The following is a 288,358-nucleotide window of genomic DNA, read 5'->3' as shown; positions in this document are numbered from 1 at the left end:
TAACCTTGGAGTGAATAGGGCTGAGCAGGATCAGGAAACAACACAGAAGCCAGGGAGCCGGGAAATCTTTAAGATTTGATTTGATTCCAGAACTGAATTCAGATGTAGAAATCCCAGCTACCCCTCCAGAACTAGCCTGGGGGTGCAGGTGTGCTGTGAGCATCATCTGGGGTTAGGGGTGCAGCTTTGGATGCAGGCTGCATCTCTAGTGGGGGCTTGAGCTGCAGCTGGGGCTACGGAGGGGGAGGGGGACCTGAATCTGTTGTGTCGTCTTCAAAAGCTACAAATTGAATTGGGTCTGTGGCTTTTTTTGATGGAAATGGGCTACTGGTCCCTGCAGCCCTGGCTTGGCCAGCCAGCCTTATACCCAGTTCTTCCCTAGGCCTGATCAAGACTGGGAAGATACTAGAGGAGCTGGTTTGAGGAAGGGAGCCAATATCTGATAGGTCTGAGCACACAGGATCACCAGTGGCGGGAACATTAACAGGGACATGATCACTTATGGTTGTTTGAATTAAGATGTGTCCCTGTAAGCTTGGGGACTGGCACTATTGAGAGGTGTGCTCATGTTGGAGGAGGTGTGTCTCAGAGCCTGGCTAGTGTGACAGTCTCTTCCTGCTGCCTGTGGATCCAGATGTAGAACTCTCAGCTCCTCTCCAGCACCATGACCGTCTGCGTGCCACCATGATCCCCTTCATGATGATAGTGGACTCAACCTCTGAACTGTAAGCCAGCCCCAAATAAATGTGTTTGTTTGTTTGTTTGTTTGTTTGTTTGTTTTTATAGGAGTTGTCACGGATGCTGGATGGTGACGGCACATCCTTTCAATCCCGGGATGAACTAGGCAGAGGCAGGCAGATCTCTGAGTTCAAGGCTAGCCTGGTGTACAAGTGAATTCTAGGACAGCCAGGACTACACGGAGAAAGCCTGCCTTGGAAAAAAACAAAAACAAAACAAAGAGTTGCTGTGGTCATGATGTTTCTTCACATCACTAAAACCCTAATAACGACACTTGTGCCGGTCTAAGGAGTGTGGGTGGGCTCGTCCACTCACTTCGCAGGAGTTTCTGGATGTTCTTTGGGATCGATGCCTCTGAGAGTAGCCAGCCCACTTGTTCTTAAACCACACCGGGGTCCTCCTTCTAGCGCACCCTTTGTGTCAGCTCCACAAATTGCTCGAAAGTCAGACGCTTGCAAACTCTGAAAACGTGATTCCAGCTCACACCTTGCTCCTTGGTGTACTTGGTTAGCTCCTTCCTTGGAGTCTTGGGGGGAATTTGTGGCCCTGGAAGGACTGGAAGACCCAGAACTGGGAGATATGATGCATTTGAGGGACATGAGTAAAACTCGAAACCTGGGTTCATTGGGGGGCCTGGAGGCATCTGTAGACCGGCAGGTATTGGGGTACCTGGAGGCATTTGGAGATTTGGGGGCAGTGGAGGTCCAGAGAGCAAATGTATATTTGGAAACATTGGGGGAGCTTCCTGCATTGGATACTCTGGGAACCAGTAGGCTCCTGCATCTTGACGCTCTTTCTTTGGGGGTCTGAGGATTCTGTCACCGGAACTGGGCTTTAACCACCTCTGATTGTTAGAGCCCCTCCTTACCATCCCCTCTGCTCCTCCCCCACCCTGCAGTCCTTGCTACCCGCTCTTGCTTTCTGACTGCAAATACAACGTGCCCAGCCATCCTGTGCTTCTGCATTCTCCATAGTGACCCTAAACTGCAGTGAGTCTGTCCTTCCTTAAACTGCCTCCTGTCTGGTATTGGGTCACAGTCAGTAATTAGTGCATAGTCCTGTCCAATCCCCAATGGGTGCTCTCCAGCCACACTCCCTGTAGTTCCATTTGCAAGGCTTGCCACAGTCTTTGGTTGGCCACACTGCTGATGCAGCTCCCCAGATAGAATGTAAGCACCTTCCAGCAAGAACTCAAACTGGCTCACTGACAGCTAGATCCCAGAGCCTCAGGCAGTCCTCCCTGCCTCCCTGTTGAATAGATAAATTAGCCCCATAGAGGCACAAAGGCCAACTAATGGGAATTAGTTCTCTCCTTCCAACTCAGGGCATCAGTCTTGGCAGCAAGCCCCTTTACACACTGCGCCATCTTGCTGGCCCTCTTTCTTTCTTTTCACTTAAAATGATTTTTGTTGGTAAACTAAAATAATGTGTTTTACCATGACATTTCCCGACATAGACATTATCCTACCTCTCTGGTGTTCCCCAGTCTCCCAATCCCCTCCCCCACTCACTGGGTCTCTTCTCTCCAGATAAGCTACCTCTTACTCTCATGTCACATACAGTCATGTTGCACACATGTGTACACGTACACACACACACACACACACACACACACACAACTCTAGATTATGCGTATGAGAGAGAACATGATATTTGTCTTTTGGGGTCTGGCTTCTTTTACCAAACATGGTAAGCTCCAGTCCCATTCATTTTTATGCAAATTTCATTCCTTATGGATGAATGAAACTCAAAGGATTAACTAAATAAACAAATGCCCAGCAAGGAGGCTCAGTACAGAAAAGTGCTCCCCACACAAGCTTGATGACCTGAGTAGGATCCCAGGAAGCCATGATGGAGAGAGAGGACTGACTCCTCAGAGCTGTCCTCTGACCTCCACATACACAATGGCACAACTGTGCGTGTATGTACACACACACACACACACACACACACACACACACACAAATAAATACATCAATTAACTAGGTTTACAAAAAAGCGTTTCACTGCCCATTTTAGCCCCTTGTTTATTTTTAAAGGTACAGGTTACCGTGGTTACCACACATGCTCTCTGTTGGTCACACAACTACACACCTGTGTGTTTAAGAAGAAACAGAATAAACAAAAGAGCAGTGCCCACCTGTCTATACTTCTGTTTCCCTTTTTGTCTTACAGTCACAATGAAGAAAGAGCATAGGAGCCTTTGCCTCCCGTCCCACCTCAGGGCCCTGAACATGGATGCATCGTGGGGAGGAGTCTCTGGGTGCTCTGCTATGTCCTGCTTGTCACGGAAGCTTATGGGTGTCACTCTCTAGCCCAAGAGGGGAGTCACCTTGGGCTCTGGGAGGGTGAAAGTTATACCAGGAGCCCATCTTTAGAGTCAGATGCGTCCAAGGTAGCCTGTGAGGGAGGCCCCAGAGCTGGGGTGATGCTGAGCCCTGCTTGTCCCCCAACCCCCATACTGTACATACATATCCACCAGAAAAATAACATTACACTAGGCATGTGAACAGTAACTAATAAAAACAATAATAATTATTACAATATGCTGTCACACAAATTTCTGAAATGAGCCAGGCATGATGGCACAAGTCTTTAATCCCAGCACTGTGGAGGCAGAGGCAGTCGGAGCCTGTGGGTTGGAGGCTAGCCTGGTCTACGAAATAAGTTTTAGGACAGCCAGGACTACACAGAGAAACTGTCTCAAAAAAAAAAAAAAAAAAACCCAAATCGAAACAAAACAAACCAACAAACCCCAGCTTAGGAAGTGTTTGTTTCTGGAATTTTCCATTCAGCCTTTTCAGACAGAGCTGGAGCCTAGAGAAGTGAAACTATAGGAAGAGGAAACTGGATAAAAGGAAGCCCCTGTGAGCGCACAGGGTTATCCTGGGAGCTGCTGTGAACAAATTCAGAGCTGTTCATACCGAGGTGTGAAAGCCCTCAGCACACTTGGTGTCTCCCAGTGCATGACTTCTCTGCATTCATGCTGTTCTGCTAACTTTTTCTGCCTCCGTCTGCTGGGGACGGGGATGGTGCGATTGCTGTGTGTGTGAACAGGAAGTGTGGTGTGCTGTCTGAACAGCTCGGTGAGCATGAGCAAATGCTGCTTAGGGAAGGGGGGAGGGAAGGAAGTTAGAAACTAACACGTACCTATACATATGCATAAACAGATAAATAACTAGATAGATAGGTGATACAGATAATAGGCAATGAATAGTAGCTGATAGATAGACAGATAGATAGATAGACAGACAGACAGACAGACAGATAGATAGGGGAGGGGGGCTTTCACTCTGTAGCCTTTAGCCGGCCTAGTATTTGCTATGCTGCCCAGGCTGGCTTCAAACTCACAGAGCTCCACCTGTCTTTGTCTCCCAGTACTGGAATGGAGGCACATAGCATGTGTTTAGCTTTTTATTTTAAACTGAAAGACACTGATGTGGTCTTTGCGATTCAAGTTTAAGAGCATCCCGTCACATCATGCCTCACATTTATATAATTATGTGACAAAACTTTTGAAATAGAAGAAACAAACTAAGGGGCTATCGACTCGACTCAGAGACAACAGATTCCACGGTGTTCCTTATGGCCCCCTCCATCCAACAGACAGATCATTGTAGTCCAGCACTAAAGACCAAAGTACACGGGCATAGTTGTGGTGCTCAGGAAGCAGAGGCAGGAAGAGCAGTTCGAAACCAGCCTGATGAGACCTCAATCCTGACTCAAAATTTAAACAGAAAGGGAGGGGGAAGGAGGGGAGAGAATTGCAACTTTAATCTGAAGATCATAACTGAGGAGGCTGGAGAGATGGCTCAGCAGCTAGGACTGGGCACTGCTCCTGCAAAGGATCCTAGTTCAGTTCCCAGCACACATGCTAAAAGGCTCATTAAAGACCTGTAACTGTACCTCCAAGAGACACCTTCCTCTGACCTTGCAAGGTACCTGCACTCACACACACAAACACATGTGCACATGCGCGCGCGCGCACACACACACACACACACACACACACACACACACACACTCATACATATAATTTTAAAATAAAGATGAAATATTTTTAAAAAGACCTTAATTGATTGTATTTGTGATTCTGTGTTCAGGCAACACCGCACCCCATAATGTAGAATTTGCTCCATTAAGCCAAACAGAGGAGGCTGGATTTGCAGACGTTAAGGGTAGAAAAGAGAGGAAGAGACACAGAGCAGCTGGACATTTGAACGCTCTTTTCCTGAAAACGGCAAAGCAGTCTCGTCTTCCTGCTGACACATCTCAGGAGGACAAATAAACACCCTAGCTAAGACTTGCAAGGCGCTAGCTTCAAGGTGTTGAGTTGCTGTGTTGAGCACAGGCCAAACCAATCTCTCCTGTCAGTTTGCTGTGAGGAGAGTGTGTGAGTCACACCGACTGAAGGAAGCTACTTCTCTAGGTGCCTGTCTCTTCATTTCATAGCTTTAGATGTCCCTCACCCAGGCGGAAAGTCCGTGTCCCCTGGACTAGTCCTCTAGGCTGTCCAGACAGATTATCTCCAGGGGCTATTGCTACAGCGCTCTTCTCTCTCTCTCTCTCTCTCTCTCTCTCTCTCTCTCTCTCTCTCTCTCCCTCTTCTGATAAAGCCACACTCTTGTCCTTTCTCTTTTACCAAACAACAACACTGTTTATTACAAAACCATGGGTTTTAGAAAGGATATTCCCAAAGCAAATAAGCAAAAAGGTACCTTTGGGGACTAGGAGTTAGATTCCCTGGCAAGCAGGCAGATAGGGAGAGAGGCCAACTTCCAAAATGGTTGGCTTCTTCCTCCCCTCTGAGACAAAAGCAGGTGGCTTAAAACAAAGGCTTGAAGGCTCTTTCTCTTGTCCGCAGGGCCCCTGCTGAAGCCTCAACAAGCCCAAGGCCAGATCAAGAATTATTACACAACTTTGGGGCCTATCAGCCACCCTGTCTTTCTTCAAAGTGATCAACTCTAAATTAGGACAGGAAAACTTCAGAGACTTTAAAAACCCTGGAACTTAAGCGGGGACCGGATTTTCAGCTTCCCAAGTCCCTGCTCTGCTTTGCAGAGGGTCTTAATCTCTGTGTATCTGGGTCTCTATCTCTGTGTATTAAGCATTTATGCGTGCGCATGCCCGTGCGCATGCGCATTTGCGTGTTCTGAATCCCCCAATTGCTGACTCTGTCTGCTTCTGTCTGCTGAGTTTAAGGTTTAAACTGTCTGCTACTACCTATCCAGCTCAAGATTTTTCCACCTTTTGTTTATTTTATTTTATTTATTTCATTTTTTTTTAACTGGCAGAGAAAATGAACATGAGCAAGCCCCCTGGGCACTTCTAAGTGCTTGCTGGCCACTGAACCCAGGGCTTTGCACCTGCTCAGCATGCGCTTAACCATGAACTACAATGCCAGCTTGGAGAATACCCAACCCAGAACATTCATACACCCCGTCATTTATCGGACCACGAAGGAAATCACAAGACATTCCAAAGGAATGATGTCATTGATTCGTGTTCTTTTACCACAATGTACTGGAAATAGAAACCAGAAATAGAAAGGCATTCTTCTATCCCATAACCCTGACAACTAAAAATACCCCCTAAATAGTCTCTATACTAAAAGGAAAACTATGATGAAAAAGAATATTCAGAATGGAATGCAATGAAATCATGCATTACAAAAATATACATGGGTCAGCTAAAAACTGTACCCAATGAGAAATGTAGATCTCAAATATATTCTGTAGATACAAAATACTTTTTAAATTTAATGAGTTAGACATTCATATAACTCAGGAGAAAATGACACCCCCTCCCCAAATGTAGGAGAATAGAGAAATAAATATAAACACAAAATAATAGAATAAAAACCAAGAATATAAAAGAATTATCAATAATGGTAAAATATTACTATCAATTAAAGGTCTAGTGAGGTGTCTCAGTGAGTAGAAGTGATCGATGGTTAATCTGGGCTACCTGAATTGATCCTCGGAATTTAAATAAATGCAGGAGAGAATGGACCCCTAAAAGTTGTCCTCTGACTCCCTCTCTCTGATATTCACCCCCTAACACACACACACACACACACACACACACACACACACACGTGATAATAATACACAAAAGTAAATTTAAAAAAATAAATTGCTATTAGGTAAAATAGAGAAATCTCTAGGGAAGAGCAAACTAAAAAAATCAGGATTGAAATATGGTAAAGCCTATCCTATAGTTTTGAAACTTTAATTAAATGGACTTTATAGAGCTATATAAATTATATTGACCACAAGAAGAAGCAAAAAGTCTGTATGTGACAGTGATTATTAAAACAATCAGATGGCCAGTCAAATGTCTTCAAGAAAGAAAAACAAGTTATATTATATATATATATATATGTATATATATGTGTATATATATATATATATATATATATTTTCCCCCCCAAACACAGGGTTTCTCTCTGTAGTCCTGGCTATCTCAGAACTTTCTCTGTAGACCAGGCTAGCTCTGAACTCAGAGATTTGCCGCATGGGGCTCACAGCTATCTGTGTCTCCAAGGGCTATAATCACTTCTTCTGGCCTCCGTAGGCACCAGGCATGGATATCGCATTTAAAAAAATTAGGAAAAAAAAAAAAACAACATATGGGGCTAGAGAGATGGCTCAGTAGTTAGGAGTACTGACTGCTCTTCCAGAGGTCCTGAGTTCAATTCCCAACAACTCCATGGTGGCTCACAACCATCTGTAATGGGATCTGATGCCCTCTGAAGATAGCTACAGTGTACTCATATGCATAAAATAGACTAAATAAAATTTTAAAAATGAAACAAAAACACATACAACAAGTCTAAACTAGAAAGCTTAACTTGATATTTGAAACTAACCAAAATAACTCCATAGCTCCTGGTGAGAGTGAAAACACATTTGATTAAAATCAGGATACAAACACTCCCTCCTGCCACCTGTTAGCTCCTGGGTCCCACCGTCTCACAGTCAGGCCACGCATCCCTGCCCCTGGGGAATCAGAGGTAAGGTGACTGCAAGTACATCTAGTAGGCCACTAATCAACTAAGCCTTAGACCCACTTTACCCCTAGAAGCCTTTAAGAATGGACATCTTGCTTTGTTTGGTGGGAAAGAAGTCTCTCTTCAGTGCCTCACAGTGTCTGTAGCATTAAGGGTCTCTTACTAAAGCTCTCACCTGGAGGATCTCCACGGATCTATCTCCCTTCCTCTTCATCCCCAGAAGCTAACAGTACTCAACATCATCCTGTAATTTGAGCTCAGCATGGTCTACATAGTATTTCCAGGCTAGGCAGGGTGAAATAGTAATACCTTGTTTGGAGGGGGAGAAGGGGGAGAAGGAGGAAGCAGTGGTGTTGGTGATGAGATTTCTCAGTAGTTAAAAACACTGGTTTCTCTTCTAGAAGACTGGGTTTGATTCCTAGCAATCACGTGGCAGCTCACGACCACTCATAACTGTATTCCCACGGGGTCTGCCACACTTTTCTGGCTCCTTGGGTACTGTCCTCATATTGGGCATAGACATATATGCAGGCAAAGCACCCCTATGTGTAAAATAAATTAAATGTTTTTAAAAAGGAAATGTCAGCTGTGTTGGTGAGGAAAGGGTGGTGGATGTGGAAAGCAACTTGAGTGTTGGCAGCCTGAGTCGGGGTGGAGGCCACCACTTTCTACCAGGGTGTATTGTAAGTGTCACAGGTCTTTGGTAATCATCCTTCCCTTTAAGATGTGGGATGGGTTTCTCTGCCCACTGAGTGTGGCTAGACTTTGTGACTCACTACAGGAGTAGAAGTGTGTGACTTTGGAAGCTATGTCATAAAAGGAACTGCAGCTTCCTGTTTGCTCACCCTTACACTCATCTTGAATCAGAGACTTCAGCTACCAAGTTGTGAGGACCCCAGACAGTCTGGTGGAGGGTGGCCCTGAGCAAGAGAAGAGCTTCTAGCCAACTGTCTTGTGTGTACCTTCTTTGAAACATACCTCCTGTAGACCTCAGATGTGTCTCGGTCTTCTTGATCTGCTGAATAAAATGCCACAGCGTGAACACCACGCGCTTCTCAGGGCTCTGGAGGTGGAAGGTCTGGGATTGAGGTGCTGCTGGAACCAGTGTCTCATGAGGACCTGTTTTCAGACGTGGCCTTTGGGAAAGTGATCTCTTCCTGCCCTTCTGAGGGTGTTAAACCCAGAACGGGTCCAGTGGAGAAAAGCCCGGAACATTCATCAGGACAAGGCAAGCAAGGGATGTGTCTCTAGCCTGGCAAGCATCTAATTGGGGGGCGGGGATACTATGGCCTTTAGCATAATTGGCTGGTGCTGGGAGCCAAACCATAAACTTAACTTCTGTTTTCCTTCTGATTGACTGTTATTAGGCGGGGGCGGGCTTGTAAACCTGAGGGTGAAGATTTGTTGAAGGAATAATCTAGAGACAGGTGCTAGACATAGGTCTTGTGGGGTAAACTGGAAACTGGCATTAGATGCTGGATTTGGGACGGAAGTAACCTGGAAACTGGTGCTAGGTACCGGCTTGTTAGTTTACTTGAGTCCAGACTTAGGTCAGGTTCTCTAAGATGGCGTCTGAACCCAAAAATTTTGGTCTTCCAAAAATGACCTCATAACGCAATAAAGAACTTTGTACTATTTTAAAACATAAAACGAGCAAACATAAGAAATGCTTTAAATCGGGGTTGGGGATTTAGCTCAGTGGTAGAGCGCTTGCCTAGGAAGCGCAAGGCCCTGGGTTCGGTCCCCAGCTCTGAAAAAAAGAACCAAAAAAAAAAAAAAAAAAAGAAATGCTTTAAATCTGAGACATGCATATTTTTTGTAGAGGAATTTTAATCCAGCAACATGGCTGCTGGAATACAGACATGCCCTTAGCGCACCCCTTTAATCCCTAACAATGTAGGTGAAGTTAGTTTGTAGAAGGAAGCAGCCATGTTGAATAGTGACGTCTAATTGAGGAGCAGACAAAGTGACGAATCAGAGAAAGATCTGACAGAATGAGTCAGATACAGGATATGCTCAACTCTCTCAAGTACAGGATAGGAAAGAGAAGCTATTTAAGAGCAGCACAGGGAGAGAGAGAGAGTGGGGGCAGATCCTGTCCTCTAAGATGCTCCACCCAACAACCAATGGAAAAAGATGCAGAGACTCACACCCAAACAGTAGATGGAGCTTGGGGAGTCGTTCAGAAGAGATAGGAGAAAGAATGAGGGACCTGAAGAAGACAGGGACGCCACAGAAGACCAACAGTGTCAACTAACCTGGACCCTTCAGGACTCCCAGAGACTGAGTCACTATCCAAAGATCAAGCACAGGCTGGAGCAGATGAGCAGCTTGGTCTTCACGTGGGTCCCCCCAACAACTGGAGAAGGGGCTGTCCCTGATCCTACTGCCTATCTGCCTTCCTGTGGATCCCACACCCCTAAATAGACAGCCTTGTCTGGCCTCAGTGGGAGAGGACACGGAGGAGCTAGGGGGATGGGATGGGGAGGTTGACACCCAGATGGGGATTTTCCCTTCTATGGGGAAGGGGGGAGGAAGAGGGGAGAAAAGGAAGGGCTGATATTGGGTTGTAAAGTGAATAAATAAATAAATTTGATGATGATAATAAAAGAAACTGATATTGCTCCCCGGCAAAGGAAAATGGACCTCTGTGTGTTCAATGCAAGCAATCAACGAACCCTGTCTGAAATATTAAGGAAAAAACCCACAAATAGTCATAAGGAAAAGCTTACACACACATATTTATCTTTGTATTGATTTCTGAAGAAAAATTGCTTGCTGCAGGGGTGGCTCCATTTTAATAACTTTTGAAACATACTGCCAGCCCCCTCCCCTCTGGAATGTGTACTGGTTTACACTTCCATTCCCTTCGGTAACTCAGACAACAAGACCCTTCAAACCCCTTGACCAACATCTTCTCTGTGGCTTACTGTCTCCAGGAAGGGCCCTGCTTCCTGGAGACTAATAAAACCCCACGTCTTCAACCACAAACAGACTTTTACTTACTTAACTTATTCATTTAATTTCTATGTGCAGAACTGGGGAGGGTGACCGGCAAGCATTCTACGGTTGTGCTCTGTTCCCAGACTAGCATTCTTTTTATTTATACCAACACCAAATTTAAAAAAAAAAAGTCTCACGAATGGAAGGTGTTGCACCATGTTTCAATGTCGGATGGATGTGTATTGACTTAATGTCATGTTTACTTATAGGCGTTCTAAGTCCTATAAGTCTGTTTCCCTTCGATGAGTGGACTGTTCTCTGGTTCAGAAGCTGTTGTGTTTTCATTCAATATCTCCTCTGAAGGTACTCAGCATTGCTCGCACATTCAGGCTCCTTTCTGAAACAAGACTGGCATTATGGAAGATACCACATACCCACGGTGTTCTGTGCTTACCTGGGCGCCCCTGCCAGGGCCAGTGATCTCTCAGCACTTATAACAAAAGCAAGCAAGGGTTACCCAGGATACCATTGCAGCACCATAGAAATAGGAGTAGCTGTCTCACCATTAGTTAATTGGTCCTTATGTGGCCCAGGATTCCTACCTTACACACATACACACACACTCATACACAAACACGCATACATGCACACACGCACCCACATACACACAAGGAAGCTGGCTCTTAAGGAATGTCACCCAAGATTGTCTTTCAGCTTTTGTCATTTTCAACCTCTGAAGTCTAGCTCTCGCCCAGCTCTCAGAAATACAGAGCTGTATTTTTTTTTTGCATGGGGCAAGAAGAATCAGTAGAACATGTGTTATTCCCAGCACCAGGGAGAAGACAGGAAGACTCCTGGGTTTACTGACCACACAGCCTAGATGTTGTTTCAAACTGAGGTGGAAGGCTGGGGAGATGACTCAGTCAGTAATGGCATCCCAGGCACGAGGACCTGAGATTAGATCTATAGGGTCCATGATAGGCATGGTAGGGCATACGTGTAATCCCAGGGGGACAAAGACAGGAAGATCCATGGCACTCACTGTTTACCGAGTCTGCATTTAGTGAGGTCCAAGATCAGTGAGAAACCCTATCTCTGAAAAACAAGGTATACAGCATTCAAGGACAACACCAATGTCAACTTCTAGTCTCCACGGGCACATCCAAACACATACACACGCTGGCTCTCGCATGGTTCACGCTGGTGAACACATATGTACACACGTGTACATATACACGTGTATACACACATGGACACACACAAGCTGGCTCTTGAGGAATATCACCCAAGATTGTCCCCCAGCTTCCACATGCATGGGCACCCGTTGACACAGGTACACCACAGACACTTAGTACAACATTGTAAATTGTGGGTTTCTGAGGCAAGCTTTGAGAATGGAGGAGTGAGAAGCTTCTAGAGGCATTTTCTTTCTTTCCACACATCTGGGCAGTGGTGACTGAGGAGGCCTGGGCTGTGACCTCATCGAGTTAGCACTCATTTTCTAAACCCACACAAGCTCTGCTAAAGTGGGTGCTTTTCCTTCAGGCCCCAAGCTCCTGGAATAACAACTCAGGCTCGAAATATATTTACAAATACCTAGGCCATATAGCTAGGCCTACTCCCTGACTAGCTAATAACTTAAACATTTATACTCAGCTGCATTCTGCCTTCGCTCTGCTTAGGTGCCAAACGTCTGTCTTCCTCACGTCTTCCCTGGTGACTCTCCCATACCTGGCTCTATCCCAGAATCCTTCCTGCCTTCCGGATATCCCACCTTCTATTTCCTGCCTCAGCTATAGGCCAATCGGCTTTGATTGGCAGGTGTTACGTCCATACAGTACAGTAGATGTTCTTTACAGTACTTATTACTCAAATGTCCACTGAGAACTGCACTAGACACTGTACTCAATGCCTGAACCAGCTTTCCTATCAGTGCATCAGCCCTCAGCCCTACTCTGCCATCAAGAAGATGGATGCCGATCAGGCATAGAAGGGCACAGCATGCTCTCTCCACCTCTGTGGCCAGTGACTGTTGAGTGCCACGGCCTGCAGAGCCCTTAGCTGAGAGAGGAGGGGCTGGTGCTCATGGGCGTCCACTCAGAGAGCTTTCATGAACTGGTAGCTATTAGGCTACAACAGCAAACAGTTTCCTGACGCGGCACTAGACCGTTCTGCAATTTCAAGTGTCTCGGAAGAAGACAGTGAAAGTCACTGAATCAATGAATTTTTCAAAAATTATTTATGTATTTGGTGTGTGGTGGGGGGGGGGGAGTGTGTTTATGGGGGTGTGATACGGGGGCGTTGTGGGTGATTATGCATGTGAGGACGTGTCCAGAGGTTAGCAAACAACTCATGGGTGTTGGTTCTTTCCCTCTACCAGGTGGGTTCTGAGGGTGAAACAGGTCGTTCAGCTGGGTGGAAAGTACCCTTACATGCTGAGTCATGTAGTCCAGCCCTGGAGTAAAACAACAATACCCATAAAAATATAGTCCGTGGCAGATGTCCAGATGGGTCTAGACCCCAGTGGAGGTGACACGGGTCTGCCATTTTGTTTGTTCCTTGTGGTTCCATCTGGGCATCAGCACCTTTATAGCACCTGTGTGTACACGGATTTGTGGCTCAGTGAAAAAGGCCTTGAAAGCTGGCTCCCAAGCACTGCAACCACAACCTTCCCCCTCTCCCCAGAACAATGGAAGTGCTTATTACCATATCGACCACATAGAGACCTAAACGCACAAATATACTGGACACAGTGCCAGCATCATTAACATACGCTCTCAAAAGATTCTGAAACTGTGAAGGGAGGCTCAATACACACTTGCTCTTAACAGGAATGCAGCTCATCAGTAAACAACTCAAAAGCAATCCTCCATATCCTCAGAGACTGGTTCCACCTCTGCCCTGCCCCTCCCCGTCAACACAGATATCAAAACCTGTGGATGCTCAGGTCCTTTACATGAGGTTTATTGTTTAATTATGTGTCTGTGGTGGGATACTAGGGGGTCAGATCCTCTGAAGCTGGAGTTACAAGGAATTGAAGACTGTGCCACATGGATGCTTGGAACTGAGCTCAGGTCCTCTGCAAGAGCAGTACATGTTCTTCATCACTGAGCCATCTCTCCAGCCCCTCAAGTCCTTTACATAAAATGCCATGGTGTGGAACTAGAGGGATGGCTCGGGGCTTAAGAGCACTTGACGCTCTTGCAGAGGACCTGAGTTCAGTTCTCCACAGGGTAGTTCACAACTCTCTACTGTCTGTAATTCCAGTTCTTCAGGATTTGTTCTTGTTGGTCATTAGTCATACATGCAGCACACATGCATGCATGCATGCATACATACATACATACATTCATACATACATGCAGAAGACACTCATATAGACAGAATAAAAACAAATCTTGTTTAAAGTGCCATGGTGTTTGCACTAAGCCCCCATCTCTTCCCATACACTCGAGTCGTCTCTAGATTATTTATGATACGTCAGACAATGGCAATACTACGCAGATCGATATTGTACCACACTGCTTAGGAAACAATGACAAGGAAAAGACTTGGTAATAAAAATACACCAACTTCTGTAGGTTTAGCCACACCTACAAGGTGTAGGGTAGGGTTGATAGTTGGGAAAATATTCAAAACACATGCAGAAGGGGGTGTGCGCTTGGGAAATGTGTGGGGGATGACCTCCAGGTGTTCCTGCTCCTCTTCCCATGTTTGTGGATCCAGAGCTACACTCAAGGAGCAGCAAGGCCAAGCCTAATGTTCTGGGATTCTCTAGAATTCTTTCAACCACTTTTGGTCCGAGGTTCATTGGATTTGTGGATGTGAAGACTGAGGGTTGAAGGGATGATGGTATCTATATCGTCGTGTAAAGATGTAGATCTTTCCGTACATTTAATTTTATGTCAAGATTATGCCAAGATTCAGAAAACTGTATCGCCTGGAATGAGAAATGAGCTCTCAAGGATGAGTTCCTTTTAATAACAGAGAAAGGAACATTTTAATGAGTTATAAGGAGACCATTATTGGGGCTTGAGAGGTGGCTCAATGGATAAGAACACTGGCCACTCCTCCAGAGGAACCAGGTTCAATTCCCAGCATCTGCATGGTGGCTTCCTGTAGCGATATGGCAGATCATTGTCCCCTGTAATTCCGGTTTCAGGGGACCTGATGCTCTTCTTTAGTTTCTGCAGATACCAGACATGCCCATGGTGCACGGACATACATGCATGCAACACACACACACACACACACACACACACACACACGGAACAAAGGACACACTGAAAAGTAAAATCTGACTAATCTATGACAAGAGCTACAATGGTCCCTAGCTATAACAGTGATAACCAGTCGAACTATTTTGTTCTAACCAAAATTGAGCACGCTAAATCATTAATGTTTGAACCTAAAGGACATACTAAATATACCTGTGTTCACTTCTGAGTGTTCAATATGCTTACAGCACACAGTTATGCATTTTATAGTGAGGAGGCTAGACTGACTCTATGAGAGGCTACAAAGTGGCAGTTCAGGAGACAAGGCCTAAATCTCTGTTTCCAAGAACTGGGTAAGTCCAGGCAAGTTCAGGCCTCAGAAGGTGCCCTGCCACCTTGCCTGAGGCAAGGACAATGGGTAAGCAGCAGTTTCTAGACTTCCTTAGCAACAGTTTCCAGACTTCCTCAGCAACAGTTTCCAGCACCCTCAGGCCCCAGCAATGGTTCTGGAATGCCCTTAGAGATTGAGCTAAGATTAAGATAGAAGTCGCCTATTCCTCCCTGGAATTCCCCAAATGTTTCTCACTTTGGAGTTTCTCCACCTTTGTAGATCATCGACCCCAGCACACTGAACTTCTGCAGAATAAAACATTCTTTGTGTTTACATACTATTTGAGCTCAGGGTATCATTCTTCAGAGAATCATGGACCCTTATAACAGTAAAGGCTGTTATCTATTAGATGAAGGGCATGGGATGTGAAGAAAGAAATATATTTTCTCAAACTTCAGTTTATCTCAAAAATATTAATGATGCACCTGCTTTTGTTTTGTCTTGCTATTTTTTTTTTTACTATCAAAAATGCTTTTAAAAATACACTAAGTATCCTGGAGATAAAACTGTTGGTAGAATGTCCACGTGCATCAAACCACCTGAGGGTCTAGTCCCAGCGCCTCCTAAAACCAAGTGTGGTAGCCTAAGATCCCAGTTCCCAAGAGGTGGAGACAGAAAGGTCAGGTTCATCCGTTGGCTTGCTGTATAATAGTCCAGCCTAGGTTCATTCATCCCTCCACCATTCATGGAGATCTGGCTTGTTTGCAATTTGAGATTGCTATAGTTCATCCTCGTAGGAAGATTCTAGCAGTGCAGTCTGTTATCCAGCTCTGTACCTACTTCTGCAGAGGGTGTGTACACTGTCAGATGCAATGGCCGGGCCATGGGCTACACAAATGTTTGATTTTGAGTGGTACGGGGTTTTACAAAGTGATTGTAAAGCTTCGTTCATTCTTGGCAGCCACTGCCTCAGTTTCTGGTAAAGGTAAGCGGAGTGATTTTTAATGTCTTCCAGGTTTCTCGCAAGTTTCTTTTCCACAAACACCACTTGAATGATTGAAGATTAGAGTTAACCAAAGGCCAGGACAGAATTTCTTTCCAAACTACAGACTTGAATAAAAAAAAAAAAAAAAAAAAAACAACAAATCAACCCCAGAAGTATAAACGTGTTCCGATTGTAATAAGCTGGGGATTGCCTTGTTGCCAAAACATCTGAGAAGTAATCCGAGATGATCAGTTCAGAACATGGAAGGCCTGGATCTAATCTCCTCCCTCGGTTTTCAATAGAACAAACGAAATACACAGAGAGACGTCAATCACCAATATTAAAGCAAGGCCACTCACAGACACCTAAGCAAATAAGCAACTCTCCAATATAACCACAGTTGCACCAAGGAGGGGAACAGGTTTGAGAGAGAGGAAGAAAGTTGGGCTGCAGACAAAGCTCGGGATAGAGCATTCATTTACCCAGCACCCATCTTCCATCCCCACCCCTAAAACTAAGACAGATACCAGACCGGAAGCCTCAGTGTCTCTGTTCTCAAATAAGTGTTGGAAGTAGAAAGTGGAGAAGTTTTCCAGAGAACACTAACACATCCATTACAGTGAGCCAGGAAGAACTTGGCATCTGCCTCACTCCAAAGAAACTTTGAAAGCAGTCCTTTGCAGGACCAGCAAGAACAAGCTCTCCAGTACTCCCTAAGCTCTTCAACAGATTTCCCGCCAAGATGAGTAAGGTTTCCATACAACCAATTAATTTTTTATGTCAGATAGTGTGAAGGCTAATGGTGAGCTGAGAAAATTGTCAAGACACCCCAGTTTAAAAGGTAAATAACTACTAGGCCTGGTGGCACAAGCCTTTAACCCTAGCACTCTGGAGACAGAGACAGACAGATCTCTGTGAGTTTGAGGCTAACCTGGTATATATAATGAGTTCAGGAAATCCAGGGCTACATAGTGAGACTCGGTTTCTCTCTCTCACTCGTGCACACACATGTAAATAACTTTTGGGAGTTTGCAATGAAAAAAAAACCATTTCTTTCTAAATGTAAATATTTGCAAATAAATCAGTATATTTACACAATAGAACACTAAGTAGCCATAAGAATAAATGAATTACTACTATAGAAGATGATATGGAGACTCTCAAACACAATGAATGAAAAAAGTGAGACATCTTGCCAGCCTTTTTTTTTTTTAATTTAATTGGGGGATACTAGAGTGGAACCCAGGACCTTGCACAGACTTGGCATTAAGCTACATCCTGGGCATAGGCTGCCTTTAATTGTAGATTTTTTAGTTTTGCTTTGGACTCAGGGTTGTGTGATGTATCCAATGCTCACTCTGGAGCCCAAAGCTGCCCTTGATTTCTGGTGGTAATAATGACTACTTTACGGAATTGGAGAGTTAAGAACCAGTTGTAGGAATGCCAGGCTGTAATACCAGCGTCTAGGAGGCAGAAACATGAAGGGTTCCAAAGTTGGGGACTAGCCTGTGATAAATAACAGGTTCCAGGCCAGTTTGAGATATACAGTGAGGGGGTTGGGGATTTAGCTCAGTGGTAGAGTGCTTGCCTAGCAAGCACAAGGCCCTGGGTTCGGTCCCCAGCTCCAAAAAAAAAAAGAAAAAAAGAAAAAAAGATATACAGTGAGACCCCATTTAGAAAAAAATAAGTTAGGTATTTGGCTTTATGTTAGATCTTAGAACCTATCTGTCTAGTCTATGCCATCTTTAGATTTATGAATGTATACCGCATTAGTGTTTGAGAGTTATTGATAATTGGGAGCCATCATGTAGGTGCTGGGAATCAACCTCAGGTCCTCTGCGAGAGCAATAAGTTCTCTTATCTGCAAACCTTAGATCCAGTCTTAAAGCAGACATTCAAAAGAGGCAACACTGTCCTCAGTTTGGACAGCACAATAGAGTTCTAAGATATCTAGACATTTGTCCTGAGTTCTGCATCTGGTAAGTGTCTGCACTTAAGCTGAGGCCCTTCTTAAAGCATGTGCCTGTGAAACTCCCCTGTGGGCAGCTGTCCCATATGCCTGCCACTATGGGGAACTCATATTCCATAGGCCACACAGAGGAAGACACTACAGTCTGACACACAGGGGCTCCATGTGTGTCCCACAGAGCTGCAGGTGACCAACCCCTTTAGTGCTTACTAAATGCATGAAATTAGATTCTGTGTTTTCCCTACCTTAGAATGTGTTTCTTTGTTCTCTATTGCCCTCCAGCCATTTAAGATGGGTCAGGAGTCATTTAGGAAAGACAAATGCTAACAAGTGACTTTCCTGGAGATGACACATCATATTGCATGGCTGCAATGGATAATTCTGAATTCCAAGGCTTTCAGAAATCTTAATCTCAAGATTGATTCTTATTGCTGACATGCATTTCCTATCATCATTAAATTAATATAACAATCCCTGGCCATTGGCCCACCCTATTGGTCAGATTTTCTGTATTCCCTTGTAGCAATGCTATGTAGACAAATAGATGATTTCTTAATTCCTAACAATGATTCTATAGAACTCCTAAAGTTATACAGGTAATTTCCAGTATGAAGTCTGCAGTTAGGGCTCTGTAAACCTTCATGTGTCGTGAATTAATTGCCCTAGGATAGAAAGGAGGCTTGAAGCAGATTTACAATTAGGAGAACAATTCCTTTTAGGCAGAATGTGAAACTATTATCTGATAACTAAAAGTCATAAACTGAGAATGAATAATTTACTGTAGGTGTAAGGACAGAAAATAAAATATTGACTGGATTTAGCTATACAAAACTTTGATACTAATGAGACACTGTACAGATGATTTGCCTCTTGACAAAACCGTGCTAATTTAGACATAAGAATTATTGTTTTAAACTCTTAATGAACCTGCAAAGCTAGTGCCAGAGAATAAATGTCTAGTTAGATAACTAGTTTTAAAGGAAACACATGTAAACATTTCTCTTACTTATTGGATTAATGATTTTACAACCTCTTAGGGTATTCTCTAAGTTGTAGATGTCTTCTTGCTATCTCAGAAGCAATTAACTCAGGACACTTGAAGACTGTCAGAATTCTCTTTGAAGTTTTGACATCAGAAAGAACTTAATAGCAGTTCTATTATAAAAGATCTTAATAACTACTAATATAATTTTAGGAATTCTTATAGGATCATCATTAAGAATTAAGAAATTGGGGGCTGGAGACATGGCTCAGAGGTTAAGAGCACTGACTGCTCTTCCAGAGGACCTGAGTTCAATTCCCAGCAACCACACGGTGGCTCACAACCATCTGTAATGGGATCTGACGCCCTATAGCTGGTGCATCTAAAGACAACTACAGTGTGCTTATATATAATAAATAAATAAATCATTAAAAAAAATAGCAGGAATCTTTCCTAAAATATAATCTCCTTGGCCTTTCCTAGAGAAGCGAATCCATCCTTAACTTTACAGTCCTCGGCAGCACCGTCTCAGGAAGAGCACCTGCCAGTTTATAGCTTCTCCTTGGTGGCTCCTAGCAAATTATAAAGCAAGTTTGCCAGTGCTTATTCAAGCACAGAGAAATATAAAGTAAATAAAAAAAGAGATAAAAAGTCAAGTTTCCTCAGCACTCAATGAAGCACAGAACTGTAAGAAAGAGTTAAGTTTCCTACAAGGCCAGAGGGCATCAGTATTTAGTCTATGTTAGATGCTGTGTCCATTCCCACTGGGGCAGGCCCCCAGCAAAGAAGTTCTTGGCAGGGGCTGGGGAGATGAATCAGTTGTTAAGGATACTGACTGCTCTTTCAGAGGACCTGGGTTCAAATCCCAGAACCCACATAGCAGCTCACAACTGTCTGCAACTACAAGATTTGACACTCTCACATAGACATAGATGCAGTCAAAGCACAAACACACATAAGAGTAAAAAATTAATTAATTAATTGTGGTCCATAAGTGGGCTTTAAAGATGAGATGGGAGATATGATTTAGAAACATAGAAGTGAAAGGAGAAATCTGTGGGCAGTTTGGAGGATACTCTCCCGGTGCCTAGTTTTAATATTTCAGTCTTTTCATCCACACCTGACCATCTCTGTCCTGGAATATGTGCCAGGGGCCAGCCAAGATCTATGATCCACCAAACCATGGTCGGGCTCCCTGACAACAACACTATCCCATGGTGTTTTACTAACTAGGGCAGCATGAGAAGCCGAGTTACAGATACCCAGCACCCAGCAAATGTCTTTAATAAATGAAAAATGAAAGAGCTGTGACTATACCCTCAGCCTCTGGGGACTGAAGCAGGAAGACTGTTTTGAGTTACATCAGCCTGGGCTACAAAGTAAGATAGATAGATAGATAGATAGATAGATAGATAGATAGATAGATAGATAAGATAGATAGATAGATAGATAGATAGATAGATAGATAGGATAGATAGATAGATAGATAGATAGATAGATAGACAGACAGACAGACAGACAGACAGACAGACAGGACAGACAGGACAGACAGGACAGACAGACTGACAGAGACACACACAGAGAGAATACATCTAGAAGGGTTGAGTCAGTCAATGGCTACATAGTAAGATCCTGTCTCAAAAGAAATGAAAGGAAGGAGGGTGCAGGGCAAGGGAGACCGTGCTACCAGACAGGCATAAGAACTGTTGAAGTGGGGTATGTTCAAGCCCCAGGAATCTTGGAGCTCTGAGATGGTGGGAGTGGAACTGCCCTCTCCCAGCCTCCAATACCAGCTCTGAGACCAGCAACCAAGAGGACCATGGGCACTCGGTCACATAGCACAGCATCCAGAGTTCTCCATGTGAATAGGTACCCTTGAGCCTTTAGCAGACCTTTCCTTCCTGGGTATTCTCATGCCCTTCCCCTGAGAGGTATATAATCGCTGGTTCACCCTAAAGAAAGTACATGAGTCCACATCCACCCCCAATAAAGCATAGAAACAAGCAAGGATCCTCTCAGAGAGCTGCTTCATTAAAAAACCTCCACAGGAAACGCCTTTGCCTAAACAAGCCTAAGACTCTAGAAGAAGGCACTTTATCTCCCCCCCCCCCCCCCCCCGGTACTCAGCACTCACTCCTGATCAGACTGGATCCCGCTTGTCCCGAATCTGCTTTCCTCCTGCCTGGTGTGCAGATGCCCTGCGGGGAAACATGGACCTCAGACCCCTGTTCCTGACTTCCTTTCTAGTTGGTGTACTGTGGTGTCTGGGTACCTGCGAGGAGACTTAAAATCACAGCATTCATCCCAGACCCCGCTTAACCTTCAGGTCCAGCGTCTGACTCCCTGAAACTGGACACTCAGTTCAGTCCTTTGCTCTACCTTGTCTGGACAGGCATTCCACTGAGGAGCGAGGGAGGGAGGCAGGGAGGGAGGGAGGGAGAGAGGGAGGGAGGGAGGGAGAGAGGGAGGGAGGGAGGGAGGGAGGGAGGGAGGGGGTCTGGAAAGTTGGCTCAGTGGTTAAGAACATGAAGATACTGTCTTTGTAGAGGATTCAGGTTTGGTTCCCAGCACCCATGTCAGCAGCTCACGACCCTCTATAATTCATCTTTATAAGATCCCATGTTCTCTTCAGGCTCCCAAGAACACTGCACTCATATACAACAAATCTACGCACAGGCACATACATATACACACAATTAAAAATAAAAATAAGCCAGGTGTAGCCGAGTGCACCTTTAATCCCAACACTCAGGAGACAGAGGCAAGTAGGTCTCCTAGTCTAAGGTCAAAGCAAGTTCTGGGACAGCCAGAGCTACACAAAGAAATTCTGTCTTGAAAGAAAAAAAAACCCAAACAACAAACATATATAAAATCTTAAAAAGAAAGAAATAAATATCTTAAATAAAGAAAAAAATTTCTTATTTTTCTTATTTCTTATATTTTCTTAAATAAAGAAAAAATATCTGAATAACTGGGAAGGAAGAATGAATCGTACACGTACAACGGGCCACAGAGAGTGACCATGTCTAAAAAAAAGAAATTGAAATAGAGATAGAAAAAGAACAGAAAAGGAGAAGGATTCTGAAAAAGGGAGAATGCATCAGTCCCAAACCTTCTAAAAATTCCTAAGCAGGGTCAGAGAATTCTGCTGCCACCATGGCAAGAAGAGACGCACACACACAGGAGAATACACTGTGGGAGGAAGGACCAAAGAGGAAGCAAATATGTATTTGGGTCAGCCAAATGCTGGCATAATAGCCCTGAGAAGACAGAGCAAGGAGAGCCTCATAAGTGCCTTTGGTCCCTTGCCACTGGGACCCCAGGAGGGCTGACAGGAGTCCCATGGTCTCAGGCCACACGCTAGGAAGTCAGCAAAATCACAGAGGAGCTGAGGTAGCAGAATCTTCCAGAAATCTTCCTGAGAGGATGACCCAGTCACTCGGTCCCAGCAAAGCCTGTGGGTAAAGGGTCACCTGGGGACATGGAACCCGTGCTCCCCAGTCAGCACTTTATAGAGAGAGCCCCACTAAGGAGGAACCACAAACACCAGTCACATGGGGCAGAACCTTAGATTCTTATATGGTCCCAGGTGCCACATAAGCCACCCGTGGCTGCTGGTCTGTGACTTTCGGTTAACCAAAAAGACTTCTGCAGCCCCTCTAATTCCCTATCCAACCCCGCTGGGCTGTGCTGTCTGCCTTCTTACTACCAAACATTCAAGATCTACCCCAGGTCCGCTGTTGCAGACAAAGCCAGCCAGTGCTAGCTTCAGGCTTCTCGGGAACGATGAACCTTGAGAAAGCTGCCAGAGCAATAGCACTTTACTATTCCCTCCATCCCCATCACGAACTCCCTCAGAAAACCCAGAACCACCACCCTGTTTTCTCCTTCTCTTCTTTGGGATGGCCAAGGAGGAACCTGAGTAAACAGCCACCTCGGGCAAGAAGGAATGGCGGCCATGTGTGAGCAGGCCCCCATGTTTGTACAGCACTTTAAAGTCTCCATGCATCTCACACACGATCACATTTTTGTCTGACGACTGATAAGCGAGCCAAGTAGTGTTAACCCCACCCTAAGAATGCAGAAACTTAAACTCCAAAGAGCTTATGCCATAGCCCTAAAGTCAAAAAACTGGGTGCCAAGGCTGGAATGCCAACCCTGTCACTTAATCCCAAGTCAAGTCCTGTCTGATAACATAATGACTGCCACAAAGTGAACGCTCACGCTCGGGACCACGCTCCTGCCTCGCACGCCGGATTTAGTTAGCCTTCATGTAAACCCTATTGCTTAAAGTAGCTCAATTATGCCACTTGTAGGGATGAGGAAAACTGAGGCTCGAAGAGATTAAGCCATTGCCGAGGTCATATCAATATGTAAAATTTCCCTCGTCATGTATCACAAGAAATCATGACCTCAGCCAGGAAACAAATAAACAGAGGAGAATCCCAAAAGAACGTTTGGAAAGTACACGATCGGCAGTTAGCAATGGCGTCTGGGAACACAGGCCTGTAGGTCAAGGGCCACCTGTCTATAGCGTGAGTTAGAAAGTGGTTCTTCATAAACACACAAAAGGAACAAAGGAGAGGGCTGGGGGGATGGCTCAGTTAGCAAGAAGATACCAGCTGAACAAGCTTAGGGTCTGAGCTCACGCCCCCTGAACCCATATAAAAAAGCTAGATATGGAGTCGCCCCTTGTAATCCCAGGCATGGGGAGCAGAGGTAGAAGGTTATCTGGGGCTTGCTCACCAGGCAGCCCGATAGAATTAGAGAGTTCCCAGCTGGTGAGAGATCTCACTTGAAACAAAGCTGATGGCTTCTGAAGAATCCTCAGAAGGTTAACCTCTGGCTTATGCACACGCACACACATAACGTTATTAGGACCTTGTCCTAGGGTATCTGTTAAAAGCGCAGACTGAAGCCTGGAAACTGCAGGCTTCAGCAATTAAACCTGTAGACAGACATCCCCAGGTTACCGTAAAGTCAAAATGAAAAGAAGGTTCGTGACAAACAATAGCGGCCTGACAGGAAACCGAGGGAATATTTCAAAGTATTTAACTGCAAAACCAGATAATGAAACAAACAGTCGCATACAGAAGGGTGGGCAGGACGGGAGGAGGCTAGAAGGGAGGGGGTGAATCCCGAGGCTGCGGATGCTGGGAAGAGCTGCCACCTCGAGGGCTGAGAGGATGTGGGAGCCGGTTCTTCAGCACGGTGACAAAGTAACCGATGCCTTAACTTTATAAGACGGAAAGGTTGTTGAGCCCGCGGTTCCAGAGGTCCCTGGCTGTGGTTGGTATGCTTATGCTTCTGGGCTTGTGGTGAACCAGGATGCTGCACCAGAAAGCAAGTGGTGGCACCTAGCTGCTCACCACATGTTCGGCTAGGAAGTGCTACGCCCACAATAAACTAAAACCTCCCACTGGGTCCCACCTTCTAGAAGCTCCACTGCCTTCCAGTCCCACAAAGCCGAAGACCAACTCTTCCTCTCATGGACCTCTGGAGGACATTCCAGAACAGTCTGCAGCAGGACAAAGTACAGTGTGTTACTGGGGATGAGTGACGGAGGGAGTGGGAGTAGGACAGCTTCCTAGGATGGGCTACAACCATTTCTGGTGCTGCTCTTTGACCCTTTGGTTCCCTCTACAGAAGTCCCCGTTTAGCCGGGAGCTCCAGGAAGCCGGTGGGCAGTGAGTAAGCCAGGAAAACTGCCCCAGAGATCTTTGGGACCGCCATCATTGCAGAGAAAGGCAAAATGAACAGGAAGCCAGAAACACGCAGAAATAATCAGAAGGGTTCTGGGCCCGACCCTTCCCAGGCAGTGGTTCAGCTAAAGCCACCATTGAACACTGACTGCTTCTTCAGTAGAGCTTCTGTGCCTCAGCTCCCTGCTTTAAATGTGGCTGATTTGCATAAACTGCACACTAAAGAGAGTGTCAATATTTCCTGCATTTCTTTGCCCTTTCACAGTGTTCCTCTTCTTGGGGCAAATGTCTTCAGGGCTCCCAGCCAAGCCTCAAAAGACAAAGGAGGGTTCATTCGCTGCCTCTCCCACCAGACCACTCAGCAATGCTACTTTGGGGTCTATAGCTGCACTCGGATTTACCAATTATGAATATAAACATAAATGCATGGCCAGTCCTGGGTCGAAATGTGCTCAATCCATCAAACCTTCCAGAAACCCTCACTTAGCAGCAAGGCACAATACAATGGCAGGTAGCTATGGGGCTATGGGACACAGAGGCAGCTGGGGTCTGAATTGCCTATATGATCAGCCTAGGACAAGAGACAAACCCCAAACTAAATGTTCAATTCCTATTGAATGCTATCTTTGCATAGTTATGAAGTAAAACAAGTAAGTAAATAAGCCATCGTAAATCATAAGAATCTAAATCCAAAGGGATGAAGTCAGTCTGCACTAGAAAACACGTCTGCACTCCCAAATTCACTGAAATGTTAAGACGATAGCCAAGATGGAGAGACATCGTAAATGTCTGTAAACAGATGAATAAATAAAAACAATGGTGTGTGTGTGTGTGTGTGTGTGTGTGTGTGCGCGCGTGCGCGCGCATGGCTAGTGTAATGTTATTCAGCCACAGAAAGGCTGGAGATTTGGCTCAGCGGTTAATAGCTCTGACTGCTCTTCCAGAGGTCCTGAGTTCAATTCCCAGCAACCACATGGTGGCTCACAACCATCTGTAATGGGGTCTGATGCCCTCTTCTGGTGTGTCTGAAGACAACTTCAGCGGACTCCTATACATGAATAAATAATTCTTTTTAAAAACAAAAAGGAGAGCTTGCTGAGTATAACAATGTGAATGAGCCTGGTAGACATCACGTTAGTGAAATAAGCCAGACACAGGACACATGGTCTCATTTAGAGACTGAACTGGAAATAAATGGACAGAAACAGACAATAAAATGAAGTTTCCAGGGGCAGGAAAGAGATTGGGGAGATGTTGATCCCACTGTCTAAGTTTCAATGATAAGAATAGTAAGGACTTGGGATATAGCTCACTGAGAAGGTTGCTTGCTTAGATGTATGAAGTCTTGACTTCGATACTCAGTACAGCATGAATTGGGAGGCAGAGGACCAGAAATTCAACCATCTTTGGCTACATAGTGAGGTCCAGGCAAGCATCACACACATAGGACCCTGTCCTTAAAAAAAAAAGGAAAGGAATAAACTCAGGTCTTCTAGATCACAGTCTGGAAACTATGATTAACAGCTCTGAACTGTGCCAGGCATAGTGGGGCACACTTCAATCCTAACACTCAGGAGGCAGGGGCAGGGGCCTCTCTCTGAGTTCCAGGCCAGCCTGGGCTACACAGAGAGACCCTGTTTAAAAAAAGCAAAAATAAAACAAACATCAAAAGTGTTGTAAACTTGAAATTTACAGAGAGTTCATCTTAAACTCTCTTGTCAGCTCACACACACACACAAACACACACATACACACACACAATCACAACCTTCGCACTATGGTAGCCACGTCCGTTAGTCACTTTGATCATGGGTTAGTCATTTCACAATGTATAATGTATATATGCATCAAATTATCGCCTTGTATACTGTATGCCTTGAATACATAATTTTTGTCAGTGGTATATGGATAAAGTAAAAAGATAAAGATCTCCATTAGAACAATGAGACGAAGCAACAACCAAACACTATTCTCCTCTTCATGTGTGTTTTACCCTCAGTGTCCCTGGTTTTCTTTCCTTAAAGGATTCATTGCAAGAACTCAGCAATGGAGAACCTCCAGACTGGCTGTGTGTCAAGCTTTCTGGGTCCTACAGCATTCTGTTGACATGCAGTCAGAGGTGACAACATCTGTACCAACACCTCTGGTGGGGTGACCTGGCAGGTGATGCTGCCAGGCCTTTATGCTATAGAAGGAGGCAAGAGGGTGGGGCGGCTCTCACAGCAGCTGTTACTGACGGAAGGGGCTGAGGGAAGGGGCAGGGGCTTTTTGTTGATAAACAGGAAAACACTAGGAGAAGGAGACATATAAATTATAGCCTAGGTCTGAAGATGGCACAACCTGGTAAAGGGGTTAAAAGTGCTTTGTCGGGGTTGGGGATTTAGCTCAGTGGTAGAGCGCTTGCCTAGGAAGCGCAAGGCCCTGGGTTCGGTCCCCAGCTCCGAAAAAAAGAACCAAAAAAAAAAAAAAGTGCTTTGTCAATAGCTTGGTGGCCTGGTTTCTCTCTCTCCAATGGGGATAGTAAGAGAGAAGTGGCTTTCATGGGTTGTCCTGAGTTGCACATGTATGTCATGACACATGCATGTACACTCATGCACAAAATTAAAAACAAGGAAATGTAAAACAAAACAAAAAGGCACCTCTAGTTTTTTAAAATAAAAAGCCCTCACAACAGAAGGAATGAATGCTTGGGGCCAAGCTAAAGGGCCTCAAAAAGCGTTAGTGTCCTTCCCAGGACGTGCCAGAAGCTGTAAGAGACCCGGCATCTCAGACCTTCAATGACAAGCCATTTTGCAATGACACCTGGGTAGACTGGGTAAGGGGCAGAATAAAAGAAGAGTGTCTGTGTGCATCTATGTGTGTTTGTCTGCAAGCTTCTATGTGTGTCTGTGTGAAGGAAATGGTTGTCTTATATAGCATGTAGTTTATAAAAACAATCCATGCTTTGGCTGGATAAGCACTGCAATGGCTGTCTCCCCATCCCCATGGGGAGTCACAAGCAGAGGTTTGCCCTGGTTCCCACGGTGAGTTCTTGCCAATCCGCACTCCACTATGGCTACCTCTCCCCTGGAGCTGGGTCCTTTGACCACTCTTCTTATTCAAAGCCTGGCTGAATTCCACCCCAGCTAAGTTCTTTCCCAGTCCACCTGAGTTGCTGTGAATAGACAACACCAGACAATCTTAGTTTAAAATCAACAGATGACACAACTGCTGGGAATCTATCCTCCTAAACTCATCAACTATTCTATGTTGGAAATCTTCCAATGGCAGAATCCACCACCAGATCTAACAGTTCCTGGTCTACAGATTGCTTCCTCTTGCTCCCCACCTGGGGCTGTCCCTTCCTCCCCTGTCCCCTCTTCCTCCCTCAGACCCAGAAGGCCCACCTCCTCCTTTTCGCCCAGCGATTGGTTTCTTGTCTTTATTATCCAATCAATTAACTAGGGGAATTCCACTATGGTCTTAGGGTTTTATTGCTGTGAGCAGACACCATGACCATGGAAACTCTTATAAAGGTTTAGTCCATTATTTTCATGGCAGGAAGTATGGTGACATGTAGGCAGACATGATACTGAAGCAGCTGAGAGTACTACATCTGAATCTGCAGGCTGCAGGAAGAGTGAGAGCGCGGCTAGACCCGTGGCTTGAACTTCAGAGACCTCAAGCCCTAGTGACGCACTTCCTCCAACAAGACGGCTCCTACTCCAAGGCCACACCTCCAATATGTCACTTCCTATGAGTCTATGGGAGCAATTCAGACTGCTGCAGTGATTTTCAACTGTAGAGAGGGGCTTCATCTCTGAGTTACTTTACCCTTCACATCAGAGCCTTCTCACTGCCAAGAAACAGCTCTCAAACAGACAGTAGTTTTATATAATGCTAAAACAGAATGTAGCCCACATTTAAGGACCACAGAGTCTTAGATACATTGGCCTGTGGGACGAGGTGGGGTGAAGGATTGCAAATGGTCAATCTCCGATTCCTAGCACTAGTTTTGTGAGTTCAACAATTTTCCTTTATGGCTTTTATAAAGAATAACAAAAACTGGGGCCCCAGTGAACAGAGAAATGAAATGCACCACTGTCAGAACGTCCACTAGGGGCTTGCTGGACAAGATGGCTCATCAGTTAAAGAGTGCTTGCTGCTTTCCCAGAAGAGCCAAGTTCGGTACCTGGCATCCACAAGAGGTGGCTCACGATTGCCCATTACTCTGCTTTAAGGGATCAGATCCCTCTTCTGAACTCCATGGGCGTGCGCCCCCCCCGCCCCACACACACTTACTTTTTAAAAAAGGAAGAAAAGCCTGTTAGTGTATAAATCTGGAATGTTCTAGCCTCCAGTTTTGCTCTATTAATGACACTTTGCTCTCCTCCCTCTACTATTTCATGACTGTAAAATGAGTTTTTGTAAGTGGAGATAATAAATGAATCTGGCAGCTGTAGGCATTTCCCATTAACCATACAGAGAAACCAAAATTTATTTCAAGCTGCATCTCAATAGCTGGGCAGCTAAATGATCTACCTTAACCCTCTATGCTAACGTGGCTACCTCCCAGCCCCAGCCATGATACTTACAGTTTAATATTGTTCTAGCTCTTTCCACTTCAGATGTTGCTTCCCATGGTGTCTTCTTAGACCCACTCCTCATCATGGTTCATTTGAATCTCTCACTCCTTCTCCCTCTTCCTCTCCCTCTCCCTACACCCTCTCCCCTCTCCTTCTGTTGGCTGGCAGAAGTCCCGCCCTATTCTCTCTTCTGCCCAGCCATTGGGTGATCTGCATTTATTGACAAGGCAAAAGAATACAAGGTATGAATAGTTTACACAAAGCTGAGACAGGAGATCCTAGACACAAGCATTACAATGCAGTGTCCAGATTGAAACAAGATACGAAGGCAGAGAAATCTGCATTTGAACAACACAAGGATAACCTTTACACAGTGCACAAAAGTATTATGTCTACACTCATCTAAATGGTAGCCAGACCCAGGAGCCTGCAGGCTTATCAGAAGAGGCAATAATAAACACGTAAGTATGTTTATCTCAGGTCGAGTGGCTGGTAACAGAAATCACGTTCATTCTTCTCACAGAAAAGATTAGAGGGGTTTACGGGTGATGCTTCAAAAATGGCAAGGGCAGGGGACCTTTGTTGGTTACTAGTTGTGTGGTCAGTGTGCATGGGAAGGTTTGAGCGTAGAGGAAATACTTCGTTGGTTCTCTTGGCTATCACAAACTCACTTCCTCATCTCATCTAGGCTTCAGAAACTGTGGGCAGCCAGGCAGCTGGTCCTCTGGGGTCCTGATCAGGCAATAGAATGTATGTGATGACTGCCCCCTTCCAGTTGGTGCTTAGTTGAAAAGGGAAGGCACCTGTAGACATTTCAATGCAGCCCTTTACAACTGGTGGTATCAAGCTTGGAACTGGTTTTAGTCTTAATCTTTAGATGTCAGACAACCCCTCAAACATCCCCTATTCAGAGCTGTTGTAAACCACTCCACACAAAGCAGCTTCCTCCTCTTGCTCTGCCTAATCTTCTTCATCCCAATTATTAAGAATTATTTATTTGTTTAATTTTAGTATTCTTTTCCCATAGTCACTCCTCCGAATCTCAAAATGAGACTTTGTCCCAGCTCCCATACCAGGTTAACTGGCTAGGGTTCTCTGGGTTTTGGGACCTGGGCCTCACTATTGTTTAAAGTTCCCAAGGAGCTGGCAGCAGCTTGCTGACCTAGGGCAGAGCTGAATACAGAATTACCTCAAGGGAGTTTTGAAACACTGATACCTGGGAGCCCTCTCCTGGGACTCAGGGTCACCTGCTCTCCTGAGGACCTTCTTGTTTCTAAGGTGCTTGGGTGAGCCTGCTGTACTGTCAGGGCTGAGACCTCAGGCCTACAACTACCTCTTTAATTAAGTTAGCGCAAGCCAGCGAACTTGCCTCTCCCACATCCTCTGGGCTTCTGAAATCTTTGCAGTCAGCAGTGCTAGGGTGAAACAGGGTGAGGAGAACCTGCGCTTCTTTTTCTATTGTGATTTGCATGTTAATTAAGTCTGGCACCACCTTAGAGCCATTTTGTGCAAACTCCCTCCTGGGTTCTTCTCCTCTGGGAAGTTACCTCAGAGGGGTGGTACTGCTAGTGGGTGTCAGAAAGTGCAGAGACAGGCAAAGTAAGAAACCAGCAGCAGAGCAACCACATTCCATGATCTGAACCATTGTCTTCGTTTCCAGAATTCCATAGAACTTTCCCGCCTGGCTCTTCCAAGCATCCACCCGTGTGGTTATTATCAACTGTGCAGGAGGAGGGTGGCCTCGCACAAGCCCAGCTCTCCCAAAGCAGTTATCCATGCTGTCAAAAGGGAAGATTCCTTAGGCCAAGTCAATCCAGTAGAGGTCATCTGAGTACCAGAAAGCAATTCGTGAAAGTGGGCAGTTCCCCAAACCAAGCCCGAACAAGGCTCTGAAACCTCCTGCCCATGATGCGTTGGACAGCATTTCTAGAGAAACAGAACACAGAAAATGACTGCAGCCGCTACAGTGGGGTCACCCAGTAATCCATAGCTTAGCTAGTTGTCTACAGCTTAATCAGACTACAGAGCACCTTGTTAATCGGCTATGGAGCACCTTGCAGCCAGCCAATGCACGTTTACTAAACTTTACCGTCTTGTTCTGTTGGGCTGAACACAAGTGCTCAGTCCAGGATCCATGTCGTCTATAAAGAGTGTTCAAGAGTGAGGCCCAAGGGACCTAGTGGAGTGGGGTTGGCGATGGGAATGGAGGTGAGGATGGGGTTGGGGATGGGGATGGGGATGGGGATGGGGATATAGGTGGGATGGATCTTAGATGGGATGGGATGGGATGGGATGGGATGGGAATAGGGGTGGAAGTTGCTACAATAAGACTCTATGGATTCCTCCCCAGGCTGCTGTTTTGAGTTCTTAGGTTTCAGTCTGGTGAAGCTGTTTGGCAAGCCAGTGGGGCATAAGTAATGGAAGGAGATAATAGGAGGAGACATTTGGGTTATAGGCTGACCCCTAGTCCTGGATGCTCTCTGCTTTCTGTTCTGCTTCGAGGGGGACATCCTGCAACATGCTATAACGAATGGAGTCGCTCCACCACGTCTGCTCTATGATGGGCCAAAGAGCCAAGAGAAATCTATCTCTACCTTAAGTTTCCTTAAACGTTCTGTCTTTTAGGAGGAATGTTGGTCCCAATGACGCCAAAACTACTACAGATCCAGGGTAGAGTTCATATGCGCCAGCCACCTGAACTACCACAAAGTAGGCTAGGTTCGACACCAGGAGTCTGGAACCAAAGTTGTCTGTTATTCCCCCAAATTGACCTGACATCTTATTGCCACAGGCCCGTGATCACCAATGCTTTAGAGCTAGAAGGTTGTGGATGTTGGGATAATAAATTCATTAATATTCCTGTGGCGGCACATAAATATTTACACAAAAGGGGACAGAGCCACACATCGGCCTTTCGTCAGTTCACTTCGAGATATACGGCCAGATTTAAGGATTTGGAATTTGACAATTGCAGGCAATTGCAGACGGTAGGCATGAGCATCAAAGAAAGGATCCTATATAATAGAAAAAAACTGTAATAGAGAGGTGTGCTGGGCAGTTTGTGTCAATTTGACACAGGTTAAAGTCTTCTGAAAAGAGGGAGCCTCAATTAAGAAAATGTTTTCATAAGCCTGGACTGTAAGCAAGCCTGTAAGGCATTTTCTGAATTAGAGATTGATGGGAGAGGGCCCAGCCCATTGTGGGTAGTCGCATCCTGGGCTGGTGGTCCTGGGTTCTATAAGAAAACAGGCGGGGGCTGGGGATTTAGCACAGTGGTAGAGCGCTTACCTAGGAAGCGCAAGGCCCTGGGTTCGGTCCCCAGCTCCGAAAAAAAGAACCAAAAAAAAAAAAAAAAAAAAAGAAAACAGGCGGAGCAAGCCATGAGGAACAAGTCAATAAGCAGCACCCCTCCATGACCTCTGCATCAACTCCTGTCTCCAAGGTCCTGCCCTGTTTGTGTTACTGTCCCAGCTTCCTCCTGTGATGGACTATGATGTGAGCTTAAACCCTTTCCTCCCCAATTTGCTTTTGGTTGTGGTGTTTCACTATAGCAATAGTAACCCTAACTAAGACAGGGAACACCTTCCTGACATTCTGCGAAGCCCTGTGTGCAAGTGGCCTCACAAGAGGCTTTCAGGACAATAGACTTTCATGATGAGGACTGCCATTGCCCTTGATCTAAGAATGAATGGGTTAAATAATTTGCACAAAGTCCCATGACCAATCCATTTATTTGCTTAGTCTTAGTTTCCACCAAAAAGCATACAGATGGTCTTAGTGGTGGAAGCCTGTCAGCTCAGATACTGGGGAAGCAGAAGTTGAGGCAGGAGGATCGAAAATTCGACGTTAGCCTTGATCACAGAGCAAGATCTTGTGGCAAAATAAAATTGTTTTAAAGGACTGGAGATGTAACTCAGTGTAGAGCCCTTGCTTACCTGGGTAAAGCTCTGGGTTTGTTACCTAGCATAGAAGGAAGGTTGAGGGCATACAGTTATATACACAACTGAAGTTGTGTGTGTGTGTGTGTGTGTGTGTTACTGGATGGTGACTATTTCTAGAATGACTGTTGAACATTGGACTTTGGTCCTTAAGTCTTAGCTATATAACTTTAAATCTTCCCTGTGTTTGATCCCAAAATATGAAAGTAAAGTGTGCCTTTCCTTTTCTTTATTTGTCTTAGTTCAGCAGCAGCCAAACCACACAAACAATTGTAGGCTCACCCTGTGACCCACTGTGTGACATCTGTGGAGGGTGACAGGGAGCATTTATGGTCCAGTCATATATTTACTGTTTTCTGAACACTCACAAAACACTGTCACTTAACCAGAGTTAGACACACTCCTAACAAAGCAAAACACAATGTGTGAAGTAGGGACTGGAGACATGGCTTGGAGGTCAAGAGCCCTTGCTGCTCTTGCAGAGGATTTACAATTGGTTCCAGCACCCACATGGCTACTCACAACCCTCTGTAACTCCAGTCCCAGGAGATCTGATGACACTTCTGACCTCCTCAGACAGAAGGCCTGCACACGATGCACAGACATCCATGCAGGCAAAACACCCACACACAAAAATAAAATGATAAAGTAAAATAAAAACAGTACTGCAGAAGTGAAGTTGGGCTGCGGGGGTGGGGGGAGCTTTTCCTTAGCCATGAGACTATGTAGAGAACTTGGCATGAGCGGCGGGCTTTGCCTTCAGCATAACGAACTCCGCTTCCTCCCGACCAAATAACCTTATCACTCCCAGAGTGATCTGATAACATTCCCAGAAGCAATTTCCTACCATTGTGCCTGATGTTTTCAGAATGCGTGTAGACTCTCTCACACGTGTTATCAACAAAACCTCTCAATGCGAAGCAGAAAAGTGTGGAAATCACATCCGGTCAGAATTCTAGAACTGCGAGCTTTGCTCAGTGTTTCATTTTGCTCCTCATTTGAACTTAAAACGATTATGCAAAACATGAAGAAAAATCAGCTACTGTGCTGATTTTCTTCCTCTCCTTTTCTGAATTTTATTCAGAAAATTAGAAAAAAATATCATTAATTTCCATAAGTGTGTTCTTTAAAGATTTGCTGTAGTTCGAAAAGTGATTTATTCTGCTTAGGTACAGGTAGTGTCCAGAGAATAAAACCCAATGAGACAAACAGTTTCTCTACAAATATGTCATCTTTTGTGTAGAGAGAGATTGAGATAGGGTTTCTCTGTGTGGCTCTGGCTGTTCTGAACCCTCTCTATAGACCAGACTGACCTCAAACTGGCTCTCTTTGCCTCCCCCCAGTGCTGGGGCTAAAGGCATGTGCCACCATGCCCAGCTCAGAAATGTAGTCTTAATGTCAACTTGGAACAAATATATTCTTTTGAAGATACTGGCAGTCAATCCCTGGGCCTTGCACACCAAGGCAAATGGTCTACCACTGGAGTATGCTCTCTCAGCCCTTAAATTAATTCTCATACAAGAATGATAATGCCCTTCTGCTGGGTTGGCTTGCCCTAAAATAGGATGTTTTCTTCTTCACAAAGCTTCCTCTGGTATTTAATAGGATCCAACTTTCCCTGACTTTGGAAACTATAGCCTCACACTGTAAACCAAGCAATCCTGAAGGAAAAATAACCATTGAAGAAAAGCGACTTGGGAAGAAACGGGTGATCCAGTGCTCACGCTTAAGTCTGAAAGTTTCCTCACCTCATTCATTCTCCACCCCTTTGACTCATGACAGATGTCATGCCTGATGCTACGAACACATTGGTGGACAGACAGATGTGGTCTGTGGGTGAGAGACTCTCAGATGTCTCTGTGTCCCCGTATCACTCAGAGGATTCGAGGAAACTTAGGTGTCTCTGCCCACCTCCAGAATGCACCGGTCTGTGAATCTCTGTGGACTGTTTCCAGGCGAAGCTGCTGGTCTGAGAATTCTGTCTTGAGAGCCAGCTGCCTAAGGAGACTTCCTACAGCAGCAGATGGTGTTTTGACTTACCCTGCATGCTTACTACCCTCAGCTGTGTGGGCAGAGAACGTGTGCCTAGCCAGTGTCCCAAGACACTTTGGAACTGAACTACAGGAAGTCCAATCATTGTTTTTTGCATTATCAGAATTAAGTCTACATCCTGGCTCGTGTGTGTGTGTGTGTGTGTGTGTGTGTGTGTGTGTGTGTGTGTATTTTGAGCCTGCATATATGCATACATCCTCTTATGGGCAAGTATAGGTATGTGCACATGTGTGTGCCTATGTGTTTGGAGACCAGAGGTCAACATTCTTTTTTTTTTTTTTTTTTTTTGGTTCTTTTTTTCGGAGCTGGGGACCGAACCCAGGGCCTTGTGCTTCCTAGGCAAGCGCTCTACCACTGAGCTAAATCCCCAGCCCCCAACTCATTCTTCATCCCTGTGTTTTTTGAGATAAGATCTCTAACTGGCTTGGAGTTTCCCATATAAACTTGGCTGATCTGCCTGTCTCTGTCTCCCCAGTGCTGGGATTATATATGACAGGCTTTTTACATGAGTTCTCAGGTCCTCATGTTTGGAAGCACGCTGGGAAGGTCCACACCGTAGAGGAGAGAGCCAGTCCTGTGGGTTGTCCTCTGACCTCCATCACGATACACATGCATCCTCCCAGATACAAGTAAATCCACAAATGTAAAGTTTTTTGGTTTTAAAGATTCTATCCCCTATTTTACATTTTACCTACCAGCTTTTTAACAGCGTTCGCTCTTTCCGTTGTGGTTGGGAATTTTGAGTGAGTTTTATTCTGTGTGTTGTGAGACATCTGATCTCACTTTGTCTAGTTATCATATCTGGAAACCCTGTGCTGAGCTGTCTACTGAAGTGGAAACTTCTGGATTCTTTGGGATATCAGCTGTGCCAGATGGTGTTTTGCTGGGGCAGACACAGGTGAAAAGATGTTTTTGTTAAAGCAAGCATGTGAGAGGATTCGTGGTAAAGGAGTCCTCGCTAATGGCCACACGTATTGGTTTACTTTACATGAGTTTTTGAGCTCCATTTGTCATGACTCCAGAGAGAGAAATGCACCGAACAACTTTTCGTGAGGTTCCTGCAACTTATTGCCGCTTCCTCGGACTCAGGCCAACTGGCAGAGTGACGTCAGCTGATACAGACTCACCCGGAGTTTTACTAAGACAGACTCACATGCTGAGGCAACGCCCATGGAGGACACGTGACGCTTAGAGGCTGGGCTTGGCTTGCTGGTAGAGCTGGCTGGGCGACACTTGTGGGTCTCGATTCCCTGTTGACCTTCACTTCGTCAAGAGAGGCACAGCTGAGAACTTTCCTGGCATTCCTGGTGATCCAAACCCCTCCTGCTGACTCGTGCCAAGTCAGCTGAGGCCTGGCTGTCTTTGTTAGGTCTTGCCACCACAGCTGATTCACGTTTGCTATCCAATGCTACCAAACGAGACTGCTGGTATATTTGTTTTTTTTTTTTTAAAATTTAGAGAATACTTTATTAGTTTTTGTAATCAAACCCACGTATATAAGACCTTACATATTTAATACAGTGTGTTACCCCTGTACAAATGGAAAAAACTTAAGTTCAACATTTCTAGACCAATATGGCTGTTAATTTCTGTACAGTGCCAACTCAACACAGTAAACGTGGATACTTTTTTCGAAAGTTGACAGCACAGGTAAAGTTTCAAAAAATTCAAATTATATATCTGTATATATATATTTATATTTATATAAAAAGACCAATAATAGCAGTGTGTTATGCATCAACAGCAGCAACAGCTTTTCCAGGTTCTGCAGTCATCTGAACAAAACTGTAGAGACATCCAGCACACTCCATTAAAAAAAAAAAGTAAAAAAACAAAACCCGAGAAAACAGCACAGTTCTGTTACTCTTGTGGTACCTGGCACCATTTTTTTTTACATTAGCTTCTCAATCATCATCTGGAAAGAAAACATTCTGAGCAACATCATTAAAAACAGCTCTGATAAAGCACGGTCACTACTACGTATCATAAAGCAGGTACAAGCTATTTTACATCCACAGAGGTATGATACAGTACTGTCCTACGTCTATAATACTAGAGGATACATTTAAAAGGCATTATTTGAGACTTGATTCTACTTTTCCAGCAGAGGGCCCAAAGGATGGTGTGACACAGCTTTGTAAAGAAACATACTCTAGACAGGATTTCCTTTCACTAGTGGCACACTTCTAAGGATTCATTCTCTCCATGAATGTCAGCTAAAACCGTTATTAAAAAAATGAAATATCCCTAGAATAAAACCGTATAACCACCGGATTCACATGAAGATGACCTAGTGGAGACAAGCTGGACCTCACCTTACCAACAAGCTATCAAATCTGTTATGTTAAAACAGTGAGACCTCCAAGGAAGGAGATGCCAAGTAGTGCTTCAAAGCTTCGGACCACAATCAAACACAGCATCCTTTTCAACAGAAGCAGAAGCTCATCTGAATATGCTCATGGATGCTGACATCAACATTTAATCGTCTCCTCACTCATCCAGGAAGAGGGGGAGATCAGTTACTACTGTACTTTATTGTGTTCAACCAAATCACCATGTTACAAAAATAGCAAGCTGCCATAATAAAAAATAAGGCTCCTCTATCCAGCACCAGATAGCATCATTTTACTTTCAAGCCTAGAAATTGCACACTTGTATATAAACCAATCGAAGATGAGGATTGAGAGTTCATCTTGGTGGATTTTTCCTTTGATGAATATGAAGTGTCCTTCCTTATCTTTTTTGATGACTTTTAATTGAAAATTGATTTTATTTGATATTAGAATGGCTACTCCAGCTTGCTTCTTCTGACCATTTGCTTGGAAAGTTGTTTTCCAGCCTTTCACTCTGAGGTAGTGTCTGTCTTTGTCTCTGAGGTGTGTTTCCTGTAGGCAGCAGAATGCAGGGTCCTCATTGCGTATCCAGTTTGTTAATCTATGTCTTTTTATTGGGGAGTTGAGGCCATTGATGTTGAGAGATATTAAGGAATAGTGATTATTGCTTCCTGTTATATTCATATTTGGATATGAGGTTATGTTTGTGTGCTTTCATTCTCTTTGTTTTGTTGCCAAGACGATTAGTTTCTTGCTTCTTCTAGGGTATAGCTTGCCTCCTTATGTTGGGCTTTACCCTTTATTATCCTTTGTAGTGCTGGATTTGTAGAAAGATATTGTGTAAATTTGGTTTTGTCATGGAATATCTTGGTTTCTCCATCTATGTTAATTGAGAGTTTTGCAGGATACAGTAACCTGGGCTGGCATTTGTGTTCTCTTAGGGTCTGTATGACCTCTGTCCAGGATCTTCTGGCCTTCATAGTTTCTGGCGAAAAGTCTGGTGTGATTCTGATAGGTCTGCCTTTATATGTTACTTGACCTTTTTCCCTTACTGCTTTTAATATTCTTTCTCTATTTTGTGCGTTTGGTGTTTTGACAATTATGTGACGGGAGGTGTTTCTTTTCTGGTCCAATCTATTTGGAGTTCTGTAGGCTTCTTGTATGCCTATGGGTATCTCTTTTTTTAGGTTAGGGAAGTTTTCTTCTATGATTTTGTTGAAGATATTTACTGGTCCTTTGAGCTGGGAGTCTTCACTCTCATCTATACCTATTATCCTTAGGTTTGATCTTCTCATTGAGTCCTGGATTTCCTGTATGTTTTGGACCAGTAGCTTTTTCCGCTTTACATTATCTTTGACAGTTGAGTCAATGATTTCTATGGAATCTTCTGCTCCCGAGATTCTCTCTTCCATCTCTTGTATTCTGTTGGTGAAGCTTGTATCTACAGCTCCTTGTCTTTTCTTTTGATTTTCTATGTCCAGGGTTGTTTCCATGTGTTCTTTCTTGATTGCTTCTATTTCCATTTTTATTTCCTTCAACTGTTTGATTGTGTTTTCCTGGAATTCTTTCAGGGATTTTTGCGATTCCTCTCTGTAGGCTTCTACTTGTTCTCTAAGGGAGTTCTTTATGTCTTTCTTGAAGTCCTCCAGCATCATGATCAAATATGATTTTGAAACTAGATCTTGCTTTTCTGGTGTGTTTGGATATTCCGTGTTTGCTTTGGTGGGAGAATTGGGCTCCGATGATGACATGTAGTCTTGGTTTCTGTTGCTTGGGTTCCTGCGCTTGCCTCTCGCCATCAGATTATCTCTAGTGTTACTTTGTTCTGCTATTTCTGACCGTGGCTAGACTGTCCTATAAGCCTGTGTGTCAGGAGTGCTGTAGACCTGTTTTCCTGTTTTCTTTCAGCCAGTTATGGGGACAGAGTGTTCTGCTTTCGGGCGTGTAGTTTTTCCTCTACAGGTCTTCAGCTGTTCCTGTGGGCCTGTGTCTTGAGTTCACCAGGCAGGTTTCTTGCAGGGGAAAAGTTGGTCCTACCTGTGGTTCCAAGGCTCAAGTTTGCTCGTGGGGTACTGCCTAAGTCCTCTCCGTGGCGGCAGCAACTGGGAAGATCTGCGCCGCTCTTTCCGGGAGCCTCCGTGCACCAGGGTTCCAGATGACGTTTGGTGTTTTCCTCTGGCGTCTGGATGTGCACAGAGTGCAGTCTCTTCTGGTTTCCCAGGCGTGTCTGCCTCTCTGAAGGTTTAGCTCTCCCTCCCACGGGATTTGGGTGCAGAGAACTGTTTATCCGGTCTGTTTCCTTCAGGTTCCGGCGGTGTCTCAGGCGCAGGGATCCTGCCGCTCCTGGGTCCTCCCCTACGGGAACCCAGAGGCCTTATACAGTTGCCTCTTGGGCCAGGGATGTGGGCAGGGGTGGGCAGTGTTGGTGGTCTCCTCTGCTCTGCAGCCTCAGGAGTGCCCACCTGATCAGGCGGTGAGGTCTCTCTCCCACGGGGTTTGGGAGCAGAGAGCTGCTCAGGTATATTTGTAAAGCGTTTGTGAGTGGATCAAGCTGCCACTGCTGAACTGCTGATTTCCTGAAAATGCAGATGGGATTTGTTCGAAAGAACCATTTCTAAGCAGGTCCACTTCCCCCATATTCTAATAACCTTTGTTTTCTTCTACCACTGGTGGGGTGGTGGGCTAGAAGGGAGGTTAGAGTGTTTAAGAGCCAGTATTTAAAGTAGGTTGAGGGACTGGAGAGATGGCTCAATGGTTAAAAGCACTGCTCTTCCAGAGGTCCTGAGTTCAAATCCCAACAACCACAAGTAGCCCACAACCATCTGTAATGATATCTGATGCCCTCTTCTGGTGTGCCTGAAGACAGCTACAGTGTAAAAGAAAGGAAGGAAGGAAGGAAGGAAGGAAGGAAGGAAGAAAGGAAGAAAGGAAGAAAGAAAGTCTTTCAAAAAAAAAGTAAGTTGAGAAAAATCTAAAGTTACAATCTACTCTTCCCACCTGTGCACAATCATTTGAATGATTGCGACATTTTCATTAAATGTGACCATTTGACCCTCAGTCCTACTCTACGACTCTGTCTGTCCTCGAGTCGGATCCACATGTCTGACTCCACTTGTGCTTGCACGTGATTAGCACAGCCTTTCACTAACCAGATTTTGATCTGGTGTTAAAATGGGAAAGGTTTACAGACTGAACCACCCCCAACCCCCGATAGCAACAAGGGACCAAGGTTCCTACTCAAGTCTGAGCGCCAGCTAAACCAAAGATAATAATATCCCTAACATTGCTTTGCAGAATCTTTCTGAAACCCAGGCTTAGCTGGGGCATTCCGTCCTTCTCTATCCCCAGGAGACCTTTGGCAATGTCTGGAGACTTTTGTGGTTGTCACAACTTGGATATGCTGCTGGGCTCTGGTGGGGACAAGCCAGGGATCTGCTGAGCACAGACAGACCCTTGCAACAAGGAGGCCCCCAGGTCTTGCCTTTCAGCTTCTCTAAAGAATAAATCTCTGGTCTCCCACCTGACACTTGGGGGCCAGGGTGGGGCACTGGCACCTACATTTTAAAGCTCATCGTGATTTAATTTTCCATGGCCACAGCAAAGACTGCAATATTTTTTTCCAATGTGGTTTTCTTCGATACCAAATAAGCATTCTAAGGAAATGCTGACCAAGATAAGACAGCATTTACGTGAAGCTGAAGGACTAAAGGCCAGCCTGCCCATGGCCCTGGAGCCTTCTTTTCCTGGTATATCCCATAGTCAGAACCAGCCTCACAAAGAAGTGCTGGAAAGACGGGGTGGGGCCTGAGGTTGGTTTGCCTGTGTCCTGGTGACCAGGAGGGCCACCCTTCCTGAGGGAGCCCCACACAGCTACCTTCTCATGAACGGAGCCTTTCTCTTCTCTGCAGGGACATAAGCAAATAGCCTGAGGTGGGGACGGTATGGCACCGCTCTTAATCAAACAACTTCGAAATGAACGGGAGAGGAAGGAAGCACAGGGACGGGGAAGGGCCTGAGTGCTTTCTGCTCAGGAGATGGGGATGAATTCATGGGAGGTTATTTGAGGATATTCATCCCAAGTCCCATCCACAGTTGTCCTTAAGTGAATACCAGAACGTCAGAAGTCAGGGATAATAATGGCTTCTTTTGTGCAATGACTGGTCCCTGTTTCCATCCTGTGTAGATCTCTGTGCCACACAAGTGCTTAGGGGGAGACGGAATGAACACATACTGTGATCCACCCAGTCTGGAGACCTTGATATTTCCCAGGGAAAAAATTACTAGTAGAGTCCATCCCCCCACCCCCAAGTTTATATATTTTTAATAAGACATATTTTTTTAAAAAGGAACCAAATGTCTGTGGACTGAAAAATAGACACTGTTCTGGGGTGGAAGTGGTAAGAATCAAAATCTACTTGGACATTCATTAAGAAAGCAAAACAACTCGGCCGTTGGCTATATGAAAGCTTTGCTTTTTTTTTTTTTTTTTTTTTTTTTTGGTTCTTTTTTTCGGAGCTGGGGACTGAACCCAGGGCCTTGCGCTTCCTAGGTAAGCGCTCTACCACTGAGCTAAATCCCCAGCCCTGAAAGCTTTGCTTTTATGGAAAGAAATTTGTCTGTCTGACTTGCTGCAGGAAAGAACACAAGGCAGGCAAGCTGCACAGAAGGGTAAACACTGGGAAAGGCTGCTTGGGGCTCCTGTGGTCCAGCATGATCTAGGGGAGGATATGAAGGGGGGCGTGGTTTCTTCTCTATAACCAGTAACCACCAGATTTATTGTCAAATAACTTCTGTAATTTCTGTACAAATGTCAATGGGCATCTGGGTCCGTCTTTTATCTTTGGAGAGTGTTGTAATTAAGATGATACCATTGAAACCAGTATGTCTCGTGAGCTACCATGAAGCAGTGTGTGTGTTCACCACATCTGTTCCCGGGAACCCAGTTCTGCCCCAGCCTTGTTTCTTTCCAGCCCGCTGTCTTCGTTTCAGTCTGTACTACGGTCGGGAGCTGTTACGCACTTTTCTTATTGCTGTGACCAGATATCTGCCAAGAACAACAGTCTTAAGAGAAGACTTTAGCTTGTGGTTAAGGGCACTGTTCACCTTGGCAGAGAGGGCAAAGAAAGCTGCAGGAGACTACACACAAGGCTTGCTCACATCTCCACAGACCAGGCATTAGAGAGAGGACAGGAAGTAGTGTTGGGCAACAAAGTTCTAAGACCTATACTCCCCAGTGACCCATTGAATCCAGTGAGGTCCAAAGATTCCTCAATCTCCCCAAAACAGCGCTACCAACTGGGAAATCAAATGTTCAAGCACATGAAGCCCGTGAGAGATAGTTCATATTCAAACTTTATGTGTGGTGGTGGGGTGTTGTGATACAATAGAAAGGGGTCACGTCTTGGTTCCCCCGAGTCACTCCACTTGGATCCGTGCACATTCTAGCTGTTTCTCTGTCAGCCACTTTCACACACTGTCCCCTTGGTGGGTTGTTACCATGCCTGTTACCATCCCGTTCCATGGCCCCACGCCACACTAGCCCCAAGCATTCTGTAGCCTAGCACAGTTTCCTGTCACGGACTCTGCTCACACTCCCAACAACCCAGTGAAGTCATGACTCAGCAAACTGTAACCCAACAATCAGATTTACATGTTGTATGCTCAATGTACAATGCATCCACACAATTAACTTACAACCAATTGATAAGGATACAAACCGCCCATCTAGATAAGATATATTTGCTCATCTAGACATACAAAATCCTGTATGCACCCATCCCTTAAGAATAGTCATAACATGAACAACAATGCCAACCAACCAGAGCTTCCAGGGACTAAGCCACTACCCAAAGACTATACATGGACTGACCCTGGACTCTGACCTCATAGGTAGCAATGAATATCCTAGTAAGAGCACCAGTGGAAGGGGAAGCCCTGGGTCCTGCCAAGACTGAACCCCCAGTGAACGTGATTGTTGGGGGGAGGGCGGTAATGGGGGGAGGATGGGGAGGGGAACACCCATAGAGAAGGGAAGGGGGAGGGGTTAGGGGGATGTTGGCCCTGAAACTGGGAAAGGGAATAACAATCGAAATGTAAATAAGAAATACCCAAGTTAATAAAGATGAAAAAATAGTCATAACAAACTCTAAATGTGCAGAGAGAAATTTTAACATCTGCCTCCATGTTCTCTCGGCTGCTCCTTCTCCTCTCCCTCTGGTCTCCTCTGCCTCTCTAAAACTTTTCTCCCACCCATCCTTCCTTCTCATCCAATGACAGGCCTCGTTCTATCCTGTACCTGCCTTCACCTGCATAATGACATCATCCTACAGGAGTGGGCAGGGGTGGGAGAGGGGCAGGGGAGGAAATGCTAAACAATCATGGTCATAACTTCCTCTACTTCCTGTGGACAGGCCAAACCACAGGCCAGGGTGCTAGGGACACTCTGCTCTGGCCGGAGACTTGGGTCTTTTCTGTCCCAGCTTAGAGACTACACTACAAGGGGACCAGGATCCCTTGGAAGCAAAATCGTTTAAAGGGAAAAAAAAGCCAGAGAAGGTTGACAGCCTATTTCAGTTGGAGTAAGGAAGCCTAAGCAGTTCTAGTCAAAGATTTCGAATATCCACATTAATCAGGAATTATTTGTTGAGAGTCCACCGTGTGGGCAAATGTTAAACAAAGAAAAAGATCATCTCCTGGGGATAAGGCCTTGCTGTTCTGTCTCCACTGAGCAGGATACAAAAGAAAATGAATTTTCATGGCAAGCTAAGAGCTTCAAATGAGCCGCATCAAAGGATTTTTTATTTATTTTTTACCTTCTATGATAAGAGCTGTTAGATGCTAGGCAGGCTTGCCAAAAGATCAGGGAGCCAGGAACATGCAGAGGCTGGCTTACACCCACTAGTTCTGCGTGCGTATAGACCTGTGGCTCACAGCAACCAGTTGTTTAAATTAATCTGGGGTCGAGACAGCCATATGTCGTTCCTCTCTGCATGTATTACTTTAAACCTTGAATTGCACCTCTTGGAAATGTCAAAAACAGTTCACCCTGAGAAAAGAAAATGAATGTTTGACCCTCAGATGAAAGACATCACAAGACATGTTGAGTTTCAGCAAACACTTTCAGACGAATGAAATAGTCTGCTGAATACCTACATACAAAGGAAAACCAAGTTCAAACCAATCTATCAGTTGTTGACCTTTTTTAAAAATCAACTAAATATTCTAAGACAATCAGGTTTTTCCTTTTTCTTTCTTTCTTTTTTTTCTCTCTTTTTCTGAGACTAGATCTTTCTGTGCTGAACTCACTCTCAGACCAGGCTGGCCATGAACTCAGAGGTCTACCTGCCCCAGCCTCCCAAGTGCTGGGTTAAAGGTGTGAGCCACCACTGTATGGCAGTAATCAGGTTATTAATGTGACTCTAACTGCATGCAGTGGGTTTATTCCACATGTTCATTATCATCACCGTTGCCATCGGCATCAGCATCGTCATCATCTTACACACACACACACACACACTTAAAATGAAATAAAAATACACCTTGAAAGATCAGCAATATGGCACAGTGTGTAAACGAGCTTACTACAAGCCTGGTGCCCTGAAATCAATCATGTGGAGAAAAACAACTTCCATGGGTTATCCTCTGACACCCACACACACACACACACAAAGAAATAAATGTAAAACCAGTTAATAAGAAAGAATGCATTGGTGGAAATGTTGGTGGAAGGGTAACAGAAAGCGGGGTGGGGTGGGAAGATCTCTGTTATAGGCTTCAGGTGCTAACTGATGACATTCTTAACCTTTAAGCTGGCAAAAGCTGGAGTCTGTTCATAAATCATGAGATTATTTACCAAATAGTCACAGGGATGTTAGGTTACACCCAGACATGTGCAATAAGGGACTAGCCAAAGGGTGGAGAGATAGCCAGGGAGATTTGGCTCTGGACCTGCAACGTTCCAGCCCTCCAAAGTCACAGAAGTTGTAATGAGCCTTGTGGAATCTTTAATATAGATGTGCCCCCACCCCCAACCTCAGTCTGCAAATGTAATAATTTAAGGAAAGAGAACAGACATACTTATAAGCACACTTCACTCAAGATCCTGGGGCACATGTCTAAGGTGAAAATGGCGGACAGGAATGTCTTTGTACATGCTCAGCTTCCATCATGAAGCCTAGCTGAAGATATAATAGGGCATGCTGTGAAGAGATATCAGTTGACACATTTGCCCCAATGGTGCCTGCCTCACTTAGTGGTCAACAGCTCTATACGGAAAACCTCCTGAACACAATTGTAGCAATTCCAATTTCCTGTTAAAGAAAACTCTAAATCCCCAAATAGTTTCTCTTAAAGATGTTCATTGTATGATCAACAGTCATAGACCATGAACATAAGGCATTAAACAAGAACCCAGAAGTTGCACAAATCTCCATGTAGGCAAATGAGTTTACAACGTGTGATATGGTGCCTCAGACAGCAGTTAAATCCTGTTTCTGTAGAGCTATGACCCAGAAAAGGCCACATGCAGTAGTGTCTTAGTTACTACCCCATTGCTGTGAAGAAACACCATGACCAAGGGAACTCTTATAAAAGGAAGCATTTGTTGGGGCCTTGCTTAGAGTTTTAGAGGGTTCATCTGTGATTGTCATGGCAGGAAGCAGACAAGCATGGTGCTGAGGGAGTAGCTGACAGCTTTACATACTAATCCACAGCAATGAGCAGAGAGAGAGACAGGGGAGGGGGGCGGCAGAGAGACTTTAAAGCCTGCCCTCACTAATACACCCCCTCCAACAAAGCCACTCCACCTCCAATAAAGCCACGCCTCCTGATCCTTCCCAAACAGTTCCACTAACTGGGGACTAAGCAGTCAATCATAGGAGCAGCAGCCTCTCTACTGCTGCCGCTTAGTCATGGTGTCTCTGCACAGCAAGAGAATAGTAACTAAAACATAGGGCTTCTCTATAAAGTTCTGATTGACCTGGAATTCCATATGTAGACAAGGTTGATTATAATCTCATACAGATCCACCAGCTTCTGCCTCTGGAGTACTGGGATTAAAGGTATATTGTAGGGCCAGAAAGCTGTGTGACTCTGGGAGCCAATCTGGAGCAAGAGTGAGATCAAGACTTATCCAAACCCTGAAAATCTTGTTCTGAGACCAACAGGAGTAGGGCTGTTTTCCTCCTTGCTCTGGTCTGCATGTCTCAGGGTACATAGAACATATGACCCTCCATCTCTGTCACCCTTGAGGTAGTTATGTAGCTCGGTGGCCAAATTACAGGTTTAAACTCCTCTCTCCATATAAGGACATATCCAGCAAACACCTGGAATTCCTCTTCATGCAAATGAAGCATTCTCAGCACCTTGGTACCAGCCAATAGTGCACATTCAACCCGGAAACCCCTACCCGTTCCTCATTAAAAGAGAGCCGTTCCACTGAAAACCATCCCTGAGAAGGCTATTTCTCCTGACACTCATGCTGCCCCAGATCCTGGAACCCACCAGCCCTGATACACTTCATTCCTTCAAGTCCAGCCGAGACACCCTAAGGGTAAAAGCAGAACCAGACTGGCAATGTATGCCACCATTCCTGACAGGACTTATTTTTATTTTTCTGTACAGGGTCTTATGTAGGCCAACTGGCTTGGGGAACACAGCTCACAGCGTGGCAGAAACAAGAGAGACACAGCCTCAAGAAGGTGGCAGGTGAAAAACAACTCTGAAAAGCACTCTCTGACCTCCATATTTGAGTGTACACACACACACACACACACGCACACGCACACACGCATGCACACACACGCACACACACATGCACACACGCACACACATGCATGCACACATGCACACACACGCACACACACATGCACACACGCACACACATGCATGCACACATGCACACACACATGCATGCACACACGTGCACACACATGCATGCACACACATGCACACACACACACGCACACACACGCACACACATGCACACACGCACACATGCACACATGCACACACATGCATGCACACACACACGCATGCACACACGCACTCCCCTACAGATACACTAATAATTACTAAAACGTAATTTAAAAATCAAATGTTCAGTGCAGGCACAGTTGTTTTCTCCTGGATATCTGTGTGTGTTTGACGCGCAGTTGCTGGACTTATCCGTGTGGCACAGTGGGTTACCCCTGCCTGTCCTACACTTTTGTGCTCTCTGGGAAATAAACAGAGACAGAAAAGAGCTAGCAGTATTGGTCGGTGCAGAAAGGCTAGAACGCAGTTAAGACGAGCAATTCTCATTGAATCTGGAGCAAACGGAAGTTGAACTGAAATGCCTTTTAGAGCTTCCTTCATAATCTCCGGGGTCTTAAGGAGAATAACTGAACACCATCTCCATCTATACATTGAAGGACAGTTGAACGCCACCATCCCCACACTGTATGCCTGAGTAGCTGCTGCCCATTGGTTCAGGAACTGGCTGTTCCTAGCAGTAAGGGCAAGCCCAAGCTCTAGTCATGTAGCCCAGCTAAGTGGGCTCCTGAAGGAAGGAGAAGTTTTCTGGCTGGGCTGAGGACATGCATAATGTGTAGACTCCTTACTGCCTCATCCCATGATGCGCTAAAAATGACACTCGAGGATTTCCTCGGTCTCCATCCAATGTCCACTTTAAGATCCATAAAAGCCCTCCAAGCTTAGGGAACAGGGTGACATTCCTGCAAGAATTCTCTCTCTTTTTTCAGGTTTTATTTTCTTCTATTTTTGTTTTTGTTGTTGTGTTTGTTTGTTTGTTGTTTTTCTGTGTAGCAGTGTTGGCTGTTCTGGAACTCGATCTGTAGACCAGGCTTTCCTGGAACCACCGCCCAGCAATATTTCATTATTATTATTATTATTATTATTATTATTATTATTATTATTATTTAGAGTCAGAGTCTCACTAGACAGCCCTGGCTGGCCTCACACTTACTCTGTAGTTCAGACTGCCTTCAAAATCACTATCATCACTCTGCCTTAGAATTCAAAGAGCTGAGATTACAGCCATGAGCCTCCATGCCTGGCATCTCTCCTCATTTTGAGAATTCTACACGAAGGTATAACTTGTAGCTAAATATATTTTAAACTGTCTGTACTAACTAGAATATGGACTATCTAATGCCTTGACAAATGATAAGTAGAATATTTGGCTATTCGATTCATTTAAAACATGATTTAGACTAGGGAGACGGCTCAGAGGTTTAAAACACACATTGCTCTTGCAGAAGTCCCAAGTTCAGCTCTCAGCATCCTTGTCTGGCACTGCTCAAAGGCCAGTAACTCCAGCTCCAGGGCATCTGGCCCTGCTGGCCTCCTTGACACCTACATTCATATGAACATATCCACACACAATGATAGAGACAGAAAAATAAGAAAAATCAAATATCTAATATCATATCTCTCTATATATAACATATATAATATGCATATTATATATATATGTATATATATATTAGCTTTTCTGGGCCTAGATGACCTTTTCCATTAATCCCTAGGATGACTTTGAATAGCCAAGAATGGTGGGAGATGAGTCTGGAGTGGGGAGGGCGTTTCAAAGCCAGCCTTGGCTACATAGTGAGTTTGGGACCAGCCTGGGCCACGTGAGACCCTGCCTCAAACAGCCACAGCAAGAACAAACTATTGTTAGAATGTAGAGGTGACTACTATATAAACACCCAGAGCAAGGTGTCCAGGGACTGTGCTGTCTGGGACTGAGGTACCCTGCTGGATTGATGTAGAAGTCTTGGGACAGGCAGGTAATCAACATTGGCCAGCAGGACCCTAGGCCAAGTCTTAAAAGGGATCAAATCAGCCTGCAATTAATCCTCCCCTTGCCTTTGACTTTTAAAGTGGCCTGACTGAATCCAGCCTTTTCCCAATGAATAATGCAGTGTTGGGTTTTCGTCTTTTGGTTGAATCCTGCACTCCCAGGTTCACTCTCTAACCTTGGGCCAGCCACTTAACCCTGAGTCTAGATAGCTGCCCTCGAAGTGGATGAAGTCAATACTGACCTGGAGATTCACGGAGAGATAGCTTATTAATGACTTGAAAGCACTTAGGATGTATCAAGTGTTATATTTAAAAAAAAAAAAAGTCTTCCTACGATAGTGTACGGATAGCTAAGTGAATCGTGACGGCCCATTGCCCTCACGGAAATAAAGCACTTAGGTTCTGATTTGATGTTCTGTGTAATTTAGAGCGTTGAGGAAAACCTTCTTTTGAGGCAAGGTTTTTGCCAAAAGACAAATACATCTAAGTGGGTAAGTGGATATTTCTGAGCTTGCCTTCTGCTCAATTCCCTCTGAGGGTATCAAAGCAATTTGCAATTCGACATGGCTGATTTTATATATATCAGCCGTGTGTGTGTGTGTGTGTGTGTGTGTGTGTGTGTGTGTGTGTGTGAGAGAGAGAGAGAGAGAGAGAGAGAAAGAGAGAGAGAGAGAGAGAGAGAAAGAGAGAGAGAGAGAGAATACAAATGGCATGGCATATGTAATGTGGAGGTCAGAGGACAATTTGTAGAAGATGGTTCTATGGTTTCTCTCCTACCATGTGAGTCCCAGGGACAGAACTCAGGTCACCAGCTTGTTGTTAATGAGAGCACCGAGCCGAGTTTGAGTTCTGATACATGCATGCATTTGTTAACCTTTGCACTACCTTACAGAACACATTTCAGCATCCCAAAGGACTTCTTTCTGCTATGGTCACTATACCCTCTCCGACTCCTAACCTCTGGAAACTGCTGATATGTAATCTGTCTCCAAAGTTCTCCTTTCACGGTGTCTCAGAAGGAGGACGACACAACTGTTAGGTAGCCTTTTGTGACTGGTGTGCTAAGACTCATCCAAGTCGTCCATTTTCTCTTGTGGCAGAGTTGATCTGTGATACACCCCTCACCCACTGGAGACATTTGAGTTGTGAAATAGTTAATCTGGGTTGTCAACTTGACTGGAACCAAGACGGAAGCTGCTGGGTGCACCTGTAAGGGATTTTCTTAGTCGGGTATTTGAAGTGAGAAGGCCCACCCAAAGTGTGAATGGCACCTTCTGGTGGCAGCTTGGGAGGGGGGGGAGGTCAGAGAAGTTTCTGCTGACTGTCGCCATTGGAGAGTTCATCTATCCTGCTTGCAAGTTTGTCTACTCTGTTTGCAAATTCTCCTGTCTTGGTGCTGGCTTCGCTGATACCAGAATCTGCCTTCTTCAACCTCTCGTAGACAAACTGAAGACGATTGGCTGTCCAGGAGTCCTCAAGGCCTTTAGCCCCAGCACTGTTGAAGCATCCAGCCTCACCAGTGGGCGGAGCAACTGCTGGATTATCCGACTCTCCAATCCGAAGACAGCCATTGTTGGACCGTCCTGGCTCTACCGTCCTATCAGTTTGCTTTCTACTGCTGTGTGAGAATACTCAGATCAAAAGCGGCTTGAAAGGAAAGGGGGTGGGGTGGCTTTTACACTTGCACATCACGGTCCGTCCCTTAGGGACACAGAGTAGAAACTGAAGCAGAGACCCTGGAGGAATGCTTCTCACTGGCTTGCTCTTTAAGACTCACTCAGCTAGGTTGGGGATTTAGCTCAGTGGTAGAGCGCTTGCCTAGGTAAACGCAAGGCCCTGGGTTCGGTCCCCAGCTCCGAAAAAAAGAACCAAGAAAAAAAAAAAATTGGGACAAGACTCACTCAGCTAGTTTCTCATATATGCCTGTGAATGATTCCTCCCACAGTGGGTTGGGCCCTTTCCACATCAATCCTTAGGCAGACTTGTCTACAAGCCAATCCGATAGAGACATTTTCTTAATTTAGATTCCGTCTTCCCAGGTGACCCTAACTCGTGATGAGGTGACATTCTAATAAGTCCCACTTTAATATATATTCAGTCTCTCGGTTCCTCTAGGGAACCCTGACTGAGAGAAGTTGTTTCCGCTAGGGAGGGTAGGAACAGCTGTTATCTTGCATCAATAAAGCCTTTTTCTAATTAAACCACCCCTTCAGTAGTGGCTTCTGTAGTTTGCCATGGTCAGATTGCTTTTCCTCTAGAGCCAGCCTGCCCCCAAATATCATCTGAGGGGAACAAACAAGGTCACTTTATCACTTAAATGGTTTTGTTTCTGTCAGCCAAACATCCACACTGCATTAGTACGGCATCCTAGGGCTTCTTTTCCATTGCGTTTTTCCAAGGGAGAGGGCAAGGAGCATGCTCAAGCCCTGAGCCACTCCTCTGTCAGCAGTTGACTTGGCAGTGTCTCCCGAGGGCTTCTGAATAATGAGTTACAAATCCAGCTTTTTTTCTTTTCCCATTTTTTTTCCAAGGCAGGGTTTCTCTGTGGAGTGTGCAGCCCCAGCTATCCTGGAACTCACTCTATAGACCAGGCTGGCTTCAAACTCAGAGATCTGCCTGCTTCTGCCTCTCTGCCTCTGCCTTTGCTGGGATTAAAGGTGTCCATCACCACTGCCTGGCTATGAATCCAGCTTCCTTAAAGTTTCTAGAGGCCCTGGAATAGTTCCTCAGAATCTAAGCACTGCAGAGTTCAGTGAACCAGTGAGCTTTAGTTTTATATCAGCCATTTCCACTTTCAAGCACCTGTATGGTCAAAAACCATAACCATACAGTGCATGGAACTACTGCTCGCCGAAACCTCAGAAGCACCGTTGATTCTCACTCAGCGGTTCAACATGCCTTTGTCTCTCCTTAGAGGAGATTGCTTTTCAAAGGTCTGTAATCCTTCCTGCTTGTGAGACTCTTCTCTATTACCCTCCCAGCTCCCCAGATGCCTTTCTGGTGGCATCTTTTACCATGTGCACCTACCGTGGTATGGATCACCAAGTTTCAAGTCTGACCTGAGTAAAGCCTGAGCCTGGGAAGTCTCATCACAGACATTACATTTTCCTGCCCTCTGGCACTCCCTTGGCCACTGATTCCAAAATATTGAGGAAACATTATAGGCTGAGAGCTTTCAAAACCTACTTTTAGTAAGGGTTCTCAAATGCTTTGACCCTCCTTCTAGCCCACTGTCCAAAGGTTGGGGAGAAATAAAAAATGGTAAAAAGGACAAGGAGATGTGGACTCGTTTAGAAATAGTTGTTTGCAGTGATTCTCATCTCCACTGTCAGGATACCAGCAGTCCAGTTCACTAGTTTTAGGATACCAAACACGAGTCAGCAGTGGCAGCACGATCCAGCAGAAACTGCCAGGCCTCCGCCCAATTGGACCCGCTGGGACACCAGGAAGAGTTCTTTGCTGCGCCTCCCTCAGCAAAGCAAAAATCAGCAAAGACTTGAGACCAACCAAGCGTTGCAAAGCTAGTTAGGCAAGCACCTCATCACTGTCCATTGGGTCCTTGTGCTCTCCAAACATCACGGTGACCTCCCATGGGTCTTGCCTCAGCATCACAGGTCACAAACAGGAACTTCCACTACAGACCATATCTTGAGTGCGGAGGTTGGGGAAAGGTGGCCTTTCCAAGCCTAGAAAAAAGGTTGGAGTGGATGGTGCATCAGGGCTGGGATATGGGGGGAAGTCCCTAGGACTTTGATGAAATACAATACCACGAATGCTAGAACCCGTGGGTGATGGAGGGCTACTCGCCAGGGTTTGCCGCAGAATTTCAGGGGAAACGACTCTGATTTTGCTAAGCTCGGTACTGAAACTGCCATCCTCCAGCGTGCTCAAGGAGGCAACAGAGTAGGCGTTAGTTCGTGACCTATTTGGACAGAGGAATGGATCTTGGAAGGTCACAAAGACACATCCAAGTCGCCTCACCCTCCACTGCCTCGCAGTCCCACCAATATTTTGCCGCGCTCCCGGTCTCCGGCAGGGGCCGCTGCAGCCGGGGTGCGACACCAGGAGTCGGTGCGCTCCTCCCCAGACCTCTCGTGCCTGCACCGTCCCCACCGCCTTTTGCAGGTTCGTCTCGGGCCCTGTTCGGGCTCCCAGCTTTGTCAAGGCTCCGCGCGCCGCATCCCGCGCATGCGCGCCTGGGTGCGGGTGGGTACCGCAGCGACCTTGTGGGCGGCTGGATGGGCTACGCGTAGGAGAGAAACCCAAGAGAGCAGCTGGGCCCGGGAAGGCAGTGACCGGAAGGAAGGGCACTTTGGCTAAGGTGACAAGGGCCGGTTGTAGTAGTGGGTGTGGGAGTGCAGAAAGGGTAGGATCGCGACACAGCCTGAAGGTAGAGCGGGCAGGATTTGATGATCTTGGCACCAGAGGGAGGGGGAAAGGTCAAAATCAAGCCACGAGCCGGGAGGATGGCGCCGCAAAGTTCTGCGTGGGGGGTGGGGTGGGAGTGGCGCAGTTTTCCAGATGGGAGATAGGAGCGAGGTAGGCCGAAAACCCTCATAGGGTGGGGGCTGGAGGCTGGGCACACACGTGTGATCAGCTGGGTCCTGGGCTGTACCCTTCTTTAGGGTTAGATGGCAGGGTTAGATACCCCTGACTGGAGCAGATGTGAGTTGAGCGGGTCGGCGTCAGGGCCTGGGGCTGCTGGGGTACTGATCTCATTTGTGGTGTCCTAAAAGCCTTTACGGAAGGCCTGTGAGCTTTCCTGCAGTCCAGTTGCCTTGTCTTCTGTCCCATGACTCCTCCTGCGTTTCAGTTGATTGTGTATATTTCTGGGCCGCAATGGGGGTGTTTTAATATATGCATATATTGTATATATGAAGAGAGAGCCAAGCTAACTAATATGTCTGTCATCTCGCAATGTTTTAGCAAGAACCTTTCTAGTCCACTCGTTTTTAAGTTTTGAAATGTACACATATCGCTTCATTATCAACTATGGTTGCTGTGCCCTGCAAAACCTCAGTCAGTCTTATTCTCTCTCCAGCCTAGGGTCCGTGCCCTTTGACAGTCATCCCCATGACCCCATCTTGTTCCCCACACCCAGCCTCTGTTGACCATCATTGCTCTTTGCTTCGGTGTGTTTGACCTTTATCTGCCCCTCCTGTGAAATCGGTACCGCTGCCCTGCTGTGCTTAGCTTAGCTTAGTTCACTTATGCTAGCAGGGTCATCCAAATGATAGAACCCGTTCTTCTGATACTGCATTGCTACCCTTGCCTCTTCTTCTGTTGGTTAACACCTAGATTGCTTCCGTGTGGGTGACGCCACAATTAACATCGGAGCGCAGATGCCTCCTGCCCACACGATCTTCAATCCCTTCAGAACAAGCCAGGAGGGAGGGGGCTTGCTAGAGCACATGCTAATTCTGGTTTGAGGTTTTTGAGAGATCTCCATATTGTTTATCAAAATGGCTATGCTAACTGACACAGTTATGCTAACTGACGCAGTTCCTTTTCTTGGACTTTAAAAAAAAAAGATTTATTTATTTATATATGTGGATACACTGTCAACATCTTCAGACACACCAGAAGAGGGCATCGGATCCCATTATAGTTGGTTGTGAGCCACCCTGTGGTTGCTGGGACTTGAACTCAGGTTCTCTAGAAGAGCAGGCTTAACCGCTGAGCCATCTCTCCAGCCCGTCACAGTTCCTTTTCATCCACACCCTTTGTTAACGTTAGCTTTTGTCTTTTTCATAACAGCCACTTCCAGTAGATTTGTGGCGATAGTTCATTGTGGCTTAATTCCATTGTCCCGATGTCTTCCTTTGAGAAATACCCATTCAGGTGCCCTGCTGCTTAATTTAGGGTTCTAAAATTAAGTGGCTTTCTTGCACCGTGTGTGTATGTGTGTGTGTGTGTGTTTGTGTGTGTGCATGTGTATACTGTGTGTATGTATTCTGTGTGGGTATACTGTGTGCGTAAACTGTGTATACTGTGTGTGTGTGTGTGTGTGTGTGTGTGTGTGTATACATACAGGATCATGGCATGGGACACGTGTGGAGGTCAGAGGACATCTTGCAGGAGTTGGTTCTCTCCTAACATTTGACTCTTGGGATTGAACTCAGGTCTTCAGGCTGTGGTAAATGCCTTTATCCTTGGAGTCATCTCATATATATATTATATACATATAAATATATTATAAATATTTATATATATTATAAAAATTATATATAATATATTAATTTATATAATATACTATATAATATATTATAATTTATATAATATATATTATATCTCCATATATTTTATTTTATTTAAGTTATTTAACATTTTCTGAGATTAAAAGAATATGTGTATGGGTGTTTTGCTAACATATATTTCTACAAACTATGTATGTCCAATGTCTCAGGAGGCTAGAACAGGGTGTTGGGTTCCCTAGAATTACAGTTACAGATGGTTATGAACCACCAAACAAATGCTAGGAATCAAACTCTGATCCCTGGAAGAGCAGCCTGTGCTCTTAACTGCTGAGCCATCTCTCTAACCCCCTCCATATATTTTAGACATTAGCATTTATCAGATGTATAATCTGAAATATTTTCCCACTGTGTAAATGACTGATTCCTTTACCACCCTGCTTGTTTCTGCTTTGATTCCCTGTGTTTGGGGTCCTAGCTAAGAAACCATAGTCCAAGCAATGTCCTAGAGCTTCCATCTTCTCCTTTTCCACACAGCGCCACCTACAGGTGGTATCCTCTGGTCTTTATCCTCTTGTCACTGATGTTCATGTTGTGCGAGGCAAACAACAGTGGAGCCTGGGCTTGGTGGCTCACATCTGTTATCCCAGCAATCGGGAAGTTTAGACAGGAGAACTGCCGTGAGTTCCAGGCCAGCCTGGATTGCTGCTGAGTCCTAAGCCAGTTTGAGGTACAGAGTGAGCACCTGTGTCAATCTCCTTCTGCATTCCCCAACTCAGGATCCTTGTCAAGAATATCATATGCCGAGCCATCTCCCCTTAGCATTATGTTTTTATTTGCTTATTTTTTTGCAAAGCAACTCTAATTTTGAAGGAGTTTAAGGCTTCCAGAAATAATGTGAACATAGTAGGACCTCCTAAGTATTTTTTTTTTTTTTTGGTTCTTTTTTTCGGAGCTGGGGACCGAACCCAGGGCCTTGCGCTTCTTCCTAGGTAAGCGCTCTACCACTGAGCTAAATCCCCAGCCCCGGACCTCCTAAGTATTATTCACTCACTCCTCACTAACGTTACTTCTTACCTAACTGAAGTACAGTGATCTAAATTAGGACATTTACAGGTGCCTTACCAACTAGTGTAACTACACGTCTAACTAACAGATGTTCACATTTTACTAGACGTCTCAGGCAGGGTCCATTTTCAGGTGTGTGACCCACTGGAGGCAGCTTCCAAGTTTCACCCTTCATAACCTTGCTAACTGTGTAATGAGTTTTGTTGGTTATTCCGTACAGTCCCCTTCAACTGGGTTTGGGTGCTATTTCTAGTAATTACCTAGTTTTAAAAAATATTTATTATGTATGCAGTGTTCAGCCTGCATATAGGCCTGCCTGCCAGAAGAGGGCACCAGGTCCCATTACAGATGGTTGTGAGCCACCAAGCGGTTGCTGGGAATTGAACTCAGGACCTTTGGAAGAACAGTCAGTGCTCTCAACCTCTGAGCTGTCTCTCCAGCCCTAATTACATGTTTTGTTTTGTTTTTTTAAACAAAACCTCAATCATTCTATTTTACCAATGAAGATGTGGGAACCAGAGGCTGGGGTGAAACCCTGCTAGCCCAGCAAGACAGAGAAGGGCTTCTCAGCTGAAGTTCCTTCAGGAATGCCCCTTTCTCATGATGACTCAAACTCTCTCCTTCAAACTCAATGTCCCTCCCTTCCTGTGTGCATCTCTCTATCCTCTTGACTCAGCCTTACTCTGTTTTTTTTTCCTTAAATAATATTATATTCACTTCCTGTCAACAGGTTGCTTGTTCCGCCTCTTGATCTTCGGTTGACTTTATTTAATCCTGTTTACAATGATCAAGCAGAAAATGCTTGGATTAAAGGTGTGTGCTAAGGCTGAGCCGTATCGCAAGTAAAAACCGGGTTTTCCAGCAAATAACACAATCTCGGGGGTTCGCGGTGTGATCAAGCACCCTGCGACAATTACATAATGTTTCGTGGGAGAAAAACCAAACAGAAACAAAACTTTACCCTTCCTGTTGAGTCATCCGTGGGAGGCAGATGAAGTTGCCACGTCTCGTGATCACAGAGATAGGCTTTATCTATTCTGGAATGGCATGGAAATACAACCACGAATTCTTTACAAAAATTGTCATGTATGTGAACGAATGTATGTATATATACATAGTCGTGCGTGTATAAGTGTGCACGCACAAATGTACCTGGGCATGCGGAGGCCAGGGGCCATTTTTGGTTATCCTTCTCTATTGCTAACTTATTTAAATTTTCTAAAGAACAGTTCTGTGTATGGGGGTGAGTGTTCAGACCACAGCACACTGTGAAGGTCAGGGGACAGCTAAAGGAGGAGTCAGTTCCCTTGCTCTACCATGGAGATCAAACTCAGGTGACCAGAGTTTGGCGAGGCTGCCTGGCGGGCCATTTCTAACCCCCCTCTCCTCAGTGATGATGATGTGTGGAAGCACAAACCTTTAACCCCCAGCGTTTGGGAGGCAGAGGAAGGCAGACGGCTAAGAGTCAGAGATCGAGGCCAACCTGGTCTACAGAGCGAGTTCCAGGACAGCCAGGGCTACACAGAGAAAAACCCTGTCTTGAAAAACCAACAAAACAGATAACCCAGTGCCTCTGGGCTTGGCCTTGTGTCTGACTCTGGTCTGGGGTGGGGGTGGAGGTTTCACATCCCTCAGGCTCTCAGAGGCTACTGCAGGTGGGCAGTCCAGCTGAGGAGAGCTGCAAGTCTCAGTCCAGAGGATAGACGAAAACATGCAGGCTAAATGTCTATCAGAATTCTGCTGCCAACCACGTCAGTGAAAGGAATCCTTTTATTTTCTCTTTCTTCATTTTGTCTCATTTTTGTTGTGGTGGCTTTTTGTTTGTTTGTTTGGTTTGTTGAGACTGGCTCTTTCTGACCTCCCTGAGGATGACCTTGAACTCCCTCTCTTCTAGAGTCCCCCATGTTTAGGGTATTAGCCATACAGTCAGTCCCTTGGTTACCTTGACCTATGACCTCACTCAGGGGTTTTTAGCTCCGTTGGTGCAAGGTTCCGTGTTCAATAAATCACAAGATAAGGGTCTGGAGTGTAGTAGGTCCTGGTGCCCGGGACAATCAAAGCCCTGGGTTTCACCCATCCCCAAATCTTAAAAAAAAATATTTCTCCCAGCAGGGCGGCATACAGGTTGTCATCTCCAGCTTTGGGAGTCTGCAGCGGGAGGAACATTATTCGACGCTTCCCTGAAATATATAACCAGACTCTCAAAACACAGAATAAAATTAGAAATTGTGAGATGTTTGATACTTCACTCTAACATAGATCTCACATTACACGGTGTGTTTGAAGTGGGCTGGACTAACAGCGTTCTGCTGGTGGCGAGTATACGTAGGAGATTTTCCACATACGACCAGTCACCTTGAGTCGACTAGCACGTGTTTGTACATATGTACATGTACAACACCTGAAGGGAGACTAAGGCACGCCGTATGCGAATGTTTTGTGATTGTTTCTATGCGCTTTTTAACTTTTCAACAGCCTGCCCAGGGAAGTAATCCTTCAACAAAAACCTATGCGACCGCTCCCGGTCGCTCCCGGACGTCTCTTCTCCCAGCTGTGTTGTGGACCGAAGCCTTCAGCCTCCCCACAGAGCAAGATCTGCCTCACCATGGCTCGTCCAAGTTCCAGTAAGTCATCCTTATCCATGTCTACGCCGGCCACGGTGCCGAGGAAACTTTGGCATGATTTTCACGGGGGCATGTGAATAGGAGGGGAATTTAGATATTTGGTACCTAGTGGGCCTCCGTTCAGCTTGGTCACAAACACAAAGGCTTTGTCTTGACTTTCCACAAGAAGTTTGGACCCTTGAACCCTTTTAAGTTTAAGAATGGGCCGTGCACACCATGCAGCCCAGGGAACTTCTATAGAATGTGTATAGAGAGACTAAGTATATTAGGCCACAAAGAGGTATCTGAGGTGTAGCTGAGATGCTGTGCCCATGTGTGCCCAAAGCTCTCGTTTCCTTGAGAGGCTGCCATGCACTCACCCATCAAGTGTGCAAGCCTGTATTTATTTATTTATTTATTTATTTATTTATTTATTTATTTATTTATTTAAGGGACAGGGACATGTGTGTGTCATAGTGTGTGTAGAGGTCAGAAGGAGGCAACTTGTAGAAATCCGGTCTCCTACCACCACGTGGCTCCAGAGATTGAACTCAGGTCATGGCGTGGTGGCAAGTGCCCTTCCTCTGAGTCATCCCAGCAGCCCTGAGGAATGCTTTTCATTGGGATAGCCAAAATCTTTTTTTTTTAAGATTTATTTATTTAATGGGTGTGAGTGTTTGCCTGCATGTTTGCATGCGTGTGCCTGGTGGCCACGGAGATCAGAAGAAGGCACCAGATCTCCCGGGTCTGGAGTTACAGATGCTGGGAACTGAACCCCTGTCCTCTGCAAAAGCAACAAGTGCTCTCATTAGCTGAACCGTCTTTCGGCCCCTACTGGAGTAGGGTATAGTATACTATTTTTCAGTGTCAAGGTTCATACACCGGTGATGTGGAATATAAATGCCCAGTTGGTACCCTGGATTGACACGGGTTTTATTTTCTGTTTAGATATGGCAGATTTTCGGAAGTGTTTTGCGAACGCAAAGCACATAGTCATCATCTCGGGGGCTGGTGTTAGTGCGGAGAGTGGGGTTCCAACATTCAGAGGAACCGGAGGCTATTGGAGAAAATGGCAAGCTCAGGTTGGTAATGCTTCCAGAATACCACAGGCTTTTCTGAATGACACCCTTATGGAGTTTGATCGAGCGTCCATATAGAAGCACAGGGACAGTGTTTGAGATGGGCAGTGACCACTCTGTCCCCTTGGTTTTGCTCTCAACACACTATCTACGATGAACGACTATAGTAGCAAATCTGGGGCCAGGGAGATGGGTGCAGTACAGGAGAGCATCTGCTGTGCGAGCATCGAGCCTGAGGACCTCGGTCTGAATCCCAGCATCCATAGAAAGAGCTGGGCATAGCTCCGTATGCTTCCCAGCACTACAAAGGGGACACAAGCTCCTGAAAGCTTGCCTGAACTAAACAGGAAGCTTCTAGTTCACTGAGAGACTGTCTCAAGTGTCCTCCTCTGGCTTCTGAATACTTCTACTGCATGAGTGTATAAAATCACATACTTATGCGTATGAAACACACACACACACACACACACACACACACCCCAGAAAGGGAACCCCTGACAGACCATATAGTAATGATTGCACCCCACCGTCCAATTTGGTGATGTAGTGTATCTTTTATTGTAGTCGCTAACGGGACTATGGATGAGGGGTTACTTACAAGGAACAGGCTAACTCAAAATCGGCTGCATCTCTAGAAAATGTACCTCAACCCATGTGACCCCATGGTGCATAGGACCCCAGAGCTTCTCTACACGGCTTGCAGGCAGCTCCAGAGGGAGCACCTTTCTAGCTAGGTGGTCAGTCTCCCCTCACAGCAATTGTTCTCTCCCTTTATACTCTGAGGTTGGGTCTTTAAGGTCTTTCAAGTTTTTTGTCTAGGACATGTGACCTTTGGTTTGCCTCCCATTCACCACCTAAGGCTTTGGGGTCCCTCCTTCCCTCCTGGGGAAGGGTGCATCTGCAGGATCTTACAGCTGAGCAAGAAACGTTCTTTACCTTCTAGATGTGAAAAGATTGTATCTTTTCTTCTTCTCTTTCTTTCTTTTCTTTTTCTTTCTTCCTTTCTTTTTTTTACAATTCAGTTCTTTAGGAATGGCCTTAAGGTACAATCATAAAACCTTGGTTACCACAGTTCAAAATGTAGATATAAATATCTAAAGATAATTGGAATTAAGTATTAAACATCATAAAACTTCTGTGAATCTTATTGAATGCTTAGAGCTTAGTGTTAAACAATTACACGAAGAAAATGACAACATAAATTCCATGGGGTTGAATGGACTTATTACTATAAAGCTTTATTTTTATTTTATTTTCTTTATGTGTATGTGTGTGTATCTGTGTGTGGGTATATGCACATTATGTGTGGGTTCCCAAGGAAGCCAGAAGAGGGCGCTGGATGCCCTGAAGCTAGAGGTAAAGGCAGTTGTGAGCCATCCAGTGTGGATGCTGAGAACGGAACTTGGGTTCTCCGCTACAGAAGCAAATGTTCTTAACCACTGGGTTGTCTCTGCAGCCCTGCTTGGTTAGTTTGCTGTTTTATTACTCATCTTTTGTTAAAATAGACACAGACAAATGTGCCCATTTTTAGTGTACAGTTCAGTGAGTTTCAGCAGATGGATAAAGTTGTGTCATCAACACCATGGTTATAAGTTAGGACACTTCTGTGTTATATATTATCCTGGTTAGGTTTCTATTGCAGTGATAAAGACGATGGTGCAACTCGAGGAAGGAAAGGGTTCATTTCCTCTCATAACTCTCAGGTCACAGTTCATCACTGAGGTAAGGCAAAACTGGAGCCTAAGGCAGGAACCTGGAGACAGGAAGTGATACAGAGGCCATGGGGGGATGCTGCTTCTTATGTCACCCAGTACCAACGGCCCAGGGCCGCCACTACCCCAAGTGGGCTGGACTCTTCCATATCAATTATTAATCAGGAAAATGTCCTACAGACTAGCCTATAGGCCAATCTGATGGAGGCCTTTGCTCAATTGATCTTTCTTCTCAGATGACTCTAGCTGTGGCAGGTCAATAAATAACTAGCCACTACACACATATATACAGCTACACACACACACACACACACACACACACACACACACACACACACGGAGCTATAGGTACTTATAAACTATAAACATACATACATACATACATACATACATACATACATACACATACCCACACAGAGCTATAGGTACTTATAAACTATAAACATACATACATACATACATACATACACACACAGAGCTATAGGTACTTATAAACTACATACATACATACATATACACACAGAGCTATAGGTACTTATAAACTATAAACATACATACATACATACATACATACATACATACACATACCCACACAGAGCTATAGGTACTTATAAACTATATACATACATACATACATACATACATACACACACAGAGCTATAGGTACTTATAAACTACATACATACATACATACATATACACACAGAGCTATAGGTACTTATAAACTATATACATACATACATACATACACACACAGAGCTATAGGTACTTATAAACTATATACATACATACATACACAGACACACAGAGCTATAGGTACTTATAAACTACATACATATATATACACACACACACAGAGCTATAGGTACTTATAAACTATATACATACATACATACATATATACACACACACATATATATGCACATGTATACATCTATACACACTATATGCACATATCCACCAACTACACATCTATGAGCCCTCTCTGTTGCTTTAACAGATATCTGAGTGGTTCCACTTGTAAAGAGAAAAGGTTGATTTTAACTCGGAGTTTTGGGAGTTTTCCTCCATGCTCCATTGGCCCTGTGGCTTTGGGACCCCATGATGAGAAAACACATCATGGCTGGGAGCATGGGAAAACACAGAGCAGATAAGGCTAGTCCCCTCACGGCTTCGAACCAAAGAAAATGGATGAAGCGGCAAGAGCCTCTCGCAGTGCTCGCATTATCCCCAGTGATCTGAGCTCTCCCATTAGACCCCACTTCTCAAGGCTCACAGCTTTTCACTTGTGCCAACTGGGCAGCCATACCCCTAACAACCGGGCCTTTAGAAGACACTGCAGATCCAAACGATAGCACCGTTTCCTCAGTTAAGCGAAAATCCTCAGTTTTAAATGTTTATTTCGTTTCTATTTTTAGTTGTGTGCGTGTGGGCGGGAGCGGTACATACACTCGTGGTGCCCTCTGAGGATAGAGTAAGACGTTATGTCTATTGCAGCTGGAGTTACAGCTTGGGAGCAGCCAAATGTGGGGTTTGGGTCCTGGGCTTGAACCCAAACTGCCTAGACCTCTTTCTCATCCTGGAAATCTCTAGTTTTAGAGAGCAGCGAACTTTGTGTGTTGTGTCCATTGTGAAGCTTCCAGCCCCAGCAGGCTGGCACAGGATGTGGACCTCATATGTTTTGGTTGGTTAGATGAAGCCTGCAGAACTCACTCGCAGAGCGCACGCACTGACCTTTCCTTCTCCCAAAGGTTGAAGCGGGTGAAATTGTGAGAAGCTCTGGCCTTCCTCAGGCCTAGGAGGGGAGAAGGGAGTAGGCAGCCCCTAGAGTCCAGGAAGAAAGAAGGTCCCCAGAGGCATCCCTGGGGAACAGCAGCTAGGGGCAGGAAGTGCTGGGGGCTGGGGTGGAGGTGGCTGCTCCAGTGTCAGAGGAAGCTCAAGAGTTTGCCTATAAGGTGAGAGGTCAGAGGGCATATCTGATTCCAAGTCTGCCCCGAGGGCCCTTTTAGGTGCTTACAGTTCCCAGGTTACTGCACAGGTTGGGGGTGCTTGTGTGCGGGGGGGGGGGGGGGGGGGGCATCTTTGATGTGTTTGTTTTCAACATTAACATAGACTGGAATGAACCCAGTCTAAGTTGGTTGTCTGTTCAGTTCAATAAGGACCTGAGGTGACACAGGCAGGATATGGGACATTTCCGTGACTGTTAACAGTTTCCTTGTGCACTTTCTGTCAGCTTCCAACCGGGACAGCTGTGCTATGTGCCTCTGCCACAGGGACGAACTGTCTGTCTCAGAAGAGGGAGAGTGTCTTAAGTCCAGATATTTTTTGCATTCTGTTAATACATATTGTTCTTATGCGCATGTGTGCGTGTGTGTACAGTATGGTTCATATATGTGTATGGCTCTGTGTGTATGCATTTATATATGTAGTTTGTAAGTACATATAGCTCTTTGTAAGCATGAGTATGTGTTATGGGTGTCTTGGGTGAGGGATGATCATCCAGGGGTACCGCCGAGTTCATTTCATGGGACAGACAAAGAATTGTATGTCCTGGAGGGACAGGAAAGTGAAGTAACACACACACACACACACAAGCATACACGGGGGGGGGGGGGGAGCGCTGACAGAGTGTGTGACAGCCAGAGATCTAAAGCAGGGACATGCCTTGCCCTGCCCCAAAGTGAAAGCAGAGACCCCTGAGGTTCCAGAGGGGAAGGAGTTATCTTCCTGGGAGGGGCCCTGGGGGGCGGGAATCTGCCTAATTTGTAGTCTCTAATTGGATTTTCTACGGGCTCCTGGGAGCTCTCCCTTGCTGGCCATGTTGTAGCAATGCAGTCGTGTGTCATGTGTGTGTGTGTGTGTGTGTGTGTGTGTGTGTATGTATGTATGTAGCTTTTATATTACATACATGCATGTGATTTGTGTGTAGATTGAACATATATCCATGTAGTTGCATGCATGTGTGTATATATTTGTTCATATATAAATACATGTAACATAAATTCATGTTTATGTTTAGTTGTATGCATGTATACATGTGTACCTCTAAGTATATGTAGCCATATGTATATAGCTGAATATATTGTATAATTGTGTCTAAGTGTGTATACATATGTAGTTTGTATGTGGCTACATGCATATAATTGTATATGTGTGTATGTGTCTGATTTACATGTAAATATGCACAACTGTATGTTTATGTGTACTTATGACTATGCATGCATATGTATGTAGCTTATGTATACTTATATACATGTAGCTATATATATGCATGCAGTTGTGTGTATATAAATACTACATGTAGTTTTAGCATAAATACATGTAACTATGTGTATGCGTATAATTGTGTATATATAAATATGAATACCCATACGGTTGTAGCTCTGTATATATGCATGCACATGTGTGTAGTTGTATACATGTATATAGTTGTGTGCTGTGTGCTTATATGTGCTGTGTTTTTAGTTGTGTGTGCAAGTATGTGTGTCTGTGCATGTATCTGTGTAGTTGTATGTCTGAGCTCCTTCCTGTACCCAACGTATTTTACTGCGGCATTTTTCATTTCATGATTTTCTTGGAGATCCCACACAATGAAATAGATTTCCTATTTCTCAGAGCTCCATGGGAGTAAATTCCAACCCCAGATCCTTCCCTACCATGTCACTTGACCTGCTGTTCATAATTTGTGAGCTCAGCGAGGGGGTCGTGTTGCTTCTGTCTCATCAGTAGGAAAGTTAAGAGTGACCTGTTGGTCCCAGGGCTGGGATCTAAGCCGGTGCTATGCAGTCTAGCCTGGCTTACTGCTGCTCATTTCCACCCCCACAGGTCCCTCACTGACCTCTGCCTCTCTCCCCTCAGCACCTGGCGACTCCTCTGGCCTTTGCTCACAACCCCTCACAGGTGTGGGAGTTTTACCACTACCGGAGGGAGGTCATGCGGAACAAGGAACCCAACCCTGGGCACCTGGCCATTGCCCAATGTGAAGCCCGGCTGCGTGACCAGGGCAGACGGGTTGTGGTCATCACCCAGAACATTGATGAGTTACATCGAAAGGCTGGCACCAAGAACCTGCTGGAAATCCACGGTGAGGAAACTAAGACTTTAAGACACAGCTTGTCCACCCTACTCTGCTAGACACCTGTCCTTCCCCCAAATGCTGTGACACTTCCCTCGGCGACACAGCGTTGCCCAAGAGCACCCAAACAGTTGGTAACAAGGGACACTTTGCCCATCGGCACAGCTCATTTGTCTCCTGCAACTTGGTAGTTGGAGAATGGACTCAGACCAATAGTGTCAACACCCCTGGGTTCAGTTAGATAGGCCTTACCTGGACATACCAAAACAAACCCACATTTCTCCCACGGCCCCCGCCGCAGATGGGGTAGGATTGGTGTCCCACCATCCAATGGAGATGTGCTGCCTACACAACCACAAGCCCCTATTCCTGGGGTGTCTATGGGAGGAGGCTGTGCTTGACACAGATGTCCATGGAGGGAAGCAGACTGGCATGGGTGCTAGCATCACTGTGGTTTCAGCAGGGCCGGACATGGCCAGAGGTGACTTCAGCATCCTGGGGCATTTACTTATCCCTTGTCCTCAGTAGGGAATTTGCCAATGAAGTCATCCTGTTCTGCAACAAGCCCATCATGTTGTTATAGCATCCATGAAGCCCACCATGTTGTTATAGCATCCATGAAGCCCACCATGTTGTTATAGCATCCATGAAGCCCACCATGTTGTTATAGCATCCATGAAGCCCACCATGTTGTTATAGCATCCATGAAGCCCACCATGTTGTTATAGCATCCATGAAGCCCACCATGTTGTTATAGCATCCATGAAGCCCACCATGTTGTTATAGTGTCCATGAAGCCCACCATGTTGTTATAGCGTCCATGAAGCCCACCATGTTGTTATAGCGTCCATGAAGCCCACTATGTTGTTATAGTGTCCATGAAGTTTGTCTTGCATCCCTCTGGCTTCTTTACTCTGTGGATTTCCATTCAAGACCATTAGCTTCAATGTCTACAAACCCAGGGAATGGTTCCTCGTGTACAGGCGGAGAAACAGTCCTCTCATGTTGTCTATTCTGTACATGTACAATGGAGTGCTACGCTCAGCCAGCTTACGGTCATCTGACACAGAAATCTCTTCTCTGGTTGTCTTAGTTAGGGTTTCATTGCAATTCTTATAAAGGAAAACATTTCATTGGGACTGGCTTACAGTTTCAGAGGTTCAGTCATTATCATCATGGCGGGAAACACGCAGGCAGACATGGCGCTGGAGGAGCCGAGAGTTCTACATCTTGATCAGCAGGGAGAAGAAGCAACTGTGAACCACCCTAGGTATAACTTGAGCACAGGAAACCTCAAAGCCCACCCTCACAGTGACGCACTTCCTCCAACAAGGCCACACCTACTCCAACAAGGCCACACCTAATAGCGCCACTCCCCTTAGGCCGAGCTTTCAAACATCTGAGTCTATGGGGGCCATACCTATTCAAGCCACCACACCGGTCAACACTTAACTCTGCTGGCTGGCTGTCATTTGTCACATGTCTCTGCTTATTTCCCTGCAACGTCAACAACACATGAGCCATTTTCCTAGCCATGCGTCTGCCTTACAGGGTTCTTTGAAAAGTTACAAAAGGTCACATTGGTGGTGGTGGGGGAGGTTCTATTACAAATGATGAGAAGAACTTTTTCCTGAGGTAAAAATAAAGGAAGCACCCTCATTTCATTAAATTCAATTATGATTTTAACATGCATAAGCTACAGTCTCAGAGAAGTGGGATACTGAGGCAGGGGAATGGTGAGAGTCTAGAGTTGGAACCAAACTGAGCAACATAGCAATGCCTGTCTTTAAAAAAAAAATAATAATCCCTGAAATAGTTCATTTTTTGTCACTGTGGCCAATTGCCTTCATAGAAAGATGGGTTATGTGAGCCCACGGTTTAGGGTGACACAGTAAGTGTGGGTTTATTTTTGCTCACAGTGTGGACGTCTGGTTATATCACTTCCGTGCCCGAGAGGCAGAGAGGGTTGAACCTCAGAGCTTCTCTTGTGCTACCCTCTGCGTCCCTGGATCTCACTCTGTAGACCAGGCTAGCCTCGAACTCGGAGAAGCACCTGCCTCTGCCTCTTGAGTGCTAGATGAAAGGGATTTGCCACCATCCCTGAGCTGTCCTTTTATTCTGTCCATAACCCCATCTCTAGGATGCTGCCCCTTGTATTTAAAGTACGTCTTCCTCCCTCTTTTTAATTTAAAAAGTTTTATTTTTATTTTGTTTTATTTTTTCCTCCCCGATTGTTTTCCTTCTGTCTTTCTAAAGCCAACTCTTCTCATGGGCTTTCGGTGGAGTTTGTGGGTCAGTACCAACAGATCTAAGTTGTGTGAAAGTGTTTGGTCCTTCTAGGGTTCATGAGATTAACTCCTAGCCACTTGGATGTGAATGGCTCAGCTCACACAGCACGCAGGTCTTGAGGACACTCGCTTCTGAAAGCCCCTGACGTTTGTGCCTTCTTGGGCACAGAAGTGATATGACCAGACCTTCACACTGTCAGCCAAACTAAACCCACGCTAACTGTGCCATCCTAAACCGTGAGCTCAAATAAACCACGTCTGCTTTGTCTGAGTGACAACTGCCTTGTCCTTGAGCACGCACTGGCCTATGTATGTGCAGTGCATTGGCTGCACACACCTGTGGCCCCTTTTTGTCCCCACTGCTGTTTCTTCTTATTTTGGTCATATTGTGGCCAAGATCTGAAGGAGCTGTTTATTTGATGTGTATGGGTATTTTGCTTGCATGCATGCCACACCCCCTGTGTGTGTGTGGTGCTTCTGGAATCCAGAAGAGGGTGTTGGGATCCTGTGGAGCATTAGTTATAGAAACGTATGCACCACCATGTGGGTTCCGAGAATCGAGCTTACATCCTCTGCAAGAACACCAAGTGCTCCTAACCACTGAGCCATCTCCCCAGCCTGGACTTCCCTCAGCTAAACTTCTTTGGAAACATCTTCACAGACATGCCCAGAGGTGTACGTGCTAGGCGACTATAAAGTGTATCGAGGTGACAGTCAAGATAAACCGCCCCAGCCAGCCCCTCAGAAAATTATACCGCTGGGGTGCTCCACTGGGGTCGCACGTACTGCCAGAGAGACATACCCTGAACGTGCTAGTTGGGAGCCTGAAGACAAGCTTATGTTTGTCATGCGATGGTTAGCGCCATCTGCTCAGCCTGGGGTAGAGGGGAGATGGTCCCTAAAGAAGGCCGAGTAGGCACACTGCAACTGTTGTGTACTGTGGTGAGTGTGTACCTCAGCACCCTGTGCAGGCAGCAACCGAACTGTGGCCACCACAGTGCAGTGCAAATGGTGGCCCTTACTGGCAGTTCTTACTTGTTAATTGCTCACTTACTGAGTTTCTTTGCCAGAAAAGATTCGAGTTCTATTAAATCAAAGGTAAGATTTTGGGACGCTCAGAACAAACGATTGACCTTTTAGGTGTGAGCCTAAACCCTGGACAGCTGCACTGTCTCCCAGACCACTGGCCTTTTGTAATTAAGCGCTTAGTAACCCAGACCCTTAGCTTCAGGTCGAGCAGTTGCTTCCCTCTGGAACACTCCAGTTGCATCCGGGCATCACTCCGGGTCAGCTGCATGGTGTTTAGCCACATGGTTATTTCCCCTCTAGGTCATGATGTCCTTCCTTGAAGGCATCTGTTTTTTGGTTGGTTAAATAGCAGTACATATGTGGTGGTTTGAATAAAAATGGCACCCAGAGGCCCATATATTTGAACTCTTAGTCATCAAGGATTGGCACTATTTGAGGAGAATTGGGAGGTGTGTCCTTGTTGGAGGAAATGTATTACTAGGGCTGGGTTTTAAGGTCTTAAAAGCCTGTATTAGGCCAGTGTGGATCTCGGCCTGTGGATCCACTCTAATGCCATGAGTGCTGCCATGCCCCCACCGTGCTCCCACCATGACAATAATAGAATAGCCCTCTGAAACTGTAAGCAAGCCCACAAGTAAATTCTTTCTGTTCTAGGAGTTGCTTGATCTCGTCACAGCCATAGAACAGTGACTAAGACAGCACGTTTTTATATTCCCCATGATTCCCAGGGTGGACCTAACCATAAAAATGAACATTGGATGACATTTATTGTCTGGCCTCTCAGACATGGAGGCTTTGCTCCGACGATACTAAGCTCTGAACTTGCTTGACACGTGTCCTTTCTTTCAGGAACCTTATTTAAAACTCGGTGTACCTCGTGTGGCAATGTTGCTGAGAACTACAAGAGTCCGATTTGTCCAGCCTTATTGGGAAAAGGGTAATTATATCAGAATAAATGTCCTTTCTCCTAGAATCAAACATGACCATGAGGATATTGGATGCTCACTGAAGGTTCCAGTGGATATTTTTCTTTCTTTTTTGTTTTTCCAGTGGCTATTTCTGAAGTGTAAGACCAGGCATGGTACAGATATTTGATGAAAGAAATACTTGACTCATTTGCTGTGCTAAGTAAAAAACTGTAGGGTGTCAGAGATGTTTGCTGAGCTGTGATTCCAAAGTCTTATTCACACAAGTTAACACTGTCTCCACATATCTGGATGTTAGTGCAAAGACCACAAGAAACACAGGAAAAGATTAACTGTGACTGTGAGGAACGGGAGACTGTGGGGAATTTTTATTTCTCCTTCATATCATAGGGAGTTTCCTAACATTATTATGATGGATGTGTATTATTGATTATAATTTGGAAAATTTAGGAGTCAACTTAAAGTACTGGAAACAAAATATCTTCTGGACCATCTCAGAGCAATCCACAAGCAAAATCTTAGCATGATGTCATTGGAGAAGCATCAAATTTTCCCACTCAGACTCCCCTACACAAATTCCCTATGAAGCAAAGCCAATAGTCAGTATTGCGGACTAATCCTAATAAGTCAGCACACATGAGCAAGCTTCGTACCTCGTGCTGCCAGGCAAATGCACAAAGGACCATGTTGTGTTCTCCCTCTGTGCCTTGATCTTACCATTAGCATTCATTCTCTTTAATTCTATTTACCCCAGGGCCCCAGAACCAGATACTCAAGAGTCCAGAATCCCAGTCCACAAACTTCCCCGGTAGGTAAAAAACTGTTGTCTATCTGGTGTTCAGGATTGGAGGAAAGAAGGGCAGGAGAGATGGCTCAGTGGCTAGGAACACTGGCTGTTCTTCCAAGTGTTTGAGTCCCAGACCACACATGGCAGCTTGCAACTATCCTAATTCCAGTTCCAGGGGATCTGACACCCTCATACAGACGTACATGCAGGCAGAGCACCAATGTCCATAAAGTTTAAAAAATGTAAAAATCAAAATATTAACTTTCTTTTGGTTTAGGGAAATGCCTTTTAAGTGTAGCAATGACCCCTGACCTCTTAGTGCATGGTCGAAAGGACAAAAGATGAAACATCTTCCAGGTCCTTTTTAGAGAGTCAGTTTTGCTATGTTACCCAAGCTCGTCTCAAGCTCCCAGGCTCAAGTGATCTTTGTGCCTCAGGTGCCCAAGCAGCTACAAATGTCCTGTCTGACTTTGATCTCTGAGTCCTGACAGATCCCTGCGGGGTCTGGGAAGTTTCTGAAGCAGTTACGTGACAGAAGGTGATCTGTGCACTGGACTCACCCTATAATTACCATTATAGACCATTTATAGTAGAATTAGTAAGTAGCCCTCTTCTTCTTCCTCAGCATGTCTCCCAGGCCAAGACTAAGGAGGTGACAGAGGTCTTGCAAAGGTGAAATTACAGAACTAAAAATAAATAGATAAATGGGGCTGGAGAGATGGCTCAGTGGTTAAGAGCACTGGCTGCCGATCGAGAGGACCTGGGTTCAATTCCTAGCACCCTCATGATAGCTCACAACTGCCTGTAACCCCATTTCCGAGGGATCTGATGCTCTCTTCTGGCCTTGAGGGCACTGCGTGCTCCTGGTGCACATAGATAAAGGCAGTCAGAACACTCATACACATAGAATAAATACATCTAAAATAATTAAGATATAGTTTTTGTATGTTATAAAGTACATTAGATTTTTAAATTGTGGGTTTTTCAAAACCAGACAGTGGAGCAGTGCTTCCAAAGGGAGTTCCTCAGGGCCTGGAAGATGATGGGTGCTACAGTGCTTGCTAGGTAAGCAAGAGAACCTCAGTGTGGATTCTCAAGACTCCCAGAAGCGCTTGGCATTGCCATGGTACCTAAAACCCAATGCCAACACACATCCTTGGGGCTTGCTGGGCAGCTGGTCTAGCCATACCAGCAACTTCCAGGTTCAATGAGAGACCTGATCTCAACAGATCATATGGAAGGCAATAGGGGCAGATGGCCTAGCTGACCTCTGAGCTCCACATACACACATGCGCAGGCCAGAGCCTCAGCACATGTGTGCACATGCACAAAACAAGGCAAGCAGACCTCTGTGAGTTCCAGGACAGCCGGAGCTATTTATCTAAAAACCAGCGTCCTCCACACCCCTGCCAAAACAAAACAACAACAACAACAACAACAAAAAATAAATAAATAAATAAATAAATAAATAAATAAATAAATAAAACAAGGTTTTGATTTTAAAACTATGTCTATGCACATGTGCCAGTATGTGGGTCTGTATACCTGAGACACAGTGCCCTTGTAGGTCAGAGGCATTTGATCTTAAGCTTGAGTCACAGATGGTTGTGAGCCACTAGGCTGGCTGGGGTGTGGGCTCTTCTTCACTCAGAGATCACTCCAACCCTGCATCGCTGCTCTCTACAGCGTACATACACTCCACTGATACTTCTTTGGTTTATTTTAACCACAGACCCTTTTCTTTTTTCTTTTTTAGGGGAGTGAGTTCCAGGCAGGGCTTCTCTTTGTAACCCTGGCTGTCCTAGAACTCACTCTGTAGGCCAGGCTGGCCTCCAACTCACAGAGATCTGCCAGCCTCTGCCTCCGGAGTGCTGGGACTAAAGACATGCGCCACTACCGCCTGGCCAAGAAGTGAGATTTTCAAAGCTATCCCGATGGCCCAGGCTTGTAATCCCTGCTGTTTCAAAGGTAGAGGCAGGAGGATCACAAGTTCATGGCTGGCCTGCCCCACGAGTGTATTCAAAGTCAGCCGGGGCAATTTAGCCAGCCTAGGAGCAAAAAGTCAAAAAGAATTTGGGGAGTCAGCCTGTTGGTAAACTCCTGCTTTACCACCTGTTTACCGCCTGCAGAGCCCAGGTTTAAGGGAGAGGTAGAACAAGGTAGAGGAGAGAGAGGATCTAGGCACAGAGCACATGGCTGTAGACCAGGCTCAAAAAACAAGAGAGCTGAGAAAGCAAATGGAGGTCATTGGTGGAAAGAGGTGGTTCTCGTGTTAAGGCAGCCCTGTGCTCTGTCTGGCCAATGGGAATGCGTCTGCAGCAGCGAGTGCGGTAACCAGGGGGAGAAACAAGCTTTTAGCAAGGTCAAGCTTAGTTGAAACAGTGTCTACACAGCTCAGGGAATGAAGACAAGGTAAGAGCTCTAGAGAAGAGTCACCTCAGTGCCCACATCCCCGGCAAGTTCCCATTCACTGGCCTGCGTGGCAGCCTAGTTTTCCCGGGATCCTGGATAGTCCAGACCCCAGTGACAATCTAAGGAGGACCCTCTTCCAGGTGCGAGGAGGCAGGATGTGGAGGCTTGCTGCGACCTCACGTGGTGTGGTTTGGAGAAAACCTGGATCCTGCCATTCTGAAAGAGGTGGACAGAGAGCTCGCCCGCTGTGACCTGTGTCTAGTGGTAGGTCACGGGTGCCCCTAGCCTTCAGGCCCTGGGAAGACTCGGGTGGAGTGTCTGGTTTCCATCTTCCTCCCTTCTTTCTTGTCCTTCCACCCCCTCTTCCTCCATTTCTTTACTCCCTCCCTCCCTCCCTCTCTGAAAGGCATGTGTGGGAGTCTATAGTGTCCTGGAGAAAAACCAAGAAGCAATAAGAGCTCATCTTTTAAAAAGACTTGTTTTATTATGTTTAATTACGTTTAGGTGTGGGTATCTGCTTGTGGGTATGTGCACATAAGTTCAGCGTCCTCGGAGGCCTGGGCTTTGGGACACGGGAGTCACAAATAATTGTGAGCCACCTGGCACGGGTGTTGGGAACTAAACCTGGGTCGCCTGGAAGAGCAGCAACTATAACCACTGAGCCTTCTCTCCAGCCCCGAGAACTGATCTTAAAATATGAAACTATGTACGACCATCCTCTGAGCATCCCCCACAAAAACAAAACAAAAGGAACATGCTTTTCTTTAGAGCAGTATACATTTATTGATGTAATATTCTAACATACGTGTCTTCTGGGGAGCATCAGATGTTCTTTATTAATCTATCATACGTGTACGCATGATGATTGCGTGTTAATGTGCCACACGCAGTTGTGGAGGTCAGAGGACAGACTCGTAGAGTCAGTTCTCTCCTTCCACCTTTACATGGTTTCTAAGGACAGAACCGAGGCTGCCAGACTTTGACAGCAAACTCCTCCACCTGCCAAGCCGTCTCGCTGGCCCTGGCCTAGATTTTTAACTATGATGCACACTTATTATTAAACATCACTGATAAAATATGAAAGGATCAAAGCATAAGAAGGAAATAGCAATCACCACGTTATACCATCCGGAAATAATCACCAGCAGCCGTTCGATCTTCCAGAGCGGCGGTGAGTGAACTGCATCCTCCGGATTAGCGCGATTTGTAGCATTGTGTGAATAGTTGTGTTAGAATAGTTGTGCCTTTCCACACATTGATGGTGGCTACTCTTGTCCCACAGTATGAGAGTTGAGTCCTGGAGGCAGAGTCTAGAAGGCTTAAAGAGCCTAACATTTACAACTTAACTGTCTGGCTCTTTTTGTAAAAAAAAAAAAAAAGTTGGCAACATCTGATCTAAACCCCACTGTGTGTGTGTGTGTGTGTGTGTGTGTGTGTGTGTGTGTATGTGTGTGTGTGTATGTGTGTGTGTGTGTGTTTGTGTATGTGTGTGTGTATGTGTGTGTGTGTGTTTGTGTATGTGTGTGTGTGTGTAAAATACATAACACACTCTGTCTTGTGACTGCTTTATTTATATAATTAACATATTCCACTATTCCATGTCAACATATCCAAAGCTGCCACATCTTTTAGTTTACTGCATGATTTTTCTGGTACACAGATCATATCATGAGAAAATTCTATTGGAGGTTATTTGGGTTATTTCAAGCTGTTTTTATGAATAGCAGCAAATGTAGCCCAGTAGGGTATTACATCACTATATAACTAAAACCCAGATTTGAATTCTTCATCCTCCTGCCTCTACCTCCCACATGCTAGGATTACAGGCATGTACCCTGTACCCACCTGTTTCACATTTTGGCATTTGATGAAGATGGGGCTCCTAGCATGTCCCTCAAGCAGTTTCCTTAGGACACATTCCCTGAATGGGAAATCACCTGGAAAATGCACACAGACGTCACAGTTTCTTTAGTGTGTCTTTAAGAGCAGAGAACCTTTGTGGTGGGTCTGTTTCCATCCTGCATTTACTGCACATATCCCATGTTGCACACATCCTCTGTGGCCAGATCGGTCATTAGTGAGGAAACCCACTTTTCAAAATGTGTTCTGGCCTTTGCATTCCTAGGGAGGGTGTGTGCATGTCAAAGGTTAAAGGTGACTGCATGTCAAAGGTTAAAGGTGACTATTTCCCACCTTTGAAAAAGAACATGGATCATTCACACAACTTCAAAGGCCAGAAGAAAAGTGACTCTTGAGTCATCATGTCCCTTGGGCCATTTCTTTGATCTCTGTCCATTTGTGTAACTGTCCTTCTGTGCACTTGTTCTTGCCCACTCCCAGTGACAGGTAACACTTGTCTCCACACTGCACCTCCTGTCATCTAGTGCACCTTTCATCACACCTCCATTCCCGGGCCTGCCTGAGCAAGTTTCCCTGGTGTTTCCGTTCCTCCCAGCACGGTCACTGTCCCCTTGTTTTGTAGGTGGGAACGTCCTCTGTGGTCTACCCAGCTGCCATGTTTGCCCCTCAGGTGGCTTCCAGGGGGGTCCCGGTGGCCGAGTTTAACATGGAAACCACCCCAGCCACCAACAGATTCAGGTACGGGAACAACCAAGCTGGGTGATGGGAAGTGGAGGGTGGGCTTGGGGGGACGCCATCCCAATACACTGTGCAGCTCTAATTTCCATGGAAGCCAGAGAGGAGAATGCAGGCAAAAAAGAGAGTTGTGTCTTTGTACTTGAATTTTATAAAAGAACAAAATGCCATTAACTGCAGACCGGGGTGGCTGTATTTCACTACCCGGGAGTTTCCCATAGAGCGTTCCTTTATCCCATTGGCAGTCTCAGTTTTTTTCTCTAGACTTTATACTTGCCTTTGTGGTTTTCAACTAGATGCAGTAACAGCCTTTACATGTAGGTGACAGGCGCCACTTCCCCATCAGAATGGCTTTCTTGGGTGAGTGCTGTTACAGTAAATGCGGGGCATTTCCTGATTTCTTCATTGTTTTGTCTGACTGAACCCCGGGGGTCTGGCAACATCAGATTTGCATATGGCTGACATGGATAGAGATGGTGTACACGTGCTCACCACAGCTCTGCTTGGGGCCTTTTAGCACTTGGACCCTCAGTGCCCTCAGCCACCAGGTTGCCTCATCTTTAGACCTTAACTGAGGTACGCTGCGGTGTACCAGACACTGCTTTAGTCCCAAGGATAGGCTAGATCAGTACCCCAAATCCAAAGCTATCCTGTGAAGACTAGATGCTGGCGGTCCAGGCGTGCAGTAAGCGGTATGTGTGTGAGTACGTTATCCAGCTTCTGGGGTGCGGAGGCAGCAAGGAGAGCCTCGGCATGGCTGGGTGTAGGGGACAGACAGGCATTAGGATTTGGGGTCCTCTGGGTAAACCCGAAGAGATTAATACACACACACACACACACACACACACACACACACACACACACACACTGAAAGAACTTTCCAGATTCTGGGACTACCTGATAGAAAGGCCCAAGATAGTTGCACACTAGGTCATGTGGGGACCGCCAGGGTGTCCACATGGCTGCAGGGATGGTCAGAGGGGAGAGTCCAGGAGAGGTGATTAGGGCTAACAAAGTCAGTCATTGGCACATGGTGAGGAAATGTACTCGCTGCTGAATACTAATTGCTGGTGGAGGCTAGACATCTGAGCAATTCGCCTGAAAACCAATGAGTAAGCGGTTGCTCATCAAGGGGTTGAAGAGCCCTTGCTTTAAGTCCCATAGCCACATTTGACGAGATAGTCAGTCGAATGTGCCCCTGGCAGTGCCATCGCGAGTAGGCAACTAGGCCTTCTTTGCCTGTGTAGCTGGGTACCTATTGGTCTCTTAATCTGAAAGTTTACTTAAGAGAAGTGTAAAGAAAAAGGACAAATGTATGCCTTGAATTTTACATATGTATATATTATATATGATATGTATATATATGTATATATATAATATATATATTTCATTATCTATGTCCTTATGAAGCGCAAATGAATGCCCATTAGCTTTACCTTCGCTGTTTTTGGTTAGCACGCAGGCCTTCCATTAGATGGAATTGGCCAATAGGAGCCCACCTTTCCTCATTCCCATAACTCTCCTGGGGTCCCCTTAATCTTCCCGAAGATCCAGATCACCCCAACCCTTAGGAATAAAACGGGGCAGACACCCAGACTCCTGAACCAGCACTGATAGCTGGAGGTGGCTGTTTTTGCTTTAACAAGTGGCCCGTGGGTTCTTGACTGGAACTCCTGTGTGTGTGTGTGTGTGTGTGTGTGTGTGTGTGTGTGTGTGTGTGTGTGTGTATTACGTACACACATGCAGATAGATGCCCGTGGAAGCCAGAGGTTTTGGATCTCTCGGAGCTGGCATGACAGGAGGTTGTGAGCTGCAAAGTGTGGGTGCTGGGAGATGAGTCCTAGTCTTCGGCAAGAGCAGCTCGTGCTCTCAGCTGTGGGGCCATCTCTCTAGACCCCTGGTTTATTTCCTATTTTACTTTATGGTGCTGGTGATTGAACTCAGAACCCGTGCATGCTAGACAAGCTGTCTAACGGTGAGCTAACTCTTTGGCTCAAAATATGTATCTTATTTTAGTTTCCTGTGTAGCCCAGGCTGGCCTCAAACTCATGATTCTCTTGCCTTAGCTTCCTAAGTACCAGGGTTATAGGCAATGCTCACCAAGTCTATCTAAAATACAGCCCATCTCATGTGCTAGTGGTGGCTTATTCTCCATCCAGCGACAGAGATGTAGCCCAGGATAGCACAGCAGAGTTCAACCACTGGGTTACTCTCCAGGCTGATGTTAACTTTATACAATCACATCTGTATACTTTTGCTTTTGTGGCCCGTGTTTTGAGACTCAAATCTAGAAGTCCATTGCCTTGAAGAGTTGTCTTAGTTTATTGTGAAGAGACACCATGACCAAGGCAACTCTTATAATGGACAACACTTAATTGGGCTGGCTTACAGGTTCAGAGGTTCAGTCCATTACGTCATGGCAGGAAGCCTGACAGCCTGCAGGCAGACATGGTGCAGGGGGGAAAGGAGCTGAGAGTTCTACAGCTTCATTTGCAAGCAGCAGAAGGGGATTGTCTTCCGCAGGCGCCCAGGAGGAAGCTCTGGAATTCCATACTGGGCACAGCTTGAGCATTGAGACACCAAAGCCCACATCCACAGTGACACACTTCCTCCAACAAGGCAACACTGACTCCAATGAGGCCACATCTCCTAAGAGAGCCACACCCCACTGGCCAAGCTTTCAAACACAGGAGTCTGTGTAGGCCAAACCTTTTCAAATCACCACCAGTGTTGTGGAGTTTTCCTTCCTCCATTTTCTTCTAGTAGTTTTGAATTGCATTTTGTATATTGAGTGAGACGAGGGTCCAGTGTCACTTTTCAGCATATGGATGTCCGATTTCCCTATACCATTTATTGGAAAGACCTCCCTTTTCCCTTCGTATCACTGGTGGATTTGTGAAGTCACTCGACCATGGACTTACAGATTTATTTCTGGACTATATTCGGTAGTGCTGGTTGATGTGTCTGTCTTTATGCTGTTTTAATTTCTATCACTTTATACCTGTTGCAAGGAGCTCGTCCCCTGCAAAGACTCTACTGTCATTCTTTATGCTCGAGAGCTTATCAGTTATTGGGGTTTGTGAGGGTATCTGTGAGTTTTGGGGTTGTTTTATCTATATGAAAAACGACATTGGAATTGGAATAAGAATTGTAGTATGGATATTTTAACAGCATTAATTCTTCCAATCCATGTACATGGGATATCTTTCTATCCATCTATGTCTTCGTATATAAATATGGACACATATTATTTCAATTATGAATTTGGCATTACAGTGACAAAATGCACTGCAATCATGCCTCCTTCATCTGTCAGAATCAAGATCTCACAACATACAGACTTCAGATGGTTGTCTGTGATGTGTTACATTTTGTACTGTCAGAATTTGACTTAAAGAAGTCCAAGAAAGACAGGTTTAGTGGAGCACACTGTCTTAGTTAGGGTTCTTCTGCTGTGAAGAGACATCATGACAACAGCAACTCTTATAAAGGACAGCATTTATTTGGGGCTGGCTTACAGGTTCAGAGGTTATCAGTATGGTGGGAAGCCCGGCAGTGTCCAGGCAGGAATTGCGCTGGAAGAGCTGAGAGTTCTACCTCTTGTTCCAAAGGCAGCTAGAAGATTGGCTCTCATGCGGTTGGGAGGAAGGTCTCAAAGCCCACCCCTACAGTGACACACTTCCTCCAACAAGGCCACACCTCCTAATAGTGCCACTCCCTGGGCCAAGAGTATTCAAACCACCACACCCATTTTTAATCCTGGCATTTGCAAGGCAGAGACTGGCTGATCTCTGTGAGTTCAACGCTAGCCTGGTCTACACAAGTTCCAGGCTAGCCAAGGTTACATAGTGAGATCCTATCAAAAGAAAAAGGTCTACTAAAAACTTTAAACACCATTAGTTGTATGCTATTGGCTGTAGTTGTTGCTTGTTTTGCTAACTTGCACCTCCTAATTCTGCTGTATGGCTTCTTACGTTCAGGTTTCATTTTCCCGGACCCTGTGGAGTAACTCTTCCTGAAGCCCTTGCTCCCCATGAAACTGAAAGGATTTCTTAATTGCCCCATGGAAAGAGGAGAAGATCCTGGAGCACAGATGCAGGGCACTGACAGGAGAAGTGGTTTTGTGGATGGTGAGCTGAACTTCGGAAAAAATCTAAAGATACCCTCCGAGCCTCTAGCAGACAGTCGGCTAAGTGACGGTTTCAGGATCACAACAGCAAATGTGTTTTATCTGGAAGAAGCTGTCAAGGTCTTCCATGTTATTTGATTTGACCTGAAATATGAGTATTTTGGATCTGATATTTTGGTTAGTTACTGGAAAGGAAAAAACTGTAATCAAATTGTTTGAAAAGATGGGAATTATCCCGATCGTACCTTTGCATCTTGGGAAAGACGGAAATAGAGAATTTAAATCCCAAACCCTCTTACTTCTTTTTTGTCCGCATTTTTTACAGAAGTGAAACTACCCTCTATAGTTGGTGACTACTGCATAAGGATGTTCCTCCCAGAGATGCCCTGGCTCGGGGCTTCTTTCCCTTCTCTTTGCCGTATTTACCTCTCTTGGATGTCTTATCTTAAAGAATATGGAATAACTTACGGCAAAGACTCAGGAAGGCGAGAGGTTGAGGACAGGAAATCTGCAAACCGAGGATGAAGCAGCTATGATGTCTCTGAGGGAGGAAGTGATGGGTGGCCATTGCTGAAGGCCGTAAATGAAGGAAGGAGTGTGCAGTCTCGCGGCAGCTATGGGTCTCTGAAAGGATGACCTTTCACCTTGCAATAAAGTAGCAAGTAGCTGTAAGGTCTTTGAGCTCCAGCCGCTGACACAGCAGGGTCCTGAATGACAGGGATGAGAGGCCTAGAGGGATGCTGTGGCCACTAACAAAGAGGATTAAGGGCGTAGGAATTGCTGTCCTTTGGATCCAGTCAGTTCTCCAGGCGACTGCACACCTGCTCTGCCTCACCTCAGCCCCTCTCAGAATTCCGTTTGTTTTAATACCCTGGGTTTCTGTCAGTAGTCACATGGCTAAAACCCAAGTACCCGAGAAAACCTAACGAATGGAAGGGAATGAAAGGTCCATCTCGGCTCACAGTTTAGAGGAATGCATCACAGCAAGGCATGGAGGAGGGAATGACTTGCTCTGTGGCTGCCCAGACAGCAGTGACAGGCACTCCCAGTACTCTGTTTGCTTTCCCTTTTCCCTAAGAATGCAGTCCGCTCTTCACATTCAAGGTATTTCTGCCTCAGGTAATCCTCTCTGGGAACTCACTATTGGCACATCGAAAGGTGTGCCTCACTGATGCGTTAGGTGTTTGCCGAATCCTGCACGGCTGGGTGCCAGGAAGCTGAAGGGAGCAACTTGGAAATGAAGGAATGACAATGAACAAATGTCAGAAAGACGTGCATTCAAGCTGGGGTCAGGTGGGCTGTGTCACTGTGACAGAGGGCACCTTGACTGCAACTCTGGAGTCCAGTAAGTTTACTATGTGTGGTGCAAGGAGTAGGGGTTCAACCGTCTCCGTGGGAAGACCGAGGGGGCCAGTCTCAGGTTGCAGTCACACTCTGTGAACATTGACACAGGAAGCCTTTGCCATTGGCATTAGGGTCCCTGACACTGACGCTGCTGGGTCCATGTCAACAATACTCATTCCCTCAGGACTTCGTGACTCCCCACAGGTGTTGGCTAGTCCAATCAAGTTGACACTTGAAATGGCCTATCACAGGCAACAGGGGATAGTTGCGGGTATCATGGGTGGCAGTCATCTGTAACAGATCCTAAAAGTCCTTTGTGTGAAGAAGATAGATTGTCCAACCTATTGGGAGTCTGGAGAACTAGCTGGGCACCCTGAAAGTCACGCTGTAGGTGGCGAGCCAAAGCCTGGGAGCTGGTTCTAATTTTAGTGGTACGTTTTGAAAAAGGTGTGTGTGTGTGTGTGTGTGTGTGTGTGTGTGTGTGTGTGTGTACATGTGTGCCCGTGTACACGTGTGTGTGTGTGTGTGTGTGTGTGTGTGTGTGTGTGTGTGTGTGTGTTGGAGCTCTGGAATTAGTTATAAGTGGTTATAAGCCACCTGACATGGGTGCTAGGAACCGAACTCCGGTCTCTGGAAGGGCAGTAAGTTCAGGCTCTCTTAAGTGTTGAGCCAGCTCTCCTGCCCTCTGTGACCTTTTTAATGTGGGTTTTATACGCATGGACCATCGTGTGCTTAGTAGGTTGTCACCAGGCTCCAGCTTAACCCTTCTGTTTTCTTAGTGCTAGTTACTGTAGGGATCAGCACGCCGATGCAAACTTGAGATAGGCTTTGTCTTCTTGAGGTAGGCTTCACTTTAGCTCAGGCTGGCCTGGAATTTAACATTTTCTTGCCTCAGCTTCCTGAGTGCTGGAATTTCCGACGTGTGTTACTCTGCCTGACTCCAAGAATGTTTTCCATTTGTTATTTTCTATCAGAAGTTTCAGAGCCTCCCTCCCCATCCGGCTCACAGTTTCCCCTTCCATCTCAGCCTACCCTGTCTCTAGCCGCTCTTCTTTTGTTTTGTTTCCAAGACAGGGTTTCTCTTTTTTTTTTTTTTTTTTTTTTTTCGGAGCTGGGGACTGAACCCAGGACCTTGCGCTTCCTAGGTAAGCGCTCTACCACTGAGCTAAATCCCCAGCCAAGACAGGGTTTCTCTATGTAGTCCTGGCTGTCCTGGAACTCACTCTGTAGACCAGGCTGGCCTAAACTCAAAGGGATCTTCCTGCCTCTGCCTCTGAGCACTGGGATTTAAGGCCTGCACTGCCACCTACAGGCCGTGTTTTAATCCTTTTGTCCACACACTGTTCCTTTTAAATTGGAAATTGCTTCTAAAGAAGAGGAGAGAGGGGAAAAAAAAAAAAAAAAAACAACAAACAAACAAACAAACAAAAAGGCTTAGAAGTATGAAGTATATATGGCGTTAACTAACCATTTGTTCAACATATACTGTGTGACATTAGACATCAATGACTTCATCAGAGTGGTTGAAGCAACGGCCAGGTGAACTGTTTAGAGAATAGTGTAACGTGCCAGGGAGGCTATGGTCTCTGGGTGGGACTTGGAAAGTGTCCATAGTTCTGCATAGGGGAACACGTATCAAAGAGGTTAGTTCATCTAAATGCACGGATAGATTAGGGAATGAAGAATCATTTCCTATTGTATAACGTGTAAAAGACATAACACGGGCCACGTATTCCCAGAAAATATATATGGCAGGGGGGTGTCACATAAGCAATGATGTTCATTCATTCCATATTTATTATACCCTTGCCGGTGTTCCATAGATAAAGCAACCTGGGAGCCCAAAAAAAGGGGGGCAGGGGGAGGGAAGGCAGCGACACTAAGCAGCACGAAACCACGCCCCCTCTTCCCCAGTCTCTGGGTCACAGAAATGAAAAGCACCTCCTTCCCACGCATGCGCCTCGACATGTTTCGCGGCCTCCGCACCAGCAGGGGGAGTGGAGAGTGCGCACCGCGCACTGAGGGCGTCTGCTTCCGGGTCACGGGTCAGATAGCCTTCTTTCCGTTGGCCATGGTGCAGCTCAGACCGCGCTCGTCGCGTATTCCCGCGCCGGCGGAGGCGATGGTGGACGAGGACCAGGCGGCCTCGGAGGAGGAGGAGGAGGCCGAGCACGGCTTGCTGCTCGCGCAACCCAGCAGCGGCGCGGCGGCCGAGCCACTAGACGAAGAGGAGGACGGAGACGACGAGGCCCCGGAGGAACTCACTTTCGCTAGCGCCCAGGCGGAAGCCAGGGAGGAGGAGCTGCGCGTGCGCGAGAGTGCTCGCAGGTCCGGCGCCCGGGAAAAGGGGCGCCTAGCGACTCCCTGGGCTCAGCCCGCGCTTACCTGACTCCTTTTCTTCCAGGGATAAAACGCTGCTAAAGGAGAAGAGGAAGCGGCGTGAGGAGCTGTTCATCGAACAGAAGGTTGGAGGCGGGACGTGTCGCTTTGTAAACACGGCGGGGGCTAGCGTTCCCATGCTAAAGGCTCCTTTTAGGATAGGGTGTTGGAGCGGGACAAGAGCCACCGACAATTCTTGGAGTCTGCCCTAATTCAAAGTGGGCACGGAAGCGCTGACACTCAGCTGGCCCTGATATATGCTTGCCGCGGTAGTGAGGTTTTCTTGAGTTTCTAAAATTCTAAACTGGAGCTAATGATTACTTACTTCGCACCCCAGAGATCTGATTTCAAATAGCCATGCCTTCTATTCATACATAACAGGGGTTATGAACGTTGTGCTACTTGGGGTAAAATTTCAGAGAATGTGCTGGGCTTCCTAAGCTCAGTCTTTCTGTTGTTGTCTTAGAGGTAGCAGGACAGTGTCTTTAACTTGTCTTCAAATGTCTTTATCCCCAAAGAAAAGAAAGCTGCTTCCAGATGCTGTTTTAGAGCAGCTAACCACAGCTTCAGAGGCAGAGTAAGTAACGGGGTTTCTGCGTGCACAAAGCCTTCTTACGTAGTCTGTATACCTGAAAAAATTAAAACTTAATTTAAAAGCTACAAAGTAACCAGCCCTGCTGAATTTACTCCTCTCCCACTCTTTGGTGCATTCTCTTTGTTTTTCTAGTCAGGGTCCCTGTGTAGCCCTGGCTGTCCTCAAACAGATTTGCCTGCCTCTGCCTCCTGGTGTTGGGATTAAAGGTATGCACCACCACACCTGACCTCAGAACATTCTAAATTCTGGTCTTTTTTTTTTTTTTTAATCAGAATAATAATTCCAAATTGTTGGTTATTTTCCCATAATTATGCAGAGCTTTAATCCACGAGGCATAGAAGCAGATGATTGTGCTGTTTGGTGAAGTCCAAGTGTCATCCCTTCACACACACACCCACACACACCCACACACCATCACTTTCCATCTGTACGGTTGCTTCTCTGCTTTCTTTTTCAGGCAGTTTAGCAGTCCGTAATCTGGAACTCGCTCGCCCTGTCTCCAGGGTTCATACTGTTGACCAAATGCGGTTTCTCATTATTGAGACTAGCACCACCCTTTACTTGGTATTTGGAATGCTAAGTTATACAAACAGTTCTGAGCTTCCCATTATTAAGCATATTCTCTGGATGCCTACTACTAACCGCACTGAGATTTAAGTTCTGAGGAGATACTCCATGCTAGTGCAGTGATTGGGGGATGGTGGCAGTGCCCTGTGGCTCGATGAGTAAAGATTAGTTAGGGGAGGAGGTCATGAAAGCCAGAGGGGATCTTAGGGTACTTGTTTTGAGTACTCTTTACTGCCTGCCATCCCCATCCCATCTTTCTTTCCCCCCCTTCCACAGCATAAAGAAGTCACCAGGAAACGTAAAAGGTATGAATTGTCCTAGTTAAGTAACTTCATGTAAGGGTTAAAGTGCATTTGCAGATATTTTTGGCTATTTGTGGCCCTTAGGCCTGGCCAAAGTTGGTTTAAGCCTGTTCTCCACTATTTCTTCAAAATCAAACCCGCACTCACGTAATACTTAGTCACTGAAGTGACATCCATTAAGTGTTCATTTATATAAATACTATTCACAAAGTAGATCTTACTCTTTTCAGTTAATTTGAAAAAGGAACATGAACAACCTGCTGCAAAAGGAAGAAACTCCAAGAAAGTTAAAATCCAGAAAGTGCAGTCTGTCGGGTAAAGAGTTTTGTTCTGTTTTTCCCAGTGGGATACAGTTTCAGTATTAGTTTTGGCTTATGAGGAGAAGGTAGTGTATCCGATTGGGTTACTTGTAGAAAGGTATCCGTTTTGATAGTAACATTTACTTGCTGTGTCTTTAAATGCGTTGATAGAAAAGCATGTGGCTTTACTGTGCTGTTGCTATGGACACCTTAGAAGATGAGCAAGAACAAAGTGATTTCAAAGTGAAGTAGGGTGGGCTTAGGAGTCGTAGAGTCCCTCCCTGCCTAGCATTTTTGAGGCCCTGGGTTTGACACCACCCTAACCCCATCTACCATAAGGGAGGAAAAGGTTGGGTTAAGGATGTGAGAGTGGTACACTGCTGGGGTTGACTCTCCCCAGCATCACACACAGAGTTATGTAGAGCAAGCATGTGCCCGCTAATTGATTTTGACCTTCTTGTATTGATCACCAGTCAGACTAAAAGCTACTTGGCTGTGAGGCTTAAAGATGAAGACCTCAGAGACTCAAGGCAAGAAGCAGCCAAGCACTTCATCCACAGTTGTTTGTACGGTTCAGGATCCAGGAGGACAACTGGTAATCCTCTTGTGCACTATGTCTGTCTTTCCTGTAGTTTCTCACAATGACAAAGCAATGGTGTGTGATTCTTTCCTTTAGTGAACAAGTTCCTGTCTCTGAACAATAAGAGGTTACCAGTGAAAAAGGCTGCAGCCCAGTTTCTGAATAGCACCTGGGGTAAGAGGGAGCTTTCGTCTGTTGGCTTTAGTAGTTTTTACAAAGGAAGTGGTTTTTGAAGGAGGTGGGTCATGATTGTAAGTTGAAAGATCTACTTTAATAGCATCCATTTATGTAAACTAGATGCTCAAATTTTGTTTCTTGGGTTTTGAATACCTATTGAATGTTTTTACATCGGAGCCTTTTGTTCTATTGTAGGTACTCAAAAACAACAAAATGCCAAGAGGTTTAAAAAACGGTGGATGGCCAAAAAGATGAAAAAGAAAACTTCTAAGTGAATCAAAGTAAAGATAATGAAGAACCTGTATTTGTATGTATAGATTTTAAGGTTACTAGGTGTGGAGAGGATTCATTTCTCAAAATCTAGTCATGGATAAATCATTGTAAAGGACTATAAAAATCATAAACGTTTTTGTTTGGTAAAACAGCTGGCTACATTTCTTGGAGTGTCCTGGAGGGAAAAGCGGTTAAAGAGGAATTTTCATCTTTGTGTGGCTACAGGAAGGGAGAGATAAAGAGAAACCGTTTGTGAAGTCTTTTTAGTTCAGCTGAGAAGCTATTCTGGTGTTATTGATGTGATTCTTGTCATCAAGGAATAAGTCATTGTTAAAAGAGGACAGGGTTTTAAAAAAACAAAATCCCAAGAGCAGGTAAATACCTGTTGGAGAAGACTTAAACCTCAGCTAGCACCTTTGCCCAGCCGTGGACTAAATTCATCTGACATATGTGTTTTTTTGTTCTTTAACAAGAAAGGTAGGAGTGTACATGTTGCACACATACATCAGGAGACAATTTATATTGGTTCTCCCCTACCATGTGTGTTCCAACGCCATTTCCTGCTGAGCAATCTTGCTCTAGAACAGCTTTACAAACTTTATTTTTAACTAGTTTGCGGGTTTTGCTTGGTTGACGGTTACTGGTTAAATTCCTATTTTTCTATTTCCACAGTGTTAGGTTTTAACTAATGCAGTTAGACTGTAGAACTAGGACTGACAGTAAGAACCAATAATATTAATCGCTGTAGAAGTATATGAGAACCTAATATATAAATTCAACTGACACTAATATCTGTAGAAGTAAATTTTTAATGGCTGGTTAATTATATCACTACATTTTTATTGCAATATAGTACTCATTTAAGCACTTAAAAATGGAAGGTGTACAAAGATTAAATTAAGACACGGTAAATTTGACTAAATATTTGGTTTTTATATAAATAAAGGTCATAACCACACTGTTGACATGTAATACTGTTATAGTACAACAGTTAAACTTGTGAGTCTACAACAGAAGTCATCTGTAGTTAAACAGGAAACAAAGTTGAGAAAGACCATGTTAAAACAGAACTACTGGGACTAACAGGTTGGGATTGTAAGTAGCAACAAACATACTCACTCAGCTCCTGAGTATTTCAAGTTTTACAGTACACATTAAAAATGATTTCTTCCATCAACACTATTAAATTCAAACTGTCGGATGTTTATGCATTTTGCAAGTTACACTGATTGAATGCTTACACAGGAGCGGGGGTCGGAACAGCTCCCAATTTGTAGTTTACATCACCCACATGCTAACACAAACACAACTTGTTCCATTTCCTTCCCCCTTCTCCCCCCAACAAAGAAGGCAGGATTTTTGGTTTCTTTTAGGTAATTGTTTTAAAGGATTTCTGATGATCAATTTGAACGTCTGAAATTCAGTAATATTTAACTCTTAGACAACTAAGAGGTTAAAAGATGGAAAATATTTTCTCCTAACACTAAGTTAGAAAATCATCTGCATCATGCTGTAAACTAGGAAGCAATGTAAAGCGACAAAAACCTGTCCCCAGTACATAATTAAAAATGTAAATTTCAGATCAGCAGAGCCCGTCTACTTCCATGTTGGCTGTTTGCCACGATGCAAGCGTGAGCTCCTGACGTGCACAGCTAATGTAGGTAGTCCTCCACTGTGGCGAACGCACAGGATCCAACTCCTGCTCGAGCCATCAGTCCCAGACACTGTGTGGCCTGTCCCATTGCTAGGGCCAGTGGAGGTTGCTTTGGCAGATTGTGGGTTTCTAAGGAAAAAGGATTAGAGAATGAAAACAGCAATTAACAACCATCTTAAAAATAATCTTTCAATCAGGGCAATAAACATTTGCTCTATCCGTGTCTGAGGTGCTGAACCATCTGACTAGCAAAGCAGACATATTTCTAAGAAATGTTCTTGGAGAATGAAGATATTTTTACATTTTTATTTTTTGACACATGGTCTCACTTTGTTTTCCTGTCTGTCTTGGAATTCAGAGATCCTTGTTGAAGTACATACTTAACCTTTTACTTCTCTGATAGACAAGGTCAGCTGACAGTGACAAGAAAAGGTTTTCCATTCAAGGTTTCCAGTGATCATACCCCACCCCTGGAGGTGCCTCTAAGGTGTGCTCATAAATGTTTTTCAGAAGCAAGTGAAGGCCTGTCAGAGCACAGAGCAAAACCACCCTAGAACCAAAGAGGTTAACCTCTAGTTAGTTCAGATATTTTAATAAATAGAATGTTTTTGTGTGTTACACATCACTACCTTCAGACAGGACACACTCTAGACCAGACTGGCCTCTGCCTCCCGTGTGCTGGAGTTAATGTGCAGTCATTACAAAAGATGGCATGAACTAAGGGTGACAGGACCCAACTCAGATGCTAGAAGTTTCTCTGGAGATGGGGTCCAAACTTTAGTGAAACTAATCAGTCCTCTGCTGGCAAAATCCACAGGGGCAGAACCAGTGACAGTGGCTGCCAAGCTCTCTATTCTCCTGTTACCTACAGTCTCAGCTCAGAGTTTACAAAATTCTGAAGGAATGAAGCACATAGAAAATAAAAGCAGGGAGCAGACTGGTCAGAAAATACAGTCTTAATTAATCTTAGCCCTCTACTCTGAGGGCTAAGATTATTGAAGTGTACTCATTTATTGATAAGTACAAAGGGAAAATAAGTACTTTTGTTCATTCAACTGAGTACCACGGGTTCATTATTCTATTCTTTGACCACAGGAGGCCTCTGGTTTAATCATCTTTAAGCTTTCAGGATATATACAATACACAGTACATTATGCATTACATATGGGTCTGCTCACGAGTAGCAAAAAAATGCAGTCATCCACAGAATTGTTTAAATTTATCATTTTTAATACAAATATAAGCATTCTTCATAGATTCCTCCCACCTCCACCACACCCCAGGTGTAACTCTGTAGTCCTGACTGGCCAGAAAGTCTCTTATGTAAAACATGCTGGCTTCAAACTCAGCCTGCTTGCCTCAGCAATTAAGCATTTGATTTTAAGAACTCCAGAAATTAAAAACTGCCACAAGAAAGTTAGCCACTTCAGAAACTCTTTAAGTTCACTGTGTAAAACAGCAATCAGATGTTTGTGACTCCCTGCAATGCAGTAGTTTCAAAAAAAAAAAAAAGTTTACAGTAACTAATTCCCCCATGTCAGCAGTGTTACTACATTTTCTTATTTTTACTGACATAGCTGATCTTATTTAGCCATGAAAACAACACACAAACCAGATTTGTATACTCTACACACAAACCTTAAGAAACAGCAACACAGAAGCCACTCTTCCTCCTCTCAAATGGCAGTACTGATCCTCGTCAGATTACGGATAAACTCAGGCTTGCTTTACATTTCTGTAATGAATCTAAGTACCTTCAATCAAGTACCAATGTCTTAATTTACTATTTACTCCTGAAACAGTTTGAAGTCTAAACCTCACCAGGCCAAAATTCAGCGCAAACTTCCAAACTGGATTGGAGTCACTGGAGTTTTATTTTATTAGGTAAGTTAAGACTCTAAAAGTCAGATGTAAAGTAACCCTTGATCTAACTTACCTTTGAAGAAAACAGCTTAGAAATTAAACTTTATGTGCAGGATAAACCCTGTAGCACTTTATATAAGTGTAACTAGGGAATTTGCATAAAAGTTTTCAGTATATAATTACTATTAACATCACTGCAGTGACAGAGAAACTGACTGACCAGCATCCCACTTCCCATGTACACCGACAAAAAAGCCTCACCACTTCCATGATCTGCCTAACTTCAAAGCAAATTTCTGAGTCGAGGGCTTGCTGGTACTGCTTACGTCTTAAGCACAGAAGCTATGGTAAGGGAAGCTCAGGTACCTGTGCTCCTTCAAACACCTTAGAGTCAAAAGGTGCACAAGGGACCAGGGTGGCTTGAGCTGTGTGTGAGTCCTGAGTAATCTGCTTACTCCCTTCTAGCCTCGCTTCCCTGTGGAACGACTATCAGATCTCACTGGAAACATGCCCACATTTCTTTCACAGCAGCCAAACCAAGTTTTGCTCGTCTATTAAACATAACTACTGACAAAGTAATGTTCTGTGCCTCTTCTCACCTGAACTAGTCAAGGTCATGGGTTAACCAGGTATTTTCATACTTCTTCCTAACGGCATACACTTGGAAAAACAAAAGAGGCTATTCCCAGCCATGTCCACATCCTCTTCCACACAGGAGAGCAGCAGTTTAGGCCAAGTGGATGAGAGAATTTAAAAGAACAATGTCTGTGACTCCCAGTCCCAAAATGGCTACAGAGTGCCTCTATAGTGTGGTTTTTCATTTAGACACAAAGACTGCCTAAACACCTCGTTCTAAATGGGAAGATTCGTTAAGTATATACATGCGAGCAAAAACTTTTCTAAGTTGCATTCCAGAATCTACTACTTTTATTCTATCAGAATCCATGTAATCTGTCCAGTATGGAGGAAATTTTCTGCATTTTAAAAAGAATGACAAGTCCCTATGATAATGAAACAAATGTTAGGATAATATCCTCTCAACTCTTGAGAGAATGTAGCTGAAGTCTAGCTGACTTGCTTTAATTACTTACCTAATATTGCACTGTTAAGAGCTGAGCACACAGGTTCTCTCTGAATTGGGTCAAGTTGATTTCCAACTGGACTATTCCAAGGATCCGAATATGCTAGTAAGCTGAATGCGTCCTGTTGAAAACAATGTCAGTGTGTTCACAGCGGCTCCATGTTGAAAAGTTAAGATACATTTTTAAAACAAAACAATAGGTGACTAAATCCTTTAAACACATGTTTTAATGTTTCAGAACACAGCAAAGTTTAACTGGCTTTGAGTTTTCTTGTTCATTTCTGCCATTCCTCCACCACTTCTATAACACAAGCAAAATGGGGAAAATTAAACCAATTCTGAAGGAATGGGCTAATACTAATGAAGAAGGAACAGAGACAAAACATTCAGGTGCTTGATCGCATGTGATCACTGATGTAAACTTGACACTAATGAATAAGGCCTGCCTTATTTTTACACAGATGTGGGAACTGGAGAGATCTCGTTGAATACCATCTCAAGTTTAGTAGTAGAAAAATAAAGCCAAGATGGATCTTGTAGACTCCAGACTATTATTGCCAAGTGTCCTGAAGCAACTTGTCTTAAACTTTGAAACAACTGGCACACAGCTTCCTTTTACTCTCCTGCCTTACCATGGAAGGTACATGATAGTTTCAGACATGGCTTCAAGTCCAAGCTGTACTACTTGCTAGCTTTGTGGCCCTTGACTAAAAAAGCCAGTCTGCCTTAAATGCCAGTTTCATGATTTGACTGTGATTTTAGGTTATTACAAAGAGAAGTTATTGCACAGAATTGTGTGAGAACCAATGAAATTAGCAATGTTCTGTGGTGGTTAGAATGAGAATGGTCATCAAAAAATGACCTATGTTTGAAAGCTTGGTACCCAGTTATGGAACTGTTTAGAGAGAATTAGGGGCACTTGTTGGAAGAGGTAGTTACTGGGATTGGACCTTGAGATTTCAAGCCTACACCAAGGCCCAGTATCCCTGCTGCTGCCTATGGATCAAGATGTAAAGCTCTCAGCTACTGCTCTAGCACCACGCCTGCCTGCTGCTTACATGACGATCATGGACTATATATAACCTAAAACTGTGAGCCAGCACCCAGTATAACTGTAAGAATTGCCTTGATCATGATGTCTCTTCATAGCAACAATACAGTAACTAAGATAACTAAGAAAGTTCCAGTGTTTTTGTATTTGCCAAGCCAATAGCCTGCCCCCAGAGTAATGTTCCACACACATATATACAAAGAAATAAATATGAACCAGACAAGAGACTCCAGTGCAGACACAGACAAATGAAGGCGGCACAGAGGTTGTAAACTTATTAACTGTGAACCACAGCACCCTGAAAATGGTGAGTGCTACAATTTCTGAAGAACATCTAGACTTAGCTGCTCAAGCATATTTCCCCCATCCAACATTACTGCGTGTCTTTGTTAAAGCAGCTTTGGGGCAGGGATATGCTTCTTGCTCGGTTGTATTCAGGCTTAAGTCTTCCACACAGCCCATGATAGGATCTGAAGTTAGTCTGAGGCTACAAAAATGGAACACACATGCCTCTAAATACACACCTGACTCATCCATTGGCCTATATTACTGAATATTTCATTCAGGTTAGACTGCCCAATCAAAATGAAAGTTAAAGAAACACAGAAGTTTCTTAATTTAGAGTTACCAGAAACTACTCATCGGTCTTGGGTATAAGAAAGCCTCTATGTACCTGTGTGGTAACGGTGACTGCTCTTAATGACACTGACCAAGCTTTTGTGTCCAACAGACCAACACTCAACTTCTAGCCTACTGTTCAAGAAACAGTTCATTATCTCACAGAGCTAACTTATTAGTCATATTATCTCCAAGACTTTTATCAATACTATGTTACCCTGCAAACCACAGCCATCAGATGAGATGTGGCACCCCCACTGTGCAGCTACATTTTAAAAGTTGCCAAGAGCTCTCTCCTCCAGCCGAGCAAGATGCCCAACGGAAAGGCCAAGGGGAAGACGGTAGCCCCAGCCCCCACCGTCATCAAGAAACAAGAGGCCAAAAAGGTGGTCAGTCCTTTGTTTGAGAAAAGACCCAAGAACTTCAGCATTGAGCAGGACATCCAGCCCAAAAGAGATCTCACAATTTCGTGAAATGGTCCTACTACATCAGGCTGCAGCGGCAAAGAGCCATCCTCTATAAGCGGCTCACAGTACCTCCTGCCATTAACCAGTTCACCCAGGCCCTGGACAGGCAAACAGCAACTCAGCTGCTTAAGCTCGCCCACAAGTACAGACCAGAGACAAAGCAAGAGAAGAAGAAAAGGCTGCTGGCCAGTGCTGAGAAGAAAGCTGCAGGCAAAGGGGACGTCCCAACTGACGAGCAGGAGTCAATACAGTCACCACCTTAGTGGAGAACAAGAAGGCTCAGCTGGTGGTGATTGCCCATGATGTAGACCCCATTGAGCTGGTGGTTTTCCTGCCTGCCCTTTGTTGAAAGATGGGGGTGCATCATCAAGGGAAAGATCGGGTTGGGGCACCTGGTCCACAGGAAGACGTGCACCACTGTTGCCTTCACACATGTCAACTAGGAAGACAAGGGTGCTCTGGCTAAGCTGGTGGAAGCTATTAGGACCAATTATGATGACAGATATGATGAGATCCGCTGCCACTGGGGAGGCAACATTCTGGGTCCTAAGTCTGTAGCTGGCATTGCGAAGCTGGAAAAGGCAAAGGCTAAAGAACTCGCCACTAAACTGGGTTAAATGTACACTAAGTTTTCTGTACATAAATATAATTACAAAACTTTAAAAAAAGTTGCCAGGGTTGGGGATTTAGCTCAGTGGTAGAGCGCTTGCCTAGCATGCGCAAGGCCCTGAGTTCGGTCCCCAGCTCCGAAAAAAAAAAAAAAAAAAAGAAAAAAAAACAAACAAACAAATAAAAAAAGTTGCCAATAATATGTCCAATGAGCAACTGGTACATAGACTCATTTAAACTGCATGGCTCTACACACTGACACTACCAAAAAGGGCAGGAATCTCAACCCCCTTTAGTATTTAAAAATAAAAACTCACAGAAATGATAACTGTAAGAAATTATTGTTGGCCAATATTCTACATTTCAGGCACTCAAAGATCACCCCAACTGCTTTCACTTGAGGTTGGTATACCCATCCTACAGATTTGAACTGAGGCGTCTTAATTTGAGATGAGAGGTGAAGATCACACAGTGCCATAAGATAGAGGTTCCCTGTGAATTACCAGTCTACACATTAATAAGAGCTAAAAGTTTACTCATATTTTGGTGAGCATAGCTGCTAGACAGGGCACAAACAGCAATGACCAGAACCTAATCAGTTCTTTTAGCATATTTCTACTGACCTAATGGAAACATGCAAACTGAGGGTAGGAGAAAGGGGGGGAAAAAGCATGGCTAGGGAGGAGCTAGGTCCTAAAATCCTCCAAAAGCACATGATGAAAACATGTTTTCCATAGAGAGGCAATGGGACTTTAGAAAAAGAAGCCTGACAGGTATTAGACTTGACTTGAGAAGATCCACAGAGCAACACCACAAAATATGGCTCAGTGGATCTCAACCTAGCTCATGTTGTGACACTTAAATACAGTTCCTCTTGTTGTGATAACATTACTTCATTGCTACTTTGTAACTGTAATTTTGCTACTGTTAGGAATTGTTAATATAAATATTTGATATGCAGGATATCTGACAGGTACGCCCCACAAAGGGGTTGTGACCCACAGATTGAGAACTGTTGGCTTAGAAGCAGAGAAAAGTTCTAAGCAAGAAAACCAGCATCAAACTCCCAAGCATAAACACCTAGGAGTTCAAGGACGAGGAAGACAAATGAAATGAGGAGAGCAGAGTGGGTGTCCTTACCCTGCTGAGAATGCTGTATTAGGTAACTACTTACAGGGCTGGAGCAAGTGCTGCCCACTAGGACAGGACTAAGGCCCTGGTGCTACTCCTATAATCCACTTCCACTGCTGGTTCCCTAGTACAAAGGTTCCAGATGCAGCCTAGCAACGTACAGCATGAGCCAGAGTAGAGCCACCCAGAGCCTTCTTCAGTAATGTCTAACATTTACCTCAATGGAAAATCTTCAAAGAAACCAAGATGCATGTACATAGTTATCACAGAAACACAACAGCAATGCATAGAAAACTGCAAGTCACACACATACAGTCACTTCAAAACTGTATGTCGATTAATGGGAGAAATACTAGTGAGACGCTGTTTTAAAAGGTGCCACTGTAATTGTCAACGCTTTGGGGGCCTAAGACACACACCTGAAGGAAATACAGTGCCACTACAGGTTATGCGTCATTAAGAAAAAAAAGATTGTCTCAGTGGATGTAACGTCTGAGGGAAGCGTAGACTCGCTCAATTTTGAGAGCCAGAGCAGTTTCCAGACAGTGTCAATCGTGGCTGGCTCTCTCTCTGTCAGTTGCTGCACTGAAAGCTTCTTGAGACCATGACTGATTCACACTGCTAACATTCAAGGAATGGTTGGCAAACCAACCAATCCAGGCGGTTTCCCTGGGAGATATAGGAAGGAATAGGCTCTTAGGAACAAAAAATAAAGATGACAAGAAAAGAGGAAAGAAAGACTAAAATAAATAAAGATGACAAGACTAGAGACCTGTAAGGACAAAGGCTCAGAAGACACTTTGGGCCAACCACAGATATAGGAACTCCCTAGCCATTTACTTCAGGGTGGTGCATATAAAGGGAAACAGAACACTGCTCCATACAATCAAAAAAGTATTAGCAAAGTTTTACCTTTAACTTCACACCATTCTCTTTGTGTGTGCTGTTTTGCATAAGCATGCCTAGGCCACTGACAGCCTGCACATACAAAGTGACCTCAGACTATAATGGGAATCTATTACATACTGACATCACTCCTGTCATGTCAGTACTACTCAGTGTCTGTGGTGAGGAAATATACAGTGTGTGCCACAGTGCACACACACTGGAAAATGGCAAGCTGTGCAGTAGCTAGACCATCTAGGTCTGTGTTATGTATACAATGTTTGCACAAGGACAAAACTATCTAGTGTATTTCTTAAAACATATCCTCTTCATCAAATGACACACAATTACATGTGTGATCTAGAAGGTTTTCAAAATCTCCAAACACTAAAGAAAAACAACCCATAATCAAATATGGCCCCAAATAAAGAGTGACAGGTGATAATTTCAGAGCCTCATCTACATTTCTGTTTTCCCCATATCCTCTTGACTTCTTATAAATTAGTTGCGTCACTCATCCCTAGCCAAAGCAAGGTAAATTTGGGAAAACAAAGAGGAAAGAAGTCAGAAGTGTAATCCTCTTTAGCAAAGATGAACTTTTCACATAATTCAGTGTAATCAAGAAATACTTCTAAAGTATGGTCACATAAGGATGTTTTCTGAGTGTCATGTTAAACCAAAGACACAGTGAGATTATGGGAGTATAATCCTAAATATTCAAAGGCAGTAGACTACCGCACATTCCTTCATCCAGGTCAATTAGCACAAAGTTTTGAGAATCTACACAGTCAGATGACTTGAATATAAATAAGGAGGCCTAAGAATTCTTGAGCACATTTCATATTCTCAAGTATCACTTACACGAGACATTTCCATCAATGTAGTCCAGGGACAGTGTTTGGGCTCCTTTCAAGGAGGTGTCAAACTTAAAACTGTTCATTGTATCACTAACGTTTCCTTGCCCTTTTCACTTTCGTAGCCCAAATGTCTGATTTATGGACTCGATGTAGAAGGAGGTATGAGAATATAGCTCATCTATTATTACATTAGAGACCCCATTTAAGTGGGAGTACATTTTTCATAAAGATTTTAAATTGAGAATTTCTAGTTTTTAAAAATTTAGTTTTAACTTCTACCATATATACCAGTATATGTAACACATTTAAACAAAAACTGTTAGAAATCTGTTTCTGTCCCCCGTGTGTGTGTGTGTGTGTGTGTGTGTGTGTGTGTGTGTGTGTGTGTGTGTGTGTGTGTGTCAGTGCTTATGTAAAATCAAGAGCCTCCTCTAGCACACGTAAGCACTAGACCACTGAGCTGAACTGTTGGCCCCCATCAACAATTTTAAATATCAGAAATATTAGGAACTAAAGCCCTAAAACAGCCCTTAGCATCTTGCAAAGTACTGTTCAGATGCCTAGAAATTAACCAAAGGCCCACCATGTTAACTTTCACAACACTCTTCAACGGGTACTTCTCAAGAGCTGCACAGGGATAGGTAGTGATGCTATAGACTAGCATGTACTCAAGAGAGAGATACTTACCACTGGAGAGTTATAAAGACATAATCTGACCATGAGAAAATCCTCTAAGGCAAACGTGGACAGCCACTTTCCTGACACATGACATTTGTTTCTACGGACTCTTTCATATCTAGTAATTTAACTCTCTTCATTGCTGAGGATTACGGCTAGAAACTCAAGTGTCATGTGACCCAGCAGATGGTGGGTAATGACACTGCTCTTCCAACCTCAGCTACTGTAATGTAAAACAATGCCTTTAATTGAGACTACTGTGCAAATAAATACTTACTAGTGCTGGCTTTCTGCTAAGGATAAGGTATTGGATACGGTGGGTACTATTACAAGTTACCAATCACTACATTCTCAGTTCAGGTTCAGAACAAATATAAGCAGTCATCTGCCCTTTCATGTAATCTCTAATCACTGGTCACAAGGCCCATTAAGTGTGTTTCCCTTTGCCTTCTGGGAGGTGCTGTGTTGGGATGTGAAATGTTTGTCACAGGCTATCTCAGCAGGCAGTGCTATTTTTGGAAGTCCTGGAAACTTAGGGAGACAGGAGCTAGTTACAGGAAGTAGGTCCCTGGGACTGTGTCTTTCAAGGATATAGATGATCCCAGTTTCTTCCTTTCTCTCTGCTTTCCTTTGCCATGGGATGAAGGCCTCTTCCTCCATGTGCTTCCTACTTACGGTATTCTGTCCTATCCAGGGCCAGAATCAATAGGATTTGGAGGTAAATGCAGGTAACAGGAGTTATGAAAGAGAACAGAAAGCTATTTTTCTAGTTCTACTTCTTTCATAGATTTGTTTTTTATGGTGGTGCATGAATACATAAAAATATATTTGACGGTGAAAATGTAAGAATCCAATGTGAAGCCCCAGAGCATCAGAACAGGTGCTATACCAATGGTTACTGAGATTTACCACAGTCTATGAGTCTGCGTAGTTTTGGTGTGTGGTGTTTTATCTGTAACAATTTAACTTTTAAAAACTCAAACTGTGGTTAACTTTTTATTGAAATTTTATCCTTTTCACCCACCATGGACTTGTCCAGAAGAGACTTCAAAATGTATTTTAACCATTCTAGACATAAAAAAATGGATCTAATCCTTCACTGATTCCCATAAAACCAATTTAACTTGTTGCAACCCTAAAACAGTGTTTACCAAAATATGCACGTCAAGTTCATGGTTTCAGCAGGCACGGCAATTGCACAGGGAGTCCCAGGGGACACGGTATCTCGGTGCAGCAGAGCTGGCACTTAAGACTGCGTGTGTGAAACCCAATGTTCCAGATCAGAACTGCCTATGCCACCAAGAGTTCTGACTCACAAATGGGCACCGACTGAGGGACCCCAAGTGCAAATTCCCCAGAATTTCTACCACTTTGCTTAATGTTTAATAAAACTACATCTGGTACCTCTGACACATTTATGTCTCAAGGGAAAACATATGATATGGTTTGACTATGAAATATTCTCTCAAAAGCTCATGGGTGTAAGACTAGGTCCCCATGTAGAACCTAAGTCAGTGAAGGTCACTGGATGCTTGCCTACAAAGGGCCCTGTCCTCTCTCTCCCAGTCAGCCCTACTCTACTGAGTTCCCTGCACTGAGGTTCTCTCTTACCACAGACCCAGGAACGACAGTGGCAAGTGGGAACGGACTGAAACCTCTCCAGTAAGCCTCCCAGAAAGCAAGCGACATTCTTACCTTCAGCATTTTCTTATTTGCTGTGTTCTTGCCGCATTCCCTCCTCAGCTGCTCACTCATGGCTTGTAGCTCTCGGCCAAAGTGAATCATTCTCTCTATGGCAGCTTGACTTCCTCCACACAGCTGGCGTCTTAACTGACTGCAGTCAACTTCTGTAGGCAAAACAACAGCTAGTTCACTACTTACTGAACAGAAAACAAAAAACCAGTGAGCATACAAGTTTTCTTTTTAACATATCATATGTTCTTCAGTAACTACTTTTTAGTTCATCTAAATACAGATAGCTATGAATATTCTCGAGACAAGGTCTTGTTAGGCTGGCAATGACCTCCCAAGGGCTGGAGTTACAGGCTGCTACTACCATGACTGGCTGCTGAACACAAAAAGTCAAAAATTTCCATGTAGCTCAAAGCTATATTTTATGTGTCTCAAGAGTTTGGAATCCGACATTCAATGTGCAGCCGTGGTACAAGAACTGTCCAGTGTTTGCATGGAAAGTTAAGTGTAACTCCTACACTCCATGAAACATGATGGGGGTGGGTGGGTATATGGAACAGTAACTCCCCTCTCGGGCTTTAACAGACAGCAAACAGAAATAGATTAAAATGTTCTTAGAAGTTAAGACCCCAGTAGAAGCACAGATGATATTTTATCTTACTAATGAAAAAGACCAATTACACTACTAAGGAAAATGTTACCCTTAAAAGTATTTTATATTATATATGTTGACTAACACTTGGTACTGAAACACTGTACTCATAAAAATCACTATTGGTAGCAGCATCCATATGATGATGAAGAAAACGCTAACGTTAACGAGTACTTGATATAATTAGCTTTTTAGAGATGAATTCATCTGCTCTTCACAGTGACTGAGATTTATTTTACCCATTTTACAGATGAAAAAACTGAGGCACAGAGCAGCTACACATTCTGTCCAAGGTCAAGCAGCTAGTAAGTGGCAGTTGCAGCTTTCAAATCCAGGAAAATCTGACTCTAGAACTCTTGCCCCTGCCCAGTGTGTATAAGTGTGTCTAGATACACAGGGTCTTCCCAGCAGGAAAGATCAGATTGTCCCTTAAACAATGCAGTGACTACCTTTCAGTCTCAAAATACAAAGAAATGAATACCGCAGCCAATTCTAACAATTTATAGGACTCAATCATTTTCACCATTTGATAAAAAAGTGAGGCAATCAGGTGTTGTTTTAAAGAAGTCACACCTATGGATAGCACTAGACATTTCACATGTTTGCATTTACTGACTTTAAGAGATTAGTTTACAACATAGTTTCTACCCACTTGGACTCACTGACTACACTGATATCGGTGTAAAAATGTTTCCTGTCTCCAGCCTTCATCCCCAGGGCAGTGAAGTACAAAGGATAGCTGAGCCAGGAAGACCGGCACCTCCATCAGGAGCCAAAGGGCCCGCTAGCTCCAGCAACCCATGCTCACAAGTGTATGTGAGATATTGCATCCTGAAATCTGGCTTATGCTTAGCTGTGAATCAGTCCAAGTAAAAACATAACCTTGTAGCCACCATTTTTTATTTAAAATGTAAGAAATATCACTGCAGACCCATTTCGGTGTCACAATCTTCCATTTCGTGGTCATGTTTAGAGCTACCATTTAGGAAACCATTGGATGAAGTTTCTCCAACTCCATTGGAGTAGTGATCTGTTTCCATGTCTACATCATTACTGAAAATGAAGAAAACAAACCTCATTTTAGAAATTAGTTTAAGGTACGTTATTACTACACAACTTCTTAGCCTGTAAGAGGGTAATTTTCATAAGGCAATCGCAATCTGCAAATGAGGGAAATGAGGTTAAATTTCACACATATCAAACTACACCCACGATGACTGACCTTTAACAAATCTGCGCTCCTGGAGGTAACGGGGCAGAGGCACATGCACAAGTGCAGTGGCTCCTGTGCTTAGCATTGGTATGAGAAAGCCATGCTTTGGCATAATACGTAGTTTTCAAACGTTCAATCTATACTGCACTATACAAATCTATACTTTTATCGTTGTGCTTGAATCTTTCTGAGACAACCCTCTCCACTGCCTGCAAGAATCATTTCCAGCATTTAATGGAGAAACTTTGCCCTCCAAACTGATAAATCTGACTCAAAGAGCCCAGTGTTCTTCCTTGTCCTCAATATTCGGTATGTTTCTAGACTTTTTACAAGCTTCTGGACTTTTCTATATCCACATTACTAAAACTTTCCTTTTGTTACCCTTCCATGCTATTTAAGACTATGCTGTTTCAAAAGTAACTAATAGGAAAACAAACCAAACAAAATCTCCAGCTTCGTAGGGTCGAGGCAGCACAGCTACTGTGCTGTACTGTCTTGTTGGCTAGTTGCCCAGGCCTTGACCTTACCATGCCCCTGGCCCCACCTCCTAAATACGAGAGATCACAGGTGTGCGCCACCACTTACCCACTCAACACTTTTAAACAGCACCCAAATGTGTTCTGAACAGGCCCCATCCTTGCTCACCCTGCACTGTATCAAAACAAAAGCCAAACCCTAGTACAGATCACCCACTCCTCACAGCTGAATAGGGCTGCACATGTGCACATCACACCAACACCTCTCCCACCCCGCCCCCTGTACAACAAATCTATAAGGTAAAGAAAGACCAGTCAGAGTGAGGCAAAGGACTCAGAACTACACAACAGACTGATTCAATAAGAAAAAGTCTGTTTATTAGAAAAATCTCATAAGTAGGAAAACATTTTAAACTTTAAAATCCTTACTGTCATGGTTTTTGAACAACCCGACTTGGTATTTGAGGGGCATGTTTATCTACTCATCCACTCACACGCATTTGAGAGAGCCTTGTTGAACACTAAGGACACACAGCTCTCCAAGACTAAACAGCCTGTACTTAGCTAGTCTGTGTATCCCGTGGTGTCCATCAGTGTTGTGGAAAAGGTCAATCAAAAGGAGTAGTACAACATGCGGTGGGAAGGCACATGGCCAGGAAAATGAGGGAACAACCAGGTAACTGACACCTACAAGAGGTGACACCTGGACCTGGGTCTTAAGGGCAGAACAGGAGTGAATAGAGTGCTTCAGACAATGGGAGAGAAGCACAAGTTCCTAAGTCAGAAATCCTGGTAAGAACTTCAGCTCCGCAACTTACTGCCCAATTAGTGACCTTCAGAAACAGCATTTACTTTCTGATAGTCAGGTAGACATCTGTAAAATGGTTTAAAGCATTCACGCCATCTTTATCAACTTCACAATATTAGTGCAAAAAGACATTACCCAAGTACAAATGCTTCTTACTAACTAGCAGTTTTAGGAGTAGCTGCTAAGTTTACTGCCTTTCCTTCTTTACTGCACCGGAGGACAGGACATTTTATCACAACTCTGTGGCTAAGCAAGGACGCAGGTAATAACTGGTCTGCTGAGCAACCTCCTGTCAAAGGACAGCATCGAAGAGAAAATGTCACAGACTAACAGAAAGCTACCACGGAACAAAGGCAGGCAGAACCGTCAACAATCAAAATGCCAACTCTGAAGTCCTAATTACCATTTGGGTTTTGCATCCAGAATTTGTCTATTTTCATTCTAAGAGGTCACTGACTGCCAAAGAGTGCCCACCCTTTACAGCAGTTCTCTCCTACGCTCTCAGGGTTTTGTGCCCTGCCCCAGGATCCTGTACCTTTTACCCTTACAATTTTTGTCTCATGTAATAGATAACCCTAGAAACTTCAGTCTCTTTCCAAAATTTCAAATATAAATTTAAAAATTATATTTGTATTTAAAATATTATTTGCTATGAGATTCCATGCTACCAGTTGGTTCTCTTTCAATAAGAAACTCAGAACACTGCTTGAAAATGCAGTGTTTCTGGCTCTAGTTACAGGAAAGGCTACATCACTGGGCAGGCTGAATGCTTATAAATTTGCTCTTTAATGCTTGTATTCAAGTGATTACACTGCATGGTTTTTAAGAACCCATTAATGTTAAATCTGAGTGTGTAGAGGCACATAGTATGTTCATTAAGATATATCTTCTTTTTGTTTGTTTTTCGAGACAGAGTCTCTGTACTTAGCCTTGGCTCTCCTGGAACTTACTCTGTAGAACAGAGCTCTACCCGCAAGGACGTTAAAAGCCTGTAGGAAACAGAGTCCCTACCCTTTTACTTTCTGGGAGCAGAGCTGCAGACCTTAGTATGGACTACAGACTATCAGTAAAGATGCCATCAATGCCATGGCCATTCCTAGTAACACAGAAGTTAGGGAAGTCACTTATTACCTGGTGAAGTTATTAACTTGCTGTGATCTTGACACATTGATACTGTTTAGTTCCGGTACATTCAAACTGGATAACTGATGTTTACTATGGCAATATGATTGATGTGCTTTATTTGATATTACACCATTGCTACAACTTTCAAAACCTGAGAAGAAAGCAGAAGAAAAGGTACAACATAGAAACAAACAACAAATCGATTAGGTTGCAAAAAATACTTTTATATTTTGATTTTATATTTAACAATCTTAGAATATAGGAAAGCCAATGGGGTATTTAAATAGAGATTATTTTTAAAGCTTGATAATATCATTATAAAATAGTATTTCCTCTGAATTTAATTACAGATCTAGCTTAATCCACACAATCACTAGTGTTTATAATAAGGACAGATTGTAAGAACTGGGTTAGTGATTTCACGGCAGTGCTAACATCATCGAACACTCTTACAAATGCCTAGATGGTCCAGCTTATCTAGGCACTGTGGGATAGCCTAAGCCTCCTGGGCTATAAACCTGGCCAGCATGTTACTATATCATATATATGCTATAAGAAATCATAATATGGGGCTGGAGAGATGGCTCAGCAGTCTAGTGCTCTAGCTGCTCTTGCAGAAGGCCTGGGCTCAATTTCCACTACCCACATGGTGCCATACGATCATCTGATAACTTCAATTCCAGGGGATCCAACACCTTCTCTGGCCTCTCCTGGCAATGTACACATATGGTACAACAACCATACATATATGCAGGCAAAATATCCACACATTAAAATGAAAATATTTTTCTCTAAAGAAAGAATTCTGCATGCAATGGTACATATTTATATACTTTAATATAAAAAAGATTACAATAAAAAATACCATGTGATTTTGTGTTTTTCTGCTCCATCAAGATGCATGAGGCCACTCTGTATAGTTTGTCACTGACAGCAATGTCATTATGTGGCATGTTATAATCATCACCTTTTATCAATGAATATACCAACTGTATGATATTCAAGAGTGGTGTCATCCCGAGGATACTATCATGCAAGCCTTGTCCTCATCATACGGGACAGTGACTCAATAAGCCTGGGAAAGCAGTGCAGCCTAACTGTAGGGAAGAAGACGGCACTGATGGGAAGAAGGGAGTACCTGCTCTGCTCCACAGACTAAATACAGACTTGGCAGGCTCCTGAGCTGGGAGGATGGCAGATGAACAGGAAAGAAACTGGAGAAGCAGAAAGTAGACAAACAAAAGAAAGAGTTCTTTTTCTAAACAATTATGTATGTGTATGGCTTTGGGGATGAGCAGGGTCCTTACATGGAATCAGTGGATGTTACTGACAAGCTTGTTGGGAGTTCATCACTGAGAATCACCCACAAGACAATGCCAACTGGAGGACAAATCCAAGTCCAAATTGTCTTAAAAGGACCCAAGGAAGCTTACTAGAGCTGCAGACTTAAATGGATAAAGAATTCAAAAGGGCTGGAAACGCTTTAAGGTCAAGATCTTGACACCATTAATAGTTTCCAAAATTATGATATTTTCTGTGGAAGCTGTAAATTATAACTGTTTTCTACAGTAGTCCTGGTAGGCATGCAATGAAAGAGGTCTTCAGTGTTAGATTCCTAATCCAAGCTTTTAACACCCTGCCTTATCTGGCCATATTTGAATTGCTTTCTGGAGTTGAATGACCAAACCCAGGAAGTACGGCAGAGCATGCGGTCCCACATGTAGAAGGAAGCAGGACTTATGCTTTAGGCAGATCTGTGCATTGCAAGTTATGTCCTATAGGTGCTTACTTGTGAACTCTAAGTGTCTTTTTTGACTATCAAAGTTGAGACTTGTACTCTATGTAGTTGAAGGTTTTAGACAACAGCGGCTTGAGAGGTTATTAAATAGAGTGACTAATTCCTTTCTTAAGGAACCAAATTTTGGTAAGAGTGTTTATCTGTACTAATAGATCCTTCGCTTTAATATTCTTTTCAGGAGAGCAGTGTTCTATCTTTGTAAAGAACTAAAAGTTTTATGCTAAGACTTCTGTGTTGAGGAGCCTTTTGATTTAAAATCTTCTTGTGCTTACAACATATTTGTTAAGCTTTAATGAAATTAAATTAAAATTTCCTTCATGAAATTAAAGCTTTTGAAAGAAAATGCTTCCAGTAGCAAGAATAACAGCACCAATATTTGGGGTAGTGTTTTACTGACATAACTGTAAGTACTTTTGTTGTGGAAATGTATACCTAAATAAAACTGTATGTGGCTATTCACAGCACTCTTGTAGTTCAAGATATGCAGACTGTGTGTGTGTTTACTTTCTACACTAAACGATATTACACATAGCTCATAAGTAAGGGTTAAAATGCATTTAAACAGGTCAAACTTTGTAAAACTTAGTGGTACTTCTTAACATCTCTGAATCAGTACCTGGGTAATACTACTTGTTTAATCCACTGACTCAAGAATAAAGAATGAAAAATCAAACAACAAAAATAAAGTTAAATACATAGAGCTAAGAGTTCATGTTGGGGTTGGGGATTTAGCTCAGTGGTAGAGTGCTTGCCTAGCAAACGCAAGGCCCTGGGTTCGGTCCCCAGCTCCGAAAAAAAGAAAAAAGAAAAAAGAAAAAAGAAAAAAGAAAAAAAAAAAAGAGTTCATGTTGGGAAAGAATTAAAGATATTCAAAAAGCAAAAAGCCAACAAAGGAAATTTTAATTACGAGAACACCAAGGGCCAAAGTGAGTATTAAGCAGGCTGAAAAGGAGACAGAAAAGGAAATGAACTTGTAAAAAACAGGTTAGGAATGAGTCAAGAGAGACAGGAAGCCCAACTAGGCTTGGTAATAGGTGGGACAGCATAGCCAGATCACATTTAAATCCACATTTTTTAAAATCCATAATTACTTTCTCACTATTGTCAATGGTTTTAGTGACAACTTATTTTGAATGATGACATGTATTTGTGGAGATCTATTAACAGTCTCAATTTTCCATGACACTTCTTGGTGTTAGTGTCCTGTCCACGTTCTCTCATGTAAAACATGACATTGTACACACACTGGAAAAACGTACCAAAATGTTTAGATTAAAAAGTTTTTAACTCAAAATTACATAAACAATAAAAAAACTGAAAAGTTGTCATCTCACCAGGAAAATGAGCAGTACTGCCTTTGCCTGGTGCTAGGCTGTGGATACTCATTCCGTGACTGGGACTCATGCTTGGACTACTAAAGGGCCGAGGACTGACGGGATAACTATCTTGAGATTTTGGACTTCGGCCTCCCAAACACCGCACTTCACTATCTGTACCATTCACCATTTCTATAAATTGACGTACTCTGAAAGAAAAAAAGAAAGTTTACTTAGGGATAAACATTACATCTGTATGTAGCTACATTAAACTAGGCCGAATTTTAAAACTTAAAATCAGTATTTTACTTGGTATCATATCAAGTGAGTAGGTAAGCAAGGTTTGGCACACATGGACCTGCATAGCCTTCTCCTGGCCCTTCCTTACCCAGCCTAGGCTGCATTCCAAACTCCCAGCCAAAATGGACCTCAGTTGACTTTGTACTGCTTAGAGGATTGAAATCCTCAGCTCAGTAGCATCCCAACTTCCTTTTTGTTTTCTGATACTGGGTCTCACTTTGCAGCCCTGGCTGGCTCTGAAATCTCAGGGATCTACCTGCCTCTGTCTTATGAATGGTGGATTGATTAAAGGCATTCTTTTTAAACAATGAAGATTTGGTTTTTTAATGTCAAATTAGGATGTCTAGAAACCTAAAATGCAGAAAATAAGTGTCAATGGTGAATGTGGAAAGACTGGAAACCTTCTACTATTCAGGAAGTAAATCAGAGGACACAGTACACAGGAGAACAGTACACAGGGTCCTCAAATGAGCCAGCAATTCTACTTCTAGGTAAATAATCAGAGAATTGAAAGCTATGACTTAAGCAGATGCTTGTACAAAGCAGAATTATTCACAGTAGAAGAGACAGACAGAAGCAACGCCATCAACAGACAGAAGGACAGAAGACTAGAAACACACACTACTTACACAGGATGGGATGATCTTCAGTCTTCAAAATTAAGGAAAATTCTGACAGGTGCTACAGTACAGATGAAACTTAAGGGCAGTTTGCTAAATGACTAAGTCAGTCACTGAGGGCTCTGGGCAAGTGAACAAGGGAGAAGCTAGTGTGTAATGGGCAGTCTAAGACAGACAAGCCCCACTGATGCACAAACACGCAAGTGTACCTGAACGTCTGAGAATGGGTAGACTGTATTTAGTTTACCATGACTTTCAATATATCCAGGAGAGTTAATTTTAGGCGTCTCTTTCAAGAGGAAATTGAGATTACTGCTTTCTTTTTTTTTTTTTTTTTTTGGTTCTTTTTTTCGGAGCTGGGGACCGAACCCAGGGCCTTGCGCTTCCTAGGTAAGCGCTCTACCACTAGAGATTACTGCTTTCTAAAAAAGACATTCGCACTAAGTAAGACATTCACGTTTTAAGAAAGATGGAATGATAAAATCACACACAGGCATCCTGTGCAGAGGCCCTGACACACAGCACCTTCTGTTTGTTCACACACGCTAGCATCTGCTCTGCTACGGTGGCACACATCCTTGCTCCACATGTTCCTAAACATCATTTACATGTGCTGTGTTATCTTACATGTAAATACCTGAAGCAAGGCAGAGCAAAATCAGAACTACCGACTTTGAAGATAATTTTAATTAAGATGTATAACACAAGGGGATGGGAGGAAGGGATGTATAACACATAAAACGACATTTATAAAACTTACTTTAATGTGAAAAGGAGATTGGGATTTCTTTCAAGTAAACTTGGGTATAACTGTTGTGTTGTTTCAATGGCTTCTCCCATTCGTCCTGCTAACACCAACTTCTGAATTCCTATTCAGAAAAAAAAAGCAAAAATGTTTAACCTCTAAAAAGCAGAGACATCCTTAAACCTCTCCAGAAAACAAGCGACAGAGAAAACCTCTAAATAATTATTGTTAAACTCTTTTTCTAAAATTTTTAAGTTTAGATTAGGAAATTCAAGAAAAAAAATAGAAAGCACAAGTTATTTCAGAGATTACTTTGAAATATCATTAATAAATATGTAAATATTATAGGGAAAACATCCATTGACCAGAATTATCTTTTTGAACAGTAAGATTTGGAAGACTATACTTCTAAGAAACAGCACTTCGATGTCTTATTGGACCTTCTGACCCAGGACTAGAGCAGCAGCCTCTGAAAGGGTTGGAGCTTTGTCAGACCAACTCTGAGTAAGTGACCTGCTCTGCTAAGGGACAGCCTGCTGTGTGTGCTACAGCAGGCTGGCCTTCTCACCTAGGAGAAGATTCGCTCACCCAGCATACTGTTGCCAGTTTGCTGTTCTATCATTCCACCCTGCCCAGCAGGTGGGATCTACCATGTCTAACTTACGTCGGTTGTCAGGCTGCCGTGCGCTGATGAAAACAGCACCAGCCACGTGGCCCTATGCAGTAGTGTACTTCATGACCAACAACACCTTACATTTAGGTAGCAAATTAGAAGATATTTAAATTTCTCTCAAAGAAAATACTTATTTCATATACTATCTCCACTACCTCATCAAGACCAGTACCAAAATAACAAAAGGAACCTTTCTTTGTACCAAGGGCTTCTTATCTCGTACACCTTCCTGCCCTACCAGGTGCTGACACCAAACCCAGAGCCTGAGGCTCATTAAACAACCTCAATCCCAATCCACAGGAGAGCAGGTCTTTTGTGTGTGTGTGTGTGTGTGTGTGTGTGTGTGTGTGTGTGTGTGTGTGTGTGTGTGTGTGTGTGTGTGTGTGTGTGTGTGTGTGTGTTTAAATGGAGACAAAATAAAAGCATTTCTTTTTAATGTTCTCAGATGTATTTCTACATTTAGAACTCCAGTGTGAATCTTTTAAACAAATTTTCCAAATGGCCATGAGTGTGACAAGAGGATGAGGAGCTCAAGGTCAAGCCTGGGCTACATGAGACCTGCTTCAAACAGAAGAGCTTCCTCCCTGCCACAAACAAAGACACACACAAAAACAAACAACTCAAAAAGTCAATGCAAATAAATTTGGAGGCATCCACTTTAAAATGATACATTGGGGAAATGTTTAATAAAAAATAGTTTTCTAAAAGTTAAAGCAACCAAACTTATTATTTAAAAACAAGTATTTGCTGTGTACCACAGTATTCTTACTTTGTCTATTCTTAATGGAAGCTAATTCTTCTAGAACAGTCTGGTCTGTAGATCTGGCAAAGGCCTCTGCTGTGGCACAGTACCCATGGTGGACTAAGTAAGATGAAACCATTCTTAAAACAAAAAGAAGAAACATGTCTTTTAGTCAGGAGAACACGCTTCAGATACAGTTTTTGTTAACAGAGTACGACGCGGTGCTACAGAATCAATCCATCTCCCTGAAGCCAGGCTCTTCCGTCTTCAATTTTAAAATAAGTTCAAAGTACATTTTGCTCTAGTTATGAATAGTCCAAAAGATAATTTAAAATGAGACGAAAGGCATTAAAATCATCTTTTTAAATGTAACTCTGGGATCCCTAGTACCCAAGTTCTTTAGCCATGTTCCCATTATTCAATCCTGCTAACCAAAAATTCTATCTCACCTTTGTAATAGACATCCAATAACACAGTAGTTTGGTGTAAAATACCCGACTGTGAGAGAACTGATTAATATTTGGTGTTCTGCAGTTCCAATTATTTCTGTGCTCATCTGTCAAATAAGATGAGATCTCACAATGTGAGGAGAGACACTGATGTTAGCCCAGAACAGAATCCACAAGGGAACAGTTAAACAATGTAGAACCAGTCTTGCACCAATTTGATGCTTTGGACAGAAAATTAATTGTGCAAGACTTAAAGACAGTGATACATTTCTAAGACATTCAACTCTGTCAGACTATACATCTGTCAAAAGTCTAGACTGCTTAGATCCCGCTAGTACTAAGTGACATTGTTAAAGACGGATGTAGATTGCATATATACAAAAATTTAGTACCATTAAACTACTCTGATTGTATTTTAAAAGCCACTAACTTTAAAATATAGTTAGCAAAACTGGTAATCCAACATTAATAAAAAAACCTGTTACCTTCAACCACTATCTTCCCTAAACAATACACAGAAAGGTTTTCGTAAAATTTTAAATTGAAGAACCTTTAAAGCAATTATAAAGATACTTTCACAACCATGGCAGCACACTGATGATATATTTGAAGATGTTGGCTATTTTACTGGCCTAGATTGTATAATCAGAATGTTTAATTTAATGTTATTTAATTTTTGTATATATGCAATCTACATCATCCGCCTTAACAACTGTCACTTAGTACCAGTGGGATCTAGGCAGTCTCTAGACTTTTGACAGATGTACAGTCTGACAGAGTTGAATGTCAAAGGAATTCAGTTTTCCTGCTGCTCCTTATGAGTCTATGAAATAAAACAAACAAAGCCACTGCAAAGCTCTGCCTCAGACGGAACACTTACTTACTTTCTTCTCTGCTGCTGGCCATCATCCATTACTACTAATGAATTCAAAGTATTTACGCTGCACTTGGGCTAACTCCACAGCCACTGCTCCTTGGTCTTCATTCCCTTTATCTTATCCTAACTGTCTAATGGTAACTTATATAAGAAATAGCATTAAAAATAGTTACTAAGGCTTTTTTATTTCTAAAATTAATTTACTTATTTGCTTACTGTGAGTATGCATACACACACAATGGCACACACATGGAGGTCAGAGGACAACTTTGTAGGGGCTTTTTCTCTCCTTCCAGTATGTGGGTCCCAGGAATAGAAAAAACTTGGCAGCAAGCCATCTTTCTGCCATCTTAGTGGTGCTATCTTTCCTGCCCAAGTGTTTAAATTTTAATTTCTGAAGTTTTTTGGGTAGAGGCGTATGGGTAGATTCCTGAATAGGAAGTTTCCCTGAATTGAAATGCTAAATACAAAGTAAAGAAGGGGTTCATTCCAATCATTAGAGTCACCCTGCTAATACCCTGCTAAGCGAGAGAGCACCCCACACCCTCAGCCCTGGAACACGCTGTGTGCCCATTCTGGCTGTACTCATACTCCTCCACATTGAGAGTAAGCATTGGACCACCATCCTTTCCCTCCATGTGGATCAGAACTACAGCTGATGAAGACGCACTAGGTCATGCTCCTAAATCACAGAACCCAACAGACGGTCTAGGTCACCCTCTAAACTCATCTCTCTTCTGTCAACATTTTTAGAAGTTTGACTGCACAACAGGCAGACTTCACTGAGTCATGTTACTACTGGTAAAAGTGAATTAGGCTACTTTATGTTCGAGTTAACTTTACTACCTCCATCGAGTTAGGTCACACAAACGCAATTCTGAGTGTGCTTAAATCAACGCTACTTTACTCCAACTGGTGAATTACTTTTTGAGATTAAAATATAATCACTAGTGCATACAAATGATCAGGGTTTAAACTAGACTTCTGCATATACATTTGAATACAAAGCTAATAGTTTGCCTATAAACATTCAGTGTTTGAATCTGTACACTCAAACATTCCTTGCTCTTACTTTTGGATCATGGTCTGCCATTCTCCTTCTCGATCCCCGATAGGAAAGCGGTCTATCTGGGCCTGTATTTTGGTTCTCCATTCTCGCATGTAGTCTTCTATATCAAACACAAAAGGATGTTGCCCAAAGTTGGCATCAACCACTTCTCCAGGCGTCTGAAGCCCCACAGTAGGATACAAATTTGGCTGTAAGACAACATATTTCTTTAAATATCTACTGATGGTACACTAAAGACTTCATTACCTTCCAGTGCAAGAATAGAAGCATAAATTTATATGAGTATATTAAAATCTCAATCTAAATATGAGTGGAGGACAACTAAAACAAAACACGTTACATGTTGGATGAAAAAAAATGTTATTTTCTTCTAACCATCAAGAAAATGTAAACAACTAAGATTTTTCACCCACGTGGATAATTCTGGACCCTGCTGCATAATCTATGTGGCACCGTATTTCTTTTCTTTTTCTTTTCTTTTTTTTTTCGGAGCTGGGGACCGAACCCAGGGCCTTGCGCCTAGCAAGCGCTCTACCACTGAGCTAAATCCCCGTGGCACCATATTTCTAACGCATGGAAATCTAACCCATGCTCTTCAGATTATCAGAACACTTATAAAGCTTTATAAGTAATTATCAGCCTCTATATACGCTATAGATCTAAAAATTGTCCATTATACTAGTTCACAGAAAGTACCAGTTAAAATTTACTACAATCACTACCAGAGCACTTATAGGGCCTGCCTTTACAAAGACAGTGACAAAACTTGCTTTAAGCAAGACAGCGTTGCCATAAAGTCAGTCCCCCCCCCCCCACGTCTCTCTCTCTCTCCCTCCCTCCCTCCCTCCCTCCCCCCTCTCCCAAAATACGGACTAGTTCACGAATTTGCACATCATCTTTGCCCAGGAGCCATGCTAATCTTCTCTGTATCATTCCAATTTTGGTGCATGTGCAGCCGAGTGAGCACACTTTAGGGCTTTTTAATGCAAAACTAAAACCTCAAATGTATAATTTCAAAGAAAGACACAAGTCTGAATATTCAAACTGAAATGCATTCAAATATACTCTAAGATACTATAGTGAAAAAAAAAACCATCAAATGTAAAAAGAAGTTATCTTCAAATACACACAGCCAAAATGCCAGATTCCTTCTTTTGCTGTTACTGACTATTGCAACTAAAGAGATCATGTACTGCGTGTTCACTAAATGCCAGTTTCACTCCTTAAAGTCACCTGTGAGGTGTTTGCTGCCATTACACAGATGCACAAACTGAGAACCAGAGGTTAAATAACTTGTGCAGAGTTGTTCCACTACAAACAAGCAAACATAGAAAACAGGCTACCAAGACTAGAACACGTTTCATCTTTATTCCCAGGACGCCAAACCATCCCACACTTTACTGTTTGGACTTGTGTCTTGTTTCTTTGTTTTTATTTGTAGCTATTACAAGTATCTTCACTACAAAACAAGGTAAAGATAGATATTTTGTAAGCAGACTGAGGGTGTATTTAAAAATAACTTCAATAAGCAACACGAATCAGAAACAAATATGCCAAAAATAAGTACAAAGTTTTATTAGATTATAGATATCTGTTAAGATAAGACAAAGTATTGATTCTTTGTGGTGGGGAGACTATGGTTATATACTTTATACTTTACTACGACAAGTCTTAGGGTGGCCCTGAACTCAGCCTCCCAAGTGGGATACAGGTGGGATTCATCGTGCCCAGCTTTAACTCTTCATAATCAGCAGAACTAACACACTGAAAAACTTAAGCCCAAAGCAGGTCAGACACTTAATACAGTCTTCTCATTTCAACAGTTAGAAAACTTGAGACGAGACCCAACCCAAAAGCACACAACTTGTTAATGGCATCGTGTAAAAAAAAAGAAAAGAAAAAAGAAATTTCTTCTAGCATGACAAACTTTTCATCGAAATCCATCACAGAATTATTAGATATTTTTAAAGCAAAAATACAAGGAACCAAAGATATCAACAAAGGGGCAAGACAATTCTGTAATTTTAGGACCAAACCCATAAACTTAAGGAGGCATGGTTTGCCATGCACTTATATACATTTAGAATATAGATAGGAAATTTCTTTTTTAAAAAGTTACTACTATCCCAGCAGGCAGCTCCCAGCAGGCAGCTCTCTGTGAATTCTAGGTCAGCATGCTCTACAGAAAGAGTTCTAGGACAGCCAGGGCAACACAAAGAGAAACCCTGTCTTAAACATCTTATTCCTACTAATGTACACATTCAAATGAATATTTAACAATTTAAGTTTAAGTCTATTATAAATATTTCTTCTACACAGCAACAGCAAGACAACAGCAATAACAAAAAGCAAGAGCAAATGACCTATCTGTGGCAACCAGATTTCCAGTCAGCACTGGAAAGTAGCATTGTTTTAAATGGACGGGGGCTATAGAGATGGCTGTGCAGTTAAAGCACTTGTTGCTTATACAGAAGACCCAGGTTTAGTTCCCAGCACCCACATGGCAGTTCACAACTGTCTATAACTCCAGTTCCAGGGGATCCTATGCCCTTGCAAGCCACTGCTGGCCCCAAACACGCATGTGGTTTGCAGATACGCATGCAAGCAGAACACGACTATACATAAAATTAAAAACAAATCTTAAAGGAGAATAGCTAATGACAACAAAAGCAATGTGTACCCAACTTCAAACTGAATTGGTTTTTTAAAAGATATTTCTCAAACAAGAAAAAAAGTTTTTTAAAAATGTAAGCTCTAGTAGGAACCTATATAAAGTCCCAGGAGGCTGGAAAAGGATCATCATGGGTTCCAGCTGAGCTGGGTCTCAAACAAACAGCAAAGGGACGCAAGGTTGTCAGTACTGTGCGAAGATGCTACGACCAATGTTACAATACAGTCAAGGACAATTAAGATTTTCACAAATATACTCCCCCAGGGCTCAAAGCTCCAAATAACTCAAAAGAAGCCATAGACATATAAATATAAATATTTTTTAAGCAATCCCTTTACAGGAAAGACTAGTGTTTCCTTTTTTATTGCAGTAGAAAAGTGAAGTGCAGCGTTTAGAGCCCTAGAGACGCAGGCCATCAAAGGAAACCTGTAAGAGCTCCCACCATATTTATCTTGCTCAGTAATAACAAAGTTGCCATTGTTTCACCTTACATAGGGGTGGGGGAGGCTACCACACATCACCAAAGTGGGTCAGAAAACCACTACAAGCAGACAGAAACCAGATATGCCTTTGCTGATTGATCAATACTGCACTGCCAACCAATAGGCAAAGAGAACTACTAGAGCACAGCCCACCCAGTGATGCAGTTTAACAGCCTCAGAGCATCAACAAGCAAAATGCCCAGCAACAAAAGCCTGTAAGAGCTACACGTGTTTCTATGAACGATCCCCCAACAGGTAAGGATGCCATCATCTTTCCTGCAGGATTCACCTGCTGGGTAAGCTCAGTAGGTAAGACAGTTTCCTGAGAAAGCAGGAGAAACTGAGTTCAAGTCCCCAGAATCCGTGTGAAAGCTGGGCATGGATATGTGTGTATGTAATCTCTGTGAGGGGGCAGAGATGGAGGATTTGTAGAAGTTCACTGGAAAAAAGCAAGCTTCAGGCTCAGTGAGAGCAACAGAGGAAGGTTCTTAACGTTTGCTTACTGTGGTGTGCGTGCGTGCGTGCGTGCGTGTTGGTACATGCATGCATACTCTCCCACACAAAATAACTTACATGTGCATACTTTGCTATCCTGCCTGTCACCACCACAAAGCTCTAATCAAAAGCTAATTCCCTTCACTTACACACTTGTTTATTGAAGAATATGGTCACTACAGTAGTTACAGTATATATCAACCCCTTTTTCTAGAAATCATTTAATAGCATAACAATTTTTTTTTCTTTTCTTTTTTTCGGAGCTGGGGACCGAACCCAGGGCCTTGAGCTTGCTAGGCAAACGCTCTACCGCTGAGCTAAATCCCCAACCCCTAGCATAACAATATTGTGCTAAATATAACTGAATTTTAAATCTAAATGATTGTTTTCTATTCACCCCCTTTTCATCACCAGTTATTTCCCTATGTCTCTACCTCCCATTTTAACCAAGGCTCTCTCTCTCCAAAGTCATTAATAGTCTTCTTCCTGTCTCTACTGGGTTCACTCCTATCAGACTCTCTCCACCCTGCTAAACCTTCCTGTCAGTGTTACAGGGACCTCTACTCTACCTAGTGCACGGTCAGTTTTGGGTTAGGACATGACAAGACTCATCACAGCACGGATGCAGTTGATGTTTCTGTGGTGGCTGGAGTGAGCAATGTTCCCCATGGGCTTAGACATCTCAGCACTCGGTCCCCAGCTGGTGATATTGTTTGGAGAAGTTCAGGAAGAAGTATGTCACTGGGGAGAAGCTTTGAGAGTTTGCAATCCCCATCCCTTTCAAGTTCTCTCTGCTTCATGCTTGTGGTTGAAGACGTGATCTCTCAGCCTGTTCCTGTTGTCTGCCTGCTGCCCAACTTCCCTGCCATGACTAAGACTCTCATCCCTTGGAACCAGAAGCCAAAACAAGAGCTTCCATATGATATCCTTGATGGCGATCTTTTATCACTTATCTTTATCTTAGCAGCTGGATTTGTATCTTCAGCTGGCCTTCAGTGAGAAGGTATTAAATTGTCTTTCTAACCCACTAACTACTTTTCAATTTCTTTTTGATAGTTCCTTATTTTCTCCTAAACTTACCATGTCCTAGAAAGCTGTCTACTTCTCTTCTGTGTCAACACACTTCTGCAGTTGTCCACATGCAGTTAAAACTTGAACACCTTAACTGTCAATGGCCCCAACTTTACTGCAGATAATTCTCTTTAATTCCTCCAGTTTGCAAATCCAACTGTGTATGTGACCATACTTAACTCCTATCCTCAACTAAATTGCTTACCTTACCCCATAAAATGTTCCACCCAATCCTGTTGTGGTGTCTACCAGGAAGGTTATGGCAGAAGAATGCCCAAGCAAGAGTTTAGGGGCAGATAGATGGAGCAGCATGGAGAGCTACCATCTTAAGATTTAAAAAGAAAAGTGTTGAGGTGTAGCTTGGTGATGCGCCTTTACCAACCATGCACACGAGTCTGGGGTTTGATTCTCAGATACAAAGCAATAAGCAAAGAAGACTGCTCTGCTTGTCACCAAGCACTCCCATCTCCACCATCAACTCTGTCAAAGGTTCCTCAGCCTACCATCTTAAAGTAAGTCCTCTTTCTAAAAAAAAAAAAAAAAAAAAAAAAAAAGATTATTTATGTTTGTGTATATGAATACAAGATTACAGAGGCCAGAAAATGGTGTCAGATCCCCTGGAGTTAAAGTTACAAGGAGTTATGAGCTGCCTAACATGGGCTCTGGAAACTAAACTCTGGTTCTCTGGAAGAACAGTGTGTATTCTTAATTGATAAGCCATCTCTTTAGCCCCCAAATTCTGTCTTGGACTCTGCCTGACCACTTGTCTTCCCCTTAAATACTCCTGTCCTACATATCCACTGACCTACTTTGTCAAGTCCCACTTTGAGCAAAGCAGACAACTTCTACAACTCTTTCTCTCCAAAGTACATAAACTTCAAAGATCATACAATGCAATGTTTTTCGTGTGTTTACTCTGTAAATTTCCTTACCTTAAACACTAATCTCAAAACCCAAGTCCTGAAATCTTTACTGGCTGCTAACTGGCCCAGAAGCACAGGAGCTGACAATGGCAGGTCGCCAATACCCCTTAGGTGAATGCACAGTTACAAGTGTGCACCCCTAGCTGAAAAGCTCCAACATATCCAGGAACCACATTTTAGAAGAACACATAGTAACAAAAGAGTGTTTGGGGCTGGGGGCATAGCTCAGTGTAAAGGAATGCCCATTGCATGGGAAGCCACAGGTCCAATCCCCAAGCAAAGCTGTGATGGTTTGCATATGCTTGGCCCAGGGAGTGGCACATTAGAAGGTGTGGCCTTGTTAGAGCAAGTGTGTCACTGTGGGGGTGGGCTTGGAGACCCTCCTCCTCGCTGCCTGGGGATGTTCAGTCTGTTCCTGGCTTCCTTCAGGTGAAGACGTAGAACGTTCAGCTCCTCCTGCACTATGCCTGCCTGGATGCTGCCATGTTACCACCTTGATAATGGACTGAACCTCTGAACCTATAAGCCAGCCCCAATTAAATGTTGTCCTTTATAAAACTTACATTGATCATGGTGTCTGTTCACAGCAATAAGACCCTAACTAAGACAGAAGCTTTCTGGGTATGGCTTAGGGTCATCTCACTTATGCTGCGCAGCAGGATGCAGTGCATTTTGGAGCCTTATTTCTGAAGCCCCACAGGACTCGAGAAGGGGCTTCTGTTTGATGCCCAGCACACGCACTTAGAACGAGTGACGCTGCTCCACATGTCTAGTTCTGGTTTCTTGAGCTTCTTTTAGTTAAAAATAAAAATAAATAAGATCTTTCAAAAAAAATCGTGTCTTACCGGTAAGTCGGTGAAAGCAATACCTACAAGACAAAAAGAAAGGCATTAGTGGCTTTCGTCAGAGGCGGTAATAACAAAAGCTGAGTATCTAACTAAAGCAATGGGCGAGAACAGGAAAGGAAGAAAAGGAGAAAGAAAAGCCTAATGTTGTGTGACTGCTGTCCTATAGAAGTCATCGTCCTATTGGTCATGCACACGATTTCTGAGACACAGGCACTAACTCCTGAGTTTTAAAGCAATTAGAAAACCTTCAGAGCTCTATGATAACACTGACTGCAACAGTGTCGGATTCCATAGCTTCACCCAAAAGCTGTATTATCCACCTCAGCACTAAATGCTGGTCTAGGTTTAGCCTTTATAAAGTTTTAGGTGTGAACCAAGCACTGTAGTGCATGACTGTAATCCCTCAGAAGACAGAGGCAAGATGATCAGTTTAAAGTCATCAGTGGCAACACTGCTTGTGATATAAGAGACTCTGTCTCCAAAAATCAAAAATAAAAACGATTTTAGGTAAAAGAATAGACATTTTCTATTAAAAAGAAAAGCAGAACACAAGAAAGCATTCTACTTATTTCTAAAACAACAAAACAAAACAGTTTCTTGACAGGACATAGAAATACATGCCTGTTATGCTAGCACTCAGGAAACTGAGTTACAAGGAGCTCTGTATGTGGCCAGTCTAGGCTACATGCTGAGACCTTGTCTCAAAACACAACAAATCTATTCTTTCTTGAAGAATGGAGAGTGCTCCTGAATATCCCAACAAGAATTCAACACAGCCATGTGCCAGGCATACCTGGAACATCAGTAATGGCATAAGTATACAGGCATTCTTAACTAAAAAGACTACAACGATATACATGGATCATCAGTAAGGGCATAAGTGTACAGGCATTCTTAACTAAAAAGACTACAGGCAAGGGTTTCTATAGCATCTCACTGTACTGTTTTAAAAAGCAGCATCTCAAGGCCGATGAAACTGCCCGTATACACGGCAGGAGGCATACAAACACCAGCACCTCTCTTGTTCTACAAGCATCAAGTACTACATTGTGCCACAAGAAAACTAATCTCACCTTAAGCTATCTGCCTCTTATTATAAAAATAAAGTTAAAAGACACGGTGGATATAAATATCAGGCTGAACAATTCAACTCTAAGCTGAATATTCAAATTCTAAAACTAATGGTACCGTTAGGGTCAAGGTCTATTACAACACATGTAATAGGCCATGTTCAAGATGCAGGCATACTAACAACAGGGCAAAATTACTTTGAGGTTGTGTGTGTCAGGCACATATGAAACTTGAGTAATTTTTTTCTGTTTACACTTGGGTTCCATCCCAAGGTATCTCCCTACAGATACATACACACAAATATCCTGCAACCCCAAACCTTCCATGTTTCTGGTCCTAAACATTTCAGATAAGAGATATTTAACTTGTGATTTATTTTTTAATATAAAAACAATGCTTTGTGGTTGGTAAAGCTCTGTTTTTATGACTTTTACCAATCAGTAAGCTGTGTGCATCTGTCAAAAGGAAGGCTAAGCTGGGTCCTTTGTTTTTTCTTTCCATACAAAATATCCTCACTATAGTTAGTTTCATTCACTATAGTTAGTGGATGGGAGCCAAATATAAAAACTTATTCCAAAAATCTTAATACAAAAAATAAGAGGACATCTTAACATAACTGTATCATTTTAAAAACATTTTTTAATGTAGCCTAATTATTTTTCTCAAAGATATGTGCTTATAAGTCTCTAAACTTACATTGTTTTACTAAAACTTTGTCAGTAGTTACTAAAGGTTTTGCTCTTTATCAAGAATGGTAATAAAAATTCCAGAGTAGCTCCAGAGATTAGCACTTTTGGCCGTGTGCAAATAAGCATGCAGACCTTCGCAGTTCAGGGCCATACTCAGGGCCATAAACAGATGCCTAGAAAGGAAGCTGGTAGAGTAAATTTCACTTTTCAAGTTCCTGACTTGCCAAGAAGTTTCTGACATGCTATCTTCAAGTAACAAATGATGTCTGATTTAAAAAAAAAAAAAAGTTAAAAACCCCTCGTTACTTAAGTTCCATACTTCAATGCCTCTTTTATTTTTCCAAATAAAAACTTCTCCGTTTTTCTTTATATAGTAAGTACATGTAAATATCCCTCCACAGATGCCCTTGGGAAGAGGAAGGGATAGGAGCCAAGTAACATTTTATCTTCTAGATTTCTAGAGTCCAGACCAAAAGCATGAAGACCTTTCCTGTAAGGGATCAGCTAGGTAATACTTTCTGCTTTTCCGATAAGTGTCTCTGTCACCAGTAGTCAACTCGGCCACTGCCCCAGGAAAACAGTCACAGAAAACCTGTAACTGATGTAAATAAATGGGTAGGGCTGTGTTCAGCGGCCACTCTTAGGGATGCTTGGTTCACAGGGATAACCTCTGTTAACCAGGCCACCTCTGCAGCCCTGGCCCCAGCCTGAAGCGCAGACAGAGGCGCCTGTGTCTGTGACCGCTCAGGCACCTCTCTCACTTCCTCTGAGGAGCCTGTGCGGCAGCTTTACAAACACTGTTCATAAACCTGTAAGTGGTCAGTAAGCTGCCTAAGGTCACATGGCAAAGAAGCCTTGAGTCAAACCCACTCAAGACTGACTGGAGGGCTCTGACTAACCAGTATTATATTACCTATATGCTCAGTATTTATGAATTTATGAATACCATCAAACATTTCAAATTTACAAAAAATTAGAATGTAATTCCATCATTAGGTACCCTTTTCTTAAGCATCTTACCTTTTAAAATGGCTTTCTTATTCAATGAAAGGGTTTGATTTAAATGTTTGTGAAAATCTAATAGGAAAAAAATCACATCACCTGTGATCTTCCCATCTCCCAAAATAAAATTTCTTCTCTGAAAAGTTTAAAAAATTAGTGTTAAAAAGGCTAATCGTGGTTTTCTAAAAATGTCTTGTTTTGCATGTTTGAGCTGTCAAACCCAAAAGCAGACTTCCTTAAGTTTAAGATCTTAACATTTTAAGCAGTCAGTACAAGACTAGTATCAGTTAACTACTTTGCATATAATCTGCCTGGGGTCATTAACATGATACTTGGATGAGAATAATTTTCTTTTTGCAGACCTGTAACAACTTTTAAGTCACATTAAAAGAGAAGAGTTTCAGAATTTAAAAGGGGGGGGGGGGAGAGGAAGAGGAAGAGGAAGAGGAAGAGGAGGAGGAAGAGGAGAGAGAGAGAGAGAGAGAGAGAGAGAGAGAGAGAGAAAGAAAGACAGACCAATCGATCGATCTAAGCAAAACTTTTAAACCGGACAGGAATGCAAAGACTTTACACGTGGGATGTGCTGCGGCACCGCAGGAACTGGCTGCACAATGTAAAGTAAACCTTTAGAGTTGTCTTCTGTGTAATGGAGCACAAATGCTTGCCATTATTACATTGCACAAATAAGCAGACTGTTTGCAGTCTAACTTTTAAAATGCTGTTCAAAAGTAAAGAAGTTTTGCTTCTATCCACTTGAGCCCATTAGAAATAATCTGCTATGAGCATATGATTTTTCCAATAGTAAAAACATGAGGTTTTAAAAAGCAGTAGTTTTACCATCTTCTATATTTCTTGCAATTTGAAAAGAAGAGTGGGCTAGCGAGATGGCTCAGCATTTAGGAACTCGTCCTGCTCTTCCTGAAGACCCAAGTTCAGTTCTCAGCACCCACGCTCATCAACTCGCACCACAGTAACTTCAGCAAACTCCACACCTTCTGGCCTCCTCCAGCACCCAACACGCATGGCAAACATCCTCACAAACATGCCCGTGTGCGCATATAAATACAGTAAAACACACTTTAAAAAGGGAAAACTACAGTAACTACTTATATGCTAACTGAGGAGCAAATGCACATTCAGCTGGAGCCTTTTATTGTTCTGACAGGAGTCTTTGTTTCATTACCATCCTTAGCCCATGTGTCTTTTTATTTCTGTTATTTACTTAACTCTGTCCTGTGCCACCAATCTGTCTCGGACACCATCCTTCAGCAACACCATCAGCAAGCAGGTCTAAGCGTTAAGTATGCCCATTCTCTTCTTTTTACTGAGCTGTCCACTTCTTTTAACTGCTCCCCCAACTATTCTTAGAACTGGGTTTTTTTTAATTGTACTAGAGAATTGAATAACTAATAAAGTTTTTTCCAAGCCAAGTTTAGCATTCCTAGCAGTAGAACGAATGGCTCTGTACTAGGTAGTACTTCTAGCACTGCTTCAGTACATCATAAGTTAGCCTTCCCTGGATACAAGTCTTTATCACTTCCTTAATGTGGACATAGAATAAAAAAGGTGTCTACCCATTAAACAGAACCACATGACAAACCCATCGTGCTTAGTAAAACAGTCACAGTATCTAGCTGTTTTGTATTCAAAACAACATCTCAGTACCTAAACTATGTCCATTCTTCGTGTAAAAGCAGGTATTGTTGATAAGATTAACACAACAGCCAATGACATCACCAGTTGTAAAAGTTGGTCCATACGGTTGTCCAGTTCCAGAAGAACAAAATGAATGTCCATCATCCCCATGGTAACCATATGAATGTTTATCCCAACCTGGAGAGACAGGTTCAGTATATTTACAATGATGAACAAGGGTCCTCAGCAGTAGGTTATTACTAACATTGTAGGATAATCCAGACAGCACAACAGAAATTATAGATAAAATCTCCAAATGTCCACTCTCAACAACTAAACTATACAGTGATCTCGGCATTAAAATGCTGTCTACAATGTTAAGGAAAAGAAACTCACCATCCAGAACAGTAAAAACAAGTGCTGAAGAGAAGGGATTTCTACCAGGAACGTGAACATAAACACAGCAGTAATGACAGGGCATGTTTTTGCATGCCTTACTGCTTTAGTTAATGTAGCACAGGAAATTTGCTTTAATTTGAATAACACACACATGCTTATGTAAAATATAACTTTCAGTCACCACAAATTTCTCAGGGTGATCCATAGGAAAAAAATCATGTAATCTGTAATTGTTTTATACACTCAACTACACACATTCTTATTTATAATTAAGACCTCACTTAAACTTTTCTAACTTTTATCAAAAGCGCAATGAAATCATCGAGTTACACAGGATACAATTAGACGGCAGCAGTACTGGCCTGCAGTGCTCCCATCTCAATGCATTTACTGTAGAGTTCTGCAGAGGTCAGTTAGCTTTTACATAAAACCTTTCTGCTACTATTGATTTTTAACATCAAGAAACAGACGCAATTCCTTCTTCTAAATGGTTCTCACACAGTGTTCCACATCACCCACACACTCCTGAGCTCATGTCTGCTATTTGTTCCTACTCTCACAAGGGCACACAATTCACATAGGTTAAAGGTCGAGATATGACTGGTGGCAACAGAGCCAGAGACATTAAAAGTATATAGTTAGAAAGGATGAAACATTAACAGAAAAAACAAAGCATAGGTATTATGTGATGTAAATTCTACAGAGGAACATGAAATTTAATTTACTTCCACTCAGAATTCATAATAAGCAATCAAAATTTAAAAAGCTTTTACCTTTCAACTATTTCAATTACTTAAAATTTTAAGCAGTCGTTAAGTGTCAGGCTCTAACCATACTATAATTCACTTGCAAGTGTACCTGGTAGTCTATTCATGTTCACACCTTGAGCAGAAAGACCAATTCCCATGTAGCTGTTGGAGAACAAAGGAGAGGAAATGCAGGTTATTATAGTCAGATATGGACATATCACTAACACTCTAAAACATAACTAGAACCAAGCCCAAACTGAGGCTCCTACAGTAGCCACAGAAATATTATTACAATGTATTCCATAGCAACAAAGAGCACTATAAAACAGCAGTAAGACTAGATTCATAAACAATAGTAACCAATCATAAACACATTAAAAACATTAGTGATGCCTGGAGAGCTGGCTCAGCCAAGCCTGATAACTGAGTTCAATCCTTGGCATCCACATGGTGGAAGGAGAGAATTGCCTTTCACAAGCTTTCCTCTGACTCCAAACACACAGAATGCCAATACCACATTCTACATGCCAAGAAGAAATCTGAGAGATCTCAAATTATCTCACAATATACCTTAGGGCTTTGGAAAACAGGAACAAAAAAAAATTATAATCAGTCAGTATAAAGAAACAAGATCAGGCAGTAATTAATGAAATAGAAACAAATAATAATACACATTATTAATGACAACCAGTTAGTTCTTTGAAAAGATTAAGAACAAACCCTTGATCAAACTAATCAAAAGAAAAAAAAAGACTCAATTTTTAAAAATTAGAGATGAAAAGGAAGCCTTCACAACATAAATCATCATAGTTCAAAAAATTGCAAAGATATACCTTAAAAACACCATACACTCCACCAAATTGGAAAATCTAAGAGGAATAATGTCTACATATGTATGACCTACCAAAATTAAACTGAAAGGAGATAAATACTTCAAACAGATCTATAACAAATGGTGAGACAAAAACAACCGAGGTGAAAAAAACCTTCCATGGGCAATGAGATGGCTCAGTGGGCGAAGGCTCCACGACCCACATAAGAGAACAAAGAGAACTCCCAAAATCCAAGTCCAAACAGATTAACTGCTGAGTACTACAAGAATTTCAAAAGCAAACACCAAAGTTCCCCAAACTAAGGGACAGAAAAATAGCAAATTACTTTTATAAAGCTAGTACCAGAAAAAAAAACATTTAAAAACAATCTTTCTGATGGACATATGTGGTGATTTCAGTCTTCCCCACCATTGTAATGTTGGCTCTAGGTTTATCATACAGTGTTTATTATGTTGTTATATTCTCAGTGTCTTAAAAGAATGGCCTTCAAGGTGTATACATTTGAATACTTAGTTACTAGGGAGTGGAACTCTTTGAAAGAATTAGAAAGATTTAGAAGTAAGGCCTTGTTGGAGGAAGTGTCACTGGGGGAGGGTATTAGACATTCTGAAATGTCAAAAGCCTATGCTAGGCCCAGTCTCCCTAGGCCTGCTGCTTGCAGATCAGGATTAAAGTTCTCAGCTACTTCTCCAGCCCTATGTGTGCCACCAAACTCCTTGCCAATTGACCAAGCTCTGAAACTATCAACAAATGCTTTCTTTTCTAAGAGCTGCCTTGGTCTCGGTATCTCTTCACAATAAGAACAGTAACTAAGACAACAAAGATACAAAGGGGGTGGAGGTCACCAAAATATTTGCCAACTAAGTTTTTTAAAACACCAAGGAGATTACTGACCATGATCAAGTTGGCTTAATTCCAGAGATATAGGGATAGTTGGTTATAATAAACACTACAACAGGCAAATACAGAAATCACACGGTCATGCCCCCAAAATGCAGAAAAAGCCTTTGAAAATATTTCATGATAAAAGTCTTGAACATAACAGGAATATAACTCAACATAATAAATACTATGTATGATAAACTTACAGTCAACATTACACTAAATAAGAAAGACTCAAAAGCATTTCCACTAAAACCAGGAACAAAACAAGGCTCTCCTCTATTGAACTCACTCTGATTCAATACGGTACTGGAAGTCTTAGCTAAAGCAGTGAAACAAAAATTGAACAAAATGGATACAAATAGCAAAGAAGTCAATCTATCCTTATTCTCGGAGGTTATGATTTTACGTAAGAGACCCTAAAGACTCCACCAGAAATCTCTTAGAAGTGTTAAACTTTGAAAAGTGGCAATATACAAACAAAATTAATATACAAAAACCAATCACCTTCGTATATTCAAATGCTGATAAAGCTATCATGGAAATAATCCCATTCATGACTGCATATATATTCTCTCATTCTCTCTCTCATTCTCTCTCTCTCTCTCTCTCTCTCTCTCTCTCTCTCTCTCTCTGTCTGTCTGTCTGTCTGTCTCAAACACACACACACACACACACACACACACACACACACCCCTTGAAAAACAACTAACCAAAGTGAAAGAACTCTATAAGAAAAACTGGATTTTTATTCACTCATTTACTTTTTATGTATCTCTGTTTGTGCAGGTACTTGTAACATAGTGTGCATATAGATACCAAAAGACAATAAGTAGGAGGTGCCTCTCTTTCCACCACGTGGGTCTTTGGTAATGAATGCAGGTAGTCAGGTTGTCGGCAAGCACCCTTACTTGATGAACCTTTTCATCAATATTGGAACCTTCAAACACTCAAAACTGAAGATATGAGAAGATGGAAAGACCTTCCAAACTCATGGATTTGAAATAATCAATTCTGTAAAATGATTCCCCTAACCAAAAGTAATCTAGATACTCAATGTAAACTCCATTAAGATTTCAATGCCACTCTTTATATAGAGATTGAAAAATCTATCCTAATTTTCATTCATAAGTTTAAAGGATCTCACTCAGGCTGGAGATGGCTCAGCAGTTAAAGAGTATCTGGAGGATCTAGGTTCAAATCCCAGCACCCATATGGCAGCTCACAACTGCCTGTAACTCCAATTCTAGGGGAACTGATGCTCTGTTTCTGACTCCAGGAGCACCAGACAAGCATGCGACACAGACACAATGATAACAATACACATTAAAAAAGAGCTCACTCAGATAGTGTGACGGCTATTTTCAACCTTTTGGAATCAAGAATTGCTTGGACAATAAAGTACAGCTGTGAGAGATTATCTAGATGGGCTTAATTGTGATGGAACAACCTCCCCACTGAGGGTGGCTAGTTCCATGGGCTGGGGCTCTCGACTGAATAGGAACGAGGAGAACTGAGTGTTGTTTCATTTCCTAACTCTGAAGAAGTATCACCACCAACCTCCAGCTCCTGCGGCCAAAACTTCACCAGGAGGTGGCCATGACCCTGAACGTGAACAAAGCAAAGCCTCCCTTCCCGGTCCTTGTTTTAGCCAGCCATTCTGTCCTAGCAAAATGTAAAGTAACTGAGATAGATAATCAAAGCATTCCAAAGCAAAACTAAGGCTGTGTTGTGCCGACAGCTGGTGTTAGGTTACATTCAGAGCTTCAGTAATGCAGCAGCACTAACAACCAACACAACAACCAAACATACAGACCAAAGCAGTCAACAGACCAGGGGCAGGCTCACTACAGACCTGGTTGACTTGTTTGTTTACAAAGAAGCCAAAACTACTGGGGGGAAAGACGGCCTCTTTAACAAATACCCTGTAGTAAAGTGGATGTTTACATGTAGAAGAGAAAGACTAGATGCTTACTTTCACCATGAACAAAAACAAACATCAAATGTATTAAAGACCCTAACACAACACCTGAAACTCTGAAAACACTTGAGGAAAAAAATAGGTAAATCATTTCAAGATTCAGGCTTAAGCAAGGGCTTCCTGAACAGGACTTCAGTCATGTGGGAAAAAAGGCCAGCAAACAGACGAATGGAAACTCATAAAATTAAAAAAAAGAAGTGTTTCCATACAGCAAAGATAACAGTTAACGGAGCACTGTACAGTATGAATCATTGCCAGTTATACCATCAACAGATTAATATCTAGAATATACAAAGGCAATAAAACCAATCAAAAAATATGCTACATAACTGAATGGCATTCTCAAAAAGAAATACAAAAGGCCAATAAATGCTTTTTAAAAGTGTTCAAAATTCTCAGTCACGAGGGAAATGCAAATCAAAAGTACTATAGAGATTCTACTGCTGCAGTCTCAGTAGTCATTGAAGGCAAATGGTATCGGAGCTTCCTTTATATATTGGGACAGGGTCTCACTGAACTTGCCATTTTATTAGCTAGAGTGGTGGACAAGTGAACCCTCAAGATCCACCTCTACCAAACACTACCAGAGGAGTGGCAGACAAAAGCCATCATGTGTAGGTAGGTTCCTGGGATCTCAGCTCAGGCCTCCATGCTTGAAGAACAGTAACTTTATCTAATGAGCTATCAACAACCTGGGAGCCATTTTCTTCAGAGATACAGCATGACTGCACTAGCACTGAGGGCTGATGACAGGTATGGGCAAGGCCATCATGAGCCCTAGACAGCTGTCCCAGGGCCAGGAGACAGCTGGACAAACAGGAGCTTGAGGTGAGTGAGCCAGCAAGCAAGGCTCCTCCATGCCTCCTGCCCCTACTTCCCTTCATGACACTGTGACCTCAGGTATAAGCCAAATAAACTCTTCTCCTCTCAAGCTGCTTCTGCTCAGAGTATTTGATCACCTAACAAACTAGAGCACGTGCATTCTTCTGTGGAGATTACTCTGTTCTAATTTTATAAATTAGCAGAAAAGAGTCCCTTGTTTAGGTAGATTGTCAGTTTGCTCAGTTTTAGAGCATACAGAAGCCCCAGCAGTAGTATAGTATAATCTTATTAACAACTCCAAATATTTTGCATTAATTTAACATTATATACAAATAAGAAGTCATATCTCATTTTGGGGGTTCTGAAATTTCACCATGTCCTCTTGGAAACGTATTTTATATTATTTCATATTTCTCACATGAGTTCCTCTATACTTGGTTTTGAAAAATTGTAATCCTAAATGGCTGTTTTAGAGACAATGAAAGACCTCAGTAGCATATATTAATGCTATGTGACAGCTTCATTAGAACACATTCATATGTGCACAATTATTTGATGGTGTGTATCAACATTACCCTTTCTTGTCTTGCTCCACCCTGCTGATCTCCGTCCTCTCCCCACACAGCCCACCCCTCTTTACTCTCTTGACTTTTGAGTTGAAAAGGTTGCTACATCAATTTACCAAGACACTCCCCACAGACCTGCAAACAGGTCAGTACGACTTAGACAATTCTAGCCTTGGATTACTCCAGGCTTTATCAAGCTGACAATAAAGGCTTTCTACAATACACAAATTTCAAAAACTTATAAACACCAATAGAAGCTGAGATTTGAAACAGAAGTAAACACAAAACACCTACAAGTGCAAAAACTGAAATAGCAGATTGAATCCAATTTGTTAAAGTCTATAATTTGTCTACAGTTGTATGATTTTGTGTCATTTGATAATGTTCAGCTACCATTCCTTACAAAGCATCCAGTAAAGTTAGAAAAAGGAAATTACTTAAGTATGACACTGTTCCTCCTAACTCCAATACAAGCCCCATACAAAATACTGTGAAAATCAGTGAAGCCATTTCCATTTCAAACAGTAACAAGGAGTTGCTTGTATCTATTAAACATTGTTTCAGAGGTCTTTAATACCCTAATAGAAAACAAAAAATAACCAGTAAAACATTAGAAAACAATGTATTCATTTGTAATTGGTATAATTAAATGCATACAAAAACCACAGAAACTATTCAAAACATTAAAATTAACTAGGTATTTTAAAAGAACTGGGTATTAAGAAAATCAATTTTGTATTCCAGCAATAGATAGCTGAAAATAGGAAGTACTGTGTGCTACAGTCACAGAAATCCCAAAATAGTAATAGAGTTTTCTAGCAAAACTGAAAAGCAATCTATCAAATCTATAGGCACAATATGTATCTAGATAACTTGACAATACGAATAACTGTCTTTCTAAAACAGAGTTCTAAAATGCTAAGACCCTTTAATACAGCTCCTCATGCTGTGGTGACTCCCTAACCATAAAATTATCTTCATTGCTACTCATAAGTGTAATTTTGTAACTGTTATGAATCATAATGCAAATATCCACTTTTTCCAATGGTCTTAGTTGACCCCCAAAGGTGGTCCAAGCAGGAATGGGCTGGGTGGTTTCATCTACATCAATTATTAATAATACTAATTAATAAAATGTCCAACAGATTTGCCCCCGCCAACCTATGGAGGCAATCCCCCAATTAAAGTTCCTTCTTCCCAAGTAGCTCTAGTCAAAACCAACTGATCAGCTCAAGAGGTATTCACCAAACTTACTGTTTAATGAAAAAGACTAGACCAAAGCTCTCTCATACTAAAAGAAAACTAAGAAAAACAAGATGCTGCCTGTAACCTGAGCTTATTAGATGTTATGGTGTGGTTAGAAGGCAAGAGAGTGAGAGAAATCTGGATAAGGGTCTAAACCAGTTATTAATGGATTGGTCACCAAATCTGCAACACTCTTCAAATTATCCTGAGGCAAAACACAATCAAACAGTTGAAGGAATTAAAAATGGAAATAGAAGCAATCAGGAAAGAACACATGGAAACAACCCTGGACATAGAAAATCAAAAGAAAAGACAAGGAGCTGTAGATACAAGCTTCACCAACAGAATACAAGAGATGGAAGAGAGAATCTCGGGAGCAGAAGATTCCATAGAAATCACTGACTCAACTGTCAAAGATAATGTAAAGCAGAAAAAGCTACTGGTCCAAAACATACAGGAAATCCAGGACTCAATGAGGAGATCAAACCTAAGGATAATAGGTATAGAAGAGAGTGAAGACTCCCAGCTCAAAGGACCAGTAAATATCTTCAACAAAATCATAGAAGAAAACTTCCCTAACCTAAAAAAAGAGATACCCATAGGCATACAAGAAGCCTACAGAACTCCAAATAGATTGGACCAGAAAAGAAATACCTCCCGTCACATAATAGTCAAAACACCAAACGCACAAAATAAAGAAAGAATATTAAAAGCAGTAAGGGAAAAAGGTCAAGTAACATATAAAGGCAGACCTATCAGAATCACACCAGACTTCTCGCCAGAAACTATGAAGGCCAGAAGATCCTGGACAGATGTCATACAGACCCTAAGAGAACACAAATGCCAGCCCAGGTTACTGTATCCTGCAAAACTCTCAATTAACATAGATGGAGAAACCAAGATATTCCATGACAAAACCAAATTTACACAATATCTTTCTACAAATCCAGCACTACAAAGGATAATAAAGGGTAAAGCCCAACATAAGGAGGCAAGCTATACCCTAGAAGAAGCAAGAAACTAATCGTCTTGGCAACAAAACAAAGAGAAGAAAAGCACACAAACCAACCTCACATCCAAATATGAATATAAGAGGAAGCAATAATCACTATTCCTTAATATCTCTCAACATCAATGGCCTCAACTCCCCAATAAAAAGACATAGATTAACAAACTGGATACACAATGAGGACCCTGCATTCTGCTGCCTACAGGAAACACACCTCAGAGACAAAGACAGACACTACCTCAGAGTGAAAGGCTGGAAAACAACTTTCCAAGCAAATGGTCAGAAGAAGCAAGCTGGAGTAGCCATTCTAATATCAAATAAAATCAATTTTCAATTAAAAGTCATCAAAAAAAGATAAGGAAGGACACTTCATATTCATCAAAGGAAAAATCCACCAAGATGAACTCTCAATCCTCATCTTCGGTTGGTTTATATACAAGTGTGCAATCTCTAGGCTTGAAAGTAAAATGATGCTATCTGGTGCTGGATAGAGGAGCCTTATTTTTTATTATGGCAGCTGGCTATTTTTGTAACATGGTGATTTGGTTGAACACAATAAAGTACAGTAGTAACTGATCTCCCCTTCTTCCTGGATGAGTGAGCAGATGATTAAATGTTGATGTCAGCATCCTTGAGCATATTCAGATGAGCTTCTGCTTCTGTTGAAAAGGATGCTGTGTTTGATTGTGGTCCGAAGCTTTGAAGCACTACTTGGCATCTCCTTCCTTGGAAGTCTCACTGTTTAAACATAACAGATTTGATAGCTTGTTGGTAAGGTGAGGTCCAGCTTGTCTCCACTAGGTCATCTTCATGTGAATCCGGTGGTTATACGGTTTTGTTCTAGGGATATTTCATTTTTTTAATAACGGTTTTAGCTGACATTCATGGAGAGAATGAATCCTTAGAAGTGTGCCACTAGTGAAAGGAAATCCTGTCTAGAGTATGTTTCTTTACAAAGCTGTGTCACACCATCCTTTGGGCCCTCTGCTGGAAAAGTAGAATCAAGTCTCAAATAATGCCTTTTAAATTGTATCCTCTAGTATTATAGATGTAGGACAGTACTGTATCATACTTCTGTGGATGTAAAATAGCTTGTACCTGCTTTATGATACGTAGTAGTGACCGTGCTTTATCAGAGCTGTTTTTAATGATGTTGCTCAGAATGTTTTCTTTCCAGATGATGACTGAGAAGCTAATTTAAAAAAAAAAAAAAAAATGGTGCCAGGTACCACAAGAGTAACAGAACTGTGCTGTTTTCTCGGGTTTTGTTTTTTTACTTTTTTTTTTTTTTTAATGGAGTGTGCTGGATGTCTCTACAGTTTTGTTCAGATGACTGCAGAACCTGGAAAAGCTGTTGCTGCTGTTGATGCATAACACACTGCTATTATTGGTCTTTTTATATAAACATAAATATATATATACAGATATATAATTTGAATTTTTGGAAACTTTAGCTGTGCTGTCAACTTTGGAAAAAAGTATCCCCGTTTACTGTGTTGAGTTGGCACTGTACAGAAATTAACAGCCATATTGGTCTAGAAATGTTGAACTTAAGTTTTTTCCATTTGTACAGGGGTAACGCACTGTATTAAATATGTAAGGTCTTATCTACGTGGGTTTGATTACAAAAACTAATAAAGTATTCTCTAAATAAAAAAAAAAAATTATCCTGAGGCAAGTCCTAGAAACTCTAAAAAGAACTCTAGACCAATGGTTCTCAACCTAGTGTGGGTGTGGGGTCAACGACCCTTTCATTGAGGTCCCATCAAATAACCTACCTCTCAGGTTACTATATTATAACAGTTAACAAATTATAGTTATTAAGTAGCAGCAAAATAATTTTATAGTTGAGGGCCCCTCCAACGTGAGAAACTGTATTAAGGGGTTGCAGCATTAGGAAAGTTGAGAACCAAAGCTCTAGTCTGAGTCCAAGGAGTTGGAATAAGTATAAACTGTACTAAAATAAAAATTAAACTGCTAATCACACATAAATTTATCTATGACAAAGATAAAATATTAAATTTCCTAATCAAACTGAGGTTGCAAAGTCCTAACTATAACACAAAATCAAGAGCACCAAGAACCCACTGTGGATGATGAACTCAGTGGACTGCGGCACTTATTACTGACCACCATCGTGCAGTGAGAGAGCAGACACAGAGGCCAGAGGAGACTGTCACACAGCTGTCCTCTCCTTAAGTGGGTTCAGGGGATTCAGTCTTGCACAAATACCTTTTACCCACTGACCTATGAACCTGACAGCACCTTATTTTTATTAATAAGTAGGTATTTTTATATAAAAAGAGAATCATTATCACACACTCTCTGCTGAGTTCACTTATCTTGTAATTTTCCAAAGTTAAAGTGTACTGCTGAATTAAAATGTATAACATGAGAAGGTTAAACATTAACTTACCTTTAAGATACATTGAGAAAAATCAATGAAAAGCATAATGTAAAAAGCTACCAAGGAGGATAGGCATCTGTCATTTGTCACCTGACATCCATTCTCAACAACTCATGACAAAAACTAGTGGTGGGCACAGGTCAAAGTACTGATGGTAATGACAGACAGCCTCGAACTTTAATGCCCAAGGAAAGCAGTAAGAATGAGAAAAAATGAAAGAGGTATCAAGGCATATAAACCAATCATTTATGAACCACGGACTCTTACCAAAGAATGTTTTATGGATTTATTTCAGCAGAAGCAGATGAACGAGTGCATGGGCCAAATCAACCATGAACAGAGAAAAGAGCACATCATTCAAATGATATTAAATGTTATTGAGATTTTTAAATCTATTATTCAAAGAGGAAAATATGATCTGATACATCTTCCATCTAAAGAAAAAGAAAGAAAGAAAGGAAGAAAGGAAAAGAGAAAGAAAGAAAAAAGAAAAAAAGAGACAAAGAGAGAGACAAAGAGAATGGAGCAGAAAAAAATAATTCATAATAATCTCCCAAACTTGGAAAGAAAAACATGTTGATTCAAAAGGAAATAAATCTTTAAGTAAAATACAAAGAAAAGCCATAAGGTAGGGAAAAAAAGAAAGTCACAGTTGTTCCCACTTCAAATGCTCACAAGCATGAACACGTGTTTTTACTATTAGTCATCAAAAAAATGCAAACTACAACTGCAGGGAACTGCCAAACAGCACCAAACAGCTACTACTTAGGACAGACAGAACCAGCATCACAAGGCTCTGTGCTATATTATTACCTAAAGTTCCACCAGGAGAAACACAGATACAGATCTCCAATTTGACCATGTCACATGTATCAAGCTGACAATTAAAACAGTGTTCACATTAAAAGGTGGTACATAGATCCAGCTAAGATATGCTTCTGACAGTTATTAGGGAGTTATACTGACCTTAAAAAATATCAAAAAAAGAAGATTAATCAAAGGATGGATAGGGAAATTATGTGAGTATAAAGCAATTACCCTCAACTTCTACAGTTTATTTTGAGTTATTAAAAACTATCACACTATATGAAATTACACAATAAAAGCCAAAGTGCTGGGGCTGAAGAGACAGCTCAGTGCTTAAGAGCACTGGATGCTCTTCCTGGACTCAATGCCCAGCACCCACAGCTTACAACTAGTCTTAACTCCAGTTACAAGGGATCAAACACCTTCTGGCCTCTGCAGGTATTTGCAGATCCATGATACACAAACATAGATGTAGGCAAAACACCCATAAAGGAAAACATGTTTTAAAGGATACTTACAGGTCGTCTTGCGGGGATAATATGTAAATCCTTTGTCATGTTAAAAAGTAATAAAAATAGTAATATGATTTGGCTTATGTTAAAATTATAAAATACAATAGACACTTTATCCTGAAACTGCCTGATGTTTAGGTTAGAAGTCACAGGATATGGTGTCCTAAATGAATATGGCCCCCACAGGCTCAAAGAGTGGCACTATTAGGAGGTGTGGCCTTGTTGAAGGAAGTGTGTCACGGAGAGTGGACTTTAAAATTTCAAATGCCCAGTGTCTGTCTGTCTGTCTGTCACCTCTCCTCCCCCACCCCATCCCCACTCTGCCCTGCCTGCGGATCCATAGACAGAACTTTTGACTCCTTCTCCAGACCATGTCTCCCAGCATGCAGTCATGTCGATAATGGACCTCTGAACTGTAAGCCAGCCCCAATTAAATGTTTATCTTTATAAGAGGTGCTGTGGTCATGGTCTCTTCATAGCAAGAAAACCCTTGACTAAGACACAGAACACAGAACTAAAGTTATTGTGAAGTGACAAGAAGAAACGTTTATGGCAGAAGGAAGCTTGCAAGCACAAGTATGGCTCGTAACACACAGATAAGTGATTAGTTGGTAAATAAATGTTCGAGGCACTGTATAGCAGAAAAGGCTCAAACTCAACAAAATAGTAAGATCTTCTTACATACGCAAGCAAAAAATTATTATTGTGGCACTACAGGTTTAGAAAACCTAACAGTCACAAAGCTTTCTTCAGATCAATATTGTGAGACAGGATATTAATTTGTCAGTATTTTTTAATTAAGTTGTGTCCAACACTGCACACTAGAAACAGCCAGGATAAAAGATGCATACCCATTATCTTCACATCTGTTCTATTTATTCTCACCTCCAATTATCTTTTTGTTATTTTTATTTCTTGACTACTACTAAACCATAAGTCTTATAAATTTAAAATATATTTTTCAGATATTACATTCTTAATTAGTTTATTTATCACATTCTGGTCATTTAAGACATAACTTTTAAAAGCCTATTTACTTCCTCACACTATTTTTTGCTATTCTCACCATTTCTCATGCCTTCATGTTGCCATGTCCACAGAACTCTGTTATTATTGTTTTAAGCAATTAGTGTAATTTAACCTGACAAGATTAACAGTAGACTTTAACCAAACTATGAAAGCCAGCTCCCAGTGGGAAAATGTAGTCAAACTGCTGAAAGGAAAAGAATGCAAACTATATCAAGCTAAACTATACTTTTAAAAAGGAGAAATTAAGAAATTCTCAAAAGAATCCCACTTAGAAAAGGGAACAAAATAGCCATGGGAGGCAGAGGTAGGGAGGACCTCGGTGGGTGAGGAGATGGCTAGGGAAATAGGGAGGCAGGATCAGGCATGGGGAGAATCAGGAGTAAGTCCCAGAGGACCAAGAGAATGAATGGAAATTATGCAACTGCCAAGGGTCTGGGATGGAAGGATTCTTTTTTTTTTTTCCCCCGGAGCTGGGGACCGAACCCAGGGCCTTGCGCTTGCAAGGGAAGGATTCTTTAAGAAGTCCCAGAGGCTCCCAAGAGTCAATGCATGTGACCTAAGCAGAAATGCCCATGGAACCTGAAGAGACCACCTCTAGTAGCCAGGTAGGACCTCCAGTGGAGGGACGGGGACAACCCACCTAGAAAACTTCTAACCAAACACTGGTCCTGTCTTTAAAAAAAAAAAAAAAATGCAGGGAAAAAAAGTAGAGACTGAAGGCAGACCAGTGACTGGACAATTTTGAGACTCATCCCATGGGCAGATATCTCATTATTAGTGATGCTATGTTGTGCTTGCAGACTAGCCTAGCCTAGCAGCCCTACCCAGCAGCTGACTGAGACAGATGCAGAAACCCATTAGACAAACATTGGACAAAGGTCAGGAACCCCTGTGGAAATGTTAGAGGAAGGACTGGAGGTCCTGAATGGGACGGCAACCGCACAGGAAGACCAACAGTGTCAACTAACCTGGACCCCTGGGAGCTTCTGGAGACTGAGACACCAACCTAAGTGCATACATGGTCCGAGGCCCTGATACACAGTAGCAGAGGGTCGCCTTGTCTTGGCTTAGTGGGAAAGGATGTGCCTAGTGGAGGGATTAGGGGTGCCCTCTCAGAGGGGAAGGAAAGGGGCGTGGGGGAGGAAGTCCTCTCGAGGAGGGATGAAGGGGGGGGGGGCAACATTTGGGATGAAGTAAATTTTCAAACAAAACCAGAATTTGTCATTTGCATTCTACTCTCCAAGAAATAGTAATGGGGTGGACAAGGTACTCAGCAGGAAAAGATGCTTGGTCATCTAGGCTAACAGCTGAATTCAATCTCTAGAACCTACATGGTGAAGGAGAGAACCAACTCCCCATGCTGACCTCTGACCTCCATTCATGTGTTCTGGCACCTGTTCCCCCCAACCCCAAATAAAAATGTAAAAAAAAAATTTAAGGAAATATATAGAAAAGTATGTAAAATATGGTTTTTTATAATTTTGTCTTCTGATTTAAACAGAGAAGTAATCATAAAACTATTAAAATGGGTTTCTGTTGCTCTCTAACACCAGCACCACCAAGCTCCAGCCAAAGGAGAAGGGGGGTAAGTAAGGAGGCGCCCATATCATAGCTAGTACAAAGCAGACTGCCTGCAAATCCACCAATGGCAAAGCACTCAGGAAACAACTGGCTGCAAAGGCTGCTTGCAAGAGTGCGCCCTCTACTGGAGGGGTGAAGAAACCTCATCGTTACAGGCCTGGTACTGTGGCACTCTGTGAAATCAGATGCTATCAGAAGTCCACTGAACTTCTGATTCGCAAGTTCCCCTCTTAGCGTCTGGTGCAAGAAATTGCTCAGGACCTCAAAACAGATCTGTGCCCCAGAGGGCAGCTATTGGTGCTTTGCCGGAGACAAGTGAGGCCTATCTGGTTGGCCTTTTTGAAGATACCAACCTGTGTGCTATCCATGACAAACGTGTAACAATTATGCCAAAAGACATCTAGTTAGTACGACGCATACGTGGAGAACGTGCTTAAGAGTCCACTATGAGGGGAAACATTTAATTCTCCAAAAAATTATTTTCCTCTTCTTCCTGTTATCAGTAATTTTGAATGCTAGATATTTTTCCAAGGAGTCAAAGGTACCTGAGTATATGATTGCGAGTGGAAACATAGGGGACGGAATCAGGTCCTGGCAGTTACTCCACGTTCATTTGTGAGTGAATTCTTAATATAAATGCAAGTATAAAGCATCAATGCAAGCTGAACACATCTCAACAGTTTAACTTTATAACAATTGTAAATAAATCTGGACAATGCCAGCATTTGGATTTTTTTAAATAAGCAAATTTCTTATTGACGGCGACTAAATGGTGTTTGTAGCATGTTTTACTCCTATAGTAGACTGCATCTTTCACTGTACTTTCCTAACGGAGGTGTCCTACATGCGAGTACATGTTTTTATTGTCTGCTTTCTGTGCTGTTCCTGTAAAGCTTTGCTATAAAAACACATTAAACTATGAAAACAAAAACCTCTGAAAACCTATAAAGACATAATTGACATAATAATACTACAAAGCAGAGAAAGAATATAGGATAAATGTAACTAAAGTGATATGGGGTTTAAGCACTAAAATCTACAAGAGAATATGAAAGAAATTGAAGAGAATCTAAATAAATGACCACGACAATCAAGAATTAAAGATTTAACATGAGGATGGCAAATTAACCTAAAGATTCAAATTGGCCCTTCCCAAAAAGTACAACCTGCTGTCTCAGTCAGGGTTCCCATTCCTGCACAATCATCAGGGCCAAGAAGCAAGTTGGGGAGGAAAGGGTTTATTCAGCTCACACTTCCACATTGCTGTTCATCACCAAAGGAAGTCAGGACTGGAACTCAAGCAGGTCAGGAAGCAGGAGCTGATGCAGAGGCCATGGAGTGATATTACTTACTGGCTTGCTTCCCCTGGCTTGCTCAGCTTACTCTCTTATAGAACCCAGGACCACCAGCCCAGGGACGGCACCACCCACAGTGGGCTGGGTCCTCCCCACTTGATCACTAATTGAGAAAATGCCTTACAGCTGGATCTCATGGAGACTTTTCCTCAAGGGAGGCTCCTTTCTCTGTGATAACTCCAGTTTGTGCCAAGTTTGACACACAAAACCAGCCAGTACATCTGCTTTTTTTGATCCTAAAATTCATATGGAAACACAAGATGTCCCCAAGAGCCCAACACAATCTTGAACAATACTGGAGAATTCACACTTCTCAGTTTTAAAATATACTACAGGGTTGGGGATTTAGCTCAGCGGTAGAGCTCTTGCCTAGCAAGCGCAAGGCCCTGGGTTCGGTTCCCAGCTCCGGAAAAAAAAAAAAAAGAAAAAAAATATACTACAGAATACTGTAGTTAAGACGAACTACTCCTATAATTGGGTCTAAGATCACTGCAATAGATCCATAACAGAAATTAGCATCTAATCTACGTTAATTTCTTTTTCTGCTTGTCTTTGGCTTTGTTGAGACAGGATCGCATGTAATGCAGACTAGCCTTAATTTCCTTATATGGCTGAAGCTGGCCCTGATCCTCCTGCCTCTACTTCCTAAATACTGTGATTGTAGGTATGCAGCAACATGCTCAGAAATATGACAATTTGATTGGTCACTGACAAAGGGAAGAATTTAGCTCAACAGGGGAGAACAACCTTTTAAACAACTGGGGTTTGAACAACTGGATATGCATGCAGATAAAAACGAACTCACACGAAGTAAAACAAAAAAATAAAGGAGGAAGCTAAAACTATAAAAACAAACTATAAAGTTGGTCTTAGGCAATGACCTCTTAGGTCTCATATCCAAAGCAAAAGAGAAATGAACAAACAAACAAACAAAAACAAAAAAACAGACTTCCTTAGACTACAGTTTTTTGTGTGTGCTGTTAACCCAACTCCTATGAGACCTTCTATTAAAGACATACTTAGCTGGGTTTCTAACACTCAGAAATTTATTCCTATATTTCAACAAGAATCAGACAAAAGGCAAGAGAACAAATAGTCTGAAAAGCAAAGGTATGACAGAATCTGAAAGCTCAAACTGGGAATTCAAAGCAACTGGTTAATGTGCTATGGATTATAAGGAAGCACTGAACTCAACAGGAGACATTACATATATGCAAATAAATGAAGAACGTGTCTTGAGATCAGTAGAGCCAAACCAAAGACAGAATTTGTGAGCAGGAAGATCCCAAACTTAAATGCCATGGGAAAAACTATTAAAAAAATAAAAGTTGGAGCACATGCAAAGACTAGTGTATGATATCCGAGCGGCGTCTATCCAAAACACCTATTTGTGAAAAGAAGACACAGACACAGAGGTGGCAGGTGTGGGGGTTTAAAAGAGATGACCTCCTTTGTCCTGGCCATTTGAGCTTGGTGACACTGTCTCAGAGAGCCTTAGGGGCAAGTATGGCACTAGAAAGAGCCTTTGGGAGTTTAAAAAACTCACACCATTTCTAGTTTGTTCTCTCTGCTTTACACTTGTGGTTCAAGATGTAAGCCTTCAGCTTCCTGCTTTTAACTGCAGAAGCATTTCTTCAGCCCCATTTTTGGTTTTATTTGTTTCTTGAAACAGGGTCTCACTGTGTAGCTCCAGCTAGGCCTGGAACTCACTGCATAGGCCACGCTGGTCTCAAACTCATGGAAATTCACCTGCCTCTGCCTCTCGAGTGCTAGAATTAAAGGAATGTGCCACCACACCTGGCACATTAGACAGACAGACAGACAGACGGACGGACGGACGGACAGACAGACAGACAGACAGACAGACATGCCAACGTGTTCATGCGGAGGTTAGAGTAGTGCCCGTGGGAGTTGGTTCTCCTTCTACCAAGTAGGGCCTAGAGAGTCAACTCAGGTCATCAAGCTCGGCAGCAAGCGCCTTTAGTCCTGAGCCATCTTCCCCATTAGCAGCTCAATTCTTTACCAATTCTTTCCTACCCAGCCACAAACACTAATCCTCAACCATTTTACAACATTTCTACCAACCACCAAATCATCCATTAAAAGTACAAAGATTAATGCAATAGCCCATCTTTCCTTACTCTCACCTGAGTCCAGAAGCAAACAGCAAATACTCAACATTATGAGATAAACATTGCCTTTGTGAAAAAGAACAAATGGGAGGGAGGGAGGGAGGGAAAGAGAAAAGAAAGGAAAGAAAAGTAGCTTGGTCAGTCTGTTCAATGAATGTAACAAAACGCAAGTTGGGTATCATGATGGCAATGTTAAAGTTTCTCTTTGGAGATCCAAATACACCTTAAACCCTATTTCTCAGTGCTGTTAAGATCAGTTTGAATAAAGAAAAACAAGATTTAAAAAAAAAAAAACAAAACATAAAATGGCAGCATAGTTTGAGTTGAACCAAAGGGGTTTTCAAACATATTTAATCTGGACAAATACCATGAAGCCTTAGGTTCAATCGCGTTATCGATACTAATTACACCTATCTGTGCTCTTTCCTGTCTCATAAGATGTTGATTTCTGTCTTTGAATTAAGAATATTGATACTTTATAATTTAAAAAAACAGCAGTTGCTATGCATAAAATTACTGTTAACAGCAGGAACTGAATTGAGATTCCAGGTGTACTGAAGAAAAGCAAATGAGGAACGTTTAAGGAAAACACTGCTTGTATACCTCAGGTCACTTTTCACACACTAATTAAGTGCCTTGTCAAAGAACTCATCTTGTTCTCCAACTTTTAAAAATGCAGCTTCCGGGCTGGAGAGATGGCTCAGTGGTTAAGAGCACCGACTGCTCTTCCAGAGGTCCTGAGTTCAAATCCCAGCAACCACATGGTGGCTCACAACCATCCATAATGGGATCTGATGTCCCCTTCTGGTGTGTCTAAAGACAGCTACAGTGTACTCATATACAAAATAAATAAATAAATCTTTAAAAAAAAAATGCAGCTTCCACCCTCCTTAATGCTTTCAAAATGTAAGTAAGCAAAAACAATCTAGAGATTCCCAACCAAATTACAAACACCATTCGTCACAGAAATAGACAACTTCACCTTAAAATTGATAAACACACAAGGCCTCAGACAGCCAAAACAATCCTCAGCAGAAAAGAACAATGCTAGAGGTGCCAATATACCTGACTTCGGTTCCTATCACAGGACTGTAACAGACTGTAAGCAATAGAAACTTCAGTTCCTATCACAGGACTGTAACAGACCAGGTTTGGTACTAGCATAAAAGCAGCCAAGAAAATCAGTGGAGCAGACATAAACCTATACAGCTACTCTCCTGACTTTTAACAAGATGTCAAAAGTTTAATTTTTTAACTCCCAAAAATTTAAGAGAGAACAAAAAAAGCAGACTCTTCAACAAACAGGACCAGGAAATTGAAAGATGAAATTATTTCCCCGTGCACAAAAAACAATTCCAAATGGATCAAAAAGTGAGACTCTGGTACTGACAAGAGGAGGGAGGAAGGGCTGGCTGTACACTGGCAGACGCAAGGGCAGTCTGAACAGGTCTCTAGGCTCGCAGGAGACATGCTCAACACTGCACAAACAAGACACTGCAGAATGAAAAAGAAATTTCATGGCAAAGGAACTAGTTAATCAAATGAAGGGACAAGCTACAGAAGGAAAAATCTTTGCTAGCTACAAACTAGCAGACAGACAATACCTGGAATACACACTGAACTTTTAAAAAATTAACAAAAACAGGGGTTGGGGATTTAGCTCAGTGGTAGAGCGCTTGCCTAGGAAGCGCAAGGCCCTGGGTTCGGTCCCCAGCTCCGAAAAAAAGAAAAGGAAAAAAAAAATTAACAAAAACAAGAAGACAATCCAATCAAAGCATGGCTACAGAAGTGCTAAAATTCTCCAGAGAAGAAATGGCTCTCGCCATCTGGAAAGCTCAACTACGACAAGAATCCACTGGCTCCATTTCGGCCCAGTCAGGACGGCTATGATCCAGAGAACAAACGCTGGTGCAGGTAGGGAGGAGAGCACTCACTCTCTCCTGACAACAGCGTGAACTGAAGCAGTCACCATGGAATCACTGTGGAGCACTCTCAAAAAAGCTCAAAGTACAACACAGCATATGTCCGAAGGAGTCCAAAACACCAGAGACTCTTGTGCACCCATGCTTACTGCTGCTCTGTTCACAACAGTCAGGAAACAGAATCGGAACCAGCCTAAATGTCATCCCTCAAGACAAGAACAGGGGTGTGTGTGTGTGTGTGTGTGTGTGTGTGTGTACACAGAACCTGATGAAAACAAGGAAAATGGATGGAACTGAAATTGTTCATTAAATGATAGAATTCTGGCTCTTAATGCTAGCTGAGAAAGATGACCACTGCATGAGGTTTTCCATTCGCAGACTCTATCTTTTAACTCTTCTGTATGTGCATTCACGTAGAAGCCAGGAAACCAGAAAGGGGCCCATGAGAGACATAAAAAGAAACTTCCCAGGAGAGCAGGAGGGTGGTAGAACACATAAGATGCAAAAGTAAAAAGGAAACTACCAGGAATGGGAGGCTGTTGGGGCTGGGGCAGGAAGCTATAAAGAGGGGACATCAATCAAAAGCCAAGTAAGTATGAAAATGGATAAACCTAATCTTTTGTAAGCTAATTAAATAAAACTCTTTTTTTGAGTTTTGGTTTTGTGGGAGGTTTTGGTTTTATTTTGTTTTGTTTTTTTAATAAGGTTTCACTATATAACCCTGGCTGGCCTAGGACTGGTTACACGGACAACAATAGCCTTAAACTAACTCACAAAGACCTGCCTGCCTCTGCCTTGCACAGGCTCGGATAAGTTTACACCACCACATCCGGTCCTAAATAGAAAAGCAGAGCTCGTGTAAGGGTTCTTGTTACCAAGCCTGATGACTGAGTTCAACCACTAGGATCCACACAGAAAGAACCTACTTCTATAGGCTGTCTTCTGGTCTCTACACACATGCATGGCATACATATAACCATGTACACATGTATACATATATATATAAATGTAATTTTTTTAAAAGATAAGGATATTTCATAGTGAAAGAGGCTCAATGATCAATTAAAAATGTGGACTGGCAAGATAACTAAGTGGGTAAAGTCCTTGCTGAAACCCTGACTGTCTACATTCAATCTCTAGGGTCCATGTGGTACCTGACTAAATTCCCTCAAGTTCTGTTCTGACCTCCACACACAGGACATGGGTCAAATGCACACATGCACACTCACACACGCACACACACTAAATTGAACAAACCGTTTTATTATTTTAAATTTTTCACTAGACTATATACATTCCTCTCCCAACTCATCCTGATCCTTCCCACACCCACCCAAATACCACTGGTTCCTTTTTTGTGTGATGCAACTACTCCTGAGGACGCAGCCTGCCTCGGAGAGTGACTTGACAGGCTTAGTGTTCCCAGCAGGCATCAGCTGACAGTTCCTTGGTCAGGAGTGGACTGTGTGTCCACGTCTACTGCTCCATACTAGAATCCCGTCTGAAACAAACCTTTGCAGGTCTTGTGCATGCTGTCAGTCTCTTTGAGTTCATATATGCAATAAAAATTCTTTTTAATAATACACGCAAGGCAGTACCCAAAGCCCATAGCTTAAATGTACTCATTCAAATTCTGCAGTGCTCACAGTTCTAGCAGTGGACAAAAGAAAACATTTGCCCTGTCCATGTTACCTCAGGTAATGTATGTGCCTGGGGTATCTGGTTAGTGCTGTATCCTGCAGAAACAGAGTCCACACCACAAACCCTCTCAGGAAGCTTTACTCCTCTTCAGTCATCTTTCATTGTGATGTCTACCCCCTGGCATCTTTAGCAAATCACCACAACCCACACAGAACTCCTCTTCTTAAACCTTACTAAAAATAACAATATATACTAAATCTCTCATTTGGTCTGAGTCTACTCATAGATCTCTCCTTCCTTACTCAGCCAGAACTCAAACAGTCCATGTACACACACCATCACCATTAATCTCAGCTGAGACTGTTCTTCCAGCCCACCTTGATCCCACTCTGTATCAAGCACACAATCCAGCCTTTTTATCAATCAAGTACACACAAGCACCTGGTGTATATAAACTGCTGACACAACCAATTAACGGTTTTATATTATTCATTTATTCTTTTGGAGGCAGGGCCTCACTATATAGTTCTAGCCGACCAGGAACTCACTATGTAGAGGAGCTCTATCCTTGACCTCAGGTCCTTCAGCCTCTGACTCTCTTCCAGGCCAAGGTTATCACCAGCACACAGTCCAGCTTTCTGAGCACCAGGCGGCCGTCACCAACAGCAGCAAGAGGCCATGAGCTGCCGTGGACCAGGTGCTCTAACACACATTTTAAGTGCATCATTTATGTTAGTTCCATGAGGCCAGAAGTACTGTTTCCTGTTCAGGACTCAGACTGAAACAATTTACTGAAAAGTACAAAACCAGGGGCTGGAGAGATGGCTCAGTGTTAAGAGCACTGACTGCCCTTCCCAAAGTCCCGAACTCAATTCCAGACCACATAGTGGTTCACAATCATCTGTAATAGGATCCGATGCCCTCTTCTGGTGTGTCTGAAGACAGCTAAGTGCATTCATATTAAATAAATAAATCCCTCCTTTAAAAAAAGGAGGGACAAAAAAAAATCAGTGAACAGCAAAGGAAGACTTAAATGTTCACTATGCTTCTCAACAAAAGTAACCCAGCTTGTAAAACAGGAATTTACTTTAAAAATCACACACCAGCTAGAGAAGGATGCCCAAGAAGCTTTTCTACAGTAAGGTGTGAAGATGGCTGAAGGACAGGGAAGCCAGAAGCCTAATGTTTACCTCTTTCCTATTCTGCAGTGTTAAATGTTACCAAGCGTGTCCTGATCACCACTGTCTCCCAACAGCTCTGCACTTCAGTTTGCTCACATGTATCACTACTATTTTATACTTGATTATTTATTACAAGCCTATCTCCTCTGTCCCATAACTATCTAGACAGTAGGTACCTATGTTCAACATGTCTACATGCTTGTCTTCATCCTTGGCAAACTTTGTTAATCCTAACTCTCACCCCAGTCTTTGGTGCATAACAGGTAAGCAACGTGTGAAACCTCTGCTTTTAGTCTCTACCACAATCTCCTCCTAGGCCATGCCTTTTGAGGTGCCCCGCAGAATGCCTTACACATGGTAGGTGCTCTTTCCCAGTCTCCAGCTGGTTCTTCTCAATATGGATATCGTCTCACTTTCCTATTAAGGATAACAAAGGCTTGCAATTACCTACAGAGTTCAGAATTGCTATCGAGGCTCTCATACCTACATCCATTCTTACTTCTTGCAGGTTCCACTGCAGTCCCCTAAAGTCCCAGCAACACTGAGCTATCATAATGCCTCTGCCAAGGACCAGACAGGTTCATACTCTTCCCAAGACTACCTCAGCCATTTACCAGCTTTTGCAGTCTTTTCCCCCAACAAAGCCTCTCAATTTCTTACTAATCTTAAAGGACTTGCAAATACTATTTCTCGAGTCAGAACTACCTCCTCAGTTCTTCCATATATGATCTCAATCTTCATTCAATATAGAATGTCTTAATCTAAAGTTTCTTGTATAATGACTGCTCTCTATCCTTCCCCACTGTATTTTTCAAATACTAACCTGAATATGCTTCCTGAATTTCTGCTGCATTCAGAAAGCCCACAAGGAAGTGTAAGTAAGACAACCACAAAAAGAGTCATGCTGCTCAGGCTCACTGAACGTTTGTTCAAACATGTTGAGCTGATAACCATGCTGCCTACTTAAATGGCTTTCTCTTTGCTCACACCTTCCTCTGTGAGCACTCATTTGTTGAGGACAACAACTGAAACTAGGAGGAAGCCTTTCTAGTTTTGTTTTTGAACTCTGTGTGTGTGTGTGTGTGTGTGTGTGTGTGTGTGTGTGTGTGTGTGCATGTCTGAACGCAGGTGTGTGCACTTGAGTCAATGCCTGAGAAGGCCGGAAGAAGGCGCTGAAACCGACAGACCTGGAGCCACAGTGGGGACTTCTCCAAGGGCAGTACATGCTCTTAACCGCTGAGCCATAGCTCCAGCCCCAGCCCTTCTATCTTTACTTTTTATTTTTTCATTTTCTCAAAGCTAGATAGGAAACTTTCTTTTCTACTCTTCATAAACAAATAGCCTTTAAAGCCAGGCAGTGGTGGCGTACACCTTTAGTCCCAGTGCTCAAGGCAGATGTCTTTGAGTTTGAAGCCAGCCTGGTCTACAGAGTTCTAGGACAGTCCAGGGCTGTATAGAGAAACCTTGTCTTGAAAAACAAAAAAAACCAGAAACAAAACAAAAAGCTGTAAGTCCATAAGCATAAAAGGAACACTTTAAGGGATATAACAGGCAGGAAAACTGAGAAGTAGAACAAAGACTAAAAGTTTTGCCAATTCTTCTAGAATCATTGTCAAACAGTGGTATCAATATTCTGTTTGAAGAGTTAAAAAGATCATATGTATGAGTTACAACTAAAATTTTTCAATAAAATGTTATTCTCTCTCACATTTTAAATTAAGTTTCTCTACTACCTCTGTGCCTATCAGTATGCATAATTTAAAACTTGAATCAAATTCCTGAGCTGAAATTACATTCATAAAATTATTTTTAGAAACTTCTCACCAGTCACTGATTAATAAAAACACAAAGTAAGAATATACTCTTAATATGTCTCCTAAAAAATGGTCATGTAAGTAATATAATTTTAGCTTTTTAAAGATGTGTTCAAATTTTATTTTTAAATTTAAAAAATTGACAAGTTACTGATCAGATAAATTGTCCTTATAAATTATGTTTATTTTTTATATAGAAGCATAAAAATTATGCTTAGTTTAAATGAGAAGCTAAATCAAAAAAATTAAACATTCTTTCACACAATTAAACAACTTTCCTTTAAGCCTTTATTTTCTAGGCAGAAAAACAAAATGCCCGTCACAGTCACGGTCTTCATTCTCCTCAGCAGGCCTCGTACTACACAGACACAGAGTCAGAGCAGCGCTCCCACACACGCCACAGATCCTCTGCTCTGTCATCTGTCCAAAGAGACAACCACACTAGACTGGTCATTTCATCAGAAAACTTGTCAAGGACAATTTTTCTAGAAAACTAATACCCTGGATTCAAATTTTATCTGTCCTGTTCTTAAATAAACACATCTGAAAGAAAATTCTACTTGAGGTGACATAAACAGATGAGCGCACATCTCTGAGGAAAATGCAGAGCGGTGAGTGAACTGGTCTGCTCCCTGGGCTCTGTTGTCAATACACACTGCAGCACGAGTGTTTCCAACATGCACTCTGTAGGTTGAAGGTGCCACAGTTAAGAGAGTGCTTAGGCAGCGTGGTTCTGTTTATGTGCCATTTTAGAAGTGGCAGAAGTAGAGACAGAAAACCATTCATTTCTTCACTCACTTGAATGCTAGCTTTGAAATATCCTACCCTTACGTCAATAGTATGTAAGGTTTATGTACCACCGTTAGCCTGATCAAAATGTAAAGACGACATATTATTTTGGGGAAGAGGCAGTGACACACAAAAAAGATTCTGTGAATTTAGGAATTAATAGCTGATTAGCTAGACTGGCAGAGAGGAAGTGAGAACCGAAAGCTAACCCTAGGGGCAAAGGAAAGGGCAACTATAAAGAACTAGAAACCTAAGAAACATGTGCAATCAGAGAGTGACAAGACAAGCTCACAGATGAAGAGGCAGACAGGAATTACGACTCAGCCATAGGAAAAGCCAGACATCATTACAACAGTTAAAACAACAACAACAAAAACTAAGGAGAATAAGGACAAAGTAATAATGGTGTATGTGTATGAAAAATGCCACAATGGAAACTAAGGAGAATAAGGACAAAGTAATAATGGTGTATGTGTATGAAAAATGCCACAATGGTTTGTATACTTTATCAAAATGATTTTTAAAGTGGAAAAAAATAAAATAAAATAAAAAAGCAACACACAAATAGGCAAATCAAGAGAATATTCACACTTTTGGTGGAAAGACACATGATTCCGGCTACTTTGCCAAAACTATCTCAGATTCCTTATAAAGCGTTTTATCTACAATATGGCTATCTTGTTCCTGAATAGTTACACAAGTGAAATGAAAACTTACATTTACAAAAAACCTTGCACATATAAATGTCGATACTGGTTACATTTGTAATTGTAGAAACTTGCCCCTTCAATTAGGGAGTGGGTTAGTATACTGGTTTGATTATCAATAAAAAGGACTGTTCTCCAAAAAATGCAGCAACAAGGAGGAATCTTAAATTCATTATACAGAGCAAATGTTGGCAGACTTGGAAGGCTACGTATTATGATTCCATTTACATGCCATTCTAGAAACAGCAAAGGTATATAGGCAGAAAACCCATCCACGGTTGCCAGGCTAGAGATGGAAAAGGGCCATCTACCAAGGGACAGAGTGATGGAATAGTCTACTCACTAGTTATAGTGGTCATGACTGCACATATTTGTAGAATCTCACAGATCTTTGTACCCAACGGGTTAAACATAAAAGGAAAAGGATGAGAAATCCTAGCTATAAACTGATGAGAATGAAAAATTAATACATAGAATTGTCACATCATAAATGACAGTTAAAAAAAAGTTTCCTATTTTAGCCCTAAAGCATTTGTTCCAAATGATTTTAAGGAAAAGACAGAGCCACGTCAGGTCTGTCTGAGACAGACACTGTCAACAGTTACAAACAGGGAGCACCTGGGAGACAACTACTGCCAACCACCTTGGGAACTCCAGAGAGAACTACCAAGGCCCAACTAAGGGAGATGCAGCAGAGACGACGAGAAAAGGGTAAAGATTAGAAATGTTCACTCAAGTGTATGCCAACAGTGGAAGCACTAAGCTAACTGGTTCTGAGAAAAGCATTTCAAACAGGCGAAATGCAATGCTGTGGAACACTCAATTGCAAACATCTTGATAGATGTATCTGACTGGAGCTCGGGGAACATATAAGACAGAAAATTAGACTTAAGGCTCCGGGTGTTTGTAGCCATGAACATATAAGGTTGATATCCTTCACAGATGGGATTCATAGACTGACAGCTCTAGAGAACTCTGACAATCATCAAAGCAATACCAGCACTGTGGAGCTGAATAAACAGGTTGGATACACAACTACAGAGTTAGGCTTTCTCTTGGAAATCTCTGGTTTTATGTTCGGTTTGATCACCTTGGTTAATAGGCAATAAAAAGCTTCAACGTAGGCCAAGTTTTTCCCTTCTGCCTTGGTACTGCCGGCACTGAGTCCAGCAGAGTGAAGAATAATATATTAGACACTTTTTGTTAATCAAACACAGGAAGGTCAACAAGAGGGATTCAATAAATAAATAAAACAGGTCAACTCACCTGAAGAGTCCAATATCTTGGTAGCTGGACAGATAGCCCTATGGTTGTTTATAGGACTCTCTATCCCAATAAAGTATCAGGAAATAATAACTTGAGAGAAATAGTTCTAAACTAGAGATGTGTACCAAAATTCTCTGTGGACCTTCTCAAAATACCTACATCATTACCAAAGTTCTATTTCTAAAATTTCTGATAAATAATATTTTGGTTAAGGCCCAAACTGTATTTTAATAGTCCAATAAGTGACTCTAATGTATATATAATATCATAAGGGCAATAAACCGAAGTTGGTTCAACAATCAGAGAGTCTTTACTCTGAAGTTCCACACCACACACTAACCTCCTCTAGGAAGCTCTGAATCAAGAACACACAAGTATCCACTTTCCAAGTTACAGCTCAAATCCAAACCCCAAGTCCTTTAAGATACCTAACAAGCCACTTACTGGTTTTGGCTAATCAGGTTTTAGAAGACCTAGCTTTTTGGCAGAATTCAGAAAAATAAGTCACTCTATTGCTTAAATCTCAACTCTCAGTTTTAATGACCTTGCCAGAAAGACTGTTAAAATCATGAGCTCCAGCTTTAATACAACTAGTACTTAACCAGAACCAATATGCTGTACTGTAATATTTAGAGTCTATTTTTCCAAAACCAAGATTTTCAAGATTTTAACTTTCCAATTATATCATATACATGTATGAATCATTTCAAATGGAATTATCCAGGAATAGAAATGGTTATGCCAACCAAACTTTGCACTTACCCATCTCTTCCCTTACTAACAATTTTTACTTCAAAATAATAAATCCCACAGGCTGCTGGTATTGGATGCGTGGCTCGAACAGATGCTGCATCTTTGGGGGTTTTACCATGACCTGCATGTGAAAAAGAAGAACAAGTCACAATTCAAGAAAATAAGGCACTTGGATAAAATTTAATTTCTGTTATCATTTCAAGTAACTGAAGACCTAATGAAACATTTACCATTACAACAAGTCCAATATGGAAAATAGCTGCAGCTAGCCAAGGAACTCTTCACACTATTACTGGTTTTATTAAGAGTTCAGAACCTGTTCAGGCAGTGGGGGCACACACCTTTAATCCTAGCAGTTGGAAGGCAGAAGCAGGCAGTTCAAGGCCAGCATGGTCTACAGAGTAAGTTCTAGAACAGCCAAGGTGACACAGAGAAACCCTGTCTTGGAAAATAAAGATCAATCTGAACACACTGAGTCTGGCAGCGGCCCTTAGTGAAAATTTCAGTTCTGGGTTTGTTTTAAAGAATTTTTTCTGTGTGAGTGTTTCCTGCATGTGTGTCTGTGTACTACCTGTGTGCCTGCTGCCAAAGGCCAGAAGTGGGTATTGGATCCTTTGGGACTGCAGTTAAAGGTTACTTGTGAAGCGGGGCTGGGGATTTAGCTCAGCGGTAGAGCGCTTGCCTAGCAAGCGCAAGGACCTGGGTTCGGTCCCCAGCTCCGAAAAAAAGAAAAAAAAAAAAAAAAAGGTTACTGTGAAGCTCCCATGTGAGTATTAGAAGTTAAACCCAAGTCCTCTGCAAGAACTAGTGAGCTGTCTCTCTAGTCTCCAAATTAAACAACGTAAGGTGACATTTTAAGTTATTCTGGATTGGAAGCATATAAGATAATGATTTTATTTTTATCAGATCTAAATCTGCATTTAATTTAACATTCCTATACATTCTTCTGCAAAATGGACCATTTTTTAAACTGAAGAGAGTTATAGGAGTGCATAATTTCAAATAAACTACATTAATAGGTACAACTCACTAAGAATTTATAATTCCGTTATTTGATATATTCTTAGAATTTCTAAAAAGACTGACCCACAATTCTTGAGTAAGAACAGTCTGCAGAAAAGTACAGTTCTATGTTTTTTGTTTTTAAGAAACGATATAAAACAATGCTACTGTTAACAGTGTAAACCACCTGTTGAGTAATGGCTTTTAAACTTTCTAAACTTGCCTTTCCTCATCCCAAAGCTTCCCATCATTCAAACACCTTACTTTATTTACTATTAACTCCTTCTCAAGATTTAAATTACCCTGAAAGCTAAAGTAAGTAAAATGAGCACGTGAAAAAAATGTCCAGAAGATTACAAAGGAAGCAGCTAGAGAAGGGGCGCAGCAGTGAAAAGCACACACTTGCTCTTGTCGAAGACACAAGGACTCACAGACAGACACTTATACACATGTATCCATATGTATCTAATACAAATCAAAATATAATCGCTTCTTGGTCTTTTGGCTAAGATTCAGTGTAAAAACAAAAATATAAAATTTAAAAACAAAAGCAAAACAAGAACAAAAAGAAAAACCTACAATATAGGCAGGACTGGGCAACAGCCCATCAGAAATACTCAGAATGTGAGTCATCCCCACGGCAGGACTGCTTGAGAAGTACTCCCCGCCACGCCTCCAGAGCTGTAGGTAGGTATGTGTGGTGCAGTCCAACTGTCAGTGACTATCCTTCAGACAGGAGTCCTCAATCTCCAATTCACCACAGCTGCTCTAAAACTAGATACTGCTTTCAAGTAAAGCACTGTATCTTGAGACACACAACACTTATGTATGTGATATGACTCAGCATTTACTTCACCTAATTACTAGCACACACCTTACTTAAATAGCCATGTTTACCACTGCAATGTCAATTACCACACATTCACTAGCTCAAAAGAAACCGAATTGAGTGGATTCAGTTCGACTACTCCTTTTTTACGCTGCTGCTGGTAGTGACAGGGATCAAAGAGAGGCCTAAATATGTGTTTCCATTCCTTTCTGTGAACATTAAAACAAATGTTCTTATTTCTCTATGTCTGTGTGATGTATGAGAATGGGGATGGGTATGTGCCACAACACACATGTAGTGCTCAGAGGACAACATCCAGGACTCAGTTCTCCCCTTCCACTGTGAGATCTAAGGACTAAACTCAGACCTGCACTGAGCCATTTCACCAGTCTGCCATGAAAACTTTTGATAAAGGCAAAGTAAGACTCAGCCTTATGACAAAAGAGGGCCAATGAAGTCTGCTAGGAAGACAAAAATGGAAGCAGCAAAATGTAGCCTCCCCTCCCACAGCCCAATGATTTTAGCATATGTAGGTAACAGATTTACACTGAGCCGAGCAGCAAGAAAAAAAACAACTGCGCAAATATGCAAAACAGTCGAGTGTGTATGTGTATTTATGGAGCACATATGTGAGGGTGTGTACATGTGTGTGGCAGCCAGAGATCGCCTCAGGTATTGTTCTCAAGGTAGCATCAACCTTTTAAAAAACAAAGTGTCACTAGCTTGGGAGTGAACAGAGTAGAATACACTGGCTGGCCAGAGGTGTGTCAAGCTCTGTCCCCCAGGACGGGACTACAAGTGCATGCCACCATCCATGCAGTTGGCTTAAAAACCGTGTGTCCTAAGGATCAAATTCAAGCCTTGATGCTTGTGTAGTATGCACTTTACCAGCTAAGCTATCTATCTCCCCAACCCTAATACACACAATAACAGGCATTTACTGAATTGCGGTAACAATGGAAGAGCTTTTCAGTAAAAATATATTCAAATAATTAGGTTATCTATCATGCAATACTCATGCACACTAAATGTACAGTTAAAATTTAGACAGTCATAATTGGGCCTCCTCCCTATGAGCTGCTGGCCAGCGAGGCCTCTATGGCCCCTAAAACACTTACTTACTAAGGCTTTGAGCTGCCTATCAAAACTAGATGGTTGGGGTTGGGGATTTAGCTCAGTGGTAGAGCGCTTGCCTAGCAAACACAAGGCCCTGGGTTCGGTCCCCAGCTCCGAAAAAAAGAAGAAAAAAAAAAAAAAAAAAAACACCTAGATGGTTAAGACTCTACTGCTGAAGACAAGCTTCAGTTATAGCACAGAGCTGAGCTGGGAACGCCCTCCTACTGTTCAGTCTATGGACAGGTGCTATGCAGGCTGCTGGGGGACAGTAGTCACCAACAGTCTTCCTCAACTGTGGACGTTATACGTTGCTCTAGTACTGACCTGTCAGGTTCCTTGTGCCCAGTGGTGAAATATAGTAGTAGCATGATCAACCACACTTCTGATCAGAGGTCTACTCATACCTGGCTCTTTAAGTCTGGCGAAAAGCCCAGGGCTGAGAAGGACAGAGGCTCTAGCGGGAAAACTACTACTACTGTTTTGCTAACTGGACCATGATGTGCCTGTAAATTGGCTTCTATCTTATGTTTATGCCCACAGACTAGTGCTGCTGTCAGTTCTGGTCAAGTATTGAGAATAAGTAAACACTGACTGCTCAACACTAATGGAAATTTCTATTACCTTCTCCAAGGCTCAAGGAACATCACAGAAGAGCTATGGAAAGAATGCTAAGAGCCAGAGGAAGGAGTGGATATTATGGAACTGTTGTGTTCTAAGCATGGCACAGCAGATAGGATTATCTGCACAAGCTTGGGTCTGTCAACATTGTGTTTCCCACAAAGGATCTACATGTAAGTTAATGGTTATCAGGTGAAGGAGAGACATTTTTCTTCAGAGGTGTAGCACTGATAAGATGTTCTTGCTCCTGTAAATAACCCATCACACCAGCTGTGTAAGTAACCCTAATGAAACTCACTGGGTTACCCATGCACATGCATGCACACGCATACACACACATATACAAGGGGGGCATAACAAGGGTATTATGGAATTGGAACAAGAAAGAGAAGTTAGTGGGAGTGGGACAAGAGAGAAGAAAACCCTGACTATACATTCTAATTGGAATTCTAAATCAATTATTTTATTATTGGGTTTTTATAATAAACAAGTTTTGGCAGTGACCAAAACTTATTTTAATTTACCAAAAATTTTATTTTAACAAAGAAAAATAAAGTTTCAGGTAGTACCCACAAATTCTAGAAGTAATTTCAAGATAGACTTGGGGTTGGGGATTTAGCTCAGTGGTAGAGCGCTTGCCTAGGAAGCGCAAGGCCCTGGGTTCGGTCCCCAGCTCCGAAAAAAAAAGAACCAAAAAAAAAAAAAAAAAAGATATACTTAAGAATAATAATTAACATTATCTAATACTATAAGAAAAGCACTGTTTTGAGTAAATTGTATTTAGTAACTCATTTAATATTCAAAACAATCCAATAAAGAATTACTATGCAGCCTCACTTTACAACTGAGAAAACAAAGCGAGAGAAACCATGTTCATTTTAGAACCCTGGTGACTTGGGGTTCTAAAACCAGGATACGTACTGCATTTTAAATCCAAGAAGCCCAGCAAGACTTCTGACCCCACATTAAAGATTATGGACACGGAAAGCTGAATTCTGGGAATCACTCCATCCCTATCCCCATCTATTCTTCCTACTTCAAGGCAGGAGAAAATGAGAACGAATACTGGAAGGTATACAACTTCTCAAAGTGGCAGGTACTTTTGAATGGAATTTTCTCATTAAACATTATCTATCATCAATTTTTAAAATGAAACTTTCAGAGAGATGATATGATTTGTTCCAAATTGGTAGACTCATACTAAATCCATACAAATTAAAATCCCATATATGTTTTCACTTTGCAAAATACCTATAAGGTCTTCATAATCTAAATCTTTTAAAAATCATTTATTATGCTTTTCTAAAACATTAAAGTTCTTTAAGTGTGAAAATTAAAATGATTTGATTCATTATTAAATTTAAAAGTTACAGGGGACCTGGGAAGTACAGCTCAGTGGTAAAGCATTTGCTTAACTTGCCCAGTGCTCTAGGCCAATGGTTCTCAACCTTCCTAATGCTCTTTATCATGTGGTGACCCTCAACCATAAAATTATCTTATTGCTACTTTACAACTGTAATTATGCTGTTATGAATCATAGTGTAAATATCTGATGTGACCCCTGTGAAGGGTTGTTCTACACACACACACACACACACACACACACACACACAGACCCACCCATAGTCATTCCAACCCACAGGTTGAGAACCACTGCTCCAGGCCAATTCCCAGTTCCACTAAAAACAAAAAGAATTTAAGAGGTATTGAGGGTGTGACTAAGCTTATAGAGCAAATGCCTAGCATGACCAAGGCCCTAGGTTCAATTTCCAGCACAGGAAATAAAGATATAAATAAACAAAGAAATAAATACAACTTTGAAAAAATAGTGCAATCTCTTAAAGCTAGCAATATTAGACACATTGAGACTGTCTCTATGCTCATTAGATGCAAAATTATTATTTTAAAGTCTGTAATTTTAAGAAAAAGGAGAGGAGGGAGGAGTCATGGCCAGGAGTACAGGTTTCTCATTTCACTGAGGCAGGAGGATGGAAATTCAATGTCTACTTAGCCTAGAGACTAAATTCAAGTTCAACCTGGACTACTTGGTAAGATCCTACCTCAAAAGAAAATGTAAAAGAGGGGTTGGGGATTTAGCTCAGTGGTAGAGCGCTTGCCTAGCAAGCGAAAGGCCCTGGGTTCAGTCCCCAGCTCCAAAAAAAAAAAAAAAAAAAAAAAAAAAAAAAAGAAGAAGAAAAAAGAAAAAAAAAAGAAAATGTAAAAGAAGCTGGGGCAGAGTGGTTGCCTAACATAGGCAAGAAGACCCTACATTCAGTCCCTACTGGGAGATGACACCAAAGCAGGGACCATAGATACCCTCACTCTTTCTATGAGTTAGCTTCATGAATATCACTTTTAAAGGTCTCTTTAAATCTTATTTTTATAAATGTTTGGAAACAAGAGCATATGTCATATATGTAAGCACGCATGTGCCACAGGGCATACCTGGAGGGTCAGAGGACAACTTTGGAGACTCATTCCTTCCACTTCTGTGTAGGTTCCAGGGATCCCACCTCTGCTCTTCAGGCTTCATAGCAAGTGCTTTTCACTACTGAGCCTTCATGCTGATTCCCAAATTTAATAATTCTCGAGACAGGGTCTCACTATGTAGCTTCGGCTGTCCTGGATCTCAATATATATAACCTCAAACTAGAGATCTGCCTGCCTCTGTCTGTCAAGTGCTGGAATTAAAGGAATGTGCCACTATACCCTGCTAGATTTCAATTTTTATAACTGCAAAACCCTTGATGTTAATTAAATGTTTACATAACGCTACAAAAAAATCATTACTTGAAAACTCTAAAACTAGCAAAACTATCTCTTGTTAGACTATGTTCAACAATCTGTTGATTCAATTTAACTGAAAGCTGAAAATGCCCACTCTTCAACATCCAGCCAGCCTTTCTGGAAATCGTAAGTCAGCCTTCCTCACACAATCCCTTAAGGGATACCTCTGAAACACTCCCTCCAAAGCTTCCCCCATTAGCCTAAAAGACATACTGTTGCAAATCTTTGGGGCCCTGCCTCTGAATGCTCCTCTTCCTGTTCTGCTCAGTCCTGTGAGCCTGCTCTAGTCCCAGTGTGGTGTGCTGCTGCTGCAACTGGACAGCTGTCCTTCCTCAGGCTGCTCAGGTCCTCCTCACACTTTACTATAGAGGAACTTTAATCCAGCTCTGGCAAGGGATCACATCCAAACACCCTGTAGGTCTCTAAGATCTGGCCAGACACGTCATGGATTATAGTATGGTTTGGCTGGAATACAGACACACCCTTAGTTCAGATCTTTAATCCCTAACAATGAAAGCAAGGTTAGAAGGAAGCAGTCATGTTTTAAAGTGATGCCTAATTGAAGGGTAGACAAAGTGACAAATCAGAGAAAGATTTCAGATTTATGTAGACAATTTTACAGAGACAGGTTGCAGAGAGAACAAGCTAGACACAAGTGAAGACAGAACAAGTCAGAGAATGAGAAGCCAGAAGATTAGACCACAATGCCAAGTTAGTATGAAACCAAGCAGAGCAATTCAGTCAGAAGCGAAGAGAAGGCAGATTGAATCAGTCATCTTGAAAGACCATATTACAGAGAGGCTAGGAGCTTCATGGCTTAGGCCTCAGAATAATTAGAACAGAGAAAGAAATGTTCTGGCCTCAGCCCAAGCTGTATATCTGCATAGCTTGGGTAAAGCTCTCATCTCATCCCTTCATCTGAGGACCTAAAAGTGACATTTACACTTTAGACCTTGGCTCAAGCTTGTCTGCCTCCAACATCAGCTAAATTCTGACCTGACTTGGTCTAACCTCATTTTTATACACTCTTCTAGAAACATGTCTCTCTTATATGACGCTAGCATGCTAGTACTTATTTGTGATTATCATGAGCTTTCTACTCCAAATTAAAGCACACCTTCCCAGGCCCCCACTCTAGATTTTGGCACCTATCTGCAACTATTCCACTTCAGAAATACTAAATTCTAACTAACCAGGCCTGTTCAGCTACAATAAAATATATTCCTTAAATACTAATTAGTTCACTTGCACTAAATATGGGAATGGTGCTAGCATAATAAATATGCTACTTAGTCTATAACACAGCTTTTCTCAATAACTGATAAAATTTTAAAAGCTTAGCACTATACAACAAAGGTCTTGAAGAGAATACCTGGGAATCTTATGAGGTATATCCCTATGGAGTACAGCATTTCGGGAACTACTAAGCATGCTACCATGTTAAGTCATCACCATAAGAGCAATATGGCAAGGGCCACAGGTTAGAGGGGCTAATAAGGTTTCCTCTGTGAGTAAAAATTCACCCATCTCACTTCCAGCACACATGTACAACATTATGAAAAACTAAAAGTGTGAGAATTAGCATAAGAAAATTAGCCCACAATCCCTCAGGAGAGACTTTTATCAACTAGAGTTCAGGATATAGGTTGAATTTTGCTTTGCTTTTATTTAAGACTCCATTTAATTTCCAAAGTTGCTGAGGTCAACACTTTCTCCCCTTTCCCTAAGGTTATTCAAACATGTGTTATCCAGTTAAGATTATTTTATCAAGCCAGGTAGTGTTTTACCTCTGCAATTCCAGCATTTAGGAGGTAGAGACAGAAAATCAGGAATTCAAAGTTGTTTTTAGCTACATAATGAGTTCAAGGCCAGCCTGGGCTATATGAGACCCTATCACAGTAGTTCTTAACCTTTCCAATGCTGTGACCCTTTAATACCATTTCCTCATGTCATGGTAACCTTCAACCATAAAATTATTTCGTTTCTACTTCATAGCTTTAATTTTGCTACAATTATAAATTATAATGTAGATATATCTGATATGCAACCCCTGTGAAAGAATTGTTCGACCCCCAAAGGGGTTGCAACCCACAGGTTGAGAACGACTGCCCTACCAGAAAGAACAGGAGAGATGTGAATGGTGGAGAAGGAAGATGAGGAAGGAAAATGAAAGGGGGTAAAAAGAACCTAGACTATTTTGTCAAACTGGGTGTTGTGGTGTTGGCCTGTCACCCTGGCTACTCAGGGTATTGAAAGAGGCTTGCAAAATCAAGAACTACTTGGGCAACTTATATAGACCCTGTCTCAAAACAAAAATTAAAACAGGCTACAGATAAAGCACAGAGGTAAGTCATTTATCCAGAACGCATCGAAACTCGAATAAAAAGTAAATCACATTCTGCATTCTACCCTGGCCTTTTTGCCTGTCTCCTAAATGATATGTGTTCATCAGGAGTCTTGGTATTCTATGGTTTGCCTAAGACACAGTACCGTGTATCCACAACTACAGCACCAAACAAGGTATTTTCACTGTCCTAAAAACACCCTCCACTCTTAATCTAGTTCATCTCATTCCTTGAATGTCCACTCTCCTTTATTGTCTCTACAGTTCTGCCCTTTCTCCTTGGTCCTTTTAGACAGGTTGCCTTCACTTAGAATTAATTATGTAGCTCAAATCCACATGTCTGCGTGACCTGATGGCTCATTTCATTAGTCACTGACAATACCCTATGAAATCAAACTTATGTCTTGATCCCATCACCAATTACCGAAAGGTATCCTGGTTGCTACCAGGTTTTAAAGACCACCAGTAAATCTGCTGCAGACACTGATGAGCAGGGCAGAGGTATAGCTCAGTTATAGTCTTGCCTCCAATGCCCAATTTGGAGGGACAACTAGTTCAGATGCAAGTTTCTGTGAGGTGTAAGTAAGGGCATACTTGGGGATACAGCTGCTGGGGAGAAAGGTAAAAATATATTTGGCTTTGTCAGAAACTGCCAAACCATTTCAAAAGTGGCTGTATCATTCTGTATTCCCATTAACAATAATTTGAGTTCCTGTTGTTCTGTATCCTCACCAGCAATGAGCACACTGTCAGGTTATATCGTTACAGTTTAGCCACTCCAATACAGATGTAGTTCCATTTTTTTAAAAATAAAGGTTTTTCATTTCAATTAAACAGGTCAATCACTTACACCTTGAAGCAGGATCTAAGGCTGCAGTCAGCCACATGCAGTACTGGCATAGATGCCAGTGGGACTGAAGTAGGCCTGTAGGTCATTGGGACTGTGATAGCTGCCTGCTCTGCTGCAGTGATACAAAGTTCCACACTCCCAAGGAACTACCCCAGCCCCAGGGTATAACTACCCCAGAGTCCTGTTATTCTTAACACACAGCTGTGTGGAAAACGGGGTTTTCTCAACAATGCATCTGTGGCACTGGAGCAGAAATGCCTGTTGTCTTCTTACACAAGACTTCACTTTTAAACTTTATCTAACTCTCTGAATCTTTTCTTAGGATTTTTCCCCTCTTCGAGAACAAGCTTATGTGAGAATCTCTTACAAGGCCTCAAATGCCCTTCATAAGCCTATCCTTCCACCACCCCTACAAGCAAAGCCAGGACCAGGGCCTTCCCTCAGGATCATAGCCATCTTCCCGGCAGTCAGCCTCTACTGAAGAGTCTAACGATGTGGCAAACGATCACACTGAACTCAGAACATCACCTGCCCCTTTCCCAGGGCTACCTATAACATGTTCAGACATCTTCGGTCAACCTGTTTCAATTATTCTAAAAGGCTCACCCACATCATCTTCATTGAACTTAAGCTTTTAAGTTCAGTGAGCCTATTCTGTAAAGAAAAATGGAGGCCATTAGATGTGGTCATAGTCAGTTCTCCACTGTGCTACTCCAAAGTGACCTGTGTCCACAGCAGTCTCTATGTCTTCCACTACTCTAAGAAAGTCAGAGAAGGAACTCTCATCTCCAAGACCTGTACTCCAAAAACACATTTACCCCATCAGCCCTCAAGAGAAATATCTTCCATGTTGCTTTAATTTCACCTCAACTTTTATGACGTTCTCACAATGAACACATTTTTCTCACAAAGTTCTGTGCCTCTGTGTTATAAACCATTACCATTGTCAGTTGTATTAAGGTTGGTAGTGAACTAAAATCATGGTCTCATACCAACGTTAACATCACTTCAGTTTTACCCACAAACTAAATTAAGATTGACTTAGAAATGACATACCTGTTATCACAGTGCTTAAAGATTTTAAGAGAAGTCTTGATTATGTGGGCTTTGCACCTACCCTGATGATATCAGAATCTAGCCCTCAGTTGAAATGTAACCAACTATCCATCATTAAAAATAGAGAACATTTTTCCATATCCTCTCCACTTGAACCCCTTCTTTCACTTATGCTTTTAATCCCTGACACTTGGGTTTTACCTCCATTGTGGAGTACAAAGTCCTCTCCCTAAGGCTACGATGGCCTCCTTCCAAACCCAGTGGCAAACTTTCCTGGCCTATCCAGCTACACACACTGCATGAGCAGCCTCTCCCTCCCTTCCCACTTCCTCAGCTCCCTTGGCACTACTCCTTCCCACTCATGGTCCTCAAAACCATGTCTTCTTGGGCCCCGTGCGCCTCTTAATGATGCAGGAAGTGTGCTGCCTCCGCCACAGCTTTTCCTCCTCCACACTCAAACTCTCTCAGTTCAACTACCACCTCGAGGGGAGTCCTAAAGCTGTGCTAACAGAGACCCCTCTTCGCAGGCCTCAGGTGACATACATACCTTTCCCTAAGGAAAACGGGCTGAGCCTATGTTGCTTCCACAGTACTTTGCATTTCGTAGCCACCCTCACACCAAACTAAATCAACACAGGTGTTATGGTTTTGTGACCTCTCCCTCACAGGTACTTATGTCTGAAATTGTCCTAGCTGTTAGATCTATCTGGGAAGGCTGTGGGAACACTGAGCTGGAACCAGTGGTGTGGCTGGGGGTGAGTCAGAGGTCACCGCCAAGCTCTCCTTCCAGCCTAACTGCTTCCTGATCCACAGTGACATAAGCAACAGCCTCATGCTCCAGATGCCACCATGAATCCCACTATGCCTTCCCCGATACAGGGGACTGTGTACCCTCTTAAAAGAGTGAACAGAAATAAACCAATCCTCCCCCATGTTGTTTCTGTCAGTTATTTTTGTCACAGTGATGAGAAAAGTAACTAGCACCCCATCTGAAGATCACCAACTCACACAGCAACACCCAGAAAAAGCTCTAGTCAATAAACTGAGGAGACACCGTACTTCCCCCCAGGACTTCAGAGAAGATAAACTAGTCATAGGAGAAAGACTCAAAATCTGCAACTGTAGCCGACTGTCAGCTACAGAATAGGCACAGCCTTGTGAATTTCCACTGCTGAGATCACTTAAAGAACCTTGATCCCAAACACTTACTCTGCTCCTTCTGTAAGGCTTTCTTGCCCCACCTTAGGCATCTCCTGGTTTCTATAAAGAATGAAGATGCCAATTCACATTTCTGAGGGTTGGCATGGGGGCACACACCTTTGATTCCAACATTCAGAAGGCTGAGAAGCAGGTGGATCTCTGAGTTCAAGCCCAGCCTGGTCTACATAGCAAATTCCAGGCCAGCCAAGACTACACTGTGAGAGCCTGTCCCAGAAACAAAAGGTTCCCATTTTTACTTATCCTCGGGGATACTGAAACAGTGCTAACATCTTCCAAAATCTATTTGATTCAAGGCTTAGTTTTAAGAACTCATAGAGCTAGGAACCTAACGCTCCTTGGTTTCTCTCATTATTCCTCAGATCTCAGCATCACCTTTAAAATCTCACAGATATGTCTGCTTTTCTCTACCCCTTCCACTGTCCAAGTTACAACCTTTAAAGCAACTTTTTTCTAAAAGGAATTGGCTCTTTTCTTTTTCTTTTGGTCTGATAAACTGGAATCTATCTTTCAATCAGTTGTGTGGTCTGACAAAAATAAAAATGAGCCAGGTACTTCCTACTTGAAATCTTCTGACACTTCTCCAGCTCCGACAGAATAAGGTCTACGCTTAATAAACGTTTATTCAATAAGATCCCTTCATGCTTACAGCTCCAAACACTTAGAATAATGACTGCCTCCCCCATATTCTTAATTTTCCTTCTCCCAACCCTACACCTTATTTATCTTTTAAGCTTAACTTCTCCAAGAAACTATAGGCTCTCAACCTTTGGGGGCCAAATTACCCTTTCACAGAGGTCACCTAAGACCATCAGAAAATGGATATTTATATTACTATTGTAAGAGTAGCAAAATTACAATTATGAAGTAGCAATTAAAATAAACTTCTGGTTGGAGTCACAATAACATGAGTACTGTATTAAAGGTTAGGAAAGGGAGAAGCACTTTAAGTAACCCTTTCCAGGGTTAGCCTCCAACTTCCTCTGTACCCTCTAACATTGTTCTAACTACTCCATTTTATGTTCCTTGATTTTCTATGAGGTCAAAGACAGTATTTTAATCATCTTTAAGGCCAAAAACCAGTACCAGAAACATGTTAAGAAAGATTAAGTGAGAGAACGGTTGAGTAAACAAGGCACACAAACTTACCAGAACTTTCTACCCACAGCACCTGTTCAGTTATCACTATTGCCACTTTGGGTTTTTTTTTTAGTATAATTATTAAATATAATCAAAGCCAATGTCAAAATCCAAGGGAAAACATTTAATTTCTTTCATTTTCTTGTTCTAAGACAACATCTTACTCTGAAGGCTAGGCTGGCCTACAACTCCCACCTCTACCTCCCACATAACCTGAGATTACAGGTATTTACCACCATGCCCAGTATAAATTCTTTGATTTTTAACAAATAAAATTTTTTAACTCTTAAAATTGCCCTTTTATATCTATAAAGTGATATCTGAGTGTAAGTACACGTGTGTGCATGTAGGAAATGAGGTGTCTTCCTCAATCACTTTTTAGTCTTATTTTATGATCTCACTGAGCCTGGAACTGGCTGCTCTCTGGCTGACAACTCCTCATGATGCACCTGTGTTCATCTGGCCAGCCTCCCCCGTCCCCAGTCACACCCCCACACCCCCAGGAGTTTCGGACACACACTGACACACACTGTGGGTGATGGTGATCTGAGTGAGCTCCTACCCTCATGCCTGGATAGTGAACACTTGACCCACTGAGTCATCTTCTCAGCACCTTTGCATCCTTACCAGACCTTCCTCCTTGTAAGCAAATGTTTGTTAAAATAACTTGTTCAGACTTCAGGTCAGTGAAATGGCTCACTCTGGATAGGAGCGCTGCTAATGACTTCAATCCCCTAGGCCCAACAAGGTGAAAGAAAACCAACTTTTGAAGTTGCTCCCTTATCTCCACATATACATGTTTATAACACACAACCACACATAAGCCTGCATGCACACACATAAATAAAAAATGTAATAAGGAAAAAAACTACAGAACTTTTCAGTAATTATTTACTAGTAACTGCTGGGAATTGAAGGGAGCTGAATTTGGTTCTTAGCACCCATACCAAGTGGGTCACAACTGCTAGTAACACCAACTGCACGGGATCCAATGCCCTCTTCTGGACACCAGGGCACTGCACTCAGGCATACACATACCTCCCCCGACCCCACTCCCACTAAACACACTATCTACTTATTAAGATCTTGTTAAGGATGCTTCAATTAAAAAGGCAGTTCACCATTCGTCACTTCCTTGGGCTCCCAAGCTTCAGTTCTCTGGCATTTGTCCTAAGCATTCTAAGGCAGAAGTGTCAAAGTCCCAACTTTTCTGAAGCATTACTGAATTGCAGTTACCTTTTCCCCTAGTGGGAAACACCTCTCATTTCAAATGTCTTTCAGAAATGTGAGAGTAACTCACACGATGGAAAGATGTAGTAAGAATGAAGCAATGACCACAAAATTTAGAGACAGCCAAAATTAGATTTATTTTTTTAATGTATTTATTTTTTGTGTAGAAGTGTTTTCCCTATATGCATGTATGTGTTCCTAGTGCCCAAAGGAGATGCCAAGAGGGCATCAGATTCCTTGGAACTGTAGTTACAGAGGGTTGTGAGCTACCATGTGGGTGCTAGGAATTAACCCCAAGTCCTCTGTAAGCAAGTACTCTGAGCAGATGAGCTGTCTCTTAAGCCCCACAAAAGTAATTTTCAAACCTAGCTAAGTTGGGACTTGAAAAATCTAATCTTCAGGTTAGACATACCTTCCTACTTAACACATCTACTTGTGTCAGATCTGTTTGTCTCTGTAAAGCATCCTAATAGTGAGTGAATGAAGGGGGTTGGGGGTAGGGGAAGGGGGGCATAAAATCAGTTATTGACATTTAGGCTCACCAAACCCAATGCCGTATTCATTAAATTCATTCTTTAATATTCAAAAATAAAATTATTATTAAGTCTAAACCTGTCACTTTAAAAACCAATCAATAGACAATTTTTAAAATAAGAGAGCTATCCCAAGTGTTTCAGTAACAGTTTGTTAAAAAAAAAAAAAAAGCATCAAAAATTTAACTTAAGGCCAGCAAGGTAGTAAGGACATCTGCCAACAAGCCTGATGACCTGAATTGGATCCCTAGGACCCACATGGAATTAAGAGAAAACCCACTCCCACAGTTGTCCTCTGAGCCCCACGCCTGTACCATGTCACACAGACAGGAACACACACACATACACACACACACACACACACACAATGTTAAAAGAACTTAACACACACTGTTCTACACACACGGTGACTCTTCTGCAACTCAATCCATTTTATCTAGGTATCTATCAATGTTAACATGGTACCTTCAAATCGCTAAAGAAGCTGCTTCCAATTTAGAAAAACAGTTTAAACACAGAATGTGTTCAGAGGAAAAGAAATAAAGGATCATAATTCTTGTGAAACAAGTATGAACAAAAATCTTTAATACAAAAGATGCAAACAGAATGGTAACTTTTCAACTTAAACCAACGCAGTACAAGGATACATTACATAAAACATCTACCCTTATCTGTGACTTTTAAGTTTTATTATCACTACCAAAGCACTTCCTTTTTGCTACAGAGTCAAAGTTGCCCAGTGTATCTGGTGTCCTCTCAAAAGACACACAGTAAAACCAGCAGCAACAGAAAACAGACTTTAAAATGACAAAGCTAGATGAAGGTTTGCAAAAGAGACACTGTCTTTGTAACATGGGGAAGGGAGACAAAGAGGAAAGAAAGATGGGGAAAGGGATGACAACCACCAATCTGTCCTTCCAGAGCTCATGTTTATGAAACAGCGATGTTTCCAGAAAGTGAATCTCAACGTTACACAACAGAGTAATAAAAAGGCCAACAGAGAATAACTGCGACAACAGTATCGTAACATCCGAGGCAAACACTCACAGGCATGCATCTGTCTCTGGCCCAGATGATTACTTTTACATAAAAGAAGTAAACACAACTCATCAAGGTGTATTAACTAAATAAGCGAAAATCCCTTACCGGGTATCCAGTTCAACTCCCCCATCACTCAGAAGAGGCTGAGGCCCTCCCCTGTAACATACCTAACATCACCAGAGACTGCTAGCACTCAGGAAAGCTAGGAGTCTTTGTTCACTAATCTCCCCACAAGCAGTCTCTGTCCTACAAGCTTTTTATTTACTATAAACCACAAAGTTAAAATGATAAAGTTTTGTCAAATCTAACAAAAGCATTCTGGCAGCCAAAACAGAAGAGAAAACTTCATAACATAGCACTCACTGTTCACACAAATTTAAAAACAAAATTAAGTAATAATCCACAATGAAATCAACAAAATGACCTAACTGAAAGAAAAAAAAAATCAGTATTTTGAAATTTTCGGCCACTCACATCAAGGAACATAGCGTTCAAAAGAGTAAGTGCTTCTTTGGATCTATGGCAAGAAGAAAAAGTAATGTTCCACAAGGCCCATCTTTGTGTAGATTCTTTTCAGCCAAATCATTCAGCAGATATCTGTTGCCATATGCGTTTCCAATTAAATAGTAGCCGATTTGTCAAGATTCTTCGCAAACCCTGTTCTGAATTCTTTCAGAATCTTACGGCAAGGCTGTTTATATCCTCGACAGACATGTCATTAGGATCCGAAGACCCTTCCTTTAGAGCCAATCAAAAAGAGCCTGCTAGGTGTAAAAGCTCGCCTGCTTTAGATTTAGGGCCTAAAACACAGAATGTGTTCAAACTGATACCACTGCATTTTTCTTTACCCTCTCCACACAACTAAACTTGACACACGCCATTAATCTGAGCGACAATTCAAAACCCCCTTACTGCCATTTATAACCTTCTATACAGTTTCCTTAAAGCTTTGTTTTAACCTAGGAAAAAGTGGGGATGGGAGAAAGCAGAGGCCTAAGGTGGTTAACTTTGTTAACTGCAGGTGCAAAATATAAGCTAGTTTTCTTCAAAATGCTAATTGGTATGTTTTAAAACCCTTGTTTTCAACAAAACTTCATGTAACACCAACCCGGAAACACAGGGCATTTCCAATGCGGAGGGGGGGAGGGTTTCTGCTCCCCGAAGAAAACGGAATCCTGAGGTTCCCCTCCCAACCTCCCAGTTGCTTTCAGTAAGGTGCAATGATGGCCAACTTGGGCCCCTTGTCCTTTTGTCCCCCTAGACAATCTCTGGCCTAATTTGGGACAAATCCTCCACCGATCACGCCTCCCTCCCCCTCCTGTGTATCTCTGCTCTCCCTTAATTAGAAACTGTACCTCGGAATCGTGCCTCTCACCCCTGCTGCGTAAGAGGAGATGGCCTGACCCTCCACCTGGAGAACAATGTAACCCAACTCCAGCCCATAGATTTATCTCGAGGAAATCAGAAGGTGCGATGTGTCTGGTCATCCCGGATTCCCTCAAAGCGTCCAGCTCCTTCCCACCTGGGACCTCACTCTCACGTTCCCTCGCCCAGAGCCTCGCCCCGCACCGTCGGATCTCTCCGCGGGACCCCGCGCCCCGTACCTTTGTAGTGCACCCGCAGGTTGTTCTGCGAGAGGCCGATGTAGCTGAACTTGTCCTTCGGGCTCCAGGACCGGGGCAGCGGCGTCTCCTGCTCATCCACGGCCGGATAGAGGCGCTTTAGCCGCCGCTGCAGCTCCTTCTCTTGCTCGTTGAGGGCCGAGTCGCCGTGCGGGAAAGGGGCAGCGGCGCTGCTGCCCGCCGCCAGGCCCGGGACCGGGACGCCTGCGACCGAGCCCGGGCCCACGGCCAGGCCGGGAGGCGCGGTGGCGGGGGCGGCCGCCGAGGCGGGGGGCGGCGGCGCGGCGGTGGCCGGGGGAGGCGGCGGCGGCGGCGGCGGGTGGAGCAGCAGGGCGGCCGCTGCGGCCCCCAAGCCTCCACCAGGCGAGCCGGCCGGGGAGGAACCGGCGCTAGCGGCCGCGGGCGCGGGCAGGGCGACTCCGGAGCCCGGGGCCCCGGCGGCGGGCGGCGGCGGCGGCTGCTGTTGCGGCGGCGGCGGCGGCGGCTGCCCGGACATCCCGGCCGCGACTCAGCCTGCGGCACCTCCAATCGTCCCTGCTTCCTCCTGCGCTTCCCGGGGGCGCTGTCGCTGCGGCCGCCGGCACCAGGCGCCCAGAGTCCGCCCGCCCCGGAAGCAGGCGGCGGGCCGCGCGGCCCGGCGGAGCGCGGCGGTTGAGGAGACCGGCCGCGGGCGGGCAGACGGGAGGGCGCGAGGGAGCGTTGGCCAGGCGCTGGCGGGCACGCGACCCGGAGCGATGCGGTGGGACGGCGAGGGGCGCGGGCAGGCGGGCGGGAGGGCGCGCGGCCCTAGGCGACGCGATGAAGCGGAGAGGCTGCAAGGGGTGCGAGCGGCCGGGGCGGCCGCTGCTCTCGCGGCTGTTTCCCGGCGGGCGAGCGGGCGGCGCGAGACGCTGCGCGCGGGCGGCGCCAGGCGAGGAGGCGGGCCGCGGCGCGAGGGGCGGGCCGGGTGCGCGCGCGGACGGGCTTGTCGGCGGCCTGGGGCTCTACGGCGCGGGCGCGGGCCTCCGGTGGCTGCGGGATCCTAGCTGCGCCGACCGGCGGCCTGGCGCGTCTTGTCCCGCCGTCCCCTCAGCCGCCGGGAGCCCGCGTCGCGCCCAGGCGAGAGCAATCGAGCCCTGCTGCGCCTCCGGGAGCTGAGCCCGGGGTTCCTAACGCCTCTAACGCTAGCGGGTCAATAAAGGGCCCTTGGAAACCATTTCTGAAGGCGAAGTCTCCCGCTTTAAATAGTGACCCTCTCGTTAATTAATTAATTTATGAGGAGTCCGAGTGAACTTAACGGGGGAACAGCCACGTTAGGAATACCAATCAAGACTGGCATATCGTCAAAGGGCAGGGACGCGAACTGTGTGTGCATTTAGGAAGGGCTTCTGGGGACGTCAAAACATTTTATAAGCTCATTAATTCTCACCATAGGCCTCTTTGTTAGGTAGCAGAGAATTATGCCCATTTTTTTTTAAAACATGGAAGTACTTACTGAGGTCAGCAGAGTTTTAAACAAATGGGACTTCCTACTTTGCAATTCTCAGTAGAGTGCTTGGTCAACTCATGTGGCACAATTTGCCAAGTGTTGCTCTCTGACCCCACATAGCATTACTATTCTGTTTTCGACACTTCCCTTTGTTTAGTTTACCCTTTCCTTAGCCCGGCGAAAGTCAGGCTTCAGGTTCTGACACCTTGTTTGCTTCCGAGGTGATACACTGGCTATTATTGGACCATATAAGCATGGAATGGTTGGTTGAACAGAGAACTAGTTACTTTGTTTTTGAAGCAAATCGGTCAATGGTGATTTAATGAAAGACTCCCATGGACATAGCACCTGGCCAGAAGTAGCATTCTGCCTAGTTTCCACCTTAAATTACCCACACTAGATACTCCTTTGTTCATTAATAATAATAAAAAGGTGCCATAATTTTAACCTCTGCTCTAAATTTTTTCTACAAATCACAGCATGTTTACATGATGCCATTGAATTTAAAACACACTAAAACTTCCATTTATAGTCAAATAAAGGGAGTTCCCTGGAAGCCATGTTCTTCTACATGTTGGTAGGCAAGATGGGCTACACGGGCTCCAAGCCTCATCAAACATCCCTAACAGAGTCAATAAGATTTTATTCATGAAACATACTATTTTTCTGTCAGGACACTTAGAAATTTTTACATATCCTAGGCATTGTTAAGGGAGTAGAATCGTCTGCATCCTTGTCAAAAGCTTTTTCATGGAGACACTGGTTGTCCTCCAGTCAGAGTCAAAAGATTAATGAACTGTGAGAGGACATTGTTAAAACGGCACTTTCCCACATCAGCGGAGGCAGAGGACATTTGGGGATATCATTTTGGTGGATAAGATAACCATACCTTTTGACTTCTCTATTCAAAAACTAAAAGTCAAATTCGGGAGATGGCTCAGTTGGTAAAGGGTTTGCTGCACAACATGAAAACCTGAGTTCAAGTCCCAAACCTACATAAAAAGGGCAGTGGGCTGGCCCATACTTGTAATCCCAGTGGAGAGGCAGAGACAAGAGGGTCTCCGGGGCTCGATAACAAACAAATTGAGCCTACCAGGTTCATTCCAGGACAGTAAGAGGTCCTGTTTCCTGTTCTGAAGAAAAACACCTGAAGCTGACTCTGGCCTCTCTATATTTGGGAGCACACACAGAGATGCCCACACACCCTTGCTAAATAAGCGGACGATGAAAAGTAAAAGCCAAGCAACAAAAGGGAAGTGTGGAAATATTAATGGTCAGCGAACGTATGGAAGTAAATTAAATGCCCAACATGAAGAGACTAGTTGACGAAATTATCCACGTGCTTCTTAAATGGGACTATGGTTACAGAAGCACGTACTGCGTATATGTGCAATTTATTTTTTTCTAAAAGCCTCCCTTTCTGGCAGTGGAATTGCCAAAAGAGAGCCAAGCAATTAGATAAAGGCACCATTCCCCACCCCTTTCAAGCTAGTCAGTGGGTCTCAGGCCCTGTTTCAGACACACTTCCTAGAGGCTGCTGGCCTGGGCACAAACTGAAACAAAGATTTTATGGCCTTTTAAAAATGTGGTTTTTACTGACACGGAAAAATGACTATGATGTCCTAAATGAAAAGAGGCTCTCCAATAATTATAGCACTGTCCAAATCATTACCTAAAGACATGAAAGGAGGTCATAAAAATGTTTCAATGATAGACAATTAAAATGTATAATTAAAAATAAATTATTACAAAATATCATAATTGTACATAGACAATGTGTAAAAATCCATTAGCCATGGACTTGTTCACTCCTCCTGGGTCTAGAGTTTTCCGTATTTATCATATTACTACAATATTTCTATTCGTCCACATCTACTTTCTCAGCGACGAATAGTAAGAGCCAAATCTGGCTGTCCTCAGCAGACAGAGACCCTAATGGACATTATTGGATGGTTCTCAGAATGGACTGAAATCTGAACAACCAGAAAAACAAAGGTTAAAAACGTAGGCCCGGGCCCTGAATGGCACAGAAGTCGCCCCCGAATGTCACCTTTACGCCAGCCCCTCTGTCCTCTGATTTCTGATCTCCACACCACTCATCCATATGTCAAAGTTGGAAAGCATGCATGCTATGCCTATGCCAGTGACGATCGATAGGCAGAGACTGACAGATTAAACCGAGTGCTACAGAGAGGCCAACTGATTGGTGCTTTCGGCTCAGGATAGCCCTGCAGTGCCTAGAGTCCTCAGAATTCATCTTCCAAATAATATTCCCTGAGTATCTGAAATCTCATTTTTCTGACTATGGCCTGACATGGAGTAGTCAAGAGCATATCCTAGTGGGAAGGTGTCCCCGCCAGAGGGGACCCAGTTATTCAGGGTCCCGAAGGGGCACTACCCTTGGGCCTAAATGGGGGGCGAGAGAAGAAGGAGACCAAGCAAGATTCTGTTGTCAAGGTCTCGTTTATTGGGGTGAATGTTACAGCTTTTAAGGCTTTCAGGTAGGGGGAGTGTCCTTTGTGAAACACAGAGGAGGGGGAGGTGTGGATATAGGTAGTGATAGCTGGAGGCAAAGAGGTCAGGCAGTAGACGATGAGGTCAGGCGGTGGAGACACTGGGTGTTGATTCAGGAGGTAACAGGTATCTGCTAAGGGAGCTGAGGCATCCCTTGAATGTTATCTTCCTGTGCCGTAAATTCATGGGAAAGGCTTTCATTCAACAATCTTAAGACTTAATGCAGTCATCTTAGGGGTGAGTCTCTGTGGCCAAACAGCCCAAAGTCACCTAGCCACTTTGAGCCATGCAGTTCAAAAAGCGGCTAGGCCCAAATCCAATACGGCTCCGTGCAGGAAGGGGCCCTTGGCATGGAGGGGCTTCAATATAGAGAAAGAGGTCCAGACACTGGCCAGCTTCATGTATATCCATGATAATCTCCTTCTATGTTCTGAAAATTGTCACAAAATGTGTGTTAAGATTTATATATGGGCTAGGGTTTGTATTAATTATCAGTTGCTGCATAACAAATACTCCCAAACCTAGTGACTTAAAATTTATTATTAAACACATCTGTGGACCAAGTTTCTTCTGTCTTAGTTACTATTATATTGCTGTGAAGAAACACCATGACTAAGGCACCTTATAGAAAGGCACTTAATTGGAGGCTGGCTCACAGTTTTACAGGAAGCATGACAGCAGACAGTTAGGCGTTGTGCTGGAAAAATAGCTGAGAGCTCACAACTTGATCTGAAAGTTCCCGTCAGAGAGACAGAGAGAGACAGAGACACAAAGAGAGACAGAAAGACTGGGCCTGGTGTGAGCTTTTGAAACTTCAAAGTCTAACCCCAGAGATACACCACCTCTAACAAAACCACACCTCCTAATCCTTCTCAGACAGTTCCACTAAAGCATTTAAACAAATGAACATATCGAAGCTATTCTCAATCAACCCACCACACTTTCCCTGTATCCTTTGCTTCAGACTCTATCTCAGCCATTCAAACTGTGCCAACTTTGACTGTGATTCATTTTAAGATTTGATTGGGGAAGGATCTGCTCCTAAGTTTGCATATGTGGTTGTTGGCAGGATTCAGTTCTCCTGGGAGCTGTAAGAACCCTAGGGCATTGCTAGCTACTGGCCAGAAGTGCCCTCAGAGTGGGCATCTTCAAAATGGCAGCTGGTTTCACCAAAGTGTGCAAATCAAGAAGATGAGAGCACCAAGACAAAGCTCATGGTGTTTTATAGCCTAGCCATGGAGGTGACGCCATGTCACTTTTGCCGTGATGTCTATAAAAGTAAACCACTAAGCCAGCTCGTCACATTCAAGCAGAGTGACTTAGACATATGTGGCCATTTACAATAGAATCTGACATTTGTGACAAGTTCCTTTAACTCCAGGAGACTGCACTTTATCAAATACGGATTCTAAATCAGAGATTGACAAGCCTTGTGCAATAAGCTATGTACTTGATATGTTAGGTCCTGTGGGTGAAATTAGTCACTGACATCATATAAGCAAACGGATATCATTGTATGTCAATAGAACCTTTTTGTCTTTTTTTTAACCAAAATGTACAACAAACTGGGCACTACAGGATGTAGTTGGTGATAATCGCTCTAGTCCATTATGCAAGACAAGGTCACTAGGGATGTCAGACGTCAAGAAGATCAGTTAGTTACCCACAATATATACTGCACCTCTATCCTGGATGACCTCACAACACACCTAAATAGTCCTTGTATATTTCTACAGCTAGCTTGTAACAAATCAAAATGAATGCCAATAGTTATCTCAGGGTAGGAAACTACAGCAAGAAGAGGTCCAAGCCAGGCTTAGTTTTTGGTTGGTGTTTATTACACATATAGAATGCTGTGCTGGGTATGGGAGTAAGGGAGAGAAGGGGATTACAAGTGAAGCTGATGCCAGTCAGTGCCCCAGATGGTAAGAGAGATGGACTGAGAGTCAGCTGATGCTCTTTCTGTAGGAACCCATGCTTCTAGTCCAGGGGCAGATAGACCAAGTTCTGAAGAAGGATGGTTCTGTGTATGAATTGCCAAGACATCTTGGACAAAACACAAAGGTGGCACTGCTGGTGATTGTCACACACCCAAGGACAGTGTTCCCCAGGTCCAGGGTTCAGGGCAAAAAAAGTCCTACAATCATATGGGCAGTACAAATGTGCTATTTCAGATTCATGGGTTGTTTTTATTTATTTTTTAATGGTTACAAGCCACTGTTTTTCTGAAACAAAATCCATGTGGAAAACCAGTTATTTTAGAGGAAGCTGCATATTTCATTCATATGCTCTTGAAGAGTTTGGAGAAAAAAATTACAATTTTGGATGAAATAATCTTCATTAATGACTTGACAAGTTCATACAGTCTCAACCTCCTGATTTCCCTCTTAATCTTTTTTTCTTTCCAAAGAAAAGGTCACACCCACTTTTCCACACAGATGTCTATATTTTTTATTGCTGCTAACTGACATGCAGGATGCATTCAAAATGGAGCAGCAACAGAAAACAGAAAACAAGAACTCGTCTCCTTCCTCACTGCTTCTGGATCAAAGGTCAAGTTCACGATGAAATGGTAGACAAGGAAGGCTGACCCAGAAAGTCTGAGCCCCAGGGAAAGGTGCCTGCCATCCTTGGAGGTGCTATAGTTAAGCCTGTGCTCCCTTATGCGGGCAGCCAAAGGCAGAGTTAGGAAGGATGACACAGGAAAAGGGACATAGGAGCCAAAAATAGACAGTGTAGGAAAATAGAGGAGAAAATGATGGTCCTTTAGGGCAATGATAAATAGCTCTCCAAAGTGCCAGATATCATGGGGCTATAACTTGCTTACCCACTGTGGGTTGGCCCAAAAACCAGCCTGCATGCCTTTCATTAACTATCCAGAGCCAACTGGATGAAATACACAGCTAGGCAGCACACAGATCGGAGTCCACCGGAAATTGAACCCAAGGCTTGGTACACGCTCTACCACTGACAAACAATTCTAGACCCTAGTGGGATAATGCATTGTTTTGCTTTGATTTTGCTTTGCGGTTTTCAGCAGGATCTCCCTCTGTAGCTCAGATCCTGGAACTAAACCGCCTTTAACTTACCAGGACCTTCTGCCTTAGCCTCTCGAGTGCAGGGGTTTACATGCCACCAATGGCCCAAACACCATTTTTTTTTCTTAAACTTACCATTCTTGTCATTAAGAAGCGTGTGATTTGTGGGAAAGAATGTTATTTACATGATCAGCCCCTCACAGTGTGGAAAGTGCTCTAACAAAGGCAGCAGCGTCAGGGAAGCCAGGCAGTGGCAGCTGTCTATCATCTTAGTACTTGGGAGGCTGAGACAAGCGGGCATCCAGTTCAACGCCAGTTTTGGCTACTTATTAACCTAGCTCAAACAACCCACAATGCATGAGTGTCAGGCTGATATCACAGGAAAGGGGATTCTCCAACCTAACCTATTATTTTGAGTAACGTGAATTAATTTTTCCAAGTTTCTTTGTATGTTGTTTACAGCTAGAGATAGCTGAAGGATTTTTTTTTTTATTTGAAGTCAGGTTGCTTTCAAAGAAGGCACAACATTAGCTTGTGCTTGAAGTACCACAATTTGAAGTGATTTAGTGAAACCATTTCAGAAATCATTTCTTTCATTATGGGTTCTATATGCTTGGTAAGGTTTTAATATTTTTGTTTGTTTTCTTTAAGCATCTTCGAAGAGTCACAAGGAGAAATCTGAACGGCAATGTGGAAGATGTTCTAAACCTTAGTATTTCAAAGATGTTAAAACATCTGTACCTTTAAAATGATGAAGGTCTTTCAGATACATCAGTCATTTTTCTTCTTCGGCTACAGGTATTTAACTTAGAAATGGACACCAGTTATATCAAGGCTAGCCCTACTTGCTGTAGTGTTACTAGTTACCAGTAGTCCCTCAAATACACGCTTGGACATTGTCCACATGGAAACTAACCATAGGTAATATGTGTGAAGGGTAAATTTGCTCCACACAGGGCTTTGATATTCGTGAGAAACCCCGGTCACACTGAGTCCTGTGCTACCCCATAAAATTTGGTCAGTGTCAGTTAGGGTTTTACTGCTGTGAGCAGATACCATGACCAAGACAACTCTTAGAAAGGACAACATTTATTTGGGGCTGGCTTACAGGTTCAGAGGTTCAGTCCAGTATCATCAAGGCAGGAGCATGACAGCATCTAGACAGGCATGGTGCAGCAGGAGCTGAGAGTTCTACATCTTCATCTGAAGTTTGCTAGTGGAAGACTCACTTCCAGGCAGCTAGGATGAGGGTCTTAAAGCCCACACCCACTGTGACATACCTCATCCAACAGGGCCACACTTTCTAATAGTGCCATTCTGGGCCGAGCATATACACACCATCACAGTCAGTGTAATGGGTGCAGCCTGCTACAGAGGCACGTTGGTATTGAGTGTTGAATGGCTGGCTAGTTAACTCAATAACCAGGGGCATGCTTCCATGCAGGGTAGCATCCTCTGTACTCGTGAGATGCTTCGTGCTTGCAAAATGAAGTCAGGACATTCTGAATTGCTTCAAAAGTTAGTGTGAATACAGCCGTTCAGTGTGAGTACATATGTGCTCATACTGCCCTGGTTAAATTTGGGGGGGTTTGTAGATTTTTGGTTTTGGTTTTGGTTTGAGGATATTGTATTCTATGATTTTGTTTGGAACACCCTCTGTCTTAGTTAGGGTTTCATTGCTACAATAAAACACCATGGCTAAAAAGCAATTTGGGGAGGAAAGGGTTTATTTGCCTTCTGCTTCCATATCACTCACCATCCCCAAAGGAAGTCAGGACAGGAATTCAAGAAGGGCAGGCTCCTGGAGGCAGAAACTGACCCAGAAGCCCTGGAGGGGTGCTGCTGACTGGCTTGCTCCCTAAGGCTTGCTCAGCTTGCTCTCTTATAGAACCCAGAACCAACAGCCCAGGGATGGCACCACCCACAATGGGCTGGGCCTTCCCCAATCAATTTCTAATTAAGAAAATGCCTTATAGCTGGATCTTACGTGTTGCCGGTTATTTGATCATATCGTGCAACCCAAGACTGTGAATTGGAAAAACCTATTCTTGTGTGTCTGAACCCTGGCACACACCTTTATCCCAAGAGCTTTCTGTAAACAAGAGCTAAATAAAGTCAACCATAGGTCAAGAGGAGGAGCAAGCAACCAGTTGAGAGGGAGTGATCATGAGATAACCCAGGACAGAGAAAGATGGGACTTTTAGTTGAAGGGTATTTAAGACAGTGTGGAAAAGGAGGAGGAAGAAGAGGAGGAGGAGGAGGAGGAGGAGGAGGGGGAGGGGGAGGAGGAGGAGGAGGAGGAGAAGGAGGAGGAGGAGGAGGAGGAGAAGGAGGAGAAGGAGGAGGAGGAGGAGGAGGAGAAGGAGGAGGAGGAGGAGGAGGAGAAGGAGGAGGAGGAGGAGGAGGAGGAGGAGGAGGAGGAGGAGGAAGAGGAAGAGGAAGAGGAGGAGAAGGAGCTTTTTCCTTCTGGGACATTGGCTGAGAGGTCAGCTGGGTGCATTCTCTGCCTCTCTGAGCCAGAGGCTTTCACCACAGCGTCTGGCTCCCGAGTCTTCATTTGGTAAGTCGAACATTTGGGATTTTGTTTCTTAAAACCACACGTCCCCAGCTCCGGAAAAAAAGGAAAAACAAACAAACAAACAAAAAAAAAAAAAAACCACACGTATGGGGGCATCTTTTCAATCGAGGTTCCCTTCGTTCAGATAACTCTGGCTTGTGTGTCAAGTTGACATGAGACTAACCAGCACACTCTCCCTGTGAAGCCTAGCTTGGACTGAAACTTGGGAATCCCCCTGCCTCCACCTCTCAAGTGCTGGATTTATAGGAGCGCCACCTTCTTTCCCAGCTATGCTATTTGTTTTTCTTTCCTTCGTGTGTATGTATTTGTGGGTTGATGCGATTCTGTGTGTGTTGATGTGATATTCTCTCTCTCTCTCTCTCTCTCTCTCTCTCTCTGTGTGTGTGTGTGCACATACATGTCCTTCCATGTGGAAGTCTGAAGTTGAGCTTCCTCACTCTTTATTGAGGCAGGCTGCTCACAGAACGTGGAGCTCAGCTAATTCAACTAACCTAAGTAACCAGCTTACCCAGGCATCTCATATATCTGACTCCAGAGTGGTAGGGTCATAGGTGGCTACCAGGCCTGCCCAGCTTTTACCTGGGTTCTCGGGATCTAAACACTTATGCTGATACCCCATCTGCTTCACCCAGAGCTCCCTCTACAGCATACTTTCCTGATTATATTCTTCAAACACGCAGATCTCTTTCTCTTCACATCATCATAGGCACACACAAGCACACTTTGAAGTGTTCCCCCACAAAGATGTGCATAACAAATGCCTAGAACTTGTGAAAAGGGGGCCTGGTGGATGTGCTTGTGCCACAGATCTTGAAAAGGGACAATCCTGCAGACTCAGGGGTTGTTGCGAATGACCAGAAGGGAATCTGAGACTGAAAAATAGAAGATATACATTGTCTTAGTCACTGTTCTATTGCGGTGGCAAACCCTATGACCAAGGCAACTTATAAAAGAAACCACTTAATCTGGGGCTCTCAGTTCCAGAGGGTGGGGTCCATGACCATCATGATGGAGAGCATAGCAGCAAAACAGACAGACATAGCCCTGGACCAGAGCTGGGAGCTGACATCCAATCCACAATCAAGAAGCAGAGACAGCTAATTGGGGATGACATTAGCTTTTAAAACCTTAAAACTTACCCCACCTCTCCAAGTGACATGCTGACTCCAATGAGGCCACACCTCCTGATCCTTCCCAAAACAGTTCCACCAACTCCCGAGCAAGCATCCAAATATATGACCCCATGGGGGCCAGTCTCATGTAAGCCACCACACACACAGAAGAAATCACAGCAAGATGGTGCAGAGAGAGAGAGAGAGATGTGACCACAGCCAATAAATGTTCTGCCCACCTAACCCAGAGGAAGCAAAGAATGGATTCTTCCTATGGAGCTGGAGCAAGTACATGCATCTTTGTGACGTCTTGATTTTGGATGCCCAGCCGTTTGAACTAAGGTATTGTAAACCTCCATTACAGTAATCTGTTAAGGCAGCCAGAATACAGACAAGCACACCTTGTGCTGTATACACCGGGGAGAGGGGTGCATGCGCACAATGTCATGAGAACACCAAGCACACTATGTGTTGGGGAAGGTAAAGTGAAATAATAACCATATTTCCCCCATCAGGATTGTGATGCCTTTAGCCTGGTGGTGGTGGCTCTCGCCTTTAATCCCAACATTCTGGAGGCAGAGGCAGGCAGATCTCTGAGTCTGAAGCCAGCCTGGTCTACAGAGTGAGTTCCAAGACAGCCAGGGCTACACAGAGAAACCCTGTCCTGAAAAACCATTAAGATGAAAAGAGTTGTAATTGGAATGGCTTTAATTTAAAGGTACCTTCCTGTAAGACACAGAGCACAGTATGCCACTTAAATGATGAAACTTAATAAGGCAGATCAACAGGCCTTGTCTCATGCTATCCTCCTATTCCCCCTCCCTCCCTCCCTCCCTCCCTCCCTCCCTCCCTCTCTCTCTCCCCTCCTCCACACTTTAGTACAGAGGCAGGTTATATAAATATCTGGGCTAGTGGGAAAGTAATTTTCTGATTGAAATATGAGTGGGGATGTCCTACTAGCAGAAGCCTAAAGGCCATAAATTATCTTTCAGGACACCCTTAGAAGGTTGCCATGGCTCCGAAGCTCAGACTTTGAGATGTTAGGTGCTTCACAGCACATCTACCCGCTTACCAATTCAACCTCCTCAGGATAGCATCATGGGCTACCAGGTGTTCCAGATTAGTTTTCTAGAACACCAGGATCCGCTGTGGCATATCTGATAGAAGTGCTTGAGAGAGGCTCCCCAAATTCATTTGAAGGGGAAGAAAGCAGGAGACTAAGGTGTATGGAGCAGTGTAGCCAGACAGACATACACTCAGGAAGTCTGCCTTTAGCCTCCCTCAGGGAGCTCATGAGCACACATACATCACATAATTGCCCCGTCTCCCTGAGTAAGAGCCCAAACCCTTATAACCTGTACTAATTACTCATTAGCTGCAAGCCATATCGCTCCCATGGGTGGCACAGCATCCCTGCATGTGTGGCTAAGGAGTCATTGGCAACCAACACTCCCAGAAGCCTTCAGATGTGTACTGCTCAGAGCACTGAGGGCTCCAAAGGGATACAATGTCTCCTTCTTCCAACTTTTTTTTTTTTTAAGATTCTGTGGCTACTTTCTAATTTCATCTCAAAGAGATGATTGATAAATATCTGAGAGAGGAGTAAAAAGAAATAAAAAAAAGACACCCAGATATTACTGAACAGAGTGGGGATTTCCTGAGTCTTACAATTCCTATCAGGGAGATACAGCCAGCAAATATCTTCACATTTTTCATACAGTAACCAGCTTTTAAAAGCCAGGTTTAAAGGAGCCCAGGTTCATAACTTTGTGTGACGGCTTATCTTGTTTGTCAGCTTGACACCCCTGACAAGAGAGAATCTCATCTGAGGAATTGTCAAATGGCATAGACTGTGGGCATGTCTGTGGGGGCATTTTCTTGACTTGTAGTTGATGTAGGATGGCCCAGCTTCCTGTGAGCTTTAGACCTGTTCTTTAGGCTAGTCAACCTGTATAAGAACGGCAAAAATCTGTATAAGAAACCTCAGTTGAGGAGCGAGCCAGTAAGCAGCATTCTTCTGCTTCAGTTCTTGCCTCCAGGTTCCGGCTTTGACCTCCCTCAACTGTAAGTACCAGCCAGATAAACACTCTCCTTCCCCAGCTGGCTTTTGGTCATTCTGTTTATTCACAGAGAGCGAACGAGGACAGCTAGGCCATGCCCACACTCTGCACCTTGACTCTGTTTGGGTCTGAGGTTTCTGTATGTTTTGTTCAATTCTGTCGGCCTCGCACAGGTCTGTCTGTGTCTCGGTGGCTTGTCTCAGTCCTGTAGTGACTCGGTAGGTACAAGTCACATGGCTTATTGTTTTCTAAGTATGCTAAACAAGGATGCCTCTTCTTGTTGCTGCGATGCAGACCCGTGCGGGCTTGCTTTGCTGGAGGCCGTGCTCTCCTATTTAATAACTGCTGAAGCTCTAACAGTGAGGCTAAGGCATCCTCCCAGACAAGAATTGCAAATGCAAATACTCCAGACAACCACGGTACGAGAGTGAACTCAGCCAGGTATCAAATAATTAACAGACCAGCGGGCAGGAAATCACAAATTGGAGTGCTTATAATACTATACAGGACAAACAGAACACCTGTGTAAGGCAGGGCTGGCCAATGGGTCACCAGTGGGTAGCCCAAAGGCTCTGAATCCCCAGAGCTGGAAATGCCAACCAATTACAGATGTCCTGGATCTGTCTTCTGTTTGCCTGGGTCACCAAGGAGCCCAAAGCTGTTGTTGCTTCTCTCTACCTACTTTGGATAAAACAAAGCACCGTATTCGCCAGGCATGCTGCCCCATCCTGAAGAACCAGAATGGAGGATCTGGGGACACTCCCTGCCCCGCCCAGGGACGTCTGAGTCATAGGGGCAACTGACTAACACCAAAGCCCCTTGTAAGAGTGGGTTCCTCCTGTACTGCTCCTTAAGCTCTTCCTGGTAACATGAAGAAGCTTGTTTCATAAAACTTGATTCTAGCTCTTTCTAACTCACAGAGTCTTCCTTTTTCATCCTGAGAATGATTCTTTTCATGATTTGATTATGAAGCAAGATTACATAAGGTCCCAGAGCAAGTGTTTGACGGATGTGAAGAAATCCGTCCCCATTACATACACTGCTGGTGTGGAAACAGTAAGCCAGTTTCTCAAAGGCCTAAACCATAGACTCACATATGACTCAATCTACTCCTGGGTATCTGGCCAAGAGAAAAACATATGCCCACATATCATCTTGTACATATTCACAGCCAGCATTCTCTCGGTAACCCCAAAAGGAGACAACCATAATGCCTGTCCATGGTAGAATGGGTAAATCAAATGTACAGCCACACAGCAGGACAACATACAGCAATGTCAAGGAATGAAGCTCTGACCAACATCGCAACATGGAAAAACTTTGAAAACACGGTGCTATTTTCAAAGGGCGCTTGCCCTGAGAGAGCACATGATCTTCACATGTTTGAAATCTCCAGGGAAGGCAGCCTCTAGAGATGGAAAGTAGATCTGTGGTTGCCAAGCACTGGAAGAAGAAAGAATGGAAGCAAGAAGACGTGGAAATTTCTTTTCGCAGTGGTGAAAGGCTGTAAATGCATTGTGTTAATGGTGGTATAACCTCTTGAATACACTAAAAATAAATTGAATGGCCCATATCAAATGAATAGATTAATATGTAAATTATATGTCAATCAATAAATCATATGGGATAGAAAACGCAGCTCCATTGGTAGTGTTTGTCTAGCCTACATAAAACCCTGAGTTCAATCCCCATTACTGCCTACGACTAGGCGTAGTGGTAAATGCCTGAGAGCCCAGAACTTGTTAGGTACCAGGAGTCAACATCAGCCTCAGTTACACAGCAAGCTCAAAGCCAGTCTGACATACTCGAAAACCTGACTAAACATCAAGAGCCAGACAGTGATGATGCATCTCTTTAATCTCAGCACTTGGGAGCCAGACCAGGCGGACCTCTGAGTTCAAGGCTAACCTGGCCTACACAGTGAGTTCTCGGACAGCTGAGGAAACCCTGTCTCGAAAAACAAAACGAATATCCCAAACCAAACAAACTATTATTGATAATAATTAGATAAATAATAAAATGTTAAAAAGAGGGACTTTCAAGATTGCACAGAGGTTAGCACACTGGCTGTTCTCCCAGAAGACCCGAGTTCAATTCCTGGCACCTACATGGTGGCTCTGTAACATGTCTGAAACTCATTTCAGAGATGCTGATTCCCTTTTCTGGTATCCATAGGCACTGGGCACGTAAAACATACATGCAGGCACAAGACCCATACTCATAAAATAAAAAAAAAAAGTTGTTATTTGTTGTTGTTTTTGTTGTTGTTGTTGTTGTTCTTACAAAGATTGCAAGTCTGGAGGCATAGCACTTGCCTTGGGTGTGTGAGACCCTGAACTTGCTGTAGGGTGATTTGAGTAAGAAAGGCCTCCCCTAGGTCTCCAGTTAGCGGCTCTGTGTGAAGGGGCGTGGGAGGAAGTATATTTCTTAGGAGTGGGCTTTGAGCGCTTAAGCTTCACCGTGTCCCTAGTTCATTCTCTGTGTTTTGTGTTTGCGGTTCACAAAGTGAAGTTCTCAGCTTCCCGTTTTGCCGGCCATGCCTTCTGCTCTGCCATTATGGACTCTTGACCCTTAAGTAAGCTTAAACTGGAGCTGTAAGCCCAAATAAACTCTTCCTTCCATAAGCTGGTGGGGTCATCATGCTTTACACAGCAGAAAGGTCATTACTATTGATTCTCAAAACCAAACCAGAACAACAACAACAAAAACAAAACAAAACAAAACACCAATGATGTGTGCTTTGGAAGCTGGTCATGATCACCAAACTCTGAATGTGGGTCTATCTGACAGTACCTTCCCCACTCAGAAGACAAAGCAAGCAATCGCTAGAGTTTGCACAATGGATTTGTGTGAAACTAGACTGTTTACAGTTCGGAACAAAGAATGCTGGTCAATTAAATTTCCTGACATGCTAGAGGTTGTCTGGAAAGCTGTGGATTTCCCTTCCTAGAGCAAAGAAGCTCTCGTGAAGTCTGGCGTATGGTGTACTTGAAATAAATACTCCCATCCTCTTTCCAAAAGCAGTGCTAAAAGTTTGTACATTTGTGCGTTTAAAAAAAATAGATACTATCAACTTTTGAAGGATTGAAACAGAGGTAGGAGTCTTAAAATTTTGCTGTGGGGGCTGGAGAGATGGCTCAGTGGTTAAAAACACCAGCTGTTCTTCTAGATGGTCCTGTGTTCAAATCCCAGCAACCATATGATGGTTCCCAACCATCGATGATGTGATCTGATGTCCTCTTCTGGTGTGTCTGAAGAGAGTAACAATGTACTCATATACATAAAATAAATTTTAAAAATGTTTTGCTGTTCTTCAACAGTGGGAGTCACACAGCTAAGAAAGTCTCTTCCCAGGCTTTTGATCCCTGTTCCTTGCTTTGAATGTGGTCTAAACATGTTCCCCAAAGGACCATGCGTTGGAAGCCTCTTCTCTCTCAATGTGGTGGTTTTAGGGAGAGGTGGGGGTCTTGTAAAAGGTCAGTAGGTCACTGGGTTCATGCCCTCAGGGCATATTAGTGTAATTATCATGGCATCCTGGTTTGTTCCCCAGAGAGTGGGTTCTAGTCTGAAGAGAAAAGCTGGCTTTCTGTATGTACTCCCCCTATACTGTTCGCCATATTGGGGCATAGCCAGAAAGCGACCCCAGAATTGAACAAAAAAGTCAAAACCAGGTACTTGAACTTCCAGGACCATGAGCTAAGTAAATGTCTTTTCTTTACAATTTCCCAGCCTTGAGTATTCCCTGACAGCAAACTGGACCAATACATTCCATGTAAGGAGGTCTCTGTCGTCTGACTTGGGCTCTGACTCACACACTTCATACATGCCTATGCTTCCCACCTTACAGGAAATGGTCCCTCATGCCAGGCCTTGCTTGACATGCAGGCCCCACCTAACCTTTATGGCTTCCATACACTGGCCCTGCAAGGAAGACATTCACCCCACGCTGCCCCTTCTAATACTTTCCAGCCCAGTTGCTCAAGGAAGAAAGGGAAGGGCTAGGAGAAAAAAAAGTAACAAGATTGTCTTTCATTTCTCTGTAGTAAGTACTACAGTTCCCTTCCCCTCCCCCAAAGATGATAGCGAGTATCAAACATTCCCTCAGCAGATGGTGCGAAGTGTGAATGGCCGGTCGACGAATTTACAGCTCACTAACTGGAATTGAAGGATGAAGCCTTATATAAGAAGCAGCCGGGGTTTGGGGATTTAGCTCGGTGGTAGAGCGCTTGCCTAGCATTACAAGGCCCTGGGTTCCGTCCTCAGCTCCGGAAAGAAAGAAAGAAAAAAAAAAAAAAAGAAGCAGTCAGGAAGAGGGGGTGGGGTGGGTCCCCATCCTTGCCCCTCCTCCATACCTTGGTCAGGCTTTTGCATATTTAGTGTCAAAAGCCCAATTTCCCCATTTTTTTGTATTAAGTTATTTCAGAACTGCACTTCATCTGCGGGCCAGCTTCTGAGACTCCTTTTTCTTCCCAGCTAGCTCCAGGGTCCTCTTTACAATTCAAACATCTTTGCACCCACCCACCTTCTAGCTCTTGATTCCATATGGCTTGCTGTTCATCAGTAACTTTCTCATGTGTGCCCTTTCTTTCTCCTGGGGTAAATAGAACTTCCTTGAAGATGTGCATCCCAGTGACTTTCCAGCATGTGTTGGGTGACAGGCACCAGCCAGTCTCTAGAACAGAGCGTAGGAATACTTCCAGAAGGGTGGCCACTAGCCAGTTCATGTTTTGTTCTCTTGCTAAGCTCACTGTGTAGAGGGTAAACATATCATGGGGATGTTTAATAACTGCAATTAAAGATCAATCGTGATCTCTCCAGAAAAACTGACCACAGACACATGTGTAATACATGACACCCATTAAAATGGAATGCATGCAAACACAGAAGGATAGCTTCACTTAGAGATTTTTCTGTCTCCTGCACATCATGCTAACCCTAGATTAGAGACTTTCACTGAGCATGGATGCACAATGACTTTATAAACCACAGGGAGATACCAAGTATGACGGTGCATGTCTGCAATCCCAGCGCTTCGGAAGTAGAATCAAGAGGGTCAGGAATTCAAGGTCATCAGGTGCTTCATAGCAAGCTCAAGGCCACCCTGAGTCACATTAGACCATCTCTATCTCGAAGAACAAAACCAACTAGGCAGAAGCTGGAGAGACGGTTGCGTTACACCCAAGTTCAGTTCCCAGCACAAACGCTCCCACTACCACTAAGTCCAGCTCCAGGGGATCTGATGCCCCCTGCTGGATCCTACAGGCATGTGCACTCACAGGCGCACACAGGTGTATGCCATGCCCACATATCCCCGGAATTAAAAACAAAATCTTTTTTTTTTTTTTTTGGAGCTGAGGCCCGAACCCAGGGCCTTGCGCTTGCCAGGCAAGCGCTCTACCACTGAGCTAAATCCCCAACCCCAAAAAACAAAATCTTTTAAAGGAAATAAATCTGAAGGAGAAGCGTCGGAGGCTTAGAGGGTCTTCTGCTACAGAATTGAGTTTAACAAGGTCACGCCACTTGCTGCAATAGTAGATGGGGATCAATTTCCTATCGTAAGCCCCGCGATGCTTAAGAATGTTGCCCCTTGCAGATCTTTGAGCTATTCAGCGTATGACGCTACACGCACTTTGAATGTCAACGCTATTTATAATAACAAATCAGATGTGTGTCAAATACCAAAATCTCTAAGTAACTATATAGAGGTTGGATATTTATACAGGTTGTTTTCCGTTCTGGCTGTTGCCATTATTGGCCTCATGTAGCCTCGCTACGTAGCTGAGGCTGGCCTCGAACTCCTGATCCTCTTACCTCCAAAGTGTTGGGTGTGTGCCACCAGGCCTGAGAAGTTAGATACTAATCAAGGTGGAAGAAGCATTAAATACCTTGCCCTGAATCACTAAGAAGCATCCAGGGTGAGAAATCTTGATATTTGGATCAGTGTGTTATAAATATAATTTTATGTTATATGCATTTGTGGGAGGGCATCGGATTTTCTAGAACTGGAGTTACAGACAGTTGTGAGCTGCCATGTAGGTGCTGGGGATTGAACCCAGGTCCCTCTGGAAGAGCAGCCAGCGCTGCTACCCACTGAGCCATCTCTCCCCCTATCCCACCCCACCCCCACTCCCACCCCCATCCTCACCCCCACCCCCAGTGTATTTTCTTAGAATCCTTTCCCCTCTCCTTGGTGTTCCCAGTTACAAATAAGATCGTGACTTTGGGCCCTGCCCTACAGTCAAGTGTTCCCTAATCACCCTGATCGGACATCCTCCAAACAGCTCCGCGGAGCAACATCACACAGTCGCCGCCCACGGTACATCCGTCACCTGCTGCCAGTGTGACAGTTGCTGTTCCACTCCGCTGCGTCTGGCTCCTTTAAGGGATGGAAGCAGGGAGGAATGCTTGCAGGCTGCCAGAAGAACACGTGAGCTATGAACATGATCCTGAACTCAAGCACGTGCGGCAGGGTGACGAGAAACGTACACAGTGCTCTTTCTTTCTGGCAAAAACAAGAGGAGACAAAAGAGACCTCATACGGAGGAGATGGAAAGGGGAATTATTTTTTAGATCTTGCCATCATGGCCATTTTTAGAAGGTTTTACCCCATCATATATTACAGTTGTTTTTGTTATTGTTTTTGCTGGGTTTTTTAAATAGATCATTTGAGTCCCGTTCTATAAACAATTGGACACATGTGTGTACTTGCTTGGGCGTTTGTCTGGTTGGTTTTCCAGGGACTATCAGACCTCTATATTCACTTTTGTTCTCTGTTTTAGGGGCTTTGCTGAGGTTGCCCCTGAATTCTCTTGTTCCCTTGAAGTACTACTGGGATGTACTCTGGTGCTGGGCACAGGGCTAGCTTCTAGAAAGAACAGCCCTGGAGTTTCTCCTGGTGTATTGTTTGCTCACTACCACCCCACAAAATTCATACCATCCTGGGATGAGAGTGGGTCCCCAATATAAGGGAGGCTGGAGGGCTGGGGCTGCAGCTTGGTAGTGGTGAACTTGTTCACATGCATGGATGTATGAGGCCCTGGGTCCCTGCAGAGAGAGACTGGTCAACAGATCTGCACATTGAGCTAAAAACAAAACAAGCTTTTTCTCAAAAGAGGTATGATATTTTAAGGATTTCCTTTTCACGTTTATTTATTTACATACTGCGGAGTATGTCTCTGTGTGCACATGGACTTGCACACACCACAGTTGCACATATGAAGGTCAGAGTACAACTTGTGGAAGTCGGATCTCTCGTTCAGTTATGCAGGTTCCGAGGATTGAACTCTGGTCCTCAGGCTTGGCGGCAAGCACCTTTACCTCCTGAGCCAGCTCCTCCACCCATATATACAATGTAGTGAAAACTCTTTCTGCTTCTGGGCATTCGTCTGAATCTTCAGCTTGCCTTTAAGTTCTTCATGCCCATAAGTTCTACACTAACATTGCTGAGGGATGCTAAGAACTGCCTTTCCCTGTCAGAGTATAAAGGATAGGAAGGGCCATGAACCTATCTGTAGCTTACTTTTAATTAATTAATTAATTAATTAATTATTAAATTACTGATTAATTAACAATTAATTACTTTTTAGACCCTGACCACAGCTTCCCTCCCTCCTCTCCTCCCAGTCCGACCCCTCTATCCCTCCTCTTTCCCTCTCCCTCTCAATCCACTCCATTTCTCTCATTAAAGGGGAGGCCTCCCAAGGATATCAACCAACCATGGGATATCAAATTGCAATAAGACTAGGCACCTCCTCTCCTATCAAGGCGGGGACAAGGCAACCCAGTAGGAGGAAAGGGTCTGAAAGGCAGGCAACAGAGTCAGAGGCAGCCCCTGCTCCCACTGTTAGGAGTCCCAGGAGACCAAGCTACACAGCGGTGGCAAATGTGCAGGGGACCTAGGTCAGTCCCATCACAGCTCACCTTTTGCTGCTTAAATAACAACAGACACGTCACTGTGTTTCTCTGATCTTCAGTCTCTGCATCTGAAAAAGTGGGGGAGGGGGCCACTATTATAAATGGGGAAGGGGTGCTCAAGGAAAAATATAGGGGTGCTCTTTCCCCTGCTTGAACTGGTTAACATTTTTTAAGCATTTGTTTCAGACTCCCCAGCGATACATACCTTTCTACCTCTTCAGGCTGCAGACTAGGAAGCCAAAGGCACACAGGGCCTCCGTGCCTTGTCCCAAGACCCAGATCTTGTAAGTATGAAGCTGGGATTTCCATCCTGGCTTCAGTGTCTCGGCTCAGAAATCCCACCTCCACACCCGAATGCACTTTAGATTTCCAGATTCTCCCACTCCAGCCTAGGCCTTAGAATAAGAATCATTAGCTTCCCAGGTGAGTCATGGGTACAGTAAAGACTAAGAAGGTCAAAACCTACCCCACTACGCAGCAAATGTCAGCTGCGTGACAATAGTGCACGCGTTTAATAGAAAAGCTAACTTGGAAGTCTCTAGATTTTTTTTTAACAGTTAATTATAGAAATTAGACCCAAGGAAAATCTGTCTTAAATTAGCCATGGGCCAGATTTGTCTAGTAACCTATTTTTTTTTTTTAATTTTTGTGATATTTGGGAGTTGACCCTAAAGCCTCGGGCATGCTAAGTCAAAATTAGGCTTCATACCCTGTGTTATCCTGAATTTGAATTTTGTCAAAATTTTGCCGTGTTTTTCTCCTACAGCTCCTTCGGAAAACTTTCCTGATTTTGCCTTTTATAGGACAATAAAACCTTGGTGAGTTGACCTGGACTCTAAATTGTTTTACACTCATTTGTAATGTGGTGACATCTTTGGTTAATTTAAGAAGAAACTGCTTAGCAAACAAATTGCCAAGCTAGTCCATAGGCCTGTTGGGGTAGTCGAATAAGAATGGCCCCCATAGATTTAAGTATTTGAATGCTTAAGGAGAGGTATTAGGAGGTGTGGCCTTGTTGGAGTAGGCGTGGCCTTGTTGGGGTAGGTGTGGCCCTGTTAGTGTAGGTGTGGCCTTGTTGGGGTAGGTGTGGTCTTGTTGGAGTGGGTGTGGCCTTGTTAGGGTGGGTGTGGTCTCGGTGTGGCTGTGGCCTATTGAAGGAAATGTGTCAGTAGGGGTGGGCTTTGAGGTTTCAGAAGCTCCAGCTAGGACTAGTTATACTCTCTTTTTTCCTGCTGCCAGCCAATCTGGATGTAAAACTCTCAGCTACCTCCAACACTTGTGTGCCGCCATGCTTCCCACTATGATGACAATGGACTAAATCTCTGAACTGTAAACCCTAATTAAATGCTTTTCTTTATAAGAGTTGTCTGCGGTTAGAGTGTCTCTTCACCCCACTAGAACTTTGACTAAGACAACTTGTAAAGGAACATACTTGACAACCTAAACAAAGACAGTTCTTCTTCACTTTTAAGGATCTTAATACGCGATTGTTCCCGATTATAAGTGAGACATCAACATTTATTAAGAACATGACAGTGCCTCTTCAGAGTCAATCTGGAAGTACTTAACTAATTGGAATCTAGTTTAATGTGCTAGGATGAATTTTCCTAGGAATAATTTTACAATTCATACACTTTTTAAAGTGGTATAAATTCTAGCCCCCTCCTAAAACACCTACCCTTGCAAGTAAGATGAATTAATTAGGTTTCATTTTTTAGAATCAAACTTTGACTCCTACTATATAGTTATTAAAATATCGATCAAACCCTTAACCAGCGGAGTTTCTCTGAGTCCTTTCTTGCCCCGATCCTTCCATCTGTATAATGGGTATGTTAAGCAGGTAGAGGCAGGATCAACACTTATGGCTGAAAATCTTATACATCTGGGACTGGGTAGATGGCTCAGTGGGCAATGCTCTTGCTGTAGAAATATGGCGGTCTGAGTTTGAATTTCCAGAAGCCAAACTAAAAAGCTAGACACAGTAGTGCACTTATCTGCAATCTTTGGGCTCCTACCTAGAAGTTCACAGGCCATCTAGCTTCTGACACTGTGAGGATCAACTCTGACCTCCAAACTTTGTGTACCGTGGCATATGGGCTGCAGCACCCACAAATATCCTGTACACACCCACACACTCATACCCAAACAAAAGAACTCTATGAAGTTGAGGACACCATTCCCAACTGTGTGACTGTAGGCTCCTCTTCTGCGTGCAGAGTTTTCTGCCCTAATTAAATAAGTTGTACACAGGTCAGGAGAGACCACGCCTGGCACAGGAGAAGCACTGTTGACGTGTTTAATAACTTTAATGGATAAGGGCTTTACTCAAGGGAGTACTGCCCACGCATAAATATTACAATATATGCCAAGATAAAGGAGTTCGAGCCTAGCATGGCGGGGTATACCTGTAGTCTCAGCATGTAGAAGGCTAAGGCCGGAAGATTGCAAATTCACGAACAGCCGGGGCTCTGTAGCAAGATTATCCCCCTATAAACAAGGGGAATGGATTTGAGAGGATGGTAGAGGAATCGTCCTTTCTTCCAACAAAGCGGACGGATTTGGTAAACAATGATTATAATCACAGCCTTCCTTTTGGAAAACTACAAAGGGAACCCATACAAAGACAGAGGTAATCTAGCCTAATGCTAACACAGGAATATGACTCCCAGAGAGCCAGGGTAGTGAGGCCAGTCTGCTGTAGCATCGCCAGCTGGAAAGCTTCACCTCGTGAGGCTTCTTTAGTGTTGTGGGGGGATTGCTGATGACAAGACTCAGCTGTGGTGAGGGCAGAGAGAGGCAAGGCTCACAAAACTCAGGCCTCTCTGCTGACACAGTTCCAATCTGAGGGATTCCCTGGCTGCTGCCTCTTCATTCGATTACCATTGTTTCCTCACAGAAAACCACACTGCCACTCCCCCCTCCCCGCCCCCTTCTCTGTGTGCCTGCTTCCTTCTGGAGGACACTCACCCTGTCGCCCTGGTTATCACCTTCGTGGACTTAATTCACAGTATTTATTCTGAATCTTTCACTTGACCTATCTTGAGACTCGCCTCTCTGAGCCCAGGCCTACGGGAAAGGCCCGGAGAGATGGAAACCCAGTCAAACTGGTCATTTTGTAATAATTAGCATCCCTGCCTGGCTCTTGGGAGGAGAAAAATTAGGTGATTCGTTTCTCATAATAGGGTTTTGATATACAGTGCCTGCTGTAACATGAACGTCTTCAGGCACATTAAAACCATGCATCCCGGATGTTTCTTTGCTTCCTGTTTAGCTCTGCGTTACAATTTTGAGGTCTAAACATTAGTTGTCACCTTACTTGGTCTGTTTTTTTTTTTTCAGGTCACATCGGCACACAGTTGCCTGGTGTTTGTTTGTTTGTTTTTAAAGGAAGGAGTGTTTTTTAAGGGAGGAGACAAAAGGAGAAAGATTATGATGGACCCTCAAGAACCATCCAAGATTGTCAGAGAAATACACAAAAGGCGGAGTTATGGTTTGAGAGTCAACACCATCATCGGCTCAGGTGTTGACTGCTTGGCTCCACGACGCAAACGCTCTTTTGAGGGGATGGTTTAAAATTCGGGCTGTGTGGGCCTGGGAGATAGCACATCCGGTGAAGGTGCTAACTGCCAAACCTGACGACCTGAGTTCGAACCTTAGATTTCACAGGGTGGAAGGAGAGAACTGACACCTGTTAAGTGGTCCTCTAACTTTCGACGAAGGTCTCCGCGCCCACCGCCACCGCCACGCACACCTCCTGCCTACCCACCACACATGCACACACACTAAAAGGAATTTTGTCATTTAAAAGTTTTGGCAAAGACGACGATTAAAATAAGATTTGGACAATGGGGCGAAGCTTGTATAGAGCGTTACTGAGGAAAGTCAATCACGGGGGTGTGTCCTGGGGTGGCCTCGGCGTCTTGGCTCCTCCCTCCTTCTTTCCTTTAGTCGCCAGGAGCTCAACCGACTCCTGCACGTGTTTCTGCGGCCTTGGCTCAGTAAGAGCCCAGTACCATGAACTGAACTCTCTGACGCCATGAGCCAACGCAGACCTTTCTTTCTCCTTGTATGTTGCTCTCTCACATATTATGATCAGAAGTACTGTAAAAAAATGTGTTTGCATGGAAGGCTATAAGGCAGATAAAGGCTTCGGGTATACCCGGAAAGTATCATACTTTTCTAGCGTGCTCTCTGCTGGTTCTTTTGTCAGCTCAACCCAAGCTGGGGTCATTTGAGAAGAGAGAACCTCAGTTGAGATAATGCCTCCATCAGACTGGCCTATGAGCGTGACTACGGGGCATCTTCCTGACTAATGATTGACACAGAAGGGCCCGCCCACTCTTGAGGCTGCCACCCCTGGGCAGCTGGTCCTGGATTCTCTACGAAAGCAGACTGAACAAGCCAGAACACAGCATTTCCCCCCACAGCCTATGATTCAGTTTCTGTCTCCAGGCTCCTGCTTGAGTGCCTGCCCTGACTTTCCTCCATGACAGACTGCAAACTTTAAGATGAAATAAGTTGCTTTTGGTCGTGGTGTTTTATTAGAGCAGCAGTCAGACAAGGAGAACAAGGTCACTGCCAGCCCAGAAGATAGAACAAAACCAAATCCAGAAAATCTCAGGGTGCTCTGTGTGCATATTTGTATATGTTGTATTTGTATGTATATGTATGTATAGATGCATGTATATATGTGCACATGTATATGTGTGCATGTGTACACACGTGCGTGTATATATGTATGTGTGCATGTGTACATATTATGTACATGTATATATATGTGTATATGTGTATGTACATGTGTGTGTGTGTGTGTGTGTGTGTGTGTGTGTGTGTGCCCGTGCGGGAAATGATTCTTCAGGCACCATAGGAAGGAACTTAAGAGCCATAGCCTTTTCTACTCCAGAGAGAACCAGGCCCAAAATATTTAAAATGGGGCTGGAGAGATGGTTCTGCGACTAAGAATACTGACTCTTCTTCCAAAGGTCCTCAGTTCAATTCCCAGCAACCACCTGGTGGCTCACAACCATCTGTAATGGGGATCCGATGCCCTCTTCTGGTGTGTCTGAAGACAGAGACAGTGTACTCCCAGACATGAAGTAAATAACTAAATTTTTTTTTCTTTTCTTTTTTTTCGGAGCTGGGGACCGAACCCAGAGCCTTGCGCTTGCTAGGCAAGTGCTCTACCTCTGAGATAAATCCCCAACCCCAATAAATAAATCTTTAAAAAAAAACATTAAAATGATAACAAAATCAAATAAGTGTGTAAGTGTCAGCAGAATGGAATGTACTGTCAACCATATGTCACAAGCTCAAGTGACATTTTGAAAACAACTTTTAAGGGACTTTCCCCCCATAGCCCTAGGTACCCACAATTACTATGGATTGAGTGACTGTGGATGGAGACTCATTATTCATGTCCAAGCAACATCATAAGGCCCATCCAGAATGATTTCTACCATTACATAATGATTAAGGAGGAACATGAATGTCCTGGTACATTTAATGGGGTGTGAAGTGAGCATCCAGGGGCAGTGGGGCAGCCTACTTAGAGTCTTAGAAAACCTTTGCTTATCACTGTGTGAGCTCTTGGAACGGTGAGGGATCGAGACAAGGGGCCACAACAGCTACCTGAGGGGAGTTGTGAATGGAGAGTTAATGTTTAGAGGTAAAGTGTCTCTCACAGGCTCATGTGTTTGAACCCTTGGTCTCCAGTTGGTGTCACTATTTGGGAGGCTAGGCCCTTGCTGAAGGAAGTGAATCTTTGAGGTGGGGTACAGTTGATGACAATAGTCTGGCCATACTTCCTGTCCTGTCTCTGCTTCCTTGTCTACTGAGAGGTAAACAGATAGCTACCTCATGACCCCATTGTCATAGAGTTGTTATCCCTTCCACATGGCATATGAAGAACTATATCCTCTTTTAAAAAAAGTATTTATTTAATGTATATGAGTACACTGTAGCTATCTTCAGACACATCAGAATAGGGCACCAGATCCCAGTACAGATGGTTGTGAGCCACCATGTGGTTGCTGGGAATTGAACGCAGGACCTCTGGAAGAGCACAGTCAGAGCTCTAAACCACTGAGCCATCTCTCCAGCCTGGACTATATCCTCTTAACAACCCAGCTCAGGTAAAGCTCTCTCTCCTTATTGATCCGTGTTAGGTGTAGCTGTGGGGAAAAACAACGGACACAGAGAAAGGCAATACAATAGCTGCCACAGAGAGAGAAAGAGCTGACTCAGCTACTTTTACCAAGGCTGCCTTAGTGAGGCCCCATGACTCCATGGCTTCAACAGTTGAAAGACAATTCAGATCTGCTCAAACGCTACAGATCCGGAGGCTGCGAGTCAAAGTTCAGGTGTAGGCGTGAACACTGTGGTTCCTTCTCTAGGCACGAGTCTGAATACCTCCCATGATCCCCAGTCTCTGGTGATGGTCAGCCAGCCTCAGCAACCCATGTGGCAGCAAAACTCCAGTCTTCCCCTAGAGTCCTAGGCCGTGGTTTAGTGTGTCCAGGTCAGCCCCTTTCACAATAACAGGAGTCATTTACGAGGCCACCCTTCTCTCGTGTGAGCTCATCCTGACTTATCTATTTCTGGGATGGTTCTATGTCCAAACCTGCTCACATTCTCAGGATCCAGGGGTTAGAATGTCCAAGTATGACTTCCATTTGTTTTTGAGACAGAGTCTTGATAGGTAGCCAAGGCTGGCTTTGAATCCATAATCCTTCTGCCTCAGCCTCCTGAATGCTGAGATTACAAGTCTACCACTGTGCTCAGCTCAGTATGATTTTTACTTTTAGGGACACAATCTAGGTCATGGTAGTAGGTGAGGAGGGGATGGAAGGAAGGCTAGGGTATCATGCAAAGGCCTCACAAGGAAGATGGGGACTTTTCTGGAAACAGAAAGAAGCAAGCTGAATATAGTGGTTCAGACCCTCTACTCAGGAGGTTATGAGTTTGAGGCCAGCATGGGCTATAGAGTGCGCTCAAGACCAGCCTTGGCTACATGGGGAGATCTTATATTAAAGAAAGGAGATGAGCAGAAGGGAGGGGTGGGCAGAGGAGGGAAGGTGAGGTAAGAGGTGAGGTGGGGTTGCTGCAAGGGCTAGGACAGATCACGAAGCCTCTTGTAAACCCAGTAAGGGCTTAATTGAAAGGCCAGGAGTTTTCATCGTGGTATTTAAATGTCAAAACGAAGCAACAAAACAAAGGCCTCCTGCGTTTTTGCCCTCTGCTTGCTAAAGCTCTTCAGCCCTTAGGATCTGGAAGGATCTCAGGGAAGAACTGAGCTCAGAGATCTGAGGAAGCTTCTAGGTCCCTCAGGTCACTCCTGGCATGACCTAACTAGCATGCAAGGTACTGACTTGTGTCCAGGTCCCACCTCCACTCACCATGCTACTATTAAGGTTTACTTAGAAGGTCATTGTTAGCTCATTGTGTACTTAATGTGGACCTCTAGTCATAATTCCTTGGATGCTGCCTCCTTCTCCTCCTCTTCTTCCTCCTCCTCCTTTTTATTCATGTTTATTTACTCATGTTGGGGATTTAACCCAGGGCCTCATGCATGCACTCTGTCAATGAACTACATCCCCAGCCTCCTTGGACTCACCTTTAATAAACTGCTTTAAACAAACAAACAAACAAGCAAAACTTCTTTGAAAGAGATTCTTGTGTAGCTCAAGTTGACCTCAGATTTGTGATCCTCCTGCCTCGGCCTCCCAAATGAGGAATGTAGGGTTTTGTTTTGTTTTAATGGTTTGTCTTAGTTAGGGTTTTATTGCTGTGAGGAGACACCATGACCAAGGCAACTTTTCTTTTTTTTTTTTTTTTCCGGAGCTGGGGACCGAACCCAGGGCCTTGCGCTTCCTAGGCAAGTGCTCTACCACTGAGCTAAATCCCCAACCCCAAAGGCAACTTTTATAAAAGAAAACATTCCACTGGGGCTGGCTTATAGGTTCAGAAGTTCAGTCCATGGTTCAGTCATCATGGCAGGAAGCATGGCAGTGTGCCTTTTGCTCTAAGCTATGGGCCTTCACATTCCTGATCTGTCTCTCCATGAAGATTTGGGGCTGAGAGTTCTACATCTTGATCCGTAGGTAGCCAGGAGGACACTCTTCTGCACTGGGTGTAGATTGAGCTTACATGTGAGACCTCAAAGCCCACCTCCACGGTGACACACTTCCTCCAACAAGGCCACACCTACTCCAACAAGGCCACACCTCCTAATAGTGCCACTCTCTAAGGGGGTCAAACCTATTCTACCATATGGTAGCTGGGGACATATCTCTGTTAGTGCAGGACTTGCCTATGTGCACAACCCTGGCTTCTATCCCCAGCACTACATAAACCAGGCACACTGTGCATACCTATATTCCTGACACTTAGGAGGTAGAAATAGGAGGATCAGAAGTTCAAAACCAGCCTCACCCACATAACAAGTTTCAGGTCAATCTGTCTCATAAAAAACAAAACCCAATAACAAACAATAGAACTTCGTAATACTAAAAGAAACAATCCAGTCCACATTATTACTGCCACAAAACTAAAGCCCAACATGGTGGTACAAATCTTCAATTCCAGCACTCAGGAGGCAGAGGCAGAGGCAGGTGGATCTCTGTGAGTTCAAGGCCAGCCTGGTCTACAGAGCAAGTTCCAGGACAACCAGAGTTACATAATAGACAGAGACCCTGTCTCAAAAACAACAACAACAACAACAACAACAACAACAACAAAAACAAACTAAAGCCAACAGGGCTGGTGAAATGGCACAGCTGTTCTGGTTCCAGGAGCATGAGCTCCTATAACCGTCTTCTGGCCTCCTTGGGCACCAGACACACATATGATACACACGCATGTTTGCAGGCAAAATATCCATACACGTAAAGAAATTTTTTTAAAAAAATTAAAAAAACCTGCCCATGATAGTCTATAACGAACTATTTAGGGACATGGTGGTGAATGCCTGTAATCGCCACATCTGGGGAACAGAAACAAGGAGGACTAGAAGTCCAAGGCCAGCCTTGGCTTTAGACTGAGTTTGAAGCCATCCTGGGCTATGTGGCACCCTCTCTCAAACAAACAAACAAACAAACAAAAAACCCAAACAAAACAAAACAAAAAACCCAAACCAATGTTTACATTTATGTATTGTAACTAAGATTTAATGCCCTAAATGCACACAAAAAAGAGAAAAAAAAAAGGAAAAAAGAGAAGAGTGACTAGCCTTTGATGTGGCAGCAAAAATGGCTCATTAATGTATGAGTCAAAACTTGTAAGCAAAAACGATAATGAAGACTTCTTTGCCTCCTGAATAGGCAGAATGTGTGTGTGGTGTATGTGTGTAATGTGTGTGTCTGTGTTGGGGTCAGTGTAGAATGTGTGTGTGGTGTATGTGTGTAATGTGTGTGTGATGTGGGGGTCAGTGTAGAGTGTGTGTATGGTGTATGTGTGTAATGTGTGTGTCTGTGTTGGGGTCAGGGTAGAATGTGTGTGTGGTGTATGTGTGTAATGTGTGTGTCTGTGTTGGGGTCAGTGTAGAATGTGTGTGTGGTGTATGTGTGTAATGTGTGTGTCTGTGTTGGGGTCAGTGTAGAATGTGTGTGTGGTGTATGTGTGTAATGTGTGTGTGATGTAGGGTCAGTGTAGAATGTGTGTGTGGTGTATGTGTGTAATGTGTGTGTCTGTGTTGGGGTCAGTGTAGAATGTGTGTGTGGTGTATGTGTGTAATGTGTGTGTCTGTGTTGGGGTCAGTGTAGAATGTGTGTGTGGTGTATGTGTGTAATGTGTGTGTCTGTGTTGGGGTCAGTGTAGAATGTGTGTGTGGTGTATGTGTGTAATGTGTGTGTGATGTAGGGTCAGTGTAGAATGTGTGTGTGGTGTATGTGTGTAATGTGTGTGTCTGTGTTGGGGTCAGTGTAGAATGTGTGTGTGGTGTATGTGTGTAATGTGTGTGTCTGTGTTGGGGTCAGTGTAGAATGTGTGTGTGGTGTACGTGTGTAATGTGTGTGTAGTATGGGGTCAGTGGAGGGTACTGTGTACCCTCTTTCACTCTCTACTCTATTCCTGTGAGGCAGGGTCTCTCCCTGAACCTAGAGCTCACAATTTTTGACTAGGCAGGCAGGCAGCAATCCAAGATGACTTCCGGTCTCCTCTTTTCTTGAGTTTTAGGGTGAAAATATTTTTAATAAGCTTAAAAGCCACATCTGTTCTTTTTTAAAAACATGATTATTGATAAGGAAGGAGAGAGCCTGTGGCCATGGGTATGCATGGAGTCGCCTCCCTTCCTGCTCCTTGATACGGATCCCAGGGATTAAACTCGGGTTGCCAAGATTGCATAGCATCTGCCTTTACTCACTGAACTGTCTTTCTAGCCCAACATTTGTTCCTTTGTGAAAACAGCTGGCTGTTCATACACTTCAACTCTTTCGTCTTTTGTATAACTAGAATTTTCTGGGAATGAAAAAATATGGAGGTGCTTTTAACTCCCTTCTCACAGGAAAACGGGACATTAAAAAACCCCCACGGCTCTTTAGGGAGGTGGGTTCCATGTGGATGCTGAAGCTTGAGGGAAGGTAGGAGGACTGGACCAGGAAGAACTCTCTGGGTGAAAAGGGGGGCAGATTACAAGAAAAGAGAAACTCATCTCGGACATGACCAGTGAGCTAAGAACGGCTGAGATAATTCCGAAGGACTGGAACACACACACACACACACACACACACACACACACACACACACACACAGAGTATTTATGGAGGGGACCCCGTGATCTACAGAACCTAAAATGTTTATTATCTGATGTCTTACAGAAAACACCTGCTGAGTTCCAGAAGGGACAATGATAAGAAGATGGGGCTGGGCTGGAGTCATCTGAGAAATGAAAGGAGAATTTGATAGACAGGCCGCTCAGACCTGAAATACATTACAAGTCTCCGAGACCGGACGGGAAGAATTCTGAGTGTAGCCAAGATCTAGGTAAATTGAAGATGAGAGAGTGCTTTAGAATTGGCAATTAGAAAGTAGGTCACTGTGACCTTTGGCAGAGAAATTTTGAGGGAGTGTTGATACTCAAACTATTAAATCGCAAGGGGAAAAACACCCGGAGGAGAGGGAAGGGGAGCGGAGAGGAGGGGAGCAGAGGGGAGCGGAGGGGAGCTGAACAGAGGGGAGCTGAACGGAGGGGAGCTGAACGGAGGAGAGGGGAGGAGAGGGAGGTATCCATACCAAATGAGTGTAGCATAAGTTAATTGAAAACAGTTGCAGACTGCATGGTAATTAGCAGTTTGAATGTGAAGATGGTTTATTTAGCAAACACCTTCGGCCTTTTGCTCTAAGCTATGGGCCTCCACATTTCTGATCTATCTCTCCAAGAAGACTTGGGGTGGGAAGCAATCCATCCTCCTGGTTGCAAGGCAGTCAGCGAGGCAGCAGTGCTCCCCAGAGAAGAAGTGATGTCATCAGGTCATCCAGCTGCAACTGGTACCCAGAAGCTGCCTTTGCTGCTTCTCTCCTGGGTCCTCAACATAACCCAGGGGGGGATGGCCTGGCATCTATGCCCGCATTCTGCACAGCCCCCTTCCGGTGGGTCACCCGTTTACCTCTGCACACAGGTATGTCACTCACAACGTTTAAGGCACAGTGATAAGAATAACCAACACATTACACTATAATTCTTCACAACTTTCTGTTCTAGAGTCCCCCCACAGAAGGACCCCAAAGGTCTCCAGTCATTGTCCTGAACCTGTAGTCACCTGTAACTCCAGAAACAGCGGAACTTCACAACATATCACTCTGTGATGAGCCCTTCCTCACTTGCTTCCCTCTCAAGCAAAAGACTTCTATGACGTCTTGTAGAACCAGAACTGAGGCAAAGAGCCACCAGACCACACTAGACCAAGGCTGCTTAGTTGTGCATGCCTGTTGTCTTTGCCCCAATTACTCTGCTATTTAATCCTAAAGCTCATGTCAGTATGGGAAAGATGGATTTGTGGGGACCCTCCTTATCTGGACTTCCCAATCTAGCCACATTGATTAACTCTCTTTTCTCTGCTTTTGGGCATATTTGTTTGTTTGACACATCATCATCGTCATCATCGTCATCATCGTCAGGGTATGGGTGTTTTGTGTGCCTGGAGCCATGAGAGGCCAGAAGTAAGCATTGGAACTCCTAGGGTTGACATTACAGATGGTTGTGAGCCCCCACAATGGTGCTGGGAATCAAATCTGTGTCCTCTGAAAGGGCAACAAGTGCCCTTAACCACTAGCCATCTCTCTAGCCCCCATATTGTAGTCTTGACGTGTTTGTGATGAGCAGAAATATCAACCATTTTTCATATGCTTATTGACCGAGTTCACATCTTTTTGGCAAAATGCTCATTTAAATCTTCTTTCCAGATTTTAAAAATTGAGTCTTGCTTTCTCATTGATGACCCTCAGAGTTATTTATACATTATAGATACAAATCTTTTCCAACATATATGTTAAAAGTTGAAGTTGGATGGAGACGTCGTGATTTGAATGTAAAGTGTCTCCCATAAGCTCATGGGCTTGGATGCTTGGTACCCACTGGCAGTGTTTAGGAGCTTATGAAGCCTTTAGGAAGTGGAGTCTCCCTGGAGGAAGTGGATCACTGGGGTCAAGCCTTGAGCCCTTCTAGCCCAGCCCTGTTTCCTGTTCACACTCTGCACCCTGAAAATAGATGCAATGTCATTGGTCAGCTTTCCGACCACCACCAACACTGTGCTAAACTCTTCCTCCTTGAGCTGTTTTTGTTGAAATATTATGCCACAGTAACAGGAAAAGAAACTAAGACAGGGTTTAACTTATTAATTTTTAATTTTATTGTTCATGCCTTTGGGTTCCACAAAAGTCTTCTTACCAACCTTAGAGTATGAAGACTCTTTAAACCTATCTTTTCTCCTACAAGCATGAGATAGTCACATGAAACCTAGGCTGACCTAAAACCCACCATGCAGTCAGATGTGACCCTGACTTTCTGGCCCTCCTACCTCTAGATCTAGGGTGCTGGTGTTACTGACCTATGCTACAGGCCCAGGTTATACATGGTAGGGGATCAAACTCAGAGCCACGCATGCTGAACAAAGCACTCTACCAACTGAGATGTATTCCCAACTCTAGCATTTTTATAATTCCAGCTTTTTAAGTTTATGACTATTTCAAGTGCAATTTTGTATATGCTGTGTTGATAAACTTAAGGTTCATGTTTTCTCTGTATGGGTATCCAGTCTTCCAGCATATTATATTTGGGGGGGGGGGAGCCTTTACTCTTTGTTACTTTTTTACTTCGTTACTCTTTGCACCTGTTTTAGTAATTAGATGAGCATATATTTGATGTGAGCTTCTCAACCTAGTTCTATTCCTTAATTCATTTGTTCCCCCTTGCTCCTGTACCACATTATCTTGTTTACTACCGCTTTAAAATTAGTGTTGAAGGGCTGGAGAGATGGCTCAATGCTTAAGAGCACTGACTGCTCTCCCAGACTTCAATTCCCAGCAACCACGTGGTGGCTCACAACATGGTGGCTCACAACCATCTGTAATGGGATCTGATGTCTGTCCTCTTCGGTGTTTTGGAGGACAATGATACTGTATTCACATAAAATAAATAAATGTTTGGGAAAAATTAGCATTCCAATTAGTCAATATGATTTGTCAAACTTCGTTCTATTTTTAAAATTCTTGGTTCTTCCATGTCCTTTGAAAAATTACATAGATTTTAAAATGTTTTTAAAAAATTTGCATACAAATCGATGGGTTTCGTTTTTGACATTGCCATGCGGATTTTAGAATGAACTTGCCAGTTTCCTTTGAAGTGTGCTAAGACATGGCTAGAGATCAAATCCATCCGAAGACCCTTGTTCAGTACGTGACTCACTCAGTGGTTTCTGGCTGTTTTTACATTGGATGGTTGCATGTTCTGAGATAGTTTTATGGTGAGTTCATACTCCTTAGAAATCTAGTTCTGGTAATAAGTGTTGAGGTCTGGATTTTTAAAAGTACATTTCAGAGACTATCCCTCTTTTCCCTAGGCATACTTTAAAACACAGGTTTATTTTAGACAACAAAATCAAAGCAAAACAAAAAAAAAAAAAACCCACCTTTTTTGTTGTTTCAGAACAGCACCCAATTCTCATATGCGTGTGTGTGTGTGTGTGTGTGTGTGTGTGTGTGTGTGTGTGTGTTTCTTATGGATAGGTGAGAAGGACTAACCGATTTTTACCACTTTACATGTGTGTGAAATAAAGTTATCGAGATGCATTATGGCCACACACAGATGAGCTCAGGTCTGAGGAAGTAGTTTAGGGACAGAGGATTTGTGGACCACTGGAGAGGAAAACCTGGGTTTAGTCCCCAACACCAGGGGGGAAACTCCCGATTGCTACAGTGTTAGACCAGCCCGCAGAGGATGCTCCTGATGAACCGAGATGAGATGTATGAGAGGATGATCACATAGTAGTGACTTTTCTGTTACCGTGGTGGAACGCCCCAGCAAAATGCAACCCAGGTTTACAGTTCCAGAGCAGAACATAAGGCTGAGGAAGCCAAGCAGAAGCTGCCTGGCAGTCAGGAAGCAGAGAGAGGGAGGGATGAAGGGAGGGAGGGAGGGAGAACACTGAGGCCAGGCTATAAAGCCTTCAAAGCTCGCCACCAGAGACAAACTTCCTCCTTACAGACTCCACCTCCTAAAAGGGCCATAGCCTTCCCAGACAGCACTGCCTGCTGGGGACCAAGCAATGTTTAGGCACAAAACAGCCTTAGGGGGACCTTTTATATTCAAACCACAGCCCAAGGCAGCTAGCTAAGTTTCATCCCTTTGCTGGAGTCGAGCAGTAACAGATTTATTGCTAAATCATCTCTACTGCAAGTGAACCACATAATTGTAAAAATAGATAAATAGGTTCGTGATATTCACCCCTGGTGTGCGTTGGCGTGTTTCTGTATGTCAGCATTAGAGGAGGAGAGTGTGAAGGTGCGGGGAGAGGAGCTGGATGTTAGCAAGTTGCATTTTGGAGAAGGTTTGGAGGAGAGGCACCGAGAGCAAGAAGGGAGGCTTCCACCTGCGGAAGATTTACCTCCTCGATCACGCAGCCTCTGCCTTCCGGTTTTAAGCAGCACGGTTGGTTCCACGCCGGTGGGACAAACGATCTAGTACCTCCTAGTTCCAGAAAGTAGTACTTCTCAGACTCTCCGGTGCAGTTGGAGTGCCTGGGCATCTCATGGATATGCAGATTCTGAATCATTAGGTCTGAGTAGTGCTTTAGAGTCTGCAATCCCAGAAAACCTCCACAAGGTCTAAATGCTACTAGTTCATGGCAGTATTTTACATGATAGAGCGCTAAAAACATATCTATCCTCAGTGTGTGTGAAAAGTGAATCAAACCACTAGTGCTTCCTCTTCTTTCCTCTATGTCTCCTTTTCCTGTTTCCTCCTGACTCCCGCTCTTCCTCCTCTTCCTCCTCTATTACTCTTCCTCTTCCTCCTCCTCTTCCTCCTCTATTACTCTTCCTCTTCTTCCTCCTCCCTCCTCTTCTCCTGCCAAGATGTTGTTAACCCAGGGCTTTGTGCACACAGTAAGAACACACCTATCCCTCAGTTATCCTTTGAGCCCCAGCATCACCTCTTACATTTTTGGTTGTGAGCCTAGCTGAGCGATCTCTCAAGTGCCCCCACCCACCCACCCCCATCACGTCTTAAAGGAGAAACACCAGTCATTAGCATCTCGATGTGAATTTGTTCACCGGATTCTTACTGACTAAATAGCAATAGGTTACAAGCAAGGAACTAACAAAGACTTAACCAGGAAGTTCTTCACGCAGCTGCAGTAGAGCTCATGGACACAGCCCTTACCTAGCAGGGGCAAGGCCTTGGGATCTGATGCCCAGCACTGAGAAGAATAAAATAAAGAGAAAAAAAGAGAAAATATCATATTCCCGAGGGGGAGAGGGAACTAAACACGTTAGCTAAAACTCATTTTACATCAAAGCAGCGTATACCTACATGCTATGTTACATAATGAGTCATTACGTAACTCGGAGGCACAGTGTTCTAGGCATATGATAGTTCCCTTCTATTTAGATCCCAACTGTGTGATCAGGAGACTTTGGGCCTCATGAAGAAAATACAGCTGAAAGTGGGAGAATTAAGGTTGTTTTTTTTTTTAATTATACACCAGCGTCTGTACAATGCTAAGTGTGTTCATGGCATGCTGTACACTTGAATTTAAACTCGGCTAACAGACTAAAGGGAGGGGGAGTCCTCCTTATCTCCCATATGGGGAGTCTTCAGAGTTTCTCTTTCTTGAAGTCATTCGACTCGAAGGCTGCCATTCTCTTCCGTCGCCAAACTAATTCTTAACTTTTCACTCGTTCTTTCAACAGATATCCATTGAGGGAGTTTGCTTAAGAATCTTCTCCCAGGATGAACGAGCAGGTGAATGCCTTTCTAGGGACGTGAGTGATGTGGCTGAAATGCTCTGCCTTATAAAGCATCATATACAAGGGAGGTCGTATAAGTGATGTCATATAAATGATGTCATATAAGTGATGGCATATAAATGATGTCATATAAGTGGTGTCATATAAGTGATGTCATATAAGTGATGTCATATATAAGTGGTGTCTCTTGTTCTTGGGACAAAATGCCCAGGGGAGTGGGAAGCAGCTTAAGGAAGGAAGGGCTCATTCTTGGCTTATAGTTTGAGGAGAAACATTCGCCATGGTTAAAAAGGAAGAGCAGCAGGAGCAGGTGGCTGACTGGTCAGATTGTATCCGCTGCCAGGAAACACACAGCTGAACTGGATATTGGACTAGGCTACAGAACTGCAGCACCTGCCCAGAGTGACCTACTTCTAGCTAGGCTCCCCGCCACGAAAACAGTCTATGTCCTTCCAAATCGTCGACCCCAGCTGGAACAAGGTGTTCGAATACATGATCCCATGGGGAACATTCTGCATTTGAACCTCAGCATGTGGGACAGATGCTCGATTGGTCAGCGAGAACCAAGGCAGAAGAGCTGGAGCCTGCCGTGATGAGGCAGGCTGTTTCTTAGGTGCATCACTTTAATCTAAGAGGGAGCAGGAAGCCAAAGCCAGGAGGAGATATAAGGACTGGGAAAATAGATCCTCCAAGAACAGAAGAGAGGCCATAGAAAGAAGTAAAAGAAAGTAAGGAAATATTGAGTCCTTTTATTTGATGGAGACTCTGGAGCCTCTATAGGCTATGGGGGCTCCCGTTGCACGCCGGCAGCCTGCTCTCCTTGTAGTCTGACATTGACGGATGGAATCATCCACTCATTCAACACTTACCTAACATCTTCTGTTTTTCGGGCATTCTTCCAAGTTCTGGAGACGCAACAGTGAGCAAAACAGATGCCCGGCTCTTGTGGGAAGGAGACACAGTAAGCCAACAGGCAGACGAGCGTGTGAAAAACATCAGAAGAGACTATGGCAGGTAACAAAGCAAGGTCAAAGGTTAGAGACCGAGAGGCCTGCGTTGATTCGTGTGTGTGTGTGTGTGTGTGTGTGTGTGTGTGTGTGTGTGTGTAGTTCCTTAGCTCATTGCTGTCACAAAACTGCTGGGCAGCAAAACAATGTAATGGAGGGAAGGCTTGTCCTGCAGTTCAATAAGGTACAGTGTACCACACAGCATGGAAGGGCTGGCAGAAGGAGTGTGTGGCCATTCCCAGAGGAACAGGAAGCAAAGAGACAAATGATGGCCTTTCCTGTTTTTCTTTTTTGTTCTGTCAAGGACCCCAGCCCATGGAGCGATGCCGCTCACATTCAGGGCCCGTCTCCCCGATCAGTTAAGTCTCCAGAAATGCCCTCATAGACACACATATAGTGTGTGTCTTCTAACTGATTATGAATGCAATCAAGTGATACTAAGCCGTTACAATTTCCTATTTTATATAGGGCATTTCGGGATCAGTACCTCTGGTGACAGTCATTAGAGTCCTGGAGGAAGGAAAGAAGAAGTTTTATGTGCAGAAGCCCTGTCCACACAGACAAACCAATTACAGACTTTAAACCACAGTAACTCTGGAAGGCACAGAACTTTCTTTAACTTTAGTCCTTTGAATCTACACTATTGGCACAGCTCGTGAATATCTGCCTACGGCCTCCTAGCACCTTATTAAACAAGATGCCTGCATACCTTGTTAAAAACATGTGTATCTTGTCAATGAACTCACTCCACAACTGGATTCGAATGGGATGATGCGGTCCCACGGGATGGAAAAAGCTTTCCTGACCAAGTGATATGTCAGATGCCACCTTAAGGATCATAGAGTCAGCTAAGGGTAGAGGGAAAGGCTCGCCTTAAGGGTGTGACACTCCAGGTGCTGTGCTCCAGCCTTGAACTTCTAGGCACCAGATTCTTAGTGTAAACCCAAACTGCCCCCCTGTCCTCCTCTGTGAGGGCGTTGAGGGGTACACATGTCCTTTGCACTCACCCCCATGTTGTGGCCAGCTGTGCTCCGCATATTGATATTTTACTACACGCTGATCTTTAAACGTTGTACATGTGTGTGTATACATGTGCGTGACCCACATGTGCAGGGGCAGGCTTTTCGTGCCGTAGCACTCATGTGGAGGTCAGAAGACAACTTTCTGGAGTTGGTGCTCTCCGAATTTAACTCCGGTTGTCAGGTTTTCTCAGCAGTCCCAATGCTGAGACCCTTAACACAGTTCCTCCAGTCATGGTCATCCCAGCCATAAAATTATCTCCACGGCTACTTCGTAACTGTAATTTTGCTACTATAATGAACTGTAATACAAATATATGATATATAGGCGGTCTTAGGCAATCCCCCCTGAAAGAAGTCTCGACCCACAGGTTGAGAACCATTTCGCTGAGTCATCTTCTTTGTCTCTTTCTCTGACCTGTTCATAGATCCGGTTAGGCTGCTGACCAGTGTGCTCCAGGGATGATGAGCCCATTTCTTCCTACTAGTGCTGGGGTTACGAGCGGAGCGGGCACACGACGCTGAACAGGTTGTAACAACATGTTGTAACAGGTTGTAACAGGTTTTGGAATGAAAGCTCTGTTCCTTCCGTTTTCGTGGTGGATACATTATAACAGCCCATCTGCCCGGGCTCCTGGTCTTAGACCTCCCCCAAACCTGGAGAGCAACACCCCATGGCTCCTGATGTGTGTCTCCTTCAGGTCCCGAGCGTGACTGGCTTTGTTCCCTGATTTCTCAGTCTCTGCTTCACCGCCAGACTTGGTTGGGCATTTACTCAGCAACATCTGGAAAAATGATTCTACTGCTCCATGTTTCAGCTTTCGAGAATGCGTGCCTTTCTTTCATCTCAGGGCTGTTCTGTGATGGCCTCAAGGTTTTGGTTTTTTTTAACCTCTGTGCCAATTTGAAGAAAACATTGTATAAGGGCGTTTTAGCTCCGTGTTAAGTGGATAGAGAAAAAGAAGTACAATTATAGGTGCACCCTGGTTTGGAAAAATGGATGCACGGAAATTCTTATAATCCGTCTCTGTTTGGAGATCTTTCGTGGTTAAAATTTCCACCGTTTTCCTTCAGATAATTTCTCCAGTGTAGTTAAAATAAGCACAGATTTTTTTTTCCCCACAAAATGGAGTCCTTATCCAACTGGTCAACCTCCGTAGAAATTCACTCACTAGATAAAGACGCGTGTGCATTCTGATACCCTCTCCTCCACTCAGCACACACGCTGAGGCACGGTGCTCTTCCATTTCTGGAAACTCTACTCAGCCGTCCCCTTCATGCCTGCGTACACTAGTCAGCTTTCTCCCGCTGTCCCCAACGGCTGAGAGAATCAGTCCGTTTACAAAGAGAAAAGCTTTACTTGGCTCCCAGTTTGGGAGGTTCATTGTTTTTTCCTTTTTAGGGTATGTGTGATGTGATGTGGTGTGCGTGTGTGTGTGTGTGTGCTGTGTGTGTGTGTGTGTACATGCTCATATGTGCTTGTGCATGTAGGCCCAAAGCTGCCCTTGGACATCCTCCTCAATCACTTCTCCACCTCATCTTTTGACACAAGATCTCTCACCAAACCTGGAGCTCACTGACTTGACTAGGCTGGCCGGCTTTGTGAGCCATAGGGATCTGCATGTCTGTCTTCCCGTGGCTGGGATTACGGGTGCCATGCCTGGCTTTTTCCAAGTATGCTGGAGATCCGGGATTGGGGGTCTCAGGCTTGTGTGGTACTTTGCAGTCCATCTCCATCTCCCCGGTCCCTAGCCTTGGAGGTTCAGCTCACCATGTATTGGCTCTGTGAAGCAGCTTGCTGGCATCATGTGGCAAAATGATCACCTCAGGACCAGAACAGGAAAGAGAGGAAGAGGAAAAGACTGGTGTGCCAATATCCCCTTAAGGGCATGCCCCTGATGACCAGAGTCCCTTTCATGAGACTTCTCAAGCATTTTTCCATCTTCTGAACGAACATGCTGGGAACCAAGCCTTTAACAGCTGGGTTTTCCAAACTGTAGCACCACCCACAGACTTGGCTTGGCCCAGATTCTGGAGCCAGAACCAGGAACCCCTGGCTCAATGGCTTACTTTTGGTCCAAAACCTACTTCATCCACTTCCCCTTCTCTTTGCTCCTGTTTCCCACAAACCCCTTCAGAAGTTGTCCATGCTAATGGACTCATTTTCTCTCCTTTACGTCTTGACTCCATTTAGATCAAGCTACCACCTCTTAAACTGCTTTTTTCAAGGACACCAACCAAATCTAGTGAAGACAGCTCTGTCGTCTGCCAAGTTGTCCTCACAGTGGCCCATTGCTCTTTCTGCTCTGAACTCTTTTCCTTTTTATGAAACAGGGTTTTTTTTTTTTTTTTCTGTGTAACCCCACCTATCCTGGAACTTACTCCTTAAACCAGGCTGGCGTTGAACCCAGATCCACCTGCCTCTGCCTCCTGAGTGCTGGCACCAAGGGCATGCGCCAACCAAGCCAACACAACTCCCTCTTTACTTGGCATCTGGACCCTCCTTATCCGATGTTCCCCCTTCCACTCTGATCACTCTTTGCTGTTTTCTCCTTCCCTCCCCAATCTTTATCCACTGGAATATTCTAGAGCTCAGTTCTTGAGACTGAACAGAAGAGCGTCCTGTAGCATCCCATCCCATCCCAATCTCATTGTCTTAGCACCCAAACTAAATGACAGGGAGTGCAAGACCTGGCTCCTCCCAGCTAGAAATGTCTCTTGGCATTCATCGGGTCCTCAAGACCCCCCACCCCTCTGTGTGTGTGTATTTAAAGCATCCACTGTGCTATGTGACTCATCTATGCAGCCTTGTTCCTTCCTCTACTTTCTTTCTGTAGCTCTGCCCCAGGAGAACTTCCTAATAAGCATCGTGTGTTCTGAGTGCCACCACACATGCATACCACTGCCTGGGGACCCAGCTTGTGAACTGACCTCTCTGCTACTCCTCAACTCTTCAAGCACCCCCTTTGCCTCAGAGCTTTAGTGATGGGTCTTCCTTGGCTTGCTTTCCTGTATTCAAACTCGATCCCTTTCTCCCTTCAAGTCTCTACTCCAACATCCTATGGCATTCTTTGATGACCTTAGGCAGAATGGCAACTGCCACCATCAACACCACCATCAGCGCTCCACCAGCTCCCTTAGTATCTCAGATGTCCTGTAGTTTTTATCCTCAGCAGATCCACATTCCCTTGTTTTTCTCTCGGTGTACTCCAGCTTCCCAAGGGCAGAGACTTGACTATTTTGTTTCCTGCTATTTATAGAACAGCTAGAACAGAGTCTGTTTGGTATCAAGTCAGGATGGAGATGATGGCTTTGCTCTGCCTCAGTTCTTGTCACTTGCTCACCTGCATTATCTCTCTGGGGAAGGTTCCATCCTGAGGGCCACTGCTTTCTTTCCTTCTCATTGTCAATATCTAACAGAGGCGTTGTAGGGGGGGAGGGACTTTGTTAGGGCTGATGGCCTCAGAGTGTTCAGTTTCTTGCCCCAACCCCCAGTGCTTGGATAAAACATGGTGGCAGACAAAGGAGCTTCTTCATGGGGGCCAGAAGGCAGAGGAAAGGGATAGGGGGAGGAGTTACTGCAAGGTGTAGCCCAGGGACAGGGCGCCAGTGACTTATTCCCTTCAAGGAGGCCTTATGTCTGTCTGTATCCTTCAGCACCTCCCAATAACACCATCAGATGATGACTCCACGAAGGAACCAGCCCACGCATTAAGTCAAAGTTATCACCAGATAAACTGTTTCTAGAGACATCCTTCAGATGTCTCCAAACCTAAGCTTTGTTAATCCACAAAGAGTCTCTGAATATAACCAAGTTTAGGATTAAAATGAACCACCTCAATTGCTTTCTGCCTTGATCCCCATTCCTCTGATGCTTGATGTTGGCCTTGATCCCAAAGGGATGGGCACACGCTACCACACTGAGCTACATCTCTGGTCCTGATTCTATTATACCCTCTGTCTTAGTTAGGGTTTTACTGCGGTGAACAGACACTATGACCAAGGCAACTCATATAAGGACGACATTTAATTGGGGTTGGCTTATAGGTTCAGAGGTTCAATCCATCATCATCAAGGTGGGAGCAGGGCAGCATCCAGGCAGGCATGGTGCAGGCAGAGCTGAGATTTCTGTATCTTCACCTGAAGGCTGCTAGCAGAATACTGATTTTCAGGCAGCTAGGATGAGAGTCTTAGAGCCCACACCCACAGTGACGCACCTACTCTAATAGGGCCACACCTACTCCAACAAGGCCACACCCATTCATTCCAACAGGGCCACACCCACTCCAACAAGGCCACACCTACTCCAACAGTGCCATTCCCTGGGCCGAGCGTATAGAAACCGTCATATCCTCCAAGGCTAAGAATCTGCTTTGAGGCCTCCTCAGCCTTTTTAGAAGTTTTAATCTGGTATTCAGGTCCCAGTACCCAAAAGGAATCCCACCTCTCAAGCTTCAGAGGCCCTTGTATCGTCCATTGTTAAAACATACCGAAGTCAAAGACCTCCTCCATCAATGTCCTACCAACCCAAGATCTGTCCAGCCTTTCTGAAAACTACATTCAAATTAGTGGCCCCATCTCCACTTCTGCATCCCAGAGGTCACTGACCCAGGGGAGGAGGGTCACGCTGGGGTCAGGGTAGCCTGGGACACACAACACCCTCAGCAGGATGCTCTGAGACCAGGCAGTCCCTTGGCTCAAAAGAAAACAATTCCTGTGGACTATTAGTATGATGTGGAATTTCATGATAATTCCATACATACTTTAAGTAGGAAAATCTCATTGTCAGCCAAGTTTGCTAGGTCCAGAGTTTGCTATCTCACTTACAAGAAAACATGGCTTCACCTCCAAAGGGTACTTATATTTTATCTACTCAGTGCTAAGGCTGGAACCCAGGGCCTCACTCATATTAGGCAAGAACTCTACCAGTGAGCTGTATCCCAGACCCCTGAAGGGTAGCAGCCTTCCCGAACAGCTAACAAAAACCGTACTGGATTAGCGGCGAGCTTCTCTTTGCTACCCCACGTTTGCCAGATCTAATGGAAACAGTTTGTTAGATCTTGCCAAACACAGAAAGTTTCTCTCGTTCCCACCACTTCGCTATTGGAAAGGAAGGGAGTTGCTGCTGCAGAGGTCGGGTGTGGTATATTTAACTGAGTGCCAGAAGCAAATTCAACACAAATAACCAATGTGGGCAGATTGCACAATTCTCAAGTTATTTTTGTGATGGGCAATGTTTTTCTTTTTCATTCCATTTTCCTTCCTCTCGAGCTGGCTAATGATTTCCAATGAAGACAAAAGCGCGATACACTTATCGCCCGGTGGACTCGTGCATCCCTGGGAGATCTTGTGTTGATACTCTGTTTTGATGGATTCCCAGCAGAGTAGATACGGGGAAGGAGTCACTGTTGGGACCTTTCCCTCTGTAACTTGGAAGTGGGTCACCCTCAGCTCAGCGAAGTCAACACAACGTCACAAAATAAGGTCACGGCAACTTCTGGAGTCTGAGAAAAGCAAAGCCACGTGCAGACACATTGTGAAAGTGCACTTAATATTCTGCCTGACTGGGTAGGACGCTTCCTCGGCCAACCCGGTGAGCCGTCTCATGTTGGTTTGGCAGGCGACCTCAGTGGAGCATGTGATGTCCACACTCAGTACCATGCAATTCGCCCCTGCCGGATTCCCAACCAGCTGCATCCTTTTTCTGCAATGCAGCCAGAGAGAATGTGTCTCCAGTTATTTGTTGATTACTCCTTAATCCATATCGCGGAGTAAGCAGAATGGAGTCTGACAGGCGTGGTTTTCTTCTCAACATATTCTGTCCAGTCTAACGGATGGGGTGAAACTGTCCCTTCTTCCCAGAAACCAGACAGCTTCCTTCTTTGTTTTCAGTCCGTGATAGTTCAGCCTACTTTTCTTCCTAGGAAACTGGGGGGGGGGGGTCAGATGGGATATTTGAATAAAGTATTTCCCCAAAGAAGCCTAGACATTTAAACTTCACTGAGTGTGTGTGTGTGTGTGTGTGTGTGTGTTGTTGCTATGTTTGAAAACAATCAAAGTTAATGCAGGTGAAGAGTTGGTCTCTCTTACTTCACTGCCCTCCCCCCCCCCCCCCCCAGTTTTCTTCCCCAGAGGCCACTGTCTCAGGTTCCTTCCTTGTCTTTTTCCGTGGTTATGCAGAGTAGAGAGGCTTCGAGTTTTGAACGGCATTTTTATACGTTCAGCTAGAGTGGTTGATGAAATGCCTTTTTCCAAATCACACTCTCCATGGCAACATAGCTCTCGAACACACACGGACAGACACATATACATCGCCACACGCCGTCTTTGAAGCACAAAATGGAGGGGAAACGAGGCAACCGAGGAGCGAAAAGAAGGCACGTCGCAGTCGACCGCAGTGGTTAGCGGCTTCTCAGATGCTCCCAGACAGCTTTTTATACAGAAATAGCTCGGCGAGAGCAGCCCAGCCTACTCAGACTGCAGAACAGATCCCCGGAACCTGCCTTTGTGTAACCTTCCCCTGGAGCTCAAGTCTAAACACATCTGAGCTTGGCAGGGCCGTGTGCAGTTACATTAGCACACAGACAAACAGCTGAGCTCCCCGGCTCGCCTCGTCCTTTCTCCTCAGAACCAGCAGTGTTTTTAGTCTGCACCTGTTTTCCCCAACCTCAACGCCACCCAGAAGTGGAAAACCCTTTAAGTTTTCCATCATGAGGTTGAGTTAAAAATCCATTTCTCATACTCTAGAGAGGAGAGTAAATACAGAGCCCCCCAGCCCCGGGTGTGTGTGTGTGTGTGTGTGTGTGTGTGTGTGTGTGTGTGTGTGAGTGTGTGTGTGTGTGTGTGTGTGTGTGTGTGTGTGTGTTGTATATTTCACAAAGCTAAATTTGGGGGGGAAATCCATTTTGAGGCCATTTTGGAGCTAAGCAATGAGTTAAGTTATTCTCAATTAGAAGGTCTATTGGTCACTGGAACAGAGGCGGGGGCTGGATAGGAGTGACTAGGTCACTTTATTAGTTGTGTTGGGAATTTCCCAGAGCTGAAGTGGGAGTGGAGGCGTGCACAGACGTTTACTTAACCCCTGCGTTAGAATAGACAAAGCTTGTGTTGCGCTCAGGATCGAATTCATGACCTTGCATATTCTAGGCGCGTGCTCTACCACCTGCCCCTGATACAGAATAAAAAGCACCACCTAAGTTTTAGTAAAGGGGCTGGGGAAATAGCTCAGTTGGTAAAGTGCTTGCCACACAAGCATAAGGACCCAAGTTCGATCCCCAGAAACCACATTTAAAAGGCCATATGTGGTAGCAGGTGCTTGTAATTTCTGTGATGGCGAGGTGGAAACAGGTAAATCCCCAGGTCTCAGTGGCCAGCCGGCAGAGCCTACTTGCTGAGTTCTGGGCTGTGAGAGATCCTGTCTCATAAAAACAGGGTGGGCGCACCTAGGGGCAATAGCCAAGGATGCCCTCTGGCCTTCATACACACGTGCACACAAGTACAACCGCCAGTCGATGCAGAAGTTTGAATTAAAAAAATCCCTCTGACATGTGCTTTTAATTTCAGTTCTCGAGAGGCAGAAGCAGGCAGATCTCTGAGTTTGAGGCAGCCTAGTCTGCAGAGTGAGGTCCAGGTCAGCCAGGGCTACTATACAGAGAAACCCTGTCTCAAACTCCACCCACCCCATCCCATCCCACACCCTGAAAAGAAGGAGAGCTAGGTTTTAGTATTGGAGCCATATGGAAACATTGGAAATGGACTGCTTCTATTCTACAACAGTCTTACTCCTGATAGGAGAAATAGTTATTTGTATATGTGTTTTGAAATACACCAGAAAGATCAATTTCCAAGGACATATTGCCTTGTCTTCTGGCTAGTGCCTGAAGATCCTCCATTTGTTGGGAAATATTTGAATTCTACAATAACAGAGAAAAGTATAATATGCAAATTTCTGTGAGAATTACCACAGGGTATTCATGTCCACAGCACTTAGGCGAGAGCAAAACCTTACATTCTTACTAGACAGGACTGTAGATGGCTTCCTTTAGTCTCTGTGGGGCTGCCCCATCCCCACTCCTGCCCCAGTGCCCCAGTGCCCCAGAGCCCCAATGCCCCTTGGGTCTGGGCACTCATCTGCGCTCTAGTGGGTGGATGCCTTTCCTCCCATAACCAGAAGGACGGGGCAGAAGTGTTGCTGTGTGGCCTTTCTAAGGCTGGGTTAGGAGAAGCAGTATCACTTCTGCTTCAGACTCTTGGAAAACTTATTCTGAAGAAATTCAAGTGGTACATCCCAAAGCAAAGACAAAAACAGGAATAGGGAGATGGCTCAGTCAGTGAGTGCTTGTGGCACAAGCATAAAGGCCCTCATTCAATCTGAGAACCCACATGAAAACTGGATGCCTATACCCATGGTACACCAGGGCAGGGGAACCAGAGACAGGGGAATCCTTGGAGCTTGGCAGCCAGTGAGCCTAGACAATAGGTGAGCTCCAGGTTCAGTCAGAGACCTTGTTTCAGAGCTTAAGATAGAGAGGGATAGAGGAAGATACACAACATTGATCTTTGATCTCTATACCCACATGCTTCAAGTACACAAGCATCTACACACACACACACACACACACACACACACACACCACATACTCCTCTTGGGATGGTCGTTGTTAAGAAAGCCCAGGCTATCCCGTGGAGTGGTTTTGTGGGGAAATAGATGTTCTCACATGCCACACATCTGAGGGAAGACATCTTGGATGCTCAGCTCAATAGTCTGGATGGTTCTGGTCTCAACCAACAAATGCTTGGTTGACTCCAAGTGAAAACCACCCAGTTGGGCCCAGCCAGCCCGTAGAAGCATCAGAACTAGGACAAAGTTGCAGTTTTAAGCCACTGGACTTTGGGGTGCATTGTTACATAGCAACAGGTTGATAAGAGTCTTCCAATTTACTGGGCAAGGTTTTGGACCTCAATGTCCACTCCTCAACATTTCGTTCACTCCTTCTTTGCTGTGCATTGTGGGGAATTATCCCCAGGTTCCCAGGATCCCTACTTAATCCACGTGTTAATTGTTATCTAAGTATAGTCTGATGACGCTGACATCACTTCAGAACTTGTTAGAAAAACACATTCGCAGGCTTTCTTTGGGCTCTGGAGCTGAAGCCCTTATTCGTGTTTAAGAAGCCTTTCCAGGCAGACAGAGGGATGTAGCTCAGTCTGTAGATACTTGCTGGACACATGCAAAACCCTGGGTTCAATCTGCAGCATAGCATGAACTAAGCGTGGTCATGTTTGCATGTAATCAAATGCTCTGGAGGTAGAGGCTGGAGGAGCAAACTTTCAAGGTCACTTTTGGCTACAAGTGAGTTGGAGGGCAGCCTAGACTATAGGAGGCCCTGTCTCAATCTCCTTTGAGAGTTTCTGGTACACGTTCAAGCTTTAGACTGTTCTCTAAGTCTCATCCGTCCTTGCTTGGGACTGGTTTAAGGACCCAGGCCTGGGCTGGAGAGATGGCTCAGTGGTTAAGAACACTGACTGGCCTAGCAAGCTCAAGGCCCTGGGTTCGGTCCCCAGCTCCGGAAAAAAGAAAAGAAAACAAACAAACAAACAAACAAACCAAAAAAAACCAAAAACAAAAACAAAACACTGACTGATCTTCCCAGAGGTCCTGAGTTCAAATCCCAGCAACCACATGGTGGCTCACAACCATCTGTAATGAAAGCTGATACCCTCTTCTGGTGTGTCTAAAGACAGCGACAGTGTACTCACATACATTAAATAAATAAATCTTAAAAAAAAAAAGAAAAGAAAGAAAGAACGAACCTAGGCCCAGGCCAATCAGCACATAGCGTTCTGTGGTGAGAGTAATTCCTCATGGCTGAAGGAACTGCTCTTTCTGAGGTAGGCGCTCCCATATGAAGGGAGCCGGCTGGAATGCGGCGCTGACACCGATTGACAGAGAGCAGACATTTGGAGAGAACATGGGTATTCAATCAGCCCATCCTGCCCGATACAATGAGCTCCCCAGGCTGTATTTTACAGAGGGAGATTAAGAAATTTGCACTAGCCAGTTAGGAATGGCTAGGATCCCAGGGCTCTGCCGTTCAAGCCCCTCTTCAGGTTAAAGCTGGAAATGAGAGACGGGTGCACTTTCTTAACGAGTTAGGGTTCTGAGAAGCCATGAAGACAGCGAGTATCCAATCGAAGAAGCAATACCATGGAATGAAGAAAAGGTCCCCAGAGGAGCGAGGGTACAGGGACAAATGACTTTTGCCTGATTCTGTCCAAAGCCTGTGCTGACACTTGGGTCCTTCCATCAAATGATACTCCTTCTCTCCTTCCAAACGAACAGATTGGCATAATATGTCGTTTTGCAAGACCCACAGGAGGACAGCATAAAGCCAGTGTTCTTTGGAGAAGCAGGCTGCCTGGTCCAAGCGCATCTATAAACCGTAACCACCCACACCCAAAGGCAATTCGGAAGACAAAAAGCACAGTTTGGAAGATTCCCATTAGCACAGATGAAAGGTAGAGCCTCAGACCTCGTCTCCGACAGACATAGAGCATGGCATAGACTGTGTGTCTTACACCCTCGTGGCAGGGGGGTCCCCAGCCCATGTGCCAGTCGGAGGAGGAGGATGACCACATCTGAGGGAGGCTTGTGCCTGGTGTTTGCTCCCCTGTCATCTGCACTGCCGGTTAGCTCTCACCCACTCCCACCATGCTCCTGCTTTCTCTGGCGCCCCTTCAGAGCGGTGGAGCTAATTTTAACCTGTAAGCTGAATCTCGGAGCAGAGAAGTCCTAGGGCTCGGGGTGGCTTGTAACCAAAGGAAACAGGCCGTAAGTGTTCAGAGAAATAAGGCCAGGAGATAACCGCTTTCCTCTCCGACCATTGGCCACATTTTAAAAATAAGGGCAGATCACCTTTGGTAAATGTCTTGTCATGGGAAAGAAACTGCCATGGCAAACAGCAGGCATTCACTGAAGCGTGTGGAGCATTTTGGAAGGGAGCTGGTTAAAAAAAAAAAGTGCGGGGCTGGGGATTTAGCTCAGTGGTAGAGCGCTTACCTAGGAAGCGCAAGGCCCTGGGTTCGGTCCCCAGCTCCGAAAAAAAGAACCAAAAAAAAAAAAAAAAAAAAAAGTGCTATGTTGCTTGTAGGCTTGGGGCCATATGTATATAAACTAATATACTCAAGGGAAGGTGGGATAACAGCAGGGTTTTTGGGGGGGGGGGGTTGGAGAAGAATGGGATGGATCAGGACACTTCCTAGAAGCATGATTCAGTAACGGCAGTTCAGGGAACTGTCGGGAATACAAAGTCCCCCCCCCCCCCCATTTGCCAACGGCTGTTCTCTGTGTTTGTCTTTTTTTTTTTTTTTTTTTTGATACAGAGGACTACTATGGGCCAGATGAAAGGGACCCATCTCTACCCAGGGCACTGGGCAGGTGTTAAGCACTGTTTAAACACTCTTAAAATCAGTTAATACTAACGATCAGCCCTCGTTGTAAGCGCTCCTTCTGATGTCCTTTTTCCTGTAAATAAGCAAAGACGTTGGGGGGATGGGCGATCTGACTTCCTAATTGGCAGCTGTTGGATTCTCCTTTGTTGCCCTGGCTGCCTTGAGCAAAAGGACTGTCAATCAAAAGCCAGCTGGACTACACTTAATGCCAACATTGGCTGTGTCCAACACTCCACCACAGGCGCTTTGAGAGAACGACGCTCCGATTGCAGCTAGCTGTTCCTGCACCTGAAGTGGTGACCTCGGCCAGGGCTGTTCAAACAGACAGCACCGGACGGTCTGGTTATCACAAGCCTCAGTGAACTCAGGTTACCCTGTAACCACTTCCAAACGAAGCCAGAGGGGGAGTGCCAAGGAGAGAGACTGGGGCTAAAGGGACAGTGCTCTGATTGGTGTGAACACAAACCCTCATTTGCATGTGGTTTGCTCTGATTGGCGAAAGCTTCTCTCCCTCCTTTCTAGCTACAGAATCAAGCAATTTAGTAAGCCGCCTGGAAGACACACCTTCTTGTGCTGCCTTCCCGTGTTGCAACGTTATGCCCAATAAAATGCTTCTCCTGAGTGATCTTCTCTTGCTTTTTTAATAGTGTGGGCCGGGTTGATGGCATGAGGAAAGGAGCAGGAGAGACAGTGAAGCAACTAGAGGATAGGTGACTGGCAGGGCAGGCTGCCGAAGCAGTAAGGTGAGTGGCTACTTGCCAGCTGGAGGATACAAAAGTTCCAAAGAGTTAGAGAAAAGAGAATGCAGGCCCCTGGCAACTGGAAGAGTTCTAGAGGGCTGTCAAGCCATCTGGGCCAAAAGATCTTGGACACCCCAGGCCCAGGAGCTAGACACTGGCCACTGTCAGCATGACCAATCCTGATGCCTGCCATGTCAGCAGTTGCTAAAGACAAAGGAATCCTGACTACTTAAGAACAGAAACACAGTAATGCTTGCCTTTAACCTCACCCCTCAGGAGGTGGGGGCAGGCTATGTGTTGCAGAAGGTAAAATGAAGTAAATTTCCCATAATGCCTTTAGTCTCTGGAAGTGGTAGCTCATGCCTTTAATCCCAACATTTGGGAGGCATAGGCAGGCAGATCTCGGAGTTTGAGACCAGCCTGCTCTACAGAGTGAGTTCAGGGACAGCCAGGGCGACATAGAGAAACAGAAGCCCTGTCCCTGAAAACTGAAACAAACAAACCCAGTAGCACTAAGGATCTAGTTATCTAAGGTCTCCGAAGAGCTACTAACACTAGAGGGACACTGCTTGCTGCTGATTGAAGTGGCTCTGAATATAAACGCTGTTGGGACCAGCTAGCCTCCTACTTACCCACATTCTGTCCTCAGTTTTTTTGTCTTACACTCTAAACGACATTGCTCTCAAGCACAAAAAAAAAACAAAAAAAAAAAACCAAAAAACAAAAAACAAAAACAAAAACAAAAAAAAAAAAAAAACCACGAAGTGGAAGTTTTTGTAGTGTTTTGTGATGCAGATTCGGGTGGCTTTTTGCTGAGGCAAGACCATGCTAGTTGGACTGGTGGCAGCTTATAGCCAAGGCTGGCTTCCAGCTCTTGGTTATCTTTTGACTCAGTCTCCTGAGTGCTGGGATTATAGGCATGCACTCTCAGTTGAGCTTACCTTGTGTTACTTTAATGATTGTGACGGACCTCTCCCCACGTGCTTCCGGTCTGACAAGTCTGTGAGGAGTATACAGCATGCAGTCCTAGACAGAAGTTCTGTGGGTTCATAGCAGTGGGCTGGGCAGGACCACTAGATTGTCGATTTCTGAGGCAAGTGACTAAGAGCCAAGAGAGCCTACGGTGGTTCACACTGGCCTCCACTCTCTCTCTTCCAGGTTCTGAGTTGAGGGCATGGGCACTCATCAAACCTCGTTTCCTGAGGTGCTTAGGAACAGAAGTGCACCTGGGCTGAATCCGAGGAGGTTACCCCTGGCTGGAGAGAACTAAAGAGCTCTGGCTTGCCTACCTGGATCAGTGCTGACTTTGGGAGATAAGCAGGCAGTTCCCTGAGGAAATTTTCCTGGTGAGGGTGGTTTGAACTCCCTGGGTGGCCCTGGACTCTGTTCTTGGTGCTCCCTTTTGGTCCCTGGTTGACTTGCCTTAGTGAAGATCGATCTCATGTGTTTACCACACAAGCACAGAATATGGATCCCCAGAGCCCACTGTCTAAGTGAGCTCTGGCTTCAACTGCCTCAATTAATAAAGCGGAGAGTGGTTAAGGAAGACTTCTGACATCAACCTGGGGTTTCAATATGCACGTGTATGGACATATATGTTCCTGCACACATAAGGATGCATATGTGCATATCCGTATTTGTTGTATATTCTTTATATTCATTAGATTTATATATTTATTATATCTCACAGTATATCTTTTTATAACTTACATTTTTATAACTTCATAAAGTTATAATTTTATAATTATATATAAAATTATTTATATATAATGTATAATTACTTATGTATCATGTTATTAATTATATAGGTGTTTATTATATTTATATATCATTTCAATTTTATTTTTAATTTTTTTTTTTTTTTACAAAAGAAAAGTACATGCTACCTGTCATAAACCTCTGAGAGCTACCATCTGGGATGGGTGATAAGCAAGCCTTGACCAGTCCTAGGATACTTACGAGAAGCTGGGGGGGGGCATGTTCTAAGCAATGATTTGAGTTTCTCCACACATGCCACCAAGGGGTTGGCTCTGCCCCTCATCAGACATCGTAAACACAGGACAGGCCTTTTATTTCTAACTGAACCCTAATAAAAGGTGCCATGTGGGACTACAATGGTGGCATTCTCCTGTAATCACAGCACTAGGAGGCTGGGACAAGGGGGCTGAGTTCTAGGCCAGCCTGGGCTAAGAGAGTGAAGAAGAAACAGATTGCTTTCTGAAGTTCTATATCATTTCTGCTTTTTTTGAGTCAGGGTCTCACTATGCAACCCTGCCTGGCCTAGAGCCTTCGGTGTAGATTAGGCTGGTCTCAAACTCATAGAGATCCGCCTGCTTCTGCCTACCAAGTGTTGAGATTAGAGGAGTTGTACCGCCATGCCTGGCAGTACAGCAACTTTTTGACAGTTTTAAAAAAAAAAAAAAATCTGAGGCTCTGGTTTGCTTGGAGAAGATGGAGGACACACGGTTTCTATTTCACGGACTCAGTGGGAAGCTGACGACTGCAAGGGAAGAAAGCCTCGATGCAAATGACAGAGAAGCTAGGTGTGCCACCAACGCTCTCAGAGGCCTGGTTCCGGCCTTTCCATGGAATTTTCCTGCTAATTTATTTGCTTAGTGCTGCAGGTGGTCCACAAGGGTAAGAACGATATGACACACATAGAAGAGGTAGAAGCAAACAGTAGGCCTAAGCTTAGATCACTCTAAGGCATGAACGGAAGGTTCTAAGCTTAGAGCAACTCCTTTGTACAATACCATCGCCACCTCCCTTTCGATGTGGACAGGAAGTATTCCTCATGGCTGACCTACACTCTCCCTCTGCCTCTCACAGTCTGGTCTTTACTCTGGCTCTTCAAAGGAGAAGTTTATTTTGTAGGGTACCACTCTGTTCCCAGTCTGTCTATCTTGGAACCCTAAATGGTAACTCTGGAGCCTGAAAGGGGAAATGTGTTCATCTGGGCACTTGTGCAAATAAAATTACCATCGCCAGTGAATGGTTTCAGCTATTGTACACAGACTACACAACGGTTTCTAGGCACACTTGGGGTTTGACTGTTTACTGAACATTTTCCTGCTTGACTTCATTTGATTGCCTACGACCGTAGTGTCTATTTCCTGACAGTCAAGTGTTTGTAGGGGTCACTGCTTCTAAGCTAGGTGCTTGGGGCAGGGGGAATTTCTAGGCCTTGGTGCCCTTACCTGGAACCTAGAGATGATTCCAGGGCACACTTCCCCTGGGGCGTGATGGGCGAGGTAAACAGGTGGATGCCAGAGCTTCGAGCACAAAGAGCAGGCCTCAAGTCTCTCATACGCTTAGCATCGCCAGCACCATTAATTTAGAACTTGGAGAACTGAGGTGTTGGTATCCTCCCCAAATGATGTTGAAATGAATCTCTGATGACTCTGGGAGGTGCGGCTCTGCAAAGTAATTAGGTCATGAGGATGGGCACCTCCGATGAGATTAGTGCTTTAGTAAGAGACGGAGATGCATTCTTCCTGTTTCTGCAGGGTGAGAGCTCAGCAAGAACACAGGTCCACGAGGACAGGGATGGTGGGCCCATAGGCACATCTTTCCACACACGGCTAGTGAAGTAAGGACATTGCTCCCTGCTGCCTCTAAGCAGAAGGGAACCTTACTCAGCACCCCCACTCTCTGGTTAAAATAACACAGCAAAGGTAAGGATATATATATTCTCCAGCTGAAGTTTTAAGAAATGCCCAAATGTGTATGAATGTGTATGTGAACTTACTTTCTCCCTCTGTAAGCATCTAAGCTTATTTATCTATTTATTTATTTATTTATTTAGAAAACTAGCCATATGATTTTGAAAAACAATTTTGAAAAAAAAAATCAAGACATGAGGTGGGACGGATGGCTCAGAAGTTAGGAGCATTGGTTTCTTTTGCAGAAGACCTGCAGTTGGTTCTCAGCACCCACATGGTAGCTCACAACTGTGTGTAACTTCAGCTCCGGGGGACCTAGCTCCCTCTTCTGGCCCCCACTGGTACTGCACACTGATGTTGCACATCCATGCAGGCAAAACCGAAATCAACAACATCAAATAAAAATACATCTTAAGTAATTAAAGAGCTAGTAAAACTGTTTGAAACAATAAAATTAAATCCCCCCCCACTGTTGGTGTTAAAAGGGACATTTCTGAAGTGTTTGTGACCACTGAGGGATGGCAACTTCATGTTGATTGTATGCCTTTCTATCGCACGGCGGGGATTTATTTTTGTGACATTGTAACCAACACTGTTTCCGCAACATCTCTAGCCATAGTAGGCTTGCCCGATTCCTACCAAAGAGGCTGAAAATGCTGACTCTTCACTTCTGTCTGTGGACTCAATCCTGGTCTATGACACTTACAGAGATGAAGAGCCCCTCCCCCTTTTATTTTAAATACTGTCGGATTGAGATGTGAGGCTTTGGAGTTGTGGCAGCCTTTTTGTGATCAGAAAACCTTCAGCTTGAAACTAAAGCTAAGACAGAGGGAAGTATGACTGGGAAGATGAAGAGTTGCCCTGACAAGAATTTTCATGGGAAGAGGCAATAAACACATCTACTTATTACAGAGAGAGCCCACAGCACACCAAAGTACAGATATGCCAAATGACTTGGCGAACCAATGAGTTTTATTGGTGTTACTTACAGGAATATGGGTGACTTTCAGGAGCAGAAATGACTCAAAGACAGCAGCATCACTAAGTTCACCTCAGCACCGATGACAGCTCACAATGGGAACCCACAACACATTGCACAGCCTGTAGGCTTCTCAACAAAGAAATCCTTTCTAGGTGACTCAGCCTAAACTACTGCCAGGCAGCTCAACTGGTTCCTGCTTCTTCCAGAGCAGCTGATCTGGTCTGAGCATCTTCTTAGCAGCTGATCTGGTCTGGGAAGGGAGGAGCTTAGTGAATCTGGTCAGTTTTGGAGACTTCCTGAAGTTACTTTGAGTTGTTTACCTTTTGTCTTAAGGAACATCCCCGCAGGATAGAATGTTTCAATCTAGGAGGAAACCACTATTCAAAAGACCTCCCTCTTGACTTCACTGAGTTGAGGACCACTGATTTCTGTATTAAATAACACAAGTCATATTAAATAAGAAGGGTTTTGTTTTGTTTAGACAACTAAACACATATACTGATAGAAATGTTTGAAAAAAAGCCCTCTTAAGTGCTTTCCTTTAAGAATATTGATCTTTTGGGTTGGGGATTTAGCTCAGTGGCAGAGCGCTTGCCTAGGAAGCGCAAGGCCCTGGGTTCGGTCCCCAGCTCCGAAAAAAAGAAAAGAAAAAAAAAGAAAAAGAATATTGATCTTTTTGGATTTCATCTTTTCCCTACAAAGTGTTAACCACTGGGGTTTCCATCCATGGTGATCTTGGAGGTTGGAGAGAAACTGTTACACTGCCTTTCCAGGAGACCCATGGTACTCTTTTTTTTTTAAATTATATATATATATATATATATATATATATATATATATATATATATATACTGTAGTTGTCTTCAGACACACCAGAAGAGAGCGCCAGATCTCATTACAGATGGTTGTGAGCCTCCATGTGGTTGCTGGGATTTGAACTCAGGACTTTGAACTCAGAAGAGCAGTCAGTGGTCTTAACCACTGAGTCATCTCTCTAGCTCCCCATGGTACTGTTTAACAGAAGTAAGAGTAATAAAAAAAAAATACTATGCTAGGCAAAGACTTCAGGGCAGGCAAGAGAACCTGAGTGGGCAAAGGTGGTTGTTGCCAAACCTAACAACTGGTGTTCTGTGGTGGTTGGGTAGACACATGGTAGAAGGAAAGAACGAACTCCTAAACTGTCCTGACTTCCACACGTGTGCCCCAGCATGCATACTCACACATACACACATGACAAAGAAAGGAAAACGCTAACGTTCGTGTTGGGAGGGAGGGGACACCAGCCGAGCAGCTGCACCTTCTCCTGGGAGCATTGGTACTGTGGGGTCTGAGGGCTGAGGTTGGCGAATGAGCTTCACCAAGGACACTCACAGCAGAACTGATACGCTGGGTTGAACCTGCCACCGGACACAGCTTCCTGGCCTTTACTATTAAGCTGGCCTGAAATTACGGAATGACCGGCAAGTGACTGGGGTCTAATGATACATCCGGGTGCATTGAGGGAACAAAAAGAAGTATGGTTTCTAGTCAGGGGCTGATTAACATACATGCCACAAACGCTTATGCTTTTGGCCTAAGAATAGTTACCAGTGGTGCTGGGGGGCTGGGGGCGGTGGGGCGGGGAGCTCAGTGAAGTGCTTGCTGCCCAAACTGAGGCACTAAGTTCAGATTTCTAGCATGGAATCTCACTGAGCCCCGTTATAGTAGGATACCCTGTTTTGTTATTTTTGAATAGAATGCTATTAAGGAGGATGCCTAGTGGTAATCACTGGCCTCCACATGTGCATGTTGCATGAACACACGTGAACGTGTATGTACATGCACACATACCTGCATATTTATATAAGACATGTGAGATAGGGTACCCTTGGCTCCCACTGACCAAAGCTGATGCTGGTGGTAGCAGGCAGCCTACCCATCTCCTGGGCCCCTTGATTCATGACCTTGTAGCTTCCATAGCAGGGACCGTAGATGGAAACAGCAGGGCTGAGGGAGACCGGTGTCTGGCAGGATAGCAAACAGGAAGGATGGAAATCTGTTTCTAGAAAATCCCTTCCTCTCAAACTCTTGGGAACATCCAAGTCCCTAGACAAAGGTTTTGGTTTGCTGGTGATATGAGCGGGGCAGGGCAAGATAAGGCAGCACAGAGCAAAATATAACACTGTACAGCAATGCTAAGCCCGATCCAAGATTTGCTCAGGCTTAGCCTGCCTCCTCCACCCGCTACTCATCTTTGAGGAGCTATGGGTCACTCTTTAAGCAGTTTCTTCTTCCTCTGAAACAGGACATTACCCGGTAACCCTCAATCTCACGGTGGTCCCTCACCTCAGTTCCCTAAGTGCCGGGAGGGACTGCAGGTGTGAGGCACCAGATTGGTCCCTAGCAAGTACCTGAACAAACAAACAAAAACAAACGGAACCCCCAAAACCTGGCTGCATCTAGTTTCTCTTACCTTTGGTGAAAGGTTTGTGGTAGGGAATGAGTCTTGGTCAACAGAATTTTCTAGGCTGTCCTGACACTCCATTCCCCTACCTTCCCAAAACCCTCCCGTTGAAAGCCTCTGGGGCAACCATTCCTGGCTCAAGGCCAGCCTGAGGAGGCCCACGTTTCTAAAGTAGAGAATTTGCTTGCTGTTCCGAGCCTCAGGGCTAACTTCCGCACCACTGTGGCCTTCTTAGAAGGGACTCTCTGGTCACCGTGACTTCCCACAGAAGGCACTCGGTGCGGTACTAGTCGGTCTGAGAGAGTCTGTCCACGGGGCCAAGGTAAGTACAGAGAGAACTCTGACATCACTGGACTCTTGCTTTTCCCCACATACACTTACCCCTACATATTAATTGTACCATTTCTTCTCACACAGGGACTTAACGCAACACACGGATTTAAAAAAATTCTTTCAAATAAAATTTATTTTGCAGATCAGAATTCACTTTCAAATATATTTTCTCTGTAAATACAACTTTTTAGGTATTAAGTTTGTCATTCACTGGAGGCAATAGAATGGTGCTATTTTACAATGGATAGAATTAACAGTTTCAATATGGTCGTTCCAGGTAGAAGGTACAGTCTAGCTTCACACATTCAACCTGAACCCCCAGAAGGTGCATTAGCCACACAAACATAAATCTGTTATCTTAGATAATAAAACATATTCACTCTGTACAATAATAAAACACAACTGGATATTTGCTGCAGCTATAAAAGGATTATAAAATTATCCGGATTATCACTGAAGGAATGTAAGAAGAAATCTGTAAAAACATTATTCCTGAATACAATTTCAACAGGGTTAAACATTCCCACGAGATCTTACATACATACAGAATAAGTTGTTCCTGGTTAACACACTTTTGCCTTAGTGCCATAAAAGCTGTAACAACTTTCATCACCTTGAAGTCCCAAGTTTGCTGGCAGTCCTGGCATACAGCACATGAGGGTTGAGGTCAGCAAATTGCTTTAAGTATCGACACTGTTAATTAGCAGGCAGAAAGGCTTGAGAAGGAGGGACAAAGAAAATCAAGGAAAATCAAGGGAAGACAGTACCAAGGCACAAGACAGGCCAGCTGAGGCCCAGGCTTGCTGCATTCAGAGTCAGACTCCGGCAAGGCTTCTGCCTCGAGTCAGGCCTTTCTTCTTGAATGTGACTTTCTAACTGAATTGGTTGGCATACTTGAAGGGAAAATCGAGTTGCCAGATATTAAGCAAGAAAAACAGCCAGGAGACTAAAAGCAATATAGAAATCAAAGCAAGTGTCTCCAGTAAAGAGCCCCAAAGGGGTTTTGCAAAAGAATGTAGGAGAGGAGTGAAACTGGACTTAAAGTTCTTAAAAAAAAAAAAAAAAAAAAAAGACAGAGGAAGCCTGACTTGCGAAGGCTTGTCATCCCAGCATTTGGGAGGCCGAGGCAGGATGACAGAACAAACCCTCTGGGTTTGATCCCCAGCAAATATCACAGGAGAAAAGGAGAGGACAGAAAACAGTGCCCAGCGAGGAAGCCCCGCCCACTGGACGCTTCCCCCGTGGAAGTGGAGCTATGTTAAGTTCCCCACAGGCCGGACTCAAGGCTGCTGCCTGGAAACCTGCCAGGCATTTCCTAAGAGCTCTGCAGCTTCAGCGAGGTTCAGTTCAGTGTCTGGTCACACTATCCTCACTGTTCAAGTCCGTCTAAGGCAGTGAGCGACAGGGGGAACGTGTACATTTACAGAGCAATGCCTTCCGACTTTATTAGGAAAGAAAGGGGACAGAGTCCAAACTCTCCTAAACTTCAGATATGCACACCACCCATACCCTCACTGGCAACAGTTTCTAAGGCCACGGAAGACTAGTGTGCTACAAAGAACTCTAGAGCAAAATCAGACACAGCATGCTGAGACCAGAGTGGTGTAGACCACTTCAAACAGATATAAGAACGTGTTTCTTAAAGAATACTTATCAGGGTGTGAGGAAATGTAACCTCTATTTTTAACCTACCCAGGTTAGTCCATATTGTAAAACATAACTGCTCCCAGGAGTTGGTCTTTATAAAGAGCATGTGGGCTTTGAGCCCTGTCTTTGACATCAAGCAGTTAACTGTGGTTAAGACTTTTTTTTGTCTACTTGGAAAGGATAAACTTCTGTTTCACCGTGATACTGTTCTAATACAAAAGCACTTGATTCCCATAATATGTGGGGCTCAGAGTCTTTTTCGCAAATGTTTTCTAATGAGGCAAGAACTTAATGGTTTCTCAAACTTGGAAATTACAGCCAAGGAACAAAAGGTAGCTTTTATTTTTAGCAGTGTGGTTGGAACAGTGACAAGGGGTGATTTATTCCACCAATCCGATGGCACGGTCTCTTGTGGTTTCTGCACTGTGCACCAGCTTGTGCATTTGTGCGAGCCAGGAAGGGTCCCCGAGTGTCTGAGTGCCAGCAATTTAAAGGAGAGGAGCATGCATTTCTCCAAAGTACGTGCAGCTGCACAGGATCTCTCTGTCTCAATAGAGACCCGAGGTGACTGGGAGTGTCTTCTACACCAAAGAAATCAATGCAGATGAGGCCGGGGCCAAGCATGGGAGCTCTTTCACTCCGCCAAGTGACAACCTGAGCTGCTCACAGGGAAAGGCGTATTCATTCTAAAAGCTGTGCACACTGTCTAGATATCCCACAGGAGCAAAGTGCTGCGTGTCATTTTATAAAAAGCAGGTGGCCACCAGAAGGAAGTTCACTTTAAACCACACCCTGAAGCAGGGCTTTCATTCCGAGAACTACAAGTTTTCCGAGTAGGTAATGCCAGGAGTGTGGTGCTAAACTCTCACATCGGGAAGGAAAGGAGGAGGAGGAAGAGGGAGAGAAGGTTAGCGTTCTGAAAGGTAGAAGCTGGGCATGGTTGTGCTGAGGCGGGAAGATGAGTTCAAAGCCGACCAGGACTAAATAGCAAGACCTTGTCTCAAAACCAGAAGGGCAGGAGTGGCAGCAGTGAGAGAACCTGTGCTAAAATCACAAAGCTTAGTTAGGCACCTAGACTTCCAGTTGCAAGGCACATTAACAATGTTGCTAAGACAATGAGAACCCAGAGACAAAGGCCCCTGAGGTGTACCAGGGTAGCTGCAACACTAACACTGCGGCGGAGGGGCTATCTGTAGCAAAGGCACAGAAGGGCTGGTATTCTGGGTTGAATTCCAATGATTCTTCAGATTTAAAGCTACCTTGTTTCCAAAACGCGTTCTCATGTTCTCCACATTACAAACTACTTAAAGCTCTACTTAGTTTTGTCAAATACTGCAGGAGAGACTAAGTCCATTGGTTTGGCTGAAAGGAGTCTTGAAAGCGTGGCCCATCCACACTGCTCAGCCGAAAGCCAACTAAACAGAGTTGCTCCGAACAATGATTACAGAAATCCCGACTTTCTTCACCTTGGTTATGGATCCACAGTTTGCACAGAAATAAATAATACACACGAAGTCAAATTAGGACTAAAAAAACCGAGAAAAGAGAAAAAAAGGGGGAGTTGGGTGGGTGGGACAGCAATCTGGTACTCTTATGGCAAAACAATGGGGGTTTCTTTAAATAGACACTTTATTATATCCACAGGCGGTAAAATCCCAGAGCTACTGTTAGGCACGTAAACACAGACCCTGTAAGAAAAAACAATGAGAGGACCGTTAGCCCCTGAAGGGGTTTTCTTTTTGTGCTGTACCAGGTGTCAGAAGCCACTCAGAGGGCTGAGTAGGGAGGGATGCTGGCTACTTAGTCAGCATGTTGGTCTTCCCTCCTTGGGCCGCCAGGACCTGGAAACAGCAGACTGACTGATGGGCCTCGATCCTCGAAACTGTTTATTAAGAACAAGTCTCCACCCGGCGACCGATGCAAACGTGTCCAGTAGTCAAGAAAACCTTTGAACGCAAGTTAGACTCACGATTGTAGGATCAAAGGGCACACATATGTGCTATGCTATAAGGAACAAAATTTCATTGTTGAATACCACCATAACTTTAAAATATTTGATTGCGCTGAAATGTTAGAACTGACTTGAAATAACGGGTTTTGTTTTTGTTTATTTGTTTTGATGCCAACATATTCCTTCTTGGGCTTAAAAATTACAAAAGCAAGAATAACTTCTTTACACGATTGCCCTGTGGCTGGAGAGATGGCTCAGTGACCGCAAGCTGAGTCTGAATTCCCAGAACCCACGTGAGAAGCCGTACAGGCCAATAATGCCAGCTGTGTATGTGTGTAGGGGTGGGGTCAGGGGGTCAGGGGGTCAGAGGGTCAGGGTGTCAGATATAGGACTGCGGGTGTCAGCCTTGCTCCAGATTCCGGGAGAGACCCTGCCTCAAGGAAATAAGATAGAGAAAAACAGAGCAAGGAACCCACGCCATCCTCTGGCCTCTGCTGGTGCATACATGGGTAACCCCAAAGTGTCACAGCTGAAGTAAGACGGTCACAGGCCTTCCATTGTAGTTTTAAGCTATTTCCTGCCCTACTTCCCTGAAATCCCTAAACCATAAGAGAAAGAAGAGCATCCTACCAAAGTTAAGGTCCCATCAATTATAAAGTACAATGGTATCTTCATTACTAAGGAGGAAAATGGCAAATCAGAGGCACTCCATGCACTGGGGAGCACAGGATGTACTGTAACAAGAACATGTTCAAGCAGGAGAAAGGCTCAGTCAATGCCACGGGCTGCTCGCCTCCTGGTGCTCTATGACACTGGCCATGCTCTTCTCAATTGTTTGAAATACTCAGATGTGAAGCATCTTACCTGCTAAGTATTTGATTGTGTCAAGCTTGTGGGCTTCCAGCATTGTCTTGAGGCCAGCCACCTCGGTCTCTATCTTCCTGTCGGTCTGCGTCAGGGCTCTATCCTGCTGGGCATGCTTTCAAAGCAAAGAGGTTGAGAGCGTTAGAGCCTGTGGGTGCCGCCGGGTTCCCTGGTGCTCTGACCCAGAACTCTTTCTGGTTCAGTGAGGAGCAGTCCTAGTTTGAGAACTGGAGTTGGGACTTAGCGTTGGCTCTGATGTCGTCAGGCCACGTTGCATTGTCCAGAGCCCTTAATGTCTCCTGTCTCAGTTCCGTTCTGTTTGGGAAAAGGGATTAAAAGAAAAACAAACCAACAGCCCATCACTGGTCTTGCCCCATAAGAGCTACCGAGAGACTCAAGGCCAATAAGCTACATGGAAAAAGTTGTGAGAACTAGAGACTGCTTTACCTGCTGTGCCATTAGGAGGCCAGACTGTTCTCGATGGTAGTGATGTGTGGTCCCTGGCTAGCCCCTGCAGGGGACAGTGGACTCGAAAGTTCTGCCGACACATGGACACAGCCTTAGATCTGACAACAACAGTGCTGTCTTGATAGTATTTCTAGCCACACCTTTCCAGGCCGTCTTCTCTCACAGGTCAAACATCAGGTATTTTATTAACACGAGGCACAGCTACCAGGGGCTGATTTATGTCCTTCTCCAAACATAAGACGACTCCAGGCTGCACATTTAACCCTCGGTGGGCAGTGACCCTGGCTGCTATACTGATGTGTAAAAACACTGGGAACATTTTACTAAAAATTCAAGCACGAGTAGTTTCTTATGGACACCCATGTGGGCAAATAATAAGGAAATGAAGCCATTCCAGAGGAAGGTCTTCTTGTCTCACTGGTCCTTCTGCAGCACAGGTCCCAGGCAATACGATATGGGTATCACCCATCCTATAAGCTACATACACACTCTACTGCTAAGCTATGCAATGTATACAGAAACACATGCACACGCGCACATGCACGCACACATACACACAGAATTATGCACATCAAATTGCTATAACTGTAATTCATGCATATGTTTTACTGCAGTGAAAAAGTCCCAAATTAAATGTGCACACCTCCTGTAACATGTCCGACAACAGTTAACCCCAGAGCCATGCATGGAGAGGTAAAGATAAAAAGAATAGCAGAGAAGTCAACCTCAGTCCTTACCAGGGACACTATTTCTGTCCTCAGTTCCAGCATCTTCTTCTCATTCAATGAGTACTGAAACAAACATTCCACATGATTAGAGTCTCATCCACCATCTTTCTGGTGCCTTAAACATGCAGTCCTCATTGCCTCCTGGAACATCTAACAGGAGGCTGTCACCCTGCATCACCGTAGCCCGCCTGCTCTGTCTTTGTAGTTGAGGCTTCTCACACTCACTGTGTGGCTGGCTTAATATGAACCGGACACAGCTAGAGTCATTTGGGAAGCCGGAGAGAATGGCTCACCAGGCTGGCCTGGGGGAAGGGGTGGGGCATTTTCATGATTGCTGTGGGAAGGCCCAGTTCACTGTGTTGATGGTTGGGATCTATAGGAAGGCAGACTGAACAAGCCATGGGGAGCAAGCCAATAAGCAGCACCCCTCCATGGCCATCGGCTCCTGCCTCCAGGTCTCTGCTCTGACTTCCTCAGAGGATGACCATGGGCTGTGGTAAACCCTTTCCTCCCCAGGCTGTGTTTGGTCATGGTGTTTCTCACAGCACCAGAAAGAAAGCAAGGCCCTGGTGATGTGTGACCCTTTTCCATTTCTCTTCGATCTTTCGTGTTTGTTGGTTTGCTTTAAATCTCTCAGCTGTGATATCACTGGGTCCTGCCCACTATTAGAACAGCATTTCTTGGGTCCCATTTATATGCGTGTTGATCAATGTGCCTTTGGGCTTGGGAGGGCTGATAAGGGGGAGGACACCATTTAATTTTGGAATGATATCCCCAGAACTACAAGCGTGACACACATTACCGGCATTTGTAGAAGCAATGTAATATCGGGAAAAAATAGCTCAAGAAATATGATTCTGTAACAAGATATATTATCATTGTAAAGCATGACACGGATACAAGAGAGACAGCAGAGCGTCCCAGACTGTCTTAACAACAATGAAAAGAACCCCTGCTGTGGGAAACCGCAGCGCAGTGCTCCTGAAGGCTGTCAGCTATTAAAGCTGGTAAAAAAGATTTAGTACAGCTCTGTTGACAATAAAATAAAAATCAGACATGTTTCCATAATAACGAGTATGAGTATTTAACTTAGCGAAGGGCAACCGGTAGTTTAAATCAACATTTTAAAACAATATTGTTACCAGGAAAAATGTTAACGCCCTTTAAAGTCCCTAAAAATTTATACCTATAAGTTGTTTTCTTCAAACTTATTGGGCAAATAAATGTAAAAATGCAGTGGTCAGAAGTAACTCCCCACCCCCAACTCTGGAATCCTAAACTAAAGACCGGCCAGTGACTAAGGACCCTGGCTGATTTCATAAGCTGGGTTTCGGATCGGTGCTATTCCTCAGATCACCAGCAGAGGGCAGAGTGCAATGCTCTGCACACCTTTCCGCTCACAGCACTAACAAATACACAGGGAAAAGAAAGGCCTACATCTCCACGCTGTCGCCATAACAATGACACGTCTGGGGCTCTATCCCCTGGAACTTGGAACTGCTGTGGAAACTGGCTGTAAAAATGACCACAGTCTGTTTTTTTGTTGGCTGTGCTGAGCATTAAGCCCAGGGCTTTACACACGCCCAACATGTGTTCTTCCACTGAGTTACAACCTTAGTCCAATTCTACCAAAAACATAAAGAAGTCGAATTCCTTGTCTGCGTTACTGCACGGTCACAGGTTTACTGGTGGTACCGTTTCGGGCTTCAGGGTACCTTCACGGTCTCTCGCTCAGCAAATCCTCCACTTTGCATACATCTACGTTCACGCCCTGGAGCTCTGCCAACCTCTGAGATACATTTCTTCCCACCCTGGTTACGCACGCCCACGTCACTGCCTTCCTAAACCAAGTGGATTACAGCAAACCCTAGCACAGAGTTTCTCTTTTGGACACTAGTCAAGGAGGTCACTGACGTTTCCCATAGGCAGGGTGACTAGATCTCCTGACTCAACAGCTTCATGAGGTGTTAGGGCAGCCAATGGACTCAGCAAGTATTCCGAGTAACCACTGAAATCAGGGCAGCTCAGATACGATCACACACTTGTCTGAGTTCTAGCTTCCGTCATCACTAGGATACACTGACTGAAGGCAAATTCAGCAATGACAAGAACAGGAAGAGCAGTGTGGACTCCCCGGCATGGAAGCCATTTCCTGCTGGTGCCGAAGTGCTTCCCACACCCCAGCCTGCTTATGCGACAGGTGACAAAGGTACCTTTGATATCACTCAAGCTAAAGAGGGTCCCAGCAAGAAGATGGAGAGCTCAGACAGGAGTCATAAGTCAACAGAGTGTGGGGGATTTTGTAGCCCGGGGAGAGTGTGTGGTGTGTGTGTATGGGGTCAGGGGTTGGGGGGTTCAGGGTCAATGGTTATCACAGTAGAGAGTGTGAGGCCAAGAGTCTGAGTCTCAGAACTGCTTAAAAACAAAAACAACAAAAACAACCATCACCAGAACAACCCGACATATATCCACTGAAATACATGACCACTCACAGTATTTAAAAGACAACAGAGAAAGAAGCTTTAGTCAAAGTTCAATGTAGAATTTAATATAATGGCAATTTTACCTAAGTCAGAAAATCAGCTAACTTTTAAAAAGTTAGGGGCTGTGGGGATTAAATCAGTATTACATAGATTAAGACTGAGTGTAACTTTCTTATTAACACCTATGTAACATATTATCATATTAACATTATCTCTGTAACATATTAACATATTATCTTTGAAAAAAGTTTCAATTTCAGTTTGACTTTTTAATTTAAATGTCACTTTTGAAACCAAGTTTAAGTCCTGATCTAATTAAGATTTGAAACCAAGTTGTGAACTCTTATAAATGGACAAGTATCTAATAATATTTGTGTCTTGGGTGTAAGATTAAGACTTTGACAAGCATTCCATTCTAAAAAGAAATACATTAATGATTTACTTTAAATAAAGGAACATACCAATTCTTTTACTCTGCTCTTTTCTAGATTGAAGTTTAATTTGGTATCTGTCCGGACTTTGGTCACTTCATCCTGGGCAGAGGGCAGAGGACAAAGAGAATGAGAAGCCAGGGTAAAAGAGCTGCACCTTCTGAGACTTAAGCCCAGAGACATGGAGCCAGGCCTCCTGGTGTCCTAGGACTCTGGGCCAGCCACACCTCACATCAGCTCTGTGTCTAGCCCTCCCAGTTATCTATAGACAGTCCCCTTTGACCCCAATGTCAGCATGGTAGGGCTCAACTGCTTATGACCTCCTCATGGAATGTGTGAATAGGATTATCTAGAGCATTTTAGAAAATAAAGATGGACCAATGGAACAAAGTCGACCCTGCTACATACAGTTTCTCACTAAGACCCATCTAAATCTTTTCTGACACCACTGCTCTTTCCTGCTTTATGAAGTAACCAAATGCTGGGCCAGCAACCATCTAACCCACATAGAGTTCTACGGAGTCACCATCTTCTAGACGGGTCCCATGGCTACTTTAGAGGAGTTTTTTTTTTTTTTTTCTTTTTTCTTTTTTCTTTTTTTTTTTTTTCGGAGCTGGGGACCGAACCCAGGGCCTTGCGCTCACTAGGCAAGCGCTTTACCGCTGAGCTAAATCCCCAACCCCTAGAGGAGTTTTGATTTACAATGGTTTAGCCAGGCTTGGTGGCAGAGAGGCCTGGAAGCTCCCACACGCAGGAGGCACAGAGAGGGCCGGGGAACTCGAGTTGTACACAGTGAGGCCGTATCTTAGGAAAGAAAAATATTCCCACAATGCAATTCTCTTGATGAATGTGGCCACAGACACAGGTCACCAAACATCACCTGATGTGTGCTTTGGAAGTGCACTAAGCATTCTCCACACAGAACTGAGTTTCCCAGCACCTCTATTGCACCTATGACTTTAATCTACTAATAAATACATACACTTACATAGATGCCCGAGGACAGGAGGGGAACTCACCATTACTTGCTGCTTTAACTGGTGTAGTTCAAGTTTTATTTTCTAAAAACAGAGTAAAAAGGAAAAGTCAAGGACACGTGACAGAGGAAAGCCACAAAACACACATCATAGTAAACACTTAAGACCAAGCTCGCCAAGGCCCTGGGTTCGGTCCCCAGCTCCGAAAAAGAGAACCAAAAAAAAAAAAAAAAAAAAAAAAAAAAAAAGACCAAGCTCGCCAACGTCCTCGCCAGTGCGACTACACTCAGAACACAGACCTACCTGAGCTGGGTGGGTGGTGCAGCCTGCTACCTCAGCTCTGGGGACATTGAGGCAGGAGGATTGTGCAATGAATTTGAGGCTAGCCTAGGCGATAAAGTGAGTAGAATACTAGCCAGGGCTAATATTAATTAGTATAATAAATAAGACTTTGTCTCAAAAAACTAAAAACAAAACCAAACCACTAAGCAAGCGAAAACATCCATGTACTGTCGTCCCATAATGCACGTGCAGACAGGAAGAGCAGTCTGACTTCATCTGGGGGGGTGGCCCCCATCAAATGAGGGACAGCTGTTTATGACGCACACAGCCATATTCAGGGACCCTGTCTTCCTTTTATTTCCTCCTCTGTTTTTTCCTTCTGCCAATTCTGCCTTCTATGAGCTGAGTTCAAGGGGACAACTGTGAGTCCAGAAGGCAGCAAATAACTCCCCTGTACGGGGCCTCACGAAGACACAAGACGGAAGCAGGATGCAAAGATGGCGCTTCCCTAAGCCACACACCACATTTTAAAGAGACAGAAATCAGGCTGGTGGGATTGCTCAGTGGGTAAAGCACTGGTCATGCAAGCCTGACCAATCTCTAAAATCCATGGACAGGTGGAAGGAGAAACCCAGCCCCACAAGGTCATCCCCTGATCTCTACAAGAACACTGTGGAGCACACACACGCATCCATCTGTAATCTAATTCCAGAGGCTCTGACACCTTTTTCTGACCTCTGTGGGGCAGTGTATGCAAGTGGGGCACAGATATACATGCAGGGAAAACACATAAAAAACTTAAAAAGAAATATTAACTTATTTATATACTTGCTTTTGGTAGGACAGGGGTATTTTGTAGAACTACCTATTCCTAAGACTGCAGACTGGGAAGTCCTACTATCCACACATTAGGGCGATGTGTGTATTAATACAGCATCACAGACAATGAAAACAGGAGTTCGGTTACTGCAAGGCATCCGTCAGACCGAGGTCTAGAATGGGCAAAATTGGCTTAGTGGAGGTTTTATCAGCCAGGGTCATGGTTTCCTCTTGAGGAGGGACTGGAAGGAGCCTGGGCAGGACTTGTGGGTGGGGAACATCATCATCTTGATGACCTCAGCAGTGCACACTGTATAGTCACCGTGACTTCTTTTCCTGTGCCCTTCTTCTAGGTGAGTGTAGCTCAATGTCTTAACAAAAAGAAGGCCATGCAAGGCTGCAGCTTTACCTCATTTTCTGCTCTGAGGGCAGAAAACTCACTCTTCTCCAAGATGATCATATCTTTCTTCACGTTAGCAATCTTAGATATAATTTGCTGAAGAGTGATTTCCTAGAAAAAGAGAAAAATGACACGTGGAATCTTGTCCGGTCCCCTGAAACCTCCTTCTTCTTACCTCTACCTGCTAACGGGGCTAAAAAGAAACCAGAACAGCGTGTGAGACTGGGAAGGTCACCTCTGCTCCAAAGTGAGAAGGTAAGGAGGACACTTGTCCGTCCATCTGTCTCTCTGTCCGTCCGTCCATCCGCAGCAGAGGCAAACGAGCCACGGCTTTAGAGGGAGGGAGACCACAGCTGGGACAGGACGCTGTCACCTGCAGTCCTGTCCATACCTCAGTCATTAATGTCAGCTTGCCTGGAACAGTGAGTGTTGGTTCAAGCATGAGCCACAGCGACTAACTGAATGGCTGAATTATTTTTATGGCTGAATTATTTTTATGATCATTTTGTCCTCTGAACCATGGTTAAAATGACCATGCACTTTTCAACAGATCGTCATCCAAAAACGGTTTGAGTATTTATTTCCCGTAAAAACCCCCTTTCCGATTCCCGCCCCACCGACCCGCCCCGACTACGTTACCTGTTGCATCTTGCTGACCATGTCTTTGTAGATGATGTCCATGTTGGTCTCCGTAATCTTGACCAATGCCGACACAATGATTTCTGCTTGTTGAATGGTAAACCCTAGGCGAGCACACAGAAACAACCAGACTCAGAGGGGAACACAAAGAAGGACACAGGAAACACGCATGTTCCCGTGAAGGTCTGAACTCAGAACAAGGAAAGCGTGGCCTAGTGGGGGGCTGAGACCAGACCCACAGGCCGTGACAGGTCGGACACCCTGACTGGGAGGAAGCACTAGCTTGTTTCTGATGCTGTGAGGAGGGTGGGACTTGAGGAGGGTGGGAACATTTCTGCTCATCAACACAACTCTAGACGTCCCCCTTTCACCTCTACTTTTCTCTTAAATTCTAGGCTGAAAAGGACGTTATGGTAGAAAGGCCTGCTATTTCATTCAATAAGAAAAGCTGGACAGAGAGACGATGACACAGTGTTTGGCCATTTTTCCAAAGCCCATCACTGCAACTGACTTTTGCTACTTTGTAGGTTCTTCTTTTTCCCACCCTTCATCCCCCAGTTTCACCCCCTAACACTAGATAGGAGAGAAAGGAGGATAGAGGGGAGAGAGGGATTATGAAGATCGCTGAATCTAGTTTTTTTCCTTTTGTTTCTTCTTTGGCCATGGCTACTAACAAACCACCACCAACGCCCCCTGAACCAGCAGCAACCCACCAACACCACCTGTTGGGGCTCTAGCATTTATACACCCTCTGAAAAGTTCCCGGAATTCCAAATGTCACACAATTGCAGAAATTATCTAAGGCTGGCAAAACCACGCCTCTGCTAGAGCACAAGGCAAATCCTAGTCAGCTGCTATGGACGGTCTGAAGCTGCCCCACATGGGATTAAAATAGGAGTACGTTCAGGGTTGGGGATTTGGCTCAGTGGTAGAGCGCTTGCCTAGCAAGTGCAAGGCCCTGGGTTCGGTCCCCAGCTCCGAAAAAAAGAAAAGAAAAAAAAAAATAGGAGTACGTTCATATATTTCTGTGTTTTAAAAGGAAACCCAAATTCCAGAAATCTCAAAAAATGTCACCGCATACAATCTGCCTTGCTGCCTTTGATACCAGAAGGACCTTTGGGATTCTTTTTTTTTTTTTTTTTTTTTTTTTTGGTTCTTTTTTTCGGAGCTGGGGACCGAACCCAGGGCCTTGCGCTTCCCAGGCAAGCGCTCTACCACTGAGCTAAATCCCCAACCCCTTTGGGGTTCTTTTTATGTCTGTGGTACAGATAGATGTGTCACAGAAGCTTGAGGAGGGTGGGACTTGTATAGCTACACAGCAACCCAGGGTGTCTGCCTGCCCGACAGGCAGTGACCACCGCAGCTCACCTGTGGAATGAAGCTCCTCAAACGAGAATGTGTCCAACTGGATAAACAAACTTGGTGAAGTAAACACAGACGTGTGTGTATTTTAAATGCTCTGTGTTAGTCCAAAGCCTGGTATGGATGATATATGTGGCCTTCAATAGAGAACTGTAACCAGCCTATTTCTCCGAATATTAATTATAAGTGCACATCCTATGCTCCAAGTGCACTTTCAGGAAGGAAATGGCAGCCATCTGGTCTGTGCATGAGTGCGCGCGCATGTGGATGGAGAGGCCAGGGGCTGATAGCTGAGGGCCTTCCTAGCTCACTCTCCACCTTATTTTTCTGAGTAAGCTTTGCTCACTCAGGCAGAGGGCTGGCCAGCGAGCTCTTCTGTGTCCCCTCCTGGTGCTGGGATTATGGGTTCACCATTATGCCTACAGGGGTGCTAGCGCTCTGAAGTCAGGTCCCACGATGCTTACTTAACTTTCTGACCCTGGGGAAGAAAACCTGCTTCTCTTCCAGAGACTTTGGCTTCCACCACCCTTTTAGAGCAGCTTACAACTATTTGCAACCCCAGTTCTAGGGGATCTCATGCCCTAGGCTAGATTCTGAGGGCACCCTCCCCTTTCCCACAAATGTAAATAAAAATAAAACAAATCTTAAAAATGAAAAAAAAAAAAGAAAACAAACACAAAAAACAAACCACAGCCCAAAACAGGGCAGATGAGATAGCTCAGAGCATAAAGGCGCTTGGTGTTAAGACTGAAGACACGAATTCCATCCCCAGAACCACATGGTGGAAGGAAGAACCTCTCCCCAACCACGGTTAATATGTGTAAAACAAAACAAAACCAAATCCCAAAATCAACCAACCGAACCCACCAACAAATCCAAAAAACGAGCAAAAATGTAGTCTTTCAACAGAGAGAAACCATTTTAAAAAGTCTCCATTGTATCCATAGAGCAAAAAACATCCTTAAACGGGGTGAGGAAGGCAGTTAAAATTATAGGTGCTTGTACTGTCTGGTTCTGTGTGTCAACTTGACACAGGCTGGAGTTATCACAGAGGATGGAGCCTCCCTTGAGGAAATGCCTCCATGAGACCCAGCTGTAAGGCATTTTCTCAATTAGTGATCAAGTGGGGAGGGCCCATTGTGGGTGGTGCCTTCCCTGGGCTGGTGGTCTTGGGTTCTGTAAGAGAGCAAGCTGAGCAAGGCTGGGGAAGCAAGCCAGTAAGTAACATCCCTCCATGGCCTCTGCATCAGCTCCTGCTTCCAGACCTACTTGAGTTCCAGTCCTGACTTCCTTTGGTGATGAATAGCAATGTGGCAGTGTGAGCTGCTGAATAAACCCTTTCCTCCCCAACTTGCTTCCTGGTCATCGTGTTTTGCTCAGGAGTAGAAACCCTGACTAAGGCAGTGCATACCCAGCATGTATTATGCTCCCTTCCCTAGCATTGCATAAACTCTGTATGGTGGGTGGTACAAATCTGAAATCTCAAGAGGAGGCAGGAGGATCAAAAGTTCAAGGTTACCCTCAGCTATACAGTTAGTCTGAGGCCAGCCTAGAACACATAAGTGTCTTTGTCCTTAAAAAAGAGGCTTTGTTAGCTTTGGCTGTCAACTCCATACACCTGGGCAGAAGAAGCAAACCTTAAGAACCACTTCCATGACCCATCCCCATGTCTGTGGGTGCAATTTTTAAATTGATCTAAGATGGCCATGCCCACTACGGGCAGTGCCATCCTTGGGGCAAGTGGCCCTGGGCTACTTAAGAAAGCAGGCTGAGCAAGGCAGGAAGGAGCACCCCTCCACAGTCTCAAGTTCAGGTCCCACTGACTTCCTTCATGACTTCCTTCAATGACCGACTGTACCTTGAAGGCTGAATAAACCTTCCCCTCCCCCAAGTTACTTTTGGTCATGGTAGTTACCACAGCAACAGGGAGCAAACCAGAACATGAACCAAAAGCTTCCTGAAGGCTTCAGAGTCAAAGAGAGAGACACTCAAAGGAAGCATGAGAAGTACTAAAGCTTAGATCAACTGCACTGATCCAAGGTCGGGGTGTGGGGTGCTGGGCGAGGGGGGCTTACCATTTGCTTCAAGTAAGCACACCAGAGCGTGGGTGTCAAAGTAGAGCTGCCGACTCACAGAGGTGGGCAAGTTCCCCTTTCTGGGCTCCAGCTGATGGCACCTAGCAGACAGGCTTAGCTCTAGAAGGGAAAAGAACAGAAGGTAAGAACAAACGTAGCGGTGAGCAAAAGCCAGTTGATGCTACAGGTTACATTTCAATACTGCAGAAACCTATTCTGTTACTGTTCTGGAATCCATACATAGGACGTAACCCAGTGCATGTGAAATCCAGTTGTTTCCTGGACAACTTTCTCCATCCCAAGCAGAAACTGTACCCTGCAGTCAGTACGACAACTGTTTCAAACAGGGTCGCACTCTGCAGTCCAGACCAACCTGGAACAAACCGGCCTCAGGCTCAGTGATACTTCCCCTCCTCGGTCTCCCAAACCCTGGGGTCACAGGCTTCAGTCACCACCCAACCTCTTCCCCCCTCCATTGCTACAATCAGAGATCTCTTTAGGTCCTACTGTGTGTGTACTCTGTAGATTTCACACGCATGGCGTTGGACAACATGGTCTTAGCATGATGGTTAATGGTCATCCACACAGCAGAACATGTTGGCACTCATCGCTGTGTCACTGAATATTCCACTGTACAACCCCACCAGTGTTCATCCACTTGAGAACTGAAGGATGAGGGCTGTTTACACTTTGTGGCTCTCCTGCGTGATGCTGTGGCCACTGTTTCCGTTCTCTGGAATATATCCCAGGGAGCAGAACTGCAGGGCCATACGGTAACTGTCTAAGGAACTTGCCAGATCCTTTCTCAGGCGGTATCACCAATTTTGTTGCTTACCCGCAGCCAAGGAGGCTCCCAATTTCTCCACGTCCTCGCTAACACCTGTTAGGATGTTTGCTTTATAAATTTATCACCATCCTACTGGGTACAAACAGCATCTTGTTGTGGCTTTCGCCTGCACCCCTCTAACGATGCTGCACATCTTTTCATACGCCTCCTAGACGATGAGTATCTTTCTTGTAGGAATGTCTATCAAGTGTTTTGTCTCCTTAAAGAATATTTATAGCCAGGTGTGGTGGTATGTACCCTTAATCCCAGCAGATGGAAGGCTGAGGCAGTTGGATTTCTGTAAGTTCAAAAGTTCAAAGCCTGTTATACACATACATAGAGACCCTGTCTCAAAAAAACAAATACACACACACACACACACACACACACACACACACACACACACACACACACACACACACAGTTGTAAGCTATGCCCTGTGGATGTTAGGAACTAAACTCGAATTCTCTAGAAAAGCAGCAAGTCTTTCCACTACCCCTGCCCCAAGTCAGGGTTTCTCTCTTTAACAGCTCTGGCTGTCCTGGAACTCAATTTGTAGAACAAGCTAGTCTCAAACTCACAGAGATCTGCCTACCTTTGCCTTTCAAGTGCTGGGATTAAATGCCTGCACCACCACACCCACCATGTCCACCACTGGCTCCTAACTCTTGAGCCAGCCTCTCCATAGATTTTTAACCGGACTCTGGTCTTTCTACTATTGAACTGAAGAGTTCTTCCTTCCAGTCACACTGGTGCTTTCCTTTTTACCCTCATTTTAGCATTCTCGGAAGACCTTCCAGGCAACAAGCCAGGAATAATTTTATACTTTGTAACTAAGCTGTAACAACATCTAGGACCTAGACTATGACTCTTTCTAGTAACCTGTTCATGAGTGAACTCACTTCATCCTGGGCCTTTTCCATCACCATTCACATCTAGTCCAGGACTAGAGGCAGCTCTGGAAGATTACAGGAAGACTGTCCAGGGTTGGGCACGAGGCTTTGTCAATAGTGTGTTTGCCTGGTGCACAGGAGCCCCTGCATTCAATGCTCAACACCATATAGAGCCAAGGGTGGTGGTGCACGCCTGACATCCTAGCATTCAGGAAGAGGCAGGAGGTTTAGGAGTTGGAGGTCATCCCTGGCTACATTGGGAGTTTGAGGCCAGCCTGGTCTATATTATGAGGAGCCTCCCCACCTCCCCCCTCAAGGTCTGTCTAACACAAAGCATAGGGAATTCAAAAAAGTGTTGCATAAATGAAAGCGCTCCTCAAGGGGACTTCCTAGGGGACCTCAATCATCTTAGTCCTCTGCTGGACTATTCCACTGGCAAGGGGGCTTGAGAACATGAGTCTAGAACTGTGGTTCTCACCTTCCCAATGCTGTGACCCTTTAATACAGTTCCTCATGCTGTGCTGACCCCCAACCGTAAAGTGATTTTGTTGCTACTTGATACCTATAATTTTGCTACTGTTAGGAATCATAAAGTAAACAGCTGCTGCAGGACATCTGATATGTGACCCCTGTCACATAGGTCATTTGTCCAAAAGAAGGGACGCAGGTCTAGAGGAATGGCAGGGTCGCTGTAGCCCCCATTTCCTTGTTTTAATGAGACAGCAACTCCTGGGACTTATAACATTAACACCATCCCCACCCTACCATATCTACACAGCAGAACAAAAACAGTCTCTCAAGGTTTGAACATGCTTGGTCCAGGGAGTGGCACTATTAGAAGGTGTGGCCCTGTTGGAGTAGGTGTGTCACTGTGGGTGTGGGCTCTAAGACTCTCATCCTAGCTGCCTGGTATTCTGCTAGCAGCCTTCAGATGAAGATGTAGAACTCTCAGCTCTGCCTGCACCATGCCTGCCTGGATGCTGCCATGCTCCCACCTTGATGATAATGGACTGAACCTCTGAACCTGTAAGCCAGTCCCAATTAAATGTTGTCCTTATAAGAGTTGCCTCGGTCATGGTGTCTGTTCACAGCAGTAAAACCCTGACTAAGACACAATCAGAACAGGGGTTGGAGAGAAGCCCCAGCGATTAATGCCACCGACTGCTCTTTCAGAGGATTCTGGTTCAATTCCCAGCACCCACACGGTCATTCGCATGTGTGAACACACATGTGTTCAGATTCGTATGTAGCATATGTGTGTGTGCCTGCCTGTAGATGCCTCAGATTGATGTCTGGCATCTTTCTTGACCAATCTGTACCTTAGTCACCCATGTAATGTCTCTCGATTGAACCCAGAGCTCATGGGTATGGCTAGAGATCGCCCACAACTGCACCTTCTGAGTGCTGGAAAGGAAGGTCACTATGTAAGCCCAGTATATAATTTATGTGGGTGCTGGGGACCTCAACTCTGGTCCTCCCGCTTGAGTATTTTATCCACCAAGTTAGATCCCCAGACCAACACACCACCACTGTTAAAAATGATTTGTACATTGACCAGTTTTTTTTTTTTCCTTCCTTTTTCCAGAAACAACTGGAACCAGAAATAGCAAGCTTGGTTGAAGAAAGCTGGCTTCTAAAAAGTAAGGGAAAGGGCTGGCCACTTCCCAATGGGCGTTTTACCCACAGAGGGATGGGAATGCCACCCTGTTTGGTCAAGACAACAATGAGGACCCAGGAGTACTTAATTCCCAGGGATCACAGCAGGAAGACGTTAACTTAAGGGGTATTAGAATGTAAGGTGTAATTCTCCTCTCTGGAGACCTTCGTCACAGTCAAAGGGTGCTAAAATCCATCATTGTAAAAGAAGCCCAAAGATAGCCCTGAATGGATGAGAAACCAACTGTAAAATTATCCACTGAGGACCTCAGGCACAAAACTGAACTAACAACCTCGGGCCAAGGATAAAGGAGCAAAATGCTGACAGCTTAAACGGGCAGGAAAGCTTACTGTTTCTGCTGCTTCCCTTTTAAAAATGCAGCTATCCTCTCAAAAGAAGGAGAACAATACAATGGCACTATCTTGCTAACACAATGAGAAAGAACCCCCGCCCCCAATCTTTGTGCCAAAACCATACATTAAGAGCAAAAACATCGGCAGGCAACAGCTTGTGAAAAGTCCAGCAAGCAGGGGTGTGGTAGCTTAGCCTTTAACCCCAGCACTTCGGTGGCACAAGGGATCTCTGTGTTAGGCTACACGGTTCTCTCCTGGTCTCAAAGCAGAACAAAACAAAATAGCACACAGGAAGGCAAGGTATGGAAATAAGAAGCCAGACAGGTCTCCAACTCCTAATCCTACAAAACACGGACAGAAAGCTCACTGCTTGTTTTCCTACCTATGTGTAAAGCGTCCCTCGTTTTTTCTGAACTATTAGGAGCCTCTCCCCTAGCCATAAGCATTCTTAAATTTTAGATGCAGGTAATGATCATAGAAAAAAAATATGGAAGACCAACGCGTGGGTGTATATGGCTACCATAGACAGAAACAGGTTACCCAAGAAGTAATTATGCCACGTTTGCTGATTAGCCTGCAGGATAAGATTTAATCTGCTACTTACTATGAACACATTCCAGGTAGTTTACTTTCCTTGTCTTAGGCAGTTCAGTGGTGTCCCTCGCCTCCTTCAATTACCTAAATGACACAGAGATTCCTACTCTGGCCACTCAGTTTAAAGGCACAGAGTTCTTCTTCAAGCCGTAAACATAAAGCCTCTATTTTTCTTTATAGTATTTGTCGTTAGTAAGTGCGTATACATATACAAAACACCTGCTGCATATCTTGCAGAAAGCTCCGGAAAGAGAAGAGTTTGTTGAACTTATTACCTCCAAACAGCTAGAAAAGTGTCAGGCAGAGAACAGGCAACAGCGGACCATGAAAGAATCAATAGTTTGGAATCAAAGGAAAACGGCATCCCTTCATTCCTGGATCTGCGCCCCTCGGACCTGAATACCCGGGCACCGGCTTCTAGCACTTTTCCCACTTCTCCCTGGCTCCAACATGTGTGCAAAGGCAGCCCGAGTATGCGTGTCATCCGGTGTCAGGCCACCCGGGCTCTGCGCTCCGAAACCTCGCCCCAGCGGCGCGACCACAGCCCAGTCACTTGGGTGACCTGTGGTTCCTCCCTCCGGCCTCACCTCTCCGGCTGCTCACGAGCGCGGCCACGCGCCGGGCACCCAGCCGCAGACGGCCCAGCGCGTTCCTGCCAGCGCCGAGCGCGGCCGCGGGGATGACGAGCCCCGGGCGCGAGCGCTCAGCCAGCGTCCTACGCGGGGCGGTGGCGGCCAGGCGCGGGGAGGGCACGAGCAAGAGGAGCAGCAGCCGGGACGCGCGGGCGGTCCGTCCTCGAGGCCTTAGCCAGCTTCGTCCGCCGGGCAGCGTGGAGACGCCGGGGCGCACCGGAACTCCGCAGCCGGAGGACAGGAGCCGCTGGCGACCCGGTGTGCGCTTCGGCCGCTCGGCCGCCAAGGAGCCGCTGTCCATCCCCGAGTGGGTCACAGGCCGGAGCGCGCACGCATGTCGCTCCCGCGCGGTCCCGATTCCGAGTCGCCTCGGGAGCGAGCGTGGGCCGCCGTGCAGACCTGCCCTTTCCTGCCCGCCTGCGGCGTAGTCCGCCGTTGCCACGCCTCCTCCCCATAGCCGCCAGCCTCGTCGGAGCCCGCCCTGACCACGCCCCTCAGATGGCGGCCCCAGCCCGGCTCCTCCAGTCTCACCCTCTCCCGGGCTCGCCTTTGCATCACCACGCCCCTGTCCCCTTGCCATGGCCTGCCGTAACCTTGTCTCTGGGGCGGGAACTAGGGTGCGCCTTAGCCATTTTCCGGCTGCAGAATTACGCTGCTCTTTCTGCTTCTGTGACTTACAGTTTCATTATGCAGTTGTCTTAAGAATGTTAATGGCTTCTTTGTCCTTCGCAGACCGGTGAAAAGTTCTTGACTGCTCCGGCTGGCTTAGATTTTTATTTAACTCAAGTTCTCTAGGGTTGTGTTTTAGGGAATTATTCACAGGGTATAGGGAACTATGTTTCCAGAGCCCATAAGTTAAATTTCCAGGTTTTTTTGTTTTGTTTTTTGTTTTGTTTTTTTGAGACAAAGTTTCACTATGTAGCCCTCACTAGCCTGGGACTCACTATGTAGATCAAGCTGGCCTTTGCCACCTGAGTGATGGGATTAAAGGCGTGCACTATCACATGGGGCTACAGCTTTTGTTTTGGATTAGCGCACAATAAAAGGTCCTAGTGTGGAAACGTAAAACGTGGAGTATGAATGTTAAACTAGACTGGATAATAAGATATTTGAGGGGGCTGGAGAGATGGCTCAGTGGTTAAGAGCACTGACTGCTCTTCCAGAGGTCCTGAGTTCAAATCCCAGCAACCACATGGTGGCTCACAACCATCTGTAATGAGATCTGATGCCCTCTTCTGGTGTGTCTGAAGACAGCGACAGTGTACTTATATATAATAAATAAATATTATTTAAAAAAAAAGATATTTGAAACAGGCAGTGTTTTAGCTCGGAACTTTTCGAAAGACTGTCGCACTTTAGAGTTTCCTGGTCCTTTGTGTTATCTTGATGCATGATGAATCACCTGTACCAGTCACTATGCTGGGAGAGAGAGAAAAGACATTGCTGTTGGATGGGTGGGGGCAGAGAGAGCGGGGGGGGGGGGAGGCGGGGGGGGGGAGACAGAGAGACAGAGAGACAGAGAGACAGACAGAGAGAGGAAGGAAAAGGAAAGGACATGACTGCCTCTCTTACGTTGGAGGAGGGCATAGTCAGAAAAGGGAAAACATAGCCAGAGACAGACCTCTGCGAGAGTCCAAAGGACTGAACCTGACCTTGAGTCTGGCCACTTGGGAGAAGTGGAAGTGAGAGGAGAGAGAGGAGAGCCAGAAGTGTAGAGTAAAGGGGGCAGGTAACCAAAATGGTTAGGGAAGGGCATCTAGGAGAAGGGCAGCCCAGCCCCTGGGCTGGAGACGTTTAGGATGGGGGCAGAGTATGCCAGCCAGAAGGACCCTGTAAGAGGTAAGCACTGAGGGATGCTAAGAGAACCTGGCAGCCCAGTCTGCTTTGAGAGGTTAAATAAGCACCTTAGTTAGCCCTTTGTCTGGGGTTTGAGACCTAACAGTTATATTCTGGAAGTGATCAGTAATTAAGGTCTTTTTCTTTTCTTTTCTTTTCTTTTCTTTTCTTTTCTTTTCTTTTCTTTTCCTCTCTTCTCTTTTCTTTTCTTTTCTTTTCTTTTCTTTTCTTTTCTTTTCTAGCTAAAGGCTGTCCCTGTACACACGATGTAAAAAGTGCTGGGAGCCATGAAAAGAACAGAGAGCTCTGAGCAGGGAAATGTGTAAACAGACAGGGAAGACATACGGGTGACTACAACATGCAAATAATTTAAAAATAAGGTACAAGCCAGATGCTTTAAAGGTTAAGATATCAATTTGTAGAATGGCAGGTAATACAAAATCCTCACCTACAGCCTTTCCTGTTGATGAATTTTGCTCAAGGCCTACCTCTGAGAATGCCATCTAAGGAGATAATCCCCAAACATTAAAAACCTGTTCGTTTAGACCATAAGATTTTTTTTAAGTACTCTTTTTTTAAAACAAGATTTATTTATTATATATAAGTACACTGTGGCTGTCTTCAGACACACCAGAAGAGGGCATTAGACCCCATTACAGATGGTTGTGAGCCACCATGTGGTTGCTGGGAATCTAACTCAGGACCTCTGGAAGAGCAGTCAGTGCTCTTAACCACTGAGCCATTTCTGCAGCCAGGATTTCTTATTTTTATAAAATGTTGAGCATTTGGTAATTTCATATAGGCTGACTTCATACAGGCACAAAGGAAAGACTAGATGTGGTGGTGCAGCCCTGGAGTCACAGCCTTGGAGAGGCAGAGGCAGAAGGATCAGGAGTTTGTTCACCTATATTCTTGGCTGCGTAGCAAGTTCAAGGCTAGTAGAGATAGTGTGTGTGTGTGTGTGTGTGTGTGTGTGTGTGTGTGTGTGTGTGTGTATGTACATGGGCGTGCATGCACGCTCATGCGTGAAAAGATGCCATAATTTGTAACTGCAGACAAAATGCACATAGTTAGAGGCACTGTACAGGGCAGTGGCACAAACGTGAGTCTTTAAAATTGATGTATGATTTGCAAACATTAAAGTCCACACATTTTATATGTTTAATAATTGTATGTAACAGTATATACCAAGCAAAGAAGAGCTGGGGATATTTTCCTTTCTCTGGAATATTCCTTTGTGCTCCTTTTCAGTTTCCAAAATCACCAACCTGACAAGAGGCACCTGGGCTCGGATTTCAATCACCACAGACTAGTTTCATTGGGTCTTGGAAGTTTCGCTGGTTCTTGGACTTCATACAAGTGGAGTCCTACAAAAACATTGACCAGCGTCTGAGGCCTTCCGTGGGAGTCATCTCTTCTGCATCAAAGGCTACTCTCATTATTAAATACTACCTCGCTGTATGACTAACAGTGACCATGTGGTTATCCATTCTCCTACTGACTGACATTTGGTCTGTTTCTGGGTTGGGAGTCTCCTGAGTAAATCATTGTATGGACATATGTCTTAAACTGTCTTATTTCCATAAGACAGTTTCTAAGATTCAAATTGCTAAATCATGTGATAATTGTAATCGAACCTTATCGATACTGACGGATTGTTTTTTAAAGGGACCACATCCGTTGATACTCGCACCAGCGATGGACGGGATTTTCGGTCATTTACATTCTTGGCAGGCTTGATGACCCTTTTTGGAATGTGTGACACGGTCTGCTGGAGTTTTCAGTGCAACCACATGCAGGGACAAAGATGGAGAGGCCCCTTGTGATACTGAGGTTTCCACGTTTTACTTGAAGGGGGAAAACTATCCACTCTAAGTAGATTCTAAGGAGCTAAATATATCTATTGTAGTCCCTACAGCATCCTTCTGTAAGATTCACAAAGTCCACAAATCATAAAACGTAATGCTAAAACATGTTCAACAGCCAAAAAGGGAGACTGAAAAGAAGGGCAAATAAATAAACCACAAAACACAGAGGAAAAATGAAACAAAACAAAAACAATAAAATGGCAGGCCTACATCTAAACATGCTAATAATCACGTTAAATATAAATGTTCTACGTGAGACGCTGACAAACAAGAAATTCCACACACTAAATATTTTGGCTTCCCAGGCCACAGGCAATCCATGTTACGTATTTTCCAACTTAGAAGTAGGTGGAGTATTGGGCTTTACCAGTGAGCTATAATTTCAACACACCAATTAAAACAGTCAGTGGGCATGAGCTTAAAAAAAAATTTTCAAATCCTCAAAAAGCAAAAAAAAAAAAAATTGATTAATTCAGTTAAAAATAGGCAACTACAAATTTTAAATTTGACAAATTTAAAGAATGAACCATGACTTAATTACATGCTGTCCTCAAGAAATGTGAGTATATAATGTAGCTGGGTTACAAATAACCAAGGGCAAGGCGTTCTCTCCTCTTCCTGGACAAACAGTGTCCCATGCTGACAAAGTGTACACAGGAGCCCCTGCTTTTCCGTGACCAAATGTGATCCTGATCCTGATGTCAAAAACAGTGGCTATGAGAATAAGGAACAGAACGCATTTGGTGCTCTATTCATGGGTGTGGGTGTGGGTGTTAATGGGGCAATAATGTTTTAAAAGTATGTTAACAAAAATATTTTATATGTTTATATCTATTGCATAAATTATTTTGTCTCTTATTTTAGCAAAATCACTATTATGTTATAGTGTGAATTTTTTAAATGTAATTTGTTATCTTAAACTGGGGGAAAACTACTTAAACTACTTAAAAGATTATGGAATAAAAATTGAACCAAATTTAAATGACCTAGATCAAAAACATTAAGTAAATGTAAAAACAAACAAACAAAAAAAAACCCTTAAATGTATGGTTTTAATGATTTGCACAAATTTCAACTATGAAGAATTTTATTGAAGGACCAAATAACTGCAACTATCAGAATTATTCCAAGCTGACATTTCTATTTAATATTTTAAAATTTTCATGCAACCCCTGTGCATGCCTTTGATTCTAGCCCTTGGGAGGCAGAGGCAAGCATATTTCTGAGTTCCAGGCCAGCCAGGGCTATACAGAGAAACCCTGTCTCAAAAACTAACCCCTTTCCCCCCTCAAAATTGTACAACCTTAGTAAATGCCTTTATACTGAAACACTGTGTGTAGTTTCAGTGTGGAGGGCCCTTGGTCTAGTCGCTCTAGTCAATTAGATAAACAACTGGGGTCATGATTTATCTATGCCATGTCTCTCTGAACACTGAGATGTTGCCAAGATGTCATGTGTCACACCTGTAAATAATGCTCTAGTTTTTTGTATCTGCAAGACCAACAGATTAGGTATAAAGAAAAGAGAGAATAGATGCTTGGCCTTCCAGGAATCAATGCTTTGTTAGGCAAGAATCTGTGCTTTGTCTAGTGGTCTATTGGTTGGTCTTTCTTTTGCTTGGCGTCTTCCTTCCTTCCTTTTAATCACAGACATGCTTGGAAGTAGATAATGAACCATGAACTTTGTTTATATAATTTTAAAAATTATCATCGTTATCATTTAGTGTGTATGGGTGTTTTGCCTTCATATTATGTCTGTGCACCATACACATGCCGGATGACTGTGGAGATGAGAAAAAGGCACCAGTCCTCTGGAATTGGAGTCACAGATGTGCCCTAAGAGCCAAATTCGAGTCTTCTGCAATAGGTCCTAACCTTTGAGCCATCTCTCCAGCACCATTAATCTACCCTTGAAATGCGATTATAGACACACCCAAAGGTTTGCCAGCAATTCTCCATCTGTGTGTCAGGACCCCTTTGGAGGGGTTGAACAGTCCTCTCACAGAGATTGCATAATAGATATCTTGCATATTAACAATAGCAAAATTATTAGGAAGGAGCAATGAAAACAATTTTCTGGTTGGTCACCATATCATGAGGAACTGTATTAAAGGGTCGCGGTGTTAGGAAAGTTGAGAACCACAGTCCTAGGTGAATCTAAAGCCAGTCTAGGGATTAAACCACACGGTATGCATGCAATATTTACCCTAAATATTTTCCAAGTGAGACTGGTTAATTTCTTCTATGTAGAGCCTGTGGCGTCAGAAAACTGACAGCATTTTGGAAAAACTGAGTTAGTTATTCCACAATCCTCTGGAAACTGCGGCTTTCATACTGTGTTCATTTTGCTGCTCGCCACTCAATGTGGATTTCTGAGATTTCTCCAAAGCATCACTTACATAAGGTATTTCTGGCACCAGATGTTTTGGAATTTTGCGCGGATAATTATAGCATAAACAAAAGAAGGTCGGATTCATCCCTCACTCTCCCTGCAATCCTAAATGTGTCCACCAGGGGGAGCGTTCTCTCACTCTTTAGGTTGCCAAGTCCCCTGTTGTGAGCGCCCTTCGAGTTCGTTCCCAAATTTTTCAAGAATTCATTTCCTTTAAACGTTTTCCGTGCTTAAGCTATTTCAAACTTAAAAGACAAATCGTTCTCTTTTGATGTTTCCAAAGGGGCATGCCTACTCACGTTTCCACAAGAGGAAAAGATAGGGAACACCATTTTTTTTTTTTTTTTTTTTTGGTTCTTTTTTTCGGAGCTGGGGACCGAACCCAGGGCCTTGCGCTTCCTAGGCAAGCGCTCTACCACTGAGCTAAATCCCCAACCAGGGAACACCATTTTATCTAGTTTTGCGGATTGGCTCAGTGAGCCTCATTATCAAGCCAAGCCCTGTCGCATCCATGCTTCTCAGGTGACAGGAAGTCCTTGGGGTGTGGAAATGTCTATCTTCCAAAAGTTAAGGTTAAATGGCTGGTGTTCTTTGCAGAGAAGTACAGTGGTTGAGAGCATGGGCACGCGTAATGACCCCACTGTGTCTTTTCCACACCCTGACTTCCATCTTGAACTGAGTGATACCAGCTATATCTTAAGAAGACTGACAATGAGATCACGAGTCATCCATCACTCCTGCAGTACGCGCTCAGCGAATAGAGGCTCGCTTGGTTGTTTATATTGTATAAGAATTCAAAGAGCCCCAGGGAAGAAGAGATTTATAACTCTACTATTATTCCCTTCAGAAATGTGTGCATTCGTGTGTTTGTGGGTGCACATATGTGTTGGTGATGTGCATGTATGTGTGTATGTGTGCCTGAATGTGAAGCGATTCACCCTTTGTTTGAGGCAGGGTCTCTCATTGGCTTGCAACTTTGCCGAGTGGGCTAGGCTCTTTGGTCAGTGAGCTCCAGAGGTCAGCCTGCTTCTGCCTCACATCTCGGTGTTGACAGGTTCAGGGAACAACGGAGTTGGCCTGGCCTAGCTGCCCTGAGGCTAGCATCAGAGGTTTTTCAGGTTACAGTCTATGGCTCCTGGGGCACAATACGTCTTCCGGTGCCTGAGAGATGCTCTCTCTCTCAGACAGTGAAGCATTCAGGCAGCTTTGTCTGTCTCTGTATGTTCTCTTAGAAGTCAAGGAAGCACGGAAGCTTGACAGAACTATTGGTCTTAGAAATTAATCTTGTGTGCCCTGTACAGCTTGCAAACTCTTGTATCCTGGCAACCACAACTGTGTTGATCCTAGCAACCGCCAGTATATTCTGTTACTGATAAAGATATAAAAAGTTTGACTGCTCTCAATAAAGTTGTCCTCCAGCCTGAGCCTGGTTTCATTCCTCTTGCCCATTTCAGGTGACCCTGGCCGAGTAAGCACGGGAGCTTACAGATAGGGTTATACATCGCTGTAGGCAGCATTTTGCACAGACTTCACGTTTGCAAGGCAAAAGTTTTACTGACAGTCATCTCCCCAGCTCCTAGAATTTCCTTTGAGAAATTTTAGTCGCGCGTAACAGTATAACTTGAGTTATGATAGCTTAAACGAGTAGGGATTTGCTTTTTCAAAGCACGAGTAGACATTGACAATTCAGGCCTGATCAGTGCTCAACAATGTCCTGAAAAGACTCCGACTCTTGTTCTTCTCATCTGTTTTGTTTAGTGTTCACTTTTCTTTTAAAAACATTTTTTAAAACGTGTATGTGTGTGTGCGCGTGCGCGCATGCGAGGTCGCACGGGTGGGGGTGGGGGCGGTGGGAGGGGCGGAGTCGGGGGCGGGGCCAGGGCATGAAGAGGCCAGATGTTTTGGATCACCTTAGAGCCACAGTTACAGATGGTTGTGAGCCACCTGACCTGGGAACTGGGAACACAACTCCTGTCCTCTGCAGGAGCACCCAGCCCTCTTTACCTTTAGCTGTCTCCTCAGGCTGCAGGATTCATGGGCGCAGGATCGCTGCTCTCAGTCTCACAACCACATTCCAGATTGGGAGAAAACAGAAGGTCAAGATGGCCAGAAACTTTTTCCAGCTAAGGATTTGACTTTCCTTTCAGGGAGGGAAGCCTCCCCAGGGCCTTCTGTGCAAATCTCACCAGCTGGAACTATGTCACATGGTCATCATTGGGCGTAGAGAAAGCTGGAAGCGAGGCAATTAGCTTTCTGCCTCAGAAGAAAAGACTCCGAGGGAAAGGAAGGGAAATGGATATTAACAAACCTTTATGCTCTGTGTCAAAGGCTTGGTATAAGTCAGGGTGCAGATAAGGCCAGCTTTTCAGGCAGTGCCCCCCCCCCCCGCCCCTTTTCCTATTCTGGGAATCTAGGCAAACCACAGCTCTGAATCCCGGCATTGGCTTGAGTGGGAAAGGAAAAAGAAGCCTGCCTTTTATTTATTTATTTATTTATTTATTTTTGTTTCTGAGACAAAGTCTAGCAACATAAGCCAGGCTGATCTCAAACTTGGAATCCTCCTGTCTCAGCTTCTCAAGTGTTAGGATTTCAGGCATATATCAATCTCTTCATTAACACTGACTGAGCCGGGAATAGTGACTCAAGCCTTTAATCCCCACACTCCAGAGGCAGAGGATGCAGCTTTCTGTGAGTTCAAGGGCAGCTTTATAGACATAGTGGGTTCCCGGCCAGCCAGAGCTAGTGAAACCCTACCACAAACCAAGCCAAACCAAACCAAACCAAGCCAAACCAAACCAAACCAAGCCAAACCAAACCAAAACAAGCCAAACCAAACCAAGCCAAACCAATCTACTTACTGAATGACCGTTAAGTCACTGAAAACTCACAAATGAATACTGTTTATGTCACCTCCGTGTTTAAAGACGGAGGAACACATGCTTGTCACAATCTGTTGAAACTTTGTCTTCGTTTCCTAATTGCTGTGGCTGACTATCTCACTTAGACGGGCCCGCAGTGGCTTGTATTGGCTCACAGATTGAGGGGATACACAAGACCGCATCTTTAAAAGCAAAACAAAACAAAGATGGAGGCGGGGCAAGGCCAGCTCTGAGGAGAGCTGGCACGTTTGGGTCTGGCACGTCCGAGTTGCGTCTGAGGCTCTTACAGCAGCGCAAATGCACACCATGTGTGTAGGAGATAGCCTGGAGGCACAAGTCGGAAGTGGGGACAGAGCTCAGTGGTCAGAACGTTTGCTTAGCATGTGTGAAACCCCAGATGTCTGCAGGCTTTGGGACGGCGTGGATAAGCTTCGTTCAGGGGAGCACCGTAGAACCAGCTCAACCCCAAGCTGCAATGTTGAAGCACTTCCGAAGAATTTTTTTCCAGTGAGTATATTAGGTCTCAATAAAGCATCCATGAAGTCAGTCCGCAAAAACTCTCCAAATCAACTTTTAAAAAATGTTGTATATTTGTTATTTTTATAAGTACTCCTTTGGGGATGGATATGATCTTATCTTATTGTGTATACATGCATATAGGAACTCTCACTCTCAGGAACACAGATCAAATTTTAAAAAGTACTTTTAAAACTGAGATGAGGGGTGATTGTTGAGAGAGGCTAGGGAGAAAGGTAACTGTGAGACGGTCTTCAGAGTCTGCCTCTTCGTGTTCTCACCACAGCTTTCTCCTGTCATGAGCAGTTGCAAAGATAGACCCGTAAGGGAGGACTCAGAGCATTCTGCTTCCATTGCCATACTTGTTGTGGCTGGTCCGATCTTAGTGGAACCTTCTGCTGTCTGTAGCCCTGGCTAATATCTGAGATGTGAGAGACCCTGAGCCAAGCCAAATGCTCCATGATGATGACTCACACTCAATGTTAGAGAAAAAGATGTAAATTGCTTTAAGCCACCAGGTTTCTTGGTATTATACAACTACAGATAACTAATAAATAGAGTATGTTTGGAAATACATATGCATTTTCAAGAAAATGGGCTTCTTGTATCTATTTTAATACTTTCCTTTCTCTTTTCTACTTCCCCTTCTCCTCCTTCTTCTCCTTCCTTCTCCTCCTTCTCCTCCTTCTTCCCTTCCCCTTCTCCTCCTTCTCCTCCTCCTTCTCCTCTTTCTCTTCTTTCTCCTCCTCCTCCTTCCCTTCCCCTTCCCCTTCTCTTCCTTCTTCCTTTTCTTCCTTCTCTTCCTTCTCCTCCTCCTCATTCTTCCCTCCCCTCCCCTCCCCCTTCTCCTCCCCCTTCTCCTCTTCCTCCTTTTTCCTTTTCTCTTTATTTTGTTGTTGTTATTTTGAGTCAAATTCTTGTTATGTAGCCCAGGCTGCCTTCACACACGATTCCCCTGCCTCTGCCTCCGGAGTGCTGAGATTATGGACATGCGCCCCCACACTCAGTTTTCAGTATTTCACTTTCCATAGAAACGACCTTTGGTTTAACAACCTTGCTTTGAGATAGTAAACCTTAAATGGGTTTTTACATAATTCCTAACTTCGAGAGGGTTTATTTTTTCAATGCAGAGGGATAATTAAATAACTGACCACCTCCTGTCAGAACTCATTACACTTTGGAGTAATATCCCAGAGTAACAAGTTGATGAATTTCAGCGAGCGCTGGCTGACACTTTGCACTTATTATCACTTCATAAATAAATGATTGCTGTAACACAGCTAGCCGTCACTGCTTAGTCACTTCTGATTAATTTCCATTCGTTACTTATATTTGTGAATTATTCATGGTAAATAACAATTATTCCACCCTGCCTCGGCCAGGAACAATGTCCTTCTTGTTAAGTGAGCGAGAACATAGAGACTTGTTCTGAGAAATTAATTTCTTTTCATTTCTAGCGCCTCTATGGTTGCTAAGACTTTCTTAGAGCATGTGAGACTCATCCCGTGCCCTACAGCTGGCTATGCTGCGGCTCTCAGGGTTGCTGTGGATGATGGATGGGACCCAAGAACCGGTGATGGACTGGGTTTTGTGAGAGGCAACGTTTTGAATTAATGCTTTATCTGGTGCTTAGTTAGGGTTTTACTGCTGTGAACAGACACCGTAGCTAAGGCAACTCTTTTTTTTTTTTTTTTTTTTTTTTTCGGAGCTGGGGACTGAACCCAGGGCCTTGCGCTTCCTAGGCAAGCGCTCTACCACTGAGCTAAATCCCCAACCCCATAGGCAACTCTTATAAAGACAACATTTCATTGGGGCTGGCTTATAGGTTCAGAGGTCCAGTCCATTATCATCAAGGTGGGAACATGGCAGCATCCAGGCAGGCATGGTGCAGGCAGATTTGAGAGTTCTACATCTTCATCTGAAGGCTGCTAGTGGAAGATTCACTTCTGGACAGTTAGGACAAGAGTATTAAACCCCTCCATGTCCCCCACCCCCTTGACACACTTACTCCAACAAGGTCATACCTCCAAATGGTGCCAATCCCTGGGCCAAGCATATACAAACCATCACAGATGCCAAACCATTCTGTTAGCTTCAGAAACGTATTCGGGCCTACTTTATGCCCTCACATTTGAAAAATGAGAATTATTATTACGTTTTTGTGATAAATTAATGATTTCATTAGTAACAGACACTGCTGGGTTAGTTTTATGTCAACTTGACGCAAGCTAGAGTGGTTTGGGAAGACAGAACCTCAAATGAGAAAATTCCCCCATCAGATGGTCCTGTAGACAAATTTGTGAGGCATTTTCTTTTCTTTTCTTTTCTTTTTTTTCTTTTTCTTTTTTTCGGAGCTGGGGACCGAACCCAGGGCCTTGTGCTTCCTAGGCAAGCACTCTACCACTGAGCTAAATCCCCAACCCCATGAGGCATTTTCTTGACTGATGATTGATTTGTGTGCATGGGGGCGGGGAGGGCAGAGTTCTAGCTTATTGTGAGCAGTACCACCTCTGGGCTAGTGGTCCTGGATGCTATAAGAATACAGGCCGAGGAAGTCCCAACCCAGATAGTAGTATTCCTCCTTGACTTCTGCCTTAGTTCCTTGAGTTCCTGTCCCAAATCCCTTCAATGATGGCCTATGGTGTGGAAGTGTAACATGAAATAACACTTGCCTCAAGTTGCTTTAGTCTGGTGTTTTATGACAATAGAAAAGTAATTAAGAGACATATAGACAGTTTGGCTTCCTGAACCTGTCATTAGATTTGCTGTTGCCATTCATGACACAGGCATCACATAGCTGAGGTTGGCCTTGCACTCTTGATCCTCTTGTCTCCACCTCCCAAATGCTGGCATTGTAGGAGTACACTCCTCCTCCCTGTCTCACTAGTGCTTTAAAAATGCTTTGCCTATCAGTACCGTTGGAGGCTACTGCCAGCACCCACACCAGGTAGCTCAAAACTGTCTCTAATGCCAGTTCTGGAAGATACAGTGCCCTCTTCTGGCTTCTATGGGCACTGCATACACATGGTGCACATGACATCATGTTATACACATACACACAAACAAAAGGAAAAATGGGGGCGGGAGGACAAAGATGCTTGCTAAATTCTCTCAGACCGTGGAAGAAGATTCAGCTATATAGCGCTGGGTGAGTGCAGAGGGTATGGAAGAAAACTAGAAAGAAGGAGGATGGTGAACTTGACAGGTATGGGACAAGTTTGAAGGGGTTCAGCATCCTCCAGAGGCCTAGGTCCTCCCCATCATCTGCATGAGCCCAGGGGTGGTTAATGCCCAGGAGAATTGGTCCTGAGTGGGGACAGAGAACCCTGGTGTGGGTGGGTTCTGGGGTGCTCTCGGGTGTACCACTCTTTAGTTCGTTTAAGTAAACATTTATTTATTTTTATTGGTGTGTATGTGTATGTGTATGTTTATATGTGTGTATATGTGTATGTGTATATGTGTTTATGTGTATGTGTATATGCATGTGTGTATATATGTGTGTTTGTATGTATATGTGTGTGTATATGTGTATGTATGTAGGTGTGTGTATGTGTGTGTGTGTGTGTGTGTGTGTGAGCAGTGTGTGGTCAGAGGGTAACTAGTGCATTTTTTTTAAAATTTTTCCTCCTTGTGGGTTTTAGAGAATTATACTTGGGTTGTCAGGCTTGGCAGCAAGTGCCCTCACTGGTTAGGCCATCTTGCCAGCCTGTTGTCATTCTGTCTTGGTGACAGGACACCTGAAATAAACAGTGTAAGAGAGGAAGGGACTCATTTGGGCTCAACAATCCATTTCAGTTCATAGCTATATGCTCCCTTCCTATGGGCCTGTGGTGACCCAGTGTCATGATGGGATCTTGTGCCTGAGCAGGGATGCTCACCTCATGGTGGAGGCTTGCGCCTGAAATGGTATTTAGCTCAGGGTGGCCAGAAGTTACAAGGGAGAAATGGAGCTGCATGCAAAACATGTCTTTAAGGATACAACCCCAGTGGACACCCCTTGTAGTTATGTCTTTCTTGAAGTTCCCACCACCTCCCAATGGCTTGTTAAACTGTGACCCCCATTGGTCAGACAAGAGCCTTCATGATCTAGTGGCCTACCCAAAGGCCCCTCATCTGAACCCAGCTGCATTGGAGGTCAGGCCTGGAACACAAAAGCCTTGGCTGACATTTAAAGTTCAAGTGTGGTGCTTACTATCTGCTGGAGTTCGTCACCTCTAGGAAGGTTCATCTCCCCAGGGTCAACAAGGCCCCAAAGTTCAAAGCATTGGAACCACAGAAATGAAATGAAAAAAAGATGCAGTAAATGCAAGTTCAGACTTCTATCACAGAAACATTCAGTAGTTCAGTGAACCCCCACCTACCTGCCTCCCAGCATCAATATCCATTCAAATCAGTCTCTTTAGTAATTACAACTGCCCACATTCTTCTTTTTGTTTGAAAATAAAATCTCAAATGCCTTATCATTCTGTCTAGAAGTATTTCAGAACCTCTAAAAGAACTGTTTAAAAAGGGACTAGAAGCTGAGCATGGTGGTGCATGCCTTTCATGCTATCATTCAGGAGTCAGAGGGTAGCAGAGCTATGTGAGTTCAAGGTCAGCATGGTCTACATTGCAAATTCCAGGCTAGCTGGGGTTACGTGCTGAGACTCTGTCTCATAAAAATGAAGAAAAGAAGAATAGGAAGAGGAGGAGGAGGAAGAAGAGGAGGGAGAAGAGGGAGAGGAGAAAGGAAGAAAAAGGAAGAAGAAGAGAAAGAGGAAGAGGAGGAAGAAGAGGAGGAAGAGGAGGAGGAGGAAGAAGAGGAGGAGGAAGAAGAGGAGGAAGAGGAGGAGGAGGAGGAGGAGGAGGAGGAGGAGGAGGAGGAGTGAGTTTAATCTCCAACATCCATATAAAAAATCCAGATGTGGTTCCATGTATGCTGGAGTGGCAGGGGGGTTAGGGGAGGAGACATGAATCCCTTGGGGGGGGTCATTTGCTAATCAGTCTAGTGAGAGAGCCTGTCTCAAAAACAAGATGGGGGTTGGGGATTTAGCTCAGTGGTAGCTAGGCAAGTGCAAGGCCCTGGGTTCGGTCCCCAGCTCCGAAAAAAAGAATTAAAAACAAAACAAAACAAAACAAAACAAAAAAACAAGATAGATGGCTCCTGAGGAAGGACAGCCAAGGTTGACCTCTGGCCTCTACATTTTAAAAAGTAAACGTGTTAGTAGAAATCATTTCTGTGTGGTTCCTGGAATGGAGCATAGGTCGTCACATGTGCTAGGCACATCCTCTACCACTGAGCAATTGCGCCTGCTCCAGTAAATTCTGACGAGAGAAAGATACCATCTTCCAAGGGAGAGTATGGACAGGTAAACAGATGAATGGGGCAAGAGAAGCAGGTGTTGGGGGAAGGAGTCTGGTAGAGTTTCTAGGGAGAGTTAAGAATGAGAAGAATCCGGAGCTGCTGGAGAACTGGAGACACTAGGAGAGAGTCACTAGATTGGTCTTGAAGTTATAGAGGCACACCTGGAATTGCAAAGGTAACCCAGAGTTATAGAGGCACACCTGGAGTAAGTTATAGAGGCACACCTGGAGGAAGTTATAGAGGCACACCTGGAGTAAGTTATAGAGGCACACCTGGAGGAAGTTATAGAGGCACACCTGGAGGAAGTTACTGAGGCACATGTGAAGTTATAGTGGGGCACCTGGAGTAAGTTATAGAAGCACACCTGGAGTTAGAGAGACACACCTGGAGTTATAAGGCACACCCCGAGTCTTCAGGTGCTTTGTTCGCTGCATTCTTTTCTTTGCATCTGTGACCCTTGTAGAACTGGAATCTGGTGCTGCTAAGATATGGTATGTGTGTAGTTACAATCAACAGTGATGTGACCATATGAAAAAATTGTTAATTATTAAAATCAAAGTGTTATATCTATTTTCACATGTATCCCTGCTATGATAAATTTAATTTTTTAAAAACACAAATGCTTCTGAATAAATTAGTTGTGCTGTTCTCTCAATAGATTCTAATTTTAAGTTATAAAGCCAAAATACTGACTCTTAATTAACATCTTATACAGGGAGGTGAGAAATTCCACTTGCCAGGAAATTATTTATCCATTTGCCAGGAAATCCACGTTCAAGGATTTGAAGAATAAGGGCTCATTGGTTCTATGATTCCTTAACAGCTGTGGTGCTGTACTTCTTAAACTGTTGAAACTGTTTTTTAATATAGTCACCCTTTCCTGTACTGAGTTGGAAGGTGACCATTTGTTTGGAGAGGCTCTCCTCTTATCTAGCCGGTGTTTTTCCCTCTGAATATGCGTCATTCTGTTCTTCATTGCATGGTTGTTTTATTTAGTGGCTTCAAATGTTTTAAGAAAATAAATTTGGGGGGTTGGGGATTTAGCTCAGTGGTAGAGCGCTTGCCTAGCAAGCCCAAGGCCCTGGGCTCGGTCCTCAGTTCTGAGAAAAAAAAAAAAAAAAAAGAAAGAAAATAAATTCGGGTTCTCGTTCTTGTCGCTTGAGTGTGGTGTGGCGCTGCAGCTGTGGGGTTGTCTGTCCTCTGTCCAGCATGTCGAACGAACCCTCCAAGAAGCAGTCTTCAAAGAAGGCGTTGTTCGACCCTGTGTCTTTTTTTTTTTTTGGTTCTTTTTTCGGAGCTGGGGACCGAACCCAGGGCCTTGCGCTTCCTAGGCAAGCGCTCTACCACTGAGCTAAAGCCCCAACCCCGACCCTGTGTCTTTTGCGAAGGACCTGTTGGCTGGTGGTATCGCGGCCACCGGGTCGAAGACAGCTGCGGCACCCATCAAACATGAGAGCGAAGCGGGCATCCTTCAGGCAGATAAGCCGAGAGGCGCGCTACAAGGGCGTGATGGACTGCCTGGTGCGCATCCCTCGTGAGCAAAGATTTTGAAGTTACTGGCGTGGCAGCTTGGCAAATGTTCTTCGATACTTTCCAACACAAGCCTCAAACTTCGCTTTTAAGGACAAATACAAACAACTTTTCATGTCTGGTGTTAATAAGAAAAACGGGGGGTTGGGGATTTAGCTCAGTGGTAGAGCGCTTGCCTAGCAAGCGCAAGGCCCTGGGTTCGGTCCCCAGCTCCGAAAAAAAAAAAAAAAAGAAAGAAAGAAAAACGGTTTCGGAGGGGGTTTCTAGCAAATCTGGCTTCCAGAGGGGCTGCCGCAGCAACATCCTTGTGTGTGGTATATCCACTAGGTTTTCCCAGAACCGGACTAGGTGTTGATACTGGAAAAGGTTCATGGGTTTGGGACTTATGAAAATAGCCCAGTCAGATGGAATTATTGGTCTATACCAAGGATTTGGGGGTCTCCGTTCAGGGTATCGTTGTTTACCAAGCTTATGACACTGTTAAGGGCTTATTGCCAAAACCAAAGGAAACCCTGTTTCTTGTCTCTTTTATCATTGCTCAAATCGTGACTACCTCTCCTGGAATCCTCTCATATCCCTTTGACACAGTTAGAAGACGCATGATGATGCAGAGTGGGGAATCTTTTTCTTTTTTGAATTTTTGAAAAGATTTATTATATGTAAGTACACTGTAGCTGTCTTCAGACACACCCCAAGAGGGCATCAGGTCTCATTACAGATGGTTGTGAGCCACCGTGTGGTTGCTGGGATTTGAACTCAGGACCTCTGGAAGAGCAGACAGGGCGCTTAACCGCTGAGCCATCTCTCCAGCCCTAGAGTGGGGAATCTGAACAGCAATATAAAGGAACCATAGACTGCTTTCTGAAAATAGACAGTCATGGAAGAAACTGCTGCATCTTCTGTGGTGCCTCCTCCAACATCCTTTGTGGTACAGGGGGTGCTTTGGTCTTGGTGCTATAGGATAAAGCCAGAGTTCCTCAACATTGATGTTGGGGGTAGTTCATCAGGAGATTAAACCGAGAAATGCATATTTCTAATGTAAAAACCACGAAAATTACATGACTGTCATTTGTATATATTTTGATACTGTGTTACTACTTCAGTGTCTCTTGCAGTATCTGTTCTGCAATAAAGAAAAGATTTTCCCCCCAAGATTTTAGTATTAAAAGTCAGGACAGAAATGGCTTTCTTCTCACTTAGACCCAGAGTCATTTGGTCAGGCATTTTATTACAGGTAGCGTATGTTACTTCTGTTAAAAAAAAAAATTCTTTTTTTTTTTTTTTTTGGTTCTTTTTTTCGGAGCTGGGGATCGAACCCAGGGCCTTGCGCTTCCTAGGTAAGCGCAAAAAAAAAAAAAATTCTTACACTTGTGAGGAACACCATATAATGTGAAATCTGAGGAAGTATCTTTGAACTTTGCTTTGCTTAGTACAGCAGTGATCCCATCTTTTAGAACGTGTATGGTGTGATAAACAGTGGAAAAGTTGATAATGACTTAGTGACTCTATCAAACTGTTTGGAAAGTGTACGTTGGGTTGCTTGCTAGTGTTTAGTCTTGCTCTAGTGTAAGTTTATCTTTGAAAAAGGAAACCTCCTCTGAACATTAGATTTTTTTTTTTATTCTGTGTTGGTTACAAAGCAAATTCAAAACTAAAAAAAAAAAAAAAAAAAAAAAAAGGGTCCAATTTTCCCCATTTCTTGTCTTAATCAGCACACATTCGTAATGGAGCAGTGGTATCTGTGTATTTTCTATATGATACAGTTCTTCTACTTAAAGGACTGTGGAAAATTTGAAATACTCACTGTAGGTTGAGAATATGTTCCAGGCCGATGTGAAGAATTTCCATTACCAATCACTTGATCCTAGGGAACACGAAGAACACATTGGCTGTAGGATTTGGCTCTGTGTGATAATCGGTTTCCATTACGGTGTCCAAACATTTGAAAGAACCAACTTAGGTGGTGGTGGGGAAAGGATTTACTTCAGAGGGACCTGTCCTTGGTTGCTTGGCTCCTGGGTAGAACACCACAGTGGCGGGAGCATGTGAGAGATTCTTCACCCCGTGACAGACAGGAAGGGACGGGACAGACATAACATTCGACGATATGCCCCCTTTCCAGAACCTGCCATTATAGCATGGCTAACGAGGACCAGGTATTCAATACAGGAGTCTGTAAGGATCCTGCATATTCAAATCATCGCACTTTCTCTTGATAAAATGGCAGCTATGGTGATGACTTATCAAAGCAGACCTCCGTGAATGGCCACCGTTGGACAACTACTAGGTACTGTTATGGTTTGTGTCTGACTTGTCCTTTATAGGCACATGGCTTTTACTCTTCAGTTGGTGGTTCTGTTTTCTGGGTGTGTGTAGAACCTTTAGAGTTGGGGGCCTAAGCTTGAGAAGTCGGGTCACTGAGGAGCGGACCTCAGTGATGTAGCCTAGCTGTTTTCGCTAGATCCTCCCCACCCCACCTCGCCCCGCCCCCGCCCCGCCCCCGCCCTGCCCCCTCACCCCGCCCCTCGCCCCGCCCCACCCCGCTTCCTGGTCCTATGAGGTGTCAGCTCTCACCAGGCCTTTTCTCAACAGGGTCTGCACCTTCTTCAACTATGCCCCTAAATTTCTTATTAAAAATTTGCTTTTAATTTATGTATAAGAGTGTTTTGTTTGCAGGTATCTATGTGCACCACGTGTGTGCCTAGTGCCTGTGGAAGTCAGAAGAGGCCATCTGATCCCCTGGAATAGATGGTTGGGAGCCCCCGTGCGAGTGCTGGAAACTGAATTCCAGTTTTTGGAGTAGCAACACATTTCTCTGGTCAGGCATTTAGTCACAGTGATGAGAGAAGAACCTAAAACAGGCACTAAGAGAGGCAGTTCTTTGAAGGAACTTCAGGAGTGTGTGAAGAGAGAAGTAACTCCAGTTCTTCTCCTAGACGGAGTGTGTGACTGGGGCCATAATCCGCGTCCGTGAGCTGGCAGTGACACAGGAGCCATCTGTCATAGCAGTGCAGCTCTGCCCTGTCCCCAAGAAGCAACATCAGTGCCACAACCCCCTGTGAAGCTGGAGGTGAGAACTATGTTTCAAAACCCTTTCTATTCTCTCAAAGATGGCGACTTTATCCATCCATACGCTGGGGGAGGAATGTTCACTTGAATTCCAAGGCTGCAATTCTAAGTTCTTGCGTGAGGCTAGCTGGGTATAAGGCATGATTGAAGCATGAACCCATGAGCAGATAAGGTTACCAGTCCTTCTGTGCCTCAGTTTCCCCACCTACAGAATGGGATTGATCACACTACGCCTACTGCATAGTTGAGAAGACTAATGACATTGAGAAGGCAAAGTGGGGGTCACCCAACCAAGGCTCCCTGGATTACCACAGACTTGGAGACTGACTATAGGAGTCTGGGACTCCTCTATAGACAGAATGGGTTGACTTCTAAAGTGCTTTCCACACGTACCCTCTGTGCCTCCTTTTGTGACTGCTGCCCTTTGGAGCTGCTTAAAGGGCCTGTCTGAGATTTTGGAAAGTGTTAGGAAGTTTGAATCTCGTTTGCCTCTCCTAAGTTTATTTGTATAAATCCAGTTGTCTTAGTTAGGGCTTTACTTCTGTGAACAGACGCCATGACCAAGGCAACTCTTACAAGGACAACATTTAATTGGGGCTGGCTTACAGGTTCAGAGGTTCAGTCCATTATCATCAAGGTGGGAACATGGCAGCATCCAGGCAGGCATGGTGCAGGAGGAGCTGAGAGTTCTACATCTTCATCTGAAGGCTGCTAGCAGAACACTGGCTTCCAGGCTGCTAGGATGAGGGTCTTAAAGCCCACACCCACAGTGACACACTAATCCAACAAGGCCACACCTACTTATAGTGCCACTCCCTGGGCTGGCTATATACAAACCACGCCTGAGGTGGTCACATTTTTCTGAGGGGGATCCTTTTTATTTTTTTTAATTGCTTTTGAAAGCTGATGTTCACGAAGAGACTGAACCTTGAGAGCCTCCCTACTATGGAAAGGAAAGGAGAGCCTTGCTGAGAAGGAGCAGTTCTTTGCAGAGCTGTGCCAGGCCACTCTCTTGGCCCTCTGCTAGAAGAGTAGAATCCAGCATTGTGTCCTCTCGTGTTCCAGATTCCGAGCGGCACCGGGGCACACCTCTGTGAGTGAGGAGTAGCCTGCACCTGCTTCAGGGTGCGCGGCACTGACCGCACTCTTCAGAGCTGTTTTGAATGATGCTACTAAGAATGTCTTCTCTCCAGATGGTGAGGGAGAAGCTAACTTTAAAAATGGTGTTTGGAAACCAAACCAGAACTGTGCTGTTTTCTAAGATTCTGTTTTATTGTTATCATTCTCGATGCGGTATGCCGGGTTTCTCTACAATTTTATTCAAATGATTGTAAAACCTGGAAAAACTGTGGCTGCTATGGACTCATAACATACTACATTATTGTATGATACACATATATATATTCATATATATGTTACATATACATACATATATGTACATATGCATCTATATGTGTATAACTTTTGAAGGATTGTATGTGCTGTCGTTTTTGGAGAAGAGTGCTCCAGTTTATCATGTCAAGTTGGCATCATAGAAACAAGCAGCCATTTTGATCTAGAAATGTTAAAACTTAAGCCCCTGCCCCATCCGTCAAGGGTACTACCAGAGTGTCCTAACTACACAAGGTCCTAGCTACGTGAAGTCGATTACAGAAACTAAGAGAGAAGTCTCTATAGAAAGGAGAAGAGAAGCTGGTTCAGTACTTAGAACACACCAGCAGCATCTACGCAGGCCCACACCCCACATGCTCTAGGGAGTGAGAGGCAAGGAAGTTTAGTAGACTCTAAAAAATGATGATTCTGCATTTTTTGATGCCACATTTGCACACGCTTGGCCAAGGGCTGTCAGGATGCCACCACCTTGCTTTGCTGTGGAAACAACCTGCTCGCATCCTCAGGATAAGCAGGTCCCATCCAGTTGGCTCTAACCGAATTGAAAGGTTTCAGAGGTTTGAGCTAAGTAATATTTGTACATTTATAACTAAATTCATATTTAAGGGTATGATATGATGTCTTGGCATGCTTGTTTTATATATCTTTATCTATCTCTTTATCTCAATCTCAGCTGTCTTTGTCTCTGTCTAAATTTGTATCATTCTGTGTCCTTCCCCAGGAGAGGATCATCTGTGACATTTGAGTCTTTCTTAGAAAGCAGTGTTACATTTACATATAGCCACATACATTGTCCCTTTAAATCCGATTTTGAACAGTATCCAGTGCATTGTGATTGTTATGCAAGCACTTGTAAATGCTGCTGGTTTAAAAACTCACTTTTTTTTTTTTTTTTTGCTGTGTTGCTTTTTTTTTGAGGCAGGGTTTCATTACATAGTAGTGCAGGCTGTTCAAATCTGGATCCTCTAGCCTCAGCTTCCTGAGTGACACTACAGATATTCAATACCACAGCTGTCTTGCATTTAATTAAAAAAAATAACGTTTAAAATACTTATTTACTTCTGTGTGTGCGAGAGAGAACGAGAGAGAGAGAGGGTGTGTGTGTGTGTGTGTGTGTGTGTGTGTGTGTGTGTGTGAGCATGCACATGTGCTCAAGGGGCAGCTTCTGAGGGATGCACATGCTTCAATACAGAGGTCAGAGGACAACCCATAGGAGATGTTTCTTTCCTCCCACCATGTGGACTCTCAGGACTGAACTCATGTGGCTGGGCTTGACAGTAAGCCCCTTACCTGCTGAGCAGTTTCGCCTGTCCTAGAACAATATTTTCAGCCTGTGATTGGTTAAATTGCAGATATAGAACATGCCTGAAGCCATTGTCACAGAGGGTCAGTTGTGCCTGATGAATTTGTCACTGTAGTCAAGCAAATAGGTACTGCCTGTCCTTTGATCTCTCTCTCTCTCTCTCTCTCTCTCTCTCTCTCTCTCTCTCTCTCTCTCTCTCTCTCTCTCTCTCAACAATTAGAATGCACCGTCTCAGCAAACTGTTAGCATGTACTGTGTATCCATTCACTATTTGATGAACACGTGATTACTTTTGGCTATTGTGACCACAGTGTTGTGAACAAGGATGGACAAATGCCTGCTTTCAGTGTTGAAGGGTATATACTCAGAAATGGAATTGCTAGGTCACATAATAATTTCACTGTTAAAAAAAAAGATTTGCTTGTTTTTATTTTATGTGTATGGATGCTTTGCCTGAATTCATGTGCCCGCGTGTACCATGCTTGTGCAGTGCCCACGAAGGCCAGTAGAGGGCGACAGATCTCCCCAGCACTGGCGCTACAGAAGGCTCTGAGCCACACCACGTGGGTGCTGAAAATCAAACCTGGGTCCTCTGGAAGAGATTCCAGTGCTCTTAATCTCTGAGCTATCTCTCCAGCCTCAATAATTTCCATTTTAATACTTTGAGGGACTGTCAGACTATTCTCCACAGTGGCTACTCACCCATTGTGCCCAAGGACCCCTGTGTTCCCATACCCTTTCAAAATGTACTTATTTCTACCATTAGTTTTCAACTCTAGTCATCCTAATGGGTTTGGAGTACCCTTTCCCTCATTAACAATTTACTTTGTTTATTTGCTTATTTTTGAATACGCATCTGTATGTGAATAGGACTGCACTCGTGTGCACAGGCGAGTGGAAGCAGAGTCGATGTTGCGTGGAGTCCTTGTTCTCTCTCCATCTTTGTGTTGAGGTAGGGTCTCTCACCTAAGCCCATTTGGCTGGTTTATCCAGCGTTGGCTTGCTTGCTTTCTGTTAATTGGTGCAAAGACTGGAGGACTCTAATTACGCGGGATCCATTGTTGCAGTCTCTGGGTAAGGGAAGCCAGTAGCTCTTGGCAGTGATTATGGAGTGGGGCACAAGATATATTGAGCTAGAAAACGCTTTGCCACACAGAAGTTAATTGGGATCACAGAAAATGGTTCGTCATAGCCATTTATTGTACTTTAATAGACTCGGGCAGGACAATGGGAAACAAAAGGGCTTCGGCAGCGGTGCTGTTTGAAGTATGGTGAGAAGCCGCACGCAGACATTTTGTTTGTCTCAGAGTTCCAGCAGGAAGTAGAAGGCGGTGGGTGCTCAGGCGGAATGCAGGGCGTGCTAATAGAGGAAGTACAATGAAAGCTGACGCAAGGTAGACTTTGGTGAGATCCTTCCTCTGAACAAACCCATCTACTGTTCTCAGTAATGTTTACCATGGATATTTACGACAGTGGGAGAAAAACGGTCTAACCTGGTGATGTGAGGTCTTCGGGCTTTGCGGTCTCTGGCGCCCCTGGGTCCAGCAATTCTTTATCCCTTTTGCTTCTGTGAGGCTGAGTGCAGGGACTTTATTTATGTGTTTTCTTCTTTATGCAGGCTTCCATGCAGCCAAGATGGTCTTGAACTGCTGTGATCTGAGGATGACCATGAACTTTGTGTAGGTCAGAGGTCAAAGGTCAACCTCAGGTGTTCCTCAGAAGCCCTCAAGATTTTTTGCTTGTTTGTTTGTTTGTTTGTTTTTTGACAGGCTCTCACAAAACGAAGTTCAAGCTGGCCTCAAACAGGCTATGTAGTTATTTTATTTTATTTTTATTTTTATGGGTATGCATGCATGTTTTGCCTTCATGTATGTCCATGAATCTTGGGCATCTGTGTCGTGGCTTCAGAGGTCAGAAGAGGGAGCCGGATCTCCTGGGACTGGAGTTGCAAATGGTTGTGAGTTGCTGTGTGGGTGCTGGGAATGAACCCTGGTCCTCTGGAAGAGCAGCCAACGCTCTTGACTACTCATCTCTCCAGCCCTCAGACCTTGAACTTGAGCCTCTTTCTGATCTCTCTTCCAAGTACTGGGAGTGCAAACCTGTATCATCACTCCCGGTTTTAGGTGCTGTGCCCTGGGGAACCAACCCAGGGCTTCATCCTACTAGCAGGCACTTTTCCAACCTCACCCCGACCCCCACTTTCTTTTTTTGAAACAAAGTCTCTCAGCTGGACCTGGGTCTTGCTCATTAAGAGCCTCAGGGATCCATCTGGTTCTGCTTCTCTATCTCTGGGATTATAAACGTGTACGACCAAACTGGCTTTTTATGTAGTTCTTGCTATCCTGTGTGAGCCCTCATGCTTCTAGACCAAGGACTTTATTGAGAAAGCTGTCTCCCCAGAACAATGACCTTGAATTGCAGATCCTCCTGTCTCAATCCCCACCCTGGGTTACATACAGGTCCTTCTGGGTGGAGTTTTTGTCGTGCTGGCTGGGGTTTGAACCTAAGGCTTCCTGAACAGGAGCAGAGCTCTCTTCTCAACAGAGGCCCTGGCATTTCATTCCTCTGCACAGAGAACGTACCTGTCTCTCCAATCCTATACAAGGGGTTAATGGTCACAACCACTCAGAAATCGTAAGCCTTCAAAAGTATTTCCCAGGCTGGGGAGAACCTGGACTGGGTAGATTGCCGAGGTACCGCTAAGTGTGATGGGCAGGGATGTCAAGGAATTTCTGAAAGGCACGCGGTGAGTAGAGGGCAAGGAAGACCGTTTCTGCATATTTTCACGAGTTAGGGTCTCCTTTAGACATGTGAGACGCCAGCCCCGCAGATCACGCAAGGTCTAAGCCAGGGGTGCAGAGAACTTCAGGACAATTGCCACTGGGCAGGCAAAGCTAATCCTCCAGTCACATTGCAGAGCAGGAAGCGGACACTAGAGGTCGCAGAACTACGGTCTGAAGGGAAGAAACCTGAGAGGGCAGGTGAAGCGCGCAAGGGCGCAGGATGAATAAGGTTGCTCGCTGACAGACTGCTGGACAGTGACTGAAGCCAAGGAGGCTCCCTCTGGACACACTTTCTTGTCCCGGTGAAACCACAGTGCACTCAAGCGTATTGAAATGACCCGAAGAGAATCCAACACTTAATTATTAGCTTTTCAGATTTCTTCTGCTCCACGCTGCCGGAAAGGGAGTGTGGTTGGGCATGGTTCCACAAGACACCTGGATTCCAAGCAGGACTAAGCTGGGGACTGCTGTAGGGTGTTATTAACATCTCCGGAAGAAGGTGTTGCTAGATATACAGAGGCCACTTCATAATGACAAAAGATAAAGGTTACAGGAAAGAAATAATGTATATATACATCAACAGAGACTTGATGCGCTTCCAAGAGAAATGACAGGAACATTAAGTAGACAAATCCACCTTCTTAGGGAAATATTTTGATTACACTTTTCTTAATCATTGGCAAAGTATTAAAAACCAACAGGACATGGAAGATTTCAACAGTTCCACAGACAATAGCAATGCATCAATTCAATGCATTAGAAAATCCTGTATCCAGGGCTGGAGAGATGACTCAATGGTCAAAACTGCTTGATGCTCTTTCAGAGGACGGCATTCCCGTCCTGGCATCTGTGCCAGGCAAATTCGCTTTAGGGTTTGATTATAGAGCTCTAAAATCCATCTCCGTAAGTTTCAAAGACCACATTCTAACTATGGTGTAATGAATTATAAATGCCAAACGACAGAAAGGCAAAACTTTCCTATTTATACAGCAGAGAGCACACTTCTAAATACCATGTAGCCTTAAGTCAGAAAGCACGCAGGGCATAATTGTGCCTTTGATCCCAAAACCTAGGAGGCAGAGACAACTGGATTTGTGTCAGCCTGGGCTACATAGCAAATTCAGGACAGCTATGGCTACAAGCTTCCAAGAGGTGTGTGTGTGTGTGTGTGTGTGTGTGTGTGTGTGTGTGTGTGTGTGTTAAGAAGATAAAGAGCTATGCTGTGGTTTGAATGAGAATGACCCCCTCCCCCATAGGCCCATATAGTTGGGTGTATAGTCCTTAATAGGTGGACTATTTAGGGAATGACTAAGAGGTGTAGCCTTGTTGTATGTCACTGGGGAGGGGCTTTGAGATTTCAAAAGTTCATGCCAGGCCCAGTCTCTCCTTTTCCCTGTCTCTCTCTGTCTGCTTGTAACTTGTGGGTCATGATGTAAAGCTCTCTGCTACTGGTCCACCTCATGCCTGCCTGCTCCCTGCCTGATGATAATGGCCTAACCCTCTGAAACTGTAAGCCAGTCCTGAGTTAAATGCATTCTTTTAAAAGAGCTGCCTTGGTCATGGTGTCTCTTTGCAGCATGGAACAGTGACTAAGACAGGCAGAAAAGTTAAAAGAAACAAAAAACAGTGAAGAAGCAATAGACAACATGAAAAAATATGGACCATGGAATTTCTGGCAATGTTTTATAAAAGGAAATCTTCAGCAGACATCATAGTGAAGTCTCAAAGCATCAAAGACAAAATGAAAACCTTAAGACCTACAGCCCAGCAGAGAGCAGGATTGTGCTGTCAGTGACAGGGTCAAATACAAAAATAGCCAGATATGGGGCTGGGGATTTAGCTCAGTGGTAGAGCGCTTGCCTAGCAAGCGCAAGGCCCTGGGTTCGGTCTCCAGCTCCGAAAAAAAGAAAAGGGAAAAAAAAATAGCCAGATGTGGTCATTCACGCCTGAGAGCCTAGCACTCTAGAAGCTGAGGCAGGAGGATTGCCTGGGCTGCAGGGTGAGACCATGACTCAAAAAACCAAACCAAACCAGACCAAACCAAACCAAACACCAAAACAAAACTAAGAAACAAAATAACCAAAAGAACCAAAAATAGAAGTCAGAAATGAACAGATCGGAGTAATACATTCAAACTGATGCAGGAGGGTATCTGGTCATCTAAAGTTGCTTTCCTAGCCAACCTGCTTTATAGAAGACTGGTGTGACGGCGTACCCTAAATCCAGCACTGCGGAGGCTGAGGCAGGAGAGCCATGATTTGAGACCATCCTGGGATAACAAGAGAGACCTTGACTTTAAAAACCAAAATTGAATCACAGACAAGTTTAATAAATATTCATTGATTTTGTTTTGTTTTGTTTTACCAGTAGATTCTCTTTGAAGGAATTTCTAAAAGTCACACTGTGAGAAGGCAGAAGAACGGCCTCAGAAGATGCTAAGATGAGATGTGGTGGAGTGGAACCACTGTGCAGAAGCCCCATCTCGTTTCCCAGGGGTGTGTGCTGAGATGACCCACTGAGGGTGTCAGAAGTCCTGGCCACACCTTCCTTTGCACATACTATGTGTTTCCTTCTGTACACACATATTGATGGTAAAGTTCAGCTTATAAATGAGGAATAGCATTGGCTTACAGGTCTTAGCCAACCCAGTATTTTTGTCATTATTTTAAATTTTTCTTACTCAGTTGGAACTCCCACTTTTCCATTCAACAGAGTCACTGGGTGGCTTCTCTTTGCCACAACCAAATTGCCGGTAGGTATCTCTACTCTAACCCTCCCAACAGCTGCTCTAAATGCCTTCCAGCTGAGCAAGCGTGTGAGCGTGGGCCTGGAAGTGTGTGCATAGAAATGTACGTGAGTTTGTACATGAGTTTGAGTGAATGTATAAGCACGCAGGGCATACGGATATTTGTGAGCACGTGGGGTGTGTGCACTTGTGTGTGAGAATGCATTCGGGTGTCTGTGGACATTCAGGCTACATATGCATGAATATGTGTGAGTTTGAAGGATGCATGAGAATATGATGTGGGGTGTGTGTGTGTGTGTGTGTGTGTGTGTGTGTGTGTGTAAAGCGGTCCTGTGAGTCTGCCTCCTTCCTGGTGCTCCCCCACTTGCACATCCTGAACGTGTAAGTCACTGTGGAGGCTGCCTCTGTTCTAGCCCCTTTCCTCTACAGTGCCTGGCACCCATTGACCCAGGCTCTCCACAGGGGGCTTTTCCCATGGACTTCGATGCTGCAACCCACCCTCCCACACCTTACCATGCTCAGTGGGGGTCCAGCTTCATTCCCTTCCCAAGGAGATGCTAATAGAGGTCCCCCAGAGTCCAAGTCAGCTGCTGCCTGGTCAATCTGCTGTAATCAGAGCTTTTAAAGAGCAGCTCATCCCCCTGGTCCGGCGCTTGCAAGTTCTCCTTGATGCAACAAATAAATTATGTAAAGCCTGTTTTCCTCTAACTTCACGTCTTCCTATTTAAATCAAGGAGCGGATCTCTTTTCCACACGTTTGGCCTTCGCACACCCCTTCGGACACCCCATCCTACTGGAATTTGAGTGTGCGTGGCTTTTGGAACCGATACTTAACCAGTTCTAGAAGTTTCTAGTGTTTTCCTCCTCTTAATTGCTCCTTGGGTTTTCTCCAGCGTGGTGGCATTTCTCTCCAATTAAAAGGTGCCAAAAACATGGCCACATTTCTTCCCCCAGCTCAGAGCGAAGCTAGTTTACTTTATAATTGAGCCAGTCCTCCTCCCAGTACAGTTGGTTTGGCTGTCAAGGAGACAAAGAGTCAAATTTCAAAATCCAGGAAGGTCAATTTATAAGGAATACTGCATTTTTTTTTTAAAATCGGGACTCACAGTCTTATCTATCACACTGGGGTTGTCCAGCTTTGGTGGGATGGAGGTCTTGTTAGGCAAGTGCGAGCCTGGACTCCCTTCCTATCAAGGCAGAATCTTTAGGGAGTGGGGATTCACCGTGCCTTCCTGACTCTAATCTGTCTGAAACGATTTCCATTGTGCATTTATCATTGACGATCGCTTGTCCCTTTTGGGAACGCACTTCCTGAGTGTTCAAGCCTTGGCAAATGCCTGAAATCAGGCAAAAGTGAATGAATGAAGTAGAGCAGGTACACGGTACTCATAATCTTGTGTTTTTTTTTCTTTCGAGTTTAAGTCTCTCATAGCCCAGGTTAGTCTTGAACTTGGTATGTAGCCGAGGTTAACTTAAAATGCTTGATTATTCCTTCTCCAATTCCCAAGTGCTGAGATTAAAGGCCACTACCACCGTGCTAGGCACTTGATGTTACTTCATCACCATAGCAACCGAGTGGGTGGATGTTATTCTCATTTGGCACAACAAGAAACTGAGGATCAGAACATTATTATTGTCTCAGTTAGGGTTTACTGCTGTGAAGAGACACCATGACCAAGGTAACTCTCATAAGGCCAACATTTAATTGGGGCTGGCTTACAGGTTCAGAGGTTCAGTTCATTATCATCAAGGCGGGAGCAGGGCAGCATCCAGGCAGGCATGGTGCAGGAGGAGCTGAGAGTCCTACATCTTCATCTGAAGGCTGCTAGCAGAATACTGGCTTTCAGGCGGCTAGGATGAGAGTCTTAAAAGCCCACACCCACAGTGATACACTTAGTCCAACAAGGCCAACATCCTAATAGTGCCACTCCCTGAGCCAAGCATATAAAAACCATCACATTTCACTCTCTGGCCCCCATAGGCTTGTTCAAACATATGAATCTATTGGGGGAGGGGTCATACCTAAACATAGCATAATGCGAAATGCATTTAGTCCAACTTCAAAAGTTCCCATAGTCTATAGCAGTCTCGACAATGCTAAAAGTCCAAAGTTCAAAGTCTCTTCTGAGATTCATCCAATCACTTATGTAATCCCCAAAGCAAGACAGGAACCCAGCTGGGCAAACTCCACACTCTGCATCTCCATGTCTGATGTCAATGCGGACTTCAGATCTTCAACTCCTTTTCATCTTTGTTGACTGCAACAGACTTCTTTCTCCTGGGCTGGATCCACTCCCTGTTAGCAGCTTTTCTCAGTAGATAGCCCATGGCTCTGGCATCTCAAACACCTTGGGCTTCTCCAAAGGGCTGGCGTCACTTCTCCAGCTCTGCCCTCTGTAGCACTCTAAGCTCAGGTTGATCCACTCCACTGCTGCTGCTGCTGTTCTTGGTGATCATCCCATGGTACAGGCATCTCCAATACACTGGGGTCTTCTGCTGCAACTAGGCTTCACCAATAGCCTCTCATAGGCTGTCTTCATGGTGCCAAGCCTCAACTCCTTTGCATGACCCCTTCAGACCTGGGCTATCAATTACAACTGAGGCTGCACCTTCACCAATGGCCTCCCATGGCCTCTCACAGTGCCAAGCCTCAGCTGCTCTCCATGACCCCTTCATGCCTTCAAAACCAGTATCACCTGGGTGACTCTTACACATTTCCAAGTACAGCTGCAACAGGAGGTACAACTTTGGTTATCTCTGGAACACAGCTTCTTTGTGCTCTCAAGAAACACTTCCCAGAAGATTGTACCTCAGTGATGCTGGTCTCTTCTAAATCACTGATTTCTTGGCTTCAGCTAACCAGCATCCATGGTCCCAGTTATCCCTTCTATTCTGGACTCAAAAGCTAGAGCCACATGGCCAAAGCTGCCAAGTTCTGCTGCTTGCTGGAGCTGGAACATGGCCACCCTCGTTCTATTACATTATCACCAGCTTCCTGCTTTCCAACTCCTTCACTGCCTAAGCTTGGCTCTCCTGGAACTTGCTTCTTTGACTGACCTTGAACTCAGAGATCTGCATGCCTGTCTCCTGGAATTAAAGCTGTGTACCTCTGTATCTGGATTTAAGCTTTTCTTCACCTAGAACTTGCTCTGTCTCAGACTGGCCTTGAATTAAGAGATCTGCTTGGCTTTATCTCCTGAAATTAAAGGCTTGTATTACCATGCCTGGATCTAAATTTAGCTGGGTAGGATCTTACCCCAAAGTCTCACTCCCTTAGTCTGCTATCTCCTAGAACACAGGATTCAGCCCCATTCCACTTCCTGGTGCCCCTTTAATACTCCAACCATATATTTTATATTTTCCCTTTCTCAGCTTGCTATGCTTGTTCCAAATGCTCTTCATGAGACTTAACCAGAGAACAAAGTTTCTGTTGGGCTTTTTTTTGAGACTTCCTTTGTCAGTGCAATTAATATCTATTTACCTTAGCCTCAGGTAGACTCTTCAGACAAGGGCCAAAGTGGCTACATTCTTCACCAAAATACCGCAAAAAAACAAAAAAACAAAAAACAAAACAAAAAAAACCAGTATCTAAGTCACACACTGAAATTCTTCCCTGAAATCTCTTGGGCCAGGTCTGCTCAGTTCAAATCACTCACAGCAACAAAGTTTTCCATATTCCTACTAGGATGGCCCATTTAAGCCTCACTTAAAGGATTCCACTGCTTTCCAAATCCAGAGTCCCAAAATCCACATTCTCACAACAATATCCCAGTCCCTGGTATCAACTTCTGTCTTAGTTAGGGTTTTCCTGCTGTGAACAGACACCATGATAGAGGTTGTCTTATAACAGACAACATTTAATTGGGGCTGGCTTACAGGTTCAGAGGTTCAGTCCAGTATCATCAAGGCAAGAACATGGCAGCATCCAGGCAGGCATGGTGCAGGAGGAGCTGAGAGTTCTACATCTTCATCTGAAGGCTGCTAGCAGAATACTGACTTCCAGGCAGTGACACACTGACTCCAACAAGGCCACGCCTCCTAATAGTACTACTTCCTGAACCAAGAATATACAAACCACTACCACCACCACCACCACCACCACCACCACCACCACCACCACCACCATCAGCAGCAACAGCAGCATCGCCCCAAAGCCACTGGGCTAGTAGCTCCTGGCATCAGACTTTGAGCCTGGTTCTGCTGGGTTTCAGAGTCCAAGTTTCTTCTAGAGGCTTGTATCAAGAATTAGCAGTGCTGTGTCCAGAAAACTGAAATGTGGATGATATTACCCTGTTCTCAAGGCGTCTCCACAGGGCATAGAAGACAGGCAAGATTTGGGAGTGCTGTGGGTGGTGGCTGTTTTGGGAGTCACCTCTCTCTCTGAGAATGTCACCTCTGGATGTTCAAATGGACTTTCTCTCTGGAGCGTCATCTTGGGCCAGCCTGTTGATTTCTACCTCATGGTAGAATCAGGAATTCTGATTCAGGCCTATGGGAATACAGCTTCCCAGTCATGTCCTTCTGAGAGGACGCTGTCCTTCCTCAGATGACTTACAGAAACAGCCACACGGCTTCCTTACAGTCTCCATCTGCAACCCATCTGCCATCAAAGCAGTTCGCAGCCAGCCATGTTCTGGGAAACAGATGCCATTTTATCTCCGTGCCACAGGCTTGAGGTTCCTGTAGCTCTTTGTGGAAATCTGAAGTCCTTGGGATCCTGGACTCTTCTCTGGTCATTGTTCCTTCTCGATCAACATTCTAGTCTTTGGCTTTGTGTGACATTTGTTCTTGCTTCTTGACCTGAATTCCTTTACCCCCACATCACCCCTCTCTTGCTCAAGCTGATCACCTCCTCACTTAGAAGCCTTCTCTGACCATCTAGAGAGAGTGTCTCCTTGTCTTTACAGTGCTGTGGTAGTTCCTTGCTTGTCTGTGTCCTTCAAGAGGGCGGGTTTGCTCCTGTGCTATTAGTTCTGGCATTGCGAGTAATTCACTCTGTCTCTGTCTCAGACTCAGTCTGTCTGTCTCTGTCTCCTGTCTCTCTGCCTCTCTCTCTCTCTCTCTCTCTCTCTCTCTCTCTCTCTCTCTGTGTGTGTGTGTGTGTGTGTGTGTGTGTGTGTGTGTGTGTGTAGTTGCTGCTGGCATGGAGGGGTGAGCAATGATGGAATTTTGTAGTAGACCTGCTTTGACCGACAAGGCTGACTGCCTGCCTTGCATTCATTTGCTGGGTCTTCCATAACAAAATACCACCCACTGGTGGCTTAAACAGCAGAACTGTATCCTCCCACAGTCATGTGGTTAGAATTTTAAGGTAGGGCTGGAGAGATGGCTCAGCAGTCAGCATACTGACTGCTCTTCCAAAAGACCTGAGTTAGATTCCCAGCACCTCACAATTCCAATCCCATAATTCCAATCCCAGGGGAATCTAATGCCCTCTTCTGGCCTCTATGGGCACTATTCACAAGGTGGCACACAGACATACATGCAGGCAACCCCCCTAAACACATACAAATAAGTAAAATAAAGCTGGGAAGAACAACTGACATAAAAGAAGTTTAAGGCCTAGGGGTTATGAGGTCTGAGTTTTCCTGTGCCCTCTGTTCTTGGTTCATAAGGGGCTGCTTGCTACCAGGGTCTTTCTGTGACCTTCTGTGTGTTCCTGCCCCTGGTGTCTGTTTGTATTATTACTTTTCTTGTTGCTGTGGCAAAATGCCCGATGTAAGTAATACAAGGAGGATGTGTTGTGGTTGGTGGTTACTGGTGACATGGTGGTGACGTGCAGTCACAGAGCAGTGTGCTGACACTTGGAACTGACACTTTCACAGTTTCGGCTGGCCTGAATCCAGTGCAACATTTAAGATGTGCTCTAGTGATCTGCAAATGCTAACCAGGCTACTTGTCCCAAAGGTTCTACAATGTCCCCAAACTATGCCACCAGCTGAGATCTAAGAGTTCAAGTACATGAGGCTGTGGGGGCATTGGACATTCAAGCCACAATGCTCTGTCACTTCCTGTTAGGATTCGGGTTGTACCACCCCGTTTCAGTGGCTTAATTTTTAACCTCATTGCCTATTTAGAGGCCCCCTCTTCGAATAGAGTCACATTCTGAGGTCCTCTGAGTTAGGCTCTGTCTTGGTTACTTTTCTATTTCTGTGATAAAACACTGTGACCAAGCCAAGTTATAAAAGGAAGTGTTTTAATTCGTTGCATGGTTTGAGAGGGTTAGCGTCTACAATGGCGGAACGAAGGGACAGCAGAGCGCTCACAACTTGATTCACAACCTTGAGGCAGAGAAAGCAAACTAGAATTGTGCAGTCTTCTGAAACCTCAAAGCCTGCCCCAAGAACCACATCTCCAAGAAGGCCTTACCTCCCAGTGCTTCCCAAATAATTTCACCAACTGGGGAACAAGACTTCAAATATGTGAGCCCATGGAGGCCATTTTAATTCAAAGGACCACGACAGGACCATATCTGGTCTGTTATACTCTCAGTCCCTGGGGATGGCCATGCTGACTCAGCACTCTCAGAAGGATGAGCTCAGTTCTCTGCTGTGGCTGTGCAGGAAAACAGCTCCTCACGACCCCACTCTCCACCTTCCTTTCTTCCTTTCATTTGCAAACAGACAAAGCACCTTCATGTCACCCTTAAAATCTGTTTTGAAAGAGCTTGTCTGTTACCCTCAAAGGAGAGGTTACACAGGCAACCGATTGCATCTACGCATACTGAAAATTCTGGTCTTTCTTAGGGGGAATTGAAAACTAAATGTGACTGAAGAAGTTACTCTCTGGGGAATAGCATGACTCATGAAGAAAAGATGTGATGGCATTACCAGCCAGAAGGGTGATATTTATATAATCCTTTGTAGTTGAAAAACCTCCACAGTAAAGACTACCAGATGACGTTTAGCCACTGTGACCCATTTTATACAACCTGTTTTCTCTTTCCTTGAGTTCGTTTTTTGGAGCCTTTGCATTGTTAAAAATATCCAGAGCCTATTTCAACTTCAGGGCTTCCTTCCCAGCAGGTGACTGCACCGTTGACTTCTTTCCTTTCCACCAAAAGGAGCCCCTGAGCTTGGCACGCAACATGGCACACAGACACACTGGGCATTAGGCGTTGCAGGTTGTATGTTTAGTATCTCGTGTTACCTGGCAACTCTTTCAAGATAAGGGAGATTATGGTTGACTGGTACTTGATGGTAGATTGTAGAGTGGCTCAGGGAAGTTAGGTCATCGTTTAATTATGTTTTACCCCAGAAGAGGTGAAGAATCTAGCAATCAATAGATTTGAAAATGAGTTAAGATTTGTACCATGTTTCTAGGTGGACTCTGGATCTAGGGTTGTTTGGGTAATCCCGGCATGGGTCTTTCAGTACCCCTGGAAGGTTCTAGCTCTTCTGATATCTGTGCTGTCCTGCTTTCCTCTAGGTGATCCCCCCACCCCACTTATAGAAGCCATCAGCTGTTCTGTTATGAAGCATTGGCTAATCATAGCTGGCCCTTGGTGTATTGTGCCAGGAATTTGAGGAGCCTTGCAGTCATTTAAATTAGGCATCCAATTTTGGACTGATAGCCTGTGCCAAATATGACTTTAGCCAAAGTATATTTATTGAAGTAAAAACATATGAAACCCAGGAATTACCAGGGCTCTGAATCATGGCCTGCAGAGGTGCTCTGAAAGCTCTCTCTCTCTCTCTCTCTCTCTCTCTCTCTCTCTCTCTCTCTCTCTCTTCCCTATTAAGCCCTTGTTGGGTTTGTTACCTCAAGTATTCATCAATTCAATACCTGTTGAGTTTATTTCTGGCACTGTACCAAACTTGATCTTGATCCTGGAACCAAAGATTGAGAACTGTCTAGGCTAGGAGCTGGTGAAGTTTTCATGTGGGCCTGCGTTTGTTACTTTCCTGTCATTGTGCCCAGACCCCTGACAAAAGCAACTTAAGGAATGGAGGATCATGGTCCAAGGGATATAGTTCATCATGGCAGGAAGGCATGCTGGCCGACAGCAGCAGAAACACGTGGCCTGCTCACCCCTCAGTAGACCAGGAAGCAGAAAGAGTGACGGGTTGAAAGCTAGGTAGGGTAGCATATTTTGCCATTGCAAAAAGTTATGTCTTAAACAGTTGATCATGGGGAGAGGGTATATTCAACACATAATAGTAATGGGGAAATGGCCAGTGGTATAATCCCAATTCCACTAAGGCGTGTGCACACTAATGCATGTGTACAAAACACACACACACACACACATGCACACATGCACACACACACACATGCACACATGCACACACACTCACACCAGAATGCATGAGGGCTTCATACACACGCAGCAAGTGCTCTGATAGTAAGCTACACTTCAAGATCCTGAAGGGAGTGGGGGGGACCTGAGGCTTGGCAGATTTTAACTGGGGTATGTATATTATAATAAATTAGCTATATGATAGAACTTCCATTCCTCACAGCGGCTTCAGTCATTCCCAATAAATCTTGCTATCCTAAAGAGTTTGAGGAAAAACAAACAAACAAACAAACAATCTTTCTCCACCAGCATGGATTTCAGTCACCTTCTGCATGAGGAGCTCATTCCTGAGCGTCCTGCAGCTCAGTGAGGTGCCCCTGTGCTCTCTTGCAGAGTCCTGCAGTCTTTGTGATGATGCATTTGGTTTGCTGGCGAGAGATAGTGAGGAGGAGGACTCACCCCTAACAAAACCGCTCCCCACTGCTCCCCAGGTTTTCCCTCTTGGTCCTTTTGGGGGCGAAGCCTCAGTTATCAGGATGATGGTGATTTGGGCTTCATATTCCATAGTAGGGAGTCTAATAGGACTCCACGATTAGCTGCTCTTTGCAGAAAGAAGAGCTCTCAGGCAGAGCTGACAATCCCGGGAGCTCCTGGCTAGCCATGCTAGCCAGCTGGTAAGTACCAGGTTCAGGGAGAGACCCCTGCCTCCATACACTCTCAGGTGTGAGTACCTGTGTGCATGCGCAGACAAACCCCCCAAAAATAAGCACACAGATAAGAAGGAGAGAAACAAAGAACAAACTAACTCTTCTTAGCCCTCACAAGGTTCTAGGCTTTATCCTTATCACAACAAATTCGAGTTTGGCCCTAGACTCTGTATGCATACACACAGGCGTGCAAGCGTACACACTCATGTGCACACACCATGTACAGAGAACACATGCACCGCAGAAATAATAAAAAAGAAGTGTAACCCATTTTTTAAATCACAGAAGCAGCCACTGGGAACATGGCAGAATACGGAGATGTGTACATTTAAAAACAAAACTTCTTTTCCCAAAATACCTACTGTTTACTTTGCTGTATCCACTTCTGATGCTTTCAGTGTGGACAGGCTGGCATCCAGTGTGGGTGTGGGCTGGTACAATACTGCAGTTATTGTGGTATTAAGGACACGCACGGCATTATGTACATTGCTTTTCTGCGTCGACTGCCTTGTCTGTGACACCTTATCACCCTGGTCCATGTAGAACTGCCTTATCCAATCTAATGGCTTCATCTGAAGAACGAAATACGATTTCGTTATCTCTTCTCCTTTGATGGGCATTTGAGTTAGCTCCAGGTTTTTTTCTGTTTCCCCGTCTCAAACAATGCGGCCACGAGAATTCTCGAATAGGTGGTTTGTATTGAGTGAACATTTACTGCTGTGAGACATGGCTTGGGAAATGCTTGCTACACAATTCTGTCTCGGAGAGTGCTGAAATCTACATTATTTAAACCCCATCCAAAAATTTAAATTAAAAACAAATCATTTCCATTAGAAGCAGGCTAAAGGTCCGGTGATGTTTCTCCCCCTTTATAGGAAAAGAATCCTCTTACTCCAGATGGGCTAGAAAGCTCCTTAAATTGAAATTCATTGCGTGGGGCTCTGATGGGCCTTAACAGATGGAAAACAAGCTCACTTGGCCGGTTATGTAATTCAGTGATTATCATGGCGCCCTTCAGACAGCGTCAGACAGGAGGTGGACAGGGAAAGCTCTGTGGGAAAGTAAGGCTGTGGGTTCCCATGGCTCGCACACCCTTTGCTTGCGTTTGCTAAGGTCAGTCACACCACGACTGAGAAATGGGCAGGGCGTCGTGATCTGACTTAAGGACTAACTTTGAGATCTTGGAAATTCACATAATCTCTTAAGTGACCTTGGGGGTGAGACCAGGGGAGGTCATTCCATCTATGAAAGCCCAGTTTTTTACAAGTGTGTCAGATGGCACCTTGGGTACAGGACACCGTGTTCATCAAGAGCTATTTGTTGAGTTCTGTATGTCAGAAACATAAGTTGCTAGGGGACCCGGGTGTAAATAGAATAGACGAGAATCCCTTTTTATTTGTCAAAAGTGAAATTGTTTTGCTCTTTAGCTGAAAGCAATCAACTGAGTCAAAGCTCACCAAAGCTTCCCCTCTGTGCACTGTCTTCTGGGTAATGTGGGGCTGACATCATAATGAATGTTTTAACCAAATCGAATTATCCTCACCAGAGTCCACGCACTCAAAGGGATACCATTTCTCTTGCCCATGGGCTTTATTGCTCAAGTTAGTATCAATTTCAGCACACATTGAAACCCTCTTGCTCTCTGCCTTCCACCCTTCACTTCCTCCCTCCAGCCCTCTCTCCCTCCCTCGGACCTGTTAGCACTATGGGAAGCAAGCATCTGGAACAGAAATTATCATATAGTAGACACAAAATAAACTGAATTGACTAAGTTGCTATGAATACTTGTTAGGAATCTTTGGACGGTGGTTACAGGACACAGACAAATCTCTTATTGGACTGACTGGGAAGTACTCCCTGTTGGCTAGCTTTCATACAGGTGGAAAGTCTTATGCAAACTTTGGGGTGCAGGGCGCATCAGCAGTCTTCTCTAGTGTTGGACTCTGCATGCTTCCCTAACCACCCAGCAGACAAGAGGAGTCCACTTCTGCAATAATGCAAGGTTGGTTATGGGGGTTTCCCCCGGCTCTCTTGATAGGATTTGAGGCCTGCTCCACAGGAGAGAATTCTTGAGGGATACCATAAACACAGATAAACACAAAAACAAACCAGAACAAAACAACAACAACAACAATAACAAGGATGACAGCAACAACACCGGAAAAAAAAAAAAAAAAGAATCACGACCAGGAAAATCAAAGGCTCTCTGGGAGAACCTATTGATGTTCATTTTCTAAATGATCCTATTGTCAAACTGTGTCTCTATCCTCAGATTTACACTCGGTCAGAGGAGTTCTTATTGCCGTGGATAGTGGTTGATCAAAGACACATTCTGTTCGAAGGGCTTAGCTACGAATGGTACATTTATAGCGCTACCCACCCCCAGGCTCCAGGAGCACAGAACCTGCAAGAGTGGGAGAGCCAGGACATGGGGACGTGTGCTGAGGCACACTGTCCCCCGGACATGTGTGGTTGTTGCACTCATGAGCTCACAGTGGCACAAGAACCATACAAGATCAAACCAGTTAAAAAGTCCAGTGTGGAGAGGGGAAGGGTGCCCAAGGAGTTATCATTGGTGGTTGATGGCTACTTGGGGAGGAAGAGGCACTTTTCTTTAGAAGTGTAGCTGCTGATAGGTTCCCTGTGACCGAGTGGGAGACACCATGCCCATGTGCATATGAACAGGACTAATTGTGCTCATTAGATTAATATATGAATATATTATTACTATGTTAATAATTATAATATATAAACTATATATTATATTAATATATTATATAGGGGAATTGGGAGGGAGTAGTGAGGAGTGTGTATGAAAAGATACATTGTATGTATGTATAAAAGTTCAAAGAATAAATAAAATTAAAAACGTTTTATTTCTAATTCCTCAGATTCTATGTCTAGTTAAGAGACAGGCATGCCAACCAGACATGTGGCAGAGTCATGTGTAAAACATGACTCTCCTGCTCTCCAAATGAAGTCGTCTCTATTATTATTTTTTTTCGGTACTCGACCTATTCTGAACTCTTCTTTTTCTTCCTTTTGATTTTTGGACAGGGTCTCACTATGTATTCCTGGCAGGTCTGTAACTCACTGTGTAGATCAGGCTGGAACTCCTAGAGATCTGCCTGCCTCTGCCTCCTGAGCGCTGGGATTGAAGGCAAGGCAAAGACCGCCATACCCATGGTGGATGTTTCTTTCTAAATTTTCATCCATCTGCCTGTCTGTCCATCCCTCCAACCAACTACTCATTTATTTATATATTGAGGCAACTACGTGGCTTAGGTTGCCCTTAAATTCACTATGTTCAGGCTGGAGAGATGGCTCAGTGGTTAGAGCACTGACTGCTCTTCCAGAGGTCCTGAGTTCAAATCCCAGCAACCACATGGTGGCTCACAACCATCTGTAATGAGATCTGATGCCCTCTTCTGGAGTGTCTGAAGACAGCCACAGTGTGCTCATATAAAATAAATAAATCTTAAAAAAAAAAAAAATTCACTATGTTCGTCTGACCTCAGTCTTTAACATGTTAAGATTACAGGCATGCACCTAGTTGGACTTTTAAGTTCACACAAAACTGGCAGAGCAGATAAAGTGTACACACACACACACACACACACACACACACACACGCCGATGAATCAGGGAATGAATTTCTATCTTTTTCGAAAGTATGTTTGGAGGCAAATCTGGTAAATGTTTTATACTTGTTCACAGAGCTGGCATAAATATTTCAGGATACAATCGAGCCTTTCTCATTAACAGCCATTCTCCTGCCTCTGTGTGGAGAAGTTTCTAGCTGTGGAGAGAG

General features: G+C 44.0%; 4 protein-coding genes, 3 long non-coding RNA genes, 1 other non-coding gene and 1 pseudogene across 19 annotated transcripts; 6 read left to right on the top strand and 3 right to left on the bottom strand.

Annotated features, from left to right (window-relative positions):
- The first annotated feature begins 31,127 nt into the window (after positions 1 to 31,127).
- LOC134482769 (uncharacterized) lies at positions 31,128 to 32,303 on the top strand. The gene is made up of 2 exons (XR_010059317.1): positions 31,128 to 31,652; positions 32,070 to 32,303. It is a non-coding gene; the product is annotated as an uncharacterized LOC134482769 (long non-coding RNA).
- Positions 32,304 to 53,205: 20,902 nt separating this feature from the next.
- Sirt5 (sirtuin 5) lies at positions 53,206 to 80,753 on the top strand. Of its 10 annotated transcripts, XM_039095673.2 has the most exons (10): positions 53,712 to 53,887; positions 57,559 to 57,641; positions 59,304 to 59,452; positions 60,380 to 60,513; positions 66,081 to 66,306; positions 70,464 to 70,551; positions 71,295 to 71,348; positions 73,880 to 74,003; positions 76,222 to 76,337; positions 80,315 to 80,753. In XM_039095673.2, exons 3-10 carry the CDS (start codon positions 59,338 to 59,340, stop codon positions 80,388 to 80,390), a joined length of 933 nt encoding a protein of 310 aa, XP_038951601.1. In that variant the 5' UTR covers positions 53,712 to 53,887; positions 57,559 to 57,641; positions 59,304 to 59,337; the 3' UTR covers positions 80,391 to 80,753. The 10 variants fall into 10 exon arrangements, with proteins under 10 accessions (XP_006253863.1, XP_063132446.1, XP_063132447.1 ...); XM_006253801.3 differs by lacking the exon at positions 57,559 to 57,641 and having other exon boundaries at positions 53,206 to 53,887; XM_006253802.3 differs by lacking the exon at positions 57,559 to 57,641 and having other exon boundaries at positions 53,645 to 53,772.
- Positions 80,754 to 83,855: 3,102 nt separating this feature from the next.
- On the top strand, positions 83,856 to 87,130 carry Nol7 (nucleolar protein 7). The gene is made up of 8 exons (NM_001400771.1): positions 83,856 to 84,135; positions 84,212 to 84,272; positions 84,705 to 84,763; positions 85,625 to 85,653; positions 85,881 to 85,965; positions 86,423 to 86,544; positions 86,626 to 86,703; positions 86,902 to 87,130. Exons 1-8 carry the CDS (start codon positions 83,879 to 83,881, stop codon positions 86,979 to 86,981), a joined length of 771 nt encoding a protein of 256 aa, NP_001387700.1. The 5' UTR covers positions 83,856 to 83,878; the 3' UTR covers positions 86,982 to 87,130.
- Positions 87,131 to 87,770: 640 nt separating this feature from the next.
- On the bottom strand, positions 87,771 to 170,018 carry Ranbp9 (RAN binding protein 9). 3 transcript variants are annotated; one of them, NM_001427414.1, is made up of 14 exons: positions 169,066 to 169,958; positions 151,707 to 151,818; positions 124,573 to 124,625; positions 123,346 to 123,513; positions 118,916 to 118,938; positions 112,432 to 112,616; positions 110,061 to 110,173; positions 108,634 to 108,742; positions 106,972 to 107,162; positions 103,846 to 103,990; positions 101,149 to 101,270; positions 99,569 to 99,720; positions 91,588 to 91,699; positions 87,771 to 88,762 (listed from the first exon to the last, which is right to left on the bottom strand). In NM_001427414.1, exons 1-14 carry the CDS (start codon positions 169,577 to 169,579, stop codon positions 88,632 to 88,634), a joined length of 2,130 nt encoding a protein of 709 aa, NP_001414343.1. In that variant the 5' UTR covers positions 169,580 to 169,958; the 3' UTR covers positions 87,771 to 88,631. The 3 variants fall into 3 exon arrangements, with proteins under 3 accessions (NP_001414343.1, XP_038952177.1, XP_063132736.1); XM_039096249.2 differs by lacking the exon at positions 123,346 to 123,513 and having other exon boundaries at positions 169,066 to 169,975; XM_063276666.1 differs by lacking the exons at positions 87,771 to 88,762; positions 91,588 to 91,699; positions 99,569 to 99,720; ... (2 more) ...; positions 106,972 to 107,162; positions 110,061 to 110,173 and having other exon boundaries at positions 108,657 to 108,742; positions 169,066 to 170,018.
- LOC120098048 (U6 spliceosomal RNA) lies at positions 113,290 to 113,395 on the bottom strand. The gene has a single exon (XR_005495978.1). It is a non-coding gene; the product is annotated as a U6 spliceosomal RNA (small nuclear RNA).
- Positions 170,019 to 206,448: 36,430 nt separating the features above from the next.
- LOC120097874 (uncharacterized) lies at positions 206,449 to 213,924 on the top strand. The gene is made up of 3 exons (XR_005495718.2): positions 206,449 to 206,953; positions 207,129 to 207,239; positions 208,680 to 213,924. It is a non-coding gene; the product is annotated as an uncharacterized LOC120097874 (long non-coding RNA).
- A 17,196-nt stretch (positions 213,925 to 231,120) lies between these two features.
- Mcur1 (mitochondrial calcium uniporter regulator 1) lies at positions 231,121 to 248,245 on the bottom strand. Its single transcript, NM_001305178.1, has 9 exons — positions 247,900 to 248,245; positions 242,989 to 243,108; positions 239,552 to 239,655; positions 238,922 to 239,023; positions 237,454 to 237,495; positions 236,465 to 236,536; positions 233,530 to 233,583; positions 232,325 to 232,439; positions 231,121 to 231,197 (listed from the first exon to the last, which is right to left on the bottom strand). Exons 1-9 carry the CDS (start codon positions 248,243 to 248,245, stop codon positions 231,142 to 231,144), a joined length of 1,011 nt encoding a protein of 336 aa, NP_001292107.1. The 3' UTR covers positions 231,121 to 231,141.
- On the top strand, positions 238,775 to 247,686 carry LOC134482833 (uncharacterized). The gene is made up of 4 exons (XR_010059429.1): positions 238,775 to 239,167; positions 245,630 to 245,734; positions 246,294 to 246,348; positions 247,550 to 247,686. It is a non-coding gene; the product is annotated as an uncharacterized LOC134482833 (long non-coding RNA).
- A 15,742-nt stretch (positions 248,246 to 263,987) lies between the features above and the next one.
- Slc25a31-ps1 (solute carrier family 25 member 31, pseudogene 1) lies at positions 263,988 to 265,521 on the top strand (annotated as a pseudogene).
- Positions 265,522 to 288,358: the final 22,837 nt, after the last annotated feature.

The sequence above is a fragment of the Rattus norvegicus genome, chromosome 17, assembly GCF_036323735.1.
Source record: "Rattus norvegicus strain BN/NHsdMcwi chromosome 17, GRCr8, whole genome shotgun sequence".
In the NCBI taxonomy this organism is placed as follows: Eukaryota; Metazoa; Chordata; class Mammalia; order Rodentia; family Muridae; genus Rattus; species Rattus norvegicus.
This window is presented reverse-complemented; position numbering and strand designations above follow the sequence as displayed.

What these genes read in the sequence shown, in the direction of transcription:
- Ranbp9 (NM_001427414.1), bottom strand. Translation starts at nt 169,579, where the DNA reads ATGTCCGGGCAGCCGCCGCCGCCGCCGCCGCAACAGCAGCCGCCGCCG. An exon ending in CAAGTTAATAACTTCACCAG is followed by an intron (nt 101,271 to 103,845) that starts GTAATAAGTGAC and finishes CTTCATTTTCAG; the next exon opens with TAATGATGTAGACATGGAAA. An exon ending in CAAATAAGAAAATGCTGAAG is followed by an intron (nt 91,700 to 99,568) that starts GTAAGAATGTCG and finishes TGTTTTCAACAG; the next exon opens with GACGCATTCAGCTTACTAGC.
- Mcur1 (NM_001305178.1), bottom strand. Translation starts at nt 248,245, where the DNA reads ATGGACAGCGGCTCCTTGGCGGCCGAGCGGCCGAAGCGCACACCGGGT. An exon ending in GCTCGTGAGCAGCCGGAGAG is followed by an intron (nt 243,109 to 247,899) that starts GTGAGGCCGGAG and finishes TTTCCCTTCTAG; the next exon opens with AGCTAAGCCTGTCTGCTAGG. An exon ending in AGTTAAAGCAGCAAGTAATG is followed by an intron (nt 236,537 to 237,453) that starts GTGAGTTCCCCT and finishes CCCTCTGCCCAG; the next exon opens with GATGAAGTGACCAAAGTCCG.
- Sirt5 (XM_006253801.3), top strand. Translation starts at nt 59,338, where the DNA reads ATGCGACCGCTCCCGGTCGCTCCCGGACGTCTCTTCTCCCAGCTGTGT. An exon ending in CATGGCTCGTCCAAGTTCCA is followed by an intron (nt 59,453 to 60,379) that starts GTAAGTCATCCT and finishes TTTTCTGTTTAG; the next exon opens with ATATGGCAGATTTTCGGAAG. An exon ending in CCAGTCCACAAACTTCCCCG is followed by an intron (nt 71,349 to 73,879) that starts GTAGGTAAAAAA and finishes ACCCTCTTCCAG; the next exon opens with GTGCGAGGAGGCAGGATGTG.
- Nol7 (NM_001400771.1), top strand. Translation starts at nt 83,879, where the DNA reads ATGGTGCAGCTCAGACCGCGCTCGTCGCGTATTCCCGCGCCGGCGGAG. An exon ending in AGCTGTTCATCGAACAGAAG is followed by an intron (nt 84,273 to 84,704) that starts GTTGGAGGCGGG and finishes TTATCCCCAAAG; the next exon opens with AAAAGAAAGCTGCTTCCAGA. An exon ending in AGGATCCAGGAGGACAACTG is followed by an intron (nt 86,545 to 86,625) that starts GTAATCCTCTTG and finishes TCTTTCCTTTAG; the next exon opens with TGAACAAGTTCCTGTCTCTG.